This window comes from Nipponia nippon, unplaced genomic scaffold (assembly GCF_047370975.1).
Source record: "Nipponia nippon isolate SJK-2023a ecotype South Korea unplaced genomic scaffold, ASM4737097v1 scaffold_25, whole genome shotgun sequence".
NCBI lineage: Eukaryota > Metazoa > Chordata > Aves > Pelecaniformes > Threskiornithidae > Nipponia > Nipponia nippon.
The window spans coordinates 7,484,944-7,761,043 of record NW_028262342.1 but is presented as its reverse complement, the minus strand read 5'-3'; the positions used below and the strand labels follow the sequence as shown (position 1 = coordinate 7,761,043).

Here is a 276,100-nt window from a genome sequence, read left to right as displayed (position 1 = left end):
CACAGTCACATCGGTCAACGCTGACCTTTTGTATAACATCCACCACTTCAGACAGGCCGTGGCGTGCCGCTCACCCGCTCATCGCCATTTCCAGAGTCTGACGGCACGGCTGTCGTCGCTTCCTGCGCCTAGGATACCGAGAGACACAAAATTACCTGTACGCTTCCAAGAAGTCACCAGCCCCGTGCTCCCTACTACCCAGCTCACCTCAAACGCTCCTCCGGTTCCACAGGCAGCCCCCCACGGAACCTGCAAAACCAGAGAGAAACACTGCAACTCAGTGGCCATACAATACTTGGCTATGAGACACCAACCCAAACCACAGCCACCTCACCTTCCGGGACCGCTCGTCAGCAGGTGGCGTGACCCCTCCAAGTAACACCTGCAAAAGCACAGGCAAAAAGGCACATGCTGAGATACTGCCCAAAACCACAGCCTGCCCACCCAGATCCCCGTCTCACCCTGTTGTACCTCGAATAGCTTGCCTCCCCCGCCTCCGTCAATTTGGGTTGCCGCTTTGAGGCTTAGGCGCCACCTGAAAGACCCAAACAACAGGGGCTGCTTAGAACTGGACCGGCCGCACGCAACGCGTGAAAAATAACTGCTCCTTCAGGCCACCGATCCCCGCTCACCTTGCCCAAGTCAGCTCCAGCACCCATATCCCACATTGCTCCTCGCTTGGAACCTTCATAATAAAAAAAAAAAAAAAAAACCACACCCACATGTCAGAAACACCATAATGTAGTCAAAGAGCCATGAACCACACCTTCCCTCTAATCCCTCAGCTACACCGTCCAAGATGACTGTACAGCCTTCGCCTCAACAGTCTAGGCATAGCAACACATTAACCACAGACTCTTATCTCTACTCCACCTACCCCCTGATTCTACACCCCCCAGGCAGGGCAGCTCCAGGCCGAAACACACACACGCACACAGAGGCTCCATGTAACGCTACAAACAACATGCCTCCAAGACGAGGGAGAGCTCTCGGCAAGAAGAACGACACATGGATGAAGATGCTGTCCTGCAAAAACTCCTGCAGGGCCCTGATGGTGATGTGACAAGGCTCTATGGCAATCCCAGAAAGAGAGCGGAACATCACAGCCCCTGACAAGAAGTTACTCTCAAAACTGAGAGGACGTAGGCGCAACAAGCCCGGCTTCAAGACCTAAGAACGTAAGGACGCAGGCAAGAAAACCCAGTCCGCAAGAATGGATGGCAAGAGAGCAGAGCTGCTGACGCCGCCGAGAATGACGCCGCAAAAAAAGACCGCCCGGAAACCTCCAAGACGCCAGATCGATCGACGCCACACGCTTGTAACGCCAGAAAGGAAGTGCCTGATTGGCCCTGTACCGATGGGTACAAGCACTTGAGACACTAGCGATGATGCCCGAGTCACAAAACCTGAGGCGCATACCACCTTCCTTGGCGCAAAGACGACATTGACAGCTGAGGAATGCCTAAGACACAGCAGACAGACCACGCAAACTACCCGACAACAGACACAGCCTGGAACTGCCCTGCCCGGCACACCCTGGCATCCTGCTGAAGACTAACCTGCTCCCTTTACCTGCCCAGAGGGGACCGTTCCCAGACAGCCCTCTCCCCTGCGCTACATTTACAAACCCCCTCCTGCAATGGCCAACCTCATACCATCCGTCCCCCGACCCCTCTCCAGCATCGGAGCCTCAACTTAGCTTGCACGTGGCTACGAGTCAAAATCCATCCTCAACACACAGAGCCACACTCAGCCCGCTGGATTCAGCCTGCGGTCACAAGGTTCCTCCTCGCATCTGCAAAACAAAACCAACCGATGCCGCCAGTCACAGTCACATCGGTCAACGCTGACCTTTTGTATAACATCCACCACTTCAGACAGGCCGTGGCGTGCCGCTCACCCGCTCATCGCCATTTCCAGAGTCTGACGGCACGGCTGTCGTCGCTTCCTGCGCCTAGGATACCGAGAGACACAAAATTACCTGTACGCTTCCAAGAAGTCACCAGCCCCGTGCTCCCTACTACCCAGCTCACCTCAAACGCTCCTCCGGTTCCACAGGCAGCCCCCCACGGAACCTGCAAAACCAGAGAGAAACACTGCAACTCAGTGGCCATACAATACTTGGCTATGAGACACCAACCCAAACCACAGCCACCTCACCTTCCGGGACCGCTCGTCAGCAGGTGGCGTGACCCCTCCAAGTAACACCTGCAAAAGCACAGGCAAAAAGGCACATGCTGAGATACTGCCCAAAACCACAGCCTGCCCACCCAGATCCCCGTCTCACCCTGTTGTACCTCGAATAGCTTGCCTCCCCCGCCTCCGTCAATTTGGGTTGCCGCTTTGAGGCTTAGGCGCCACCTGAAAGACCCAAACAACAGGGGCTGCTTAGAACTGGACCGGCCGCACGCAACGCGTGAAAAATAACTGCTCCTTCAGGCCACCGATCCCCGCTCACCTTGCCCAAGTCAGCTCCAGCACCCATATCCCACATTGCTCCTCGCTTGGAACCTTCATAATAAAAAAAAAAAAAAACACACCCACATGTCAGAAACACCATAATGTAGTCAAAGAGCCATGAACCACACCTTCCCTCTAATCCCTCAGCTACACCGTCCAAGATGACTGTACAGCCTTCGCCTCAACAGTCTAGGCATAGCAACACATTAACCACAGACTCTTATCTCTACTCCACCTACCCCCTGATTCTACACCCCCAGGCAGGGCAGCTCCAGGCCGAAACACACACACGCACACAGAGGCTCCATGTAACGCTACAAACAACATGCCTCCAAGACGAGGGAGAGCTCTCGGCAAGAAGAACGACACATGGATGAAGATGCTGTCCTGCAAAAACTCCTGCAGGGCCCTGATGGTGATGTGACAAGGCTCTATGGCAATCCCAGAAAGAGAGCGGAACATCACAGCCCCTGACAAGAAGTTACTCTCAAAACTGAGAGGACGTAGGCGCAACAAGCCCGGCTTCAAGACCTAAGAACGTAAGGACGCAGGCAAGAAAACCCAGTCCGCAAGAATGGATGGCAAGAGAGCAGAGCTGCTGACGCCGCCGAGAATGACGCCGCAAAAAAAGACCGCCCGGAAACCTCCAAGACGCCAGATCGATCGACGCCACACGCTTGTAACGCCAGAAAGGAAGTGCCTGATTGGCCCTGTACCGATGGGTACAAGCACTTGAGACACTAGCGATGATGCCCGAGTCACAAAACCTGAGGCGCATACCACCTTCCTTGGCGCAAAGACGACATTGACAGCTGAGGAATGCCTAAGACACAGCAGACAGACCACGCAAACTACCCGACAACAGACACAGCCTGGAACTGCCCTGCCCGGCACACCCTGGCATCCTGCTGAAGACTAACCTGCTCCCTTTACCTGCCCAGAGGGGACCGTTCCCAGACAGCCCTCTCCCCTGCGCTACATTTACAAACCCCCTCCTGCAATGGCCAACCTCATACCATCCGTCCCCCGACCCCTCTCCAGCATCGGAGCCTCAACTTAGCTTGCACGTGGCTACGAGTCAAAATCCATCCTCAACACACAGAGCCACACTCAGCCCGCTGGATTCAGCCTGCGGTCACAAGGTTCCTCCTCGCATCTGCAAAACAAAACCAACCGATGCCGCCAGTCACAGTCACATCGGTCAACGCTGACCTTTTGTATAACATCCACCACTTCAGACAGGCCGTGGCGTGCCGCTCACCCGCTCATCGCCATTTCCAGAGTCTGACGGCACGGCTGTCGTCGCTTCCTGCGCCTAGGATACCGAGAGACACAAAATTACCTGTACGCTTCCAAGAAGTCACCAGCCCCGTGCTCCCTACTACCCAGCTCACCTCAAACGCTCCTCCGGTTCCACAGGCAGCCCCCACGGAACCTGCAAAACCAGAGAGAAACACTGCAACTCAGTGGCCATACAATACTTGGCTATGAGACACCAACCCAAACCACAGCCACCTCACCTTCCGGGACCGCTCGTCAGCAGGTGGCGTGACCCCTCCAAGTAACACCTGCAAAAGCACAGGCAAAAAGGCACATGCTGAGATACTGCCCAAAACCACAGCCTGCCCACCCAGATCCCCGTCTCACCCTGTTGTACCTCGAATAGCTTGCCTCCCCCGCCTCCGTCAATTTGGGTTGCCGCTTTGAGGCTTAGGCGCCACCTGAAAGACCCAAACAACAGGGGCTGCTTAGAACTGGACCGGCCGCACGCAACGCGTGAAAAATAACTGCTCCTTCAGGCCACCGATCCCCGCTCACCTTGCCCAAGTCAGCTCCAGCACCCATATCCCACATTGCTCCTCGCTTGGAACCTTCATAATAAAAAAAAAAAAAAAACACACCCACATGTCAGAAACACCATAATGTAGTCAAAGAGCCATGAACCACACCTTCCCTCTAATCCCTCAGCTACACCGTCCAAGATGACTGTACAGCCTTCGCCTCAACAGTCTAGGCATAGCAACACATTAACCACAGACTCTTATCTCTACTCCACCTACCCCCTGATTCTACACCCCCAGGCAGGGCAGCTCCAGGCCGAAACACACACACGCACACAGAGGCTCCATGTAACGCTACAAACAACATGCCTCCAAGACGAGGGAGAGCTCTCGGCAAGAAGAACGACACATGGATGAAGATGCTGTCCTGCAAAAACTCCTGCAGGGCCCTGATGGTGATGTGACAAGGCTCTATGGCAATCCCAGAAAGAGAGCGGAACATCACAGCCCCTGACAAGAAGTTACTCTCAAAACTGAGAGGACGTAGGCGCAACAAGCCCGGCTTCAAGACCTAAGAACGTAAGGACGCAGGCAAGAAAACCCAGTCCGCAAGAATGGATGGCAAGAGAGCAGAGCTGCTGACGCCGCCGAGAATGACGCCGCAAAAAAAGACCGCCCGGAAACCTCCAAGACGCCAGATCGATCGACGCCACACGCTTGTAACGCCAGAAAGGAAGTGCCTGATTGGCCCTGTACCGATGGGTACAAGCACTTGAGACACTAGCGATGATGCCCGAGTCACAAAACCTGAGGCGCATACCACCTTCCTTGGCGCAAAGACGACATTGACAGCTGAGGAATGCCTAAGACACAGCAGACAGACCACGCAAACTACCCGACAACAGACACAGCCTGGAACTGCCCTGCCCGGCACACCCTGGCATCCTGCTGAAGACTAACCTGCTCCCTTTACCTGCCCAGAGGGGACCGTTCCCAGACAGCCCTCTCCCCTGCGCTACATTTACAAACCCCCTCCTGCAATGGCCAACCTCATACCATCCGTCCCCCGACCCCTCTCCAGCATCGGAGCCTCAACTTAGCTTGCACGTGGCTACGAGTCAAAATCCATCCTCAACACACAGAGCCACACTCAGCCCGCTGGATTCAGCCTGCGGTCACAAGGTTCCTCCTCGCATCTGCAAAACAAAACCAACCGATGCCGCCAGTCACAGTCACATCGGTCAACGCTGACCTTTTGTATAACATCCACCACTTCAGACAGGCCGTGGCGTGCCGCTCACCCGCTCATCGCCATTTCCAGAGTCTGACGGCACGGCTGTCGTCGCTTCCTGCGCCTAGGATACCGAGAGACACAAAATTACCTGTACGCTTCCAAGAAGTCACCAGCCCCGTGCTCCCTACTACCCAGCTCACCTCAAACGCTCCTCCGGTTCCACAGGCAGCCCCCCACGGAACCTGCAAAACCAGAGAGAAACACTGCAACTCAGTGGCCATACAATACTTGGCTATGAGACACCAACCCAAACCACGGCCACCTCACCTTCCGGGACCGCTCGTCAGCAGGTGGCGTGACCCCTCCAAGTAACACCTGCAAAAGCACAGGCAAAAAGGCACATGCTGAGATACTGCCCAAAACCACAGCCTGCCCACCCAGATCCCCGTCTCACCCTGTTGTACCTCGAATAGCTTGCCTCCCCCGCCTCCGTCAATTTGGGTTGCCGCTTTGAGGCTTAGGCGCCACCTGAAAGACCCAAACAACAGGGGCTGCTTAGAACTGGACCGGCCGCACGCAACGCGTGAAAAATAACTGCTCCTTCAGGCCACCGATCCCCGCTCACCTTGCCCAAGTCAGCTCCAGCACCCATATCCCACATTGCTCCTCGCTTGGAACCTTCATAATAAAAAAAAAAAAAAAACCACACCCACATGTCAGAAACACCATAATGTAGTCAAAGAGCCATGAACCACACCTTCCCTCTAATCCCTCAGCTACACCGTCCAAGATGACTGTACAGCCTTCGCCTCAACAGTCTAGGCATAGCAACACATTAACCACAGACTCTTATCTCTACTCCACCTACCCCCTGATTCTACACCCCCAGGCAGGGCAGCTCCAGGCCGAAACACACACACGCACACAGAGGCTCCATGTAACGCTACAAACAACATGCCTCCAAGACGAGGGAGAGCTCTCGGCAAGAAGAACGACACATGGATGAAGATGCTGTCCTGCAAAAACTCCTGCAGGGCCCTGATGGTGATGTGACAAGGCTCTATGGCAATCCCAGAAAGAGAGCGGAACATCACAGCCCCTGACAAGAAGTTACTCTCAAAACTGAGAGGACGTAGGCGCAACAAGCCCGGCTTCAAGACCTAAGAACGTAAGGACGCAGGCAAGAAAACCCAGTCCGCAAGAATGGATGGCAAGAGAGCAGAGCTGCTGACGCCGCCGAGAATGACGCCGCAAAAAAGACCGCCCGGAAACCTCCAAGACGCCAGATCGATCGACGCCACACGCTTGTAACGCCAGAAAGGAAGTGCCTGATTGGCCCTGTACCGATGGGTACAAGCACTTGAGACACTAGCGATGATGCCCGAGTCACAAAACCTGAGGCGCATACCACCTTCCTTGGCGCAAAGACGACATTGACAGCTGAGGAATGCCTAAGACACAGCAGACAGACCACGCAAACTACCCGACAACAGACACAGCCTGGAACTGCCCTGCCCGGCACACCCTGGCATCCTGCTGAAGACTAACCTGCTCCCTTTACCTGCCCAGAGGGGACCGTTCCCAGACAGCCCTCTCCCCTGCGCTACATTTACAAACCCCCTCCTGCAATGGCCAACCTCATACCATCCGTCCCCCGACCCCTCTCCAGCATCGGAGCCTCAACTTAGCTTGCACGTGGCTACGAGTCAAAATCCATCCTCAACACACAGAGCCACACTCAGCCCGCTGGATTCAGCCTGCGGTCACAAGGTTCCTCCTCGCATCTGCAAAACAAAACCAACCGATGCCGCCAGTCACAGTCACATCGGTCAACGCTGACCTTTTGTATAACATCCACCACTTCAGACAGGCCGTGGCGTGCCGCTCACCCGCTCATCGCCATTTCCAGAGTCTGACGGCACGGCTGTCGTCGCTTCCTGCGCCTAGGATACCGAGAGACACAAAATTACCTGTACGCTTCCAAGAAGTCACCAGCCCCGTGCTCCCTACTACCCAGCTCACCTCAAACGCTCCTCCGGTTCCACAGGCAGCCCCCCACGGAACCTGCAAAACCAGAGAGAAACACTGCAACTCAGTGGCCATACAATACTTGGCTATGAGACACCAACCCAAACCACGGCCACCTCACCTTCCGGGACCGCTCGTCAGCAGGTGGCGTGACCCCTCCAAGTAACACCTGCAAAAGCACAGGCAAAAAGGCACATGCTGAGATACTGCCCAAAACCACAGCCTGCCCACCCAGATCCCCGTCTCACCCTGTTGTACCTCGAATAGCTTGCCTCCCCCGCCTCCGTCAATTTGGGTTGCCGCTTTGAGGCTTAGGCGCCACCTGAAAGACCCAAACAACAGGGGCTGCTTAGAACTGGACCGGCCGCACGCAACGCGTGAAAAATAACTGCTCCTTCAGGCCACCGATCCCCGCTCACCTTGCCCAAGTCAGCTCCAGCACCCATATCCCACATTGCTCCTCGCTTGGAACCTTCATAATAAAAAAAAAAAAAAAAAAAACCACACCCACATGTCAGAAACACCATAATGTAGTCAAAGAGCCATGAACCACACCTTCCCTCTAATCCCTCAGCTACACCGTCCAAGATGACTGTACAGCCTTCGCCTCAACAGTCTAGGCATAGCAACACATTAACCACAGACTCTTATCTCTACTCCACCTACCCCCTGATTCTACACCCCCCAGGCAGGGCAGCTCCAGGCCGAAACACACACACGCACACAGAGGCTCCATGTAACGCTACAAACAACATGCCTCCAAGACGAGGGAGAGCTCTCGGCAAGAAGAACGACACATGGATGAAGATGCTGTCCTGCAAAAACTCCTGCAGGGCCCTGATGGTGATGTGACAAGGCTCTATGGCAATCCCAGAAAGAGAGCGGAACATCACAGCCCCTGACAAGAAGTTACTCTCAAAACTGAGAGGACGTAGGCGCAACAAGCCCGGCTTCAAGACCTAAGAACGTAAGGACGCAGGCAAGAAAACCCAGTCCGCAAGAATGGATGGCAAGAGAGCAGAGCTGCTGACGCCGCCGAGAATGACGCCGCAAAAAAAGACCGCCCGGAAACCTCCAAGACGCCAGATCGATCGACGCCACACGCTTGTAACGCCAGAAAGGAAGTGCCTGATTGGCCCTGTACCGATGGGTACAAGCACTTGAGACACTAGCGATGATGCCCGAGTCACAAAACCTGAGGCGCATACCACCTTCCTTGGCGCAAAGACGACATTGACAGCTGAGGAATGCCTAAGACACAGCAGACAGACCACGCAAACTACCCGACAACAGACACAGCCTGGAACTGCCCTGCCCGGCACACCCTGGCATCCTGCTGAAGACTAACCTGCTCCCTTTACCTGCCCAGAGGGGACCGTTCCCAGACAGCCCTCTCCCCTGCGCTACATTTACAAACCCCCTCCTGCAATGGCCAACCTCATACCATCCGTCCCCCGACCCCTCTCCAGCATCGGAGCCTCAACTTAGCTTGCACGTGGCTACGAGTCAAAATCCATCCTCAACACACAGAGCCACACTCAGCCCGCTGGATTCAGCCTGCGGTCACAAGGTTCCTCCTCGCATCTGCAAAACAAAACCAACCGATGCCGCCAGTCACAGTCACATCGGTCAACGCTGACCTTTTGTATAACATCCACCACTTCAGACAGGCCGTGGCGTGCCGCTCACCCGCTCATCGCCATTTCCAGAGTCTGACGGCACGGCTGTCGTCGCTTCCTGCGCCTAGGATACCGAGAGACACAAAATTACCTGTACGCTTCCAAGAAGTCACCAGCCCCGTGCTCCCTACTACCCAGCTCACCTCAAACGCTCCTCCGGTTCCACAGGCAGCCCCCCACGGAACCTGCAAAACCAGAGAGAAACACTGCAACTCAGTGGCCATACAATACTTGGCTATGAGACACCAACCCAAACCACAGCCACCTCACCTTCCGGGACCGCTCGTCAGCAGGTGGCGTGACCCCTCCAAGTAACACCTGCAAAAGCACAGGCAAAAAGGCACATGCTGAGATACTGCCCAAAACCACAGCCTGCCCACCCAGATCCCCGTCTCACCCTGTTGTACCTCGAATAGCTTGCCTCCCCCGCCTCCGTCAATTTGGGTTGCCGCTTTGAGGCTTAGGCGCCACCTGAAAGACCCAAACAACAGGGGCTGCTTAGAACTGGACCGGCCGCACGCAACGCGTGAAAAATAACTGCTCCTTCAGGCCACCGATCCCCGCTCACCTTGCCCAAGTCAGCTCCAGCACCCATATCCCACATTGCTCCTCGCTTGGAACCTTCATAATAAAAAAAAAAAAAAAAAAAAAAAACACACCCACATGTCAGAAACACCATAATGTAGTCAAAGAGCCATGAACCACACCTTCCCTCTAATCCCTCAGCTACACCGTCCAAGATGACTGTACAGCCTTCGCCTCAACAGTCTAGGCATAGCAACACATTAACCACAGACTCTTATCTCTACTCCACCTACCCCCTGATTCTACACCCGCCAGGCAGGGCAGCTCCAGGCCGAAACACACACACGCACACAGAGGCTCCATGTAACGCTACAAACAACATGCCTCCAAGACGAGGGAGAGCTCTCGGCAAGAAGAACGACACATGGATGAAGATGCTGTCCTGCAAAAACTCCTGCAGGGCCCTGATGGTGATGTGACAAGGCTCTATGGCAATCCCAGAAAGAGAGCGGAACATCACAGCCCCTGACAAGAAGTTACTCTCAAAACTGAGAGGACGTAGGCGCAACAAGCCCGGCTTCAAGACCTAAGAACGTAAGGACGCAGGCAAGAAAACCCAGTCCGCAAGAATGGATGGCAAGAGAGCAGAGCTGCTGACGCCGCCGAGAATGACGCCGCAAAAAAAGACCGCCCGGAAACCTCCAAGACGCCAGATCGATCGACGCCACACGCTTGTAACGCCAGAAAGGAAGTGCCTGATTGGCCCTGTACCGATGGGTACAAGCACTTGAGACACTAGCGATGATGCCCGAGTCACAAAACCTGAGGCGCATACCACCTTCCTTGGCGCAAAGACGACATTGACAGCTGAGGAATGCCTAAGACACAGCAGACAGACCACGCAAACTACCCGACAACAGACACAGCCTGGAACTGCCCTGCCCGGCACACCCTGGCATCCTGCTGAAGACTAACCTGCTCCCTTTACCTGCCCAGAGGGGACCGTTCCCAGACAGCCCTCTCCCCTGCGCTACATTTACAAACCCCCTCCTGCAATGGCCAACCTCATACCATCCGTCCCCCGACCCCTCTCCAGCATCGGAGCCTCAACTTAGCTTGCACGTGGCTACGAGTCAAAATCCATCCTCAACACACAGAGCCACACTCAGCCCGCTGGATTCAGCCTGCGGTCACAAGGTTCCTCCTCGCATCTGCAAAACAAAACCAACCGATGCCGCCAGTCACAGTCACATCGGTCAACGCTGACCTTTTGTATAACATCCACCACTTCAGACAGGCCGTGGCGTGCCGCTCACCCGCTCATCGCCATTTCCAGAGTCTGACGGCACGGCTGTCGTCGCTTCCTGCGCCTAGGATACCGAGAGACACAAAATTACCTGTACGCTTCCAAGAAGTCACCAGCCCCGTGCTCCCTACTACCCAGCTCACCTCAAACGCTCCTCCGGTTCCACAGGCAGCCCCCCACGGAACCTGCAAAACCAGAGAGAAACACTGCAACTCAGTGGCCATACAATACTTGGCTATGAGACACCAACCCAAACCACAGCCACCTCACCTTCCGGGACCGCTCGTCAGCAGGTGGCGTGACCCCTCCAAGTAACACCTGCAAAAGCACAGGCAAAAAGGCACATGCTGAGATACTGCCCAAAACCACAGCCTGCCCACCCAGATCCCCGTCTCACCCTGTTGTACCTCGAATAGCTTGCCTCCCCCGCCTCCGTCAATTTGGGTTGCCGCTTTGAGGCTTAGGCGCCACCTGAAAGACCCAAACAACAGGGGCTGCTTAGAACTGGACCGGCCGCACGCAACGCGTGAAAAATAACTGCTCCTTCAGGCCACCGATCCCCGCTCACCTTGCCCAAGTCAGCTCCAGCACCCATATCCCACATTGCTCCTCGCTTGGAACCTTCATAATAAAAAAAAAAAAAAACACACACCCACATGTCAGAAACACCATAATGTAGTCAAAGAGCCATGAACCACACCTTCCCTCTAATCCCTCAGCTACACCGTCCAAGATGACTGTACAGCCTTCGCCTCAACAGTCTAGGCATAGCAACACATTAACCACAGACTCTTATCTCTACTCCACCTACCCCCTGATTCTACACCCCCCAGGCAGGGCAGCTCCAGGCCGAAACACACACACGCACACAGAGGCTCCATGTAACGCTACAAACAACATGCCTCCAAGACGAGGGAGAGCTCTCGGCAAGAAGAACGACACATGGATGAAGATGCTGTCCTGCAAAAACTCCTGCAGGGCCCTGATGGTGATGTGACAAGGCTCTATGGCAATCCCAGAAAGAGAGCGGAACATCACAGCCCCTGACAAGAAGTTACTCTCAAAACTGAGAGGACGTAGGCGCAACAAGCCCGGCTTCAAGACCTAAGAACGTAAGGACGCAGGCAAGAAAACCCAGTCCGCAAGAATGGATGGCAAGAGAGCAGAGCTGCTGACGCCGCCGAGAATGACGCCGCAAAAAAAGACCGCCCGGAAACCTCCAAGACGCCAGATCGATCGACGCCACACGCTTGTAACGCCAGAAAGGAAGTGCCTGATTGGCCCTGTACCGATGGGTACAAGCACTTGAGACACTAGCGATGATGCCCGAGTCACAAAACCTGAGGCGCATACCACCTTCCTTGGCGCAAAGACGACATTGACAGCTGAGGAATGCCTAAGACACAGCAGACAGACCACGCAAACTACCCGACAACAGACACAGCCTGGAACTGCCCTGCCCGGCACACCCTGGCATCCTGCTGAAGACTAACCTGCTCCCTTTACCTGCCCAGAGGGGACCGTTCCCAGACAGCCCTCTCCCCTGCGCTACATTTACAAACCCCCTCCTGCAATGGCCAACCTCATACCATCCGTCCCCCGACCCCTCTCCAGCATCGGAGCCTCAACTTAGCTTGCACGTGGCTACGAGTCAAAATCCATCCTCAACACACAGAGCCACACTCAGCCCGCTGGATTCAGCCTGCGGTCACAAGGTTCCTCCTCGCATCTGCAAAACAAAACCAACCGATGCCGCCAGTCACAGTCACATCGGTCAACGCTGACCTTTTGTATAACATCCACCACTTCAGACAGGCCGTGGCGTGCCGCTCACCCGCTCATCGCCATTTCCAGAGTCTGACGGCACGGCTGTCGTCGCTTCCTGCGCCTAGGATACCGAGAGACACAAAATTACCTGTACGCTTCCAAGAAGTCACCAGCCCCGTGCTCCCTACTACCCAGCTCACCTCAAACGCTCCTCCGGTTCCACAGGCAGCCCCCCACGGAACCTGCAAAACCAGAGAGAAACACTGCAACTCAGTGGCCATACAATACTTGGCTATGAGACACCAACCCAAACCACGGCCACCTCACCTTCCGGGACCGCTCGTCAGCAGGTGGCGTGACCCCTCCAAGTAACACCTGCAAAAGCACAGGCAAAAAGGCACATGCTGAGATACTGCCCAAAACCACAGCCTGCCCACCCAGATCCCCGTCTCACCCTGTTGTACCTCGAATAGCTTGCCTCCCCCGCCTCCGTCAATTTGGGTTGCCGCTTTGAGGCTTAGGCGCCACCTGAAAGACCCAAACAACAGGGGCTGCTTAGAACTGGACCGGCCGCACGCAACGCGTGAAAAATAACTGCTCCTTCAGGCCACCGATCCCCGCTCACCTTGCCCAAGTCAGCTCCAGCACCCATATCCCACATTGCTCCTCGCTTGGAACCTTCATAATAAAAAAAAAAAAAAAAACCACACCCACATGTCAGAAACACCATAATGTAGTCAAAGAGCCATGAACCACACCTTCCCTCTAATCCCTCAGCTACACCGTCCAAGATGACTGTACAGCCTTCGCCTCAACAGTCTAGGCATAGCAACACATTAACCACAGACTCTTATCTCTACTCCACCTACCCCCTGATTCTACACCCCCCAGGCAGGGCAGCTCCAGGCCGAAACACACACACGCACACAGAGGCTCCATGTAACGCTACAAACAACATGCCTCCAAGACGAGGGAGAGCTCTCGGCAAGAAGAACGACACATGGATGAAGATGCTGTCCTGCAAAAACTCCTGCAGGGCCCTGATGGTGATGTGACAAGGCTCTATGGCAATCCCAGAAAGAGAGCGGAACATCACAGCCCCTGACAAGAAGTTACTCTCAAAACTGAGAGGACGTAGGCGCAACAAGCCCGGCTTCAAGACCTAAGAACGTAAGGACGCAGGCAAGAAAACCCAGTCCGCAAGAATGGATGGCAAGAGAGCAGAGCTGCTGACGCCGCCGAGAATGACGCCGCAAAAAAGACCGCCCGGAAACCTCCAAGACGCCAGATCGATCGACGCCACACGCTTGTAACGCCAGAAAGGAAGTGCCTGATTGGCCCTGTACCGATGGGTACAAGCACTTGAGACACTAGCGATGATGCCCGAGTCACAAAACCTGAGGCGCATACCACCTTCCTTGGCGCAAAGACGACATTGACAGCTGAGGAATGCCTAAGACACAGCAGACAGACCACGCAAACTACCCGACAACAGACACAGCCTGGAACTGCCCTGCCCGGCACACCCTGGCATCCTGCTGAAGACTAACCTGCTCCCTTTACCTGCCCAGAGGGGACCGTTCCCAGACAGCCCTCTCCCCTGCGCTACATTTACAAACCCCCTCCTGCAATGGCCAACCTCATACCATCCGTCCCCCGACCCCTCTCCAGCATCGGAGCCTCAACTTAGCTTGCACGTGGCTACGAGTCAAAATCCATCCTCAACACACAGAGCCACACTCAGCCCGCTGGATTCAGCCTGCGGTCACAAGGTTCCTCCTCGCATCTGCAAAACAAAACCAACCGATGCCGCCAGTCACAGTCACATCGGTCAACGCTGACCTTTTGTATAACATCCACCACTTCAGACAGGCCGTGGCGTCCCGCTCACCCGCTCATCGCCATTTCCAGAGTCTGACGGCACGGCTGTCGTCGCTTCCTGCGCCTAGGATACCGAGAGACACAAAATTACCTGTACGCTTCCAAGAAGTCACCAGCCCCGTGCTCCCTACTACCCAGCTCACCTCAAACGCTCCTCCGGTTCCACAGGCAGCCCCCCACGGAACCTGCAAAACCAGAGAGAAACACTGCAACTCAGTGGCCATACAATACTTGGCTATGAGACACCAACCCAAACCACGGCCACCTCACCTTCCGGGACCGCTCGTCAGCAGGTGGCGTGACCCCTCCAAGTAACACCTGCAAAAGCACAGGCAAAAAGGCACATGCTGAGATACTGCCCAAAACCACAGCCTGCCCACCCAGATCCCCGTCTCACCCTGTTGTACCTCGAATAGCTTGCCTCCCCCGCCTCCGTCAATTTGGGTTGCCGCTTTGAGGCTTAGGCGCCACCTGAAAGACCCAAACAACAGGGGCTGCTTAGAACTGGACCGGCCGCACGCAACGCGTGAAAAATAACTGCTCCTTCAGGCCACCGATCCCCGCTCACCTTGCCCAAGTCAGCTCCAGCACCCATATCCCACATTGCTCCTCGCTTGGAACCTTCATAATAAAAAAAAAAAAAAACCACACCCACATGTCAGAAACACCATAATGTAGTCAAAGAGCCATGAACCACACCTTCCCTCTAATCCCTCAGCTACACCGTCCAAGATGACTGTACAGCCTTCGCCTCAACAGTCTAGGCATAGCAACACATTAACCACAGACTCTTATCTCTACTCCACCTACCCCCTGATTCTACACCCCCCAGGCAGGGCAGCTCCAGGCCGAAACACACACACGCACACAGAGGCTCCATGTAACGCTACAAACAACATGCCTCCAAGACGAGGGAGAGCTCTCGGCAAGAAGAACGACACATGGATGAAGATGCTGTCCTGCAAAAACTCCTGCAGGGCCCTGATGGTGATGTGACAAGGCTCTATGGCAATCCCAGAAAGAGAGCGGAACATCACAGCCCCTGACAAGAAGTTACTCTCAAAACTGAGAGGACGTAGGCGCAACAAGCCCGGCTTCAAGACCTAAGAACGTAAGGACGCAGGCAAGAAAACCCAGTCCGCAAGAATGGATGGCAAGAGAGCAGAGCTGCTGACGCCGCCGAGAATGACGCCGCAAAAAAAGACCGCCCGGAAACCTCCAAGACGCCAGATCGATCGACGCCACACGCTTGTAACGCCAGAAAGGAAGTGCCTGATTGGCCCTGTACCGATGGGTACAAGCACTTGAGACACTAGCGATGATGCCCGAGTCACAAAACCTGAGGCGCATACCACCTTCCTTGGCGCAAAGACGACATTGACAGCTGAGGAATGCCTAAGACACAGCAGACAGACCACGCAAACTACCCGACAACAGACACAGCCTGGAACTGCCCTGCCCGGCACACCCTGGCATCCTGCTGAAGACTAACCTGCTCCCTTTACCTGCCCAGAGGGGACCGTTCCCAGACAGCCCTCTCCCCTGCGCTACATTTACAAACCCCCTCCTGCAATGGCCAACCTCATACCATCCGTCCCCCGACCCCTCTCCAGCATCGGAGCCTCAACTTAGCTTGCACGTGGCTACGAGTCAAAATCCATCCTCAACACACAGAGCCACACTCAGCCCGCTGGATTCAGCCTGCGGTCACAAGGTTCCTCCTCGCATCTGCAAAACAAAACCAACCGATGCCGCCAGTCACAGTCACATCGGTCAACGCTGACCTTTTGTATAACATCCACCACTTCAGACAGGCCGTGGCGTCCCGCTCACCCGCTCATCGCCATTTCCAGAGTCTGACGGCACGGCTGTCGTCGCTTCCTGCGCCTAGGATACCGAGAGACACAAAATTACCTGTACGCTTCCAAGAAGTCACCAGCCCCGTGCTCCCTACTACCCAGCTCACCTCAAACGCTCCTCCGGTTCCACAGGCAGCCCCCCACGGAACCTGCAAAACCAGAGAGAAACACTGCAACTCAGTGGCCATACAATACTTGGCTATGAGACACCAACCCAAACCACAGCCACCTCACCTTCCGGGACCGCTCGTCAGCAGGTGGCGTGACCCCTCCAAGTAACACCTGCAAAAGCACAGGCAAAAAGGCACATGCTGAGATACTGCCCAAAACCACAGCCTGCCCACCCAGATCCCCGTCTCACCCTGTTGTACCTCGAATAGCTTGCCTCCCCCGCCTCCGTCAATTTGGGTTGCCGCTTTGAGGCTTAGGCGCCACCTGAAAGACCCAAACAACAGGGGCTGCTTAGAACTGGACCGGCCGCACGCAACGCGTGAAAAATAACTGCTCCTTCAGGCCACCGATCCCCGCTCACCTTGCCCAAGTCAGCTCCAGCACCCATATCCCACATTGCTCCTCGCTTGGAACCTTCATAATAAAAAAAAAAAAAAAAAAAAAACACACCCACATGTCAGAAACACCATAATGTAGTCAAAGAGCCATGAACCACACCTTCCCTCTAATCCCTCAGCTACACCGTCCAAGATGACTGTACAGCCTTCGCCTCAACAGTCTAGGCATAGCAACACATTAACCACAGACTCTTATCTCTACTCCACCTACCCCCTGATTCTACACCCCCCAGGCAGGGCAGCTCCAGGCCGAAACACACACACGCACACAGAGGCTCCATGTAACGCTACAAACAACATGCCTCCAAGACGAGGGAGAGCTCTCGGCAAGAAGAACGACACATGGATGAAGATGCTGTCCTGCAAAAACTCCTGCAGGGCCCTGATGGTGATGTGACAAGGCTCTATGGCAATCCCAGAAAGAGAGCGGAACATCACAGCCCCTGACAAGAAGTTACTCTCAAAACTGAGAGGACGTAGGCGCAACAAGCCCGGCTTCAAGACCTAAGAACGTAAGGACGCAGGCAAGAAAACCCAGTCCGCAAGAATGGATGGCAAGAGAGCAGAGCTGCTGACGCCGCCGAGAATGACGCCGCAAAAAAGACCGCCCGGAAACCTCCAAGACGCCAGATCGATCGACGCCACACGCTTGTAACGCCAGAAAGGAAGTGCCTGATTGGCCCTGTACCGATGGGTACAAGCACTTGAGACACTAGCGATGATGCCCGAGTCACAAAACCTGAGGCGCATACCACCTTCCTTGGCGCAAAGACGACATTGACAGCTGAGGAATGCCTAAGACACAGCAGACAGACCACGCAAACTACCCGACAACAGACACAGCCTGGAACTGCCCTGCCCGGCACACCCTGGCATCCTGCTGAAGACTAACCTGCTCCCTTTACCTGCCCAGAGGGGACCGTTCCCAGACAGCCCTCTCCCCTGCGCTACATTTACAAACCCCCTCCTGCAATGGCCAACCTCATACCATCCGTCCCCCGACCCCTCTCCAGCATCGGAGCCTCAACTTAGCTTGCACGTGGCTACGAGTCAAAATCCATCCTCAACACACAGAGCCACACTCAGCCCGCTGGATTCAGCCTGCGGTCACAAGGTTCCTCCTCGCATCTGCAAAACAAAACCAACCGATGCCGCCAGTCACAGTCACATCGGTCAACGCTGACCTTTTGTATAACATCCACCACTTCAGACAGGCCGTGGCGTCCCGCTCACCCGCTCATCGCCATTTCCAGAGTCTGACGGCACGGCTGTCGTCGCTTCCTGCGCCTAGGATACCGAGAGACACAAAATTACCTGTACGCTTCCAAGAAGTCACCAGCCCCGTGCTCCCTACTACCCAGCTCACCTCAAACGCTCCTCCGGTTCCACAGGCAGCCCCCCACGGAACCTGCAAAACCAGAGAGAAACACTGCAACTCAGTGGCCATACAATACTTGGCTATGAGACACCAACCCAAACCACGGCCACCTCACCTTCCGGGACCGCTCGTCAGCAGGTGGCGTGACCCCTCCAAGTAACACCTGCAAAAGCACAGGCAAAAAGGCACATGCTGAGATACTGCCCAAAACCACAGCCTGCCCACCCAGATCCCCGTCTCACCCTGTTGTACCTCGAATAGCTTGCCTCCCCCGCCTCCGTCAATTTGGGTTGCCGCTTTGAGGCTTAGGCGCCACCTGAAAGACCCAAACAACAGGGGCTGCTTAGAACTGGACCGGCCGCACGCAACGCGTGAAAAATAACTGCTCCTTCAGGCCACCGATCCCCGCTCACCTTGCCCAAGTCAGCTCCAGCACCCATATCCCACATTGCTCCTCGCTTGGAACCTTCATAATAAAAAAAAAAAAAAAAAAACACACCCACATGTCAGAAACACCATAATGTAGTCAAAGAGCCATGAACCACACCTTCCCTCTAATCCCTCAGCTACACCGTCCAAGATGACTGTACAGCCTTCGCCTCAACAGTCTAGGCATAGCAACACATTAACCACAGACTCTTATCTCTACTCCACCTACCCCCTGATTCTACACCCCGCAGGCAGGGCAGCTCCAGGCCGAAACACACACACGCACACAGAGGCTCCATGTAACGCTACAAACAACATGCCTCCAAGACGAGGGAGAGCTCTCGGCAAGAAGAACGACACATGGATGAAGATGCTGTCCTGCAAAAACTCCTGCAGGGCCCTGATGGTGATGTGACAAGGCTCTATGGCAATCCCAGAAAGAGAGCGGAACATCACAGCCCCTGACAAGAAGTTACTCTCAAAACTGAGAGGACGTAGGCGCAACAAGCCCGGCTTCAAGACCTAAGAACGTAAGGACGCAGGCAAGAAAACCCAGTCCGCAAGAATGGATGGCAAGAGAGCAGAGCTGCTGACGCCGCCGAGAATGACGCCGCAAAAAAAGACCGCCCGGAAACCTCCAAGACGCCAGATCGATCGACGCCACACGCTTGTAACGCCAGAAAGGAAGTGCCTGATTGGCCCTGTACCGATGGGTACAAGCACTTGAGACACTAGCGATGATGCCCGAGTCACAAAACCTGAGGCGCATACCACCTTCCTTGGCGCAAAGACGACATTGACAGCTGAGGAATGCCTAAGACACAGCAGACAGACCACGCAAACTACCTGACAACAGACACAGCCTGGAACTGCCCTGCCCGGCACACCCTGGCATCCTGCTGAAGACTAACCTGCTCCCTTTACCTGCCCAGAGGGGACCGTTCCCAGACAGCCCTCTCCCCTGCGCTACATTTACAAACCCCCTCCTGCAATGGCCAACCTCATACCATCCGTCCCCCGACCCCTCTCCAGCATCGGAGCCTCAACTTAGCTTGCACGTGGCTACGAGTCAAAATCCATCCTCAACACACAGAGCCACACTCAGCCCGCTGGATTCAGCCTGCGGTCACAAGGTTCCTCCTCGCATCTGCAAAACAAAACCAACCGATGCCGCCAGTCACAGTCACATCGGTCAACGCTGACCTTTTGTATAACATCCACCACTTCAGACAGGCCGTGGCGTCCCGCTCACCCGCTCATCGCCATTTCCAGAGTCTGACGGCACGGCTGTCGTCGCTTCCTGCGCCTAGGATACCGAGAGACACAAAATTACCTGTACGCTTCCAAGAAGTCACCAGCCCCGTGCTCCCTACTACCCAGCTCACCTCAAACGCTCCTCCGGTTCCACAGGCAGCCCCCCACGGAACCTGCAAAACCAGAGAGAAACACTGCAACTCAGTGGCCATACAATACTTGGCTATGAGACACCAACCCAAACCACAGCCACCTCACCTTCCGGGACCGCTCGTCAGCAGGTGGCGTGACCCCTCCAAGTAACACCTGCAAAAGCACAGGCAAAAAGGCACATGCTGAGATACTGCCCAAAACCACAGCCTGCCCACCCAGATCCCCGTCTCACCCTGTTGTACCTCGAATAGCTTGCCTCCCCCGCCTCCGTCAATTTGGGTTGCCGCTTTGAGGCTTAGGCGCCACCTGAAAGACCCAAACAACAGGGGCTGCTTAGAACTGGACCGGCCGCACGCAACGCGTGAAAAATAACTGCTCCTTCAGGCCACCGATCCCCGCTCACCTTGCCCAAGTCAGCTCCAGCACCCATATCCCACATTGCTCCTCGCTTGGAACCTTCATAATAAAAAAAAAAAAAAAACACACACCCACATGTCAGAAACACCATAATGTAGTCAAAGAGCCATGAACCACACCTTCCCTCTAATCCCTCAGCTACACCGTCCAAGATGACTGTACAGCCTTCGCCTCAACAGTCTAGGCATAGCAACACATTAACCACAGACTCTTATCTCTACTCCACCTACCCCCTGATTCTACACCCCCCAGGCAGGGCAGCTCCAGGCCGAAACACACACACGCACACAGAGGCTCCATGTAACGCTACAAACAACATGCCTCCAAGACGAGGGAGAGCTCTCGGCAAGAAGAACGACACATGGATGAAGATGCTGTCCTGCAAAAACTCCTGCAGGGCCCTGATGGTGATGTGACAAGGCTCTATGGCAATCCCAGAAAGAGAGCGGAACATCACAGCCCCTGACAAGAAGTTACTCTCAAAACTGAGAGGACGTAGGCGCAACAAGCCCGGCTTCAAGACCTAAGAACGTAAGGACGCAGGCAAGAAAACCCAGTCCGCAAGAATGGATGGCAAGAGAGCAGAGCTGCTGACGCCGCCGAGAATGACGCCGCAAAAAAAGACCGCCCGGAAACCTCCAAGACGCCAGATCGATCGACGCCACACGCTTGTAACGCCAGAAAGGAAGTGCCTGATTGGCCCTGTACCGATGGGTACAAGCACTTGAGACACTAGCGATGATGCCCGAGTCACAAAACCTGAGGCGCATACCACCTTCCTTGGCGCAAAGACGACATTGACAGCTGAGGAATGCCTAAGACACAGCAGACAGACCACGCAAACTACCCGACAACAGACACAGCCTGGAACTGCCCTGCCCGGCACACCCTGGCATCCTGCTGAAGACTAACCTGCTCCCTTTACCTGCCCAGAGGGGACCGTTCCCAGACAGCCCTCTCCCCTGCGCTACATTTACAAACCCCCTCCTGCAATGGCCAACCTCATACCATCCGTCCCCCGACCCCTCTCCAGCATCGGAGCCTCAACTTAGCTTGCACGTGGCTACGAGTCAAAATCCATCCTCAACACACAGAGCCACACTCAGCCCGCTGGATTCAGCCTGCGGTCACAAGGTTCCTCCTCGCATCTGCAAAACAAAACCAACCGATGCCGCCAGTCACAGTCACATCGGTCAACGCTGACCTTTTGTATAACATCCACCACTTCAGACAGGCCGTGGCGTCCCGCTCACCCGCTCATCGCCATTTCCAGAGTCTGACGGCACGGCTGTCGTCGCTTCCTGCGCCTAGGATACCGAGAGACACAAAATTACCTGTACGCTTCCAAGAAGTCACCAGCCCCGTGCTCCCTACTACCCAGCTCACCTCAAACGCTCCTCCGGTTCCACAGGCAGCCCCCCACGGAACCTGCAAAACCAGAGAGAAACACTGCAACTCAGTGGCCATACAATACTTGGCTATGAGACACCAACCCAAACCACAGCCACCTCACCTTCCGGGACCGCTCGTCAGCAGGTGGCGTGACCCCTCCAAGTAACACCTGCAAAAGCACAGGCAAAAAGGCACATGCTGAGATACTGCCCAAAACCACAGCCTGCCCACCCAGATCCCCGTCTCACCCTGTTGTACCTCGAATAGCTTGCCTCCCCCGCCTCCGTCAATTTGGGTTGCCGCTTTGAGGCTTAGGCGCCACCTGAAAGACCCAAACAACAGGGGCTGCTTAGAACTGGACCGGCCGCACGCAACGCGTGAAAAATAACTGCTCCTTCAGGCCACCGATCCCCGCTCACCTTGCCCAAGTCAGCTCCAGCACCCATATCCCACATTGCTCCTCGCTTGGAACCTTCATAATAAAAAAAAAAAAAAAAAAAACACACCCACATGTCAGAAACACCATAATGTAGTCAAAGAGCCATGAACCACACCTTCCCTCTAATCCCTCAGCTACACCGTCCAAGATGACTGTACAGCCTTCGCCTCAACAGTCTAGGCATAGCAACACATTAACCACAGACTCTTATCTCTACTCCACCTACCCCCTGATTCTACACTCCCCAGGCAGGGCAGCTCCAGGCCGAAACACACACACGCACACAGAGGCTCCATGTAACGCTACAAACAACATGCCTCCAAGACGAGGGAGAGCTCTCGGCAAGAAGAACGACACATGGATGAAGATGCTGTCCTGCAAAAACTCCTGCAGGGCCCTGATGGTGATGTGACAAGGCTCTATGGCAATCCCAGAAAGAGAGCGGAACATCACAGCCCCTGACAAGAAGTTACTCTCAAAACTGAGAGGACGTAGGCGCAACAAGCCCGGCTTCAAGACCTAAGAACGTAAGGACGCAGGCAAGAAAACCCAGTCCGCAAGAATGGATGGCAAGAGAGCAGAGCTGCTGACGCCGCCGAGAATGACGCCGCAAAAAAAGACCGCCCGGAAACCTCCAAGACGCCAGATCGATCGACGCCACACGCTTGTAACGCCAGAAAGGAAGTGCCTGATTGGCCCTGTACCGATGGGTACAAGCACTTGAGACACTAGCGATGATGCCCGAGTCACAAAACCTGAGGCGCATACCACCTTCCTTGGCGCAAAGACGACATTGACAGCTGAGGAATGCCTAAGACACAGCAGACAGACCACGCAAACTACCTGACAACAGACACAGCCTGGAACTGCCCTGCCCGGCACACCCTGGCATCCTGCTGAAGACTAACCTGCTCCCTTTACCTGCCCAGAGGGGACCGTTCCCAGACAGCCCTCTCCCCTGCCCTGCCTTTCAAACCCCCTACCTGCAATGGCCAACCTTGTCTCCTCACCCCCTTCCCAGTGCTGGCCCCTCAACTTATCTTTCAAAGGGCCAGGGGTCTGCATCCATCCTTGACCACCCACACATCAACTAGCAGATATTTTCCTGCAGTCCCCAGGTTCCTCTTCCTCACCTGCAAAACAAAACACCATGGCACCAGCAGTAAGCATCGTGACTGCGAACGCCCACCTCTTCCGCACCACCTTCACCCTCATAAGTGCTGTGGCATTCCACTCTCCTCCACGCCCATTCCAGAGTTGGAGGCTGCAGCTGTCATTCTTTGTGGCGCCTAAGATGCCAAGAGACACAAGATTACCTTTGCGCTCGTGAAAAGTCACGAGTCACACACCCCTCCTCTCTACTTCCCACCTCGCCTCCAACGCTCATCCGATTCCAAAGACAGCCCGCACGGAACCTGCAAAACCAAAGAGAAAAGCTTCACCAAGTTGGGACAGGATACTTGACTCTCGGGCGCCAACAGGCCCACAACCGCCTCACCTTCTTGGACCTGTCGGCAAATTGCTGCTTCACTCCTTTGATGCTACATGCTTCATCTGCAACAATCAAAGCAAATAACACATGCTGAGATACTACCCAAAACGGGAGCCCACCCACACCAATTCCCATCTTCCACTCCTTTACAGTGGCTGGTTTCTGGCGCTGCCTCCGCCATTTCTGGGTTGCCACGTTGAGGTCTGGGTACCACCTGTAAAACCCAAACAAGAAGGGATGCTTAAAGCTTCACCTGCAATATGACACCTGAAAACTAACTGCTACATCAGCCCGCTAGTCATTGCTCACCATGCCTGAGTCAGCTCCAGTGCCCATATCCCACATGGCTTCACATCTTCAAAATAAAGCTGAAAACCCAAACCGTAACCTAGTCATATACCCACCAGTCACATCTCTCTAACACCACACATCAACTCTCCATCACCCTGCATGGCTCATCCTTCCACATCTGCAAAAACAGTAATATGAAAGAAGTCACCCAGATGCAGATGTAACTCAAACGTTAAGCCCTACCCATACAAGCCTTAGCACCTTTAAGATTCAATCTGCTCAACAAGCAGCACCCTAGTGCCACTCCCAAATGGCTCCGGTCATCCCCTCGGCACCTGCAAAATGCTATGGAAATTACAGTCCTCACCTGCTGCTGATGGCTGCTTGCTCCAAGATGGGCTGTACGGCCTTGGCCAAAGCAGTCTAGGCATATTAACATTAACCATACACTCTTGGTGCTAATCTTCCCCTGACTCTACCATCGCTACGCCTCCAGGCGGAGCAGCTCCAACCCACACAGGGACACACACAGACCGATGCTGCACTCAAATGCTACAAACAACATGACCCGGAGACCTAAGAAAACTCTCGGCCAGAGAAACGATGCCTGGAGATGCTGTCAGTCAAGAAGATCGATGGGGCCACAAGGAAGAATCTATGGCAGCCCTTGAAAAGTCGAATGCCATTGCCAGTGATAAGATACATATACACATATGTCCGTAACTGTGACAATAGATGCATGAGAAGCCAGGCTTAAAGACCAAAGAAAGTTAATATGCAGGGAAGAAAAGTCCCAGAAAAGAGCTTCAGGAAAACTGACTGCTCTCGAGCAGCAATGCTGACACCGCCTTAAATCGCCACCATGATAAATTGCCATCCATAACCTTCTGATACACAAGGCACACAAGAAAGATACGTGCCTCAGACCGAAAGCGTGATAAAGGGAGCGCTTGGTTACTATTACACTGATGAGCCAAGGCTTGCGATACCCTGGGTACTTCGATGTTCCCACTGGACACAGAGAAGACTGGAGACATCAAGACCTGAGCAAGGTATGGCATGAGACACAGAAGACAGACTACAAAGACTACACAGTAACACTGATACAGGCTGGACCTGCCCTGCCCGGCAGACGCTCCCAATTTACAGAACGGACCCCATGCCCTCTCTCTGCCCAAACGTGCCTGACCAATCTCAAACCTCCGCTACACTGATTTTAAAACCCCTGCCTGCCCCTCCGGTGCTTCCCCCGCCCACCCAAAGATAGCATCGGCCCCTCAACTTGCCTTTCAGAGGGCTGGGGCTCAGAAACCATCTTTTAAAAAGACCACATCGGCTACCTAGCATATCGCTGCAATCACCCAGATCCTCTTCATCATCTGAAGATGTGGAGCACCATTGCTCAGCGTCACACCAGTCAACGCTGACCTCTTCCGCAATGATGCCCTCCTCAGAAGCGCCATGGCATTCTGCTCGCTCCTGGTCTAACGCCAGGTGTTGTGGGCAGCATCTCCTGTGGCACCTAGAAAACCAGTAATGCAGAGCAACTGTTGCACCTGGAAGCAGTTGCCCACTCAAACTATTCTACACACCTCAAAAATAACTGCTGCTATAGTTTGCTGTTCATTGCTAACCTTGCCCGACAAGCTCAGGGCGGACATTCTGCTCAGCTTGTAGTTCTGCAAGTTGCTTTATGCCTTCAAAGCAAAGCCTTCACTAGTCCAATAGGCACCAACAGGGACACGTCCCCTCCGTTGTCATGCCCTGACCTACCTTCTCGTGATGCTCCACTCGCCCGATCCCTTTGGTATCTGGCTCCCTACTGTGCATCTGCAGCAACAATAAAATAAAGTCAACCGCATGCTGACAAATACCCTAGCAAACAGCAAACCTTCCCCATTCTCACCTCCTCGGTCCACAAACCTTGTTGATTTGTGCTTTACAGTCCAACCTGCCTGGCTGACACACCAACATCAGTGAATTAAAAAAAAAAAAAAAGACAACCACTAACACCAGTAAGAAGTACACACCTTACCCTCTTCTTTTGCCTACCCCAATAGCCACATCCCCCACTCATCCTTACCCCCAGCCTGCTAACACAGGTCAGCTCCCCTCCCATGCCACGCCTCTGGGGTCAGCATCCATGTTGGATGCCCGGTCATATAGTCAGTCTGTCTCTGATGTCTCGGGAACCGTAACGTTCGATGCCAGGTCCACCTCTGGAGGTCGCAGAGACGCACACAGGTGTTACATACTGCCTTCCAAAAGAGCGAGCCCTCCACACAAAACAGACTAACAAATCCCTTCAGCTGACTTACGTAATCAGGCAACACATAGACCCCAAAGCACAAATCCTAAACGATGGACCTCAACCTCCGTCATGGCCCACGATGCTATTCGCTCACCTTTGCTGTCGTGCCTCGCTCGACAGTCCTGCTTAGCCCAGACCTATTACTTTAACTGCAAAAATAAGCCAAACCATCCACCGACACACAAAAATTTCAGTTACTGCCAGATGACTCAAATATAAGCAAATAACTACAAGTAGAGAATGACCATGGCTGGTGTAATGACAGACGCTTCCTTCATGGATAACTAACTCCTAAATGATTCCATAAACTGCAGCATAGAGATCCCCTCAACAGACAGCATGCTCGCATAAGACTACCGACACAGAGGGGACAGGACACTGGGCTGCTGCAAGCTGCTTGCATACTCAATGCTACTAACAGATAACACTGCGCTATAAAGTCTTAGGCCAAAACTGCATAGTAGTTATAGGAGACCTGACAGCAGACAGATGCTGAACGTGACATGATGGTCACAGAAACTCATGGAGACAGGCACCAAGATTCTCGTGGAGACCCCTCAAGACCCAAATGCTTCATGATAGATGCTTCTTGCCAAAATACAAGCTCGATGAGGAAAAGCAAAAGCTCATGCTGACTGAGCTATTAAGATCTCAGTACAGAAGTATGTATTACTTCACATCACAGGATGGTTCTGCTAGGTCACATCCAAGCACCAGATTCTAATGCATGCCCGGTGGTGTCCATTATATTTCTCACAGCCTCCCAGGTAATACACAGCTCCCCCATTTGGGACCACATGTCCCAGCCCCTCAATGAATATCTAGCAGAACACATAAGGACTCTACTTAAATCACCTTGGCTGTCAAAAGAAGCTTCTGTCCTCTGCCAACGGTCAACACTGATAGCCCAGTGCTGTCCCTTCAATGCAGGTTGGCCCTCAGATGCCCGTACTGGCAAAGGAAGAGAAAATGATTACGCTCTTACAATGTGCTCCATCATCATCTTGTTCTTAAAAAAAAAAAACCAGCTACCATTCCTGATCACTACATAACAAGAGTTTGGGCAGGAGACGGCCGAGCCCATCCCCATAAATGCAAAGCTCCGCTACGACACTGCTTTGCCTTTTGGCAATGGCACCTGCCATCAGGGAGCCCCGAACTCAGTTGTGACTCCCTAGGAAAATCAGATACAATTAGTTCAAAACACCTGGCAAATAAGATATGACCTAAAAACCCAGGTACCCTACCTGATCTCAAAACCAGTCAGATAGCTGGCTTCCTCCCACACAAAACTCACATCTTCCACAAATGCACAAAACAGAACAACATGACACCAAACATAACAAAATCCTGACCCTCTGAAAGGGATTAGCACACCCACGTAATAGGTACTCACGCTATCAACCCACATACCAGACTTCCTCAGGGTCAGACCTGCAAACACAGAGGAATCCTGATGCTACCTCCCCAGATGCCCCACAGCACCGCTCCCCTCTCTGCCACTCCTGTCATGGGAAAACACCGGTGAGGATAACTACAAAATAAAAAAAAAAGAAAGGAAAGAGCCACAGGGACCTGGATGTCAAAAGAAGACCTGACTTCACCTACATGAATAAAACCCAGAAATCCTGCAAAAAAATTCTAACCAAAACCCAGAAAATATGAAAAACCCAGGAAGCTCAAAAAAGCTCAGTACGTTGTACCATGTGGCAACCAAGACTGCCCAACGGATGACGCCACGAGGACAAGAGGTATGCCACAAGAGCAGCTCGAGATCCTCGAGCCCAATGACCTACAAAGCCCCTTAGGGAATTACAGCAGCAGTCTGCCAATGGAGAAACTGCAATGGCGTGACAAGGCAACTCAGAGATCTGAAACAGACACCTTACAACTACAGAAACTGGTGCTAAAAACACTGTAAACAAGAACATTGTTGTCATGACCAACACTAGAGCAAGTCTCCTTGGGCGCTCAAGGAAAAGGGCAAAAAGAGAAGAATAGAAAAAGCTTGTGTACCCTCCCTGGAGATTTCTAAGAGCACAAATAATACACATCCTCTTCTCCAGAAGAGGAGAAGGGAAGACAGCAACACAAGCCTGCACTGGAAATAAGTGGCCAGTCAATGCCTCTAAGTAACAGTTTCTGTGACATCCTGATGGACGGTGAAGGGATGGAGGCAAAAATTAGCTCAGGGAATGAAGTGAGAAAGAGATACAGAGGAGCAGAGACCTGAGAGTTCCAGAGGGTATCTTTTTATGTACCTTAATGTACCCAGTGCTTTCTGAGATAAGACTTGTCTGATGTTTGGCTCCACATGTTACGATGCAGAGGCCCAGACAGTTTACGCTGAGCCTCTCGTGACTCCGTTGTATCTCCCGTTGGCCATGGAGAGACAAAACCAGAACAGACCTCAGCAAAACCCAAATAAAACTGCAAAACCCATTTGAGAAAGGCTGATGAACCCACCTCCCTTTCCCAACCATCCCCCACTCCCAAAACTTGAGAAACCCCCTCTCTTCTCCTGAGCTAGCAGGGAAGGAAGCCTCCTCCTTCCTGACAGCTCCTGCCCTGTATTTGCACCCCTGAACCCCGTGTCAGCCACTCCTTGGGAGCTGCTCTTCCGAGCTGCGCCCTGTGTTCTGCAAGCCCGGCTTATCTTCCATCTTCCCACAGACTCTGGGCTCTGCTATAGACCCACAAAATAACTGAAGTCCTCATGCTTGTGATCTATGAGGGGCCTACTGCAATCCGCAAAGGTTCTACAGGCAACATGGTACTCTGTTGGCAATCAAGAAAGGTGATGAACTGTTCCGTACCCTGAAAGACACTATGACTTACGTCCCTGCCGCTTTCTTGAAAAACGCTAAAATTCCATATACAGATGCATACAAGATGTCCACCTTAACCCCTCCTAGATCATCTCACCGTCAGTCCTATTAAGAGATGGTGTCAACAACTTGCATGGCAAAACTGGTGAGGAAAACAAGGTTCCATCTTCAATAAAATCAGAAATTCCAGAAAAATACAATGCACCTTGAATAAAAAAAAGAAAACCCAGACACAGGCTACTAAACCATCATGGCAGCCCTGAACACCCAATACAAAACTGATGACCAGAAAAAAAAAAAAAGAAAGAAAGAAAGAGAGCTGCATAGGAGTGTACTTTTCACTATATATGCTGCTGAACCTTGACTAGTCCTAAAGCCCTTACCTCAAACAAACACTTTTGCTTCTCTCAATATCAAAAGACACCTGCCCAAATAGCTGAGGCAGGTCAAAATCTGCAGTCAACTAAAGGAACAACAGAACACTAATACCAGAGAAGCCCAGAAGCAGAATGAGCTCCTTGAGCAGAAGCTGCAGCTCATATACCCTGGGCCCCACCCACCACCCTTCCCCCATTCACCTGGGAAAGGGGAGGGGCAAACCACCAGAAGGCATAAAGGCTGCCGGAGGAGCATCCTGGAGTTTTCTCCTATGCCTTAGACTTGCAACATGCAAAGTGCTGAACAGAGAAAGCAACAGTTACTGGAAATTACAAGATCTGCTCTTTTACTACAACTACACCTATTACATCAGCAACATGACCAGGTAGGGAATTATACACAATTTTTCTGGGGTGTGGATAGAACAAGATACGCATCATATGAAGCTACATAGGCAAATACCTCATTAAACACAATAGCAATATTATTATCAAAAAATACATTTGTTAGTTTCCTATAAAAAACCACAAAATTATATGGACTTACACTTCATTTCCAGCAAGACCATGCATGCTACCTAACTTCTACCGAAAGTACATTCCAGATAGAACTGAACGACAAAGCAGAATTAGATCCCATAAGAATCCCTTCTCAAAAATATCTCTAGGTGCAAAGTAAATTATTTACTATAAATCACCAATGATTCAGAGTCCCCTCAACAGTCTCTTCGACAGACTCCTCTAATAGAACTAGACGAGTCCCAAAAGACAAAAAACACAAAACCCCCATAGAAATACAAAAAAAGTCTCAGAGGCTGTATGAAACAGCCCAATTAACACCTAAGTAGCTAGAACAAATATAAATTGTAAAACACAACAAAAACCACCATGGGAGATGTGTCGATAAAACTTGACGAAGGCTATTGCCTTCTGTGTAAAACTCAAGAGGAGATCTGAGCCAATGATAGACATCTTTGGGGTACCAGCTACCAAATAGAAACATAGTATAAGACAAAAAAAACAGACAGACTGCTGTGGAGCACAAAGATGGCTTTGGAAAAGGTTCTGACAGAACAAGAGGCATGGTCACGGGGATTAGAGAGGTTCCGAAGGGGCCAGAGAGACCAAAGAAGTCTCGAGGATGCAATGAGCTCAAAAGGCCGTTGAACAAAGTACAGATGTCCTCGCGGACTGGGGACTGAATGGAGGTGCACCAAACGGGTGAGAGGACAGAAAGACCGACTGGGTGTCCTGGTTTCAGCTGGGATAGAGTAAATTTTCTTCTTAGTAGCTGGTATAGTGCTGTCTTTTGGATTTAGGATGAGAATAATGTTGATAACACACCGATGTTTTGGTTGTTGCTGAATAGTGTTTACACTAGTCAAGGACTTTTCAGCTTCCCATGCTCTGCCAGGTGCTCAAGAAGCTGGGAGGGGGCGCAGCCAGGACAGCTGACCCAGACTGGCCAAAGGGCTATTCCATACCATATGACATCATGCTCAGTATATAAAGGTGGCGGAAGAAGAAGGAAGGGGGGGACGTTCAGAGCGATGGCGTTTGTCTTCCCAAGTAACCGTTACATGTGATGGAGCCCTGCTTTCCTGAGGATGGCTGAACACCTGCCTGCCGATGGGAAGTAGCAAATGAATTCCTTGCTTTGCTTTGCTTGTGCGCACAGCTTTTGCTTTACCTATTAAACTGTCTTTATCTCAACCCACGAGTTTTCTCACTTTTACTTTTCTGATTCTCTTCCCCCATCCCACTGGGGGGGAGTGAGCGAGTGGCTGTGTGGTGCTTAGTTGCCGGCTGGGGTTAAATCACGATGCCGGGGTAACAGAGGCAGACTCAAGAAGGGTTCAGAGGGGAAAAGAGGTGTGCAAAGTGCCCTGCCGAGCTGAAACAGGGCTCTAGGGCATAGGGGATGTCTCATGAGAGCTTGGCAAAGGGAGCGAAGGAGTCCCGAGGGGGCCTGAGAAACCAAAGAAGCCTCACAGATAACAATGAGGAACTCCGAGGGTGATTTCAACACAGTAGAGATGTTGTCAGGGGGCCAGGAGCTGAACGAAGGCATCCTAAATGGTAGAGTAAGATAAGAACACTCCGAAGAGCACAAAAAAAAAAAAAAATTAAATGGAGCTAAAGTGCTACAAGAGTGCTGCGGAGTACAAGAAAGGACTCGGAAAGCATCGTTATGGAGAGTAGAGGGATTATGAGGGGGCAAGGTAAGAAAAAAGTCTTGGAGACACAGTGAGAGCCTTGGAATCTCAGGAGAACATCCAGGCAAACTACAGCTGACTGAGAGAGGAACCGAATGAAGACACCCTCGATGGCAGAGAGATATGAGTGCGCTGCGTAGCAAAGACAGACAGGAGGCTCCGACCGAATGAGAGAGATGGAAAGGGCAAGACGGTGCTATGAGGTGCCGTAGAGAACGAGGAAGGTCTCGGGAGGTGTTGTGACTGTGAGGAGAGGGGTGTTGAGGGGGGCTGATAGACAAGAGGTGGCTTGGGATAACAAGGAGGAGCTCAGGTGATCATCTGAGCAGAGTACAGATGGTCTTGGGTGGCTGGGGACTGAACGTGGGAATCCTAGATAGCGTAGAGGAACGAATGGGTGCTGTACAGCTCAAAGTACTACAAGAATGATGTGGAGCACAAGGAAAGGTCTCTGAAAGCATCGTCAGTGGGAGAAAAAATGTCCCGAGGTAGCCAGAGAAACAGAAAAAGGACTGGGGACACAATGATTAAATCCATAGGGGATCTCAACTGAGTAAACATGCCATCAGACAGCCAAGGAACAAATACAGGCATGGCTAGAGGGGAGAGAGGACAGAATAACTGGGCTGGTCACAGATACAGACTCAGGAAGTCTTCGGAGGTAACGAGAGGGGTGCGAGGCCCGCTACAAAGCTAAAGGTGTGCGAAGGGCAACCTTGAAGGCATAGATACGCATTGTGACACCATGAGAGGGGTCCTGAATGGGCCAGAGAGACCAAGGAAGGCTCAGGGACACAAGGAGGAAGTCTGGAGGGATTTTGAACGGACTAGAGATGTCCTCGGGAGGCTGGGGACCAAATGGAGGCACCCTAGATGGCAGACAGGATGATAAGAGTGCTCTGAGACACAAACAAACCTGAGGACAGGTTTCTGAGGGAATGAGAGAGGATCAAAGTCCGCTACAGAGCTAAAACAGGGCTGCAGTACACAAAAAAGGTCTCGGGAGGCAGGGTGACTGGTAGCAGAGGGGTCGTAAAAGGCTTGGAGGGATAAGAGAGATTGAATGAGAGAGAATGACCAAAATGCCGTGGAGCACAAGGAAGGTCTCAGGAGGCATCCTAGATGGCATAGAGAAGAAAAAGAATGCTCTTTTTTGGTAACAGAGACCTTGGCAGAGGGGGCATACGAAGCTAAAAGTGTCCTGGGGGGAACGTCTAAGACCTCAGGAGGCATCATGACAGTAGCAGAGGGGTGCTCAGAGGGACCAACAAACGGGTTGATTGAAGAAATAAGGCAAAAATTAATAAATAGCAACGGCGAACAAGATCGGAGGGGTAGAAAGAAAATTTTAAAAGCAAGGGCAGTAACGGAAGAGAAGAAATAATTAAAAATCATAGAATCATAGAATCGTCAAGGTTGGAAAAGACCCTTAAGATCATCGAGTCCAACCATCAACCTATCACTGCCAAGTTCATCTATACCATGTCTTCAAGCACCGTATCTATCCACTCTTTAAATACCTCCAGGGATGGAGACTCAACCACTTCCCTGGGCAGCCTATTCCAATGCTTGACCACCCTCTCGGTGAAGAAGTTTTTCCTAATATCTAACCTAAACCTCCCCTGGCGCAGCTTGAGGCTGTTTCCTCTCGTTCTATCTCTCGTTACTAGGGAGAAGAGGCCGACCCCTACCTCGCTACAACCTCCTTTCAGGTAGCTGTAGAGAGCAATAAGGTCTCCCCTCAGCCTCCTCTTCTCCAGGCTAAACAAACCTAGTTCCCTAAGCCATTCCTCATAAGACATGTGCTCTAGTCCCTTCACCAACTTCATTGCCCTCCTCTGGACATGTTCCAGCACCTCGATGTCCTTCTTGTAGTGAGGGGCCCAAAACTGAACACAGTACTCGAGGTGCGGCCTCACCAGTGCCGCGTACAGGGGCACTATCACCTCCCTGGTCCTGCTGGCCACACTGTTCTTGATACAGGCCAGGATGCCGTTGGCCCTCTTGGCCACCTGGGCACACTGCTGGCTCACGTTCAGGAGGCTGTCAACCAACACCCCCAGGTCCTTTTCCGCCAGACAGCTCTCCGCCTGTAGCGTTGCATGGGGTTGTTGTGACCGAAGTGCAGGACCTGGCGCTTAGCCTTGTTGAATCTCTTGCAGTTGGCCCCGGCCCATCGGTCCAGCCTGTCCAGGTCCCTCTGTAGGGCCTTCCTACCTTCCAGCAGATTGACACTTCCACCCAACTTGGTGTCATCTGCAAACTTACTGAGGGTGCACTCGATCCCCGCATCCAGATCATCAATGAAGATATTGAACAGGACTGGCCCCAGTACTGAGCCCTGGGGAACACCATTCATGACTGGCCGCCAACTGGATTTGACTCCAATCAGTAAGTCCAAGGGGAAAGGGTAAACCTAGAACATTGGAAAAGCAACAGGGATTAGGGAAGTAAATGGGAAAATTAACCAATAAGGCAGGGAACTAAAGGGAGGGAGAAGGAAAAATCCAAAAAAGTTTTAAAAGCAAAGGCATTAAGGAAGGACAAGAAATAAATTGAAATAAGGGTAGGGTGATGGAGACAGATGAAGAAAATTATAAAAGTGGAGGCATTAAGGAAAGACAAGGAAAAGTAACAGAATACGAATAGGGAGAAAAATAGAGAGAGACATAGGAAGAAAATTTCAAAAGCAATTAGGTGCAGGGCCGATGAGAAACAAATAAAAAAGTGAAGTGGTTAAAGGAGACATGGAAAGAAAATTTTAAAAGCTACAGGGTACAGGATAGACAGAAAAACAAAAAATAGGAACAGCAAAGTAGATAACCTTTGACAGAAAGAAAATGTAAAATGTGATGGCTTTAAGAAAAGACAAGAATAAATTAAAAAATAAGAATGGGGAAAATAGAGACACACATAAAAGTAAATTTTAAAGGCAACAGGGTACACAAGACAGGAAAGAATTAAAACGTACAGATAGGGAGCTTGATAAAAGCAGACATAGAAAGAAAATTGAAGAAGCAACAGGGTACAGGACAGACAGGAGAGAATTAGAAAATCAGGACAGTGAACTGGGTAAAAGTAGCCATAGAAACAAAATTTTCAATTGACAGAGTATAGTATCGACAGGAAAAAAAAATAAAAAGGACAGGAAACTAAATAAATGGAGACAAAGGAAGAAATTTTTTACAGCAACTGGGTATGGGACAGAGAGGGAGGAATTAAAAAATAGGGACACAGAATTGGATAGAGGGAGACATAGAAAGAAATTTTTTAAAAGCGACTGGCTACAAGAAACAGGAAAGAATTAAAAAATAGGAACAGGGATGAGAATAGAAGGAAATATTGAAAGGAAATCTAAAAAGTGAGAGGGTATACGGAAGACAGGGAGGAATTAAAATTTAGGGAAAGGGAGACAGATAAAAGGAATTCTTGAAAGAGAAATGAAATAGCAATGGGGTACAAGAAATATAGGGAAGAATTTTAAAAATAAAGAAAGGGAGCCAGATAGAGGGAGACCTAGAAGGAATTTTAAAAAGCAACTGAGTACAAGAAACATAGACAAGAATTAAAACATAGGGACAGAGAGATGGATAGAGGACAATGCAGAAAGAAAATTTAAACAGTGGACAGGTACAAGAAACACGGGAATATTAAAAACACAGGGACAGGGAGACAGATAGAAGGAACATAGAAAGAAAATTTTAAAAGCAACAGGGTGCAGGACAGAGGGAGGAAGTAAAAAATAGGGACAGGGCACGGGAGAGAGGGAAACGTGGAAAGAGAAATTAAAATGCACCAGGGTACGGAAAACACAGGAAAGCGTCAAAAAATAGGGAGAGGGAGCCGCAAAGAGGGAAAGAGAAAAAAATTAATAGGTGAAGTGGTACAGGGCAGAGTTCACAGAAGAGTAACAAGTTTTGGAGAGCCAGACAGGTAGGTGGGCCAGCAGAGTGGGAGACAGAAGCAGGGACAGGCAGGGAGGCAGGCAGAGATCTGGGGAAGGGCAGCAGAGATGGACTGGGATGCACACGAGAGAACACACGACTCGACACAGCTCCTGGCACCAGCAGGAGACCTTCGCTGCCCTAACGTTTTTCTGTCTGCCTCGGCAGCAGGTGCCTCAACACTCCTCCACCACAAAGCTTCCCAGCGGCTCTCCCGTGCAGCTGATGGAGGCACCGAGCTCCCAGCACCACGTGCTGGTGGTGCGCTCTGTCAGGGATGGCTCGGAGGGATGCTTCCTCGCTGCAGGCACTGGCCATTCCTTGCTGGAAGTGGCTGCCTGCAGGACCCCCTTGGATTCCCTCCTCAGACAGTTCCCCTTCACCAGCTCCCTCAGGCAGGCATGCCTGGACAGACCCTTCCCCAGCCAAAGGGAGGAATTAAAAAAATAGGGACAGTGAGCCGCATAGTGGGAGACATAGAAATAAAACTTCAAAAGCAATGGGGTACAGGACAGACAGGAAAACACTAAAAAATAATGACAGGGAGACAGATGGGGGATACACAGAAAGAGAAGTTAGGAAGTGGTGGGGTACAGGAAAGAATTTTAAAACAGAGACAGGGTGGAAGATAGAGGGAGAAAGGAGAAATAGAAAGAAAATTCAAAAAGTGATGGGGTACAATTCACGCAGGTGAGAATTAAAAAATAAGGCCAGGGAGCTGGTGAGAGAGATACATACGTATAAAGAAAATTTTAAAACCAACGGGGTAAAGGAAAGAGTGAAAAGAAATACAAAATAGAAAAATGGAGCCAAATAGAGGGAGGCATAGAAAGGAAGTTTGAAAAGCAATGTGGTACAGAGCAGAGGGAGGTGTTAAAAAAATAGGGTCAGGGAGCTGGATAGAGGGGGAAGATATAGAAATGAAAATTTAAAAGTAGTAGGGTACAAGGCAGTACAGAAAAACTAAAAAATAGGGAGAGGGAGCCAATTAGAGAGACACATAGAAAAAATTTAAAATGCAACAGGGTACTAGACAGAGTTGGCAGAAGAATAACAAGTTTTGGGGAGCCATACAGGTAGGTGGATTGGCAGAGAGGGAGACGGAGGAAGGAAGGCAGGCAGACATCTGGAGGAGGGTGGCAGAGATGGGCCAGGATGCAGAGGAGAGGACGCGTGATTCACTGCAGCTCCTGGTGCCGGCAGGAGACCTTCACCACCTTGACGCTTCTCTCTCTGCCTCTGCCCCTTCCTCCTCTGCAGTGCCATCTGCCCGACCCTCGCCCATTCAGCAGCACACAGCAGACACATCGATGCTCCTCATCTGCAAGAGCCCCTTCACACAGCAGGGCCAGCCTCAGCCTCACTGGCCCCAGCTGGAGCCCATCAGGAACAGGGGCCATTGCCAAAGCCCCAAAGCACATCACCCCCTCCCCTGTCCACAGCCACCAGCTCTGCACCCAGGGGCTGCAAACACATCCAGGCGCACAGAGGAGGCAGGAAAAGTTTATTCATTAATGCACATAAGAAATCATGGCAATGAGTTGGCTGCAAGGCTCAGTGCCCAAACACAGCAGGAGAGAGGGAGAAAAGGGAAGAGAAAAGCAGGAGGAAAGACAGAGGGAGATAGAGAAGAGGTGTGGGACAGGAAGCCAGAAAATGGGATGCTGTGAACAAGAGAGGGACCGGGAGCAGGACAACTGTGTAGAGGAGAGCAGAGAGATTGCAAGACAAAACAGGGACAGAGAGATGGAGGAATAAATAAGAGAGACGGGGGGGCAGGAGAGAGAGGCTGAAGGGACCAGCAGGGAGACAAGATAGAGACAAGACAAGGGATGGGGAAAAATTCTGAAGCGATAAGGGAAAAGAAACATAGGCAAGAAATAAAAAAACATAAACAGCAGATTGGGATAGACATAGAAAGAAAATTTTCTAAAAGCAACAGGGTACAAGAAACATAGGGAAGAACTAACACATAGGAACAGGGAGCTAGAGAGATGTAGAAAGAAAGTGTGACAAGTGTCAGGGCAGAGGACAGAGAGGGAAGAATTAAGAACTAGAGACAGGAAGGTGGATAGAGGGACACGTAAACAGACAATTTTCCAAGCAACAGGATACAAGAATCATACACAAGAATAAAAAAAAAAAAAAAAATACGTACATGGAGCTGCATAAAGGGAGAAGCAGGAAGAAAATTTGAAAAGCGACAGGGTACAAGAAACACTGGCAAGAAATTAAAATTAGGTCAGGGAGACAGAGAGAGGGAAAGGTAGCAAGAAAATTTAAAATGTGACTGGGTTTGAGAAACTTATGCAAGAATTTAAGAAATAGGGATGGAGAGGTAGAAAGAAAATTTGAAAAGCGATGGGATACAAAAAACATAGGCAAAAATTGAAAAGTAGGGACAGGGAACCTGATAGAAGGCAACTATGGTGGGTTGACCTCGGCTAGCCGCTGGGTGCCCACCAAGCCGCTCTATCGCTCCCCCTCCTCAACAAGACAGGGGGACAAAAATACAACAAAAAAGACTGTAGTTTGAGAAAAGGACAAAGAGGTCACTCACAATTACTGTCACAGGCAAAACAAACTCAACTTGAGGAAATTAATTCAATTTATTGTCAATCAAAATCAAGAGTAGGATAATAAGGAATAAGAACAAATCTAAAAAACACCCCGCTCCTTTTTCCTGGGCTCATCTTCACTCCCAGCTTCCCTACATCCCACCCCCGTGCAATGCAGGGGGACAGGGAGCAGGGGTCGCGCTCAGTTCATCACACATCATCTCTGCCGCTCCTTCCTCCTCATGCTCCTCTTCTGCTCCAGTGTGGGCTCCTCTCCACGGGGCCGCAGGTGCTGCCAGGAGCCTGCTCCAGTGCAAGCTTTCTGTGGGGTCACAGCTTCCTTCAGGCACATCCACCTGTTGCGGCGTGGGGTCCTCCACGGGCTGCAGGTGCATGTCTGCTCCACCGTGGACCTCCGCAGGCTGCAGGAGGACGACCTGCCTCACCATGGCCTCCACCACAGCCGGCAGGGGAATCTCCGCTCCGGAGCCTGGAGCATCTCCTCCCCCTCCTTCTTCACCGACCTTAGTGTCTGCAGGGCCATTTCATGCTCACATTTTCTCTGTCACAGTGTCTGTGCAGCATTTTTTACCCCTTCTTAAATGTCCATCCCAGAGGCACAGCTGGCATTGCTGAGGGGCTCAGCTTGGACCGGCGGCAGATCCGTCTTGGAGCTGGAGCTGGCTGTGCCTGACACAGGGACAACTCCTGGTGTCTTCTCACAGAAACCGCCCCTGCCCCGCCCCAGCTAACAAAACCTTGCCACATAAACCCAAACCAACAACGATCGGCTACAGGGCACAGAAGGGGGATTGAAAAATAGGGAAAGGGAGCCACAGAGGGAGAGGCATGGTGGAGGGGAAATAGAGTTGGGCTACAGGCCAGGGAGGAGGAAGCGACAGGGAACCAGCCTGAGAGAGATAGAGAAAACCAAAGAATAGCGATGGGCCACAGGGCAGAGAGGGAGGATTTTTAAAAAGGGGACAGTGAGGTGGACAGAGATAAACTGAGACATGCCAAAAAACCTTGATGAGCTGAAGGGGAGACACAGGGGAATTAAAGCATAAGGACATGGAGCCAGACAGAGAGAGAACAATAAAGACAAAAATAGGCTGTGGGACAGAGAGGGAAGAAGTTAAAAGACAGGGACCTGGAATGAGATAGAATGAGATATTTCTTTCTTAAGAAATAAATAGTCTATCTAGAATACAGGGCAGGGATAGAGGAATTTAAAAATAGGGACATGGAAGACAGAGAGGTGGAGGGGTGGGAATCGTGAAGGGCTAAAGGGCAGACGAAGAGTAATTTAAAGAGTTGGGATAGAAAGGCAGACCTAGATGGAGAAGGACAAAATTAGTTACGGGCTGCAGGACAGAGACAGAGGATGGAAAAAAGAGGGACAGGGAGCAGGACAGAAGCACAGAGAGAAAAAGAAAACATAGGGGTAGAACAATAGAGAAAGAGGGGGGCTTGTAGAAGGAGGGAGGGAGAGGTGCAGGGAAGCAGAAAAAATGACAGCAGCGAGAGAAAGAGAAGGGGGGCAGGAGGGACCAGGATGCAGAAGAGGGGTGACACGGCCCCAGGGGTCCAGGACTCGCCGCAGCTCCCGCTCTCAAAGCTGCTGGCAGAATTGGACAGCTCGGATGTGTCTTTTTCTCTCTCTCTGCCCGCCTCATAGCTCCAGTCGCTTGACTGTCGTCCACCTAAGAGATTAGATTGGTGTCTTACAGCTCTTACGATACAAGGCTTCCCAGATACGTAGCCTCACACGTGCAACCTGGCTGTACTGTGCTTCTGGTTACACGTCAGACCCTGCGGTGCATGCTGGCGATCGGATCTGCTGAGGACTACACTAGGAGGGATCCTTCCTCGCATTGAGAGGCAGGCTGTCTCCTGTCTGCAGCTGGAAGCAGCTGCCAGCTGGCTCCTCTTTATTTTATTCTTCAGCTGCTTTACCTTTTTCTGGCCTCTCCAGCTTCAGCTGCGGCAGCTCCCATCCACAGCCAGGAAGCGTCCAGCTGTCCATTTTTGACCATGCCGCTAGGAGAATGAGGCCAAAGGCAACCCACACAAACCTGAGCCAGATGCAATCACCAGCATCCCTGGAGAGGAACTGCCAACCGAGTCCTCAGTGCTGCCTCTGGGAGAGGGAAAGAACAAGCAGCTGTTATCCACAGGGATGACTGTAGCTCTCCTCAGGCAGGAACCCCTCCTTCTGCAGGAGCTGCTGGAGATGCCGCTCTTTCCCTGAACCGATGCTAATGGAACCTGCTTTTAAGGAGAATAAAGCATATTCAAGGGCCAGCTTGCTGCCATGAGGACAGGGTTCGGGGGCAGTCTGTGGCTACAGGACAGGCTTCAGGGGAGGCGCTGGAGCTGGGGGCAGCTGCATGGGGCGAGCAGGGCTGGAGGAGTTTTGTTGAGTCGGGGTGGGCACAGCCATCTCCTGCCCCTCTTCCTGCGTCCTCTCCACCAGCTCTCAGAAAATCCCTGGGACCTGCCCTTGATGCGGCCTGACTCCAACTGACCGTCAGCCTCTTGCACCAGTGGGTTGGAAACATCCTTGCGACTCGTCAGCATTCTCCAGCAGCAGCACCATCCCCTGGGGCTGCAGCCCTTTTACACAGAGGGGCCATCACCATCAGTCTCACTGGCCCCCCTGGGGCTCCTTCAGCCCCAGCCCACAGCTGCAGCCACGGCCCCTGACACCCACCTTGTAACCTGCTCCCTCGGACTCTCTGACAGCCACTCACCAAGTACAAAGGAGTACAAACACAGCCACGAGTGCAAAGGAGACGACAGCAAGTGTTCAGTCGTTAATGCGTATAAGTCCCGGGAGCGAGTCTGCTATGGGGCTCGCTGCCTGTACACTCACCCTTCCTCTGGGACAAGGTGGCATTCGTTACTGGAGCAACAGACACAGAGAACGAAAGTACAGCGATGGGGAACAGGACAGAGGAGCAGAAAGAGGAAAAATAAAATGAGGGAGAAGGACTGAGGAGCAGAGAAAGAAAAGTACAGGGAAAAGGATAGTGAGATGGATAAGTCAATAAAAAAGGGGATGAGGAGCCCTGCAGGGACATGGTGGAAGAAAAACAGGGTCAGGGAGCAGGAGAGAGGGAAAGGGAGAGAAAATGATGAGCAGGGAGCCAAACAGACGGATTGAGAGAGAAATCAAATGAGAGGAAATAAGGGAGGGAGGGTGGTGGTTGAAAACTCATGGGTTGAGATAAAGACAGTTTAATAGGTAAAGCAAAAGCTGCGCGCACAAGCAAAGCAAAGCAAGGAATTCATTTGCTACTTCCCATCGGCAGGCAGGTGTTCAGCCATCCTCAGGAAAGCAGGGCTCCATCACATGTAACGGTTACTTGGGAAGACAAACGCCATCGCTCTGAACGTCCCCCCCTTCCTTCTTCTTCCGCCACCTTTATATACTGAGCATGATGTCATATGGTATGGAATAGCCCTTTGGCCAGTCTGGGTCAGCTGTCCTGGCTGCGCCCCCTCCCAGCTTCTTGAGCACCTGGCAGAGCATGGGAAGCTGAAAAGTCCTTGACTAGTGTAAACACTACTCAGCAACAACCAAAACATCGGTGTGTCATCAACATTATTCTCATCCTAAATCCAAAAGACAGCACTATACCAGCTACTAAGAAGAAAATTTACTCTATCCCAGCCGAAACCAGGACCATTCATATCCTCTGCGGGATATTGATACATCCTCACAGAAGTATTCTTCAGCTTGCTTATGGCAACTAAATGTTAGAAAGCCGATGGGCGAAATACAGTGTGAGGGCTATCATTTTGGTTCTCAAATCTACCTACTCCTGATGTTATCTAAAGTGATAATGGCTTACATTTTTCATATAAAGAAGTGCAAGATCCAGCAAAACAAGAGGGAATTAAATGGGTATTTCACACCCCATACTACCCCTAATCAAATGGGATGGTAGAAAGAACTAATGGCTTGTTGAAAAAGAATCTCAAACCACATGAGGCTCAATGGTATACAAGACTTCCCAAAGTACTCCATCAATTAAAGAATCGATATGGGCCTACTGGAAGCCCTGTAAGCCAAGCATTCTTTGTTAAAACTGAGCTTCGCGCTCTTCCTTCTGGCACTGTATTTGCACCCCTGAACCCCCTGTGTCAGCCGCTCCTTGGGAGCTGCTCTTCCGAGCTGTGCCCTACATTCTGCAAGCACCTCCTATCTTCCATCTTCCCACAGACTCCAAGCTATGCTACAGGCCCACAAAATAAGTGAAGTCCTGATGCTTATAACTGATGCCTGCTGCAAGCTGCAAAGGTTCTTGGGAAAACATGGTACGCTGTCAGCAATCGGGAAAGGTGATGAGCTGTTCCATACCCTGAAAGACACTATGCCTTATGTCCCTGCTGCTTTCTTGAGAAATGCTGAAACCCCATATAGAGATGCATGCAAGATGCCCACCTTAACCCCCACTAGATCACCTCACCATCAGTCCTAACGAGATGGTGTCAACAACTTGCACAGTATGCTGCAAAACTGTTGAAAAAAACAAGGTTCCATCTTTGATAAAGTCAGGAAGTCCAGGAAAATACAAAGTGCTTAGAATAAAAACAAAACCAAAAAACATACTCTTAAACCATCATGCCACCCCTGAACACCCAATACAAAATTACTGACCTGAAAAAAAAAAAAAAAAAAAAAAAAAAAAGAACTGCATACAGTGCACTGCAGAAAGTGTACTTTCTGCCAAACCTTGACTGGTCCTGAAGTCCTTACCTCAGACACCTCCGCTTCTCTATATGTCACACAAGCAGGGACATTCTTCTTTCCAGCTGATGGAGGGCTGCTCCAGGCTCATGACGAAAGACACCAGGGTGTTACATCCACAGAAGAACAAGGAAGCCATGGTGATTTTCTGCCAAGCCTTGTTTCCCAGCAGAGTCGGGATGTGGTGAAAGCAGGCTGAGGTTCTCCACCTTCGTCCAGGTGACTGCAGCGAGGAGGTTCAGGAGCAGCCACAAGATGGAACTGAGAACTGTTCGTGCCCCAGGCTTTGCTGGGTCTGGTTCCACCTCCTGCAGCAGGTCTCACCCCCTTCTTGGGTCGTCTTGGGCAGTGCAAAGCCTAAGTTCGCTGCTGTGCCTACCAGTACCACACCATACTAGCAAACCCAGCCTGCGAGAAGGTCCGTTCCTGGTAAGCAGAGGACACCTCGACATTTTGCTCCAACTTTAGGAGGCTCAGGTGGGGCTCCCACACAGGAGGCAGGTGCATCCTACGTACTTTCCAAAGGAAGTGACTAAGCTGCACTTTAACGAGCCAGCCCAGCAGCTTACACTGTGCTCTACCCCACTGGCCCTCAACCCTGCCCAGAGCCTAATTCTCAAAGGTGTCCCTACTCTGAGCATGTCTGTGCAGCAGGATTAGAGACAAGTTACCCAATAAATAGAAATTACTGAAAAAGCACTATCAGGGTTTTAGGAAAGACTCATTTTTCCTGCTTACAAGCAACCGCTGCAACATATATTAGTGTTGGCCCTTATGTTCTTTAAATAGCCGTGGTAAGGTCTGCTGTTTTATAAAACACAAACTAGGGACAAAGTGCTATGGCAATTTTTTAACCTTGCTTATGTATATATAGGTGTAAATAAGCCTTGGCTATAGCAACAGCACAGTCAGGAAATAAACAAACAGTTGGCTTGGTTCTATAAATATGTCTGTGAGCAAGAGGTGTTACAGCAAAAACTGCTGGTACATAAGCAAACGTGTAACTCATTTGTCATCTTATGAACACAACTCTTGCTCAACTACACATGCAGGTAATCAGGGCACAATTAAGGAATTCTAAATATCTAGGGCATGCCTTGGCTGTAGAAAGATGAGTTAATTCAACTGACTGATTCAAATCGAATAGGAAACCTTGAGTTAAATAACTTGATATAGTAGGTGTAGTTTATTTTTTTTCCACAATTCAATTCTCACTGATTTTAGTTTGGTTTGTTTGTGGGGTGGTGGTTTGTTTTTTTTTTTTTTGCTAACCAGAATATATTGTAATTGAGCACATTCAGGAATCATGTATCTTGGGTTTTGTGGATTCCCCGCCCCACCCCCCGAAAACAAAAATGACAGGTCCTGTTTAGGCTTTTTTTTTTTTTCCCTCCCCTCTGTTTGTACCAAGGCAAGCAGAAGGTGTAAACAAGCAGAAAGGCAGCTTCCATATAGCTGAGAGAACACCCCGACACCGTTCTTTGCACTTACTCAAATCAGCTGCCACACAGCTCTGTGACAGAGGAGTGTATACCTTGTGGGTATGCGCTGCCTGACTGGGATCAACATGAACCACCTGGGTTTATCAAGGCCTGGGAATTTCAGTTATCAAGGCTTTTAGTGTGAAGAACACAGCTTTGGTCAGTCATTCTTCCAAGCAAATGGCACTGATGATACACAATGGAAGTCAGAAAATCTCCACTATGGAGAGCCATGATGCTCCTGCTCCCATAAACACCCTTCCACCACCAACTATATGGCAGGTGAAGAGGGGAAAAAAAAAAAAAAAAATCTCTTTTAAATAGCAAACAAACACAAACCAGTACTACTGGGGAAGGGCCCCAGGTCCGGGAAAGTAGCAGAACACTGGCCTGTTGCATTGAATAAGCGCTTCCCTACACTAAACGGAAAATAAAAGTATTTTTTTCCTGTGTCCAGTACTCATGGTCAGGCTCTAAGCTGGTTTTGTAGCAAAGAATTCACTTGGGACAAATATGAACACATGCCCAGTGTCAGCAGACAGAGTCAGTCAACAAGTCATGTGGCCTTGGCCCCCCTACCCCAACCATCACAGACAGGATCCCATACAACACAAGGGAGAAATTCACACCGTGCTAAAACTAACCGTTTAGCGCAAGAGGTTTAAGTACCATCAGTGCAGTAAATCTGAAAAATAGGTTTTATTTTTAACCAGTGGTATTGTGACATCTTATCTGGCATAACCAATTACAGCAAAATTCATGGATAGAAACAAAATAGCAGATCTCTTCTTTGAAGTGCAGCCTCCTGTTCAGCCTGCAGGCAGCTGAACAGCATTGCACTGAAGGTAGGGAGTGCATGCCACATGGGCTCCCGTCAGAGTATGGACTCTGAATGAAACATTCCCATTCACACATGCGCACAGACACACACACACACACACACCCCATCTATATTTTTAAAAATCTTCAGCAATATTTCCGCATGAAATCACACTGTAGCATCTACACATAAAATGGCTGATAAAAATAATCTTGCTGTAGGTTTACATAGTATATCTACATTTCCATTTGAATGCCTGGACTGCTGGTCCAGCAGAAAAGAGAGGTTTTCTGTCTTGATTTTGTTGGGCTGAGGAGAGTTTTATCCCAGAGCATGAAATAACTCCTCTCTTCATCTCACCCCAGACTTTTAAGTGTTTGACCTGAAGAGATCACTGGAAAGTAGCCTAGGAAGAATCAATGGTTTTGTCACCCGTGTCCCATCCCTTTGTGCTGCCTCGTTCAAACACGAGGTAAACACACTACAAACAGTTCCTCTCTGTCCCATAGGTAACAAGAATACAATACTGCAAAAGCCTTTCTCTTCACATACACAGGTACGTTGCCCACACAGGATGCCTGCAACAAATAAATGTCTAAAAACGTCTCCTCCCCAAGTCCTAAAGTCAGGCTCCTAAGCTCCCCAGGTACAGTTCTAGCACACAAACATGCTGAGAAACCTCCTTCCTGCCAGTCTCTAACTCTGGGCATTTCATTCACGCAGAGTCCTGTAAAATACAAAAAACATACTCCCTTTTCATGTTTCCTCAGGCAGAGATCAACCTGCTAAAAAACAGCCAAGAAGCTCTTATCTGAGAGGGTATAAAAAACTTCTAGTAAATGTTAGTTTTATAGACAGTGAAAGGGAGATTGTGGGTTTATGCATGCTTATTTCTTTGCTTTGGATTCCAATGCTTCTAAAAAAAATATTTTCAGGAAATAACTTAAGTTCTGGCACGAGATGCCATAGCTGTTTCTTTAAAGAACATTTTTTACATTTGATCTCGCAAGAAACCCTCCATCCCAACCTCTCCTCTGAAACCAGAAGGTGAGAACACAAAGAAAAAGGTGCATGTTTCTATACTGTATGTTTTATCCTTTCCTCATCAAAGCCTCCAGAATGGCAGGTGTTTCACAATGAGCTGCAGCACAAGAGGAAGGATGCTGTGATTTCATGGCACTGACTGAGGTACTCAGTAAAATAGTTCACTGATGATTTCACTGCCCCAGTGCCATCCCCAAAGAAGTAACAACAAAAAGTCAAGCAGCTCTAACGTGCACATACAGATACGACATGCAAAAACACCCCACCTTTTAAGGAACAAAATACACAAATGTGTGGCTAGCAAGGGTCTTCTCCAGCCTTTGTCTCCTGGGAGCTAATGCTGGGAAGCCTCAGAATGAGAGGAGGGGAAGAGGGAAAAATACAGGAATACTCAATCCAGGGGTAGAGGCTGTTGCCTCGGAAAGTTATTTCCCTATTACAACAAGTTCATGCCTGGCTATCTGGGAGCCTTCACTCTGAAAAACGGTGGGTCAGAGATTTCCACTCCAGACTTCCTTTCCCCCCTCTCCCCATTCAATTTAAGGCACAAACATATTTACAGTTTCAAACAAAACCTTTTCATGTTCCAAGAATCAGACATTAGAAGGCCTGTACATTCTCCTGTACCAGGAAGATCTGGACGTAAATCAGACATCCCTCAACCCCACCTTCAGTCCTGAAGAAAACAGAGGACTCTCTAAGCCTATAAAACAACTTCCGTTATTTTGAGGTTACTTAATTGTAGAAGAATTGATAAATGGCAATGATTGTAACCAAACTTTAAACGTCAGCTTCCCCACCTTGCCCCAGCAGTGCAAACTGGTTGAGCACTGTTACTCTGTAAGGACTAAAGAGCAGTCAGAACAGGTCTTCAGGGGCTTGCCCCAGGCTGTACACAGAATACAAGAGAGCATGCAGCATGTTTACATAGACTCAACTTTTTTCCCTCCCCCCACCCACCCCAATTCAACACACACAAACCCCCTCCACCAAGGAGAATATTGTTAGGACGACGAGGCACTTGAACAATGATCGGAGAGTCCCTATGAAAAGGCCTTCCCCTCACAGTGAAGTGGGACGAACAGAAGAGAGCAGTTTCTCAGGACTCCATCTCCTCTTGGTCAAGCGGTGGTGGCACAAAGCTGATTACTTCATCATAAGTCAGGCCTGGTGGGAGAAGCGTGACAGAATCTTAACAGGCAGTACTAAAGACATCCCTCATGCGAGAAAGCCTGTAAAAATCTTAAAGGTTCTAACACTATCTTAAATGAAAAACATGGTTCAATTAAGAAGAAAAAGAAAAGAATGGTTATACCATTCTCAGAGACTAACATACACAATAAAAGATACTTCCAGAGCATTGAGGAGACATGAATAAGTTTGAAAACAAAGACATCAGCAAATATGTTGCCTACATGTTTGTATGGTCATAGTAATAGTCAGTTACCAGGAATTATGCTAATTATGTGCACCACAAGTAATAGATTCACTCAGTCTAAGAACTTTAGAACGAATAGGATGTCCATGTTTGTATCAGTTTCTTTTGTGCCTCTAACTACCGTGGCTTAGTTAAACCACAGCTAAGGAATGGACCACAAGGGAAGCAGGTTGTCTCTCTCTCCCATCCCCCAAACTCACTTTTCCATTCTTCAATCTCAAGTTCTCTGCTTTCAAAAGACTGGTCATAGGGGTCTGCCACTGGTTCATCATCCGGGTCATGATACTGAGCAAAGTAGGCATGAGCCAACGCTTCTGCTGCAGTAATTCGTTTGTCTGTATCCAGTACCAACATCTTCTCTAGCAAGTCCACAGCTGCAAAAGCACCAAAACAGAAGAGAACGGATTTTACATAGTGAGCTGTGTGACACTGTATTCTGAAACATAAGCTTGTAAAAGCCCAATGTATATGAAGAGTCTGTAGTTTCTCAGGACCCATCCATCGCCCACAATTTCTTCCTCTTATACCCTCAGCCCACACATACTTTGTAAACTCTGAAAATGGTACATAGCTCTGTTCTGAACTACTTCTGCAGTCAAAATAAAATTTTGGGAAAAGCCTTGGTGTCCCAGGACATGCTAGCTTCAGCTTCAGGAAGAGCACATCATTTAAAAAGCAAGCCTTACCTAGTGGATTGGCACCAATAAACACATTTTCAAAGTTCATTTTCGGCATGTAAGACAAAGACTGAATGTAGTTTCTTGCCTGCGGAAATAAACACTCCGTTGAAGTATAATACAATCCAGCCACTAAGACAGAGTGCATTTCAATCATCCTGAAGCACGGTTATTATGGCCTGTATCCTCACTTTGCCTTCTCTTTACTTATTCTGATACTTACTGAGCCCATCAGCATCATCCCTTCCCAACTAAAGGCCGCTCAAGAGAGTGGAGGAAGAGCTGACAATGTTTGGGGTTCATGCAAGACTGAAAAGCAAAGAGGTGCTGCAAGAGCTGACTGGCTGGGAGTCCCAGTGAGGCTGCGTGCAGTATGGTGTCTGTTGGTAAGCCGCACGACATGGCATACAATGCAAAACCAACTCACATCCAGGCTCTCCCGAGTCTCAGAAGTCTGTGGTTGTGTACGCACTGTCCAAATTTCAAGTCTTCATTTAGTACAAACATCTTGCCGAAGAGCAGGTAGTTAATTGCCCACCCCATGCCACATGCGAGCATACCATTTACTGAAGCAGCAAACACTGCAAGTGAAGACCTGCCCTGCAAACCCCCCTCATCTGCTCAGGTCTCACCTCATGGCTGGGCATCCTGTTAATGAGATATGCAGGGGGTGTTCCCGTCAGACGCATGATCTGCTGAAGCTGGTTAATATCTTAAGTGCCTAGTCAAGGGCTTTGTTAAAAACAGTGCAAAAACCATTTTAAACAGAAAACAGCTGCATACAAAGCATCTTTTCTGCAAACCACAAGGCAAAAGCCAAACAGGCAGGATCCACTAATTTTTTCAAATACTTGTGAAAAGTTCAGCAGTTGCACTAGTGAACACTAAAAACAATGGAGAACTACTGATCAGTTGGTAAGCGTCAGTACATAAAGTATTTCTGTCTGCCATAAGTAGCATTACACTGCAACACGGTTGCATTCACATTTCACAACAGTTTAAGCCACCAGAGTAGACGTTTCCTTTGGCTGAAGCTACTCCTCAAAAAATTTTCCTAGGCTGCTGCAGCTACAAACAGCCTCAGGAAAAGGAACAAAAATTAAAACAGAAACAAAAATTAAAACAGAAACAAAAATTGTATCCTCTGCACTGGTCACCAGCTTTTTTTCTTGCTGCATAGAAAGCACTTAAGCTCCTTGTGGTGCAAAGTGAAATCAGCTCACAACTGACACTTCCTTCTAAACAGCTTTGAATGCACTTTGATATGTGGGCGAGGTGACAGAAGGCAGTAAATGCAAAATTAGCAAAACATTAGCATTGCATAAAACAAAACTTAGCTGATGTCAGTGAACAGACAGAGAAAGTAAGAGCAAGTAAAGTAATGCAGCAGAAAAACAGAATTTGTTACAGTGACACACTAAAGGCCCTCAAACACTTAATAGTTTTGCTATCTCCATACAATGGAAAAAAATTGGTAGAAACAGTACTTTACTGCATTTTTTTTTTTTTAAACAGACTCTCGATTTGGACCTTACTAAGAGCAATTATTCTTTTTATTGTGCAATGTTAAAAAAGACCCACTTCAATCTTACATATGCAAACTAATCTTTTGCTTAACCTAGTCAACCTTTAAGCTTATCTCTCTTGCTAATCCCCTGTACTTCAAATACCAGACTACCCTTAATGTCAGTTCACCGGGCACTCAAAGCAACCTGCGTTATTCAGTTCTAACCTTTTCAAGGGTAGAACATCCCAGGGCTTTTAAAACTGGTGCAATATTCAGCAAGTCGACCAACTGATTCCAACTTGCGCTGCACATCTACCTTCAACAAACACAATTCAAGGCTAACCCCACATTTCACATTTACTGTCACTGTTAGATGAAAAACAACATAAGCTGCAGTACAAAATCATCTTATCATCACTCTCCACTGCGCTGATCCTCTATTACGTATCAGAAACAGCAGAGTGACTTGCTAAAGTATGCTGCTAGTTACCTCTATGCAAGTTCATTGCTCACTATGCATTAACTTGTTAATCTGTACTGCTACAGCATCTCTTGCTCTAACTTTTACGCACTTCACCTTCAGAAACAGGTAAAATTAAATGCCATTTAATACCGTCTTTGCAGAAGTTCACAACTCAAGATTAGAACAATACAGAAATGGCAGTATGGCCGAAAATAGAGGTCACCCTTTAAAAAGGAGACTAGAGAAAGCTTTTTGGTGTTACCTTGATAAAAGGGCCCCATACAGCAATACCCTTTAAATACATGGCACAATTTAGTTATATTCTCAGCAGACTACACATTGTGTGCCCTGGAAACAGCTGCCACATAAAGTACCTAAAAGGCTTTTTAGATTTTATGCTACAAAAACAAAGATGGTGGCAGTAGCATTTCAGAAATTAATCATACTACAGAAGGGACTGTATGTGTTTAGAGGATAACACACTTGTTCCTGTTAAGAAAGATGCTTGGGTAGGCAATCTGGAGAAATAACAATTGAGACAAGCCTCAAGCTCTTAGCTGTGAAAAGTACTTCCCCAGCAGCATCTGATCATACAGTATATCACGAAGTATAAACCCACAGACTGAAAGAAAAGTCACGAAGCAGTAAAATGAGAATATGGAAGGAAGAAATCATACCACTGGCAGAGGTAAGAGGAATTAACATCAGATACACACGGCGTAAGAACTCAAAAGCCATCCAAGAGCAAAGAATGACAAAGTCAGAAAAATAACAGAAAAGAAATCCCAACACATACTATAGATAGACTACAGAGGGCAACACACAAACTTGGGACTTCCAAAAGGGCAGATATTACAATCAAAGTGTAAACTCACAGACTCTGAGGAGATTTTCTTCAAAAGCTCAGGCCCTGGGGTTCCAACGAGTCTCAAAATGAGCTTCAACTGATCAATATCTAATGATGGACCATAAAGGAAAATGCTGGGACAAATCAAAATGAAAAGCGCAACATATCAGCCTATTAATGTTGAAAGTTAATGCCTGCCAAGGCCTCGACTGAAAAGCTATTTTAAGCAAACCGTATTCATTCCTCTCATTTACAATCGAATATCCCGGTATAACACAGCTCTGTCTGCATCAGACAGATTGAACAACTTGTCTACAAATACACCACATGCATTGAATCAGTCACTGCATCCTTAACTATTGTGAAGCAGAAGTCAAAGATTTTGCCCCACTGGCAAAGGATCAGTTTACATGCTCACTTCACCCTTTCAGGCCCCACACCAAAGTAGAAGCAGTTAGCAGGATTAGGTTGCATTAGTGACAGATGAAATAAAGCAGAAGGCTGAAAAGTGTAGGCACTAATAATAAAAAAAAAAAAAAAAAGTCAAGGCCTTTCATGAACACCTTCCAAAGTAATTCAGCCACTTAGGAAAACTTAGTAAGAAAACGACTGGACCCTGCTTGCAACCTACAACATCCCTAACCCTGAACACGGGGTGCACTTTTCTCAAGCCCAGAGCGGCCAGGGTGCTGCAGCCGGCAGAGGGGGCTCGCCCCCGACAGCTCCCCAGGGACCAGCAGGGCAGGAGGCCAAAGCACCTGCATCTCCTTTCTGCCCTACAGACCCGCCGGAGCAGCAGAGAGAACAGAATATGGGCTCAGATTTAAAATCTCTATGTAGAAAGATCTCAGCACATAACATTGCAGATGCAAAGAATGTTTTATCCAGAACAGAGCTTCCACCAGGCCACGTACTAATCTGAGCTGCCCTCTTTAACAAGGCAGGAAAAACTAAATATTTGGCACAGGTGACAAAACAAACTCGAGGGGAAAAAAAAAAAAAAATCCAGTAAATACAGTGTCACACGTCTAAAACTCAAGATAGTAAGGAGACACAAGGTATCTCTAAAACCATTAAAAGAATAAATCTCCTTTCTTCTCTGAATTATCCTCCATGCTGCCCTTCAAAACCTACTAGTGATTTCAGACAGTGTCTGTAATGTTTATATTTGCCCTTAAAATTATATCAAACTAGTTATACATTTTTCTTTCAATAAGAGCCATCTACTTACTAGACAATGTTTCTTCTGGGATTAATGCCTTTCTGATGTTTTAAGATACAGTTACAATTCCTTGTTAGAACATCTTTTAATTCAAATACTATAAGCACTTCAAATATTGCCTCTTTTTTTTAAAAAAAAAAAAAAAGAAGAGCTTTAGAGCTCCTGTAATACTGGCAAGCTGTATAGGAAGGAAATAATCAATACTTTGCTAAAACCTTTACCTTTTGATGTAAACTTTGGTCTCAAGCTTTACATATGAAATGAATTAAAAGCCCTGGAAATAGTATTTTGTCAGAACAGCTGAACTGATTTCTCACTTCTCACATTGCTTGGCCAACTCCTACCTACTTAAACAGCTGAAACCTAAGAGTAAATCCAATGTAACCAGTTGGATCTAGCTTAGCTGCTGAACTGCCAACTCTTAATTGTCAATGCTTAAAATGAAATTGGTATATCTACTGGAGTAAGAGAATCAGCAGAGGGTGCTATAATAGCCACAATTAGCTCACTTAAATTGGCTTTTCTTCAGTGCCATTTAGAACAGCCCTTACACCTTTCACTCATTCTTGTGCAAGAAACAGTTGTGCAAATTTTGGACCACTAGCATGCCTCAGAAGTCACATGCCATACCTCAGTTTAAATATTTAAATTCTTTTAAAGGCATTTAAAATCCTGTGCACCAGGTGTGCCACCAATATTGCTTCCCAGTTTGCTGTCAGCTCTTTTGCCAGAGGACAGCATGCTATTGGAAGATACTTGTGTAATATACTTCAGTGTCTTCTCAGGTAAACAAGAGAAAACACAGTATGCATAGCTGGCACTGCATAGGCATTGCAAAACCCAACCCCTGCTTCTAGTTTTAGGCCTGCCATCTATAGCCTGCTGAATTGCAGCATTCCTTTAATTACAGGGCCTACCACACCCCAGAGAAATGAGCCATAAGCAATTAAAGACAGGAAAAACACTTAGTAAAAACAAAGCAAAAGAAAGAAAAAAACAAAAACAAACACACATGCATGGAGGAGGACAGCGCGGCATGCAAATGCCATCACCAAGGTACCCCCAACAACTCACGAGTCTCAGTCATTCTAAAATTCAGAAAACAACCTGCCATCACTATCAGTAGCAGGCATCACAAGATTGTAAGAGCTTATCCAGGCAAAGCAAAGTTCAGAAGTTGTTTTAGCTGCCACCACAAGCAAGAGTAAGACGTATCAGAAGAATATGTAATTTCAGACTAGTTAGTTATCATGGAAGTCTCATGCAACTGAATAAAAATAATAATAATAAAAACACTCTTCAGAGTTTAAAGGGAATACAGTCAACTTAAAACATACAGAAAAAGAAAATTGGCTAAACTAGTAGAAAACATGCAAGTATTCTTATTCATACTTTATATCATTTTATGCAAGTCAAATTGATCCATACAAATAAGTAGGAAAGTTGACTTTAAGCTTGACATTGACATTACAAGCGCTACAAAAAAATTAAGAATATACATGTTTAACAGAAACTGATCTCGGTGTAAGACAGGTACAATAATAACAAAGAGAAAGCCTCTAGCTGTGCCTCACATTAAAAGCCCAAAGGACTCTGATTTTCATTACCTCCATTTTTTGTCTCTGGCTAGTCTTTCCCACAATCTTGCTCCCCTTCTCCACCTCCTGGCAGAGATTTTACAAATATTAGAAAACCATCTTTCATCCAAATATTTCCACCCATACATTACAATAAGAACAATTCAATTAGTCTACATTCAGTTTTAAGTTAGGAATATTGTAACAATACTGCAGAGCTAAGCCCATATTAATCACAGGTTTTCTTCTAAGAGTATCTACAGTTCTTGCTTTAAGTCAATGACAGCCACATTCAGAATCTTGACAGATTAGGTCCTTCAGAACTTAAAACTAAATTCAGCATTAGTTTGTCAGCGGCATCATCATCATAGACAGCATTGAAGATCATCATCTCGGAATACAACTTTATTACTTACCAGATTAAATTAACTGTACAGCTTGCCTGTAGTGAAACCCCTTATAATTAATATATGCATCTCTGGGCTGTATAAAGAAATATCTGATGGACTGTAAATAACATCACACCATTTCTGCTAAATCCTTGGCAAAAGGGACCAATATTTCAAACAAGAGAGCCATCTGAACAGGAGGATGATCATCCTGAGAAGGCATTGCCTCTTCTGTCACTATCTATTTCATTTTGGAAATGTGAAGCCATATAGTTGAGAAAATTAATGTCTTGAGACCAAAAAGCAAGAGGAATGTAGAATTTTCAGTTGTCAAACAGGAGCACTTTCCAGGTTCCTGCACACACAGAATACATAGTCACATTGCCTCCAACTGCAAAGTGAATTCCCCAGAACTGCAGTGGATTTGGATATACCATATCCTTGGCTACTAGAAGCATGGTAAATATGCCTTGAATTAAGCATGTTAATATTAATTGCAAAGTCAGGAAATCAGCAATTGCATAGTGACACTGCTGAAGGAACACAGGCCTCAGCAAATCTGTGGGTACAAAGAAATTAAGAGCCCAGAAGTACCCAACAGGATCTACATCTGGAAAATTCCTAAAATTTCCTCAAAAAAGCATGCATATATAAAGATTTCAAAGAGCCTTCCAAGACAGGAAGAAGCTGGAACCCATTGTTATCTTACTTCCGCTTGCTGTCTTTAGATGTCAGCAAAACTGGAGTGAAAGCTAACAGCTTGGTGCCAATCTAGATCCTTGGATAAGTGTTACACACACAAACAAGATTCGTAACTACAAACCCTGCTCCCCTTATAGTTCTAACCTCAACATCAAACAGCATATAAGTTATGTAAAGCAGGGAACCACACACACAAACTGTAAGAACTATAGTACTACAAAGTTTTATCTACAATGGGAAAGGATTGGGCTTTATTTTTCTTAAAAAACTAACCAATTCAGAACAGAAAAAGCATTTAATTCAAAAGCGTTACTACCATTTGCAAAAGAAAGGTAAAGAATCACACGCATCTGCTAGGAGATATAAATTACTGAAGTATCTTAATATGACAAACCAAACAATGCAGATCCTAAAAGTAAACTTTATTTTGCACTGTGAATATTGCTGTTGCTGGCTATAATTCACAGCTAAGAATGCAGTTGGAGGAAAAACTTCCCAGGTTTGGAAGATAACTGTTTTGTTCAATTCATAAAGAACACATTGTGAAGCATTTCTTACATACTGCAAATCCTATTAGCAAATATTTTATGTGCAAATATCAAGATTTTTTTAAATCTAAAGTATTACTAGGGTTAAACAGTGGCAACAGCTTAAAGACTTTCGCTCTGTTTGAATCAACGATTTCTTGATTTCTCTTTTTTTTCTTGATAGAAACAAACACAATCTGCCCAAACCAAATTATACATGCTAAATCAGCCAATAGAAATATGGCAACTTTTTCTAGCTTCTAAGCCACTTTCATGTTAGTTCTGCTTCTGTCCCTGACAACAGAAAAATGTGGCAGGGATGACTAAACAGTAAAGAAGAGCAAGTTCAACAAATCTGGAGACAGGTGAGACGGAGACAGGCACAAAAAGAGAAAAAAGGGTAAATTTAAAGCACATTTAAAAGGGACATGAAACTGTCAAAACTGAAATGAAAGCCTTCCCCCCACCAAAGTGTTTTAGAATCTAGATGCTTTCCAGAAGTAACGTAGTACACAGAAGGCCAGCACTTCCAACACTAGTTTTCTTTTAATCAAATGCTAACCTATTTGAATTAACAGATACAAATACTAATACATTAATAAAACTTACTAAAATAAACAAACTGTGGTTGAAAGAATAAACTTTGGTAAAAGGCAGGCAATCTAATTTTCTCTGGCAAATGAAGTCCAATTCTAGGCAATGAAAAATCTTGCCATTAGTTAATTACCCCAATATGTTGTGTGGCTGAACAAACAAAAGTTGTAAGTATAACAATTTGCATCAAGTCTCAATTATAATTTCCTGGGGAAAATCACGACCAACTTTCACAATATGCTCTCTCATAAGTTTGCCAAAGTGTCCTACCCAGCCCACTTTGGTGCAACAAAACAATAATCTTTAAAAGATGTCATTCACATTTTGATGTGATTTTTTCACATCAATACAAGCATACAGTAAAAGGCAGCTCACAATCTGTTTACGCTCAAGCATGGAAGCGGAACCTAAACATTTCAGAGCAATTTGGAATGATATCCTTGGCACTAAAGAATCTGTAAACCCACTGCTTTCACAGCATACCACCAGGATACAGAAGAGAGGCCAGAAGGGATGCTTCACATTTGCTAGAAACCTGAAGCGTGAGAGGACTCTTAGCAGAAAGCCTGCTCCACGCAGTTATTTTCTACAAACTCAAAGAGCAATGAATTTAAACAAACTTAAAGGAAAGTAACTCCCAGAAACAAAAAAACATGCGAGTAATTCTAGTGATGCTAATAGACAATAAAGAGGAACAGATTTGCCTTCTTGCACACTGTGATCGTTTCACGTGCAGCAAAATCAAGAACTCACCTTATCGTACTGTGAGTAAAAGCAGCTATTAATTTAAAAACAAACAAACAAAAAAAACCCACAACCAAACCCAGAACTTCTTTTCTTGTGAAGTATGTGAAAGTGAAGATATCTAACTTCCATTTAAAAAAATATATTACTTTTAAAGGATACGGTCTGTACCAGGGAACAATGTTCTTCCAGTCAACAGTTCAGCCATAATGCATCCCACTGACCAAATATCAACTGAACAAAATAAAATAAAAAACAAAACAACATAATGCAGAAAAATAAAGTCTCAATAGAATCACCCTATCCAACAAGTACAAACAACTTTATCCTTAAATAGTCTTATGGCATTGAAACACTCTAGGATACGTTGCAAGCTAACTGATACTGTTCAGTAACTACATCGTCTGAGACTTGTCCAAAATACAGAATACTAGATCAGGCAAATTTTCCTTCCAGAGCATAACATGCATAATCTACACAATCAAGGAGGAAGAAATCTGTTCAAGACAACTCTGAGGAATGAATTTGCACATGGCCTTACATAAATTCTATTCCACCCAAACAACCACCAACTATTATACTACAGATACAAGACAAGTCCACATACATGCAAGAGGAAAAGAGAAAAGAAGAAAAAGTAATGAAGTATGAAATCAAAGTAGCACATTATTTTCTTTGATCCATATGCTCTCCCGTACAAGACCTATTCTTAGCACTTGCTTTTCTTCTCTGTGCCTGGTCTGGAAGTATTGTAGGGAAATACAGTATGCTGCTGAGAAGATACTGGAAACTGCGAGGAAGAAGTGATGAAAGGAAGGGAGATTTATATATTTTTTAGCATTTCTTCACACCATAACTTTAGACTTTTTCAGGTATTTCCAGCGGCTTCCTAGAAAAACACCTTCTCCTCATCCAGATACATTCCATTCACTTACTTTAAAAACTACCGTGCTAGGAAAAATAAGGGTAAGTGCTGACAGTAGTTTGCTGATTGCAATTTGAAAGGTCCAAGTTTAAAGAAGTCTTGTGAATGCTATCACAATGATTCTTAACTTACATCTGATAGACTGTGGTTCAAATACTAATTCTATGCCTTCCTTCTTTTAATCACCGTTACTGAAGCGTAATTACCATGACTGCCAACTTATGCAATCAAACGGAAAGGAGCACATACAGGAGACCACCTCTCCCCCCCCCCCCCCCCCCCCCCCCCGGCCCCTTCAAAATTCAAGAACTGAAAAGCCTTGTGTTAGTTAAATGCATTACCTGTCTGGTTGTAATGCATCCAGTTCAGCATGATCTCAGGAGCCCTGTACCACCGGGTAGCCACATACCCGGTCATCTCATCATCTGTGTGTCGGGCCAAGCCAAAATCCAGGATCTACAGAACAGAAAAGGCATCCACTAACTACTGCAGTGGAACAATGCAAACCAGTTAGAGAAAATAATTAGGCAGTCATTGGATTGGGTGGAGGAGAGGTGGTGCAACTGCAAAAGCAGATTATGAAGCTAAATTTCACAACCTGTTAAAAGACACTAGCCTAGAACAGCATAGGACTCAATCAGAATTATGTCTGGCTATCTTCTCGCTAAAACAACTAAACCCAAACTAAAGCCGTTAACTCTTCGCTTTCATGATGATTCATTAAAAATACATGAACAGATACAGAAAAAAACATCTTTACAGCCCTTTACAGCTGGGAAGGACATTATTACTTTGAGCCACAAAAGTATTTCCATAAGGAATTATTTTGTCCCTTTAATTCCAAGGGACAACCACAAGGCATTCACTCAAATCACAGTCAAACCAATCAGACCTTGTGATTACATTACCTTTAGCTCACAGTCTTCATTTACAGCTAGGTTACTAGGTTTTAAATCCTACAAAATTAAACAACATCAGCATTAACAGCAGTACATGTTGTTTCATAAGTCTAAAGTAGATAAAAATGTAAATACAGATTGAAAATAGATTCTAACTGGCTGTAAACATCAACTCTCCGTACTTGGGAAAATTATTTTATCCCAGAGTCAGATATCTCCTCTGTGGTCCTCAGAGGTGTCATGTATAAGTAAAAAGACATAAAGGCTTATATGTATACCAGTGCTGTTGATGTATATCTAACAAATAGAGAACCTATTTCACAAAGATACAAGTCAAACATAGGCAGGAACAGGAACTACAGATCTCGACAACCATTTCCCATGTTTAACTGAAATAATTCTCGGAAGATTTCTTCTTGTTTCTATAGGTGCTACACTCTAAGATTCTGTGTTACATTTTTTAAAGACATTGATTCAGTACAGGAAGCAACCTTAGGATAAATACTCACCCTGTGTATTATGTCAGCTGAATGGATGTACTGTAAGGCAAGATGACAAATTTTATATAACAGTCCAAGTAGCTCCTTTTCTTCACCAGACAATACCGCCCTACCCCATCCTACACAATTCAAATGCTATAGCTTGTCTGCAGAAGGAATCGAGTGTGTGTCTATGGGTTTCAAGTAGGTAGGTGTTTCACTTTGTCTCTTCTTAGGAACACCCAGGAGCACTGCCACCACGACTGGAATACCACAAGTAAACAAAACTGGAAATGGAACATTCACAGTCAGGGCAGATTAGAGGGCAGCATACTTCATAATTGTCCAGACTCTGCCCATAAGAACATACAGAAATATCTTCTTAGGGGATACATAGCTTTACCAATGCAGAGCTCCAAAGAGGCATGAAGGGAAGGAATAATAATAAAATATCCTACGATATGTTAGGAAAGTTGCAGAAGCACTACTATGTACTCATATGAATCTCTGAGGATATGACATTCACCAAGAACTTCCACCTCCCATTGATGAGCTATCAACATTCAAGTAGAACAGGTGCGAGTACCTTCAGTCCTCGAAGAATTTGGTATATGAGGAACTGCACGTGGTCATCTGTGAGTTTCTGGCATTTCACAATGTTGTTCAGATCTGCTCCCATAAGGTGTGTCACCAAGTACCTATGGACAAAAGGAAACACATAGGCTATGAAGCAATCCCTTTAACAGGATTAGGATAAAAATTCCCTGCAAAGCTCCAGTAGCAGGGCTGACTGTCCCAAAGCGTGTTGCTGAATGAAATACAGTTCATGGCACTTCAAATAATATAGCAGATTAGTACACCGATTCCTATAGCGCTGGTCAATAAAACACAAGTGAACAAGTTTGAAGAGTCCAGTAGTTTAGGATGTCCTAGTATCTCTTGTGTTGGAATTCAGAATTGTTTGAGAATGATGGCAGACAAATTAAGACGGCAAATATTTCTGTAATAATCTGGGAGATGTAAGGAAGATACAAAAGATTTTTGTTGCAGTCTTCAGAGAAGTTACCTACACATCATTGAATTCTTCTAGTGACTTGGCAGGGGTGAACACATCCAACAAACCAATCACCTAGGAAGAAAACAGTAAAGTGAAAACAGGGTGAAATACATTCATAGTATAATATGATACAGTTAATAAGATCCCTTGTGGAACAGAAACTACTCATTCCAGTAGATGTTTCATTTCCAACTACATGAATCATTCAGATGTAGACAAATTAGTATTCATATATGATCAGAAACAAACATTCAATTCTTGTGCAAAAAAAATATTAAGATTAAAAATATACAGCTGTCTCTTCACACCAGCCATCTACTTAAAGCATCAAATGGGAGCCTTAACAAAAGGCAGGCGTAAACACTGGTTTAGAATACCTTATTTCAAAAGACAACTAAAGTTTGTTCAGGAAATAAACGGATGAGAAAAAACAAAACAACCACCACCAGACAAAACTGTTTGCGTCCTGCTCAATTCTTAGTTATACTGTTGACTACATACTAAAATAAGAATTGGGAGACTACATTTCTTCCACTTGTACTGAGTAATGGCTGGAGAAATTCAAGGATCTGTAACACAAGCAATGAATAATAATGACTACAGTAGAAAATAAGTCAGGAAGACAGTGCAACACAATGAGGAACCAATTTTCACAAACAGCTTCACACTGTCATTTGTGAAAAAGAGCAAAGAGTGTCTGCTCAAAGAGCAGGTACTCCACCTTACGTTTTACAGCTGAGCTGTTCTAACAGTAGAGAGTAAAAGGATATGCATGTGTTACCTTGTGGAAAAGAATAACTATACCTTATTATCCCATAATTATCTTCTAGATCATTTATAGCAGTTTAAAAAAATCCATCTGGTTGATGAAGACCGTTCTAATTTTCACTGGAATGTGCTTTTAAACCTTATTTTCCTTCTCTTAATAGCAAATAATATTTTTTTGTAAATATTTTAAAATTTAAAAAAAAAGTTATCAGTATATGATATAAAAGGACAGGTTCTCTTCATCCACCTCCAAAAAAATCCTCTTTCCTTTTTAAGTCAGCATCTCACCTGTCTCAGATACACAAGCATCACGCACACTTCAGCAACTTCAGTAATGGTTCAAGTGTGCATATGAAACCAAGAGTTAGATTCCTGTGTTCCCCTTCACACCATCCTTTTTTCAGAATCAATTGAGTTATCTCTAAGCAGAGAATTAAAGACAAAATCTTTGAGGAACCTAGACTATGTTTTTGGGAAAGAGAGCAAGTGGGTAGGAAATAAAAGCCTCTGTCTAATCTATATTATAGATTATACATGGCATTGTATTGAGGAAACTGGAGAGAACGCTTTTCTGTCTCTCTTGATATACATCGCAGCAACTCCATTTCTAGACAGACATCTTCTTCAAACTCTAACATTTACATCCATCCTGTATAATAATTCTCATGCTTACAGTTTCTTTCTCCAGTGGACTCTTCCGTATCAGTTTTTATAGAAAAAAAAAAAAAAATCAACATTATCCACACAGTTTAGCATGGAAAGACAAAAACTGACTTTGCTATCTAGCCTTCAGGTTTTTTTTCATTTATCATTTTTATCTTCTACACTGTAAAGCACAGTGTCAAACTATCTGTATCTTTCATTGAGTTTCACAAACACTATACAGTTTTTCTGCAGTGCATCACTGAGTCGCTTCTAAGAAAGCGTGAACACCAGTTCAGAACCCAACCCCTCACCTTTTGCTTTCCCCTCCCAGCATTTTAGGATGTCACAAAGCTTATTAATCTCTTCATATGACAACAAACCCATTTGCTCTCCCATCTGCTCAGTTATGTGCTTTATGCAAGCTAACACGGCCTCCTGCAACTTGAAAAATATAATGCAGACACACTCGAGTGCTCTGCAGGTCCATTTATTTGCTCAAGATCATCATGATCAGACTAGATACAGGATATAGAATACTATCCCATGCTCAAGCCCCTTAAACCACCACACCTACCAGGTTTGCTGGTGTGTTTTGCGCCATGTAAAATCAAATCTTTTACTTCTGAACTGAGATCTGAATAGTCAACATGCTAGCACTAGTATGCCTGCCTGAACTGGCTCTGAACATTTCTGCATCTGCAGGATTTTTAAACCACAACCCTAAACTTCCCACAGACAGACGACGGTACAATGAACTGATAATAAATGTTTCTATACATAAACAACTTAATTTCCTTTTGTCCCTTACTCTCAAATCTACATAGGCTCTTTGTGATAGTAATCAAAAAATATTAATGAATGCCAGAAGTAGAACTGGTGTAGCACCAGTCACAATCTAGTTTTCATTGCTTAATCTTATTAGCTTAGATAAAATGGATTGATATGCTATTTTTTTTTTCCCCTAACAGATCTTCAAAGCTTTCCTGTTTGGAGAATATCTCAGCTATGAGAAAAGATGCAGAAAAAACTCCAAGGGATGGATATTAAGCAGGATCAAATGCTACCTCTCCTGTTGAGACAATGGTATTGTACAGAGGCACTGAGGAAGTATTGTTGACAACAGTACATATATGCATCAAAAGTTCCAATTATGTTAGCCACACTAAAAACGCCACGAAGATTTACGAGATACCAGCTGCTGCCTGCAGTGGTTACGAGCCACAACACACAACCACCACTGCCACAACAGAAGTCCTGAACAGACCTTCCAAGGAGAACCTTCCAACAAAATTAGGCTTGTTTGGCTTTTTGTACTAGATAAAGGTCCTAGATTTGCTTAGCCCACTTCCAAAACCGTATTTCCCTTCTGCTAAGCTGGAGTTTGCTTGGACAAAAGAAATCAAGAGCCTTCCTTTCCTCTTGACATTCTGACAGCTCTACAGAGGGCAGGTTATGAGACTTGCTGTTCCATTGCCATGTAATATTTGCTCCAAACAGCAGGCAATATAAATATGTTGGTGTGTTAATACCACAAACGCACAGAACTGTTCAACCAACTGTTTTCTACGCCAAATGGACGTTATATCGAAAAACGGTTAGACAGTATATACCATAGTTCAACATAACATTTGTCACATCCTATTTTGTTTCCCTGTTGATGATTTAAGTGGATGGCTTGTACAAAAAGTCATCTGATTCACACACACAAACACACTTTTTTCCTCCCTATTTTACCTACAGGAATCTAGCGAACATCTACTCCACACCCTTCTGAGATAGGCAAGCTAAAAGAAACAAATATGAAAAACCCTCCAGAAGACACTGAAAACGAACTTTGAGATTCTCTTTTGTGTTTTTTTTCCTTTTGTTTTTGTTTTTTTAATAGATTCTTCACATAATGAAAATTACAGCTTACTACAGCAAGGGAGCAGGAAAATGCAAGTGACATCACCTGTGTCCTAAATGCTTAAGACAGCACGAACCTGCTCAGCAGTAATTTCCAGATTATTCTAGGAAATATGAAGACTTTTTAATACAAAAATTGGTTATGTGGTTTTCTTTTTTTTTTTTTTTTTTCTTTTTTTTTATCTGCATGCTTTTCTACAACCATAATCCCTTGGACTACTGCAGGCTTCATATTTGTATTAGAAAAATGTATGCAACAAGATCCTTAAATGCAATCATGCTGGATGCTCACTGAACAGTCCGACTTTAGATCAACTTTTCATACCATCTCCTTTCACTTACATTTTCGTGTTTCATGTGCTTAAGTAGCCGTAGCTCTCGGTAGGTCCTTTTGGCATGGATGATAGACTGAAATGGTCGGGACAGCTTCTTTACAGCCACACGCAACCCCGTTTTTGTGTCAAAGGCAGAACTACAATAAAGAGTAATCAAATTATCAAAAAGAATTCTTTATAAACACCTTCAAATCCACACTTAGCAACTCCAGATAGCAACTATCTGGATACCGAGTCACAGTCAACGCCATTCCTCCACTTCTGCAATGAAAATAATTTCTAGGCATCCTGGTCGACAACCTGCACCCCCACCCAAAATCCCCACCTATTCACACAATTCTTAATTTCTACAGAAAATGTTTACAAGATGAGCCTTGTTCACACAGTAAAGGGAAACTTTGTAGAAAAGAAAGAAATGTTTATGATTTTTCTGTCTAAAACCAGTTGTACTCAAACATAAATATGGCAACAAAACTCTGGAGAGAGGAAGAGTACTTGCAAATATTATCTGTATTCCTGAACATATTTTCATACACCACACTTCATCACAAAACGCTATGCTCAAAATACTGTCTCTTACAGTTTAAGTCCAAACAAAAAATCCAAGGCCTGTGCCTAATAAAATCAACTATGATGGCTGTTAATCACAACTGAAGCTGAAGTCAAACCTCTTTGGTAAATCGCATCTAATGCTCAACTCCTGTTATACAAAAATGCATGTGAATAAATGATATTTAGCTGTACATTACTGAAACTTGTCCCTTTAGCAGAAACTTACACATAATGCTTGTACATATAAATAATGTTTCTTCTTAGAACCCATAAAGACTAACTCCATCCTATTTGGTAACTTCATATATATAGTTGATGTTTTGTACTGTAAAATCATCTTTTGACGTAAGTCTTATCACAACCTTTTTATTTATAATATTAAGAAGCAAAAGCCTGATACTTTTGAAACAAGCAAAAATTTAACACATGAAGAACTATGTTAAATTTCTCATACACTGCATAAAATCTTCCAGAACTTAGGGCTTACATGTGAGGAACTAAAGAAATGTAGGTATTTAGCTGTGAACTAAATTTCTCCTCCTTCTTCTCTTTGATGTTCTTACCTAAAACAGCTCTGGTTTCTCAAAAAGGAAGGAGGAAGAGAAACAGAGGATGTGAAATCAAGGTTACACTCGATTCAAGATAACAAACATGGGGAAAGTATAGATGGAGAAAGTCAGTGAAGGACAATATTTGTCTATTTTCCTGCTGCATTTTGATTCAGGGTGAGCTCTTGATTCCATTTAAAAGTGAGTACGCACTAGTTCTTGATAAACATCAAGTGAAACTTCGTGTGTCCAAAGAAGGGCAACAAAGCTGGTAAAGGGTCTGAAGAACAAGTCTTATGAGGAGCGGCTGAGGGAGCTTGGGTTGTTTAGTTTGGAGAAGAGGAGGCTGAGGGGAGACCTTATCGCTCTCTACAACTACCCGAAAGGAGGCTGTAGTGAGGTGGAGGTCAGTCTCTTCTCCCAAGTAACAAGTGACAGGACAAGATGAAGTGGGCTCAAGTTGTGCCAGGGGAGATTTACATTAGGTATTAGGAAAAATTTCTTCACAGAGAGAGTGGTTAGGCATTGCAACAGACTGCCCAGGGAACTGGTACAATCACAGTCCCTAGAAGTATTCAAAAAATGTGTGGATGTGGTGCTTAGGGACATGGTTTAGAGGTAGACCAGGCAGTTAGGTTAGCAGGTTGGACTCGATGATCTCAGAGGTCCTTTCCAACCTTAACGATTCTATGATTCTATGAAAAGGAAAGCTATACATTTGCAAATGTAAAGTGTGAAGCAGCTTAACTAACAGAAAGTTCAAAACCAAATCACAAAAGTAGTCCTAGAACAAAACCCCAACTTACCCCCCAACTCTGCCAAAGAACCTATCTGAAATAACTGTACTTGTCATTTATTTTTGAAGCTACTAACCAGAATTAACTTGCAAAAAGACTCCGTATCACAAAGTTGCTCAGTTTCCAAGGAACTTGCTACATGAGGTTTATGAGAAATAGAAAACAAAATACAAGCTTGTTTCTATGAACAGCAAACATTCTCTTGCAGGACCCAGGGGAAGGAAAAAACCCACTGTGCACGATGAAAGAGTATCTCCTTCTCTATAAAGGGACACCTGCATACACACACGGGAAAGAGCTCTCTGGAAAAGATACAAACATACAGCTAGACAGAAGATCACAGGAACAGCAAACTGTCATAGCTGAACTACTCAAGCTACACCATACTGTCTCAAAGAATGCCCGTTTTCAACCACTTCCGCACATGAGTTATCCTTTACACCTCACTCAGCCTGGGCAGACAAAAGAATCGATCAAGCATTCATTTTTTAATCTTGATTTCAAATGATCTTCAGCAACTCTTCACATACCACTACAATATCAATATTTAAGCTGCAACACTTCAGGAAACAGAATTCAAATTTTTCTAAGCTTCACATACACCATTTTGCAATATACAAACATACCTAATTCAGGCTGTAATTATATGACAATATTTTAACGATACTCAAGGTGTTTTCTAGGACTTAAAGCAAAAATAAGATTAGTCATCATAATTCAACACATGCTATTGTGAATTAGTCATGAATCTTTACCAGCTTTCAAACATTTTGGGTACAAAGGCAGCGTATACCAGTATCTCTTTCATCTTGAAAAGGGGATCCCCTGCACATTAACCACCTTCACAGCTACATAGTCATATTTTTCTCTTGGTTTCCACAAGATTCTCTTTAGAGATTTCAGAGCCACCAGAGATAACATAAGCCATTTCAGAGTCCAAAGGAAATTCAATTTCACCTTCTTTTTAATGGCATTTTTAATGACACCAAGTCATTGCTCTGCCGTAGTAGATGTAAAACCTCCAAGGAGAATTGCAATCGGCAGAACTGAGAAACTGTTTAACCAGCATGACGACACTGTGCACAAGCCCAGGAAAGAAAATTTTGTATTACTGCACATTCACAATCTAGAGTTACTCTTGAAGTCAGAAGAATTCTAGAGTTCAGTCACATTTGAGGCCTAAAGACTATTTCTCTACAGATAAAGGCATGCTGAGTAATTTTCTGACAATACAGGTAACTGCCTAACGGTTTTCACGAGTACGGAACACAGCTACACAACAGCTGTCATGTTGGAGAACATTTTAAAGAACACCAAGCTGGCTTTCATCAGACTTAAAACAGCTGCATTACACTGATCATATTTCAGCTAAAAAAGCCCAATTGGGAAAAAAAATTGCATGATCCACAGTTTTAAATCCCTTTCGAAACAAGATCAGCACAACATCAGAATTTATCACAGCTTCCACATTTTTTAACCTCTTACATAGTATTGTGCTGTGGCACACGAACTGCATCCACCTCAACCTGAGTGAGCTAAAACTACAATTCTGATCTAACCTGAATTGAATCCAGAACATAAGAGCTAGAACAAAACAATTATTTTAGAGAACCTATCCACTAATGCAACTTATATCTATATCTAACATTTGAAGTAGTCTGAGGAACTGAATTACATACAAAATTATTTAACAGTGCAATTTATTTATATTTTAATTGATTCACACACACACAAAATATGCATATAAAGGTACCTGTTAAAAATTCCCCTCGAGCTAAGTGAAATACTCACTTCAAATGATTGTCTCAATGGGCGAAGGTCAAGCCTCAAGGGGGGCCCCTGGAGTTCAGCCCAGGTCCTGTCGTCAGGCCTCTGTACTCTGCAAACTTAATTAAGAGTTCGCAAACTCTGAGACACGTCCCACTCAGAAGATGCTGGCACAGCCTGCTGTGGTCCAGGAGAGCTCACAGGGTCTCCCTTGGTATCGCTCTTTTATAGGGTCGCAAGATGACTGACTTTAGGCATTAGTAAGTTTCCATCCTGTCGTCACAATCTGGGTCAGTAATTACTGCAGTTCTCAAAAATTCCAGTGACACTGGTGCAGATCCACCCATACTGATCCGCCCGAGTTACAACCCAGATAAGGTATGTTCCAAGGCTGTCAGGGGGCGACTGATCATTCCTGGTACGGTCAGTGCTACTCCCACCTTAGCAGGAGATGCACGACCACACCATCTCCTACTCGATCCCCGTTCCTCACACGTGTTCTGCTAATCCTACCTGTACGGCTGCTTCATCCCACGCACAGGTTTACAGTTCTTTTCATATCACTCCTCACATTACCTACCACACCTTACTGGAGAAGCAGGCACCTGTCCCCCCAAGCGCACACGTACTTTGGAGGCGCTTGCACACTTTGATATGGGATTAGTAAGCTTAAAGACATACATTGGTTAAAAAAAAAAAATCCACAGAGGAATTGTGACTATAAAGGTGATATTTAGGATTGTTACTTCATTTCCTCTGGAGCCTAATGTTTTAAAATTTCTTAAATCCATAGTATTTCTCTGTTAATTTAAAAAGAGGGGAATTATCTCAGTATCTTCTTAATACCCAGGAAATTCAGAGTCAGTGTTGGTACAACTGTGAGGTAAAACAGGAAGAAATCACAGGTTTTGGAAGGGCTATATGACCCGACAGTCTACAACAAAAAAAGCTAAAAGATTCTTATGCAAGATTCTGAGGAAGAGTAAGACTTGGCTGTTCAATTCCTTTCCAAATTAAATGAAGCAATACAGATAGTCTGCAAAGCAATTAAACCAAAACCCTTCTCTTACAAAGGTATCAATACAACACACAAAGAACTGCTGCAAAAAATACAACAACAAAGTAAACTCCTAAGAGTATACCGAGTCTGCCTTCACAGCATTTTAGAAACTGCTGGCAAAGATCATCAAAACACCTCTTTGCTTAGCTTAAAGCCGGCTGAGCTAATGCCGTTTGCTGAGACTTCCCTCCAGCACATACAAGAAACGAAGCAATCCTCCAGCTAAATTGTGAGTCACCAATCAATCCCATCTCCATTCAGCAACTTCCCACTGCAAGATGCTGCAATATCTAGGCCCCTCTCCTCCTTACATGAAGTATTGCAAGACTGATACTTCAGGAACCCACATGTGTTTTAATGCAGACTTGGTTACAAAATCCTTTTCATGCAAAAGACTATGTTGTATGAATATACAAAACTGTTGCAAGAATAAATGAAATAGCATTTCACACAACAGATGTCACAGCAATTGTTACATGACTTAGTAATGAACAATCTGAGGATACATCTCGATGTTTCTCAAAGTTTTGGAACAGAATCCCTACTTGCACCTCCACATACTTTCAGTTTTTGAAAACGGATCTTTAAAAATACCCAAGTTAGCTGTTTGAATGTCCTCCTTCGAACACTGCACGCAATACTTCCAAAAACACTGCAATATTTGCTTTAAGTTTAAGTACGTACCTTGGGTGCCTTAAGCTGCCTGCAGAAAACGCCTCTCTCCCTCCATCCTCTGACTACAAAATAAAGTCACGTTCTATTAGGACGTTCCAAGTCATACTCACATTAGACATATAAAGCAGCCTACAGAAGACAGCTCCCTAGTCTAAATGATTCATCTGCTGGCTTCTTTCTTTTTTATTAATTTTTCCCCCAGTTTCTAGAAATTCCTCATTCTTCAATACCTCACTTTGACAACTAAATAAACAACAGAGCATTGTATTACTTTCTAAGATAATAATGCAGTAGACATACACGAAAGTATGTTTAACCATTCAGTTTAAGGGTTGTTAAAACCCCGCAATTTACTATCCCAACACAGAGGTACACCAAACACAAAGTCTCAAACAAAACTAGGTAACTTTTTACTGGGGAGAAAAAAAAAAATCTCTAAAGGGACAGAGCGCAGAACAAGTCATTGCAGGAAAATCCTAAATACTATGCATCACCATTTGCAGCTTAATAAAATTACATATATATGCAAGGGTTTTTCGTTGTTGTTTTTGTTTTTTTAATTCTGACGTACTTTCCATATCAGTAGTCCTTCTGAACTGTATCGTTTCTGAAACATATTTTTAGAAGAACATACAGAAAACCATTAACATGGACTGCAAAAAGACTCACGTGCCACATGTCCGAAATTGCTTCCAATACAAAATTGTTTAATCTCGGCTGAACACGGTTGCACAATCTTTTAAAGTTTTGACACAGCAAAACAGGAAATTCATGATGCAAACTCTTTAGTTATTGGTTGTGAAAACAAACTTTGGAAGTATTACACACACAATGGAGATTATGGGGAGGGGGGGAAACCAGAGGAATGAGCCAGACTGTGTAGGGTCAACCTTAAAAATACAATGGACAAGGCACTGAGCAAATTCATTTCCTATTACACTCAGGGAGATACGTAACTCAGTGGCACTTACAGGGGTATTTATCAGCTACGGCAGCGAGGCCCTTCTTTCACCAGAACTAAACCCTTCTATTTTAAAAAAAAAACCCAACTCCTCTTGCAAGTACATTGGTTAATCTTGCTACTAGAATTGACCAGCCTTTGTCTTTTATAAAATATAGGCAATTGCATACTTGAGCCACAGCAGTTTTAAGAAATGCATGTTATTTAAGCTGAACTTACCAACAGTTTTGTAACAGTAAGTTAAGAACAGCTGAGACCTTTCCTTCTTTAAAACTGCAGCACATGCAAAACAACTCCTTTTCTTTACTAGCAGAGTGCAGCATGCATCCCTCCTTATGACATAACATAAATGATATTCATTATATGAATTTGCACATTATGTTAATGAAAAAACACGCATGCCTGCTCAAATACAGCAGCAGAGCAGCTATGTAATCATTATGCACCCAGATTTGAAAATTCTGATCACACTTTGACAGAGCCAAGGAACACAGAATAAAAACCAGAATGTTTGTGTGGAAGCCATTTTTTAACAAAAGGACACAGTAATCTATGAGCACTTTCATACAGCTCTACTATACGACTGCTAAAATCTGTAAAACCAATTAAAATACAACCTTGTATTTAAGATTAAACAATGTATACAGCCCAGTTAATTTACGTTTAATGATTCAACCTACTTCAGCAGAGAAACTACAAACCAAGGAAGTATTGTATTTTGCACATGTAACCTGTCATATGTTTTGTTCCTATGAGGTAAGCATTAAAAACTAAACTCTTATCTTCAAGCTCTCCATATTTCTGCAGGTCTCATACTAGGATTTAATTCTCCCAGGCAGTGTATCTGTGCTGATCTACTATTGCCAAGAAAATAGCAATACCTGTAAACCCACTGTTACGAGTCAGGGACGCAAAAACAGCCCTCACAGCCTTCCCTCTACCTTCCCTGCCTATCAACAGATTGCAGTTGAAAATACAATTCCCTCAAATATAATCTTTCCCAGAAGGAAACTGGGACAAGAGCTGCCAGGCCCTCAGCTCTGCAAAGCCAGCTACAGGGGACTTGCCAGCCTCCATCCCTCTCCACCCCCCACCTACTAACTGCATGAAGGCACGGTGAAATATGTCCATATGAGATCATTGGGGGGGGGGGGGGGGGGCGGCAGCGGTTGGGACATGATTATCTTCCCCTGCAAAAAATGTTTTAGTGCCACCTGCCATGTAGTACATTCCCCGACGCATTCCAAAGACAAGACTGCGGCTTCCCAGCACTACCGCTCTTAAACCGGGAGAAGAAGTGTTTCTTGCAGGAGACTGGTAAAAAGCTGGGGTAAGAGAAACCCCCGGAGGGCAAGCAAGCTCCGCTCTCCTCGCTTTGCTTCCCGCGGTGACCGCCCTGCACGCATCCAGCCGTGGCTCCCCATACAAGCTGGGGTACGTTTCCAGGCGGAGAGCCCGGGCAGGGGCCGAGGGGGTGGGTAACAACCTGACGCGACACCCCACCCCACCCCCCACCCCCCCCCGCACACACCCACATACACCCCCGTCTCCTCCCAGCACTCACCAGACGGAGCCATAGGCCCCGGAGCCGACTGGGGAGAGGTTCTGGTAGCGCTCGGGCACCTCCCACACCGTCTTGTTCAGCTCCTGCCGGTAGAACTTGGGCCGCTCCTGAGACATCTCGGCTCCGGAGCCCGCCCCGCCCGGCCCGGCGGGAGGGGGAGGCTCTGCCCGCGGCTGCAGCAGCAGCAGCAGCACCACCACCTCCTCTTCCTCCTCCTCCAGCAGCAGCGGCGGCGGCTTCTTCCTTCCTCCTGTCCCCTCCCCGCCTCGCTTCACCCGCGGGCGGGGGCGGCCCTGCAACAGCAACGCCCTCCCCGCCGCCGCCGTCCCCTCACGCCGCCGACCGTTGGCCGCCGCCGTCCCCTCGCGCCGCCGACCGTTGGCCGCCGCCGCCGCCCCGCCCGCTCGGTCCCCTGCGTTCACCGCACCGCAGGGGGCGGGCACGGTGACAGCGGGGCACCGGGGACCCTGTCACCCTGTCACCGCCTTCCCCCCCGCTTCTCTCCCGGCGAGGGGCGGGATAGCCCTGCGAGGTGAGGCGAGGTGAAGCGAAGCGCGGCGGGGGTGGTCCAGCCGGCAGCCAGCGGGGCGGAGGGCTGACGGGCGCTGGTGGTGCGGGGAGACACTCCCGCCGCAGGTAGGACGGCGCAAGCGACGCCACAGCCGCTGCCCCCGCCCCGCCCCAAGCGGCACAGCCCAGACTCGCCCCAGGCAACGGCCACCCCCGCCGCGACGGCGGAGCCCAATCGCTCCTCACGACCGCTCTCGCGAGAGCTAAGGCGCCGATGGCAGAGATGACCCAATATGGAACCAGCGCGGCTGCCTCTCGCGAGAGCTGCGCCGCGGGGAGGGGGCGGAGCCTCTGGGGAGCGCCTTGCCGGGGCGGGGGCGCATTTCACGGCTTGGAGGGCACCGTTATAAACGTTCTGCGGCGAGCTAAAATTCGGGAGGTGCTGCCCCTCTTTAGCCTTTTCGCGAGGCTTACTTGGCTTTCCTGCACAGTCCACCTTAGGGTGTGCTTTTATGTAAAAAAAAGAAAAGGGAAATGGATGAAAAAACTTAACTAAGGCAGCACTTATGCAGTCCCAGGGTAACCTGTCAGTCTGCCACCGTGTATGTCAGGCTAAGTGTAGCTCTAGAGCTTCTGGAGTCTTACAAGCCAATACTAATTGCTCTTGTAAACTTCCTAAGGACACTTTGTTCCCTTCCAGGGGCTTCAAGCCAGCGGTGATGGGGGAAGCTGATCTCTCTGCCCAGAATTCCCAGTGTCCTGATCTTTGTGTGTTTGGAAAATAAACTATTTTTCAATACTGTAATAGGCCTTGTAGTATCAAAGATATGTATGTGCTTGCTTTCAAGTACGTGCCTAAGACTCAATGAAGTCACTAAGTGCTACAGGTTAAGCATGTTTTGGAGTGAAGCCCCAGGGTGTCTTCGCCAGACAGTAAGTACAGAATGTCACAGCAAATAAATAGTGGTAGGGATTTGTGTTTAAGGCCACTTACCTTTTGATCTCAAGCTTGAGGAAGATGACTCTCGTTAGCAGTACTGTGCAAGACCAACACATTCTGAATGGAATATGGAAGCCTGCTTTTAAAACATTTGGCTTCCCATGTCAAAACCCTTCTTTTTCTCTACACAGTGTAAAAGAGTGTGACCCTGTCCTCTGCTGCTGTGAGTCATCACTCAAGTCCAAATAACAGGAGTGAACAGCTGAAAGTTACCACTGCTTACATCTAAAAAGTAACTACTTCTTGGTGTGCTGGGGTTTTTAATGTCTTTAGTTTGCAAACTTTAGCTGCTTCTTAGTTTTTCTTGTTGTATTATTTTGCCTTGAAAAGGTGATTGTGCTCAAAGATGTCACAAACAGCTAAGTCTTCAAAAACTTGTACCGGGTTTGAAAAGCTAATGAACAAAATAGCTCATAAACTTATCTGTGGAAGACCTTGATTTATCTTCTCTGCAAAAAGAGGGAGAAACTGTGCCCTAGGGATGGAGTGTGTTTGAGACATGCCTACTACAAGCTCTTTCTGTGGTTTAGAATGACTGGAGCGTGTGTACATGTTGGTAGATATGTCTCAGAAGACAGTAAATACTGTGCTGGAATCCCTGCTGCTGTATCAGAAGTAGCGTATCTCAGTGGTACAAAGCACTAGACCTGTACAAACTGATCCTGGTGGTTCAGGAAATGAAATATGAGGAGAAAACTTAAATCCCAATGATTTTTTTCTTCAGATTTTGATACTTTAAACTTAGATTGCATTCTCAATAGACTCTCAACTGTTCACTCACAGCCTTTTTATATTTCCTCTTTTCTTTCTTTGTTCTGCCCATAGCAAAAAAATATGTTCCTATGTGTCACGACCCTTCTTAAATGTACTTTCACTTGGTAGCTCTGGATTTGAATTTTTTTTCTACCTCAGCTGTTGGTATGAGAACTTTGTCTTAGATCTGCTCTTGCACTGGACCTTTACTTACTCAGTATTGACTTTGGGAAGTAACATCTTACCTACTCTGAGTGATAGTGATTGAATTCAGATCTCCTTCCTGATATTAAAATTCTAAGGAATGGGAGTCAGACATTTGGGGGATTTAAAAACCCGAATGGTTTTATACAGCAAGTTGAAGCATTTGTACAGCCTCAGATTTAGCTGCTCTCTGTATGATTCAGACTAATCCTTTTTCCTCCAGGTTTGGAAACAAGGAGAATTCCAACGGTTTCCTCAGCTGTGGTAGGTTTATGGAGAGGGATTGTAACATGGGCCTGCTTTTGGGATCACAAAACGGAGGGGATTCAGGCTGATTTTTCCTACAGAATAGGAACAAGGCAAGTTCCAGAAGGACCCAGTGTTCCTACAACTGATTTGGCAGTCGATTTGTCTGATCCTAAGAGCAGCATGTCTTTCATGGATTTCAGTCTCCAGAGCCTTGCTTATCCCTGCTGTAACTACTGGCTTCACAGGAGTTACGTTGGGATGGACTGATCATGTATCCCACTTTTAATTTTGGTTTTAGTAGATTCTTAGTCAATGACCCTGTTTCTTTCAGTCTCACTCCCAGGAAAGAGAACGTTCATTGTGGCCTCGTGCATTTGCTGTTCCTCTGTTTTTGACTGACTGTGATCAGAAGGAAAATATGGCACTAGACAACGATACTGTTGGTACTTACAGGCAACCAGCAGCTTACAGGGTCCAAAGAGAAATGCAGACTGAGGAGCACTTCCAGGCATACTTTGAAAGAAAATTGTCTTCCACCTTGGGTGGAGCACTACAAATCCCTGAAGAGAAGAGACGGCTACAGTGCAGGTGAGTTCTATGCCAGGAATTTATCACGTGTAAAGAAACTAAGGAGACTCTTCAAGCCCAAGTGTAAAAAAGGTACTAACTTTTCCACAGCTGGTAATTAAAATGCTGAACTGCACTGATTGATAACCAAAGCAGAACACCCAGTTACAGCAGCTTGCACCTGGAGTGCGCAAGCTTAGCACTGCACTACCAAAGTTGCTATTTAAAATCTGCAAAAGTGTCTACTCACTGCAGGACTATGATAGTGTGAGGGATAAATGCACTGTAAAGAGAAACTGCCAATAGTTGTAGTTCCCTCCAGTGCTTCCTTCAGTCCAGCTGTCAGACAGAAGCTTTCATTTGCTTTTTTCTGATTTATGCCTTTTGATACTTTTATTTCTTAAATTTCAAGAGCCTTTTTCTGTTCCCTCTTAGCTGGAGACATGGAAAGTTACATAATGGTATGACTGAGATTGACTGAACCGCTTTGGCATTATTTTGGAGCTATGTTCCTGTGTTCTTTGAGGAGAACGGATGAGGCTAGGGTACTGATAAAGCATTAATGCTTCTACAGCCTCATTTTCCCATCTGCCAAAATTCTCTTTTGGGCATTATACTGGGAGTAGAAGCATCTCTTCTGCCAGAGAAGCCCTGCGGGCTGCAGGCTGACCAGAAGGCAGTCTTTGTTGGCAGCATAGGAGAATTGCTGATGTTCTTCCAGCAAGGCAAATATAATAAAAAAAATAGGAAGCCCGTTCATCAGCTTCCCTTTTAGTTTTGTTTGACTATGAATACTCTCAGTTTTCTTTCTGAATCTCTTTTTGAATGCGGAGTGGACTGTCAATGCTTATGGCTGTGTCTACTCTACAAAGTCCTCCTAAGAAAGTAAATGTAGTGACACTACACTTATATTGGGTTTGTAAGTAGAAAATCACTAACATTGCCAGGGATTAAAAGTAAATCTCTGATTCATAATTTATCTGGGCTTTGTTTTAGCATGTACACTGAACGTATACTGAAACTTAAACTGTTGTTTTGAGACCGTGGCAGGACTTGAGACTCAAGTCTATCTATGGGTGAGGTTCCACAAGGTGTGGTGAGCTATTCTAGCAGCTTGCTGCTGCCAGAAGGGACAGGGCCACACAGGGAAAGGACAGTAGGGGTGCCAGACCTCTCTCTTTCTGTATAACTAGCTCTTATATCAGCTCAGCTATGTGTGGGACTGCAGCCTAAAACTATGGGTCATGTCTAACTTATGCTGCTGTAAAGTAATTTCCTGGTAATAAGTAAAGGCAAATGGAGCCATAGTTTGAGTTGCTATTGTGTTTTCTAGTTTTCATACACCGTGAAGACTTGTCATCAAGATTAATTTCTATAATAGTGAGATCCTTTAGATTGTGCAATAGCCTTCTATTCCAGTGCTGTCTTTTTATATATTAAGGAGGAATTAAGAAGGAATTTGGATGAAGTTCTGGAGTCAGAGAAACAAAATTACTTGATGGAAAGGGTTGAATTGCGTATAATTATGACATGTGATCTAGAGTTAACAGTCTGTCCACCCAGAAACACCTGGTGCAATAAAAACAGTCTTGCCCAGAGATCAAAGGGAGAATTTTGCTCTAAAGACATAGCTAATATTATTGGAAACTTTATCATTGCACTTGATGCTTAATAAGAAAATCTCTTTATTCCCTCCCCCAATGTGTCATTTAAGAACCGTGTCTGCCTTGCTTCCTCATACTCTTTTTCCCTGTTTCTTTTCCACTTCCCTATCTCATGCGTTTTCTCTGTTCTCCATTTTGTATCCACTTGTCAGCCCAGTGTGTAGTCACCTTGGACAATAAAATTATGGAAAGGGCTTCAACTCTATAATGTTAACTGGGGTCAGTCCCCACAGCCACTGCTCAAGGCTGCCTTGCACAGATACTACATCACTTATATTGGGTTTGTAAGTAGAAAATCACTGACATTGCCAGGGATTAAAAAGGGGAAGAAGGAGCACAGGGCTGTGGGGATAGTCAGTGTTTACCTACTGGAAACTGAGATTCAAAAACATATACGCAAAATAAGTCATGTAGGTCAAGTCCTGCTTGCATCCCCTTATTAAATAATGTAATACAGAAAACATTTGACTGTTTTTTGTGAAGTGGGATAGGCTTGCCTATTTCCACCCCCCTCCCCCCAGATGTAGCATTTGTATGTTTTTCTTCTAGATCAGAATAGGAGGAATCAAAATACCATCTCCTATTTTTCTGTGGTGTTATTGAGGTCAAGTAATTGATGCATTCAGCGCTCTGGACACCGGTGCTGACAGGCTATCATATGAATGGCACACAGAGTATTTGTGATTCATCTGAATGGAATGCAAAGGTGCCTATGTAGGATTCATGTTATGTGCCAGCTGGATCTGTGGAAGGCTAACGCCTGTGTGGGTTCAAAGTATATGGTGCCTGCAGAGAGCTAACCATAGCAGTGTGGCTTCTGTGCCTGCAGAGCATGAGGCCGTGCAAAAGCGCTGCAGAGAGAGAGATTGTAAAAGCTATTGCATATAGCTTAGCTTATCTGATTCTTTTCAGCTTCTCCTGGGGAAGGTTCAGGAAGATCACACTCAAGATGTTCCCTGTCCTGAACTGGCTGTTTTCATATCGGTTCAGAGAATGGATCTTGAGGGATCTACTTGCAGGCCTAAGTGTTGGGATGTTTCAGATTCCTCAAGGTAGGCAGCGAGAAAAAAACACTCTAGCTTCCTTTCGTATATCATGCTTTTCATAATCTATCTTCTGCGTGTGTTTCTGTTCTTTCTAATGTCATCAGGTTATGTAGGAACTTTAACCTTGGAAGTTCCTTAAATCATTTCCTGTTTATTTGCATATTTGCAGGAGAACTTCTTTTCTATCATCAGATGTTACATGGTGCAATTTCAAGGACGGGACACTACTTTTTTCATAGAGTTTCCCTCAAACTAACTCAAATATTTTCCTATATTGCAAACAAACTAACATGGTCTTTAAAATCCACCTTGCACAATCAGGTTTGTTAGGTACCCACATGCGTAGCCACGCCACTAGTAGGTGGCCTAAACGCAGAGTAGTTCTGGTTCTTTGTCTAATTTCTTCGTAGCAGGGGCCCATGTTGTAAAACAACATTGGCTTTTGTCACTAACTGGCCTGGCTTTATCAGGTCTTAAATTCTCTAAAAAACAGACTGTGGGAGTTGAATGGCCATCTTGCTCACTGATTTGGCATGTTTAGACCCAAACTGGAAAGCGGCAGGTAGCATAAGCAAGACCAGCGCATGTGCTACCTGTGTGTGGTGATTCTGTGAAAAAATACAATGGGATTTTCATAAGGGTTGGCAGGTTTTCATCAGCAAAATTTTACTTTAAAATAGTAACCAAAGATAGAGAGCCTTCCCAATTTGCTGGACTTTAGAAACATATGTTTGCTTTCCAGGACTTTTAGGAGTTTGGCTCACCAGGTTACCTCTGCCAAATATCAATGGCTTCCTTTCTGCGTTCTGCTGCTCGATGACATATGTTATATTTGGGACTTCGCATCATATCTCTATTGGTGAGGTTTATTTTGTATTGTGAAATCTTTCTACAGGACTTAGAGATTATGTTCAATGCTGCTTCAAAAAACTGTTGAGATATCCTAATCTATTTCGTCTAATATGCAAACATTGTTTAGGTGAGAATCCAGACCCCCAGATTCCCCGTTCGTTGTTGTTCCACTTCTGCAGCTGATCTATGGTGAGAATTTCACTGAGTCAGTCACATTTCAGCTGCGAGGTCCTTTGTACCCCCGAGGACATAAGCTATCATAGACACCAGTGCAAAGGAGACAGCTGGAGTGTTATGGAGGCGTCTTCTACATAAAGTAAAGGACCAGTGCAAGTGCTTCACATTTACCCTCAGGATGTTACTATGAATCATGATTTGGCTCCTGGTCTGCTCCGTGGTCTTCTACGTGCAGTTTCTTGCCATGACTGAACTGTTCATGGGTTTACATTCTTAATTTGTTCAGAAGCTAGATTGTTAAAATGCTGTTTACATGTGAGAAGGCCCTTCATATTATCATGAGTGGGTATGTGGAGCTCTAGCCTCTTAGGTAAGTTGGCAGTTCTTTCTCTGACTGACTATGTTTTTCAGCCTTCTGGCAGCTCATTGTAATGCATCCATTTTTTGTGCTTTACATTAAAATCATCTAACCAGCTGAAGACTTCACTCATAAAATGGCAGGAATCTGAAATTTTCAGACAGGACTTTGGAAACTTTAGGTACTTAGAAACAGTAAAAATTGATTATATATGTGGATTATATATATGAATGACAATAGACTGTCTCATACTGCACAGGCTGATGGTAGAGAGAAGAGATGGATGTGTGGTTTTAAGATAAGTCTTTGTTGCAACATCTCATGCAGTTCCATTTTCTGTTCTCTGTTCTGTTGGTTCCAGGCTCATTCAGCATCCTAAATGTGGTGGTGACAAACATTCTGAAGACTCTTAATTTCAACCAAACATTGTCCTCTAATGGTTCACTGGACAACTTCTCAGACCCTACATTTATTAAAGATTACATGGAGGCCTTGACACTTACCACATCAATAACATTTTTGACTGGCATCATTCAGGTAGAAGATGAATCTATTTTATATCCTTAATGATGTATCCTTATGTGCATTCTTTGTACAAATGTAAGAATTAGTACTGCTTGCATATTCTTACCACAAATACTAAGCTCAGCACATTTGATTACGTATGTTGTGCAAAGTGGGACATGAACGTCTGTCTCTTCGTCTCATGCTGTCTGAAAAAGATATGATAGGTTAAGATTTATGTGTCCATGATGAATATGTGTGAAGTAAATTATTATCTTTTATGTTGACTGGTTCTGCAATATGTTGACCCTTAGGTAATCCTGCATAACTGCACACACTTGATGTAAAGTGCTCCTATTTTGGTTTGGCAGTGTCTTACTTAATTGTGCATAATGAAAATAGCGTGTTCAAATAACTGTCCATCATGTGTGGCAGTGAAGAGTCATGCTCTTCAAATATGAAAACAAGAAGCACAGGTTTAGACATTGATAATTATATCACATCTCACTTCTCTTTTGTTCCATACAGTTGCTGCTAGGCTGCTTTTGCCTGGGGTTTGTAACAACATATGTGCCGAAGACTCTCATTGATGCTTACCTCACTGCGGCAGCATTGCATGTCATTGTATCACAGTTTACCTTTATTTTTGACGTCATGCTTGACTTCCATAAAGGCCCCCTGGACATTTTCTATGTGAGTAAATTCATTATTAGCTGAAGAAATGCATGCTTCTTGGAGGGAAAAGAAAAGAACAGCTTCAGAAATTGAGGGTAATTTCAATCTAAGTCAGTTGCTAAGGGATATTTGTGCAAGTTTCAGCTGTGGTTTACTTCGCCTTCCTGTTGTCTTGAACAGTGTATGGAGCTTATTGTGTGACATGCAAGAAGAAAAGTCTGTGTGCATATTTTTAATTATTTATGTAGCTCTATAATATATTTTCGGCATGTCTATAATTGTAGTAGAGTAAAGGGTAGAGGAAAAGGTACTTTTTTCCTCAATAGATCATCATGGGCAAGCTATTGGGCACACAGTATCTTTATCATACCTGACAAAGAAGCAGCAGACTCCAAGCTAAAGACATGTTAAAGCTAATTCATCCTAATTTACTTTAATAATGTCAATCAGACAACTTGAGAGAAAGGTAGTGTAGAAGAGAGAAGAATGACGGTACTAGATCTGAGCTATTTGTGGCAGTGTTTTCTCTGCAGATACCAATAGATGAGATAGATTTTTTTAATACTGTTTTGCTCTTAGCATCTCTCTTCTTCTAACTGAAAATACCACCATAGCAGAAAGGATGAGTTCAAGTGTCAGGGTAACCTATGTCAATCTCCTGGAATATAAAAATAGTTGTAGTATCTGCCTCTGATCCTCTCTATGATGATTCTTTTTCAGAATCTATTTCATTTCTTCCTGACTCTCCCAAAGGCTAATGCCACCAGCATATTGCTATTTTTGCTCAGCATGGCCACACTACGACTCAATACATCTGTCATGATAACTTATAAACATAGGCCTATTGCATTTCCTATGGAACTGCTCTTGGTAAGTGATTTTCAGAATGCCATTGTGATAACTGAACTAACAGAGAGTATAATATACTTTATTTTAAAAAACATTTCACATATTACTTCAAGATGCTGTTATATTTACACACTGAATCTGTGCTGAAGTCCTTTAAATAATCCTACAAGATTAGCTGTCTTTAGATGGATTGTGTACAGTTTCAGAAGCAAATGCTACATAATCTCTAGTATTGTTTCTTGTTTTCTTTCCCAGATTATCACAGTCACCATTATTTCTAATCGCATTCATCTTCACGCTGAATCTAGTAGTGCTGTGGTCAGTATGATTCCTCAGAGGTCAGTATGCTGTTTATGAGGTTGTACTTTTGAGATACAAAAGAGATGTTTCAGCCTGTTCTTGAAATCTGACATGAGCTGACTTTTACTGGGAAGTACAGCTAGAGGAATAACTCTTCGAGAATTTTAATTGCATTAATTGCAATTTAATTCCGAGCGTATGCAGAATTCAAACTACAGTTTTCTTTATTAGATTCAGGTTTTATTAGCACAAAGAGGAAGAAATTTGCATTTTTTGAGAGGTGGAAGTCTTCCAGATTGAGAGCATCTCCTGTGGTGTGCTGGATGCCTCTGATGATGATCCTGGGTTTGGAGTTGCTGTGGACAGAGCTCAGAACAGATCTAAAATTATTCTGTTCTTTGATCCTGTAGGTTTCTGCCTCCTACACCACCAGATTTATCAAACCTGAGCAAGATCATACTGCATGCCTTCTCCCTTGCTATTGTAAGCTGTTTCCTTCTTGTTTTTGTTGGGGAGAGGTATGCGTCACTTCACAACTACAATATTGCCAGCAATCAGGTGAGAACAAAACTACACATACTTCCTAGGCCAAGAAGAAAGCTGAACTCTACTTGCAAAGCCACTAACTACCTGACAGTGGTGGAAATGCAAGGACGGAGTGAATATGCCCGATGATGGTTTTGTAGCAACCTGTTACCCTTCCCTATGGAAAGTGGATGTTATAAGCCAATAATGTGAAGACCAAAACATGGCCTTCTTTGACCAAGAGGCCTTTGTATATTCCCAGTGATTGGGATGAACCTCACACACACATGGTGCTGCAACTGATCCCTGAGGACCGTTGCTGCCATGAATTCATGAGACTATAAAAGCATGATAAATTAATAGCTGAAATTGTAAATGGCCAGAGCAGCTGTAGTACTCTATATGTGGCTACTATCCCAGTGTATGTATTCTCTGCCCAGAGTGATTGCTGAGAGGCTTTTAAGCTAAAACTGTGTTAGTTTCCAGTGTGCTAGAGTTAGTAAGTATTAGGCGTTTTGCACTACTCCATGTTTAGCTTGTTGTGATGGCTTTGGATCTTTACTAGAATGGAACTAAGCCAGTAAGGAAGCTGCCCTGACTTCTCAAAGCCTCTGGGGATAAATATAAAGGGAACGCCTTTTCCACTCAGCTTTTGTCCAGGTGTACTATGCTGCGTACTGAGATTTGCCACATGTTAGCGTGAAAGTCAGTGCTTTGTAGCTTTGGGGTTCTAAGTGGATTTCTTTGAAAGAAGGAACTGAATTTTTGGGTCCATGACATCCTCAGCTGTGAAAACTGTATGCCTTTTAAGAAAGCTCATTTAACCATGGGAGACCTTGCTTTCCAGAAGATTTCCTGAGCTTAGCAACACAGATGACCAACCAGCAAGTATGAACAAAAGGAAAGGACTTCTGATAAGCTACTTCTATGAAGGTAAGTAATTTGTTTGGGGTTTTCTCTGCTTTCTTCTGTTTCTGTTTTACAGGAGCTAATAGCTGTGGGGCTATGCAATATTTGCAGCTCATTTTTCAAAAGCTTTGTTGTCAGCTGTGCTATTTCTGGAACTGTCATTCAAGAGAAGACAGGTGGAAGAACACAGGTGAGCTGGGCTGGATTTGCTAAGCTTCCAAACTCTCATCTGAAATCACTGTCTACTGAGTATAGGCTGACATTTAATCTTAACAGTTTGTGAGATATATACCCATGCAACATGAATTCAGATACCCTCTCTGTGTATGTTATATTATGTACTATACTTATATGATATTTACAGCACATGATGTGCCATGAAGGAAGCCAGGATCCTGTGGGGAGAATAGGATATGTTAATGCAGTTTAAAACTGTATTTTAGTGAATATACCCAAAAAGCCAAATGGAAAATTGTTCACAAACCCTTAATTCTGCCACTTCTTCCTAACTTTTGAGTATTTGACTTTGTGATCTTTTTTTTTTTAGGGGAGAAAGAAGGTGTAATATGTAATGATAATATGTAATAATGGTTTTATCATACCTCTTAACTGAATGTCTGTGCACACTTCACTGCATGATAGAAATAATTTTGTTTAATAAAGAGTTTATTCCAAAGTCTGACTTGCAAGAGAAGTATCTTATTACTCAGGTGAAATTATCAAACCAAAATCCTGCATTGTTCTGTTGTGCCTAAGAACAGTCCATTTAGGAAAAATTTATATCTACAGAAAACGCTTGCAGCTTGAGTATTCTAGAGTTTGTACCATGCATTGCAGCATACCTGTGGCCTTTGTTAATTGTCCCCTGGTTATTTTTCCAAGTCGGTGGTGTTACATGGACTATACCTACTTGTTTAGAGAGGACAAGTAAGGAAATGGTTCTGTCAGGCCTCTCTAATAAAGTATTTCTGTTCAGTTAGCAGCAGCGATTGGAGCATCTACAATGCTGGTGATTGCACTGAAACTAGGACACTTTTTCCAGATGATACCTAATGTAAGCGAACCTGAAATAGTTATGGCAGCAGTCTACTTACTTTCTAAGCATAATATGAAGATTTTTCTGGGACAGTTAGGGATTACATTATGCGCTAAAGTTAATTGTTTTCAGGGATGGACCAAACCAAAATAATTACTTTAAACCCGTAAATTTCAGCAGGCTAACATATTAGATAATAAATATTGCATCTCTCTCCCATCTCTCACTGATCAGTACAAGCTAAAACTCCTTGGCTAAAACTGGATTGAAATTTCACTGCCAGCCTCTGTAATTTAAACATTGTATTTCACTTTTGGTTTCACATCTTCCAAGCTTTTGCACACCTGTATAACAAATTAATGAGTTTTTCTCTTGCATCAGTATAAGTAGTTCCAAGATGGGTGCTTCAAAATCTTTAGTGTAGAGAGGTAAATAAAATCTTCCAAATGGAAATTTGGGTTTAGTGTCTCTGATTGTAGCTTGGTCTTTGAGGTTTATTTTAAAACCATATGGACTCTTAGACTGCCTTCTGTGGATTTTGCATTGCCAGTGCAATAAACATAAACATTTTGTTGTCACAGATTATTCAGAGTACTTGGTTTTCCACTTTTCCCTTAAATTTTTATCTAGACTTTTTTTTTTTTTCCCTGTAAGTTTTCTTAGGGAACCACTGACAGAGCATCACTTCCTGATTTTTTCCTGGCCTCTTTGTAAGATGGGAGAATTAATCCCTTTCCCAAAACTAGCTGACAAAACAGAATTTAACCATCTACTTCCCTTCAGTCTCCTTTTCTTTGCTAAGAAAGGCTGTTTCAACAAATGGTGTCAAATAACTTCCTAAATCTTCCAATAAACTACCCATGCTAATTGAAACCATTCTTTGAAACAGCAACTCTTAATTCTGTAGATAGTGTTGGCCTTTCTCCTAGTGCTGCAGGAGGCATAGGGATTCACTGAAGAACACTGCAATAGAAACTACACATAGCATTTCAAAAGCAAGTCCAGTCGTATTGGCAGAACTCATTGTGAGATCCAACAAGAAGTTATATGCTAGTTTCATGTTGGTTTGCGGATCAGAGGAGAACTGTTATACATGTCTATAAAAATTATGGAAATAAAGCTATTCTAAGATTTTAATTTTAAGCAGTTTGTCTGTCATGGATATCTGTTCCTCAGCATGTTTGTGGTTGCAAACAAAAAATAACAAAATAATAGATGCTATTTTTCTGATTTGCACAGGGTATACTGGCTGCTATTGTGGTATTTAACGTGCTCCCTTTTCTTGAAAAAATTCTGGACATCCCCATCCTGTGGAGACGGGATAAGTATCATTTTGTAAGTGACAAAAAAAGCCATCTAGGTTTTGGAATGTGTCTTAAAGGGAGAAATGGATGTTTCGGGAGGGCAAGGCAAAGCAGTGGCCATTCCCTTAGAAAAAGGATCCTTTGAAATATCCGCTGAAAGAAGTGTATTGAAATCTCTTCAAATCAATTTGGAATTAATTCTATACAGGGAAAACTGGTTATTGTTGTCACTTCCCACATCCTCTGAGAAGAAAATTGTCTAGCTGCCAGCTGGGGCCACATTCTCATGCCAACTCTTGTGCAGGATTTCTCATAAAGAGAAAGACCCCCAATATGATGTGTTTTTTGCTAATAACTGGAGCGCTGTTAAAAAGTCTGGATATTTGAACTGTGAGTTGTGATTCTTGTTTGCAACTACTTCCAGGACTGGGTTGGTCTAGATGTGCCAACAAAGCTTTTCACATATTACCTTTTCTAGCCTTTTTTGTTTGTTTGTTTGCAATTCGCAAATGCTGGGGCTGAGTTGGAGGTCATTTTGCATCTTCTTACTGCTCATGTTCTCTCTGTCTCTTGTTCAAAGGTTATTTGGCTTGTAACTTTTGCTGTGGTGCTTTGTTTTGGTCTTGATGTCGGTTTAGTGATCGCCATGGGATTTACGTTCTTCATCATCACCATTAGGTCACACAGGTACTTGTAACTTTTAAACAAAATACTAGTTTTTCTTAGAGTTGATGTTTTAGAGATAGTTATACACGTGACAATGAAAAAGCTGTTTCATGTTTGTAAACACTTCAGTCAGGTCATTCTGGAGTCTCTCTAATGCTACCCCAAACCAGTAATCTCTTTGAGTTTATGGGCTCTGGATTGGTCCCTTCTGCAGGTGTACCATGCTATTGAAGACTGCTTATTGTGGTGTAGGCATCAGCCAGGAGAAGTGATCTGTATACACACTTCTGTAGGGATAAAATGAGATGTTGTGCCTTTATTTCAAATGCATTCCTCTGTCTTCACTGCCTTTTACCAAGTTGCTTTATCTTCTCTGTAAACTCAGTTTGTGATAGGGGAGGGAGGTTACATCAGGCACACATTACTTAGTTTATTAGCTGCTAATCCAAACAGGAAAATCATTCATAAATCCAAGCCACACCTCATGAGATGTACCATGTTAGGGAGGTGCTTGTCTGAGTAGACTGAACCCTCCAGAATAACATGGAAAGAGGTAGGAAATACCTCAGTTGCTGCAAATATCAAACTGCTTGTGATCTGGTCCAGACTGGCTCTGAAAGAATACCTTCAGGAAGAATTTCAATTGCTGTCTGAAACTTGCTGTATTACGTCTGCTTAGAGTTATCCTCTTGGGTTTGCCTTGGGAATTAATGAGCATTGTGAAAGGGCATTTCTGCAGACACTGTTCGGTTAAGTATCCCTGTTATTCATACTACCTTCAGGGTATATAACCGCTTATCAGTTTCTTGCAGGTGAGAGCATTATGCTGACAACACTCAAAAAAGCTTGGGAAGTTACCTGCAAGCAGATTGCTTTGAATAGAGTGTGTTGACGACAATTTTCCATACATCAGGGCCAGCAACCAGCCAGCCAGCCACATGTTTATTCCATCCATGCCCTGAACTGACCAGAACCTGCCCCAAAACCATGCAGCACCATTAGCAAAGCACAGTACCCAAAACAGGATATTCTCCTTCAAGGCGAAACCCTGCATTAATGCTGCTGCACTACCTCTGGATCAGACCTAGCCTATGTGCAGCCAGCTCTAAGCACAAGTTACAGCTGTCTCCACCTGTCTGTGTAGATGTATCATTGAGGAGAGCTGTGAGGAGACAGAGAGGGAACATACTTCCTAGCGTAATAACAATAATCCAAATGTTCCAGAGCTAGCAATGGGACATTATACATTCTCGAGGACACCAGTGTAGATGAAGGCTGTGTTTGTGTACTGCGCCCCTACTCAAAGAACCCTAATTATGAGTGAATAACTTTTTGCGCTCGCACTCTCTAAGTTAGAGTTGGTGTATCCAGTGAAGAGGAGAGAAATGGAGATCAAGCTTTTGGGAACAGATGTTTTTTCTCTGTTCTCTGTGAAAACCTAATAAACATCTTGTTTCAGAATGAAGATGGTGGTGCTGGGACAGATTCCAAACATGAATATTTATAGAAGTTTATCCATCTACAGAGCCGTAAGAGGAAACAAAAAACAAATGTTCCATCTCTCTCTGTAATCCAGCTTCTTCCCTTAAATATCTGGGGGTGACCATTCAGACTCAGTTCATTTGATTTAAAACTTTGAAAACTGAAGAATGCTGAAGTATCTGTAGTGTCAAGTGATTCAGATACCTAGCTCAGTCTGCTTGGGCCTGTGGAGCTCCTTGTGTCCATCTGTGCTGTCTCCACAGTGGAAGCTGCACCGCTGTCATTTCAGAGCTGTTTGGCGTTTTTCACTGACCTGCTTTTCTCAGTCTGGTTTTGTCCACTCTACGTACATTGTTTTCACAATAATGACTGTGCATGTGCTAGACTGACTCACAGGTTCTCCTGGTGATGGGATAATAGGTAGAGCACGGGCCTTTTTAACACGTTATTTTCAAGACCTGCACCATACAGAATTAGACAATACAGTAGTAGAGAGCTTTGCCTTTGCCGCATGGGTGCATTACCAATGCCATGCTGAAGGATTTGCAAAAAATGGAACAATGTAAGGACGATGTTAGTAAGACAAAAGTGTAGTGTATGTTTTCTGTAATGAGCATTAAAAATAATTTGGTTTATTTTATATTAGAGCAGCCAGCTGTCATCTGTGATAGATCTGCTGGAGGTATGTTTTTAATTGCAAGAGAACCAGATTAATTTATGGTAATTAGGTCCACTAAATGCCACTACCAGTATGCAGTGTAGGGTAGGACCTTGCAGACTACAACACAGTCAGGAGGAGAAAAATAGCTTCTGCTAGATACAACCCTCACAGATACAACTTTGGTTTTACAGGCAAGGGAGATTGAAGGTATCAAAATCTTCCAGTGCTGTTCTTCCATCTCTTTCGCAAACATGAATCACTTCAAAACCTATTTGTTACACAAGGTAAATGCCGCTTTTTCAGTCAGTGGAAATTATCTCCTGTATTAGGGAGATAAAAACTCTAATAAAACTGCCTGTCTTTTTCAGATGGACATGCAAGCAGTGCCTCTAGATGAAAGTGAAATGAGGGCTTTAATTTCACTTAGTCTGTCTGACACTGCAGTGGAAAGAAAAGATCTTAAATGCTCTTGCATCTGTGATCCACCTCTACCACCACCTAGGGTCAGCTTAAAAAGTATATTTATCTAGTCTGCTTGTTTGAGGTGCCTGGTTTCATGTTACTGAGGACAATGTTCTTAACTTGCCAGTGCTGAAAAGGCTGTAAATGTTTATATAAAGTGTGTGTGTATATATATATATATTTGCTGTATGAAAATAAGCAAACATTACCGCTGTATTTCTTTACACATACTTTATGTGATAGAGCAATAGTAGCTCAGCTTACTGGGTGAATTAACTAGCAGTTGAAGTATTCAACATATCCTCTCCTCAGCTGAAAGAATTAATTCTGTCAGGTGCTTCAGTAGGGATTTTCTTCTTTTTCCTCATAGAATTGAGAGAATTTCCTTGCTTATGAGGAATTTGTTTCACTGCCAATACTGCCAAGTACAAGTACAAAATACCTCAAAGGCAGCTATGATTATCATGATTAGAGTATTTCTCATCTTTACTATAATTGGCCACTGTGCATCTTCTAGAGTCACTCATATCCCTCTTTATCTGAATTTTCTGAATTGTCTTAGACAATGAAAGGAACTTCAGGGAATGGACTATCTTCAGAAGGTATTTTTCAACCAGTTATATGTGATTTGTAAAAGCCATTGTATGAGAAATGGGTTGAAAGACAGTGGTTTGGAAAAAACATGGCACCAAGGTGCTCAGGAAGTGGAAGTGATAGATAATTTAACATTGTCTTCTGAAGTACAAAAATGCAGAGTGACTTTTCCTTTCTTGTGTTATAAAAATTAAAAAACACATTTGGAACTATTAAGAAAGAAAAATTAATTAAATGGGTCCATTCTGTGACCAGCTGCCATACAAGCAAGTAGATGAATCAAAGGTCTGCAGAACTCAGCCAATAAGGGTCAGCTTACTGTTGCTCAGAAAGGCAATGGCTGTGGGCAATCTTTTTTTTCTTCTTTTCTTTTCTGAAAGGTAGAAGTAAAAAGTCAGATTCCAGTATCACAGGCCATTTCAAGGTGTGGAAGCATGAGGTGTCACTGTACTATTTGGTGGCTGAAGGCACTCTGCTAACCACATCTGAGGCTTGCCTAAGTCACCTGCTACTTTGCATACTCTTGTGGCTTTGTGCTATATTTAGTGTTATTTCAGATGTGTTTTTTACCATGAGAGAAAAAATATCATATGATTTACAGTGCTGTCTTACTTGCAGCAATAAATTTTCCACTTCCTGGGCCCAAATCTTCCAACCACTGGTGTACTCTCCATTTTCCATCTTAGATACCATATACAGAGAAACTAGTGAAGCAACGTCATGCAGGCAGCAATTCCTCGGCATCTTCAGTTAATCTGGTACATTGGTCAAAGTATGGAGACAAACTCAGCTCTAGGACGCTGTTGGTGGGAGCAGCCGATGCTCAGTGTGCATCCCCAGGCTTTAACATGGGACTTAGGACTGAAAAGAACGAGGATGAAGGGAGAAGAGCTTGCCTTTCACAAGGCGCTGCAATAGATAATTCCTCAGTACAGTTAGATCAGGAAGAACAGCCGAAGTATTTGCCATGTCCAGTTCACACCATTATTTTAGACTTCAGCATGGTGCAATTTGTGGATTTGATAGGCTCAGAGTTACTGCGACAGGTAAGCAACCTAACTGCACATAAATGTGAAGCCTAAAGTTTACCTAATGTCTTATGTTTCTTGTTAGCCTAAAACGCCCTGCTACATAACACTCCGCACAGCTCTCAATTGACCTTTAAGGGTGCAAGATTTAGCTATTGAGTTTCAGAAATTAATAAATTCCCATAAACGCACTTTTTTTAAAAAAACAAAAGCCCCACTATCCATACAAAAGACATGCAAAAACCTGTCATCCATTGTCACCAGTTCTAGAATCATGTAAACTAAAACCACATTTATAAAAATGTCTAATTTGTTTTTTTCCATTTTGGCTATTTATTTTTTCTTCTAGCTGGACACTTTAAAAAAATACTCTTCTTTAGAAGTATCAGATATAAAACTGCCAGCTGTCTTCTCCTAGAGTGATTTTGTTGTTATTGCTGACTGCCTAATTAGCCTTTTCTCTGAAATATGCCTTGAACTTTTAAGTCTCCAAGTGGGGATCCTAGCCAATGGAGATATATATTTAGCAAAAATAAATTTCATGTAGCCGTGCTTCTCAGAAAGATACAGTTCCAGATGGATTCTTAGACAGCTTCCTCAAACTCTGTAGCTCAACTTCAAAAGAATTTTGTTTAATAACAGGTTAGACTAACACCTATTAAGAAAAATTGTGGACTGAGCCAATGTCCCTAAAATCCTTGAAGATTTATTTGCCACCCATTGAATGACCTTCCCATTGGGAAAGGGGGGTAAAGTCAAAGTCTTTCCAGATTCCTTCCAGCCCCGTATTCTCAAATTCTGTGGTTCTCTGAAATAATGAGTTTCATTGCCTTTAAAAAAAAAATTAACTACTCTTGAGATCTTTTAATTACAAAGGGTCAGGCATTGAGAAAATTGTGAGAATCTATCCCCTCTAAAATCTGATTCCTTTAATACTAAATTGATATAACTAAAAATGTTGGACATTAAAATTGAGACAACAAGAATTACAGGTCATGCTTGAAAATACAGGTTCATGTTCTCATTTACATGTGCCATGGCATCTGCGTATGGAGAGATGTTTCAAGTTAGTCTGTTCCTGTGAGAACTTTTAGTTTAAGTGAAGAAATAGCACTGTGTGCTGTGTCATGAACTGTAGGAGGACCAGCATGGGGTCTGGCTGTGACCTGCCCTGCTTCTGGAGTCAGCATTCATTAAGATCTTTGATAACTTGGCTGTTTAGTGCTGAACTAAAAAACAGGATTTGAGATGCCACAATAAGGGTTTTCTTCAGAGATAAAACACTACAAGGGAGGTTTTATTTCCCTGTTTATGTTTTACCTTCCAGTGCACTTGTATAAAACAGAATTGCTCTAATGCCTGTATGGAATTCTTTCCACAGATCATCCATATGTTTCACAATATTGGCATTACAGTCCTTATAGCTGGCTGTCACTGTGAGTATAGTATTTGTTTACTAATACTGACTTATCTCCAAGGATAAGTTTTAAACTTAAGTGAAATGTTTTAGCCATACTGCTTGGTGTGGTTTTGCTGCTTTATTTATTTTCCCCCATTTTATATAGCTTCTGTGATAGCAGACTTTGAGAAGAATGATTTCTTTGACATCTGTGTCACCAAAGAAAGATTCTTTCTAACTCTTCATGATGCTGTGCTAGCTGCTTTGGACAAGCATCGAAAGCCAGATGAGTCAGAACCTACTGCAGAAGAGCTTGCTGAAGAACCACTAGCTGAACAGCAGAAGGTAGAATATTTAGCTTAACATTTATGCCTTCATGTTGTTAAATTATCCTGTCAGTAACTTAAACTTTGTCCTGTGGCTGAGGAAATAGGGCAGAGCAGGTGCTCTTTTGAATTGTCCAGTTTTTCACAAGTACTTGCCTTTTTGCAATGGATCGATAATCCAATTTGTTTCTCTGAGTCCTGTGTTCCTGTTCGGGGAAAGGCATCTTTGTGTGCAGGCTGGCAAGGCATCCAGCTGAGTTTTGCAGCAGGGAATGACTTCATTGCATTTTAAATTGTTTCCATTTCTCTGACAGAGCAAGGACCTTGCCAGGGCAGAGCAAAAGCTCCAAGTTTTTTACTTCCAGAGGTTACTGCACCAGCTCCCTTGGGGCTGATGGGGGGAAGTGAAGGACAGTGCTAGCTTGGTTTCCTGAAGAACTGAAGTTTATGCACGTGCTCTTTCTGTCAGTACTCTGCAATAATTTTTAAGCTCACTGGCTGTCTCAGCCAAGTTTGAATAGGGCAGACGGTTGCAAGTTCCAGAAAAAGCCCTTGTTGAGTAGAAGATTCCAGTGATTGCCCCACCTAAGGAAAGAACCCAGCCTTGGCTAATCATCCTATGCATACTGCCAGGCTGGGGTCCTATAGCTGAATGAGGCCAGAATGAAGGCAAAAACCTATCCAAATCTGCAGGGAAACAGGGTTCTTGAGTTCTGCTGCTCATGGAACAACTTGTTTAACTCTTTTATCTTGGCATTGTACAGAGTAGTCTAATGCAAGGATATTGACCTTCCAGACTCTCTCCCCCATAGAAAAAAACTTCAAAGAATGAAGGTGACTGACAGTATATATTCACCAATCTCCCTTTAATGGATGTTGGGGGGTGGGGATTGGGAGCAGCTACCAGGCAGGAGGCGACAAAGGTTCCCCAGGAGCCTGCTCTAAGATGAGGATGGGCTGGGTGTGCAGATGGGACCCATGGCAGGTCGGTGATGTCAGCTTCAGCAGTCCCTGCTAGCTCATTTCCTCAGCAGCTGGGGATTTGGACTACCCTGTGCTCCCATGCCAGCTGGCCCTCTCACTGCTTGCATGATGTTGCCTTGGCATGGGAACTGTGCTTGACTGGCTCAATAGATTGGCCACCCTTGGTTTACAATAATGTTTGTGTACGTTTCAGGAAAGAAGTTTGCTCTTGAAGAGGAATAAAGATTTTTCCTCTGCAAAGAACTCTGACAAACTTCTGCATGAAGAGCCAGTATCAGGTATCTCATGCTCAGCCCAGAAAATAGCAGAGCCAAGCTCTCTCCAGCAGTATGATACTCCCCCCCTTCAATCGGAATTCCAGGACCCAGGCTGGGGGAAGAGATGGAAGTATACCAGCAATCCCTGAATTACAAGTGTTGGGGAGTTGGGATTTCAGTAGAGAGGAGAAAGGTACAGTTAAGCAACAGCCTTCGATCTTCTTTTTACTTTTTTCTGTTCCAGAGTTCTTAAAATAGACAGCCTGACTAATGCCTCCAGTAATTCTGTTGTTCTAAACAAAAAGCAACATGTATGTTATTGCTTTCAAGCATTTTCAAATAGATATGCTACCCAGCAATGCCAAAAGCAGAGAAATTTCAATGTATAAGCTAATTCCTAGTTTTGTAGCCAATTCTAGCAAATTATTTGTGCTTGTTTTCTGAAATTCTGTAGAAATTTAAATGTCCTAGCTTAGCACTTCTTATATATTTATTGCTTGCTAGTAAGTGAAATTAATCTGCCATATTTCAACAGGTTACATGCAGGCAGTTTCATTATTTTCAAATGTCTTTAGAATGAACGAAGCTTCAAAGAAAACGTTTTATTACTCTTCACTTTGCTGAAGTTGATACTGTCTGCACTAACGTAACATGGTGTCCGTCCATTATTTCTGCGTCAGTCCCTTTCTAATCCACCAGAACTAAATCCCAGTAAAAAAATATATTATTTTTTCATGTTTTTGTAGTCCTTTACTGAAATAGTGAAGAATGGAGGAATGTATTCACTTTGTTCTGAAGAGCCAGGAAAATTGTAGGCTTAGATACAGTTAGCACTTGGGAAAAAAAATCAACTTAGTTATAGTCTCTGTAGATCAGCCATAGAGTTTGATGCAGTAATATCAATACAGAGGTGTGAGCTAGGATTCCACTGAAAGCAGAAGCATTTAACGGTACCAGCAATACACATCACAAGGCTTCATGCCCTCGTCTGGTGGATTATCCCATGACACAAATTGCCCAGTGTGAAGAGCTGCGGGTGAAATTTTAGATGAGTGGCCAGGACTGTGTATATACACCATTCAGTCACTATTTTAGGGCAAAACTTGGATTTAAATGATGGATCCTTTGTGTACAGATCCTATGGTCTGGGCGAAATTTGTTAACATGTGAACAGCTCTAACTTTTGCTGCTGGGCATTGTGTGGTTTCTGGATGTGCAGTAACAGCAAGGTGGCTCCTGCAAATTCTGCTGCTCCTGGCTGCTAAATTTTAGCAATGATACAATGGCTAATAGGAGTATTAATATTAAATTATCTCTAATGTATTCCCATAAGTTCTTCTAATCTTCTTTTCAATTTTTCATTTAAATTCTTATTCCTTCCAAGCAGTTTCTAGGGGGAAGCCACAGTATTTCATGTGTAAACTCCAGTGGTAAAGGATTTTAGTGAACATTACTGTGTAGAGTTGCTTACTGCAGAGGAAACTGAGTCCTGGAACCCTCATACCTTTTGGATTGAAAGACAGGAAAAACTGACAGCTCAAATGATATTGAGTAATTCTCAAACCACATATGCTTCCCTACATTGTTTTGGACAGTGGCTTCACGCCAAGCTCCTCTCAGCTTGTTAAAAACAGAGTAATACAAAACCCATGAAAAGCATAGCCCTAATTCCCAGATTCTGTTGCCTCTCATACGGCAGCCTTGATTTAAGATGAAATGGCATTCCTAGCTGTTGGCACCATCAAAAGTCTCCACTGCAAACTTAAGAGATTTTTTTTTTTTGGCTTGTTCCGCAAAGTTCTGAATCTTTCTTTCTTACTCCCATGAGTGTGCAGAGTTGAGCACCTGGGGACAACTCAGACATCAGTATGCTAGCATTCAAATTATGGGTATTCATGTTGCAAAACAAATATCTTGCTGAGAGGAAGTCCAGACAATCCTGATCTTTTTCCCTTATAGCTGTGCGGTGCCATAACTCTGCTCCCATATACGTACACAAGGCTTCTGTGTTTAGCCAAGCACAGATCCCTGGACACAGGCTGTGAAGTGACAAAGCACGTACTTTATGGCCAAGGACTCCGCCTGTACCTCTAAAAAGCCACAGAAGTCAGAGTTCAAAGGCCTGTCTATAATCATGTGTTTGTAGGCAGCTTGATGTTCTTACCTGACCTAGTTGCAACAACTACAATTGTTTTGTGCACACAGCAACTTTTCAGTTCCTAGCTAGTGTGATGCCATGATGTTTTCCTAGCAGGGCAGGCTGCAGAAACCCAGGCAGCTCTCCCACTGCATTGAATTAGAGGATACAGATCCCCAAATGTGCACATTACCATTGCAGACAGTGCAAAGCGTATGTAACCATCCTCAACCCTGTTGTTGTTTTATTAACATATTACTCTGGTGCAAAAATGGCTGCAGAAGATGTAAAGCAGCTGAGGAACCTTGGGAGTCATGCAGAGCATAGCAGAAGCAATTCTTGGGGCCATGCACTGCAGTGCGTCACACCGCGCAGGAAGCTATGAGGAAGGACCAGGTAAACCAGTTACATATGAGTATAGTTCAGGGGCATTTATTCTGCTTTACAGATTAGTGCCAGGCTGGTTGTGGAAAGATGAGGGTATCTTGGCTTAGGCCTGGCTCAGCAACCCTTTGAGGTGCTACCCCAGACTGCATTTCTCTATCCCAAATTAGAAGAGTCATGGAAAAAACTTGGCAGGAGTGAAGATGCTCAGTAATATCTTGCTTCTGTAGGAGACCTCTGCATGAGGCTCCTCATTCATACTGTGGTGGCAGCTACTGTTCGAGGGAGTATGATACACTTGCTTCACTGTGTGGCTTTCCAAATCTGTCCATGTGCCATCTTTGATGTCCTCACGTGAAGAAACCTGGCCTAGGCCAGCGGAAGTATGAAACAGAGCGGTTGTCATGACAGGTGTGAGCACACACCTTGCTAGAGCCAACTGCACGAGTCATTCATTACAAATATGGGACGACAGGCTACCTATAAATTGAAATTATAACAGCTTCTGTGGTCTGTTTATATTGTGATTTCTTTGAGGTAGGAAGTTGCTGTGCGATAGAAGCAGGAGGGACTCCATTGTGCTTCAGGTCTTTCAACTCAACGTTACCTTGAATGCAGTAGTTGTGCAAAGGCTGAAATTTGCCCCTCGCTGTTGCATTATCATCATTAAACCTTATGCTGCAGTTTCTCACTTAAAGCTCTTTGCAAGAGAACAGACAGCTGTACTATAAACATCTCCAAAATTGCACAGACACATACCTACCTTTCTGTGAAAATATTTATAATCTGATGCCAAAGGGCCCTGCTTTCAGGCACTCTTTAAAATGCCGTGTCCTAGAAATCAAAAGCAGAGCAGACATGGCTCATGCACCAGTTGCGGCTGATGGCCGTGACTCTGTCCGGCGGCTTCCTGGCTGGAACCAGGGCAGTGGGAGCTGCAGCTGAATGGGGTGAGAATCCCTGATAGAAACCTGATAGAATATATAATGTGCTTCTAACAGCTGTGAGAAGTTTTTAGGAGTAAAATAGTGTTAAGCAAAACTGCGGATAGGAATAGAACTTGCCGAAGTTCTAAGGTGAATACAGAACTCCCTTAAAACACATGTATTTGTTCAGTGTTTACAGTGAAATGCCTGAATGGCCCAGTAGCCGAAAAGGGTTTTTTTTGTGGCAATTATAAAAGAAATAATTTAATATTAAGAATCTCTGATTGTAACGGGCATTTTACTCTGCTGAAGGCACACGATTTACAAATCTTTTCTATGCAAAACTTTACCCGTTGAGGAGAAGCAGGTGAGGCGTGTGGAAGGCCGGTGCGTTCCGGCGGTTCGGCCTCAGCGCCGTTATTCTCCCTGGCAGGGCTGAGGGACAGCCAGGGTAGGGTAGATTCCCCAACGGCCCGTCACACGCGCGGCGTTGACGTCACAGCCGCGGGGCTCTCGTCACACGCGCGGCGCTCGACTTCAAACACCAGAGCTGCCCCGCGTCTGCGCGCCGCCCGCCATGGCGCTGCCGGAGGCGGTGTCGGCGCTTGGGGAGCACCGCCCCGCGGGGGGCGGCCGGGGCCGGGGCCGGGGCCGGGGCCGCGGGCGTGGGGGCGTGGCTTCCCCCCACAGCTCGATCTCGAGTGGCGCCCCCAGCGAGGGCGAGATCGAGGCCGCCGGGTGGTGCGCGAAGGTGCCCAGACTGCGCATGCTCCGGCCGGCGCGGCCCGGCGTGGCGCAGGGGGCGTGCGCAGCGCGCAGGCGCGCGGGGCACCCGGGGCTACCGGCACTGGCGGCCATGGAGCGGAAAGGTGAGCGCCGCGCGGCCCCCCTCACGCCCTCGGGGCGGTGCCCCCACCCCCCGGCCCGCCGCCCCTCACGCCTCTCTCTCTCTCTCTCCCCTTCTCTCTCCCGCTCTCTCCCTTAGTGCTGGCGCTGCAGGCCCGAAAGAAGCGGACCAAAGCCAAGAAGGACAAGGCCCAGAGGAAGTAAGTGCGGCCCCCCCGGCTCCCCTCAGGCGGCAGCTCCCGCCGCCGGGCCCCGTCGCTGTCTCCCGCTGGCACCGCCGCCTCTGTTATCCCCTGGCCCTCCTCGCGGGGAAGGGGGCTGCCGAGCCCTGGCGGGAGCCGAGCACACCCGGGGCGGAGGAGCGTGCAAACCCCTCGGGCTAAACGGGCTTTTAACACGAGTTTAATTGAAGACACGTTTCGCGGCATAGGCAGGGAGCCGGCGCGGCTAGTGGCCCGGGGCGGCGGAGTTTGCCGCCCTACTCTTTGCCGGGGCTGGTTTTCCCCAGAACTTCACGGTTCCTCGCCGTTCCCTGTCGTGGTTTCTTTGGCGGGCTGTGGACGGGGGAGCGGAGCTGCCTTGCTGTGTAAGGCGGCTCCCTCTTCCATGCGTCTGCCCTGAAACTCGATGATAGAGCTGCAGTTGTGCTTACCCGCTTCCTGTCGTGCTCTGTCCTTCCAGGCTCCTTCCCTCGGCCCCAGACTGTACCCGTTGTGGGTTGCTAGTGTCCCCTCTCCTCTCTGGAGGCCCCGGAGCAGTTCATTAACTGCTGGCTTTAGGAACCAGCTTCTCTTGACTCTCTCCCCCCTGCCCCCCCCCTTTTTTTTTAATCTTGCCATAGGAATGTTGTGATGTGTTGTTTACTTCTTTCTCTAACTTTGATGCTCTCGTGTGGCTTCTCTCCTACCACAGGAATTTCACAAGTCTTTATATGTGGTGAACTTTTGGATGCAGATATAAAAATTAAAAGATCTCGAGTAAATACTAAACAATGGCTCCCACCAGACTGCATTAAGTACCGCATTCAGTGCTGCTCGTGGATTCCTTTCTAGTGAAAGGTGATGTAAATCCTAGAGCCAGTTTTGTGTGCTCAGTAAAATGCTGCTTATTTGTGTAAAATCTCTGGTACCTCAGGAGGTTTTATACTCGCTGGTGCCTAGGAACCAAATGTATTTAGTGAGTAAGGCTTTGAGGGTGGGAGTTGGAGGGGTTTTTCTTTAGGCCTAGAGTAACGCTTTCTTAGTCACTTCCTCAGAAAAATCACAGGGATTTTAAAAAATTTTTTTGGTTGTCTCCAGCAGTGATTCAGTTGTTTTGAGATGGGGCTTCTGAGGGGTGAAGAGCATTAACTAAACTCTTTGGGAGATGTGCATTATGTTTTTGTGCTATTTTGTACATGTTCCTGGTATTTCTTGAAGATAGCATTAGGACAATTTTTGAAGAGCTCTCCTTTTTCTATAGTATTATCTGTGTCCTAATTTCTGAATGAATAATCCATTGTTTAATTCTATACCTGTTACTCTTTTTTTTTTTTTTTCCTTGTCCAGCTGCAGACAAACAATACTGACTCTGCCCATAGAGTCCACAGTTGCAGTTGCAAAGACTGATTTCTGTGTAAATTCTGAGGTTGCTGAATGGTAACTTTCAGTGCTAGCATGTTTTTTTTTAAATATTCTTTTTAACCATGTAACCAGAACAGGTTAACTGCACTGCTGATTAGCTGTTGATTTTCCCACTAACCTTGATTTGAGTGGAGAACTATACTATTTGTAAAATGCTGCCTTTATCTTCTTAAACTACACGCTTCAACTCTGTTTTCTAGTACCATAGGTTTATTAGATCCTGCCTCAGCAATGAAAGAAACTTGCATGTACTTTATGCTGTACGTTGTACAACAAAAAGAACCCAGTGTCAGCCTCTAACTTTAGATGCAGTTCCGTAGCATTTATGCTATTTACATACAAAGCTGCTCTAGTTAAATCTTCTAAAATAAGCTTAACTGGGTTGTTACAAAACTTTTTCCATAAAATCTAAACTTGAAACCACATGGAATGTCCTTTTAACATCTAATGTTCCATGGTAGTTGGTTAGAGCACACACATGTAATTTTTTCTGTATGAAGGGCAGTAAAAAGCATGAAACAGCTGATTTTAAAAGATTAAGGTTGGTGAGTATTAGGAATTATCTTATTATGGGTAAGTATAAAAATGCAGAGAATGTTCTAAAGGGATTTAAAGCAATTCAAAATATCTTTCACTTTAGAAATGAACTATACCTGCTTTAAATTTCCCTGTCAACCCAATCCGGTTAAAAACAGGAAAAAAAACACTTGGAAAAGTTAAAATAATTAAAATGGACTGTGTATAGTACAAAACTGGAAAGTTACTGCTTCTTTCATCATTCAGTAGTTAAAATTGCTGCTATTTAGGTTCAGACAAGACCAGCCTAAACTGGTTATTTGCAGAAAACCCTTGTAAATACTAATTATGATTCCGTGTATAAGATTTTTTTTTATTAACGGGAAGGTCAACCAAGTTCTTAATTTTCTGCAAATTCCAGATGTTCCTATTTCTTCCCATCTTAAAAGTTTTATTTGATATCAGTGAAGGAGTGAGTGCATTTATCCTAACGTGCTCTTCTGTAGAAAGAGAGCAGGCAAAGTTTCTTGGTAATACGAAGGTGAGGTAGCTGTGTCTTCCCACTCCAGTAAAACTACCCCAAATCTTTTGGTAATCTGGAAGAATCATTAAACAAGCTGTCTCAAATATTTGCTTAAGAAGCTGCTTCTTGCCTAGCCCGCTTGTTGGTTTCATGTCTGCCATCGTAGAGTTGGAAGAATATCGTGGCTGCGTACCTTTGCTCAGCTCCTGTTTCCATAAGAATTGAGGAGAAGGAAGGAGAGGGAGAGTGACAGCTGAATGCCTTGGAGGGACAAAAAGCAAGCCTAGATACAGGTTGATCCTGAGTTCTAATGTTGACTATCACTGGGTTGCTTTGTGCCCTTGAGTGAAACGCTGATTTCAGTTTCTTCTTATCTCAGCCTTTTCCATCAAAAAGGCAAGGAATTAGTTTTAAATTGCTTTCATTAAATTATTTTTAGAAAATGAGAGGCAAGCTTCTACTTGGCCTTTTCCTTAATATCAAGAATATGTCAGGAAATAAGCATGTTAAAGCTTTAGTTGCTAATAAAACAGGGAGTTTGGTATGTAGGCTACTGCAATGTGTGTTGCTGCCAAAAGATAGCATTTCATGAGGTGTGAACATCTCAGGCACTAACAGTCAGTTGATTCCCAAAGACACTCAAAAAAGCCTGTCTTTAAAAAAGGAGCTTGTAGGCTTACAAGCTTTTTTTCTTACTAAAACTTTAGTAACTTAGACTGTGAACTCTTCGGACAGCTGTATCTGGTGAGGTGCATTCAGGTAGTTATTTTTGCCCAGTTGTCAAAAATGCGGAAGATTTTTGCAGTTCTTTGTTTGAAGCAGTTACTAATATCTTTGGAGTTCAGCATTGGTAGACAAATGTGTTAGGCGTAATATTTGCACTGGTCCTTGGGAAGGTGGGGAAGCTGCACAGTACTTTCCTGGGAACAGTTTTTGTCCTAGTTTTCCTCGTATGACTTCTAGGGAACTGAAAACAGCATTTCTGTGTTCAGGTGTTTTGTGAGCTGTGTTGGATGGGGATGTCCATGAACTCAGCAGGAGGAAGGAGCGATGGGCGTCCGAACAGTTCAGCCTTTCATCAGCCACGAGGTGGCTGTTTCTTGCTTTGCAGGTCCAATAGCACAGACCAGGCCACGTGTGTACTTGTAATACCTTGGTGCAGCAAGGTAGTGTGTGTTTAGGAAGCAGTGCAGGCTAACAGGAGATTACAAGCTTGATTTTTGAAGGCTCCACATGCTGTTTGGAGGGGAATGTTGCTTTGAGTTAGCTCTAGCGTGGATAGAACATCCATTCCTGGCTGAAGTGATGCTGGAGCATGCCATCTACATGGTTTCATTTGAAAGAGATTAATTTCCTATGCTATGAGACTGTTGTGCTATGTGAACAAAAGCCCAATATGTGAGGAAGATCTGGTATTTACTTCAAAACTATGCTTCTGTTTGAAAATAAAAGCTTCTATTTGAACTAAAATACAAATATAGGTGTACTTTGCTAATGGCTTTGGTAATTTGTAATGGAATCAGGCACTTGTGACTGTTAGACCATAATTGCCGGTAAAATACTGTGGCTTTTTTTCTGTCTACATTGTATGTTGCAAACCCTTAGAAGTGCAAACTGTTCTCTTTGTCCTAGGAAAAAATGACTCTTTAGGTTACTACTGAGATTAAGACCCAGAATTTAAAAACTAGGTGAAAAAATCACACAGATTCAAAGCAGTTAGAGAAACAGACAAGAAACTGAACAAATAGTTCTGTATTATAGCTCACTTTCTCTGAAATGAAGAAAACAAGTGTATTACTAGAACTTGGCTACAGGTCTGTATGATGTGTAGATGGTGGGTATTTAATTGGCGGGCCCAGATGATAATTCTGCTACATCAAATCCAGTGTCTTGCTTCAGCAGTCTTTTATGTTTCAGGAAAAGTTGGACTACTCATGCACAAAACCAGCAGTTCTGTATAAGCGGTGTTGAACTGATTGTGCCTCAAAGCAGAACATTTTATTACTGTAAGCATGAATAACTACAAAGGTCGTGGCAGCCATACAGTTACAGTATGTGTCTTGTTCTGAAAAATGTACGTGATCTGAAGTACTTTCTTCTAATTCTGCGTGGACTGGTGAATTTACTTAATCCTTTCTTACGGGCTCTACTGAGCGGGATATATTTTTTCACAGGACTTTCAATAGTTCCTCTGGCTCCCTCTGCTCCCGGAGTGAGGGCAGTGGCAGAGCTGAGTTGGTACAGTACTGCTGTCTTGCTGCTTCTTCCTCTTCCCAAATGCATGCAATATTCAGTATTTTCAAGAAGCTGGTTTACAGTTATTTGTAATTTTCTGGCCAGGATCTTGACATGCAGTGAAGCCTCACTTCTTTCTTCCTCCTCAATAGAATTGCTATGAAGAGACATGAGGAAGTTGGTAATTTTTCCATCTATGCAGTCTGGGGAGCAGAAAATTCCTAGTAGAGTCTGATGCTTTCCAGTTTGTTATTGCATGTCTTGCTTGTATCACTTTCCTGCTGTCTTTGAGGAGCCCTGGAGTTCTGAGAGGCCTCTCGGGTTCTTTCTCAGCTTCTTTATTCAAAACTTTGCCTGGGATCAGGATCTTGGATTGTGTTTTCCTCACTCGTCTTTCATAATTAATACCAGCACTACATCTTTAGTAAGTATTTTGAACATACCTTTAAGGTAGAGTCAGAATGCATTGCCCACAGGATTTTTTTCATTTGAATACAGAAGTGATTATCGGACTATGACAGGACACAACTGAAGATCTGCTGGTTTCCATGGAAGTCCCTTGATTTGTAATAGCTGGAATAGCAGATGGTTCTACAAACAGCTTGTTAAATGCTTCTGTGGGTGAGTGGGTATGGGGAGCAAGAAACTTGATTGCCTCTGTTATTTGTGCATTAGTACCGTTCTCATGTGAAATTCATTATTACTTATCTTCAAACTGAACTCCCACAGATCCATTAAACAAAAATATGTCTTTGTGCCTCTGGATGCCATTCTTTCAAAACTAAATGTTAGACCATCTCCAGTCCTCTCTAAGTTCTCAACAGTGGTATTCTGGTAGCTCTGGGACGGCTGCCCTACAGCAGCAAGTATCGTGGATCTGCCATGCTGGCAGAAAATGGCAGTTCTTTATTCAGAAAAATAGGGATGGAAGAGTGAGTGAATTGCAATAATCACAAAATAATGTGGATTGTAGACTTGTAAGTCCCCCACAATCTATGATGTATAATTCCCCCAAGTCCCCTCAAATACTTAAAAATTTCTTGAGCGGAAGGGTAAAGTGCATACAAGCAAGAAAGTACTTTTATAATTTTAGACCTGAATTCATACTGAAAGTTTGAGTCTAAACAGTTAAAATATTTATCAAACACTCAGTTTGCCAGCAGATCTGCACGTAAAGATGTTGGAGGCTGGCACCAGAAGCAGTCATTCTGACTACATGTGCCTTAATATGATCATGAGATGCATTCTGGCAAGCATACTTCCCTTAAAGAGACATTGTCTTGATGCACGGATGTGAAAATGGGAGAGAGATTTTAAGTCCTGGCTTATCTGCATCTCTTACAGTATGAGCTGGATTAGTCATTAGTCTTACATTAGTGAATTGAATTCTGTTTGGGGATGTTTCATGTGTGTAATTTGAGCTCACAAATAAGGGATGACTTTATAAAGATTGTGCTGCAGGCGGCTTAAAAGTCATTTAGGAAAGCAATTGTCTTCAGTTTCCTACGGGTAGGCGTCATCTCTGCTAATATCAAGGGAATGGCAAACTGAGGTAAAGAGGAGTAAGGACTATCTTTTTTTGTTAGCACATATGTAAAGATGATAGGTGTGGCAATAGTGATTTTTATTAAATGTACACTGCCTTCCTTGCTTGAAGGTGGACGGGGTCTGCCTTTGTATCTGTTCAAAGCAGGTAGGTAGGTAGCATGGACAGTATTTCTGCTGTTTTGGGGACAAGGAAAAATACTTATTTCCTGTACAAAATAAGAGTTTTGAAGAAGTTGCTCTTAATGCTCTTAAATAGGAGAACAAAACACCTCTCTTCAAGCATTTTGTCATGTAAGTTATTGGGGTGGAGAAAACAAGTTCTGAGTTTTGACGGTGAAGTTGCATATGGAGACTTGGCTGTTGTGATGGCTTGACTAGTAATTTATAGAGAACAGTAAAGGAGCCCATGCCAGTGCCTCTCCACAGCACAATGAGCACTGCTTTTTAATTGCACTGTCTGTACTACTGGGCATGGCTGTGGTCTCCCTTCTTCTCATCCTCCTGATGCTGTTGGATCTATCTCAGTGCAAATCTGTAAGAACACACGTTGTGCGATCGAGGCTTCTTTATTGTTTTTACCTTATTTTTAGCGTGTGGACCAGATAAGTGATTCTATGGGAAACTGGCAAGAGAATACAAAAGTGTGTTTTCCAAACTCTTTGAACACCTTTTGTAATCAACGAGCAAGTGACTGAAATCTTAGTTCCTGCAAATAACTGTTACTGTCCCTATGCATTGCAGAGGTGAGCAGAGTTGTCGGGTGATATATTCAATGAACATGGGGCAAAATCTTGTCTACAGTGGAAAATTTTGCGTGTTGTTAACACCTCTTCTAACATGAAGAGGTTTGGCATTGCTAAACTCTTAAAAGGATGCTCTAACTTCTTGAGCTTTTAAGGTGAAAATACTTTAGATATACTATCAGATGAATCCAATTCTTCTTTTAAACCTCTTGATGTAAAACTGCAGAGCCAGCTTCAGCATGTCTTTCACTAATAAGCAGTCCTTCCTTGCAGAGAAAAATCTCTAAATTATTACTTGCTATGTCACAATGTTGCTGACTTGTTTCCCCTATCACTTACATAAACCAGCAGGATAAACAGGCACAGGAAACGGCTGGTAATTCTTCCACATCGTGGGAGGATGATGTTAAGTGGCTGCTGCTGTGAAAAACAGTTCACCTTTTTAAAGATTTGACTCCTTCTCCTGCCTTTTTTGTTACTTTTAAGCATAAAGAATAAGTTTTTCTTGTTACTCTGGATGGGGAGGTTTGGAATTACTTCAGAAAAATTAACTTTTACTTTGAACGCCTTTTCTCTCCTGTGTGATTGTGCTGGCATTTCTGTATCAAAAGGATTGGACTGTTGGCAATTACCATGATCCTTGTCTTCATAAGAGCTTTGAATCCAGCGGACTGTTGAATACACAAATAAAACAGGCTTGTTCAGGAAGATGAAACAAAGTATCTGACTGAATTTCTAATTTCATTAGAGGGAAGATTGAGACAGGTAAACATCAAGACAATGAGATGAATCTATTTATGCTCAACCCCTAACATGACTGAATTTGCAGGAAGATCATCTGAGAGCAACCCCCAGCCTTGCTGCAAGGCCCTTTACCTGCAATGCAGTGCTGTACATCTGCAGCTAGGTGGTGGAGGCAAATCCCTCTTCTCCCTCACTCTTGCACAAAGCTTTGCTGTGTTCAAGAAGAACCAGCCCCTCCGCCTGCCGTTGATGTCCCCCTGCTTCCTGAACAGTGTGGCATCTGATTTTTAATGGCTCTTTCGAAAACTATTGGGCTGTCTTCGGGAATATCTTTATCAATGGGAGGCCGTGCTTCATGCAGGTAGGTTACCCTCTTTAATTTTTTTTTTGTCTCGTGAATCTGCAGTTCTTCAGGCATTCCTGAAAGAATAAGGACTTTTGGGAGGGTCTCTAGATGTGGATTCACACGAATCCCATAAAAGATCTAGCATTTTGCCTTAGCATTGCTGTACTGCATTGTTTTCCTTAAGTAAAATATTGCTATATAGTTGCAGAGAGACCCTGCAAATCCAGTTAATTCTCATGATTGATTAGCACATTGAGGGAGCAAAAGTAAAAGGTGTTCTTAAGTAGAACAGAGGTGGCTATAAAAAAAGTACCCTAGAACACTTGATTTCTAATGTATAAACCATTAACCATTTTTTATAGGCTCCCTATATATTTTATCTGCATTTTGCAATATTGCTGACAGCTGTTTCAGCTGTCATCTTTAAATACTGGCTATGGATTTTTCTGCTGTCCTTAGCAGCCTTTTGTGCCTTCTAGAGTACCGTCTGTGTGAGCGAAGCAGACAGATGAGGGTTGTGGTTTTGTGTATCAGTTTGGTATTAATACGTATTCTGCACTGATTAAGTCTCTCTCAATCTGTATCTGCAGTTGACATGGTCATTTTGGGGGAAGAAGGTGGTGGGATGTAGTAACATCTAATGAATTTTCACAGGAAGGCAAAGGAATAAGATGTGTTTTGGAGGTGATTTCATAAAGGAAGTAGCACTGTAGAAATGTATGTGACCTGAATATGGCTCACTATCACATTAGTTGGTGTAATAGATTATAATATAGAAGTGAAATGCTTTTGGATCCCCAGGACAGACTCAGATGCAGACTACAGGGTGTGTTGTGTACAAGGTTGTCAGTGACATGATTCGTCAGCCCTTTCTTAGGAGGTGTACAGAAAGCTTTGAAGAGAATGGGGTTTAGTGCTTCCAGTAACTTCTTCCTTGATGCATGAAATTACTATTATTGAAAAGCATTGGGACTGCAGAATGGCATGATGTTTCTGTCTGCATCAGTGGTTCTTAAGATGAATTTTCTTTGAATCCATTCTAATGCCTTACATCTTGCACACTTATAGAAGTGAAAATCTTGAAACAGCATTGGGGAGAATTACTCTTTACTACTTACGCTATGGGTGTGGCTACTGGTCTTAAATTCTCCTTTCTATCCAATTCTGTGTTTTGGTTTTCTTTACCCTGTCTAGGACTTGTTACATATGATCATCCAGTCTCCCTTTCAACCATTCTGTCCATGGCCCTTTCTTGCCTTTGCTATCTGCTCTTAATTTGGGGATAGTCTATGACTTTATTCGTAGCTCAGTTTTCCCCAAAGGAACGCAGCAGTTCTAAAGTAGCTTTTTGACCTCCAAGACTTGCCCCCCGCCCCATCCCTGGTTTCCTTCTTCCTACCCTCAACTTGTAATTCTGTGGCTCATGGGGGAAGAAGTCTAAATGCTAAATATCTTGGGGCTGGATCAAGCTATGGGGTTGTTAATAAATGTCTTATTAGCCTGGCAGCAGTGGAATGGACTGCCTGGCCATCCTGTTTTATGGTTCGGGACCACTAATCTGTGTTGCTTATCTGTTCCCGAATTAAAAAAATCAGTAGGACTTAATAGCTCTGATAACAGACTGAAAGTAAATGTTGGGTGGTTTGGTCGTGCCCAGGATGAGCTTTGTAGCTCCTCTTTGCTTTAATGAACTTCAGTTCCAGATTGTAAATGGTGGAATATGTGATTTGTTCCTTTTCATGCTCCATAGATATTTAAGATGGCCGTAGTTTTAATGTGTAATAATGTATTTAATGTACGAAGTCTCAGCAGAGTGCATGCGTAGCAGGTAAATGCTGAACATTCATTCTACTGTTTAACTACTCAACATAGAAATATTACATTTGCCTCATGGATTAAGATTAGTTAGTATGGCCATGATATGATGCACAGGACTCCAACTCGGTTAGAAGCTATAAAAACTGCATCGGAAAGCCCACATGCATTAGCATATCCACTGGCATAACCAGTGGCTGTCTCAGCAGTTACTCCTTTGAGCAAAATGAGTTGAATTTGAAATAGGGTGGTGGAAGGCATCAGTTATATCTGCTGCTTCACTGGAGCAATAGTTTCAATACAAGAAACTTCCGCTAAGTCACACTGACAGGGCAGCTCATTGTAAAGAATGTTATCTCGTGCTTGTGTGTCATTGCTGTAAAGAAATTCATTGCCCACCTCTTTCGACAACTCCAGCTTTTTTAATATCTCATACTTCTAAGAAAAAAAAAAGCTTAATGTTGATATCCTGCAGTACTTTGCCATTAAATCTTGCCAATGCAAATGGGCTATAAGCGTTGTTTTTACTGTAAATGCTTGATTTGTACAAAAGGATATTGAAGATTAAGCTTTGTAGACATTTAACCATTCCCTGTAATGCTTTGTGAAGTAAATAACTTACCTGTTTTAGTATTATCATTTCATGAGCTGTTTGGCTGTAAGCAGTGTGCTGCCATGAAGGAGGAGTTGGGGCACAGGGGGCGATAGCAATATGTTTTGGCTCAGGGAACTCGAACACATCTTAAATGCGTGAGAGCAATGAGGTGGCCTTTGCCAATGTGATCTTCACAAGCAGGAACTTAGAGTAGCATGTTTGGTGAAAAGTTAAACACACAAAGTTAATGTGTTTATGAATGTAGGAGTGAAAAAAAAATTACTGTGTCGGTGCCTGATTTCAGTCCCTCTGCAATCGCAAGCTTTCGGATGGCTTTATAGAACATCTGCTCTGCATACTCCCACTCCTCTTAGTTCAGACAACTGTGACAAACTTTAGACCTTCAGTGAAGAGCCAAACTAGAAACACAGCCAACACATGAAGACAGGAGCAATCGAGGGCAATATTAGGGATTTTAGAGTTCTAAAGTGTTAGAAGTAGGATTGTTAAATGTTCATTTGAGTGAAAGGGACAAAGGGCACAAGTTCTAAAACACTTGTTAATTTTTTTTTCAAGAGGAGTACGAATTAATTGATGGTAGTCTTTAAAATAACATTCATCAACATTTAAATATTAAGGTTTTATATGAGGTAACAGCTTAAAATATAAATTTGCGTTAGAAAAGTCCTCACTGAATGAAAGGCTGAGAAGGGGTTCAAAGAGACTGATATTTTGGTGGGATCACTGAGTTTTTAACTCGCTATCTTGTCTGGCCTTTTCTTTGTTCCACTATAAAAGCAAACCTAGGGCATTAAGTTGTATTTCTCACTAGTATATGAAAAATTGTTTCTATCTACCTTGATACTAGCTCAGGAGTAAAAGCATTTAAATGTGAAAATAGTTTTTCTGAAGGCTGAATATTGCATCTCCTCCATTATCAGCAATCCCTCATGTGAAGTGAAAGCTACCGAACTGAAGAGTAACGTGTGTGAGACATGCAGTGTGTTCTCTTTCAGACCTGACACTCAGCATCGAGGCCCTGCTGCTCATTCAGAGAATGATCTTCCAGAGCAAGAGGAAGAAATCCTGGGATCAGATGACGATGAACAAGAGGATCCAAATGATTACTGTAAAGGTGAGAACTTGCCAGTTTAAGGTGCAGAATTTTCAATGTAACGAAGAAATTCCCTCCCTTTCCCATCTACTATAGAGAATGAAAAGAGACTCCCTCTTACTTAAAGTGTTTTTTGAAACTGCATGACATTTTTCAAGCTAACCTGAAATGGAAAAACTGTTCTCCAAGGTTCCCTCTGTTATCAGTCAAGATTTGAATTGGAGAGCTGTTTTTAATGTGTGTGTTCAAAGCTGTTAGCTTTTCCTCTGTGCCAGAGGGCTTTCAAAATTGGTAAAAACAAGTAGGCATTCAATTTCTTTTTGATTTTCATCAGAAAAATGACAACTTCAAATCCTTCAAATCAGTTTCAAATTCTTCACTGTTTTCTTTTGAAGATCATAATCTTAGTATCCATTGTTCAGATAACTTTGTGTCTGCAAATATAGTCTTCCACTGTTTCTCTGAGTAGAAACTAAATACAGAGTGAGTGGAAATACTACAGTATATAATTCAATATCAAAAGGGTCAGGCTGTTTTTTAACATAGCAAATACTTTAAAAAAGACGTAACACTGATCATACAAATTCAACTGATCAATTAGTTGAAGCTTGAATGTGTGCCACCACCTCCAAGTGCTTTGTAAGATTACTTCTGTGATACTATTTATTGTATATATTGAATAAGACAAAGGGATGAGCATATAACAAATGCCATATATGTGTATAAAAAAAGGCAAAGTAGAAATAGCACAGGGAACTTCAGTTGCAATGTTTCTTACACTTCAGTGCTTTACTTCAAAGCATTTATGTTACTTTTAGCATGCTATCCAAATATTTGTGGGATTTTGTTTGTTGTAAAGCCAGTGGGAAGAAGAAAGCCATTGTGTGAATTAGCAATTGGTGCAGCTGTCACTGTTGTAACTGAAATCTTTAAGTGAAGAAAAGAGGCTTCTGCTGCTTGAGCTAATGAAGTAATGGATAGCAATTCTATGTCTTGTTTGTGAACCGGTCAATCAAGAGAGATTAATCTTCCTGGCAAAGCATGCATTTCATGGGTGGTATTTGCTGACCACAACTGAATAGTAAGAGCCTGGAATCTAGGGTGTAATTCCAGGTTCTGGCAAAAATTTATACCTTAACAATTACAGATTCTTCTCTTCATTCGGTTTTCTGCCGGTTCCCTTGTGTCTTTGTCTGGCTTTTCACGTCTTCACTTCCATCATGGAGTCTTCCTGCATAGTCAGCAGCTGAGAGATACTAGGGCTATGGGCAGGAGACTTTTCAGTTTCCAGTGGCGATGTTAAATGGCAATGTGCCTTTCAGTCAGGAAAGCAGTTGCATGGGAAACTCTGTTGGGATCTTGGGTTCAGTACTCTTTCACGTTACAGGGATAGAGCATGCAAAAGCAATGCTGATATTTAGCTGTAAGATTCTATTACTGAGCGTCATAAGCTGTGTTTTCCAAAGGTGGTCAGCCTAGCAGACTTCAGATGCTTTCACTGAGAAAATAATCTTTTGTGATGCTGCAGTGATGACCTACAATGAAAAGGAGGAAAAGTCAGTCATTTTAGTTCAGTTATATTAAAAAGATACTTTTCAGTCAACTAGAGGGCTGTTAACAGCTCTTCCTCTGACATACTGTATATTTGTTCTAGCAAGATCCAATTAAAGAAACATTTTGCATTTGTTTATATGATTAAAAATTTAAACACATCAAATAAGTCTGCCTCAAGTTGTGATGCTTGTTCCACATACCTGCCCTTCAGCACTTGTGTGATCTCTTGGTATATAAACTTCCCACTGTTTTTCTAGGTGGTTATCACCTTGTGAAAATAGGAGATCTCTTTAACGGACGATACCATGTGATTCGGAAGCTTGGATGGGGCCACTTCTCCACTGTGTGGCTAGCTTGGGATATCCAGTAAGTCCTTCTGATCTAGTTAGTGTTTCTGGTGGGAATGTACAGCATTGCACAAACATGATCAGAAGGCATCTTTTTACTTTTAGATAAAAACACAAAACATAGCTGTCCACATCCTGATACAGAAGTTTCTTCTGATATTGTGCATGCAAGTGTGTGGGAGGGAGTTAACAGGACAAACCATATATGTGGAAAGACTGCTCTTGTGTTCAGCAGTCTCTGACCTATTATTTCATTTTGAGAAATGACTAACATGGATGTCCTATAAAAAGAGACCCAAAGACAGTCTTCATGAGTGCTTAAACCTTATTTTTTCCATGATGCCTTAAATATGTAGCACTTTTTTCTGTGCAAAGGAATCAGGATAATCCTGGAGAATAAGTTCTTTGTATGAGTGTTAACAGTCTCCAATTTACTTACCATGTATGCGTAGAGGGAGGAGATTTGTGGCAATGAAGGTGGTGAAGAGTGCAGAGCACTACACAGAAACAGCACTGGATGAAATCAAGTTGCTAAAATCGGTGAGTGCCTGAGAGAGGCGTTCAGTTTTTTTAAATTAATTTTGGAGAGTTCACATTAGTCACGTGCTTGATATTTCTGGATCATCTAGCTGCAAAGAATTTGGATAGGAACCTAACAGTAGTGCTGTAGATCTGGCTTCAAAATATATTCTTGCCTGGTAATTACCTCAAGGAACATAAAATTAATCCTCTTTTTCTCTGCAGGTCCGCAACAGTGATCCAAATGATCCAAGTAAAGAGAGAGTTGTTCAGTTATTAGATGACTTCAAGATTTCAGGAGTTAATGGTTCTCGTATCCTTTTGTGGAATAAAGGCAAAGAATTGCATAAAGATGGGAGTTTGCTGGATAGCCATCATGTTGGGGCTGGTGAGCAATGCCCAGGCATCCCTTTCGCTGCCCAAGGAAACCTGCTGTAGAATCATCTGCCTCAAAACTGCCTGCTAAGCTCAGATCCAGAATGATCAGTCAATCTGACATAATATGCATTAAGTCATGGAGATGGTACTGCTTATTCGTGCTTGAGATATGAGAGATGGGGTCGCTGCATCTGATGTGTGAATCAGGACTGAATGGCTTAGTGTCCAAGATACCTTTGTGGTAAGAGAGCCCATCTCTCTCAACGCCTCAATTTTGCAAGCAGCAAGTAAACCAGTACAAAATGTTAAGATGAGTAATTAAAAATAGCAAACACATGCAGTCTATAACTTGATAATAAGGTGGTTTTCCAGTTACAGAAGCATCTTACCTTGGACTATATAAACATTGTTAGGATGTTTAAAGTGTATTGCTTTGAAAATCCCCTGTAGTTCTGTGAACAGCCTTCTAATAGGCAGCAATTTCTGGCAAGTCCTAATAATGCATCATTAAAATTTTTAAGTTTGTCTTTCGTGGATGTTTCTGCTTTGCAGTACCTTGAATTTTATTTCAGTGAGAATTACTAGGCTGCTTAAGAGAATCGAGCTGTAGGTTATAAATGTTCTAACGCTTTTAGAAAACAGTAGCTCCGTAATGTATTTCCTCTAACTTTTTCCTGGTACATAGCACCGAGTAAACATTGACTTGATCTTGTATTTCTTTCACTCTTGTGAAATGCATGCTTTCTGCCAGTGTAGAAGAAAAGCAGCCTAATAAACTCCTAGAAGTTTGACTTCTAAAGAAAAGGCATAATACTGAATATGTCACTAGAGTGACTGTAGCTGTTGAGGTCTTATAGACATAAAGCAGATAATGTAAATATTGCTGAAGTCCAGGCTTGTCAAAAGTTTGTTTTGCTGGTAAAGAGGCAAGGGAGGGTGGAGAAAGTAACTCAGTTGTTCTAAAGATGACTTATGAAATGGAAATTTTATTATCTTTTCAGGTAATGCTGGTACAGAGAGGTCTGGCATTGAGTTTTGCCTGGGGCAAGAGCCTAGGCTGTTCCAAAATGTACATTGTTGGCTTGAAGCTGTCTCAATACTAGCAGGAAATACTAATACACACTTGCTTGTGTAACTGGCTTCCACTCAAAGCAGGAGATTGCTGCTACTGCTGCATTAGGACCATTGTCCTACCCAACTCGATCCTTCTGTATTTTAGGTTTTAGATAACAACACTGATGTGTAGGATAGGGTGGTGCTGTTAAGGAAGGCAGCTTCTAAGCTGTGTCAGAAGGATGAGGGTTCTTCAATATAAAACGCTTAACTGGTATGGATTTCTTTTGATCCTCAGTCTTGGGAATTCAGGACTCCTTGGGTCAGACTGTCCATATTTTTCCTTGACTGAGTTCCAGATATTTGTATGGTGTTTGAAGTTCTAGGGCATCATCTCCTGAAGTGGATCATCAAGTCAAATTATCAGGGGCTTCCGCTCCCTTGTGTCAAAAAGATCATCAAACAGGTAAGTTCCAGTTCTGACTGCACTGTTCCCCTCGACCCGGTGAGAACTCTCTCACTAATCTTTCTTAGATCCAAGAAAACAAAAGTTAAAAATCTGGTATTTCCTGCATGCAACCAAATCATTCTTGGGTTAATATTTCCTTCCTCTACTGCAAAAGCCTTCTGCTACAGATATTTATTTTCTGACACTTAAACCATGACGGAAGGCCAGCTTTGCTTTTAATCTCTCTTACCCTTGTTATTCCTCATAAGTGCAAGTATTTTTTAAAAACTCTGTCACAGTAAGTACAGTGCTTAATGATGGGAAGAGCAAGAGAAACCTGTTCTTCCTACTGGATGGTTGCCTAAGAAGAAATATCTTTCTACATGTGAGGTGGAAGGGAGGAGGAAAACATGATTTTATTGTAGGGTATTAAGATTAGGCTTTCAACTGTAGTAAGTTAAGTTATGAAGGTAAAGAGACAGTATTGTAAATTCAGAGCTGAAATCTGTATGTGAATCTATATTTTCTGGAACTGCGTAGTAACCACTAATCACATTAGCTCTAATCTGGAGTATTCTCAAAGACAGAAGTCATTCAGGTTTATTGGTCACCCTAGACAACGTATTGGTCATCATAGGCAATTTTGCATTTTCACTTCACTCTCAATTTACTCATTCTCTGCTTTTTCTAATGATTGATTTCCTTCTCTCCTGTCTGCAGGTTCTTCAGGGCCTGGATTACTTGCACACAAAATGTCGAATTATTCATACGGATATTAAACCTGAGAACATTCTTCTGTGTGTTAACGACCAGTATATCCGCAGGCTGGCTGCAGAAGCAACAGAGTGGCAGAGATCTGGGGCTCCCCCACCATCTGGCTCTGCAGGTGCTTTTTTCCTGAGAATTTGGCTCCCTCAGGCCCCCAAATCATAACTGATCTCACTAGGGAACACTTCCTAATTGAGTACAGTGGAACAATAATGCAAATAACCTCTGAAAAGCCAACTGGAAATTGTGAAGTTAGTTATAAGTTGTAAACTCAAAGATGATCAGGAAGGCAGTCATTTGCATAAGAAAAATGGAGGGAGGATTACATGCATGCTGGCACCTGCTTCTAACACAGCTCATCTGGCACTGATGAAGTGGTAGGGCAATCAGTCTTATATAGCACACCCCTGCATAAATGCTAATGCACTCAAAATAGCGCTGGAGTGAAAATGTGGTGAGGTACAGATTTTCTTCAAAAGTTAATTTTCTTTCTTTGTGTGATGCTGGAAATGCATTTCATTAAGGTCTCAACAAAATCATTTCCCTGTTTTCAGTTTGCAGAAGTCCTAAAAACTTGTAACAGAAACAGCTTCCTTGACATGCTAACATGCCTAAAGATCTGAGAGCAAATTTTCTCTTGTTCCTACTTCTTTGTGTTCCTCCTCGCAATATCCATCTGTACCAGTGTGTAGTTTTTCAAGAACTACTGCAGTGTGTCTTACAGCACCAATGTTTAGCTGAGCCCATCATAGTATAGCTTAGCTCAGGGAAGCTCCCTTAACTTTGGTATTTTAATGTTTTGGTTTGCATTTTCTTTTCAGTAGAATGTGTAATGCATGCAGTAAATGAAGCTGCATGACAGGAAGTTTAAGTCTTTGATATCAGTCAAGCAAGTCTACTATCTGGAATGTTAATGATGCATCTACTCATTTAATGTTTTTCTCTTTTTTTTTTTTATTCTTTCTGTACTTTTGTAGAGAAATGAGCCTTCAAAATAACATTTGCTGATATCTTTACAATGTTGTTACCAAACCACATAGGAAAAAGCTTACATTAGGATAAGAATGCAGTTGCAGTTTTTGACTATAAGCATACTAATTTGCTGATCTTCCTTTCCCTTTCAGTGAGCACTGCACCACAGCCAAAACCAGTAAGTGTAATAGCTTTCATGCGTAAGCATCCATCTACTTACAGTATCTGCTGCATTGTTTGATAATGCAGTCAGCATTAAGGGAAAGCAACCTTATCGTATCAGAAGGAAAAGTCTGATTTGTGTTTGTCATAGACATAAGCATCAGGTTCAATGCTGTCTTGGAGATGTAAGTAGTACTAGCTCATATATCACCAGAACGAGTAGTCTTTTTGGTGGTCTCAAGGTCTGTTGTGAAGATGACTGTTGCCTGTAGAGTCTGAGATCCCTCATTTGGCAAATACTGTAGGTTTCTCAGGTCAGGACAGAAATGCACTGATAAGAGCCATAGACAACTGCTCCAAAAACCTTAATATTTGCTTTTTATCTGGGAGAAGAACTGTCTCCAGAGTTTTCATCCCAGGCTGCTTCCTCAGCTCTAAAATAAATTTAAAACTTGATGCATTTTAGCTTTATTGAAATATGAAATGCTAAGTCCAATTCCCCTGCTTCCTTCTGTGTAGGCTGACAAAATGTCAAAGAATAAAAAAAAGAAATTGAAAAAGAAGCAGAAACGGCAGGCTGAGTTGTTAGAGAAGCGAATGCAAGAGATAGAGGAAATGGAGAAGGAAGCAAGCCCTGGCCAGACACAGCCTGAAGAGGAGGAAGAAGCTCAGAGCCCTCTGGAAATGCTCGTAAAAGTTAGTCCATCAGAGGAAAATGTCAGCAAAAAGACAGGTATGGACCTAAAGTATTGCTAAAGTAGCATAGTGTTGCCCTTTCACTCATGCTGGCATGAGTAGAGTGAGCACCTTTAGTACAGGTGGCCATTGTCATTTAACCTGTTTGCGTTGTGTTCTACCCATCTAAAGAGGTTAGGAAATTTCCTGTTACAAGTTGAATTAATGAATGATTGTGTTCAGTTACATTTTGAGAACTACCTACTTCTGAGGGCTCCCTGAACAAGCCTCAGCTATTACTTTATTTAGACATATTGTGCTATCTTCTCCTTTTCCACTCTTCCAGCTGAAGTCATTGTACAAGAGCAATCTATTCTAATGGAAAGCAGCGTGGAAAAATCTGTAACGGAAATAAATTGCAATGGAGTGATACAAATGACAGACTTCCCAGACTCCGGCGGTCAAGGGTCTGTGCGACTTGAGGATGACCTTTGTAATGCCAATGACTGTGGCGATCACCCTCACACACAGAAGGAGAACTTCCATAGTTATAATTACAGTCAGCGTAATGGTGACTCAGAGAACAGGCCTCAAGAAGCAATGTTGGACTCGTTCGTGCCCTTAGTTTCAGAAGATTCCATGTTGTGTCAGCCCACATCCAATGAAGAACGATCATTCAATGAGCAGGAGATTAACCATTTGCAAGAAAGCATCCGGACAGAAATACCTTCAGAGGATGAGAATGAGAATAATAGCCCGTCAGATGACAAAGGTATAAGAAGAACCCTGTGAGAAAGGACTCCTTTCTCCTTGATGTGGGAGAGTGGTGTTGCAACACTTCATCAGAGTATTAATAGAAACCTCTGTTTTGTAGGCTGAAGTGATCAGAACCACCTGTTTGAGACTTTTCCTGCCAGGAGTAATCAACCTGACAGTCCTACTCTGAGACATTTGCTGTTTGTAGCTTCCAATTGTAGTTGTACCTTAGTTTTGACTATTGAATGCATAAGTATTCCCACTTTTTAAAAGTACCTATGCATTTGTTTTTCAGTATAAGAACATTCCCTCCTTTGTATCAGGTGTTGCTTATGTGATTTTCATTAATAGTTAGAAATGTAAGTCTACAAATTGTCACTGGCTGTTAAATTATGGGATAAGTACTGTTCAGTGTGTTCTGATAGTTTTGTTCTTAACATGGAACACAGGTAACTCCTCTCAGTTACTTGAGATGAATAAATGTTTTCCCAGAACTGGAAATGCAGCGTGACTGAAACAAAGCTTATACAGCATAGGAAAAAAAACTTCTCCAATGCTTTTGTTTAAATATAATTTGTTGGGGGAGGGGGAGGGGGGGAACTGTAAGTCTTGTAGGTTTAGGAGAACATAAGACATGCAATAGTGTACAGCAGTTTAAACGCATTCCAGGTGTGTGTGTGTGTTAAAAACTTGAATCAATTGATAAAAGTGTCCTTTTTTGCATCTTTGAGTTAAGGTCAGGTGAAGCATATCTGCTTGGAGAAGGAGGGAGAAGCTAACATTTGTACTTCTTTTTTAAAGAAATTTCTGTAGCATTTCCTTGGCAGAGTACTGCTGGGGAGTTATATAGATGAAAAGTAGCGAGTGAAATTTAAAGATTTTGAAACTTGAACTGCGTTTAGTTGGATGCCCCTGCTAGATAACTAGGTGTATCTTGCTTCTCACAGCTCCCTCCCAAATTGCTTTAGAGCTACAGCTGGATGTAATTTAGTGACTCAATATTTTTGCTCTCTCTTGACAATGCTGTGTCATTGAGATTTTCCCAATATATACTTTAGCTCTTGTAACCGTCTGTGTTGCAGCAGTGAGTGATGGGTATGTCAAAAAGATGCTATAATATGTAGACTCTCCTTCTTCAAAGATTTAGGAAGACATAAGGGTTGAGAGGCTTGTTTTGTTTCTGGCAATGCCCTTATTTAAAAAGCCTGTCTAGATGTAGATGGGCTGGGAAACAGTCACTGTTGCATATGCTTACTTGTCCTTCTGCTTTGTAACACCAGTTGGGTCTTAATGGTGTAGCTCTGGTGTTCATAGTGCAGACTGGTGCTAATTTTTATACCTAGGCTTTGGGGAGGGGAAAGTTCAGATCCGTAAGCAAAACTCTTCCTGGGTAGGGAGAGGGCAATAGGATTTGGATGACAGATGGTGACACTGTCTGTGTAACCTTAATCAGCTGTTGTACATGTTGCCTCTAGGAAAATCAACTGCTGGGAATTTCCTTCTTAATCCTCTTGAGCCCAAGAATGCAGATAAGCTCAAAGTGAAGATAGCTGACCTAGGAAATGCCTGCTGGGTGGTAAGTTTACAGTCTTTTCACATTGACTGTTTAAACCTGCTAATTCATTCGCAGTATGCCAAGATGGAAAAGAATCTGTAAAATAGAATCTATCTTAGACCTGTCTGTGAAAGTGGTGACAGTTTGAAACTATGTTGGGGAAAAGAGGGGGGAGCAGGGACACAAAGAAGGAAATGGTCCTCTAACATAGGATTTCAGCCTGTGTTCTGGGTGCCTCACTGGTCATTAGATTACCTCTGATAGGCCTGTGAACAGTGTCACATGTAATGTGTAGAAGTCTGCATGTGTGAAACTTCTGAAGGGTCTGTAGCTCTCCTGCAGAATGAGAAAGTTGCAAGCAATTGCTTTGATGTGCTAGTTGTGTAGTTTATCATCTTGTCAAACCGTTTCAGTGGATTCACGAGCACATGAAAGAGACTCATAAATAGTTTTATTCTTTGATGGTTGTGCTGTGCTGCTTTTAAATGTTTGACATTTCAAATAGAAGAAACTTCTATTTTGCTTGTCTTAAATGGCAAAATACTTCAGATCTTACGGGAGAGATGAGTCTCAAACTCAGAATTGCACATCAGGCTTGCAGCCATCTGGCAAGGTGGTCTCTTACATTGGTGTTGCTTTAAGGTAGCTGAATCATGGCCTATCTGTCATGATTGGATAGGAGAGGATGCAGCTTCTGAAACAGTCTTCCCGTATTCTATTTCTGTGGCTTGCTTTCCTCTAAATTGCTGGACTGTTTTACTTGAGGAGTGTGTCATGTAGAGCATTTAAACAGTACTTGTAGGAATATAAGGAAATATTTAATGAGGATATAAAATTCAGATGAAATGTAATGGGAATGAGCTTTGATCTGCTCTGGCCTTCCAGGTTGTTGATTCTCCTCTTTTAAACAGTCTCTAACTGTTTACTAAAAATATTTCTTCTATTTAGCACAAGCACTTCACTGAAGACATCCAGACAAGACAGTACCGATCCTTGGAGGTATTGATAGGATCGGGGTATAATACCCCTGCTGACATCTGGAGCACGGCATGTATGGTGAGTGGTGTCATCCGGGGGATTTTAAACTGTTTCTGCAGAGCATTCTGGGAAACTCGTGTGTGCTGTGCACTCTGGACTGCTGAGTCACTAGCCAAGCCTGGCAAAAAACCCTCACAGGTGTTCAGCCAGCTTCCAGACTTGCTGAATACCAAGTTTCCATACCAAAGTTGCTTTTTTTTTTTGCCATGTGTGGCTTTCGTTTTGAAAGTTAGTTTTGTTGTACAGCACCGTCAGATTTCAAATATGATTGTATTTTGTCATCACGCTTTGTGGAAAAATGAGACAACTATGCAATTCTGAAGACAGAATCTTTTTATATAAAGAGCCTTTCTGCTGCATCCAGCACTGTTTCATAGATGTCTTCTTCAGTATAATTTAATATTTTAATCATATGCATCCTCTGCATGTTTGGAATGATTTTATAATCTGAGTAATGCTGAGATGAGGCTGAAGCTGTTCCTGTAATAGCTGGCAAATGTAGACTATGGCAATTAAAAAAAAAAATCAGTCTAGTCTGTTACTGCGTGTGCCTCTTTGGTGTCTCCGTTCTGTGTTTTCTACAAATCAAAGCTTGGTTTTTCTATTTTAAGCTTGGAAAATAGTGAGCAAAATCATTTTCACTGTCTTGGAAAACAAACTGTGATTTTTGATGAATGTGGTAAAAGAGAATGCTATGGGGTCGTGTTGACTCTGCATAACGCGTGGCCAAAATTACACAGTGGTTACTCTGAGTGCCTGGTTCAATAGTTTGACAACAGCAGTCTGTAAAGAAAACTAAGAATATAGAAGGTCAGAGGTACTGTTTTGAGTACAAGTGAATATGTAAAGGGTAAATGTGTCATGGAATTTAGGAGTGGTGAGTTGAAATGAATGCAAATGTTTTTCTCATTTAGAGCATGTTTTTGTATCTACAGACAAATGTTCAGAGATTAACTGTTTGAAAAATGTCTTTAATATCTGAAATTTGGGGAGAGAGGAGAATCTTTGGGAAAAAAAAACAAAAACAAAAACAAAAAAAACACAGTAGAGTTTGGACATGACATCATTTTGCAAAATGCTGTTGAGGTGAAAGAGAGGCTAAGCATGTGAAATGCCTTAACTTTGTACAGTTTCACACAAGTGTACTGCATTATGCTGTGATCCAGAATTCATCATAGATATGCCTATGATGTTTTTTTTAATGCAGTCGTTAAAATGTTGCAAAGTAATTGCACATCTTAGGATGGTAATGGTGTACTAGAGTTTTGCAGGTTATTCTTCCCAGCGCTTTGCTTCTGGCCCACAGAGATATGCAGAATCAACCTGCAGCAAGTCTAACAGTGTGTGAAGTGTATTAAAGTGATTTAATGTGCTCATTTGTGTTTGTTTAGGCTTTTGAGTTAGCAACAGGAGACTATTTGTTCGAGCCTCATTCTGGGGAAGATTACTCACGGGATGAAGGTGTGTTTGTCTAATTCTTTCGTTTTTAAAATGGGACATGAAATACAATGGTTGCTTCTTCAGAATGAGCCTTCTCTTATGAGTTAGCAATGCAAAGACTCCTTGCAAAAAGATTGTTTACCGAAATCGGCACCAACTGTGCTTGAGCCTCTGTGGTAAAACACCATGCAATAAAGTCCATGTTCTTGTTCTGGTGTTTCCCATTCCTCTTACCACTGGATTTCTCTATCCTGCTTCTCAAACTGATCATGCCTCAAATTGCCCTTACCTTTTTTTCTCCTTGCCCCTTGACTTTGTTGTTGCTTAGCGTAATCTGATTTCAGGTGGATCTCAAAATAATTTTAAGGGAGATAATGTCTTTATTCTTATATCCCAGAGAAGGAAACTGGGGCATAGAGATGTGTGGATGGGTCTCATTGTCTTTTCTTTTGAAAAATGCAGATCACATTGCATTGATCATAGAACTTCTGGGGAAAATACCTCGCAAGCTCATTTTGGCAGGAAAATATTCCAAGGAGTTTTTCACCAAAAAAGGTAAAAGGAAACAAAGCAAATGTCACTTATCCCCTCATCCCCTGCTCCAAATACACAAGAGTACCTTGCTGGAAATACTAATTAACAATAGATGCTAGCAAAGATGCCTCTTTAAGTCTTTCCTTTGTTTTATGAAAGGCTTTCTCAGTAAAACTGCAGCTAAATATAAGGCATTCTTGTCTAACTGCTAAAAGTACCCTGCATCCTAGTACTTGACATCTTGGTGTAGATCAAATGCAGCAGGTAGAAAAACAGTACTGTAGATATTTCTTCAGACTTGATTTGGCTTTATTTAGCTGATCTTTGTCAACTAGAGGTGTTGACTCACTTTTGAAGTCTTCTCTAGACAACTTTGTTCCATTTCTAGCATGCCAGTCACCTAAATAGTGCCTTGCATCCTGAGCCATGTTGCTCAGGACACGTTATACCATTATCATAAAGCCCTAAATACCCCAGAAATGTACTGAGTCTCAAGAAGGAGGTTTTGACCTAGTTTAATACTTTTTTTTTTTTTTTTTCATAAAACAAACCCTTTTTTGTTAGTACTATATTGCTTCCTCAAACAGTGCTGCATGTATTCCAAAGTCAATGGCACAGTGTTTATCTGTCATGTCAACCAGTATAACTGGTGATTTAATGAAGTTAAACAATATTTGCTGATACTGGATCAGAAATAGCAGAAGGGAAAAAAGAAGCCTTTAAGGAAGTACATTTCTAGAACAATCTTCAAAAGCAGATAGAAAAGGTGTGTTAGTATAACTTATTTCTTCCTTCAGCATGCCCTACCATTTTATACTCCCAATGCTCAACTATTCAGAACAGTTTCTGCATTCAGTCTGTCTTGTTTAGATGTTCGGCCTATTTTACTCAGCTGCTCTGTTCCCATGTCTTGCATTTAACCTGTCTGTCTTGGTTTTCAGGTGATCTGAAGCACATCACCAAACTGAAGCCCTGGGGCCTTTTTGAAGTCTTGGTGGAAAAATACGAGTGGTCCCAAGATGAGGCAGCTGCATTCACAGACTTCTTATTGCCGATGTTGGAGCTGATCCCAGAGAAACGAGCTACAGCAGCAGAGTGTCTCAGGCACCCCTGGCTTAACTCATAGAGGCTTCAACCCAATGCTACAGCACTACGCTCTGGTTTACAGCATAGTGTACACGTACCCAGCTGCCCCTTCCCAGATCCATTTTTTTTTCCTTGTTCATTTTCAGTGTGAAGTTCTTCCTTCAAGGCTTCCAAGATTTTAGATAAATCTAACCTGTTCTGCTGAGTTTGCTTGTGTGACTCAATGGGGACTCTCCTCAGCCAGTGGCCGTCATCTGTGTTTTGCCTTGATTGGGCTTTGCCAAAGACTAATTGACTAGAATATGAAGTTTTTTTCTGAGTCTCCTTGCTGCTAATCACCGTGTGCTACAGATGCGAGCTCACCTGTGCTCAGATACGCTCCCTTAGCTAAATTGCAACTCTCCTTTCTTCATGAGGGGAATGTGAAGATCTGAATGCCTCCTTATCTCACTGACTCAGGAGTCAATTTCTTGCTGTTCATCCAGTAGCTAGCAATGGGGTGAGAAGTAACAGATGGCACCAAGGTGGTGCTAGTTCCTTGTAGAGCAAAGACCACCAAATCCTCCATCATTTTCTAGGTGTCTCCTGTATTCGTTGCTTTCCAGTCACATAACTTTTCTTTAGTTCTAGCTGCTTAGATCTTTTGAAAAGAGCTATTTAAACCTAGGTTTTAGTATCCTTTCTTTCTTCAAAGTGCCCTGCCCCTTTACTTTTTTTCCTTCCCCGTGCCAGATAGTCAAAATAGTTTCTGAACTTGGTGACATTTTCTACTTTAATGCCTGTGACTAAAAGGTGACAAGCAAAATGAGCAAAAGCTGGAACTGACTCAATGCACAATCTTCAGCATGCAGATGGGTGCACCCTTTGGCTGCAGAGAGGTAGCCTGTTGCAGGCAACTCTTCTGATGTTCTAGTGAGCTGTAAGATTTTTGGTTTTTATCCCTTACTGGCACTTTTTTGCCTTGCTTGAGGTGGTTGCTGTAACTGTGAGAGATTGGCTTTCACTGATGCAGTCTACTCTGGCTCTTAATTTTTGACCATTCACTTTTTCCCAAGAAAAGGGTGGCAGCCATGCTATAGCCCTTGACTTTCAAAATCAACACTTAAAGGCCTGGTGTAAAGATTTCTTTTCCTTTAACTTGCTTCAGGTGCTGGCCTTCAGAAATAACTTCCTGGGATGGGACTGCCTTTTATTTTCTGGGCTGTTAGCACAAGGAGAGCTAGCAGAAGTGGAACAGAACTGACTTTTCCATGTAGATACTGGATTAGAAGCTGTTTCTAGAGTTACCCCAAGTAAAATTTTCTGTGGGGTTTCTATATAAACTTCTCGGAGGGGGTTGGATATAATGAGTAAATGGGTTAATTTTAATTAAAAGTTAAATCACTGTGGCACTTGATAGTTTTATGATGGCTTCTTTTAGACTTGCCCATCCTATTACAGATTCAGTGCATCCTACTCTACTCTAAAGCAAAATTTGGCAATGTTGAGACTTCAGAGGCACTTCCTTACCCTGGACCAAACAGGCCTTTGGATTCATGGTGGCTCTCAGAGGATAGAAGTTGCTGCAGGAGCATGCTGGAGGCCACACAGAGATGCTATCCGAGATGATTACGTTGCCAAAGCTGCCAAGACCACTATTATGTGTCGCTTCTGTATGTGTGTCTGGAAATCCTGGTTCGTAAGGATTGTTCATTCATAAACCTTGGTGTCATTTAATCCACTTGAAAAGAGTTTCTCCAGTCCAGTGTCTGATTGGGCTTATTAATGCAATCATGCTGCATGTTCTTTTAGGGGTAGATCAGGTTCTCTATGCATATAATCTAAAATTAAAGGAAGGTAACCTACCAAAAGAGTTTTAAACTGTTGATTTGACTTTTTTTTTTCCTTTCAGCTGGAGTTTTCCAGTTGTGTGTCACTTCCATATCTGTTACAGGAGGACTGCAGACAGGACTGGGTTCCAAAATACCTACTGTCTACATACTGTGAAGATACGTTGGCAGGGCAAACAACTTCTGTTGTCTTGAAAGCTCACCCGGTCCTGTGTACTTGAGACTGGCTGATTAAAGAACTTTTCCTAGAAGGGGTCTGCATACTTCAACTCTGAGAGCTCCTTCCGTCCTTCCCTGCCCTCTGCCACCCCTGACTGGAGGAGGAGGTTTTTTACTGTGATAGCCAACGCTAGAGCCAGCTTTGTGAGTTGAAGACCAGCAGAAGCAGCTGTCAGGATTCAGTCTTGTACTGTGTGCTCGTTAACTTGGGGTTTGTTAAATTTCCAAATTGCCGTAAAGTGCTCACACTAAAGGATTTATACTTGCTGTGTCAGTCTAAAACCTGAAGGAAAATACATTTTTATTCTTTCTACTTGGGTGCTTTGTCTTTTTTCCTTTGTGAAAGCCATACAATAAACAGTTTATTTAATAACTGAGCCCTATTCCTCATATGTTCCCTCTGCAAGTCTGTTCTTTCTGAGCTACTGGCCCATTGATTGAATTTTCTTTGCTAGTGAGCACTTAGTTTTCATTTCCAGAATGAGACGTAGGGAGATGGTGTAGGTGAAGATTTTGTTGCTGGTATTGTGATCTATTTTAAAAGAGGGAGAAGAGTAGTCAATGGCAGAGCAGTTCTGCTGGAATTTTTCCATTCTAAAAATATGTTTTTCTCACAGTCTCTCATCTCTCTGCTGTCTTCCCTAGTAAAGACTCTTAACAAAACCTTCCCAAACACTTTTTTTTATAGGGAAGCATAAAACTGGAATGTGCTTGTTAGAACTGAATTGAATTGACTGCTGCAGGAACCAAAAAATTACAGCAAGTAGAAACGAAAAATCATAATACAGGCTAATTTGGGGTTCTGACCAGGTAAGAGCTGGACAGGATGATGTGCTGCTTTGTCTTCTGCAAAAATGGACTGTGCTGAAGGCTGCCACAGGTGGGTGTTCGATATGATGAGAAATCATGGCTAAATTGGATTAATCGGCAGGTTACGGTGGTGCAGTGAGTTGATGCTGCCTGGCATCATCTGCTGCAGTTTGCAGGTCCTGTTACAGGCCTGCTGCAGCCTGGCAGATTCTGCCCTCCCCCCGCCCCGGAAAAGTGCCCTTTTTAAAAGGTGGTATTTGGTTATTGTTGCCCAGAGTGGGACGCTGATTCATGGCTTTGCTAGGAATTGGCTGTGTTGTATTTTTCAAGTACAAGGGTAACCTGGGACACAGCAGAGGACTTCTCCTGCTGTAAGAAGACTAGCACAAAATCCAAAACACTAACATTTTTTTATTCAGAAGTAATTTCCTTGAAAGAAGGTGTACAAACCCCAAGAAGCAGCAAATTGCCATCCCTCCCCTTTTCCCGAGGTTTGCTGATGGACTCAAAAAAACCTGTGTCCAGTTTGGGTTCTTCCCAACAAATAAACTCCATGAGAGCTGTGAGCTGATAGTGGCCCCTTAGGTGAAAAGAACAGTTGTAGAAGATCCACAGAAACTGGTAAGTTTAAAGCTCCTGGAAAAGTCATTTTAAAGAAAAGGGCTGTTTCTTGAAGCTGATGGAAGAAGAGTTCTAGGTGTCCCTGGGAAGAGAAAGAAAAGGTCAGCTGTTGCCAAATGGAGTATCACTTCAAATTTTAAGTTGGTGTTTGTTTTTTTGGTTTGTTTTTTTTTTTTTCTGGTCACTGGGCAAGGATTTATGTTCTCCTGGTTTCAGGAGGCAAAGCAAAGACTACTTCCCATTTAACCACAAATAAAACCAATGTGACACTAGCACCAAAATCCATACAGTTGTCAATCCTTTAGTAATCCTCAAAATAGCAGCATTACGTGTACTTGGAAGAAACATTAAAAATCACTGTGGGCATCACTTACGTGGTGATCAGCTCTGTCAGTCGTTGCCCTCTTCTGTAAAACAAAAAGAATTACTGTGTTAATGGAGTATAGGAATAACAACAAAGGTGCAGGTGTGTTTTCACCTACAGTGTGATGACCTTGACAGCTCTCCTGCTTCTCCCACTGGAGGAAGCCACCATCCTCCCAAATAACAGTACTCCCCTGCTGTGTGGAAACACTCTGCAGCAGGATGGGGGCTCTAAGCTCAGCTCCAGCTGTCTTTACCTTTATTTTCCACTTTAAAATCAGATGGGAGGAGGTTGTCCTGCCGGTTCCCCAACACAAAGGCCAGGAAGGAGAGTATGAGAGCATCAAGGATGCCAATGATGCAGAGGATGTATGCCCAGCGCACAGTGCAGGCACCCAGCGTGTACTTGTCTGTCTTGTCCCCGCACATGCGTTTCACCTCGCTCGAGTCCCAGCCATCGGGGTAGATTAGGCAGCCGATCATCAGCCCCGTAGCTGCAGGAAGAAGGAGATGGAGACATTACAGCGGCCACGAGCTACCTGCTGAGCCAATACTGCAGGTAGAGGAGTATGGCAGTGCTGCGTCCAGCCACAACCACAATGCTACAAAGAAAGAAAATACTATGGACCAGCTAACTAGGCCTAAAGGTTCCCTACGCCCTGCAGTTGCCCATCACACGGGCTCTGCTTTGTTCATGCTGCTGCAGCCAGGGAGGAGCAGGATATGGCATGCTGCTCCCCATCAAGGACATGCTGCAGCAGCATCTCCCATCACTGTGTTGCCCAGGCAACATCTCTCCTCTCCTGCCTCCGCATGCATCCCTGGCCATGTTGCTCCAAAGAAATATTTTCTCCCAACAAAACTGGGATGGATTTAGTCTGTGCAAGGTGGAGAACCTTGTTATTGCCCCATGCGGAGCTGGATATCAGCTTATGCTTTGCCAAGGTAGTGCCACCCTCAGCAGCAGCTTTGCAGGCAGGTTAATTATGCTTGTTCAGCTGTGGTGATTCCAGCCCAGCCGTGAGCCACTGGCTCCTCCTGCAGCCGTTCCTGTTGCCCCACCCTGGCGCACACATGACCTCGACTGCCGCTCCAGCCCGGCTGCAGGGCCCTTGGCACGTCGCCCTTGCGGCTTTGCCATGGGAGTTGCGACAAACCCAGCGTGAGCTGCCGAAGGGATGTCTTCTGCCCAGCAGCTCATGTCCCAAAAGCTCAGAAGTGCTTTTTTTTCCCCGCATGCTCAGAGAAATTGTTGTATTTGCTGGACAATAGTGACTGGGTTCGGCAGGAAGAAGAGCTGAGCTCATCTGCAAGGCTTTGGGATGTGATAAACGGAGACTCTTTGCATCCTCCACTGTTATCTTGGTGCAGAGCATGGAAGTAACTGGTCCTTCATATCTTTTCATGCAGGTGTGAGGACCTCTGAGGCTCCTCTCATGCCAGAAACAACCCCATGGTGGGAGCTCTGGATGAGCGGCCATTTGTCCCTGCCCTTTGTGGACATGCACAGCCTCCTGCAGCAGCAAGATGCTCCCTGCCCCATAGCAGTGCCTTTTCTCTGTCACTGGGTGTTTGGTAAACCAGAAGACAGTTTTGGGGTGGTTGCCTCACCCTTTGCCGATGTTTTTTTTTCCCTTGGTTTTGGGACAAGAGAGTGGCAAGGCCAGCGGGCAGCTTCCTAGGTCTGCAGAGAACATTTCTCTTCATTGCGAAGCAGCTGGTTTCTCTTGTATTTAATTACTCTTCCCTGTAGCTAACAGAGAGGAGGGGCATGGAGAAACAGGGGAAGCTGGAAAGAAATTGCTTCTCCTGTGAAAACACACCCTGGTGCGGAGCAAAGGCCAGAAAATAGATCCGTTTATCACCTGCCCCCTTCTTAAAATAACTCCCAGAAATGCAGCAGCACCTGCATTGCCTGGTGGCGGCGCGAAAGCTCCTGAGAGCCTGTCTGGTGCAGAGAAACTGGGCTGTAGGGGATGATTCAGGCTCATCCATGCAGCCGGAGCTGTCTGCGCCAGGTTTCTCTCCCCCATCCAGCACAAAAATGTATGTAAAAGCCCCAAATATGACAGCAAAGCCTTTCCCTGCTCCAACTCCCTGGGAGGCTGAGCTGCCCCAAGCCTCTTCTCTAAATCTTTGCTTGAGCTCATTTCTTTAGCAGGCAACTGGAGCAACCCCGATGCCACGGCTGTCCTCCCCCAGGGTTTCAGCCAGAGTATCTGGAGACGGCGGGGGCTGCGGCTGGTCCCGGCATGAATGATTCAAGAGCAGCAAAGGGCTGGGTTGGGTTTCAGCTGAGGCTTCAAATTCAGGAGCTGGGTTATTGGACATCTCGGGTGTCTTGCTGCGTTGCGGGGAGGAATGGGAAAGGCTGGAGATCCTCAGGGATGAGCGGAGGGATGTGAGGACGAGCGGAAAAGTAGGAAAATGTGGGTGATGATATCAAATCCTATAGTCAGTCCCCTCCTCCTGTTCCACCTCCCCAGTATCTTGTCCCCTGAGCTCAGGGAGTTACCAATTGCTGCAGGGGATATTGTAGGCACCAAATAACTCAGCAAACATTATCGCTGTATCCCTCATTAATTGCCGCAGGATCCCTAACACAGCAGGGAACCCTGTGCCCCAGCCCTGTGGCATTCGGGGCTCTCGGTCTGATACTCTGAAGCCACGACCCCGCTGCACCATGGGGCAGAGCAGAAGCAACGGCATTGTGCAATGGCCAGAGGAAAGCTCCCCCGGGTAAGCGGGGACAGGCCGTGGCTGGACCGTTGGTGCTGCGTGGTTTTGCAGCAGCATCAGCGCACGGTGGGGAGCATCGCCCACACGTGGCAAGTCTGCTGGGTTTCAGCTGCTCTGACAGGTTTTACTTACTGCAGATTCCCCACTGGTAACGAGTAAGGGGGAGCAAATGGGGCACAGGGGTTATGCTGGTGTCCCTTTCCTGGCCACCATCCCCCCAGCAGAGTCGAGGTGGGGGCAGAGAGGGAAAAGCAGCTCTGGACAGACCACTGGCAGCCCCTGGCCCCCCAGTCATCACCCCCAGCCCCGCTCACCTGCCGCCAGCTGCATCCAGGCACAGACTTTATAGACGGTGGCTGCATTGCAGAAGAAGAAGAGGCTGAAGCAGAGGATGGAGCCGATAATGAGGAAGGTGGAGATACCTACGAAGAACATGGCAGTTTTGAAGGCACTGGAAGGGATGGTGCCGAAGTCGAGGGGGCTGCCCTTGCAGATGAGCTCGCCAGTGAGTGCATTGCCAATGCAGTAGGAGAAGAGGCCAAAGTAGCCGGCCTGCGGCGTGTCAATGCTGTCGCCGATCCAGTACGGCTGGATGAAGGTCACCACCATCAGGATGGAGAAGCAGAGGGTGAAGAGGGCCCAGAGCACCCCCATGGCCCGCGCGTTCCTCACGTAGTTGGTGTGGTAGATCCGTGCCGCCTCCTGCGCCGGCAGCAGCTTGGGCATCGCGGGGACACCGGCACCGCTCCCCGGGGCGCCCGGCGCTGCCCCGCCCCGGCGGAGAGCGGCGGTGGCGGCGGGAGGCTCCGGCGGCGGCGGGCGCTGCGGCTGGACCGCCCCGGGGGGCGGTGGCGCGACCCCCCCCTCCAAGGAGCCCGGGGAGGACCCGGGAGAAGCCGCCACGACCCCCCCCGCCTCGAGCCGGGGTGGGCTCGGGAGGAGCCGGGCGGTGCGGCTCGGGATGCGCCCCTAGGGTGTGTCCTGTATCCCTGGGATGCTCCCTCGGGATGCGCCCTGTGCCTCCATTATGCACCCTAGGATGCAGCCTGGGATGTGCCCAGTGCCTGTGGGATGAACCCTATGTCCCCAGCGTGCACCCCGGGATCCACCCTGGGATGCACTTTGTGCCTCACTGTGTATGTGCCCCGGGATGTACCCTGTGCCCATGCTGTGTGCCCCAGGAAGTGCCATGCACCCCCAGGATGTGTGTCAGGATGTGCACATGCCCCAGGATGTGGTGTGGGATGCTCCCCAGGTTGTGTCTTGCCCCGCAACGTGTGCCCCAGGATGTGCCATGGGCTTTGCCGCGATCCCCAGGATCCACCCGGGCTGTGCTGTGTGTCCCAGGATGGTTCCCAAATGCTGTGCCCCTTCGGCTGCTCCCCTCTGCCCTCCCAGCTGGCATCACCAGGGTCTTCCCCCACTGGAGGGGCGGTGCATGGGGTGCTACATCATAGGGGTGGGGGGGCTGTGGGCCCCTGGACCCCCCCCTGTCAGCTCCAGGGCTGGCTGGGGCTGAAGGCAGGGAGGGGACCATCCCCGTATCCCCGCTGCAGAAAGGGACACCCTAAGGCGTCAGCCAGCACCTGGAGCAGGGCCAGGACTCTGTCTGGCCCCCCGTGTCCTGCTGCCAGAGGAGTGTGGACAGCCCCAGAGCCTACCCCAATGGGCTGTAGGCAGTCGTGGCCACCTTGGGACCTTTCTCCAGGACCCACATCTGTCCCGCATCCAGAGGGACTGTAGAGGCTCAGCTCCTGCCATGGGGTCCAGATGCCACGTGGCAGCGTGACAGCTATCCCACAGCCAGCGCCAGCCTCAGTGTCACCCCTGTGGCTGCCGAAGGCCAGGGCTGCCTGGGTGTTAATCATTGCCGAAAGCAGCCAGACCAACACAGGTGCGAAAAGCTGTGCCATTCCTGGGGCTGTTTTCCTTTCATCAGCTGCACCTGCCAAGCACTGAAGCACTGAAAGCATATATCTGGCAGGGCAGGATGCAGTGGTGGCCCATGGGATAGTGACATGGGTGGGCTCTGGAACACCAAGTGAGGCCAGCAGGATGCTAGCAGGGGTGTGGGGTCACTCCTGTCATGCTTTGGGCTTTCTTGAGCAGGTTTCTTGGTGTCTGTGATCATAACGTCTGAGCGATGGAGGATCTGGGGGTGGACACTTTCCCAAGGAGCGGAGTTCCTGCCATGGCGCTGGCTCTCGCATTGCCCATGAACCCATCAGCAAGGAGGGTGTCCCAGAGAACCCCAGCTTCATGGCTCCCTGCAGCCAGGGTGAAGGAGAGGAGGGAGGACTGGAAATCCCCCTTGGGGGAAGCGTAGGAGTGCCGTTACTTCATGTTCACATCAGCCAAAGGAGCTGCCAAAGGGCAGGTTGGCATTACCAGTGTGGGACAGTCACCTGGGAACACGGTGAGATGTCTCCATTGTGGCACTGCCTGGCAGCACGGGCATTGCTGTTTTCCTGCCCTGGGCAGAGCGTTGTGGCACTGCCCCAATGCCACGAGTTGGAGTGTGATAGGAGCAGCCTCATCAGCTGATGGGGACGCCTGCTATAAAGTGCCCACTGGCCCTGTGGAAGAGGCATGAGCGAGCCCACCATGGCGAATGCACTGCCCCTCTGCCTGCTCCTGGCCCTACTGTTCCTGGCCCCAGCCCTGCCAGCACAGCACAAGCGAGGGCTCATCTTCAACTTGGTAAGAGGGACACTAACCCCCTCCCTGCCATGTCCAGGCGATGCCCCGATTGCTGCAATGGGGTGTGTGGCACATTGTGGGGTTGGAGGGGTCTGCGATGCTTTAGTCTCTGGCAGCAGCTATGTGGGGGAGCCCTGGGGTGACGGCTGCATGCACCGAGAACAAAACTTATTGCAGCTGGAAAACTGAGGCAGGTGGGGATGGTGTGGTGGTTTTTCTGGGGTTGTGAGGGATCTTGACACCTGGGAAAGCAGTTGTGTAAAGGGCCAGGGAAGCCTAAAAGTAGATGGGACTGAAGCTCTCAGCTCCCTGTGCCAGCCAGGACCCCCTCCCTGGGGGGGCTTGCAAGGAATGGGGAGGGGGGACGCTTTCCCTGCAGTGTCTCAGCCCTATTCCCACGAGCCCAGCAGAAAACAGCACTTCAGCAGGTGGTATTTTGGGCCAGACTGAAGAAATCCTGCAGGGTGGGAGGCTTGGGTGTGCTGGCAGCAGTGCTGAGCCGCAGCCAAAAGACAGAGCTGGTGTCCGACACCCACCCAAAGCCCCCAGGCCCAAGGCTGGGGGGGATTAAGGGGGGACGGAGAGGGACCTGGTGCTCATGCCCTGCCTCGCCACACAGGACACTGGGGAGCTGTGCCTGCAGAGCGCCCAGTGCAAGAGCGGCTGCTGCTACCGGGGCAGCGGCCTGAGCCTGGCGCGATGTGCACCAAAAGCAGCTGAGTTCCAGGAGTGCTCCCCAAAGGTACGTGCTCCCCTGCTCCCAGGGGTGGCCAGGGACAGGGGCATGTCCCCTGCACTGCACTGTGCCTTCGTTCCCCGTAGAGCATCTATGGAGTCTACTATAAGTGTCCCTGTGAGAGCGGCTTGACCTGTGACGCTGATAAGACCATCGTGGGCTCCATCACCAACAGTGACTTTGGTGTCTGCAAGGACCCCCGGGGCTCTGATGGGTCGTGGTGAAGGAAGAGAACCCCCAGTACACCCCCGTGCTGCTCCTGCCACCCTGCCTTTTCCCCTCCACAGGGATGCCTGGACCTGCCCGCGCTGCCACGGCTGCAGGGGGGACGTTCAAGTAAAGAGCATCTTATGCCGAGCTGCAAGCCAGCGTTTTCACTCAATGCGTCCCTTCAGCCCAGGACAGGGGCTGCAGGGCCAGAAGGTCCTGGAAAATGCTGCAGGGACGTGATGGCTTTACCTATACATGTGTGCACATCATATGCAATTTTATCATAATCTGGGCCAGGCCAGCAGCAAGCCATGGGGGGAGCTCTGCCTGGGGGGAGCGTTAGCAAAGGGGGTCCAGGGGAGGGGAAGATGCAGCAGCCCCAGGATCAGAGGGAGCTACTTGGGTTGTGCTGGACTCGGTTTATTTGCCTCTGCAGCTGCTCTGGTTGGAAACTTCCCCTGGGAAAGGTTTGTGGCTGGAGAAGAGGGACTTGAAGGTGGTGTGGAAGCTGCGGGTGCTTGGGGTACTTGGTGGTCGTGTCCACCTCTGCCATGCCGTGCTGAGGGCTCTGGATGACCCTGCACACTGGGAGCTGCACCTCCTCCTCTGGGTGAGCAGACGTGGCCAGGAGGTGGTAGGCCAGGTGGGAGTCCTCCCCAAAAAGAACCTCATACGGGCAGCAGTTGTATGTGCTGTGGGGGCCCCTCATGCAGCACCTCCACCAGCAGCTTCTCCGGCTGTGAGATGTGCAGGAGCTTTGGGAATTTGGGATGGATCTGGGGCGAGGTGATGCTGGGAGCAGCCCTGGCTGGCAGCGAGGCAGCAAATCCCCTTAACTCTGCCCCTGGTGGAGCTGTGCCCTGGGCAGGGTGGGTTGCGGGGGGGCGATGCCTGACTTGGAGCCAGTGGTTTGGGCATGGGGAGGGGGCACAGACATGCTGCAGGGGGGTGAGGAAGAGGAGGCACCCGCCTGGCAGAGCTGGGGGGACAGCAGGAGGTGAGGGGGTCACCATAGGCAGGGGTTCTTGGCTTCTCCGGTGCCGTCTTCACCCTGCATGTTTCTGTCCCTGGGGGCAGACCAAGCACCAGGCACCTACAACACTGCTCCTCATCACCCCGAGGGGCTGGGTGCCCCATAGCAGCTCTCCACTGGGTGAGGGGCTGGGGGCCGTACCGGGCAGCTGAGGATGTCCCGCAGGAAACTTTCTCTCCAGGACAAGGGTGACCAGCAGCTTCAGGATCTCTGTACCTGCAGAAACACCAGGGATGCGGCTGGGAGGGTGGCACAACGGGGGGGGGGGGGGGGGGGGGGGCGGTCCCCACCGTGGGGGGGGGCACATGGCGGGCAGCGTGGGGACAGGATAGGGGATGCTCCAGGGACCCACTGGCCTCTGCAAGCCTGGCTTGGTGGAACTGCAAGAGGGGAAAATGCTGACCTGGATTTTAGTTTTAAACTCGTGGTGGGTGGTGAAAGCTTTGAGGGTTGTGGTCTCGTTGTCCTCGTGGTCCCAGCAGGAGGCCACCAGGTCGATGACCTCATGAGTGCGGGATGAGGCCTGGAGGAAGGCAGAGATGGGGATGGGGATGGGGAGAGCAGCCCCTCTCCTGCAGCAGACAGGCACCCCTGGGCAGGGCGAGGGGGCATGGGGTAGGGGACAGGGGACATGGGACATAAGGTCTCTCCCTGACCTTGTCATCTGCATGGGGTCCTCAGCCCTACATGCTGTTCCACACCAGTGGGGAGCACCCCGGAGAGGCTGGCATCACCCAGGACACATACTGGGGATACTGGGAGCCCTGCCTGCCCAGGGCCAGCCTCTCCTGGGGCTTTGCATCCTTGGCATGGGCAGGATGTGGCCAATGCCCAGGCTCTGGCCATGTCGGCACCAGCAGAGGGCAGCCGTAGCGTGCCCACAGCCTGGAACCCCCTCAGCCCTGGGGACCCCCCAGCCTAGCAGGGACCCCCCAACCCCAGGGGCAGCTGAGCCCTGGGGGCCCTGAAATGCACCAAGCCTCACAGCCCTGACACACCTTGAGCCCCGCTTTGGGGATCACACCCTCCCTGGAGGGGGGGATATTGGGAGAGGGTAGCCTGGGCCAACTCCTGGTGTATATGATGGGGATTTTGGGGTGTCCCCATTTTTGGGGTGTCCCTATGTTGGCAGGAGGAGGATGGGGGCACCGGAGAGGTGGGAAGGGGGTGGCTGTGCTGGGGGGACGACGACACATGAATGCCCCCCCCCCCGCCCCCCCAATCTCCACCCTAAATTTACTGGTGAAGCAGCAGCTTTATTTTGGCAGCTCTCGGCTGGTAAATATTGGCTTAAACAGAAAACCAGACGCCTGACTCACGGCGTCTTAACAAACACAGGAAGGGGCCCCTGGTGCGTGTGGGGTGCTGCCAGCCCTGGGGACGGGGACGGGGACAGGCCTACACCAGGGTGGGGGCACCCTGAGCTGGGAGGGAGGGGTATGAACAGGGCATCCTTGTGCGGGCAGATTTAGCTGCAGTGAGGTTCCCTCCCCCGGGAGGGGACACGGGGGGAGGCACCCTCCCTCCGCCGGGGACCTCACTTCACCCTGGGCGATGGAGGGTGCAAGCACTGGGGTGCTCCTTCCTCCTACCCTGCTTTGCACAGCATCCCCCTGTTGATTAAAAAGCAACGAGGAGGCGAATGAGGCTGAAGGGGTGTTGCGGGGGGGCACCCCAAGTCCCCCCCCAGTCTCACCCCATCACCAGGGCTGCACCCCACTTTGCACCCCCATCCCTGCCTGCTCACCCACGGGGTGCCCGCAGTGTCCCCCTCCCCTACACTGGAGGGTGGTGGTGGAAGGTTTTCCCGCCCCCACCCCCACCCCCCCGCCTGGGCTGTTTTTACCAGGAGGGTACAGGATGTTCTCGCATAGCCGCGCTCCCTCTCCCCAACCTCCCTCCTCCCCCTCTCTTCCCCCTCCCCTTTCCGCCAGCCCTCGGCCTTCACCTCTTCTCCGCGCTGCTTTAACCCTTTTTTTTGCAAAACACTGCCTTTTCCTCTTCTTCTTAATTTCTTTTTCATTTCTGCAAAGATGCGGTGAAGCTCTTTCTCTGCCCATCCTGGAGTGTCCCTGCACCCCCAATTCACTGCGCTCCCCACCCCGTACCATCACGAGCTGTGGCTGCAGGGGGGCTCCAGTGGGGTGCCCACCCGATGCCCATCCCTTCAGACACCCCCAGCAAAGAAACCCCCCCCTGCAAACGGGGAGCACCCTCCCAGCCCTGCCAAAAACCCCAAGAAAAAGGGCGTCTGGGGAGGGGGAGGTTTGCTCCTGCAGCCTTCACCCATGGGCACGGGGGCTGCCAGCCCTGGGGGGGTAAATGCTTCTTGGGGGGGCCTGAACTGCCCCCGGCCCCCACAGAGGAGACCAGGAAGGCAGTAACCCTGTAGCACCCAGCCTGGGGCAATGATTTCCAGGGGGGCAGAACCCAGGCACAGCCCAATCCCCCCAGCCTCATTTGCTGCAGACTGGTGCTGTGCAGGGACCTGATCCTGCAGCAGGGTCAGGGGGTCTCATGGGGTTTGGGTTGGAGGGTGTTGGGGATGCCTGTGCTTTGTGGGAGGCTTGTGCTGTGGAAACACACCTGAGGGGCTGCCTGGAGGCATCTGGGGGTGCACGGAGGCGTTTGGGGGCGCCCCAGAGGCGTTTCAGGGTGCCCAGAGGCATCTGGGGCTGCCTGCTTGCTTTTGGGGCTGGGTTTTATTTTTCTTCCTGCTCTGGATGACTTCTTCCCCCCGGTTTCAGCTGGGGCATTGCAAGGTAGTAGCCAGTACAGCTGGGGGGTTGCTGGCCCCTCTAAGGGCATACTTCAGCCAGGGTGGCTTTTGGCTGGATGTGGCTGCTGCGTTTGCAAGGCAGGAGCTGCAGGGATGAAGCACATCCCTGCAGGGTGTGGGACACCCCAGCCAGCACTGGGGGCTCAGGGAACCCCAAATCCCTGGGGAGATGTCTCAGTCTGCCCCCACCGCCCCATGCCAACGTGGGACACCTCAACCTGCACCTGTGGCGGCAAAGTCCCTACGGGAGGTCCAAGCTGTGGGGCACAACAGGGTGCAGACCCCCAGCACACCCAACTGCAGCTCCCAGGGATCTGGGGGCCTGATCCTGCGACACCCCAATGGGTTTTCCTAAATTTGGGCCGGGTTTGCACCATCTTGGGGAGATGGTTTAGGGATGGAGATGGTGAGAAGCCATCCTTAAGCCCTCGCTGGAGGAAAAGCAACCTTTCTAGCAACAACCAAAAAAAAAAAATCATGAAAAGCTCTGGTTTGCCTCTTCTTGCCAAAACCAATTGTTGAAGATTTTTTTCCTGGCCTCTCTGGCTTTGCCTTCGCATGTGATGGAGGGAACAATATCAGACGCTCTCCTGTTTTTCCACTCTGATGTTTTTCCCTGGGGCTGGAGGAGAGGAAGGACCTGGCTGGAGGGCAGGGACCGACTCTGGGCAAACCACAGCCCCGGGGGACCTGAAACCTGGTCCCCGTCCCCACCTCCATCCTAGGGGTTGGCTTTGGGGCTGGGAGCATGGCCAGGGGTGGGGTCCCTTGAGGATGCTCCCCCAGCCCAGAGCAGCCAGGAAAGCACCCCAGGGCTGAGGACTGCCCAGCTTGGGGCAGTAGTGGAGGCTGTGAGCAGGATGTGGAGATGCAGAGGTGGCCCTGAAGGACATCCAGGCACCCCATGCACCTCCATGAACCCCTCCATGGATGCTTTCCAGCGGGGCACAAGTGGAAAAAATCCTCTGGCTGAATTATTTGTGCTACTGGAGGAATTAATTAGCGTGATACAGGGAGGTGGGGAGGGCAAGGGGGGGCTGACGCGTCAGCCCAGGGAGAGCTCGGGGCTGGGCACTTTGCGGGGGGGGGGGGGGGGGTGTGTCTCGCCCCAGCTGGGTATTTTTAGCATTAAATTCCCTGAAATGCTGGTGAGCTGGGCTGGGAAAGTGGGCCAGCACCAGGGGTGGGAGGGACATGCAGGGAGGCTGCTGGGGGGATGCTGGGGGGAGTTGGGGGGGGAAGCTGGGGGCCATGCTGGGGGGATGCTGTGGGGGTGATACTGGTGGCCATGCCCTGCCCCAACCATGCAGTGGCGACCAAGCTGGAGGGGGCCGTCTGCTCCGCGGGTCTTGCTAGCAGCAAGGAGGGAGTTTCCTGCCTGCATGCCCGGAGGCAGCCGGCAGCCCCCCCCCCCCGCCGCAGGCAGCCCCCCCCGGTAGGCCTGGGGCTGCCGGCGGGCCCTGCGGAGCGGTTCCTCCGTCCGGCGCACACTCACTGCCCCGGCTGCTGAGTCAGGCTGTTCCCTGCGCTCCCGCGGCCGGTACATCGCGTCCCCACGCCGGGCGCCTGGCACGGTTCCTGCCCGCCCGCCCGGTGCTGCTCCCGGGCGGCCCCTCTGGGCTCCCTGGATGCGGCTCATGGGACTGGCGATGCTGTGTCCAGGAGCAAAGCCCTGGGAGCTGCAGGGTGGTTTGTTGGTTTTTTTTGGGGGGGGGCTTGTGCAACCATAGCACTGGCCTGGGTCACACTTGTGCATGTCCCTGCCGGGTGTCCCCCCACCCCGGGGCTCCCCAGGCACCCCACAAGCATTAGGGCACCCAGGGAGGATCTTTCCCAGGGTGTTTTTGGGGTGCAGAGCCCCATCACATGGCACAGCCTCACAGCTGAGCATTCCTGGGGGTGCGGCACCCTCTGCTCCTCCCCCCGCCACCCCTGCACCCTTGCACACACACACCGCCCCCCCAACACCCCCGTCCCGGCGGGGCTTGTGGGGAGCCCCAGCCACCCCCGGCCACCCTCCCGCCCTAGCGGAGGCTGGTACAGTTCGTTACGTCCAGACCGGAATGTACTTTGTGCTAGAAGTGGCCCCAAGCCAGGACGGCAAAGCCGGACTTTATTTATCCTCCCTGCTCCAGCCCCGCTGTATCTTGCGGGGTTGGATTTCCAGCGGGGCTGGGGGAGCCCTGGACCAGGGAGGAAATAATCTGGGAAAATATTTGTGTCCTTTCAGCCAGTGTAAACTGGTGTCTGGGAGGAAGCACCATGGGGGAGATGGGGACTCAGGGACAGATCCAGCCTCAGCAAAGCCTCTGGCTGGAGGTGCCTGTGCCTGCTTGCATGAGTTTTTTTGCAACAGGGCCCAGCATTTGGATCGCAACCCGGAAATTTATGGTTTGGAAATGCATGGGGAAAGGGCCAGCCCTGGCGACTCTGGGGGACAGAGCAGGATCAGACCGGTGATGGAGCAGGGGCTGCTCCAGGGGTCCCCATGTGCCAGGGATGCCTTGGCCCCTCTGCCTGTAAAAATTCATTGCAGGAGCTGTGAGTCTGAGCAAAGAGAGGGGGTTTGCAGGTGGAGGAGGGATCGCCCCGGGCTGGATGTGGCAGCTTGCCGCTGGCCAGGCTCCACGATGACACCCAGCATCCCTCCCGCAGCCTCTCCGGTAGGAAGATTTGGGGGGGGATTTCATGCAGAAAGCAGCTTGCTGGCTGCTTTGCAGCCCCTGGGTCAAGCAGCCCCATGCCAAGTGGGTGGTCTTGCCCTGCTGCCCTTCCCCGTGTCCCCCCATGTCCCCACTACCAGTCCCTGCCGCCGCACAACTGCACCTATGGCCGGCAGCGAGGACACGGTGTCTTTCCTGTACTCTGCTGCCTGTTGTGCAACACCCGGCTGTGCCTCCCGTAAACACCTAGCTTCCTGTGACCGTGCTGCCAGGTTCCCACCATGCTGCACCCCTGCCCCAGGTGACAACCGGGCCCTCGGAGGGGTACATGTGCTGAGGGGGTGTGTGTGGGGGGTGAGGCCACAGCATCGCCAGGCTGCAAAAAACTGCTTTGCTCCCCAAAATGGGCAGCGGGTGGGTATCTGGGTACCAGGGGGGAAGGATGGATTTGGTCCCCCTGGGAGGGGGAGCATCCTGCATGGGTCATCTGCCCGGGGCCATCCATTTATGCCTGGGGCCATGGATTTGTGCCATCACACGCAGAAGGAAACTGGGAGAAAACTCGTTTCCTCCACTCTCCAACGCACTTGAGAGATTCACTGATGCGGCTTTCAGATGTGAAGTCGAGGCGGAGGGACGCCTCTCCTCCTGATGCTCTCAAGGCAGATTAATGCTGGTTATTTTTAGCAGAAGACAAGGATGAATAAAAATAGACCTTTTTTTTTTTTTTTCTGGAACCGCTGCTCTCAAATCACACAAGGTGCTTGGGGGCCGGCACGAGGAAGGGGGCAAGGCTTTTCCCTGGACCCCCGTCCTTTCAGGGCCAAGGTGATGGCTGCACGACGGGCACAGGGCTGGGGCAGGACATGTGCAGCCAGCTGGATGGCGAGGGGGAACAAGCAGTGCCCCTGGCAGCTGCCCTAAAGCCAGCCGGGATTATTTATGGAGCAGATTTCCTCCAGGTTGTGTTACAGGGATGGGGGGGATGGGGCAGACCCTGGCACTGGAGGAGGGGTTCAGGCATCCCACCACCCAAGAAAGCAGAGTGAGCCAGGGGGTCTGGTGCTGGTATCGCAGTGATTTGGAAGGTGTCTTTTAAAAAAAACATGCTGGTGCTTTCTTCCCATCCTATTTTGCTTTTCTTTTTCTGTGCAAACAAATTTACCATTTTTGTGGTGCAAGAGCAAACCAGGCTAGATGACCCCTCACCGCTCCTGTTGGCCCCATGGGATTTTTCAGGGCTTGGGCATTATCTAAGGGGCCAGCACAAAATTAAGCTGCGGGGTTTCCTGATACTGGAAACCCACAATATTTCTTTGGTAAATGGAAATTTAAAGCTCTCAGAGGCCGGGAAATGTTTAAAACCAAAATGCAAGATTCACCTGGGTTGTTTTAGAGAGGGAAAAATGAAATGTCGTGAAAATAAATCTTTTTTTCTAAAGCGGGCTTTAATTTTAACTCCAGAGTTCCAGCAAGTGCCACTGGTGTCTAAATTACAGCTGGGAAAATCGAAGTCTGCATCAAAGAGCAGACCTGTGAGCAAGCATCTGTAAAGGCAGTGCTGCCTTAAGTCCGGCCCTGGGGAGTTTGTTGGATCAACACGTGGGAATCAGGGCACAGGTTGGGAGCAGCAGGCACCAGCTCCAACACAAGCCTGGTAAAAACAAACAGTTTATAAAAATACTCAGAGATGCCACATTTTAAATCTGCCCAGTGATCCACCCCCCCAGCTTTTTTTGCCCCTCTCATCTCAGGTGCTGCAATTAGCTGAACATGCACGAGCAGCAATCAGATGTTTAATTGCAAATGCACGTTATTTCTAATCTCGGGAGGTATTCTGAGGCAGCTCTTAACAAAAATCTTATCTGTCTCCTTCATACTGAACGGGAACATTTCTGTGTGTCCCAGCAGCCAGCGTGTCCTCCAAACCCGTGTCTCCCTGTCCCCAGCGGCGGGAGATTGTTATTTGCTTTCTAGTGCGATATTTCCCTTAACAAATCCCGAGGAAGTTGCAGGGGGCTGGGGTGCCTCCGGGGCATTGCACGGGGCTGGTTGGTCCTCAGGGGCTGGGGTGCCTTTGGATGCAGAAAGCTGCTCCCCCCCCCGCCCCCGCCAGGGGCACTGCTCAGGGCTGGGGGAACCTTGGAGCACTACACGGGACTGAAGCGTCCTTGCAGCAATGCGTGGGGCCGCGCCGCCCCCCCCCCCCCCGGGCTTGTACTAGGCCGAGCACCCCTCATGGCACTGCACGGGGCCAGGAACCCCCCGGAGCATTGCACGGGGCTGGGGACCCCCCTGGAGCATTACACGGGGCCAGGTCTCCCTCGGGCCATCGCACGGGGCCAAACACCGGCCCCGGGGCATTGCACGGGGCCGGGCCTCCCCTAGTTCCTGGCCGGCGTCGCCGCCGCTTCCCCCGGCAAGTGCGCGGGGCGGGGCGGGTGGAGCCGGGCCGGCCCGCCAGGGGAGGGGAGAACGTTCTGATTTGCATACCGCAGCCACTCGAGCCAATGACAAGGCGCTGCGGGCGCCGTCGCCGAGACGGGCAGGCGGAGCGACCAATGAGACGCGGGAGGAGGGGCGGGGCGGCGGGGCGGGGCGGGGCGCGGCGGCCGGGGAGACTCGGCCGGCGCGGCACGCGGTGTCACTCGGAGCCGGGCGGCGGCGGCAGCGGCAGGTGGGTCTGTGCGTGGGGCTGGGGGCGTCTGCGTGGGCGCTGCACGGGGCTGGGGGAGAGACTCGGGGCTGCCTTGCGTGGGGCTGCCTGGTTCTGCGGGAAGTCTGTGTGGGGCTGGGGGCGGTGTGTGGGGCTGGAGAAATACTGTAGGTCTGTGTGCGGCTGGGGGGGATAGCGTAGGGCAGTATGGGGTTGGAGGGAGGCGTGCGTGGGGCTCTATGGGGGCCATTGGAGTCCTGCGTGGGGCTGGGGAGTCTCGTGGGAAAGGGGATGGTGTCCCCAGCTGTTACTGCGGTGTGGGATGGGGGTCCCCACCCCAGTGCAGGGATGTCTGGGGGGAGTTAATGCAGAGGTGCCCGAGCGTTGCTGGGGGCACTGGGATGCACTAGGATGGGGACGGGGGACGAGGTGGCATTGGCGGCACAGCGTCACACCGGATGGGGTTGGTGTCCCGCCGTTTGTGCCAGCGGGACGGTGCTCGAGGGAGGGGATTTTTCTTTTTCCCACTTTTCCCTCACAAAACGAGGTTCCTGTGCTCAGCTAAAATGTTTCCTCTAATGCCACCTACCAAAAATACGCTATAGGGCATGTGCATAAATGTGTAGTTTCATTGGCAGTAGGTGTAAGCAATTGCACAAGGTAAACGTGAATATTTTTTTAAGCTTCTGCTATTTTTCCCTCCTCTCTGGGTGCAAAACCTCTTTCAAAGCTTCTGTTTTTAGAATGCATATTTGGGTGAGCTTGCTCTTATCAAGAAAGAGTATTTTAGGTGATGAGGTATAAGAGCTCATGGGCGATACATCCATCATTGGTGCATCCCTGGCCGGTGGTTTCCATGCTGCAGCTGTGTTTCTGTCCTCGCTGTGCTGTCATGCTAAGCAAATGGGGCCATGATGCTGCCAGTGGAAAAAAGCCTTGGGGGGAGGGAAGGCCAGGAGCTGATACTTCAGGGTTTTTAAGGTAGAGCGTAAATGATGTCTCCCTATAATGAGCTATTAAACTGTTGAGGTGGATTTGCGACATCACTGGGGCATCAAATCCAGCCTGGAAACTGGTATTACAAGTTCAAATGAAAAAAAAAATTGAAGGCACAAATCGCTCCTTCTTTTAAAACGTGCACAAGTCATGTCCCTCCTGCCCCCTTCCCTGCCCTGCAAAGGGCCAGGGGGGAAGAAAATCATTAAATCCCTCTGACAGAGTCTATATGTGGCTTTTATGGAGTGTTTTCCTGGAGATGCAGTGGGTTTGGGTCAGGTGGTGATGCTGCAACTCGGAGATGCTTAGGTTTTATTTCCAACCTGGTACTCCAGAGATGGGACAAAACTGCAGGGAGGAGGGAAGAAACGCTGCCGAAGCAGAGGGAACGACAGCCACTGCTGGCAAGGGGTTAACCAGGAGTATGGGGCTGGGCAGGAATAACTTTTCAGTGGTGGTGAGAATTTTGTAGCCCAAAGGTGGGATGCTGGGGTCCTTAGTGGGGATGCTGGTCCTCGGCCCTGCAGTGTGATGGGTGATGACAGTAACTTCTGGGACACAGGAGGAGGAAGGCGAGGGTGCGATGGAGCTGGGTGCTAACGGGAGCCAGAGGCAATGGGGTGCTGGTGGAGGAAGGGGTGGCCAGAGATGTCTTGGGGGTCTTGGGGTGATGAAGCAGGCAGGGCTTGTGCTGGAGAAGATATGTGATGGTGTGAGGAAAAAAAGCAGATTTCTGGGGAGTTAGTGGAGAAGTTACTACTTCTGCCAAGACTTGCTGGAAGGGACGACAGCATGTGGCCTCTCCTGTGGGCTTGGAAGATGGAGCGGGACCAGTGCTGGAGTGGGCTCGGGGCAGAAGGCTGGCATGATGTGGGCTGCTCATGATGCCCATCCTGCCTGGAGCAGAGGTGTCTGCCAGGATGACAGCTTGTGCGATTATTTTTTCTTCTTTTTAGAAGAAAATAAAAGCAAATAATCGTAGCTTCCCAAGGTTGTATTTGCTGAGCATACGCTTGAATTATGTTGAGGTTCTTTCCCAGCACTGTTGAAGTGTCTCCCTGCTGGGACAAACCAGAAAATAAGGACAATTCCCAAGTGAAAACCAAACTGCATCCTTCAGGAACATCACCGCTGTGTAGTTAGGCGTGTTTTAATTACCGGCTTGCAGAAGGAGAAAGTTTGCTGTGAGGCTCGAGATGCTCAGCACCAAGACCACCCTCTGTCCGACCATGGCTCCCCAGGCTGGCTCAGGGGGAAAACATTCTGTAAAGTATTTGGAGAATAATTTGTTCTCAGTTATTTATACTTTTATTCTGTTTAATATTTCATTTTATTTTATATTCACTCTCAGTTATATATATTTATATAAGTCGTTACAGCCCCTTGAGGGAGCTGCGGAGCTCGTACTGATCTCATGCATCTCACCGGGAAATAATAAATCACTTAGCAAGGCTTTTTTTATTTTAATGCTGTATGTTTGTGGGCGTAAAGAAATGGCCACAAGTGCTCTAATGTATGAGTTTTTTATCTAATTTGTTTGTCATGGAGCCGATGAGCTTTTCCATAATCAGTAATTGTGGTTGAAATAAGGATTTCTGATTTTGCAAGTGAGTGTACTGGAAAATTAGGAAAATAGTAGTAAAGTAACTGTCAGAAGTGAAGAGATGGGATGGTGAAGGACTGCAATTAAATCATCTTCTGCCTGTGGTGTCCCCTGTTCATAAATAGTAGTATCACTCTTAGAAAATTAGTCTCATTGGAAGTATTCCTATTTCAAGTATTTTTTTTATTTATGTTAAATTTAATCACATAATTCAATAAAACAAGCCCTAGGAGGCACGGCCTTGCAAATAGCATCATCTCTGGGATGTGACTCCCATCCCGGTGAGGAGCCCTAGCGAGATGCAGGCTCCCTCCCCGTCGTCGAGTGATGCACGTGTGTGTGTGCGCGCACACACGTATGCACAGTTGGTACATGCGTGTTTCTGCTCCTCTGGGCTGACGGGGACGAGGGTGAGCCGGCAGCGGTGCAGCATCATCCCCAAAGCCACAGCATCCTTGGCAGCCTCCCACCCCGCTCCGCTGCCCCAGGGCTGAGCTCCCTGCATCTCGCAGCATCCCCCAGCGATGGCAGCGGCGGTCCTGGTCCCCCTCCATCAGCTTGGCCGCTCATGGTGTTTCCTTGTCCTCTCCAAGAAATTCCAGTTTGGCGTGGCAACAGGCTGGTGTTTCACAACATGCTGGGAATTGCTGTTTGCCCGATATCGTGAAGCACACGTGGCTTCAAAAAAGGTCTTGGGTGCTGGGTTATTTCTGGGTGTGTGGCGCTGCCGGCAGCAATGCCGGATGCCGAGTTGGGGATCCCCTCTGGAATTTGGCACCAGGGCTCTCAAGATGCTGCCAAGCTCTTGTGCGTGGGGAATAAGTGATTAAATACAGCATTTCCACTGCTGGGGGGTTGCTGTTGGTTAGGGTCACCTGGCTGAAAGTTTGTTGGAGAAACCCCTAAATCTGTTGCAAGCAATGAGATGCTTTTAGAAATTTAAAAAAAAAAAAAAAAAAAAATCCAAGTTTAATTGTCAGATTTATCCTGGAGAAAAGGCTAAATTCAAACAGAATTGGCAAACAAGGCGTTTCTTGTTTATTCCCATTTTGCATTTAGTTTAGTTCCCCCAAGCTGTCTCTTAAAATTGAATTTGCTCGGCGTTGGTGTAGCTGCTGCCAGGAGGATGCTCCGAGCTGCCCGTGGAGGGGGTGAGCTTTACTGGGGTGTGCTGTATGGGGGGGGGAACTTCACATTTACTAGCCAGAGGTGGAATATTTCTTTCCAGTGTCCCCAAAAGCCTGGCTGGGCCTGTTCTCCCTAGTTGTTTTGACCAGGGGAGAAGACACGATGGAAAGGAGCCTGCTCATTTTTGATGGCAAAAAAAAACAGTTAGAGGGTGCCAGGGAGTGGGTAGTACGATGTCAAGTACTTTCTCACTTTTTAAAGATAGTTTATATAACTGGCTTGGCTATATTATTATATTTTCTTTTCCTCCGGTTACATAATCCTAATTTATGAAAGCATTTGGAAATTGCATTCCCCGCTGTTACGTGAGTGTCTGTATATAATGGCCACTGAGCTTGATAGGATGCTGTGCTTGGCCCCTCTGCCAGCTGTTTCCTGGGAAGCTCAGGCAGGTGTGGAACAGCTAGTTATACACTTATTGTTATTATTTTTATATTTTTGCCATCAGTGAGGCTGTGTTAGCCCTTCCAGGAGCGGGATGGGTGCAGGCTGGTGCCTCTCTCCTTGCTGATGGAGAGCAGAGGCTTTGCTGCTGGCCCCAACATTCTTGTTTTTTCCAGTATTTTTGGGATGTGCCACTTGTGGCAGAGGCTTGTCATGATTTTTGTGGTGGGAGCAGCTGAAATCCTCTCTGGGGCCGGGGGCAGCTTCAGGGGCAGGCAGGATACAAGCCATGGAGCATCACTGTGTAAAATCCTCAACCACATCCCGTCCCTGGCACCTTCTCCCCTTGGAAGAGCAATAACCCATAAATGTTTATGGGCTTTTGCCTTCCGCAGTATATGTTTGTTGTTCAGAATAAAAGAGGGGAAAAAAAAATATTGCTTGGTTATTTCACATTAAAGTGGAGGGCGTTGTGTCTCTGGGTACCCACGCTGGAGGGGAATGGACCAGGGGCTGCTGGTGGGATGCTCACAAGAGGGCTGAATCCAAAGGAGCTTTATCCCTGTGATTTCTTATTTTGAAGCAACCTGAAAAACCACCAAGCAAGCATTTCCTCGCTGGTGCCTTGCTAGATAACCAGGAAAAGAGCCAGATGATTTTTAATGGGTTTATATTGTAAACTGGGGGAAAAAACCCCAAAACCTTTCTGAAAGTCTTTTGCATATTGCTGGTGTGGGTGCACTCGCCTCGCTCCTGGGGGATGCAGACAGGCTGAACCCATCTTGCTTTCTGTTGAAATATTTATTCTGGCAGGGAGCAGCGAGCCGTGAGCCGTCCTGCTTACTTTTCCTCTTGCTGCAGCTGAAACTTGAGGGCAGCCTCTTATTCAACATATTAAAAAAAAAAAGGGGGGGGGGGGGGAATTAGTTATGAGTTGGATCTTAACTATAACCACTTTAGAAGCTTAAAAATATTAGCTAGGCAAAATTATTAAGCAAGTGTGACGGGAACACATACCGTTGTATTTAAGTTAACCACATTCAGCAGTTTCCTTTTCTCCCTTCGTTATTCTCTTAATTGCTTAAAAACCTCCCTTTGCTGCTATAGCACCAATATCCTCTGGTCCTTGGGAGGTGGACTGGGATAAAGGCGACCGCATCCCTCACTGGGATGTCCCGTGCTGGGAGGGGATGTGAGGCTATGGGGTGGATGGCACCGGGTTGTTCAGGAGGGTACCAGGGTCTCCATGGGCAGAAGGAGTTAACCCTGGAGCAGCAACTAGCTGTAGATAAAGGAGACTAGGGAGTTTGCTTTGGTCCCCAGTGAGTCAAGGTTTGCCCTCGGCCTGATGGAGGTTCGTAAGGGTGCTAGGCGATTAAAGCAGCTCTGTTTGCATTTTGTTTTTTTGCTTGAATAAAAGTTGCCATGACTGCCCCACTGGGATGTTAGCTGCTTGCACAATGTGCATGCTAGGAAGTAAATCAATCCATGTGAGTCTTATTCAGCGATAATTTAAATTTTATGGCTTCCCCGTTTATTTTAAAGGAGGTGGGGAAAAGTCAAGTGGCCAGGATTTAAAAAAAAAAAAAAAAAAAAAGTTAATTTTTAAATCAAGCTGTAATGTATGAGTGTGAGAAATGGCACTCGATGTCTGGGTGCATCCTTATGTGTTGGGATGGAGCTGAGGATTATGTGGAGCTGCCCTGTTGGGCTTAGGAAGGTCGTGTTTTATTAGAAATCCCGATTTTAACTTCTTACCAACTCAAACACCATCTCCCTGGATCTCTGCTCCATAGGCTGGCATTGCAGGCATCTGAAAACACCCTCGTCCAGGGAAAATAGTTCCTCCTGTCTTCTCTCTCCTGCTGCACGGGGACAGTTTGCTCAGTAAGTAGGTATTTTATTAGAAAAAATAGTTTTCTCAATCGAGGGGGAAGCGAAACCACAGTGGGACGGTGGAGACACCCCAGCTGCTGTGCTAATTGGGTCATTCTTCGTTATCTGTCAGCGGGTGTGCTGGGGATGGAGGATGGAGGTGCATCCCCATGCAGCTGCCTGGCTCGAAGGGCCAGGATTTGGGGTGATGCCAGCTGGGATTTGGGGTGATGCTGGCCAGGATTCGGGGCCCTGCGTCTCCCCCCTGTGCATTTAGATTCGCTGTTTTTTAGCCTGACCTTTGCATTTTAAAGAAACTCCCTCCCGTGTTGCAATTTGAAGCTTTTAGGGCTGTTGCGGTGCCATGGAAGCGAAAGCGCTTTGTGCTAAGTGGTTCTTAAAAACAAACCCCAGAGCAGTCATCTCTTATTTTTCCAGTCTGTTAATTTTCATCCTGACTTTCAGCAATGGTCAATAAAAAAGTTGGACAGACTATAGGTGTCCCCCCCCTTTTTTTTTTTAAGCTGATGTTAAGATGCTAAATGCTGTTTTATGGAAACAGCGAGTCAAAGCATCTTCCCGTGGCTGCGAGGAGCAAAGGAGCTGCCACAGGAGGTTTTGTCCATGGTCTCATCACCCCTTTCTGCCTATGCTGGAGCATGGTCTGTGGCTTAAAACCATTGTCTCAGTTCTCCCTTCTTCTTAAATCCTGTTTTGGAATAAAGCATATGGGTTTTGTTTTTTTTTTTTTTTTTAATTTTTTTTTTTCCCCCCTCTTCTTACCAGGTATTTGTGTGAAATCCCCACTGTGTTTCTGGGTAGGTGCCTCCCAGGACCCCACCCTGGACCTTCAAACCTTCTCTAGCAATTGCATGCTGGCAAGGTGAGACCCCTCAACCCCACCCCACCCCAGCCTTTCTTTCCCTCCCTTCCTTTCGCCTCCCGTGAGCCTCTGGGAGGGATCTGCGATGTGAAGTTCTCATTTGGAGCTGGCAAATTCCTGGTATGCCGATTTCTAGGAAACGTGGCTCAGGATCGTGTGCTTGGTAGAACCCTAGGATGTGTGATACCTGTCTGTCCTCAGACTGGGGTTGGACATCTGCATCCCATTCTCCGCTCTGAATTTTCTCATGTTTCTCCGGGCTGGAAGATAGCAACATCCATGCGGAGAGGGGATTGTAAAAATAAATGGCTTGTTTTTATGGCGTGGATTTCTGCGCAGCATGTGCTGGTGTCGTATGGTGTGCATCCTCCCGGAGCAGTGTTTTTGTTGAAAAGATCATCGTTTGAAAGGCACGTGCAAAGGGGAAAGGGCTTCAAGATGCTCCTGTTGCAGATCACAACTGCTCGGTTTTCCACGAGCATATGTCTGGCGTTGCTTGCAGACAGCCTGAAAAACACACAGGGCTCAGAGGATAACAAAGGTGGGGAAGACCCCAGGCACTGCACAGCTTAAAAAGAGGAAAAAAAAAAAAAGCCTTTTGTCATACCTGCTTTTAAAAAAAAATAGACAAAAAAAGCTCAGAATGCGTTTTTCTGAAGCAGCAGCTGAATCAATGTCTGATTGTATGGAGGTGCTAAAATTGAGGTAAAAGCCATAGCACTGCCTGGCTGTGTTGGGCTGTGCAGGTGGGTGCTCAGCCTGGGCAGCCTGTGCCTGCTGCAGGCGGCTTAATTGCACGTGGGCATCGATTGTGACTTAATTGCTCATGGGCATCCATCGAGGCTTCGTTTGTTTATGAGCATTAATCACAGTGATGCCGCTCTCTGTTTGGAGGAGGGAAATATTTGCAACTGCTTGCACTGGCGTGCAGGGCAGCATTTGGGGAGACAGTGGATTTGCAAGAAGGAAAGATGCAGCAGTTGTTACTTTTGATCAATTCAAGGAGTTTATATTAGTTGAGCGGGCCTGAGAACAGGCGTGCGCTGGTGCTGTGGGTCGGGATGTGCTGGTCCAAGTGAAGCACGTGTCGTGAATGCGTAGGAGTCTTCTGAACTCGCAAGCCTCCTTCTTTGCTCAGCTAGAAGCTCTTTAACGTATTTCATATTAATTAACACTGAGACAGTTGCACTTGAAGGAGAGATTGTGTCCAGGTGTCAAAACCTCTGGATTTTAAAGCTTGTTTATTGTAGCTCTTAAATTACAGATTAAACAGCTACACTGAATTTTCAGATCATCCGGTAGAGTGGGGACTGATTAAAAGCAACCAAGTGAAAACCCCAAACCCTTTCCTTTAGCTCTGAGGCATAACTTGGCCCTTTCTCAGGGCCTGGGGAGGGTGGAGGTGGCGGCTCTGGGTCCCTACGGCTGCAAGGCAGCCCCGTGCCCAGCCATGAGGGCCCAGGCGGTGGCTGGAGGCATGGACCAGACCCCAGTGTTGGGCTCAGAGCTCGAGCAGAGGCTTTTTGGGGGGGTTTACAGGCTCCTGCAAGGGACTTTGCTTCAGGATGCGAAGAATCAAGCTGTGCAAAACCACCCCAAACTGTGCAAAACCGCCCTGTCGTGTGTGTGCACCTTTGCTGGGGCATTTCTTGAATCACCTTCCCATTGCCTTTCTTCTCTGTGTGTGGAAATCCCTTTCCTCTTGGTGGCCTTTCAGCAATGCCCTATGCCTTGCAAATTGCTGCGCCTTTCGGTGGAGGAGGACCCCCAGCCTGGGGGGGTTTAATCCTTCCTCACCCTCTATCCTCCTCCCACCCATCTGTATTTACACCCCAGGGAACCGAAGCAGCATGGGTGTTCGGAGGAGGGAGGATGATTTAGCCTGGGTTCATTTACAGACTTACAACATTAAGCTTGTGGGTAACAGCAACGGGAGAGCGGGATCTGCTTGGGGTGTCAGAAACACCCAGAGGCTTTTGCACGGGGTAATTAATTAATCCCCTCCCTGTATCCGGAGCACATGCAGTCCCACAATGAGAAGATTCAGGCTCTGACACCTCCAGCAAGCTTGCACAGCTCTTGGCACCAGTCCCCGGCTCGCTGGTATAAAATCTTGGGGAGTAGCAGATATTTTTTTTTTCCCCTACAACTGTTTGTTTCAAATTAATTGGGATTTTGGACCCCAGCCAGCCTCCTTCTGTCCCTCGAAACCGGAGATAAGCGGGAGTGGCGTGGTCTTTTCTCTAACCTAGTTGGAGCTGTCATCACTGGACGGAGAAGTCTCAAGCTCTTTCATAACATGGACCACATCTTAATAGCCAGTCTTGTGGGCTCCATCCCTCCCACTGCTTTTGACGCAGAGCGTCTCCCCTCCCGCTCGCCTTGGCTAGCTTCCCTGGATGACTCCACTAATTGCTTACGTAGAAAAATAATGAGAAGGATGCGTATGATGTATTTTTAGATGTCTCTTGGTGGGATTTAGCAACCGGCGAGCCAGAGCCAGCAGCTCCCCATCTGTCTTCTGCATCCCGGTGGTGGCTGCTTGGTGGAGCTCGGGAGGTTCTGCCCCAGGAGGTGACACTTCCTTTGCAAGCTGCGCCCCTTTTTTCGGGCTCCTCCTGCTCATTGATAGATGGGTTATAGGTGCTGCATCCCTGGTGCTGCACAGGATCTGTGCTGGGAAGCTCTGAGCCAGTGCTGGCAGCGTGCCCGTGCCGCGATGGGCACCAACACCTCCTCACTCATCTCCAAGAGGATGGCCATGGTGGAGGCATGGCAGAGTGGACCATGGTGGCTTGGAGACCATCTCAGTGCCCAAATCATAGAATAGTTTGGGTTAGAAGAGGCCTTTAAAGGTCATCTAGTCCAACCGCCCTGCAATGAGCAGGGACATCTTCAACTAGATCAGGTTGCTCAGAGCCCTTCCAACCTGACCTTGAATGTTTCCAGGGATGGGGCATGTACCATCTCTCTGGGCGACCTGTGCCAGTGTTTCACCACCCTCATTGTAAAAAAATTTCTTCCAAAGTAACTGATGGCATGTTTTCCACTGTATAAATACCCGCAAGATGATGAGTCTCACCACCAAAGTTGCTTTTTTTTTTTTTTAGTGTTTTTTTAGATGTTCCCATCTGAAACCTCAGCAGAGCAGGGGAAAGGGAGCAGATGCAAAATCTCATGAAGTATTACCCCAAAGACTGTGATAATTGAGCATTGCAGCAAGTACTTCCCTTATTTTTCTATTTCCTTCTTCCATGGCAGGGCTCTTTGTGTCTCAGTGGCTTCCTGTGCTGGGGGAGCAGGGCTCCAGCTCTTCCCTTTCCACCCGGGTGTGAGGAGCACAATTCTTCTTGCAGCACAATTTATCTGCCCTTGGAGCTGAAAACATCCTTTCTTTGCTCTTTTTGAATCCCCCAAATGAATGATTTCTCCTGCTGGTTAACATCAGCTTCCACACCAAAGACTGTGGGAAAATTTTGCAATTAGAGTGACTTTAATAGATCTGGTTGATGTCTTAAAAAATCCATCGCTTTCTAATTCTCCGTCACATGTTTCCTTGATTACGTGTTGCACAGCAGTGTGGCTACCAAAATAGCCTTATGATCTGAAGGAAATCATTAGGAAATACGTGTTTTAAACCGTAGGCAATTCTCTTTTCACCAGGCACCATTGGAAAAAGTCTGCATTTGACAAAAAACGTGGCTTTTCTGGCACCTTGGCTGCTTGCACGGTGACATTGGGAGCGTGGTGCTCTAGCAGTTTGCCCAAAAATACCCAGTTTCTTAAGAGTCTTGCTGTGAATTTTCTCTTTATCTGCCCAAATAGTTGGGATTCTTTTGGTGTTGGGTTTGCTTAACTAAAGCTGTGTGTTCAAGTTTTTCCGTGCAAGGTGATGCTTTGCTTGCCTGAGACTTGAAGCCTGCTCTCTCTTTTTGGGGTGTTCTTGGTGAGCAAGAGAAAGTGAGGTTTGCCTGGGGTTGAGGTGCTGCTTTCCGAATAATAGAGTCTCTGACAAATAGGTAATTCCTTGTGGAAAATAATCTTAAACTGTATAAAATAACTCAAAAGGGAAATGATAGCCTGGTGCACATATTTCTAGTACCCATACCCAAGGGGTGCCCACCTCTACACGAGCCAGAAGGAATGGGTGAAGCTTGGTGGCCATCAGCCCTTTGCTTCTCACCTGCAAGCACTTTCATCTCTCCTGGCTTCACCGTTGCCCTTGGTGTCTGCTAATGTAGGTGCTTCAATGCTAGTCCTGCATCAAAACGGGTGCTTGGTAGAGACCACCGCAGAAGATCCCACTGGTTTGAGTGCAGCACCCCAAGATGAGTTTCCACATTTTGCCTGGTGTCAGGAGTCAGTTGGCTGGCATGTGCATTACCTGCTGGTGCTTTTTTGGGTAAAACTCTTGCTGGGGGAGCCTCCCGGGGCAATGCCAGGGGTGTAATGTTGACCTAGGGAGGCTGAAGATGAAGGCTGGGACCTTCATGAGCATCCCTATTGCTGTGGCCAGATGAAGCCATGGGGCTGTCTCCTGTCCCCAGGCGGTGAGGATGGCTGGCGTTGCACATCAGGGTTTCCTGTGCCCTGTGGTTCAGCAGAGCCTGGGTGGCCCCTGGGAAGGGATTTTCCACTCTGCAGCTGGAGATGTGCTCAAAGTTTCCTGCCCTGGCCCGCAGCAGAGCGAGCTGCTTATTTTCTTTAACCCTTTCCTCTTACACCACCTCCTGTGGTCCTGGCAGGCTGAGGGGGTGCATGCCGTGTCTCCGCAGGTCCGGGGCTTATGCAAGGAGACCATGACCACTGATGAGGCCACCAAGAGTGAAGGGGAGGTGCAGGTGGTGGCTCTTGCCGAGCGTGGGGAGGACATCACACCAGCTCGAGACCGAGGGGTCCTGAAGGTGAGGGGGACTTCCAGGAGGGTCTTGCCTTTCTGCATTTTGGGGTGCGTGGTCATGTTGGTGGGCTGCATCCCCAGCCTTTGGGGTCCTGTAGTACTTCCAAGGCTGTAGGACTGATTTTTTTTTTTTTTTTTATTTGAAAGGCAAAGGAGATGAGCATCACTTGGAATAAAGAAGGATGGAGTGGTGTTTGAGACTGATGGATTCAGGCTGCTCAATGAATTTCACTGCTATTGTGTTCCTAATCAGATTATTAGCTGTAAATCCACAAAGCATTTCTGTGTGTGACTCACAGACATTAGAAAGAGCACATTACTGAGGTCATCCAGTCTGCTCCACAACCCCTTTTTCATATTCAGTGCCATTTCTGGACAGTTCTGCTCCCCAGCGCTTGCTTTTCTCCAGTTGAATAGGACCTTTCCTCTAAGAATAGTATCCTCCCCTGTGCCATCCTCAGCTCGAGAACTGCTTGTTCCAGGCTGTAGCATTCAAAAAACAGTGTTGACAAGAAGTGAGTAGTGAAATGACACACCCCTGCGAGTAAAATGCATACAGACAGAAAGTGAGCGTAATTGCATTCACTTCAGGTTTCGAACCACGGAAATCCAGACACCCCTGCAAAGCACAGGCAGGTCTTTGCTCCCAGCCCTGTCTTGCTCTGTCACCGTGGCTCAGGTTTGGGATTTATTTTTAGGGGCTGATGGGAGGACAAATTCTATGACTCCTTCTCCAGCCTCCCTTTGCTTTAGAGCAGCACTGGGGTGTATATGGATGTGTGTATATATATTTTTATGTATATGCATGCATGTGTGTGTGTGTATATAAAAATGCATATGTTTGTGTATCTCTCTCTCTTTCCATATGCATCCTTAGCTGTCCCATAGCGTCCCTTCTCATGGGTGGTTTCTCTCTCTCAGATCATTAAACGACCCGGGAGCAAAGATGAGTCCCCCATGATTGGGGACAAGGTTTACGTCCACTACAAAGGCAAACTGGCCAACGGTAAAAAATTTGACTCCAGCCGCGATCGGAACGAGCCCTTTGTCTTCAGCTTGGGCAAGGGTGAGCCAGTCTGGGGGGTCCATCCATGGGGATGCTTGAAGGCGGGATAATCCCGGGGCGGGGTGGGATGATCCTGGGAGGGTGGGACCCTGTCGCAGGACAGATGGACAGTGTCAGCCCTGCCTTAAGTGACTTCTGAGGGCGAGTTTTTTTGGGGTGCCATCCTCGCAGCACCCAGGCTGTTTTTTTCTGGGCTGCCGGTTGCTCCCTCCTGCCTGACATCTGCCTCTCTCCTAGGTCAGGTAATCAAGGCATGGGACATCGGGGTGGCTACCATGAAGAAGGGAGAGATCTGCTACTTGCTCTGCAAACCTGAGTACGCATACGGCTCTGCTGGAAATGCCCCCAAAATCCCCTCCAACGCGACCCTCTTTTTCGAGGCAAGTAATGCCAGTGAGCCAGCACGTGGATGAGCTCACTTGCTCCCTTTCTGACTTGCCAGCCAGCTCAGAAATAAAAAAAAAACAACCCAACAGAAAAACCAGCTTGGATTCCTGAAACGTGTCCCTTTGCTCCAGGAACCGCTGCCAGGGTTTTCTCAGAAATGTGTGTCTGAGCTGTGAGGCTGGGACTGAAACTCCAGCTGGTGAGAGCCCTAGTCCCGGGAAGGGGAGGGAGTGGGCAGATTCCCGGTTTAAAAATGCACATGGGAAGGAGAAAGCGGCTGGGAAATGCCTCTGGGTGCTAAAAACCCATGAGTGCCATAGGGTGGAAGAAACTCAAGGTTTTTGCATGGTGCGCTTGCTGGGCAGGGCTCATTGGACCAACGCAATGGGGCAGGAGGAATGGGTCTGTCCTAAATTAAGGCCTAGTCCTTCCAAGCTGAGTGGGGACTAAGCTGTGGGTCAGAGCTGGTCCTGTTGCAGAATGAAGGGGAAACTCCTGCCTGCGCTGGTCCCGGGCAGCTTTCACAGCATCTTCCAGCACCGGCCGTGTTGTACCCTTACAGGCTTAATAAACTTATTTTTACTGTTACTTTGTGTTATGCTTCAGGTACTGGATGTGTCCCAATTTCTAATAAATCGGGTGTATTATGCTGTGGCTTGGAGCTGGCTTTTATGGCCAACTTCTGCTTGTCAGCTGAGTGGAGAATTAGCTGGCTTGGCTTTCCAGCCAGAGGATGAACTGCTGCTTTGTGGCTTTTCTGTTGTTTTTCTCCTCTCCTTCCCCCCTCCCGAGCTCTGCCCCCCTTTTCTTTATTATTTTTATTAATTTTTCTTTTAGGTTGAATTGCTTGACTTCAAAGGTGAGGACTTGTTTGAGGATGGAGGGATAATCCGGAGGATCAAGAGGAAGGGAGAAGGTTACTCTAACCCTAATGAAGGTGCTACAGTGGAAAGTGAGTGCTGGTCCCTCTGGGGCTGGGGGGCTGGAGGGGTGAGCCTGCCCCAGAGCAGCCCTGCTTTCTTCTCCCTAGCAAGGAGCTGCTGGCACTGTAGAGGTTGTAGGTGGCCATGCATCACGGTGGGATGCAGTTGCATCCATCCAGAGGCTGGACGGGATGGAGAGGAGCTGGGAGAGCAGTGGTTCACTGTCTGCCCGTGGATGCTGCTACAAGCTCACCTTGGCATGGCCCCGGCGGTGGCTCTGCCAGAGCTGCTGGCTGGGAGGGTTGACTGGAAAACCTCAAGCCATGGGAGCAGCCAGGCAATGATGGAGCGACCACTCGAATATAGCCTGCGCTCTGTTTTCTTAGTCATGTTGGCAAACGCATCCCTGCGAGACATGGTGCTGCTCAGCCAGCAGCTGGGGGAGGATCAAGGGAGCAAACTCCCACAGGGGTTTGGGGCTCTGTGTTCTCCTCCGACCTTTCTGCATCCATTGCAGTGTCCAAGCCACTCTGGGATGTGCCAGCTGCCAAAACCGCGGCTCTGCCTTGTCTCAAAAGTATCAGTAGCAGGGACATCTTCCCTCGATGGCATCCGTTGCTAAGTGTTTTGGGCACTGATGTAGGTGCTCGGCAGTTTCTTTGGCCTTGTTATTCCAACGTTGATCGTCATTTTCGTGGGTTTTATCGCATCTGCTGCAGAATGGAGCCTTGTCTTTTCCTTCCCTGCGGCTAGAGGGCTGCTGCTGGTGGCGGGGGGAAGGAAATTAATACGGAGGGTTTGCTGAGGCCAGGGTGGTCCCAGCTGACATGGGAGGATGAGGAGCTCCAGTCCCATTGGGCTCTCCCTGTTCTGATCATGTTTCTGGAGCAGACGTTTTGTGGGGCTGGACGGGAGAAGCCAGGCTCCTTTTTTTCTTTCCTTCCCTGGAACAACCTGGCCACAGACACAGAGCTCGCTCCGTATGGGAGGCATTTACTTTCTTTTCCCCCTTTCAGAGCTCCCATGCACAAAGATTAACTCCCTTTAGCAAAGGAGAAATTGACTCTGAGCTGTGACAGCTCGTAAAGCTCACCGCCTTGAACGGCTGGTTTTTCTGACAAGAAATGAGTTTTTGACTCAGCCTCTACTGTCTGCCTCTCCCACTGCGAGCATCGTAGCTGGGGACCAGCCACGAGCCGAGCTTCAAGCTGGCTCTGCTACCCCAAAAGTTAAACTAAAAGACTAAATACAATTGAAATCATCACAGATCCAGCGTTCCTCTTTATTTTGATTAGGTCTGAGGGTGTTACAAGCAGCACCATGCCCAGTGCGGAGGATGGGGAGACCCCTGGTCCCTCTGTGGTTGTTCCCTTTGCAGCTCAAGGTTCTCATGAACATGCTGATGCTTTAATGGCTCAGGAGGTGGCTGAGGCAGGGAGGGGGGAGCGCCAGCCAGGAATCATCTCTCTGAAAGGACGTAAGGAGCCAAATAACAAGGCTCCTCGTACTCCTGATGCCCCAAAGCCTGATGCTGTTTTACCTATTTCAAACGAAAGCGTCCATTGGAGCAAACACTGCGAGCATGAGCACACGTGTGGTCAGTCAGAATAATGGAGATTAATGCCCTCCGAGGCGATCTTGCGTAACTGGTGTTGCTTGTGCAGGGCAGAGGTGGGAAACGTGGTGCTGATCCCGCCCGCAGCCCGCTTGTCGCGCCAGCCACTCTGTCCGCCGCCACCTGCTCCTGCGGCATTTAATTCATTTGGACCTGTACATTCCTGTACATCCCTATACATCCAGGGGCCGGAGACCCTTAAATATATCCCCGTGAGAGACGATGAGGAGAAGCAGCACCAGGCAGCCTTGCAGGGAGCATTTTGGGTGCAAATAGGCTTGCTTTTTTTTTTTTTTTTTTTTTTTTTTTTTTTTTTTTTTAACAAATGTAGTGCTATTTATGATGGGCACTGTTGTGGGCATGGAATGGCCGTGGGGACGGCATGGCAGCCGTGGGGATGGCATGGCAGCCTGCCCCGGGGCAAGACTGTGACCCAGGGGAGCAGCAATGGTTTATCTCAGCCATGTATTTGGGAGGTGCATCGCCACTGGAATTAAGCTGGAAGAAACCAAGCTTCCAGGAGTGAGCATCTCCAGGCTGGAGTTTTGAAAGCGTTTTTACAGGTTTTAAGTTTTATAGAGCCTAATTCACAGTTCCGGTCCCTAAAACCCAGGCTGCAATTGAAATCTGGTATTCCAGCTTTTGTTACAACCTTTCCCCCCCACCCCTCCTCCTTCTTCATTTTTAATCTGAGTACAAATTGCTGTCAGCACATCAAGTTCATGTGCCAGCCGCACTCGGTACACTCTGTTCTTAGCTCTTCAAAAACAAAATCGCTGCAGGCACCGAGAGAACAATAAGTCAGGGCTGCAACCGGAGTGATGTTCCTTCAGCAGTTTTTTTTTTTCCTGTAATCCAAGAGTGGCTGCAGCCAGCTGACCTGCTCCTGGAAACCTGAGCAGAGATTCCCCCCCCTTTGCCTAGTGTATTTTATGTGCAATTAAAATAGAGCAAAACTATCCTCAAAGGGAAGAATCACAGCATCTTCCTGTGTGTCCTGTTTTAAAGCAGGATCTTCCCGTCGCTGCCACATCCTGCTGGGGACAGGGGACCTGGGAGAGCTGTAGTGCTGCTTTTGGGGTGAGGGATTATGGATCTGTACTTACTGGGAACATGCAGGGGGATGGCATGGTACTGTGGGGTTGCTGGGTTACCTGTATTTTAGGCTGAATTTTCCACTTTTTTGTGCCTAAGAAAATAGCCACCTTGATTTTGGGTAGTGCAAAAATAGAGGTCAGCCCCAGAGGAACTGGATTTGCCTTTTGTCCTTGTTCTGAGCTGGGTGAGCACACACCAGCCTGAGCCTCGTGGTCACTGCATGCCAGTGGTGGATGCAGGATTTATCCTGGCATGCTGGCAAGCACGTGAGCATCCTCTGCTCTACTGCACTTGAGTTCCAGCATGGCTTTGGTGGCAGGAGGGGGGTGACGAGGCAGAGCTTGGAGTCCTGTCCCCACGGTGGGGAGAGCATCCTTGGGTTGTGTTACAGTGGTGTTTAACGCCCGAGGGATGGACCTGACCTGGGAACGGGGGTCTGCCTGCAGTCTCACTTAGTCCATGTGTCTCATCCTGGGGACTTTCCATAGGTCCCAGGGCAGGAAAGTGTCCATGGGGCAGAGGTGGGCAGGTTTCCTTCAGCCCAGGCTGCAGCTCTCCTGTACGGAGCCCAGACCCTCTTGGCTGTGTCCAGCACGGTGTCTGTTTCGGCTTGTCCTTGTGCTCACCTCCTGCTACCCCTGCCACTGGGAGGAGATGCTAGGTGTCCTGCAATAGCTCGGGTCACATCCTGTTCTCTCCGCTCTGCAGCGAGCAAAGGTAAAGCTCGTGTCCTTCCAGGCTGCAAAGCCTTTAAGCACAGTTGTGACAACATTAATGCCTCCCGTGAATTTTTCCTCTTAAAAAACTTTTTTTGTTTGTTTCAGCTTTTTTTTAACAGTACATAGGAGTTCCTTATGAAATTGCTTTTACTTTATACCTGCCTGCACATGTATGCCTTGTACCTTGCAAGCAGAGTGCAGAGAACATAAAACTGTCCCCAAAGCCTGGAACATCTTCAGGACTGAATAAATAAAGAATAATCTTGCTGTGGAAACCCAGCCAGGAGTACCAGGTGGCGAATGTGCCAGGTACCTGGTGTCTGCTCCGGCTGTGCTTCTGCCAGCATCTGGGGCTGGAACAGTGTGGTTAGTGGTTGAAGACTTAAAAAAAAAAAAAAAAAAAAAAAAAAAAGACGTTTATCTTGTACTTTGAGTTCTTACAGGCAGGAGAACATAGCCTTGTTTTCAAGGTAGAAGGCAAGGCAGTATAGCACTGTATAGAAGATTTGTAATCGCCGTGATAAACTGTGTGGCGGTGTGCCAGGAGCAATATCCAGTTCCAGTAAGACTTGACTTGTGCAGTTGAGTACGAGGGGAACATATTAGTCATGATGTTTATCTGTTGTCTGGTCCTTGGTTAGATGAGATATGCCTGTCCTGCTTTTCAGCAATGTTTCCAAGCCTTCCCCATCCCTCTCTGCTCACCAGAGGCTTCTTGGCTGCCCCCAGCCCCGTGTCTTCCCGCTTCCAGGGCTTCCAGGGCTGGAGGTTTTGCTGGATTTTGGGAGATATGCTTTAAAAGATGCTTCCTTTGGAACCCACCTTGCCTTGGTTTGGGTGGCTCCGGGTGCAATCCTGCCCCATGCCCTCTTGCCCCGCTGCAGTTCACCTGGAGGGATTCTGTGGCGGCACCAGATTTGACTGCAAAGATGTGAAATTCGTCGTGGGTGAAGGGGAGGACCATGACATCCCCATTGGCATCGACAAAGCCCTGGAGAAGATGCAGAGGGGAGAGCACTGCGTCCTCTACCTCGGGCCACGGTAAGGAGCATTCCCGCAGGGATGCTGTCTAGTTTTAGGCTTCCAGCATCTGAGGTCATTTTAGCACTTGCAGAAGATGGCGATTCTGAAAACAGGACTCTCCAAGAGAGCCTCGGGTTAGCAATGCCAGCAGGGATGGCAAGAGCGACCAGGGGCATGTAGGCAGGAATGTCGAGATGCTTTAAAAAAATGACGTAAAAGGCGTTTATCCGGGTCCTGGGGCTGAAAGGAAAATGTCTCCCTGGAAATTGCCAGGGCTGGGTCCTTCCACTGGAGAGAAACCTGTATAAATAGACAGATTTGATGCATCCGGAGAGGATGATTCCCAATACATAATGCATTGTGTATTGTCAGATATCTTTGCTCATGGAGAACAACATCATCCTGGCCCCAAAGCGTTAGAAAGCTGCAGGCGTGGAGCTGGGTGTGAAACCAGAATTAGTAACCTGGGTCTGTCTTTATAGCCAAATGCTGCCGAAATGAAGATTTTTCCACCCCCCTGCTGTGATAGCTCCTTTCTACCCTTTCAGGTATGGCTTTGGCGAGGCAGGGAAGCCGAAATATGGCATCCAGGCGAATGCAGAGCTGGTGTACGAGGTTACACTGAAAAGCTTTGAAAAGGTGAGGGTAGGAACGTGCTGGTCCCTTCCCAGGTTATGGGAACGCTGGTGCCTTTGCAGCGTCCACCCTTTGTCCCTGGCGTGGCTGCAGCCTGGCCCCTGCTGAAGTGGATACGTCACCAAGGATCTCTGTGTTCTTAATTTGTTCTTCTCTGTTCGTTTGTTTTATTTTTCTGGCTGGGGTCCAACATTGGTTCTCTTACTTGTTCCTAGCCTTGTTCCTTTTGTACTATTTTTTTTCCCTTTTATTTTTTTCCCTTTTTTTCCCTTTTATTTTTTTTCCCTTTTATTTTTTTTCCCTTTTATTTTTTTTCCCTTTTATTTTTTTTCCCTTTTATTTTTTTTCCCTTTTATTTATTTTTTTTCCCTTTCCTTTTATTCCCCCCCACCTCCACCTCCCCTGGGCTGCACAGATGAAAGCTGGCGTGTCTGGCCAGCTGGCCCCGAGGAGCTCAGCTGGCATGCCAAGCCGGCTGTGCCCGTGGGGAGGCTGGGGACGGGATACAGGAGATGCCCATGGGATGGGGCAGGTGCTGCTGTGCTGCATCCCTGACTGGGTCCCCTCCCCACCCCATCACCCTGGCCGGAGCGAGACCCACTGCATCCCTTCTCTGCTGAGGGATGTCTCTCCCCACCCTCCTCTTCCCTTTTTGGGGTTTATTTTTGTCAGGGTTTTTCCTCCTGTGGGGTTGTGGTGGACAAACCACCTTGCTTGGGGTGAAGTCATGAACCTGGTGGGGGTTTCTCTGTTGTAAAGGGCTCCAGGTCTGCACCTCCATGTGTGCTCTAGGTGTCTCCTTGTCCCCAGCCTCGCAAATTAAAAAAGCTGCTAGACCTGCCCTCTGTAATACTGCCCTGAGGGGGCCCCACTCCTTAACAAGCAGTCCTAGAAAGCCATGTGGTTCTGCTGGTGCGGTAGGTTGCTGTGCTTCGTGCTCCACTGGGATTGCGCCGAGCGTTTATTTGCAGGCCAAGGAGTCGTGGGAGATGGACACCAAAGAGAAGCTGGAGCAGGCTGCCGTTGTCAAGGAGAAAGGCACAATGTACTTCAAGGTTTGTAAACTTAGGGATGGTGGAGGAGGAGCAAGGGAGCTGGAAATAAATTCGGGGTGACTGTTGGATATACGACTTAGCAGTCGTCAGTGTCAGAGAAGCTATGTCCCCCCCAAACAGTACTGGGGAAGGCAAGTCCTGCCCTTCCTCTGCCTTTTTCTCACTCCCTGACGTACCTTGTCCTTTCCCAGTATTGCCTTGCCCATGTGTGCTCCCTGCGGAGCAGGACGGCGGATCGGACTGTTCCCAGGGGTGGATGTGACCAGGGCTAATGCTGAGGGGCTTTGCGGTTCCCCTTCCCAAGCTGGGGCATCCTGATGCTCCTCTGCTCTGCACAGAGGAGGAACACAAGCTCTGACTTGGCTTTTCATAGGGGCTGCACACCAGCAGCTCCAGCCAAGTCCCGGTGTGGTTGTAGGTATTCGGCATCCTCCTTCCTTTATTTATTTATTTAACACGCTGCATTAAACTCATAACCTGTTTGCAGGATGTTTCGGGAGCAGACCGAGCGTTGTTGTTGGGGATTCCTCTAGCCTCTTCTTCTTTGCTCCATCCCAGGAAGGCAAATACCTGCAGGCAGTGATTCAGTATAGGAAGATCGTGTCCTGGCTGGAAATGGAGTACGGCTTGTCTGAGAAAGAGTCGAAAGCCTCTGACTCCTTCCTCCTGGCTGCCTTCCTCAACCTGGCCATGTGCTACCTGAAGCTGCGAGAGTACGCCAAAGCCGTAGAGTGCTGCGATAAGGTAGAGGTGCACGAGCCCGGGCGTTGGAGCATCCTCTCCTCTTGCATGTTTTCACTGGGAGTTTGGGTTTTTTTAGATTTCTTTTTGTATAAGAAGCGATTTCCAAGCAGCAGTGGGATGGTGGCATCCCTTCTGCGTCTTCGCGTCTCTGTGGATACTGCATGCTCAGAGACTGCAGGAGCAAAACTTCAAAGTCCACCTGGGCATGCACTTAAATAGCTTTTCTTCCAAAGCCAGATCCACATGAATGGATGCTGCATGGACCGACAGCCTTAGGATGCTGTTTGGGTCTGCCCAGGCTGGATCTGGGCGTTGGGTGCTGATCTGGGTACGACAGAGGCAGTCTCTGCCAGAGCTGCAGCGGATCTCCAGATCCGTTGAGGGGTGTGATGGGGCTTTGCCAGTCCCTAAAAGAGTTACAACCTTGTCTTTGTCAGGAAACTATTAGTTCTTTTATAAAAGGCTTAAATTTAAGCATCTTGCTTATGGGAAAGATAGTGAAGCTAGTTGCCTTAATCTAAAAGGTAAATCATCTCTGAGATGCATATGTGGCTTTTACTAAAGGACAATAATGTCATTGCTAAAGCAGGGAGACAAAACCACGTTTAATCCAGCTCCCTTGCCTCTGAGCTCTCCATGCTCCTCTGGGCTCAGGTTTAGTTTTTACACCTGATTTCTTGTCTGTGGGTTTGTCGCCCACTGACTCTGCCACTCTCAGGAGGATTTTAAGCAAGGAGAAATAACTAAACTATATTAATGATGTGCCAGCTGCTGATAGAGGTGAGTCAATCTTTGTTGAGCAAGATACAAGTGCTCTGGAGAATTGAAGCCACCTTGTCCTAATTTTGGCAGATTTAATGAGGCTTTAACCACAAGGGGGTCTTTGGGGGATCCCCAAGTTGCTAACAGGGACCTGTGTGTTTCCAGGCGCTAGGACTGGACCAGGACAACGAGAAGGGCTTGTACCGGAGGGGCGAAGCCAGGTTATTGATGAACGAGTTTGAGCTGGCAAAATGTGACTTTCAAAAAGTGCTGGAAGTGAATCCACAGAACAAAGCAGCGAAATCCCAGATCTCAGTCTGCCAGAAGAAGACGAAGGAGCACAATGAGCGGGACCGGAGGATCTATGCCAACATGTTTGCAAAGTTTGCAGAGAGGGATGCAAAGGTGCGTGTTACCCATTTTTGGCCATCTAGCAGGCTGTGCTGAAGGATGCTCGGAAGGTTTGTGATGAGAAGAGGTAGGTTAAAACCAGTTACATTATAGATTAGGTTGAGGATGGAGGGATAGAGCCTGCTGCAATGGGAAGAAGTGATTTGTTTCTTGGTCTCTCTTATGCAGAGACTGCTGTCAGATGCTCAGTGATCAATAGAAGTATTTGCGATGTGGGCTCACGAGGGCTGATAACAGGGTTGGTATTTGTACTTAATTTTGCTGTTCCCATCTAGTGACTGTTGACCTCTTGGTCATTGGTAAAATGAAAAGTCATCCCGTCTCTGGCAAGGCCAAGGGTACTTTGAGACATGATAGTATCGATTTCCTGAACCTGGTAAGGCAATAGCCTGCTCCTCTGCTCGTACGGGGAGATTGGTGCCTTGTAACAGGCTCTCATCCAAAATTCCTCTGCACAAAACCTGGTGTACTGTAATGAGAGGACACAGCTTTGCAAGCCATCTGCATGGGTCATTTTTAGTATAATCTCTTCTGAACTGGTGCCTGGAGGTTGAGGCTGTGGAATAAGTGACCGGTGCAGACCCTGGGTAGCAGTGTGCTGGGGTAGCTGGCTCAGGGCAGGGAGCAGGGCTGGCTGCTGGCACCATGGTGCATTGGCTTGTGCAGCTGGCTGTGGTGAGGAGAGTCACTGCTGGAGCAGGTGTAAGGCTTTACTGTGCCTTAGCACTCCTCTCCTGCACCTGCTGGCTGGGCTGCACCCATGGCTGGGTGTATAGGCTGCACCTATGGCTCGGTCCCGTATCTCCACTCCGATGCTGCTGCCTCGTCTCCTTGTCCCTCTCCTCTGTGCCCCTGCATCCATCTGTCTGGGCTCACCCTGCTTCCGTCGAGGTGGGTCACATCATTCCCAGGGGATCCCATACCTTCCCCAAAAGCTCGCTGAGCCAATGAGGTTTAACCTCCGCCAGCCGCTGAGCCAAGAAAACAGGAGCCTCTGGTGTGAGCCATGGTGGTTGATAGGCAGGGGGGAGCCAAGGAGAGGAATTTTACCTGTCCTGCCAGGTTTGGTTGCCTGTACCCATCCCCAGCATCGCTATCACCTGCCTGCTGCTTCCTCCTCACTCCTGTTTCTCATCCGTGTGCTTTATTTGCTATTTTGCAGGAAGCAGCTAGCAAAACTGGGGTCGAAAAAGCAGTGGAGAAAGCAGCTTGTGAAAAGGGACTGAAAACTCCTGGTGCTGAAGAAGAAGAGGCCGAAGGACACGTATGATGGAGGAGGAGGGGAAGGGAGAGCCTCTTGCCCTCGGCCCACGCAGAAAAAGGTTGCTGCCAGACCTTGGGACTCGCCAGTGTTTTCTTGTAAAGCTTGTTACAGTTTGTGTGATCGTGGAAGCAAAAAGCGCCTCACAAAGAGCAATGAACCCTGTCCCACTGCCCTGAGTGCGCTCGGGGGCAGAACGGGAGTGGCGGGATGCCGTGGGACCACCGCACATGGAACAAATAGCTTTTTAACAGAGAGAAAGAGAAAAAAAAATAAATAAAAATTGAAACTCTTGGCTCTTGGGAGGTTTCCATAGACAGCTTGTCCCAGCTCTCTTGGCTTCGTGTCAGCCCAGCATCCCAGGTCCTCTGTTATGAGCTGGGATGTGGGAGATGCTCCTTGTACGCTGCAGTGCTACCTCCAGTTGTATCTGGCATGCAACCGCGCTGCACCACACCGGTGCCAGCACGGGGTGCCGCAGTGTCTCCGCCAGCCCCAAGCGTGGAGGGGAGCGCCGCCAGCACAGACACAGTTGGCTGCTGGAATCCGCAGCTGACTCACGAGGAATCCAGCACCCCAGAGCACCTGGCAGCTTGCTCACCCATGGGTGCTCACTGGGTTGGGGGGGAAATTGGTTTTCTCTCCTGGTGGCTTCTTGCCTGTGGCTGAAGGGGTTGCGATGCGGAGCCAGGCATGAGGATGAGGACCCGCATCCCCTCTGCTGCAGCCCTTTGGTGCAGGGATGTAATTTGCCTTTAAAGCACTGTTTTGAGGGGTGGATTTTATCTTCTGAAGAAGTTGGTTTCTGTTTCCTTGGAGAGCAAAAGCCTCCTGTCCAGCTCTGCTGCTCACAGGTGCTCAGTCGACACACAGCCTGCAGCCCATCTCTCGGCTCCCATCTTTAAATGGGAGTTTTATTGCTTATTTGGGGTCCGCATGGGGGAGAAAAAAGAGCAGGTTGATGTACTGTGGTTCAGAAAGCAAGTGACTGGGTCTGAGCTGGTACTGTGGGTTTACGGCTCATCAGTGAGCAGCTTTCCTGTGGTGAGGGGGGACAGCAGTGTGCACGGGATGCATTGTGTTCCTGCACTGGTGCTGCTGCCGCCTCAGCCATCGTCCCCCTCCATCCTAAAGGGACAACATCATTACTGTGTAAGAACAGCTTTCCGGTTGTTATTTTTCCTGTCCTTTGTAATACCCCTTTTGGAGCTTGAAAATAAACAACTGAAAGAAAAAAAAAAAAGTGCTTTTTCTCTGGATCCTGCTCAGCAAAGGGGGTGGCTGTGGGGAGAGCAGGCATGCTCTCCCCTGGGTGGAGATGCCCTGGGTCCAGCAAGGGGTTCGTTAAGGAATTATTAGTGTCCCCAAGGACCGATGCTGACCCTTTTTATCAGCACCATCATTCCCTGGAGAGCCGGGAAAGGGCCAGAAGGCCATGCTTCAGAGATGCGTGGCTGGGGGATGCTACTTGGGTCTCAGCTGTTTTTCCAGCCTGGGAGGGGTTATCCTGATGCTTCTTTTTTTTTTTTTTTTTTTTTTGCCAGCAGGTACCTTTGGGAGTGAGCTTCCTGGGGGGCATCTGGGTGGGTGGAGGAGGCATTTGTGCCCTTTGGCCAAGGGTCTTGCTGGGCAATGCTTTGCCCCACTACTGCAACAAGCCTGGAGGAGCAAGGGGCACACAGAGCTGGTCTGCAAGCACTGAGGATGTCATGTGGCTGCTCTGGCTGCTCATCTAGGTCTCTGGTTTTACACCACCCCAGGATCTCTCATAGCCAGCAAAGTATCCCAGTGGGTGCTGCCTGGGAAGGATGCTGCAAGACCTAGGGGCTCTGCAAAGAATTGGCTTGTTTTCCTTGCAGGCAGGGCAAAAAAAGTTATTTGGTGGCAGTCCAAGACACATTTTCCATAGGAAACAACCCTCTACAGAAAAAAAACCCACCAAACAACTTGCTTTGCAGTTTCTGGGCTTTTCCCCCGTTTTCAAGAAGATTTTTGCCTTATTTGTCTTGGTGCTTTCTTCCCCTTGGAAAAGAAATTAAACTCGGGCAGATGATAAGATGCGGTTTAGAGATTAAAGGGAAACCCAGGAGGATTTTGTACCGAAGGCGTGGAAACCTCAGTGCTGGTGCGTTCCGGCTGTGCGGTGTTCAAATGCCATCTAGTGGCACGGGGTGGGAAATGGGACGGCAGGGAGTTTTGGGGTGTCTATGGTGGGCTGGGCAAGGTCAAGAGTCCAGTGGGGACACTTGGCTTGTCTGGCTTTGCAACTGGAGAGCATCCGCAGGCAGCCTTCGGAGGGGAATATTAATAGCTAAATATTAAGTGCTGTTAACAACAAGGTGAGGTGGGAGTGGTGATGTGCAGGATGTGAAACCTGTCACCCGAAGGGACCTGGGGACCCCCCCAGGGATGTGGGGGGGGGTCAGAGTGAAGCAGTGAGCTGTAGGGAAGCCCTTAGCATCACCCGGAGCTGGGGCTGCTGCCATCCCCTGCATGGGCTCCCCATGCACAGCTCAAGCAACCCAACCCAAATCCTGCTTTTCTATCACTAAGATGACATTTTTTTGGGTGGAAAAAGGTGCACCCAGGGAGGGTAACCCTAAACGAGCTCAGGCAGCATCCCTCTGCCCACACCAGGCTGGAGTGAGTGGTCCCACCATACTGGGGACCCCACCCCGTGTGTGGGGAGCCATGCACCCCCAAAAGGTGCCCAGAGCCCAACTGATCCCCCATGACCCCCTGCGCTCCCACAGGCCCCCTTTTCCTGGGATTACCACCCTGCCAGCTGCTCTCCCGGCAGGCCTGGCTGACAGTCCCTGAAATCCTATTACTGAGTTTCAGAAGAAATAAAAAGTTAATCATCTCCTTCGCCTGCTCTTCCTCCTCCTCCCACTGCAGGGGCTTGTGGAGGTGGCCACGCTGATGCCGTGAGGCTGCTTGGACTGCTGTGGCTGCAGCTGAGCCCATGGATCCGGCCCCGGACTGGTAGGGGCTGCAGCGCCAGGGGGTCAGTGGCCGGTGCCAGGAAGGAGGTCGGGGCACAGCGGAGGGAGCCATCCTGCTCGACGCCGGGCTGGGAGCCATGCCGCTGCAGACGGAGATCCTGCGCGAGGTCTGGGCTGCTGACAGGTGAGTGCTGGTGTGCATGATGCGACCTGGTGGGTGGGGAACGCGCTGGGCATCCCCACGGGGCTCCCACCTCCTCCAGTGCCTTTTTCTCCTATTTTCAGTTTAAATGCAATTTAATGAGCTGTTTTATTTTTTTGTTGTTGTTGTTCTGGGGGTCAGTGTGTATGATGATCATTGGCTTACAGAGAGCAAAAGTGTTCGTTGTGGGGGGTGTCCCCAAATTAACTCCATTGCTGTCACCCTTGGCCATGGCAGAGCCCGCCCCCGGCTCCCTGCTAGGAAGGGTGCTGTTGGCCAAGCTCGACCTGGCTGAGACAGGGAGATCTGCTTTGGAGCCAAATTAAAGGCTGACCTTCCCTCCCCCACCCTGAAAACTGGGGTGGTACTCAGCCAGAGGGTCTCGTTCCCCTCCCGGAGCTGTGGAGAGCTGAAAGCCCTCACCCCTTTGCTTTCTGTGCCCCACAGCCCCAGCGAGGAGCCGGGCAGCCCCCAGCAGTACAAGCCCAAGCAGGTGAGCAAAAATCCTTCCCCTCCTGTTCCTGCTGCCACTGTCCCCTGCTGTAGGCTGTCCCTAAGGGCTGGGGACATTGGAGATGCCTAAATCCCAGCCCCACACTGAGACCAAATTGAGGATGGACGGGCTGCTCTGTTGGGGTGCTGCAGCCACAGGGGGCTTAAGCTTTTGGGGACCCCCCTCTCCAGAGCAGGTGGGTAGAGGAAATCCCACAGCCTGCCCCTGCTCCTTTGTGCATCCTTCCAAACCCCTTCTCCATCACTTTGAAGCACCCCATGAGGTGGTTCTCAGTTCCTAATTAATGCTTTAATTAAGCCTCTCAGTTAAGCCATCAGCCGTGACTCACTTTCCCCAGGCCGTGACCCTGAAGGCCAGACCTCCCTTCACTGTGTTTTGGCATAGTCCTTGGGTGCCACCCGGCCTCGGAGGGGTCTCAGCAGCAATTTCATCAACGACCTGATTTAATCAGCAGCCCCTCCTCAAAGGGCTTCGTTAAGTAATGAAGCAAGTGGCTGTCGCAAGCTGCTTAAGGGATTAAAGGATGGGAAGGAGCTTTTCAGTGTGAAGCTGATGACATGGAAGAAATGAGACGGTTCCCAGCTCTGCCATGGGACTCGCAGCTTCCCCGTGGGACTCACAGCTTCTCCCCACCAAATCTGAGGCACTGGGATCCTGCTGGGATCTGGCTGGATTCCCCCCCCCTCCATTGCAAAACGCCTTCACTCACCACACTGGGGAATCCGGGAGGGATGAAACCCCTGTGAGGGGGAAGGTGCTTTGTTGGGTGGTGGATGCCCCAGTGCAACTGGATTTGCTTAAATCACTTTCTGAGGGCCCCGAGCTGACACCCACTCCCCAAATATCTCCTGCCTGGAGCCAAGTGCTGCCCCACATGCTCCGTACTTGGTAAATCAGGGTTATTTATAGCCCCAGCTAACCAGGATTAGGTGTGCTGTGTCTAATCCCCCCTGCTTTCCCGCTCCTGCTGACCTCCATCCTGGCATGGCCTCATGGCTCCTTGCCTTCAACGGGAGCCTTTTACATGGGCAAAAGGGGGTGGAAGTGTAGAGCCAGGCTGCCTGCCTGTCCTTGTGTCCCCTGTCCCCACTCAGGTCCCCCAGGATGCCCACTGGGAGATGAGCCGGTGCCCAGGGTGGCTCCTGGCTGGGGTCCCTACGGCACGGCATGGCTTGTCCCTCTGTGCCAGCATGGTCTGTGGTATCGGGACAGCACCAGCATCATGTCCCTTGTCCCCAGCGCTGGCATGTGGCCGTCTGTCCCAGCGCTGGTGCTCTCCTGCCTGTCTGCTAACAGCCCTTTCTGTTTTCCTCCCTCTGCCTTCCCCGGGGGCCTGCCCCATGGTAAGTTGCTCCCTTTGGTAATGGCTCGTTTGAAGGTGCAAGCGTGTCCCTCTCTCCCTGGAGCGGGTCCCTGCTCCAACATGTGACCGGGGAAAAGCCTGGCTATATTTCAGAATGGGAGCCGTTGCTGTATGAGCAGGGGTTGCCTTGCAAAGGGAAAAGGGATTTAAGGCTGGCACCGTCTTTGCAGCACTGTCTGCAGGGGCAGAAGCTGAAGAAGAAGCGGCAGGAGCCTGTGCCAGAGCCCGAGGCCAAGGCCCGGCAGCTGCGGGCGAAGAAGCTGGGTGAGGCAGGGGCTGCGGAGGAGCCCCGGGCCCTGGCGCAGGGTAAGAACAGCCCACCCCCAGCTCCCTTGGAAGCAGGGGGACACCCTGGTCCCCCCCATGGCCCCAACCTGCACCAGCAGTGCTCTCCATCAGGGGCATCTCTTGAAATGCGCAGGGGTGAAGAAGCTGAGGAAAAAGAAGGAGAAAGGGGAGGAGGACAGCGACAAGGACCCCTACTCCAAATTCACCAGGGAGACTCGGAAGAAGAAGGAGAGCCCGGCCCCCCGCTCCTGTGCGGCCAAGGACCCCAAGAAGCAGCAAGGTGTGGGGGGGAGGGGGCAGCACCCACCCCTCTGCAGGCATCCGCTCGTGGCACCTCATGTCCCTGTGCACCACATCCCCATGCACCATATCCCACCGGTGCCATCGATGCTCCCAGTGTCTGCAGAGGTTCTGCAGGTCCCTGTGGGGGCTTTTTGGCCAAAACCCAGCTACACACCTGGCAGGAAAGGGGATGTGGCAGGGGACCTGCATGTGTGGCGTTGGCTGGGGAGTTGGGGCGGGGGACAAGCTCCCTGGGAATGTGGCATACGGTGGCCGCCAGCTCCCCGGACATCCTTCCGAGCAAAAAGATGGGGTGGGCAAAAAGATGGGGCGGGCAAAAAGATGGGGCTCGTCTCCGCGCCCCCCCCCCCCCCCCCCCGCACTCCGGGGCTGCAGCCGCGAGATGGCGGTGTGACTTCGCACGCGGTGTCCGGCACTGGACATGTCCAACGCGCCGCTGGCCACCGCGGCTGGGCCGGGCGCCCATGGTCCCAGAATCTTGGCTGTGGCACGATGGTGCCCACGCTGGCCGGCGCTGCCGAGGGAGGTTCCCTGCTCGTAAACCACGAGGCTGCGGGTCCCCGATGCAAGACACCATCGCTTTGCTGACGCCATGGTGTCACCTCTGGGCAGAGCCCACCGAGGACTCAGAGGAGGAGGAAGAGGAAGAGGAGATGGAGAATAAAGACCCACCAAAAAAGCTCAAGAAGAAGCTGCCCAAAGAGCCTCCTTCAGGCGAGAGCAGGGAGAAGAAGCTGAAGCCAAAGAGTGAGTGCCCAGGGGACAGGGACGGCATGTACGCAGTGCCATCGCTACTTGCATCCCTCCTTGCTGGGACAAGGGGACCGCCTGCATCCTGTCCCCATCACTGTCCTCATAGGCTCAGGGGGCTGCGGGGCAATTGCCCCCTCCCTGTGCAATCTCCCCCCAGCTCAACCCTTCCTGCTGCCCCCACCCTGCCACCTCCCTGTTCCTGTCATCACCCATCCCCTTCCCCCTGTCCAGCCGCTCATCAGCTCCTTCGTCCTGCCAGGAGACAAGAGTGACCCTGACGGCAAAGCCAAATCTGCCAAGAGCACCAAGAAGGAGCCGATGTCCATGTTCCAGGTGAATGGGGAGAATAAGGAGAAGAAAAGCAAGAAGAAAGGTACGGGGCAAGTGTGGGGGGGTGGCAGCCAGTCCCGCTGCCCCACAGCATCACCCCGAGCTGACAGCACCTGGTGCTGTGTGACGGTGTCACCCGTGTGTCCCCCCAGCCGCCATCAGCAGTGATGAGGAGGATGATTCCGACTCCAGCACCAAACCCATCAGGTCAGAGAGGAAGAAAAACCCAGCATTCCTCTTCCAGACTGGTGGGGACCCCCCCAAGGAGAAGAAAACCAAAAAGAAAGGTGAGAGCCCGGCACTGGTGATGCAATGGAGGGCGGTGGGTGCTGGAGGGGCTTGTGGGGGTGTGGGTGAGCCTGGCCATGGAGAGGGGGGTTATGATTAATGGTGTTGGTGTGTGTCTATGCCAAGCTCAGTTTTGGGGTTCAGCGGAGTCAGGTTCTTCCCCCCTCCCCATGCCCCTACCATTCCTGCCTGCAGCTCTTCCCAAAGCGGCCGAGAGCGAGGAGGAGACCCTGCAGAAAAACTCCAACAAGAAGGGGAAGGGGAAGAAATCAAAGAAGGTACAAAAAAAACCCTCAGAATCATGGGTGTCTCCTCGGGGCAGGGGCAGCAGCTCTTCCCCCCAGGGTGGGTCAGGGGGCTGGAGCATCCCCCAGGGAGACCCACCACAGCACCATCCCCAAAGCCACCAGCTGCAGAGCCACAGCCTGGGGAGGATTGAGAGCAAGGAGCAATTAGCTGGGAAAGGAGGGGAGCTTTTGGCAGGTTTGGCTTTGGGGTCACCATCCCCTCTTGTGTTGTAGCCAAAGGAGGAGAGGCCTCCGTCGCCCATCATTGAGGTAGACAACCTGGAGGAGTTCGTGTTGCAGCCAGCACCGCAGGGGGTGACCATCAAGTGCCGGGTGACGCGGGACAAGAAGGGGATGGACCGGGGGCTTTACCCCACCTATTACCTCCACTTGGATAATGACAAGAAGGTGAGCTGGGGTGGGGGTGTGGAGACCCCTGGGGCTCTGCACCCACCCCAGGGAGCACCCTCAGGGTTTTGGGGGGATGCCCACCTGCATCCCACTGCAGTGGTGGGTCCTGGATGGGGCTGCTCCCCTCCCCTGCAGTCCCTCTTGGGAAATGCCCCATGTCGATGGTACCTGGGATGATGAGCAAATGGCAGCTAGAGAGCCACACTAATGCCGGGCTGGGCTCAGACCCTCCCGTCCCATGGCTCAGCTGGTATTTTGGGGATCATCTTCACTCCATGTCTTGCGCAAGGTTGCGGCAGTGACCTGTTGGGCCAAGCCTTGTGCAGAGGGCACGGCTGGGCAGCAAGCCGGGGATGGTGGTGGCGATGGCAATGACAATGCCCCATCCCCATGTGGTCCCACCGCCCTCCCAGGTATTCCTCCTCGCCGGGAGGAAGCGTAAGAAGAGCAAAACCTCCAACTACCTCATCTCCATTGACCCCACCGACCTGTCTCGGGGGGGAGAGAACTTCATCGGGAAACTGAGGTAGGAGCAGAGGTGTCACCCCATTTCAGTGGCACCCCATTCCTGCAGCACCCCGTTCCTGCAGCACCCCGCTCCCACTCCATGGGTTTCTGGCTGCCCCGAGTGATGGCTGGGTCAAACAGGAGGCTAAATTCAGTGTCCTCTGCTGCCGGGTCTGACCTGAGGAGTGTTGGGGGGCCAGGAGGGGAAAACAGGCTTGTCTAGTTCCTCCTGGCCGACAGGTCACAGCTAGAAACGGCACCCAGCAAGTCCTGGCCCGCTGCACCACCGGCAGCCACACAGTGATGCTGGGGGGTCCCCATGGCGACAGCACGCCGTAACACCCCAATTTAGGGGTGTCCTGAACCCGAGCAAATGGCTAAAGGGTGGGAACAATGGTGTTAGTGGGGGGCTGCATGTGGGTTTTCCAGCTGGAGAAAAGCTGGGGCTGTGCCTGGAGAGGGGAGGGACAGGGGGGTCAGAGGGGACTCAGTGGCACCAGTCACAGCCATCTCCCATCCTCGGCTGCAGATCCAACCTGATGGGTACGAAGTTCACGGTGTTCGACAACGGCGTGAACCCTGACAGGGCCAACACTGACTGGTCCAACGTGCGGCAGGAGCTCTCGGCTGTGGTCTATGTAAGCAGTGGTGCAGGAACCCCACCCTGGACCTCCCAGGCAGGCAGCAAGGGGGTCCCGACCTGCACCCTTTTGGCGGGGCTACTGCCCTGAGGGGTTGCAGAGATGTGGGATGGGCTGGATCTGTCCCTGAGCCCTTGTTCACCTGCTGGCGAGAGGATGCAGCCCACAGCCGTCGCTGGTTTTAGAGATGGGGTTTGTCTTGCAGGAGACCAATGTTTTAGGGTTCAAAGGCCCCCGGAAGATGACGGTCATCATCCCTGGGATGAACGCCGACAATGAGAGGGTGCCCATCCGGCCCCGAAACGTAAGTCAGGGAGAAACTCCTTGGGGGCTGGATTTGCTGGGGTTCACCTTGAATTTTACCCATTTGGGGGCATTGAAAGACTTTCAAGTGTCCCTGAAATTCAAGGCACCTCCCTGGGAGGTGGGAGATGTGGTGTTTGTATTTTTTTCTCCATGCTGGATCCCATCTCCCAGCTGGATCCTGCTGCAGAGCATCCCCCTGGGCATGCCATGGCAGGTGGTAGGGCTCTGGGGGGGATCACCCCAACTCTGCTCTCCCCCCTCTCACCCTCCCCAGGATAATGACGGCCTCCTGATGCGATGGCAGAATAAAAACATGGACAATGTGATCGAGCTGCACAACAAGGCACCGGTGTGGAACGACGAGACCCAGTCCTATGTCCTCAACTTCCACGGCCGGGTCACCCACGCCTCTGTCAAAAACTTCCAGATCGTGCATGGCAGTGACCGTAAGCTGGGAAGGGGATGGGGGTGGTGGTGGGGGAGCACTGACATCAGCTGGCAACAGTAGCCCCTTTTTTTGCTGAGGTTTATTTTTTTCATGCATGGCTGCTTTGGGGTACTGCCTGCCTTTGCTGGAGCTGGGATGAAGCCCTACAGGGCGTATGGCACCGCACAAGCAGCTGCCTGCTGGCCCTGGGTGCCGGCAGAGGGACCGCGCCTGTCACCTGTTGCCAGGCAGATTCGGGCAAGGACAATTCCTGTGGGGTGCTGAGCCCTGTTCCACCCTACTACAGCCACCCACGCACCTCAGAGCATCACCCCGGCATGCACCCCACATTGCTGGCGGGCTCACCCTGAGGTGCATCATGCCTTGGGGACAGTCCCTCAGGGGTGGCAACAGCTCTGTCCCTGCGCGAGCGGCCGGACGTGGCCATTCGTCACCTGTCCGGCGCAGTCAGAAGCCCTCAGCCTCTGGGGTGTTGGGTTACGGGACAGAAAAAACCTCTCGGGGGCCCCTGGTTATTTTTACAGATTTCCTGTCACTTACCCTCCAGTAGTAGCAGTCCCGTGGGGGGGTGAGTGGGGTCCCCGTCCCTTGGGGGGCTGTGGCTCCCGGGTAGGGGTTGCTGGGAAGACCGAAGGGTGCCGTGGTCCAGTGCCAGACTGTGCAATGGGAAAATGCCGCTTTTTGGTAACATGCGCTGTGGTACAGTGCAGCTGGTGCACGAGCCACAGGCAGAGCTTGGTGGAGGGAGGGGTGGCTTCTTTGGGATGCCACTGCGTGGGTCCCCTAGGAAAAGGGTGGGATGGGTGCGCAGGTGACAGCCCAGCCGCTTGCCCCCACTGCGCCGACCGGAGTCATCCCCTCTCTCCCGCAGCCGATTACATCGTGATGCAGTTTGGGCGTGTGGCAGATGATGCCTTCACCATGGACTACAACTACCCGCTCTGTGCCATGCAGGCCTTCGCCATTGCCCTCTCCAGCTTCGATGGGAAGCTGGCCTGCGAGTAGCGCCTGCGCCAGGGCTGCCAAGGCTGCAAGCCGGTGTCCGATGGGTGCTCCTGCATCCCCATCCTGCTCTGCTCCCTTGGTTTCCACCTTCTGCCCGGTGAATGCTTGTGGTTACAGACACTCGTGGGGTGGCGTGAGATGCATGGTGCCCACAGACTGCTGTGGGACGCTCATCCAGCCGCGGCCACCCTCTTCAGGCAAACTGGGGACAGATTGCTGGTCTGGGGCAGATGGCAGAGTCAGGCCCAGGGTATATTTAGCAGATGAGGCTGACTGTGATCCCGATTTTGTCCCTTTGAGACGTTTCTTGGAAGCAGATCCTGGAAACTCATCCCCTGTTGTTTTTTTTTTTTTTTTTTCTTTAGATTCTGGTTTGTATTTTGTAGCTCAGTCTCTCAGTGAGAGAGGGGTTGGTGGTCTCCTCGGTTCATGTTTCCTCATCCCCCTAGGAGTGTGCACAGAGCCCACGCATGGCTGTGCTCTGCCCAGCCTCCCAGTGAGGGACCCCCCCAACCCAGCTTGATGCCCACCAGGCACCAAACTCCTGTTTTGCCCCATTTTGCCCTGGTGCAAGCAGCCATGCAGTGCCCACGGTGTCTTTGCATGCCCTGGACTCTCCACCCACTGGGTCTAACCCCACTGCCTGGAAGCCTTTGGGGATTTGGGCCCCTGAGGAGCAGCCCAGCACCCAGAGCACTGGTGGCATGCGGGCATGTGCCGAGGGAAGCCGGTGTCAGTGGAGGAGGGCTGGCAGCCACGTGAGGCAGAGCCAGCACGGGGCTGGGCTGGGTCAGTGCTGCCAGAAGGGACCTGGAAGGGAAAACTCTGGGTGCACCAGGAAGCACCAGGGTGACTCATGAGGTGTGGTGTGGTGCTGAGTCATGCTCAGCACCCGGACGGGCCCCGCCGATCCCCCCCCCCCCCCCCCCGTGCCCCTGCTGCTCACTGCCCCAGCGCTCTGCGGCATCCCTCCAGACCCCACTGGGCTGGTAGTCCCAACGGAGCCCCCCGCATACCCTGGGTGTCCCCACTGCCAGGACCGGCCTGCTCATGCTCTCTGCTTACGGGTGGCAGATGGGAAGTGCCACCCTGTGGCACAGACCCATGGGGTGTCATGGGGGGCTGTGGAGAGTCATTTGGATGGGGAGATGCTGGAGAGGGGCAGCTCGGGGGGAACAGGGCAGCCTGTGCCCCCATTTCCAGCACTAACTCACCTTTGTGGGGTGAGGATTTGGCTGCGCGGACAGTCCCAAATCTGATTAATTCAGTGGTGAGAAACACCGGGACATGCCCTGAAACACCATCCTCAACTCCCCAGTAGTTCTTCTCTCACCTGCTCAGCTCATGCACTGACCCCAGGGGGGGCTGATACAATTTGGGGTCCCCTTCCTGGGACACATACAGGTCTTTCCCCCATTCTGGGGGTGATCTGAGCCCTCCAAGTTAATGCTGCGAGAGGTAGCCAGGGCGGAAAGGCTGAGGATCAGGAGACAGATGAGGCAGATGCAGTTGTACAAGAGGGATGCTCGTCCTTGCTGGGCAGTGTCACAACGCCACTGCGGCCCGAACCTGTCCCTGCACAGGGCTGGGGACAGATGACAATGGCAGTGGGACCACGAGCTGCAGCCGGACTGCTGGCGAACATCTGTCCCAGTGGCTTTGTGGACGGAGCCGAGGTTTTCCCACCAGCTGCACGAATCCGGGCTCCATGATTCATCAGCAGACACTTGCGGTGGGGGCAGATGGAGATGGACAGCCCAGGGACAATGGGACGGCGTGGGTCATCGTCCCTTACCCACACAGCAAGATGAGACCTTCTTGTGAGCTAAAGGGAGAACCAGCCACCGCAATTCAGGGCCAGCATCTCCTGGCTAAGTATAGCCAGCAAATGTGGGGAAAGCAAGAGCTTTCTGCCCAAATCCAGCCATGAACCCACCATCTGTTCGAAATTGGGGAAAGCTCAGCTAACGGTTGAGCTAACACTTGTCCTCATTTCCTCCAGTGGAAGCAGAAAAGCCGAAGTGGGGTGAGAGAGGGGGGTTTGAGCTCCCCAAGCTCTCGCTGGAGCATGAGCTGCCATTATCCCAGCTGCTCCCCAGGGAGTTTCTCCCTCCATGCACCCAAAAAGTCTTCGTGTTGCCCATTGTTGCTTGCAAACCCCTCAGGATTCCCAGCCTGCAGCCCAAGCAGAGCAAAAGATATGCCATGGGTGTCCAATGCAATGCCACCCTATCCCAGAACACAGTTACAGCATCAGCTGCCCACCCCAAATCACTTACACAAACCCTCTAACCCAAACCAACTGTGGCACAAGAAACAAATGAAAACAATTTAATAGGGCGATGGATATTCAGGCCCTTTGTTTGCGCTGGCTGTTAACACCAGAGGAGACGAGGAATGGAAGCAGTTGAAATGTGTATCTACTTTGGCTGATGGAAAGTGTGACGGATGTGCCGGCAGACCAATGGCTGAGGATGCTGGGGTGTGCGTGGGTGTGAAAGGAATGCTCACTGCAAGAAAAGATCAAAAAAAAAAAAAAGAGAAGGATCCTTATCAACGGTGTTTGAGCCCAAAGTGTGTATCTTCCTTGGAGAAAGGGTTTTCTCAGTCCCCAGGGATGATGTTTTCCCCGCAGCATGAGACTTTGAAGCCTCTGGAGCTTCATTTTAGGGGGCTGAGGTTAGGCTGGTGGTGCAGGGATGGATTTAAACCCATGAAGTGCTCACGTGGGGGCACAAGCACGGCCAGCGGCCAGAGGCTGGTGGTTCAAGGGAACCTCCTGGGAAATGTGTTTTATTTTTGCAAAGATGGTTATAAGGCAAAGGGGAGGAAAAAAAAATAACGTCTCACCTCGATGCTGAGCGCTGCATCCTAGTTAGGATCAATGTCACTGTGGTGCCAGTGGCTCTCGCAGGCAGTGGTTGCCAGCATCCCTGTCCTGTGCCAATGAGTGGAAAGATGCTGGTCCAGAGCTGAGCAGGAGGATGGAAGCGGGGGGCTCTTCTCCGACTGCTCACTTCTCCCTCTGCCCCAGACCCCCGGGGCTTGGGGAGCTCCATGCACCCAGCCCTGAGTGCAGGCTCAGCCTCTGCATTCTTAGGGGGGGGCTGCGGGGTATTTCCACGGGGCTCCGAAAGGCAAATGCCCCATCAGCTGGGCAGCCTGCATCCCAGCAGGTACAGGAGGGGAGGCCAGCACAGGGAAACTCCTCACCCGGCAATGGAAGGGCTGGAACTGTTTGGTTCCCAGCAAGTGCCCTGCCCAGCAGAGAGCATCGCCTCAGCCTCGGGGGCTCTCGCTCCGTGCTTTGAAGTGGTGATACATTAATTAGTTAAAGAAGTGATCATGATGGGGTGTTTTTCTCTCCCCTTCCCCTCCCCGTGCATTTATTTCGGTGACATTTTTTAGGGGGAAAGGCAGACTCACGGCTGGTAAGCTGGGCTGCGGGTTTGCAGGATTGGCTCTTTCTCGGCACAGCAAGCGACAGGCAGTAATAGAAAAGCCAATATTTTTCAACTGCTTTTAAAAAGGAATCATTTTTTAATTAGTGAATCCATTCTGGAGAAGTGTTGGAGTTTTAGAGCGTTGTAGCTGTTCTTGGTGTCTTGCCTAGGCTTGGATGTTCTGGCCATAAGGAAATATTATTTATGGCATTGCTGCCTGCAGCTCTTTTATATTATAATTTGGGAAAGGAAGTTGCTGTTCCCACCAGTGGACGAAGAATAGCAGAAATGAGGATTATGGACTTCTGAAGGAGGGAAAAAAATTTAAAAAAAGAGGCAGGACTGAAACAAACCACCGAGCCAGGCTTGAATCGCCACACTCCAGAACAAGCTCATCCCGGCATCACCAGCAGTTGGGTTGGATGCAGTAATCGAGCCGAAGCCCGACCCCAGCAGGCCCAGCACAGTGGTGACCCCCTCAATACTCCCCTGTGCGACGTTACATGTGTTCCTAAACATTTGCAGATCAGGCTTTTATTCATGGGCTAATGCACGCTTGTTTGCTCATGCCTTACTCAGCCTAAACTTCTATTGAACTCAATTAAGCCTGTCATCTCCAGGAGCAGTCAATGTCATTTTTGCCCAAGTAAGGGATGAGTAACGAGTGCTCCGAACGGCCCTTGGAGAATAGCAGCCATTTTGTTGCAGTTTTTCGTCCAGATTTCTTACAAGTTAGCACCAGTCCAAGGGTGGAAGAATGTGATACTGCTTTATTAATCACACACGATTGCTGAATACGCTGGATGCTTCAGAGACTGTCGCTTTACAGGCTGCAGCGTTGGCTGTCTTGTCCCGAAATGCTTGCATACAACCAAGCTCAGCATGAAAATTAGAAAAATATGTTTCTAGAAGAGACAGGATGCAAAGAGCATCCCTTCCCTGAGCCGGGAGGATCCCGCTCCCTGATTTACCTCTGAGGTTTTCATGTACTGTGGCATGGGTCCTTGGCACATGCTGGACCCCGTGGCTGGTGGGGCCGGGGTTTCTGCCACGCGTTGCCCGCATCGGGGCCATGGTTCCCAACAGTCGGGCTGGGTCACGGCCAGGGACTCACATGCAATCAGCCGGCTGCGGCTTAGCGCGTTACCACCCATCGGCTCGCTCCGAGGAAATGACTGCAGCCTGGCTCCTGGCTGGGTTCCCTTGGGAAATCACAACCGTGTGGGCTGAGATCCCCATCCTGGGTACCACGGGGTGAGGCGGGGGTGCAGGAGAGACAGGGAAGCTGCATGCTGGTGGGGTGTGGGGGGCTGAGGGTGTGTATGGAAGGGGGGGTGAGGGTTTTGGGGAGGGATGAGGGCGTGAGGATGGGGATGAGGAGGGGAATGAAGGTGGGTGACAGGGCATGAGGGCGCATGGAGGACAATGAAGGGGAAGGGGGATGTGTGTGGAAGGGGATGAGGTGTGCAGAGGGGGATGAAGGTATGTGGAGGGGAATAAAGGTGAGCACAGGGATGAAGGTGAGCATGGGGGGATGAGGGTCAGCACAGGGGGGTGAGGATGTGCAGAAGGGGATGACCCTGGCTGGTCGGTGATGGGACGGGACAGCAGCACCCCCATGACCTGGCCCGGGGCTGCATCCCGGGGCTGAGGGCCGGAGAAGGAGGAGGAAGAGAAAGAGGGTGAGGAAGGCTCCTAGAGGCTGCTCCCAGAGCCCGGGCCGGACCGAGCCGGGGTCCAGGGCTGCCCTTTCCACAAAAAAACCTCCCGGCGGAGCGGAAGCCCCGCGGCCCGGTGCCCGTCGTGGAGCGCTGCCGCCGCCGCCCCGGGGGCGCGGGCAGGGAGGGAGGGAGGGTCGGACGGGTGGAAGGAGGGAGGGAGGGCCGGGAGGAGGGAGGAAGGCAGCGGGAGGAGGGGAGAGGGTCGGCCCGGCCCCGCCGCCTCCTGATTGACTCCCAACTTTCTGCTCCTCCCTTGCATAAACTTTCCCGTCCCTGCGCCTGGCTCCGTGCGCGGACCCGGGAGCCCGCCGCGCTCCCCGCATTCCTGCCGCCCTCCCCACCCCGGCCCCGGTTCCGGTCCGGCCCCGGTCCGGTCCCGGTCCCGGCACCCGCGGCCGGCCCAGCCCCTCCGGAGCACGGAGCAGGTAAGTGCTCAGCCGGGAAGACTCCCAACCCCCTTCCTCCTCCTCCTTCTCCGGCGCCTCCTTCCTCCCGGCCCGCAGCCCTCCGGCTGCACCGAGCCCCGGCGGGTGGTGATGGGGCGGTGGGGAGCTTCCCGACCCCGCCAGCCCGGTATCTCCCCCCCGGGGCTCCCCCGCCTCTCCCCCGCGATGCGGTGTTTGTGTCGGGGGGGGCACAGCCAGGGTGTCCCCAAGGTGTCCCCAACCCCCCCGTCGGGTCCCCAGTCTCCCACCCCGGCCCTTCCGCTGGGTCCCCCCTGCTGCGGCGCATCCCCGGGGTGCGCGGCGGGCGCAGGCTATGGGGTTACAAAGAGGCCTTGTGTACGGTATAGTCCATACGTCGGGAGCGTGTAGGGCGACGGCGCCAGGCGTTATATAAAGCGAGAAACCGTCTCGTCTGCTCCCCGGCCGAAGCCCCCCGGGAAACGGCGCGGGGGGCGGGGGGGGGGGGTCCCGGGTGCGGTGTGAGGGCCACACGTGTGTCACGTTACATGTGTGTCACACACATGTAGGGGATGACCATACGCTGACTGTACGCTAAACACTTTGTGCCTCGTCATAGGGGCGCATTGCTAACGAGGCAGCAATTAGATGTATAATTTTCAGCAGTGTGTCATCTTTATTATTATTATTATTTTATTTTTACACCCTCCTTGGGTTTGGGGTGGTTGGTTTTTTTTCCCCCCTAACCCCCTTGGAAGGAAAATAAGGCCAAGCCCTCACAGTGCTGCTCGCCTCCACCCCCTGAAACTGCTCAGGCCCTATACAATGTGTTTGGCCAGTACCGGCTGAGAAAAAAAAAAACTTATTTTGGGGAGAAAGCAGCTGGAAATGGTACCAGAGGCCTTGCTGGGGTCGCGGACACCCTGCAGCCCCCCATCACTGTTGGGTGGTTGGCACAGGGTGGCAGGGGAAAAGGTGAGGGCAGAAGTTTTGGGGGCTTTTGGTGCTTTGCAGGGAGCCGGGGCGAGCCGGGCCAGGCGACCGTCCCACCAGCGAAGCGATAATCTCCGGTGTCAGGCGCGCTGGGGTATTTTGGGCTCCGGCGTCCTCTCTCCCCTCCTATCGCTTTACCCCGTGTGGGTACGTGCGCGCCGTGAGTCAGGGCTTTGGCACTGCCCGGCTGCCCTGGGGGGCCCTGCCAGCGGGGCTGCCACCCCCTCCCTACCCCCCAGTTTTGGGTGCTCATGATGACGGGTGGAGAATTGGGAGTCTGTCAAGCTGGTGACACCCCCATACACCCACTGGCCCTGGGGGCCTCCGTGGCCCCAAAGCCCTTCCCTGCACCGAGCTTTCGGGGTGGGTCATTTCACTGCAACATGGGAGGAGGAGGGTCCCCAAAGCGGACTGGGGGTGAGGGCTCACCAAGGTCACCCAATGGCGAAGCTGGGGGAGAAATGGGCGGGGGGGGGGGGGCAGGGTTGGGACCCCGTTGGTGGGGCAGGTGACGGTCACCGTGGTGCTGCCTGAGTGGCCTCCCCGGCACTTCCCCACCGAGGAGGATGGCCATGAGTGTCCCATTGGGAGAAGGTGCTGGATTTGGCCCTGTTTGGGTTTGCAGGGCCAGCATTCCCATCAGAAGGGGCTGCAGATGGGTGTGGGGAGAGCAGCTGCCCCCTCCCAGCTGGGTGACATGGGGGAACGTTCCCGTCCCCAGGGGACCTCGGGCACCCAGCTCCCTCCCTGGGGCGGGTGCATGGCTGGCACTGCACTGGCTTTTCTAACAAAAATAACCCTTAGAAAGCAGCGGGCTCCACAGCGGGCTCCAGCTGCCTTGCATAAGTGGCTCAGCTTGGAGCAAGGGGATGCTTCAACTGGGGCATTTTGGGGGGCAAAGGGGTGCAGAGACGAACCCTCCAGCAGCCATCCCACCTCTAACATCCCCCTCCTGCAACGCAAAACCCCCTCCAGCCTCCATGTCCATCAATAAAAGGGACTTGCATCCATTTCCCATGACATACGGTTGCTATTTATCATGATACCAGAAACAACATCTCCTTTTAATCGACATTTAATCCCCATCTTGCCACGACTGACCGGGTTGGGAGGCGAGTGCTGGTGGCCCCAGCACTGTGCCAAAGGAAGGAGCCTTTTCCCGGCAGTGTGTGAGCAGGTTGTGGCTCTGAGGTGGTGGGGGTGGCAGTGGTAATCAGCTATAATTAATGTATTAAAAAGCAAGTAACCGCAGAGCTCCCGTGAAACACTCAGTGAGCATGAGGCCAGTGGCAGGTGAGCTTGGCGGTGGGAGTGGTGTGGGCATGCAGTGGCTGGAAAGGGGGGAAATGGGCAATTTTGGGCTGTTTGCAGGGAAAAAAATGTGTTTTCCTGCCTTAGTACCTCTTCTCCCATCCATGGGAGTGGAGGGGATGGAGGGGAAGGGAGGAGAACACGCTGCAAAGCCCTAACCAAGGGTGCTGCTGGGATTTGTGTGGCCAGAGCCATCCTGGGGCTCTTTGTGGGTTTGGGATCCCTCTGTCTGTCAACGGACAGGATGAATGCTGTCTAAAAAATGTCCCATCTCTAGGAGCTTCTCTCTCTTATTAAATCCTTGATGGCAATTGCAAGGGGCTGGCAGGGCTGCCATAGTGTTTGTTCCACCTTGGGCGCTGCTGCTCGATGGGATATAACCAAACACCTTTGAGTTTTGGAGCTCCCATCCCCAGGGGATTTGCCGGGCAGCCAGGCCATGTTCTGAGCTTCTCAGCCACATGTCCGAGGTGTTATTTGGGGTCAGTGCCCGGGCCGGGAGCGTGCCAGGGGCCGCAGTGGCTGAGCCCTGGCACCTGCATGTTGCGGTTGGAGCAGGCACCTGAAGCGCGTGGGCGTTTGCTATTGCCACCGTCACGTGGCGGCTTATGAAATGTTTTTTTGGAGGGAGGGAAGGTAATGATGAGGTGAGCCGGTGGGGCCGTGCCCCGCACCAGCCTGCAGTGGGCACGCGGCAGGAGCGGCCCCCCCGCTCTGTGATAACATGCAGCCGGATCCTGCTGCGGGTCTGGACATGCTGCTACAACTCCTGGTGCTTTGGTTTTCCCCGCCTGTGAAATGGGAGCGAGGGGCCCCGGCAAAACCTCCTTGTGGTGCTGGACGGCTGCTTGCCTGCCCATGGTGGTCACACGGTGCCAGGCACTGTTTCAGGCTCCCCGCGCAGCTCGTTGCAGGGTTTCATGGTGAGCATGCGTGGCTGAGCCCTTCAGAGGTGACAGGCCATGAACCCCGTGTTCTCATCCCTGGTGGTGGTAGCTGGTGGCCCTGTGGGGATGGCATTTGTGAAGGGCTTTGTGTTGGCACAGCCGACAGGATCCTGTGGGCGAAGGGTCTGGAGAAACACACGTGTCTGATTGCACAAAGTGCGTCCCATCCTGGTGGCGCACATCCTGCCGGCGCACATCCTGCCAGAGCATGTCCCCTCACCTGGACCCGAATGGATGCAATGCTCTGATGTCCCCAGCATCCACTGTTACATGCCATGAGACAGCAGTGGCACGAAACCCAGTGTGCCCACCACACATACCGCTGCCGCCTTCCAGCTGGGCACTGGGTGTGTCATGAGATGAGCCAGGTCTCAGTTAGCTAAAGCCAACCTGAAGCTCATCCTCGGCCATCCTCTTACGAGCCAGAGGCACAGAAGGTGACTTCAGCGTGCTTCAGGGCTGTGCTTCACCCTGTAATAAATAACGCTGGGAAGTGCTTGCTTGCAGGTGGCTCGTGGCTGGCAAGCGAGATGTGAGTGGTGGAGGAGGCTGGTTTATCCCCTACCCCCTTGCTGCTGGGGAAATCCATATGGACCCGAAGCATGGGCTGGGAGAGCTCCCCTGGCTGCAGGGGATGGCCAGGGATGGGACAGTAGAGCTGGAGCTAATTTTAGGAGGTGGGCAGAGCCTCGCGGGAAGTGGCCAGCCAGAGAGACGTGTCACACCATGGTGGCCATGAGCATCAGGAGCGAGTGCTGGGGGTCCGCGGGTCTGAAGATGCTGCTGTGGGTCAAGGAGGTGGCCCTGTATCAGCAGCCCAGCTTTCCACCATGGGGAAGACCTGTGCTACCACTGATGCCCCGGCTGCTGGAGGGGCAACGGGTCCAGGGACACATGCAGGGACAATGCCCTGGACGCCTGGGCTCCCATTTTGCATTACCCAGGACGTGGTTGAGCCCCATGCCGCTCTGTGCCTCAGTTTCCCCATGTCCGTCTCGCCGGCGCTCCCCCCTGGTGGGGTGCGGTGGAGGCAGGAGTGCTGGCTGGGCTCGGGGATCCTCGCCTGGGAGCGCCAAGCCTTATTATTTCCCCACGACTGTCTCCTCCTCGCTTCTCGTAAAATTAGATCCAGCTGTTCACAATAGCCACTAACTTCTCTCCGGAAGATGTTCAAAGTTTACAGACGCGGAGCGGCGCGGCGTGCGTGGAGGATGGGCTGCAGTTCCCATGCCAGCTCCTCACCACCCGCCCTTCCCCCAGAGGCAGGCAGCCCCTGCCTTCCCCCCCCCCCCCCCCCCCCCCCCCGGCTTAGGCAATTGGGGTTTAGGAAGAAGCACACCCGCACACAGGCACGCGAGCCCCCAACCCAAACAAGCGTCGGGTTTTTATTAGCAGAAAGATCTGGGCGCTTTGTAGTCCAGAAGCAAAGGTCTGGTGCAAGGCCCCACTTTTTCCCTGCCCAGCTTCTTGCCCGCATGCTTGGTGGACAAGTCAGGCAGGGTGCTTGCTTCGTGCTCGCTTGGTGCTTGCTTGATGCTTGCCAGTGCCTGTGATCATCTATGGCATGCATTTGGGCTCTGGCTCTCATGTGGGGTGGCCGGTGTGCCCTGCTTACAGCCTCACCCGGGTGGCATCACAGAGCGGGGGGTCGGGGTCCGGCTCTGATGTTTGTGCATCAGCATGCCAGGCACGGGGCTCACGTGCTGTGCCAGGCTCTCTGGCACTCTTGGGCCGTGCTTCTTGCTGGAGCTCCTTCTTTTACTAAGAATACCGCCTTCGTGTATTTTTAGCAACTTTCCTCCCCGAGGATTCCAGAGCAATTTTTCAATCTGCGGGAGTCGCTGTGCCCATTTCCAGCTCTCAGCTTGGGCAGCAACGAGAGGTGCCAGGAGAAGGTGATGCTCTGCCACGGGCACCCAGTGCTCCTGGCATGCACGAGGGTTTGCTCACCAGGCCGGTCTGGGGTGATGGCAAGCAGTAAAATGGTGCTAAACCGAATTATCCCTTCTGGGAATAGATTGCCAATGCAGTTTGTGCAGGCTAGTGTGTACCTGCTCATGCAGCTCCTGCATTAGATGCAGGACGTCAGCTTGGTGGCTGCCCCGAGCTTTGTGAACTCATTGCAGGAGGGCAGGGAAACATACCTCCTTGCAGAGGTGACAGTGGCCAAGAGATGTTACCATGTCACGTTTTGCCCCAGCCTCTGGCAGGCAGGGACATCTCCGCATCTCAGCTGGGATGGTAATGCCTGACAGCCCCCCACCACCTTGTGTCTCAGGTGCCTGGGGGTGGATCAGCTCTTGCATCCCCCCACCCCATGGGGTTTCTCCTCCTGGAAAAAACAGTGGTGGTGCTGGGCCCGGGGTCCGGTGCGGGCAGCGGGTGCAGCTGCTCCCTGGGCAGGGTTGGGTTTCGCAGGGGTGGAGGTGGCCGGGGGCGGGTGTGAAATGCATTGCAGCCTTCCTCCTCCTCCTCCTCGCCTGGCAGCTGGCATCCCCGGGAGATGTTTTCCCTGGCCCTGCTGCAATGGCATAAAATGGGGTCAGCAGCACCTGAAACTCCTCTGTGGAGGCATTTCTCCTCCCAGGAGCGGGTCTGAGGGCTGGCAGGTTACCCGGGACACCTGGCCCACCCAGGCGGTGGGGCACCATCCCACTGCAGGCATGGGGCTGCTTGGCCTTGGGCTCCCCTGGGGTTGCCCTGACCCCAGGCACCTTTGGCTTCCCCTTAGGACAAGCAGTGCTGGGAAGCCCAGGTGACTCGGGACACAGTGGCTGCCTGGAGTTCATCTGCAGGGGATGTTCAGTAGAAGATATCCCAGGATGAGCGTATTTTGGCACAGGAGCAAAGCCAATTCAACAGTCCCCAGTGGGTTCCATGCCCGGCACTGGCCATGCCATAGGCCACCAGTGCTGGGGGTGTCACAGGACAGCCATGGCAGTGGCCTGTCCCCAGCAGGCGACTCCAACCCTGTTGTTTCTATCCAGCTCATTTCATAACGCAGAGAGCAATTAATGCTGCAGAAGCTTTCTATTTATGTGCTGCTGGGTGAAACGCCCTGTCCTGGCTGGGCAGGGCGGCCGTAATTGGGCCAGGGAGGGAAGCTAGGTTGCGGTGTTCGTCTGTCCCCTACCCTCGGGTCTTGGGCCTGGAGGCTTGAGCAAAACCAGCTCAGGTCCTCCAGCAGTCGAAACCCAGCTCTGCCACCCTGCTGGGGCCGGAGGAAGAGGAGGAGATGAAGGGGTTGGTTTGCACGCCCATGGTTCTGCCGTTAAGAGGGAGGATCTTGGCGAGCGGGGCTGTCGGTGGGGCTCAGCGGGTTTGCTCAATCCCCTCCCTCCTCCCTGCCCAAATTTTCTCTGGGCAAATCACTCAAGTTCCCGTCTCGTTCGCCCATGGCCCTTCGGGATGGGGGGGCTGAGCATCCCTCGGCATCATGCCGCTGGGTGAGAACCAGCTGCATCCCTGCCAGGTGAGGGCTTGGGACTTTGCTGGGAGCTGGGGGGATCCTTTGGCTGCGGGGGTCTGGCTGGAGCAGGGTGCACGTGCCTGAGGTAGCCCTGGCAGCACCATGGACCCTGGTGGGATGCTGCCACGTGGCCTCCTGCGGTTTCCCTGCTCCGATTGCTTCCTGAGCCGCCCGCCAAGCCGGAAGGGACAGGAAACGATACAGGGGAGGAAATCAGTCGGGCTGTCTCATGGGGAGCTGGCCTGGTGCACGGGGGACTCTGCCACCGCCCAGGTCCCCAGCCCGTGCCAGGGGTCCCTTTGGGGAGAAGGTAGTCGGTCCTCCTCAGCAGGGAGGTGCAGACCTGGGTGGGAGGGAGCAGGGTGGCCGCCCTTCCCTTCCTGAGCCAGGGAATCCCTCACGAAAACCTGAGAGCTGTTTGGAAGAGGAGCACAATGTAAACAAACCTCCTTCCACCGCCCTCCTTGCTGAGCTGGGTCTCACTTGGCTGCTGCCGCCCGCCTCGATGGGTGCTGGTTGTCCCTGGGACGGCCACGTGCCAACCAGGATGGTGTCCCTTGAAGGATCGGGGCAGAGTCTGGGGCACGACATGGGGCAGGCTGTTCCCGAAGAGTCCCTGAGTGAGCTGCCAGGGATGTGGGGTTCCTGCAAAAAGCACTTGGCTATTGCAAGAAAAGTTCTGTAGGGTTGTGCTCGGCCAAGCCAAGAGCGTCCGGGCTCTGTGCACGGTGCTGGGATTGGCAGCAGACAGGGCTGCATCTGCCCTGGCAGGTTGTGGCCTTGCTGGGGTCCCTGGGAGCCCCAAGGCTTTCGGGTTTGCTTTGAAGGGCTCTCCAGAGCTGGTGGCTATGTTGACGGTGCTGGCAGCGTTTCTCCCGGCCCTGTTCCAGCCATGTTACAGGGTGGGCAGAGGTGGCAGCAGGGACACCGTCCCTGGCCAGCGCTCCCCTGCCCGAAACAAGGAGCACGTTAATGACCCCTGCCCAAAACGAGGAGCACATTAACGAAGGCCTCTGCCTGCCTACAAATTGATGCTGGCTGTCGGACTTCCAACCGCGTTCTCACCGAGCCCCAATGTGCCGGGGGGTGTGGGGAGGAGCTGGGGTGCCTGGGAGCCTCGGCTTTGGTGTTTGCTCATCTGGGGTCTTGCAGAGCCTGCTGCATGATGGAGCAGCCTGTCTCGGCATCCCTGCAGGAGAGCTGTCCCTGGGGACCTCAGCGCAACGGGGCCAGGGCAGCTTCCTGGCCCCTCTCCTGAGCCAGCCCTGGCAGGGGCCTGCACGCTCAGCACCAGGGGGGATGGGGGCTCCTTTCCCCCGTTGCCCTCCGGGAGCGGGTGCCACCAGTCACGGTGATGGGGAGGGGGTGACGGTGGCCTCATGCATCCCCCCACCAGGACTGGTGCGGGCTGCGACGCTTTGCCTGTGCCAGTGCTGGTGCAAGGCTGAGCACCGCGCTGTGCCGTGCCTGCCTGGGCTTGTTGGTGAACTTTTATCCTTTTGCCATGGGGTCTGGGTGCAGGGGGAGAGGGAGGAGGGCTGGATCGCCCCAGGCTACCCGCATGGGAAGGCGGGATGGAGTTGGGATGCAGCCGGACAGCCCACCCCTTGCAGGGTCTGCTGGGCCCCCTCACTGTCCCCAGCACCGCGGGGAATCGTCCCGTGGGGTCCTGGTGCTGCCTCGCCATGGGTCGGGGGAGCCCCCAATAAGGAAGGGACCTTGGGGCCACTCTGCCCCATGCCTTGTCCCGATGGATGGTGTCAGCTAGGGACATGCTGTGCTGCAGACCCCCTCATGCAGCAGATGCTGATGGCTGTGCCCTGCATCCCCAGTGCTTTGGGGGGATGCTGTGGCAATAGCCACTCCACCCCACCCCCAGTTTGCACAGGGCGAGAGAGCAGCAAGCCTGGGGGCTGTGCCCAGGGAGGGGTGACACCGCCACTGGCCATGAGACCAGCTGGGAAGGCAGGGGTGGCTGGGGTTACCAAGGAGCATGGTGAGAGGAATTGGTCCCTGTGCTGTGACGCGGGCCAAGGCAGGACTGGGTGGCGTGGTGGGGTGCTTGGCTGGGTGGGCAGTGGGGCATGGGTGGGCGGCATGGGACAGAGATGGGGAGAGGGTGCCGTCCCCTGCCCTGGGGCTTCGCGGTGGCGATGGGCACCTCTGCCCACATCATGGCCCAACAGCCCTCAGCTCTGAGCAGTGACGTCCCTGTGCTCCAAGCCCCAAGGCCTCTCCCCTGTACCGCCCTGCATGCCCCTAGCCCTGTCGTGACTGGTTGTGCTGGTCCCAGCAGCATCCTGCTCCTGACCTTGGCACCTGCGCCCAGCCCCAGCGGGATGCCTACCGCACTGCTCTGACCACAGCTGCTGCCTCCAAAATATTTCCTTTCCGCCATCCACCAGAAAACACCCATCTCCTGACCACCCCTCCCTCCTTGCAACCCTCCTGTTTGCTTTTGCAGGGTTTAAAGAGGCTTCTTGTTGCTTTTCCAGGCTCTCCAGCCCCAAGCAGCTCTCACCGACTGGGCAGCCGCTTGCAGCCCTGCTGCCTACACAAGCTGCGGGTCTCCCTCGTGCCCCCTGCACATGGTGCCGGGGCCGAGCTCTGTGAGCCTGTGGGAATGCCATCCCCATCTCCTGGCACAGCCTTGGCCTCGCAGGGAGATAAGGGCAGCCCCGGCAGCATCCTCCCCTGCCCGCTGTGGGCACCCGTCCCACACCCGCTGGGGACCTCGCATGGGTGCAGCCTTCCTCCAGCACCCTCTAAAGCCTCGGGCTGGTGCCTGGCACCCCGCAAAGGCAGGGTTCTAGAGGAGCAAGAGAGCTGGGTGCGGGGGCTCCCTCCCGGCATGGGTGCCAGCGAGCATCCATGCTCATGGAGGGCGAGCATTCCCACCGTGGACTGGTGGTTCTGGGGTTCCCCAAGCCCCGCAGAGATGCCTGTGCTGTGGGAGGGGGCTTCTTCCCCTGGTCCCCAGGAGTAGCCAGGAGGCAGGAGCTGGTGACATGTTTTCCGGCAGGTCCAGTCCCCTCCCTGCCTGGAGCAGGTCTGGCCAGCGGTCCCTCCGCAGGCCGTCCAGCCGTGCCGGTTTCCTAATTGCTCCTGTTGTTGGTGTTTTGTAAGGGCTGGGTGGAGCGCGGTGCTCAGCTGTGCCTTGCGTCAATGTGATGCCTTGCACCCTCCCTCCAGGAAATTCAATGTCTTGGCCTGGCCAAAAGCAGGTTTGGTGGAGGAGGAGCTGCTTCCTCGCACCTTGGCCAGGGCCCCGGCATCACCCTCCCTCCTCTCCCAGCTTCCCCGAAAAGGCTGGGCTGGGGTTTCCCTGCCGGGGGGGGCAGTGGGATGGGAGGGGGCTGGGGGTGTTGGGCAGGACTGGGGGGTTCCTGGGGAGGGGGTGAGACGTGTGCCACAGGTAGGGTTTGTGGGCAGCCGGCACCCTGCCTGTGCATGCAGTGCCCGGCATGAGGATGGTGACCCAGGGCACTGGTCATGCTGCTGGTTCCAGGATCCTGCCTGCAGTGCTGCAGCCAGCCCTATAGATTTGCTCTCAGCCCTACAACTTCGCGCTTGGCCCTATAGCTTTGCCTTTGGCCCTACAGCTTCGTGCTTGGTCCCAAAAGCACCTGTCAGTCGGGGAGGGCAGGGGATCTGGTGGGTCCCTGCAAAGCCACCCCCCTGCATCAGCTCTTGGGGCTTTCCCCTCTCGGGGTGAGCTGACGGCAGCCCTGTGGCGTCCTGGGATGCTGTTGGGTCCTGGGCTGTCACAGGGCTATGGGGTCCCAGGCCACTGCAGGGTCTCGAGGATGGGGCCTCCTGGGCTGCCACAGTGCAGCTGGTGGGTCTGGGGCTGCCATGGGGCCCCAGGCCACTGTGGTCTCTGGGGTCACTGCAGGACTGTGGGGTCTGGGGGCTGCGGGGTCTCGGGCTGCTGTGGTGCAGCTGGGGGGTCTCTGGTTCCCCCATGTCTGGAGGGTCCTGGTCTGCTGGGGGGTCTTGGGCTGCCATGGTGCAGCCAGGGCTCAGCACCCATCCGAGGCAGCTGCACACCCCATTGTAGGTGCCACATTGGGATGGAGCCCTGCTGCACTCGCTGGGCTGCAGGAGGCGGAGTGGGGGGTCCTGCCAGGGCTGTCCCTACATGCCACCCTTGCCGTCCCTGCCCAGTGCCTTGTCGTGGTGTCCTCCCGCCCTGCCATCCCCAATATCGTGCTTGGTTTAGACAATGCATCCCTCCCAGGGGCTGCCCTGAAGGGCACCCTGGCGGCGGGCACAACCAGGATGCCATGGGACTTGGGGTGTTGTGGGACTTGGGGTGCTGCAGGACTCGGGGTGCCGCAGGCCTGTCCAGCACCACTGCCGCCATCCCTCCCTTGGCCGGCTGGCTCGATCCTACAATCCAGTTCTCCTTATTTGGCCACAGTGCTCGGCAAGAGGGGGAGCGGCAGGCGGGGGGGACGGCGGGCAGGGGCGGGCGGCGGGGATCGGAGGGGCTGACATCACATCACGGCGAGGGAGAGAGAGATGGGGGGGGGAAGTTTCTTTTTTTATAAAAGGAAAAAAAAAAAAAAGGCCTTGCAGCACGCTTGAGCCAGAGGCTGCTGCAGTTCCTTTAAAAGGAGATGTCTGCGCCGGAGACCTTTGTACACTCCCAGCCCGTCCGGGAAGCGCGGCGGCGCAGGAGACACCTCTCCGCTCCCACCGCAGGCAGCTGCCGCCAAACATGTTATTGCAAAACACTATGCTGGGAGCCGGGCAAAGGGAAGAGGAGGAGGAGGGTTGAAGGCTCCCCAGCATTGCCAGCCAGCCAGGGAGTGCCCAGGGCCCTGGGCGAGCATCCTCAGGGCAGGGGGCCTCTCCCGGTGCCAGGGGTAGGGCTGCCGGAGGGCTCTGGCCACCTGGTTCCCATTAGCGGGGTCTGGCTTGGAGCCGCCCAGCATCTCCCTTCAAATCCCGGCTCTGCCTTTGCCAGGCGAGGTGGACTGGGGATTTTTGGGGCCGGGGGTGATTTTGGGGCCGGTTTGCCTGAGGAGGCAGCTGGATGGCAGTGGGTGCTGGTGCAGGGTCCGGGCTCGCAGACTGCAGGGCTGCTGCCCCATCCCGAGGTGTCACCTGTGGGTACTCTGTGCCTGAGCTCCTCATATGGATGATGCAGCATCCGGTCTGTTTTCTTCCCAAACTTTATTTGGGTGGGCCCTGGGTGGTTACTTGTCGTGGCTGGCATTTGGGAGTACTCCTGGAAATCATGGCTCTGCCCCCAAGGAAAGCCTGTTTGTGTCTCTGATGCTCCACGCCAGGATTCTGCTCCCAGCTCCGGGTGCAAGTGGAGACAGGGCCAGCGCCAGGGGCAGACCTGGGACCATCCTGTCACTGCAGCCCCATACCCCAGCAAGGGTCTCCTGGTCTAACGGGTGTCCCCTGTGTCCCGGCAGGTTGTCGTGTGTCCGTGGGGGCTCGGGGTTGGAGCCCAGAGCAGCCAGCACCATAGCGTCCAACAGCTGGAACACCAGCGGCAGCCCCGGGGAGGGGCGGGAAGATGGCCAGGACGGCATGGACAAGAGTCTGGACAATGATGCCGAGGGTGTGTGGAGTCCGGACATTGAGCAGAGCTTCCAGGAGGCACTGGCGATCTACCCCCCCTGCGGCCGGCGGAAAATCATCCTCTCAGATGAGGGCAAGATGTACGGTGAGTGATGGGGGCTGGATGGAGGCGACGGGCAGAGCGCTGCACTGCCAGCCAGGATGGGGCAGCTGGGGGTGAAGAAAAACCTCCTGCCCCAAACCCACACTGGGGCATTGCCCTCAAGCAGCCCCCAACCCTGAAAGCAGCTTCTCCGGGTGCATCGTGGAGATGGACCAGGGAGATGGCTGTGACCCATGTCCCCTCCCTCTGCATTGGCTCTCCCTCCTGCTCCCTCCCTCTCTCCGCCCTGCTGGACTGACTGGTTTGGTGAAGCCGTCAGGCAGGGAGCAGGTGCAGGCAGGGAGCGGGTGCAGGACTGTGGGGCCAGCACCAGCCCTCCTGCTCCTGTGTGCCTCTGCATCGCTCCCCAAACCTTCCCCAACTGGTGGTGGGGAGCACCCAGTGGCGAAGGCCACCCACCCACCCTGAGCCACTGGCACCTGGCTCAGCTTTTGGTGACTTCGTTGGCAGCAGTGGGGCTGGTTGGGCGCACTGGTGCCATGAGTTTGGGGTGGTCTCAGCCTAGTTTCTGGTGTCTCCCTCTGTCTTGGTGGCTCTCTGCAACAGGGAGGAAGAGGATGGGCGATGCAGGCAGGGGGTGGTACTGGCGATGCAGGCAGGGGGTGGTACTGGTGCTACTTCCTGCCGGGGTAGGGGCTGGTCCCTCATCCCCTCCACCTCCCTTGATGTGACCTCCAGGGTCAGTGACCTCAGAGCCAGGGATGAGTTGCCATGTTACTGTCACCTTGCAGTGACAAAGGGACCAGGGCCAGCACCTCCATCCCCAGCCTCCAAAATACACCCTCCTGGGATACTGCCGTCATCGGCAATGGCTCACCCACTGCTGGCAGAGAGGTGCAAAGGGGATGAGGCTTTGCAGTGAGCACCATGCCACTGTCCCCTTCCCCACACCAGCTCCTTGTGCCACTCTGCTTGCTGGGGTCCCCATGCCAGCTCTCTGTGCCACTCTGCTTGCCGAAGCCCCTAACCTGGGGTGTCAGGGCTGGTGGCCGGGTGGGAGCACAGAGCTTCCCAAACGGGTGCATTTTTTGGATTTCTCCTGGAATAGCTGAAGTGCCGCCGGGAGCGTGGCCTTGTGCACAGCACGCCGAACCCGGACCGGTTTTTCCAGCCTTTCGGAGACATCTGGTAGCTGCTTAAAGAGGCAGCGGCCCCCGCTGTCTGCCTTTCATCTCCCCCCACCCCTCCAGTATCTCCCCACCGGATCTCCGGGACCCCCAGCCGGAGGTGCCGAGCCTGCTGGGACCCCTAGGACCACCGGCGGCACAGGCGATGCTGGCATCTGACATAAAGGTGTGCCAGTGCCATTGCTCTCCACCACCCATCTTTTTTTGGGGGGGGGGTCCCATGGGATGCCCATGCCGACGCCAGCCCATGCCCTGCTGATGCCAGCAGTGCAGGGGCAACAAAGGGGCTGGGCAAGGGGTGCATGCCCTGGGAGCAGGTGGGAGCCGGGGGGCCGGGCCGGGCACGCTGGCCCCTGCTCTCCCTTGCTGCCCGTCGGGTTATTTTTAACCCAGCCTGTCCAACTGGTTCACGTGGTGGTGTCAGGGGAGAGGAATTTGGGGAATGTGGTAATTTGGAGGAGGACATGCCCTCTCAGAGGGAATGGCACGGTCCTGGGTGAATCATGGGGGACAGGGATGGGGCGCACGGGCACTGAGATGGCTGCAGGAAGGGTGCGAGGGTGCAGCCTGGGGTGGGGGCTGGGACATGGGGCAAGGCAGGATGGGTGCAGGAGTTGCTCAGTGCTGGGCACTGGTTGCTGGGCTGGCACTGCCCCACCGGGGTGCATGAAGGCACCCGCATTTATTTCCCATATTTATTTCCCAAGGACTGGGGATAGGGAGGGAGAGGATGGGACTTAGGAGCAGGTGTGCGAAGAGCAATGCTGCGGCACTTGGTGAAGGCGCACCCCCAAGCCAGGGCTTGGCACTGGGGTCCCGTCTGCCCGCACCCCTTGGCAGTACCCTGTTGTGGGCATCATCTCACCTGGGCTTAAAGAACACCCTTGATGACCTGGCCCTCATTAGGTTTTAATAAGGCTAAGGAGCCAGCGCAGGCTGGGGATGGCAGGAGGGATGGGAGCCACGCTCAGTGCTTTGGGGTGGCACTGGGGTGCCACACTGGCCATGCAAGGGGTGTCCCCATTTCCAGGGGTGCAGGGAGCCATGGCGGCCGTGGCCGCCCACTGACCAGCTCCTGCCTGGCATGGGCACCCCAAGGCGCAGCCGTCCCCATGTGGCACCTGGCCCTGTCTGTCCCCATGTGTCCCCCCCGCCAGGAGCGCCCAGTTGCTCCGAGGCTGGGAGGGGGCCGGCTGGGGTGGAAGGAGGGGGGGATATTTTTTTTTTAAAGATTTTTTTTTTTTTTTAAAGCTGAAACCCACTCCAAGGGCATTTCGACAAGTTCCAACCGCGACCATCTGGTCCATTAAAATAAATCTGGCGTGCCTGGCCGCCCCCGTGTGCGGGGGGCGCGGCAGCGGGGGGGCCGGGGCCGGGAGAAGAAAGCTCCCAGCTGCTCTGACGTTTGAACGTAGATTGGCCACAGCTGGCCCCTAAAATGTGGCGCAAAAGCAACTTCTGCTTTGAATTAGACCCAGGACGTTAGGAAATACTGGTGGAAAGGCCAGCACAGCTTGCAAATGGGAAGCGGCATGCCGGGGGGGCACCCCAGGACCCCTGTGGGAAGGGCTGTGGGGAGCAGCTTGATCGGCTCCCCCAGGGGTGCTCCAGCTGGGATGGCTTTTTTGGGGGGTCCATGGTTGCCCGTGTTTGGAGACACTGCTGTGGCAGGAGTCCCTGGTTGCTGTCACCCCCCTCCGAGGCCCCTGTGTCTGGGGGCTGCCAAATACGGTGGGGTGGGGGCCACAAAGTGGGTCCTGCTGGTCTGGCGGGGGGCTGGCCACCCCCGTGTCCCCTCAGGCCACCCCGATGTCCCCTCAGGCCAGACAGCTGTCATGGCAGCGCCATCTCCTGGCGGTGCCTCCCTCATTAAGGACCACCCTCATTAAGGACCAGCCTCGTTAAGGACCAGCATCATCAGGCTGGGCTGGGCAGGACAGGGTAGGAGCTGGAGGCGCATTTTGGGGCTGATGCCCCTGGCCCTCCTGTTTCCCCGGGGCTGACCCCTTGGCTCTGCTGGCAGGTCGTAATGAACTGATAGCCCGGTACATCAAGCTGCGGACAGGGAAGACACGGACAAGGAAGCAGGTGAGGCCATCGCTCTGCTTTTTCTCTTGGGAGGGCTTGGGGGGGCAGGAGGGGGGTGCAAGGTAAGCCGGGGCGGGGGGGAGTGGGTGTCTGGCTACATCACCTGTCCTCTGCGTCCCCTCCTGAGGCCACTGTTGCTGCCAGCAGGACCCTCATCCTCTGGGAGGAGCTTCATCTGTGAGCACAAACACCCTTGGGCTGGTCTGTCCCAGCCTGATCGGGGGATGCCCTGAAATTTGGGGCAGGGGGGAAGGCAGCACCCAGCCACCCCTGCCTGGCAGTGTGCTGGCTGGGGTCACCCGACGAGTGGCAGTAGCCATCCAAGCAGCGTGTGTGTCTGTCGGCATCTTGCTTTGCTGCTCCACCTGGATCTGGAGACCATTTCCACCTTTGCCCCTTGCCAGGCTTTATGCTGCTTGTGCCAGACACCACGGTGAAGGCACCCCCAAAGCCCCTGGGCTGAGAGCAAGCCGTCCCCATCCCAGCTGGGGACAGGCTGTGTGGTCTGCAGCACTGGTCCCAGGGAGGTACCACAGAGTCCTCGTCCTGCCCTGCAAGGTCGGATGCTGGGGCAGGCAGCATGCACTCAGGGATGCTGGCAGGGCAGGGAGCACAGAGTGGTCTTCCTTTGCCTGCACAGTGTATGGGCAGGGTCACATCCAGCCCAGCTGCGAACCCTCGCTGCACCCTCGTGCCAGAGACCAAATCTGTCTGAGGACTGGACTGCTGCAGCCCTCAATGGGACATGTCCATTTGTCACGCATCTGGTGGCTCTTCCCTCCCCTCCATGGTGCTGCCTGTCCTGGCAGAGCCAGTGGCCCAGGATCCTGGGAAGCAGGTGCATCTCCCACCTCAGGGGGACACTTATGTTGGGACTGCCCCATGCCACGAGTCCCCTCAAGGTAGGGACGCTGGTCCCCAGGCACTAGGGGCACATCTCTCCAGGACTGATGCTGGAGGGAGAGGGACCAGAGTCTGGCCACCATCCTTGTGTTCAGACCAGCGCTGAGCTGGTTTTATTTCTGGCTTAAAGCCTTAACTGGACCGCCTGGAACCCCCCTCCATGGCAGGAAGGATGTGGTGCTGGGCAAAAGTGATGCTCTGGGGGTGGACTCAGAAAAGGCACAGGGGAGCACGCATGTGGCATTGTCCCTTCTGTGCAGTCATGTCCTGGACAGCCTGGTGTCCCTTCTCGGACAGCCTGGTGCTGGTGGGAGAACGATCTTGCCAAAATCAGCCCTGGTGCCTGGTGGGTGCAGGGACCCCCACCCTGCCTGGGGCTCAGGGCAGGCACCCCAGCTATGCTGCTCCTTTCCTGCCTGTACATCAGCCCCTTTTCTTTGGATCCTGCTCTTATAGGGGTCTGGATAAAAAAAAAAAAAAAGCAACTGTCTTCTCACCTTTCCCACGTGCAAAATCAGCAGGAGGCCTGGGGGAATGAGCCAGTCCCTCCTGGATCTCCCTTGGGACCGGCAGTCCTGCTGCAGCCCCACCTGGGGTAACCCTGGGGCACCCCAAACCAGCTGGGCTGTATCCTCAGCACTGTGTGCAAGCAGCGGCTCATTGCACTCGCAGGTTTGGGGGAGGGTCTGTCTGTCTGGGAAGCCCCAAGAGCTGGTAAACATGGACACCCCTCCCCCCCCAACTGCAGCAGCTTCACCCCGAGGAGCTTCACCCCAACAAGAGGGCACAAACCAGCATCAATCAGCACAGCGCCAGGGTCCCCCCCAATTTTCCTCCCTCCAGCTTGCAGCAGGAGCAAGACCCTCAGCATCTGCAGGAGCATCACCCCGGCAGCCCCGCGCGCTCCCCCCTTTCTCCACGCTCCCTTCCCCGGGGACAACATCCTACCTTGTGGGGGGAATATATCTTCACGCTCTCTGTATTTTCCTTTCCGAATGGCGTGGCGGGCGCTAGGTGTCCAGCCACATACAGGTTCTAGCTCGGAAGAAGGTGCGGGAGTACCAGGTTGGCATCAAGGTACGTTGGCGCCCTTGCCCAGGTGTCCGCGGCGGTGTCTCTGTGAGCATGGGCAGCCCCTCTTCTTCCTCCTCCTTTCCTCTGGTTGACGGCTCTGCTGTTCCCCCTCTCCTTCTGCTCTCTCTCTGCAGGTCTCTAGCCACTTGCAGGTTCTTGCCCGACGGAAATCTCGTGAGATTCAGTCCAAGCTGAAGGTACGCGTCCCTCCTGTCCCACCTGGCCCCTCTGCCCGCTGACAACTAACACACTCAACTCTGCGGTGTGCTGCTTGCTTTCTTTTATATCTCTTTTTTGGTGGTTTTTTTTTTTCTTCCCTCTCCCTCGGCTCCTGGGACTGGATGGTTTTTAGTGGCATTGTAGTGGGATGCCCAGAGAGAAGTGCAAGGGGTGCTCCAGCTCAAAGGCTGGGTGGGGACACCAGAGCCCTTCCCTCTCCCCCAGGAGGGTGAATTTGGGTGCCAAATCCCCTCCTTTCACCCAGGCAAGGACTCTGCCCTGGGTAAGTGGGGGTTTAAACCCTTCTTTGGTGATGCATGAGGCCTGCCCCCTCTTTTGGGCCATCAGGGGTTCTCCCAGGAGGGGAAAGAACCCCCAGAGCAGCCAGCAAGGCAAAGTGAGGTTCAAGGAAGGGATGCAAAGGGCTTCGCCCCACCCCAGCCGAGACCTGGCCCCTCTCATGACAGGTGCCAGTGGGATGTGGGCAGAAGCAGGGGAGTGCTGGGGGTCCGTACAGGTTGACAGCGTGGCGGCTTGTGCTGCACCAGGGTCCAGGTATGGCCCAGGTGGCACCTCAGGGATGTGGGTGGCAGCAGGTCTGGATGGGGCCATGCTGCCAGGGAGGGGGCACGGCAGTCCCGGGGCAGCCCATCATTCCAGGGGCCAAGGGAGCCGAGTGAGGAAAAACTGGATCATCCTCTCTTCTCTGATTGGCTTTTCTTTCCTTCCTTCCTCCTAACTGGAGCCCAACTAACCCTTCCATAACCGTTCCCACCGAGCTTCGTGGTGATGGCTGGGAGGATGATGACGGGGGCGGGCATGGGCAGGACTGGGGGCATCGCCGAAGGACCAAGCCCTGCTCAGGTTGGACCCACATGGTGCAAGGTGGGGGACAGAGCGGTCCCCACTGCACGACAGCCTGTTGGGGACAGCCAGCTTCAGGCTGGGGTGCGCAGCCAGGGATGCTCCTGGGTTAATCCCTGCACCGTCACACCAGGGAGCATCTCCTTGGGCAGGACCCAGGGGGAAGCTGCTGCCTTGCCAAGGGTGTGGGAGCCCAGAAAGCCTTTCAGCCCCCTGCCGTGACCTCAAGGTCCTAAAAGCATCACCAGCTCCCCGTGTCCCTGTCGCCCTGTCCTGGGTGCTGTGTCCAAGTCTGCAGCACTGAGGCTGCTGGCAGCAGGGGCCACCATCATAGCTGGCACTGGCATTTTGGTCCCCAAAGCTTTAACGAGCTCTGGCTCATGCTGCCCAGGAGCCCACCAAGCCTCCTCCAAAGGCCTTCAGCAGAGCCCCATGAGTGGGGTGCCAGGAGGGCTCCCACATGCCGGTGGGTTTGGTTTGCTGGGAGAAGCCAGGAGAGGGCACCCGGAACTATTTTGGGAGGCTCCTTTGGGCTTGTACATCTTAAACCCAGCTCCCAACCCCAAGAGGAGGAACCAGGGAGAGAAGGGGCAGCAGGGTCAGCAACAGCAGAAGCCTTTGCACAAAAAAATAAAATAAAATAAAATAAAATAGGATTTCCTTGCTGCCCAGCACAGGGCAAGGGGGAGTCAGAGGCAGGAGTGACCCTGGGAGGTCCAGGGATGGAGGCTGGTGTCCGTGGATGCATTCTCCATCCCTGGCCACGCTGCCTGCAGAAATCCAGCAGGGAACAGCTGGGGCAGAGGTCCCCCTAACCAATACACTGTGGATGCAAAACGTGGCTTCCCAGCCATACTTGGAGGCAAAGCCCAGTGCAGGCAGCCCTCTGCCCTCACCCAGCGCTTGTCTTGTTGGATGGAAACTCCCTTCTGTGAGCAATATATATATTTTTAAGCTGCAGCCATGTGTGTGTTAGTGCTGCCCAGCATGTGGCTGCATGCTTACACTCCTGCCTTGCCCCAGGTGAAAATAAACGAAGCGATTGATCCTTGAGGAAGGTTCAGAGGGAAAACAGAGGGTGTGCGGTGGGACCAGCATGCACATGTCCTGGCAGTGCAGCTGGAGAAGCAGCCCAGCCCCGGGCAAGAACTTGGAGCCCCCCACTCCTGCCCAGCAGTGCTGCAACCTCCAGAGCAAAAGCGAAAAGGAAAAATAATTGGTCTCCTATATAAATGCACACATGGCATAGGGGGATTGTGCCCAGCATCTTCCTTGTGGTGCCTATAGGGGAGCTGGTGCCAGCATCCCAGGGAGCCAGGTGCAGGTGCCCTTTGCTGGGCAGGGCAGGAGCCAGGCAGCTCTTCCTCTCTGTGCCCTGGTTGCAAGTGTTGGGGGCTGCTGAAGAGGTTGTAAAGGATATTAAAGATTGTAAAGGTTATTAAAAAGCCAACAAAGGCACAGGCCTGGCTCGCTACAGCGACCCCCTAAAATACTGGGGGGCTTTGGCATCCCATTCCTGGTGGGATTAAGCCCAGGCATCGGTGCCCACCATGTGCATCCCCTGGTGACCAGCTGGGTTGAGGGTTCACTCCCCAAATGAGGCTGTGGTGATGAGCCAGGGTGGGGGATACACAACTCGGGGGGGGGGGGAAGGGGGGGTGTGCCCGCAGGCTGCTATGATGCTCTAACCTTTTTTTTTTTTCCTCCTTTCTTTTGCTAACAGGCCATGAACTTGGTAAGTTGAGCTTGAGTGTGTGATGCCTTTTGTTCCCATTGCCTTTTGCCTCCTCCTGCAGAGGGGCTACACCCTTTGCATTCCCAGGGGAGCGGGGATGCTTTTCAGACCCCACAGCTCCTGCCCAGGGGACATTTGCAAGCTTAAAGCATTAATTAACATGGGTGCCTTTGGGGAGCAGGGGGTGCGTCCACCTGCCCTGGTCCCTTGGCCAGGCTGCACGACCAGCTCCGTGCTTTTTAAAACCTGCCAGGTGCACTCAGATTGGGGGGGTCTCAGTCTGCCTGTGTAACCTCCATCTCCCTCTTGTCCCCCTGTCCTCCCCCAGGACCAGGTCTCGAAGGACAAGGCTCTGCAGAGCATGGCTTCCATGTCCTCTGCACAGATCGTGTCAGCCAGCGTCCTGCAGAACAAGCTCAGCCCCCCCCCTCCTCTTCCTCAGGCCGTCTTCTCTGCTGCCCCCAGGGTGAGGACAGCCCTGTGCCCCCCGTATGGGGACACTCGGGGGGGGGACGGGGACGGACATGGATCCCCATGCACGAGCTGCACAGGGGATGGCGGGGGGGGAATGTTCGATGGCCCCTTGGTCATGGTGGCAATGCAAAGGGGGCTTTGGGGGCTCCCTGCGGTTGCAGCAGGTGGGGAGGGGAATTTCGGAGCAGGGGGAGTCAGAAGCCGCTAACTCTTCCTTGTGCTGTTCCCCCAGTTTTGGAGTGGGCCTATCCCAGGACAGCCTGGACCCTCTCAGGAGTAAGTACGAGACCCCTCCACTGTGCTGGGCAGGACCCCCCTTGGCAAGGGGCTGGGGCAACGTGGGCTTCATTAACCTAACGATGCTCTTTGTTTTCCAGCATTAAACCATTTGCACAACCAGCTTACCCCATCCAGCCACCCATGCCTCCATCACTAGCCAGTAAGTGCTGTCCTTGCTCCCTTGCAGGGGACCCTGCACCTCTGCTACATCCTATTTGTCACCTGTCCTGTGCCACCCTCCTACCCGCAGTGCCACCCACCTGCGGTCCCCTCTCCAGCCCTGCTGGGGGGAAAAACCTGGGTTTATACCCAGCCAGAAGGCCCGTGGTAAGCAGGACCCCAATGCTCACGGCTGTGTCCCTCCTGTCCCTTTCCACCCAGGAGTGGGACTGGCACATCCCATGTTTTGGCCACCCTGTGGGAATACCCCCGTGCTGGGAGGTATGGGAGGGTGGGGGATGTGGCAAGGACAGCAGCGCCATGGTGGTGCGGGGGGGGGAAGGGCGCGCCCCAGTTCACAGCTGCCCCTCTACACCCTGTGCCCTCCCCAGGTTATGAGCCTTTGGCTCCGCTCCCGCCAGCCGCCTCGGCCGTGCCTGTCTGGCAGGACCGCACCATCGCCTCCACCAAGCTCCGGCTCCTCGAGTACTCCGCCTTCATGGAAGTGCCGCGGGACACCGAAACGGTAACAGTACCCTCCATGTCCCCACCACCCAGGTCGGATAGCACCCATCCCTGTGCTTAGTGTCATCTTGCTTTCATCTGACCTCTCATTTTTATTTTCCCACTCCGGTCCTTACAGTACAGCAAACACCTCTTCGTGCACATTGGCCAGACAAACCCCTCGTACAGTGATCCACTGCTGGAGGCCGTGGACATCCGCCAAATCTATGACAAATTCCCCGAGAAGAAAGGTGGCCTGAAGGAGCTCTATGAGCGTGGACCCCAGAACTCCTTCTTCCTTGTCAAATTTTGGGTATGATGCTGGGAGGGGGAGGATGGAGAGGGTTGTCCTTGAGCCACGGGCTCATTACAGGTTGGGCACCCTGCTGGTGGAGCGGGAGCATCCTGAGCAGCTCCATAAGCCAGTGTCCCCTGTCCCCATCAAGAGCTGGGTGTGATGGCATCTAATGGGACCTTCTTCCTGTTCTCATCTCTCCAGGCGGATCTGAACAGCACGATCCAGGATGGTCCGGGGACTTTCTATGGTGTCAGCAGCCAGTACAGCAGCGCAGAGAACATGACCATCACGGTCTCCACCAAGGTGTGCTCCTTTGGGAAGCAGGTCGTGGAGAAGGTGGAGGTGAGTCCTGTGCCCTGTTGCATTGGGAAGGGGTGGGAATCAGGTCCACCACAGGTCCCAGGATGGAGAAAGCCCCAGAGCTGGGTGTAGGACATGTGGGTGCATGCCTGTCCATGGGTGGAACGGAGAAGACATCTCCACCATGTCCCAGTTGGCCACCACCTGCCCGTGCCCATGTCCCCTGCGGCGTTTTGGCTCCCATGGGGCAGCTGCTCACTCTGCTGTACCCCTCAGACAGAGTACGCGCGGCTGGAGAACGGCCGGTTCGTCTACCGCATCCACCGGTCTCCCATGTGTGAGTACATGATCAACTTCATCCACAAACTCAAGCACCTCCCAGAGAAGTACATGATGAACAGCGTCCTGGAGAATTTCACCATCCTGCAGGTACCTCCCCTTCTTTTCCAGGGAGCATTTCCCACCAGGAGCGTGGAGCCTGCACTTGCATTGACCCTACCATTCCTGCTATATGCTGCCTGGCCCTGGGGCACCTGGCCTTGGCATTGCAAATACGCTGTCTGTGCTTGCACCCATGCAACCCCCAAAAAATGGGTAGCAAATTTTTGGTGGTGCAAATAAAGTGGCTGTATCTGAGCCCATGCAACCCCTCCAAGTAACAGGTAACAAATTTTTGGTGGTGCAATTGAAGTGCCTGTGCCTGAGCCTGTGCAACCCCCTGAATCACAGGGAGAAAATCTTGATGGTGCAAAGTGGCTGTGCCTGAGCCCGAGCAACCCCCCCAAAAATTGGGTAGCAAATTTTTCATGGTGCAGTTAAAAGGTCTGCAGTTTAAATGTCTGTGCCAGAGCCCATGCAATCCCTCAGATCGCAGCATCTCCCCATGGGCACAGCCCCCTCCTAACACACTCTCCGCTCTGTCACAGGTTGTTACAAACAGGGATACCCAGGAAACCTTGCTGTGCATAGCCTTTGTTTTCGAGGTCTCCACCAGTGAGCACGGCGCCCAGCACCACGTGTACAAGTTGGTCAAGGACTAGGGGCCCTCGGGGATGGGTGGGGGCATGAGGGGTGCATAGGGGAGGGAGGGCGCCGTGCAGAAAAGCCAACTGTGCCTGTTGCCTCGTGAGAAGTCATCTGAAGAGAGGAGGAGGAGGAGGAAGAAAAACAATAGCCAAAAAAGACTGACTTGCGATCGCAGATGTTTTCTACTTAGGAACAGTTTTTTTTTTTTTTTAAATAAATAAAAAAAAAAAAGAAGAACGGGAAAGGAAGCATAGGGAGAAAGGAAACCCGCATCCGGCACTGGATGGGAAGAGACCAGCCCTCGGTGTCACTGATGAAGGCCGGGAGCCCACCGTGCCACCGTCAGCAGCAGGATGTCGGAGCAGAGGACAACCCCTCCTTTCGCCCCCACCCCTCACTCAGATATGGCCCTGGTCCTGAGCAGAGAGGAGCAAGCACGGACAGGCTGGAGGACGGCGTCACGCCAGGTCTGGTCTGAAACCGATTGGCATGGCAGCGGCTGCGGCATTGGTGCTGCCCAGCAGAGCCCGGGTGGCAGCAGGGACGTGGGGATGGACATGCTGAGGCAGGAGCAGGTAGGAGCAGGGCAGGGCAGTGGAGCAGGATGCTGCCACATCCCTGGGGACTGGCACCCAGCATGCTCCTTCCCTGTGCCCGGCTGGGGCACTGGGAGCCAGCAGCATTGAAGGCGGGAGGGCATTGATGATGGAAACCAATTTTTTTATGGCTCTTTTTTTTCCTTTTTTTAAATTAAAGTGCTTTTTAATATTTTTTAAAAAGACACCATGTTTGTAATCAGGATTATGCCCCTCTGCGGTGTCTGGGACCTGCTCCCCTGCCACCCCCACCATGGCAGTGACCAGAGGAGGTGACGCAGCTGAGTTTGCCTGGTTGGAGCTGCGCAGTGAAACTGCTGGGCATGGGGAGCTAGCTTGTGTAGGGAGGGCTTGGGGGCATCTCCATCTCTGTGGGGTTGCTGCAGACCGGAGGCTGGTTTTTATGTGGCAGCGGGATCCCCTGAGCGTCTGCCTGTGCTTTCAGGGATTGCACTTGGGGGTGGGCCAGGCTAAACATACCCCCTCTGTGGTTGCTTGCCGAGGAGTCATGAGGAGAGAGCAGTGAGGGCAGGTTTGCCTGGTTTACTTTGGATATGTACATTTTCCATCTCTTTTTTTTTTTTTCCTTCCCCCCCTTTTTTGCCTTTTTTCTGTGTTGACTATTCTGGCTTCAGCTGCTCCCTGCAGCTGCTCCAGCCAGCTCACCTGCATCCCGCAGGAAGCAGCCAGGGAAGCAGCTCATGCAGGGAGAAGCACATAGTACAATGCAGGGCCAGGCTGCAAGCAGGCAGAGTTCAGGACAGAAGGGACAGAGAGGGAACAGAGGACAGGAGTGATGCCGGGGCAGGGGACTGGGTCTGCTTGGAGGTATTTTTGTGGCTGCAGCTCAAAATAAGCCAAGGCAGCATGCCCGGTCAGCTGCAAGGGCAGAGCCTGGGGAGAGCAGGAGGGACGCAGAGGGACAGAGGTCGAGTTTGTTGGCAGTGGCATGGAACAGGGTGGCAGGGGGACAGGGAGCCTGAGACAGGCAGGTCTGGCCAGGTGTCTCATGCCGGCGGGGGAGCGAAGGCAGTGAGAGGTGCAGAGCCAGGTGCTACAGGAGGGCAGGAGAGGTTTGAGGGGAGCTGGAGCCCGGGATGGGAGGGGACAGAGGGGTTTTAGGCTCGATGCTGCTGGGCACGGAGGAGCAGCCCCAGAGCTCAGGAAACGGCCTTGGCTGCCATCGCGATGCCACGTGTCCCGTGAAGCGCAGGGACTTTGACCTCTCACTGCCAGGAGAAGCCACCCATCCCCGTGGGATGGGGCAGAGCCACCTGGCCCCGTGCCCAGGCAAGGATATGGCGGTGGGGATGGATGGAGGCGGCTGCAGTGAGCAGGGGTGGCCGGAGCAGGGGGGAAAGAGAGGGAAAAATCCAGGGAAAGGCATGGGCATCCCATCCCAGGGCCACGCCAGGGCTGCCCAGCCAAGTTCTCATATGTAGCGTGTTTGTTGTTTTGTGGTTCTTTTTCTTTCTTTTGTTTCACTCACTGATCTAAAACTCTGGGAATGAAAACTCAAAACTTCCCTGCCATAAAACACAGGCGTGCCCTGCTCCTGGCTCCACTGGTGGATGAAGCTCTTCATTAACTGGACCGGTTTGTGCCTTCATCGCTCCCTCCATCCCTCCATCCCACCTGCACCAAGCCCCGGGGCACCCACCCGCACCCCATGCACATGGTGCCCCCGACAGTTGCAGCCGGGGTTTAGCCACGATCCCAGAGACACTTTCTCAACCCCCCCCCCCCAGCCCCTCCATTCTCCTCCAGTGTATTTATGAATTTCACATGAAGTACTGTTTTATTTTTTTAAAGACTTTGTAAAGCTTACCAGGGTTACGATCACCATTTTTAGAGCTGTGTCAGTCCACAATGTTAAAAATCCATTTTTTATGTATTATATTTTTTGTGTATTTTTTTTAATCCAGCTGTGATGGGTTGTATCATATATTTGTTGTGTTTACTGTATCTGTCCAACTTCAAAGAGAGGAGACTGTGGAGCTCTGAGAAAACTACGGTCTGCTGAAAAAAACATTAAAATTATTTGTTCATGGGTTGGCTCAAGTGGTTCTGAAGTTCCTGTTCTTTTTATCTCTTGAGGTTTGCTGTGACAGTGGGGCTATAAGCCCTTGGCTGGGTAACGCTTCTCCTGGGACCCCAGCTCCAGGCTTTCGGATGCCACGTCCAGCAGTATTGTGCTGTGGTTTGCATCACTGGTGGTAGGTTTGCCTGGGAAAAGCGACTGCTGAGTTAGCCTACCCCATGGCAAACACTTCCCTGCAGCATTGCTGGGTTCAGGCGGACATATTTTAGGGGGTCACATCCTTGCCCATGCTAGCATCAGGTGATGGAGGGATGAGTCTGTCCTACCAGTAAGAAATACCCATCAAAGCTTTGCTCACAGTGCCTTGGCTATTCAATGCAACCCACCCCATCCCAGAACAAGGGGACCCAGATGACATCTTTTAACACCAACCGCATTTCCAGCACTTTTCCCCTTTCTGCAAGCTGAACCATTGCATTTGCGTGCCCATTACCATCGCCCCGAAGGCAGAACCTGGTGCCCTGGCTGAACCCTGATGCCAATAAGGCTAATGGCTTTGCACATCCCAAACACCTCTCGACTCAGTTGCTTTAGCACTGATACACAAATCCTCTTGCTGCTGCTAAACACGCTCCAGCTCAGCAAACAGCTGTCTTGCTGCTGTCCTGCTGCTGTCCCTCTGGACCCAGGACAGTGTCCCCAAAGGAAGTGGGGGGACCTGCAGCCCTGCTCCTCCTGCTGCCACCCCCTCCCCTGCTCTGCACCGTGGGCTGGGGGTCCTGCATGGCATTAAGGCATCCAAGAGACTTATTTCTAACCAGGCTTACTGTGGGGCTAATCCAGCCTGGCTCATAGGCTGGGAAAGACAACAAAACACACAGGCAGGATCCAAAAAGAGTCCCTGACAGCACAGTCAGGCTCGCTGCCATCCCGTGAGTACCAGCCCTTGCTGAAGACACTGCTGCTCTGGGAACAGGCTGTGGGACATGTATGCAATGCTGGGCTGTGAAGAAGGAGAGCTGGCCCCAATATTGGGCAGCTGCTGCCTTTCCCAGCCTGGGCTCTCGGACAGGACCTGCTCCCTCCAGGACAGGTGAAGCAGTGGGAGCAGAGAGGGGGCAATGCCCACGGGGGCTCAGGGGTGCTCCTAAGGGGACTTGGGACTCGGGAGGCAATGGGAGAGGATGTCCGGGGAGGAGTGGGATGTCAGGGAGGATCCCACAGGCCTCCAAGGAGATGGAGGGAGGGGGTCTGTATAGAAAGAAGCTGCTGGGGCTACTTTGGAAAGGTGCAGAGCAGGGCAGAACCCTGCACACACCCCTGCCACCGCGCACCGCCTCCTGGGCCGGCCCAGCCCGCTCCGGCCCCGTGCCTCTCCCTTCCCCTTCCACTCCGCTGCGCTGCCTGCTGGGACGCGTAGTCCCGCGGCTCCGCGCCGCGCCCGGCCCGCTCCAGGTCCGGTCCCGCTCCGCTCCGCGCCCCGGCCCCTCTCCCCCGCTCCGCGCCCCGCCGCGCTCCCCGCTCTACTCCGCCTGTTGCTCCTGTCCCGGCTCCGCCGGTTGCTCCGCGCTCCCGTCCCGGCTCCGCCTGTTGCTCCGCGCTCTCCGCCCGGCTCCGCCTGTTGCTCCCGTTCCGGCTCCGCCGGTTGCTCCGCGCTCCCGTCCCGGCTCCGCTGCGCTCCCCGCCGCCCGCCCGGTACCGCGGGTATCTGGGGAGGGGGGGGGAAGCGCTGCCAGCGGCGGGGCTGAGGGGAGCGACCCGGGGGGGGCGGAATTCCGCCCCGGTAGGAGACGCCGGCATTAGCACGGCGCAGGGCCGAGATGAGCCGCTCGGTAATCCCGCCGGGGCAGGCAGAGCCCGGCTGCCTGTGCCCGGCTCCCTGTCCCCGGCATCCAGCCGTCGCCTCCCGGAGCCCGGGGTTTGCTCTTTTGCCCTTCTAAAATGGACAGCCTTCCCTGGAGAGAGGCGGGGGAGAAGCGGGGCTGGCAGAGCCGCCTGGCAAACAGCGCTCGGGCTGCTCCAGGAGCTGCTGGGTCCTGCGGGGTTTGGGGTTCTTCAAAAGCATCCGTGGGCTTCCCAAGAGGGGAGGTGGGTGGTGGGGTGTCCCACGCCTGTGCCTTGTAGCCAGTGTTAAAGTCCATCCAGGAACACAGCTCGCTAACAGACAAAGGGTTTGAGCCCTGTACCCCATCCCTGGCCCACTGGTGTCCCCATCCGTGGGATGGAGCAGTCACCTGTGTGGTTTGGGCACATGGGTCCCTGTCTGGGGACAAGTTGGGGTTTGGGATGGGCCTCGCAGGCAGGAGAGGAGGGGACAGCATGGGCTATGCTGGAGCACCCCAAGCACTCCTCCCTCCCAACCTTTGCCTCTGCTGTGGCAGCCTGGCTCCCTGGCTCTGCCTTCCGCCCTGCGCCAGCTCCCCAGGGCTGTCAGCCCAACCCACTGCCCGCAGGACCCCCTTCAACCCGGCGTTGCCCTCCAGCCCCCCGGCGAGTGATGGAGGGAGATCCCACCCTGCGGCTCCGCGTCTTCGACCTCAATTGCTGGTGAGTCCAAAGTTTGCTGGGGCCACACCATGCTGCACAGGTGGGGACGGGGACACCTGCACCAGGAGAGGCATCCCACCTTGGCGTCACTTTCACATCCCCTTCTTTTTGGGGTCACACCACTCTCCCAGCCCCAAAGGGTCATAAGGTGCTCGGCTGAGCCGTGCCCCTCGTCCCCTCCCTGCCTGCTCCCTCAAAAAAGGCCCCCTATTCGCACCCCAACCAGCTGCCTCAGTTTTGCAAGCAGGAAAAGCTGTCCCCAGACAGCCTCCTTGCACCTCCCGCTTGTCCCCATGTCCCCGCCTGGCCCTTTCCCCCTTCCATCTCCCCCAGTCTGCATCCTGCCCATACCAATACCGGGTCCTGGCATGCCCTGACAGCCCCCATCACCCCGTTCCCCCCCCAGGCTGTGACCACCACTGCTTTCCGTCAGGGCCATCCGCTACCTGAGCAAACGGTATCAGGAACGCGTCCGGCTCATTGGGGACATGCTGCGCCAGGAGGGCTTCGACCTGGTGCTTCTCCAGGAGGTGAGGGCAGCCCATGAGCTGAATGTGCCCATTCTCAGACTGTGAGCTGTGAGATGGGTGCGCCTGTTCTCAGCCTCTGAGATGAGCGTGCCCATTCTCAGCCCGTCCTGCTGTTCTCCAGGTGTGGAGCGAGCGGGACTACCACGACCTGAAGGCAAAGCTGGGAGGCTGCTACCCATTCTCCCATTACTTCCGCAGGTGAGAGGGGCCAGGCCAGCCCCCTCCATGCCTCCATCCATGGGACGGTGGCAGGGCTGTGCCGCATCCTCGGTATTTGCCACATGGAGAGACCAGTGCGGGTGCTGTAGGTCACCTGTGTCACTGTGGGAGACCCCATGCCTGGAGAGTGGGATGCTCATGGAAGGAAGCTGGGACCCAGGCATCCGGGGAGCCGCCTGGGCTCCGGGTGGGGGGGGACCACACTTCCTCACTGTGCTTTTCTCCTCTCGCAGTGGGGTGATTGGCAGCGGCCTTTGCGTCTTCTCCAGATTCCCCATCCTGGACACCCTCCTCTACCAGTACTCACTGAACGGGTACCCCTACATGGTGAGTGGGGTGGGGGGCACATGGCGCCACAGTGCCCGGTCCCACGGAGCCTCACCGGCCCCAACCTGCTCCCCTTCCCCTCCGGCAGCTCCAGCATGGGGACTGGTTCTGTGGCAAGTCCGTTGGCCTTGTCATCATTAAGATCTCCGGGATTGTCTTCAACATCTACGTCACCCATGTGAGCACCTGAGGGGTGGACCCAGCATGGGGGGGACGATGGGGAAGGAGGGGGATGAGTGGCCGTACCCCTCCTTTGCTGTCCCATTGCTTTAACCACTGCCCTGCACCATCTATCCTGGGACCATGCACCAATTAATGAAATATTGCTTGGGGGGCAGGGCACAGTGACCCACAACCTGACTGTGCAGTGGGTGAGCATCCCAGGCTGTCCCCAGAGGGGTAGGATGCAGACAGAGGGGTCAGCCAGACCCCAAAGGGACCGTCTAGAAGGGCTGGGTGGGTTTGCAGGGAGCCCTGGCTTGGGGCAGGTGCTGGCATGGGGGTCACGACCACTTTGCCCCCCTGCTCTTGCCAGCTGCATGCCGAGTACTGCCGGGAGAAGGACGCCTATCTGTCCCACCGCCTGGTGCAGGCCTGGGAGCTAGCGCAGTTCATCCGGTGAGCAGCTGCAGGGTGGCCCATGGGGTCCCCCTGCTGTGCGTCCCCAGGGGATGTGCGGTCTCCCCTGCCCCTGGGGCTTGCACTGCAGAGAGCTCCCAGTTGTACCAGTCCCAGCCAGGAGTATGGCTGGAGAGCACTGTGGGGGTCCCAGTAATCCCAGTCCAGCACGGGGCAGGGCGGGGAAGGGGGTTAGCCATCCCTGTCCCCACAGACACACCTCAAAGGCAGCCGATGTGGTGCTGCTGGGAGGGGACCTGAACATGCACCCCGAAGACGTGGGCATCCGGCTGCTGCGCAGCTGGACGGGGCTGCAGGATGCCTTCACCGAGGCCATGCACTTTGAGGTGAGCGGCAGGGGGTGAGCGGGGTCCCAGGGCACACCAAGAGCCCCCCACCCACCCAGGCTCTTGCTCTCAGGGCTGTGAAGGTGGCTGCACCCTCATCCCCAACAACTGCTTCACTGTCAAGACAGAGCTGCTGCCCTTCCCGCTGGGCATCCGCATTGACTACATCCTCTACAAGGTAACGGGGGGCCCTCAGCCACGGGCTGCGGGTGGAAGGGAGGGGAGGCACCAGTGTGACCCCCCCCATCCCCATCCCCTTGCCCAGGCTGTCTCCAGCTTCGTGGTGAAGTGCGAAGTGCTGAAGACCACCACGGGGACAGCCCCGGGCATGGACATCCCCTTCTCGGACCACGAAGCAGTGATGGCAACGCTGCACATCCGAAGGCAGGGACAGGCTGTGGGTGCCAACCTTGGCACAGCTGGTAAGGCGGGGGGACACTGCCGGGGTCCTCCATGTGCTGGGGGGGCTGGTGGATGGACTGATGGAGTTGGACGAAGATGGAATGTTTGGGGATGTTTCCCCTTGCTTAGGGCATTCCTTGGGGTGCTGCTTGTGGAAGGGTGCATGGACAGGGAAGAGTGGTGGGGATGGGAAGAAAAAGGGGTGCAGGACAGGTGCCACCCCACTGAGCTGCCTCTGTCCCCTGCAGAGCCAATGCTGGCGGATGTGGTGACGGAGGCACGGACAGAGGTGAGTGTGGGGCTGCGGGCAGCGCAGCAGCAGCGCTACTCCACGGGCAGGATGGCTGTGCTAGCCCTGCTGCTGCTGCTGCTGCAGGCAGTGGCCGCACTGGGCGTGCTGGCGGGGCTGGCAGCCGGGCAGCCCTTCCCCACACTCTCCTTCTCCCTGCTGGCATTCCTCGCCATCGGCGTCCTCCTCCTTGCCACTGGCCTCCACCTTTTCCACACCATCGAGGTGAAGATGCTGCAGGGCACTGAGGAGCAGATGCGGATGGCACTGCGGGCGCTGCAGGAGCATCCCAGCGATGGCTGACCCAGGGCCGTGGGTGTCCCACAATGTCCCCCTGCCCCATCCTGGCCCCTTTCAGTCCCTTTTTTCTAGTTGATTTCCGGTTTTAGGTGAGCAGTGCTGTGGCCACCTTGGTAGCGCAGGTTCGACAGCTGCCTCACTGGGTGAAATTAAGATTTTTGGAGCAGATTTGTCACGTTCGTCTCCATGCGAACCACGATGGAGGCGGGTTTTAATTGGTGTTTTTTTTAATACATCCTTTCTATCCAGAGGGACCCACTGGAATGGCCAGGAGGCTTGAGAGGCTCAGCCTCCCCTTGGCTGGGGCAGCCTCAGGGGCTCCTGGTGAAAGCTGGCGACGGCTCTGGCAATCAACTTTGACTCGGATAGAAAATAAAGGTGGTGTTTTAGCCCTTGGCATCGAGTTGGGGAGGCTTTATTCAAAGTGGGGGGGGGTTGCAGCAGGATGGTAGGGTTCGGTACAAATGAAAGGCAGATAGGAGGGTGTTGGGAGGTGCTGAAGGAAGCAGCAGGAGGAGGGCTGAGCGCCAGGGGGGTATCACTAATGGAGGAGCCTGTACCCAGGACCCCCATGCCCGATATGGCTGGGGCTGCCATAAGCACCATTTGGCCGTGGAGGCCACCCTGCAACAACTGGGGTCTCTGGAAAAGTCAGAGACGTCTGCGCAAAGGCCAGTTCAGCATTGCCAAGCAGGAGAAACCCCAAAGGGGCAATGAGGTCACGGCCACTGGCATCCCTTGTCCTCAGTGTCACACAGTGCCAGCCCTGGGCACAATCCTCTTGGGGAGCTGCTGGACAAAAAGCCCCTTCCCCAGCCGTGGGGCCTCGCAGGGAGGTTCCTGACCCTGGTTTCCTGCAGCGGCTGGGGACAGCGTGGAAGTGGCACCCAAAAGCAGTGATGCAGAGCGGTGGGATCAGCCCGGTCTGTCTGTTGCTGACCCCACTCATACAGCCAGGTGTTCCTGGCTGGGATAGATCTCCCAGGCTGGGATGGATGTCCTGGGTTATGATGGATGTCCCCAGCAGGGAAGGACGTCCTCGGATGGCTTCCAGGGGCTACTCCTGATGCTGCCCCTCCACATTTGGCATCTCCACTGTGACTTGCCTGTGGTGGCCACAGTCACATCCTCGTTACCAGGAGTGAAGCCCTTCGGTGCCAGGGGCATGGGGCTGGCTGGGGAGCAATGAGCCACCTCTCCCGCCAGGAGCCTGTCCTGAGGCAGCCAGCAGCGCAGCTCCAGCATGAGGGGCTCTGCCGGACAAAACGCTTTCAATGCCCTGGCCAAGCCTCTGGGCAGCGTCCCCTCAAAGCAGTGACAGCTGTGGGGCCTCCTGTGCCGGGCGAGACCCCACTTCTCTGTGGGGTTTCTTCCTCCTGCAGCAAACCCTGGGCAGAGCCACCACAGCCCCTGTGTTTCGTAGCCCCCTGCAAATCTTGTTTTCAAGCAAGCACAAGGCAAAGGCAATCCAGCCAAGCATGGGGACGCCCTCTCTGCACCCCAAAGATGGAGTGCTCCTTGGTGTCTCCCCACACTGGCATCCACCGGGGGCCCAGCCCCTCCATGGCAGGCTTTGGCAAGCGGGGACCTGGATTCACCACAGCAGCTGCCTGCGGGCAGCTCAGACATTACCACCTTCAGAAGCAGCTCAGGGTGATGCTCAGCCAGGGGGGACACACCACTTGTCCCCCCCAGGGAGGAACCAGTGGGTCCTGGGGCCACATGGATCAGGCCCGCAGCTCGCTGAGCCGCTTCTCCTCCTGGATGTGGATGAGGACATTGCGCTTGTTCACTACCTCCAGCAGCTGCACCAGGATCTCCTGCTCGGCCACGCGATCCTCCGGTGTCTTCAGGGATTCTGTAAAAGCAGGGGGCTGGAGCAGGTCTGAGTGGGCCACAGGCCAGGCCCTGCTCCCCCCACCATGCACAGGGACCCCCACTGACGTGTGCCAGCACTCACCCTCCCTGTTCATGTAGCACCGGAGCTTCTGGTCGAGCTGCCACTGCTGCTCCTCCAGCTTCAGCTCCTGCACCCTGCGGGGAGGGAAGGAGGGTGCTGGGTGCTGGGCTTGGGGGGGCTGGGGTGAGCTGAGGCCCCACACCGCTTGGGGAGCATCCCCCTAAGCCTTACGCAATCATGAGGTCTGACTCCTCGGACATCAGGCTGTTCTTCTTCTGGACCAGGTAGAGCAGCTGGTTCATCCACTGCGTCTTCTGGTCGGCTGGGGTGCCTGCAAGGCGGTGGAGGGGGCATGAGCAGGGCACAGACCTGCTAGACATGGGGATCACAGTGCCCTGTCCACCCTGGTCTTACCGTCCTCATCTCGGAGTAACTTCTCCAGTTTGATGCCCTGCTGCTCCAGCTCCCGGAATGTCACCTCGATCTCCTCCAGTCGCCTCTGGATGGCCTGCAAGGGAAGGGCAGCACTCGTCCGTGGACCAGCAACATGGCCACCAGCAGCGGGATGGAGGGGATGGGGGACAGTGCCAGGCTGGGGACCTGGCTCTCCCCTGTGGGTCTACCTGGGCTTTGCAGAACCGCTTCATCTGGGCTTCCCTGGCCCGGCGGGTCAGTGTGCGCTTCCAGGTGGGGTATTTCTCTTCTTCTCCAAGGTCCAGGCACTGCAAAGGGATGGTGGCACAGGCAGGAGGGTCAGTCACTGTGCCGCGCACTTCCTGCCTCAGCAGCCACAGCAGAGTTGGGCCCAGTGCCTCCAGGAGAGGAGACACCAGCAAGAGCCCCAGCCACCACCCAGGCTAGTGGGGCCACCACTGCTCAGAGAAAACACTCACCAACTCTGCCATGATGCCAAAGTCTGCGCCTTCCTCTTTCTCCTCCTCTTCCTCACTGTAACTCTCCTCCAAAGCTGCCCCAAGAAAAGAGCCATTTTGGGCCAGTGCCTCAAGAGCAAGACATGGGGCATGGCAGGGTATCAGAGGGACCCACAGCCCTGCTTGGCTGGAGACTCCAACTTGCAGCCACCTACCTTCCTCCATGGCCATTTGCTCCTCCTCCCAGGCACCTTGTCCCTGCCACAGGGCAGGGAGGGCCTTGGGTGCTGCTTGGAGCCGCAGACGAGCTGGCTTTGGTGGCGGCTCAGGCTCTGCTTCGCTGGTGAAGTTCAGCGTGGACAGATTGAGCTTCTCCAGGGGCGTGAGGACGATCCTCCTCCTGCCCCTGCTCTCCTCACCCTCCTCTGCCATCCCTTGGGGCTCCGGTCCAGGACCCTCCTCCTCCCTTGCATCCCCCCTGGGCTGTGCCGGCAGCTCCTGCTCCTCCATGTCACCAGCATCTGCAGCATCCTCCGCTGCCCCAGGCTCTCCCCCCGGCCATGGGGCTGCTGGTGGGGGCTGCAGGGGACTGGATACCCCCTCCCTGGGGGACACACACAGGCTCCCAGCATCTGAGGACAGGTGGGTGGCAGCGGCATCCTAGGGCAGAGCCAGTGGCAGAGGGGTGATGCAGCATGGGGCCATGCCCGAGCAACCCCCTCCATCTTCTGCCTTTCCCTCATCATCTATGGGGATTTACAGTGACTTACCCCATCGGGCAGTGCTGGGGGCTTGTCCTGGGGCAGGTCCATGCTGGGTGGATTGGGGTAGTGAAGTGAGCAGTAAAAATGACCTGGAGGGGCCCAAACCCATGTGACAACCTGCAAGGTGGAGAATCCTTTCCTTGAGCATCCCCTCTCCCCAATACCCGCCTCACCGTCCTCCTCGTCAAAGGTGTAGTCACCCAGGCGCAGGGTGGCCCCACACTGCCAGCACTGGAAGCAGCTGCGGTGGAAGAAGTGTCCCTCGGCGCTGGCTCGCTCCAGGATGTAGACACGGTGGCCACAGAAGTAGCAGGCGTCACTGCTCTCCCCGCGGGCTGGTGGCTGCAGGGGGAGAGGACAGGCTGGGGTGGCACTGGGGTGCTGACACCCACCCTGACCCAGGGCTTTGCTGGCAGCACAGAGGGTTTGGGGGGGGGGGGCTTTGCCCCTCTTGCAGAGGTGCGTCTGGGTGTTCAGGATGGGGTTGCTGGCACCGGCGAGGGAGCGGCAGGTCTTGGCTCCAGAAAACCAGTTGGGTCAGAAAACAGGCGGGGAGGAGCCGGGAGCCTGTGGGCGTTTGCTTGCGCAGCCCCAATCCCAGCCCTTAGCTTGGCCCCACCAGCTGCCGGTGCCCCCCAAGCACCCACTCGCCAGGAGCTCAACCCCCCCCCACCTGGGGAGTGACATGAGGACTGACCTGCCCTGGGTCCATCGTGGCAGTTTGCGGCGGCTCATGGGCACCATCCAGAGTGTCTCCATCCAGCCCCGCATCCAGCTACGAGCAACCCAAGGGAAGGATCAGTCCCCTGCTCTCTCTCTGGGATGGCTGCACCCCGGCAGAGCATCCCTTGAGGCACCTGGGGCAGACCTACCTCAGTGTCCCTGCGGCTCCTCTTGGCCTCAGCATCCTTCTGGGCACTGTCCTGCAAATGCAAAGGGAGTGGCTAGGATAGGGGGGGGAGCATCGTTCTGGGGTGTCACGAGGGTCTGGGTGGGGGGCCCTCACCTGGGCACGCTTGTGTGTCACATTACGGCTCTTCTGCAGCTTGCTGAGGAAGAGGATAGCCCCTCGCGTGCCCCGGGGAGAGAGTGGATTCTTGCTGACCTCCTCCACCTCTGCACAGAGGGGACATGGCCACACTGGTGGGACTCACCCTACAAGGGGGGGCACCCAACCAGCCCCGGTGGGGCTCGGGGGTGGGATGACCCTCCCCCCCCCCATAATCTCACACCTGGAGAGGTCCTGAAAGCTTCATAAAACTGGCTGAGGTAGGTGATGAGCCCCAGGCGGCTGGGGTCTGCCATGGTGGCCATCTCAGCACTGGAGAGGACGGGCTGGATGCCCAGCTCCTGCTCTGCCATGTCCAGAATCATCTGGTGGGTCCGGATGGGATCCTGAGGGTCCACAGAGTCAAAGTCCCTGTGGGGAGACATGGGTACCATCAGGGTGGGCTCTGCAGGGTGGGGGTCCCAGAGGGGGTCCCAGGCACTCACACCAGGTCGGGGCGGAAGTGGTGGACGAGGGCACAGAGGGCCAAGCCGCTGCTCCAGGAGGTGGTGAAGTTGGTCACCTCCACACCGCGGTACCCGGCTGTGCTGGCCTGGCACCAGCTCAGCAGCTCTTCGTAGGTGTCTCCGGAGATCGCTGGGGAGGCAGCACACATGTCCCCATCCCAAAGAGGCAGGGGACGACCCCCCCCAGCCCGCTCCCCCCCTCCCAGCATCAGTGCTTTAGAAGGGAAGGGGTCCCAATGGGAGTGACATGAGACACCCCCCCCCCCGTCATGCAACCAGCCCCCAAGGCTCAATAAATGGGCTGATAAAGCATCCGTCAATATTTCATGTCTCAGCATCAGTGCGGGCAAGAATCATAGAATCGTCAAGGTTGGAAAAAGACCCTTAAGATCATCGAGTCCAACCGTCAAGAAGGGGTACAGCCTCCCCTTGCAGAAGGCAGCTGGGGGGCTGTGTCTCCAGCTGTGGGCAGAGGGAACGGAAACCAGTGGTGCCACTGGGATGGAAATGCAGCCACTGCTGGGAGGAGCGGGGAGGAAAATCAGGGCAGGAGCTGCTCTGCCACGGGCTGCTGGGAGAAACGGGAGGTCCTGGCGCTGGTGGGGTCAGGGCAGGACTGGCTGTTCCTACCAGTGCTGAGCCGGTTGTCGCTCTTCCTCTTGTGGTCCACCTCCACCATGCCCACGAGGTAGAGGTCCCGGACCTACCGATGGGGACACACCAGTGGCAGGTCACCACCTGCACAGAGCCAGCGCAGGGAGCTGACCCTGGCAAGGGGGACATCCCCACACCTCCCTGGAACCACCCGCATCTGCAATAGCAAATTCATTAAATGTCCCAGGGACCAACAGCTTCAGCCTCGCACCCTTTGGGCACAGGGGACCACGAAAATCAATGTCACCCTGACCGCCGGGGAGGCTGGGCTGGATGGCTGCCCCGTGGCAGGACCTGGGCCAGGTACCTGGCTGGCTTTGATGGCCTGCAGGTTGATGTTGGGGTAGCGCGTGGTTGGGTCAATGCTGTACTGGCTGATGTTCTTGTTGGTGTTGTCCGGGGAGGTCTGTGAGAGGTGCTGGTAGATGCTCTCCCTGGGTGCAAGGGACAGGGCTGGGCTCAGTGCCACCATCCTTGCCCGGTCCAGGACTAGCCCAGTGGGATGGGGACACTCACCTCTCGGCCAGCACCTCCAGTGGGGGGGTCCTGGCTGCCCACCGCCGCACCATCCATGCTGCGTCAAAGGCAGCGAGGAAGCCCCTGGCCACACCGGTGCCCAGTGGCCAGAAGGGCTGCAAAGGGAAATGCAGAGAGATGGGGCTGGAGACGTGTGGCCGGTCAGGGCAGCTGGGAGGAGGCAGGGAGCTGCCAGGCTTGGCTGGGGATGAAAGCGGGGAGTGGCGGCGGGACGCGCAGGGAGTGGATGGGCGGCCGTCTCCACCCCGGCCCCACAGCTGAGCTGACGCTGCTACCACTGTAGATGCATCTGGGGAGGAGCTGCGCTCCTCCTCCACCCTGAACACCCCCAGATCTCTGGTGGGGCTGGGGAAGAGGATAACCCCACCTGCTACTGGGACTTGGGGAACCTGCCCCCAGGGATGGTGTGCACCAGGCAGTCAGGACGAGAAGTGCTCAGGGAGGGGGAATATATTGCGACCAACGCATCTCGCAGGGAGAGGGGAAACTGAGGCACACAGTGGTGCTGCAATGGGGACCCTCACCTCCACCAAGCAGTCGCCCACCAGCCCGAGGAGCAGACGGGCCCCGTTGTGCTCCCGCACCAGCGCTGCGTTCTCCGAGCGCGTCATGCAGGTGAAGTCAAACATGTCGACGTCCGGCAGGTCCCGGTGATTGAGGGCAAACTCCAGCTCAGGCAGGCGGTAGTTAGTGGAGAAGTTGGCAGCTTCTTTGGCATAGCTGAGGAGGGCATCCTGGTTCACATTCTCCGGGGACAGGAGGCTCTCAATGTCTGCTTTGTCCTGTGGGGAGGGGGTGAAGCTGGCCGGGATGTGGGAGGTAGTGCAGCCAGCTCTGTGGTGAAGCCATGCCACTGGGCTTGGGGCTGTGAGCCTCCCAAAAGATTTTCCCCCAGCACAGGACACTGGCACAGGCAACAGTTGCTGAAGCCCCCACCATCCCAGGGGTGCACAGTCAAACGAGCACCCATGATTTGCATCCCACCCTCCAGGGCTTTCAGCCACCCATCACTATGGGATCCTGGGGCCAGATCCTGCCCTCCTTACCTGGAGGATAACCCCCTTCTTGAGCAGGCTCTGCTTCTTGGCTGTCATGACGAAATAGTGAGTGTCGTCCTTGTAGTAGACGATGTTTTCCAGGTCAATGCCTGGTGATGGGGAAGGGACTGAGCTGAGCCACAGGGCAGAGCTAGGGCCATGGGGAGCCCCCGCACTGGGCTCAGCTGCCAAATGTCCCCTGCAATGCGGCACCATGTGGGGACATGCATCCCACCACGCAGGGGACACCCCAGGGCTGAGCCTCCAGTTGCACCAGGGGGGACAGGGACCCCCTGGGCACTCTCCACACTGGGGCCAGGACCACCGACCCGTTTTGTTGTAGAGGTTTTGGAAGAACTTCTGGTTGTAGATTCGGGCCACACCACTGATCTCAGCCACCTCCACCTCAGCCCGGCTGTGGCGGTTGATGAAGTTGGTGGTGATGCCGATAGCCAGCTTCCCCCGTGTCTCCTTCCGCTTGAACCCTGCAGGCAGACAGAGGCATGAGCCCCTACCCAGCCACCCCATACCAGGCCCAGAGGTGCAGGGACCTGCTGCTGTCACCTTCAGGGACAAATTTGCCGCCACCAGCTGAGATGAGGACGTCGAACTCATAGTGGCTGAGGGGAGAGGAGCCAGGCTGCAGCACAGCCCGCCAGCCACCTGTGGGGAGAGGGACAGTCACGACCATGCTGGGTCTCAGCTGGGACCTGCTCTGGGAGGGGAGAGGGTTGCATCTCATCTCCCCCCAAAAAGGCATGCCCCAGGCTAGCAGAGGGACAGGGTGGCTCAGAGCAGCCACCTGCAGCCCTGTCCTTGTCCCCAGGGAAGCCACCCACCCCACAGCAATACCTTACCCTGGCCGCTTGCCTGGCCTGCGGGGGGGATGAGGCCCTTGAACTGCACGTTGATGTGCACCTCCACCCCCAGGAGCAGAGCCACCTTCAGCAGGACCAGCTGGAGCTGCCGGATACCTGGGAGGGGAGAGGGGGCACTCAGGGCTGCACCCCCCCAGGCCCTGGGCTCCCCACAGTGAGGGGACCCCAACGGTGCAGAGCTTGGTCCCCCCCCCAAACTCACTGATGTGGTCCAGTGTGCCAGTGCAGAAGCGCCCATAAAACTTCTTGGCGCCCAGCGCCCGCAGGTCGTGGATGGTGAAAGGCCAGAGGTGCAGGACATTGTTGCGGGAGAAGGAGTCCCGCTTCTCCAGCAGCACCACGTGGGCACCCAGGAACGCAAGCTCGATGGCCACCCGCAGCCCGCAGGGGCCGGCCCCCACCACCAGGCACTGCAAAGGGGATGGGTGGTGTGAAGGGGATGGGCACACCCCCCCAAGAGCCAGGGTTTGGGTAAATCCCCAGGGAGTTCAGCACCACCAAGGCAGCATCTGTCCCCTTCCCCGGGTCAGGAACTGGCCCTTCCCCACTATTCCCCTTTTTCCCGGGCTGCAAGCATTGCTTCTCCCTGCAAAGTGGGGGGCCCTGTGGGAGGCCCCTCGCGTACGTGCCTGCCTGAACCTTGGCTTCGTACGGGGCAATGGCAGCAATTAAAGCTCTTGGTGAGATAAGGTGCGCCCGTCTCCTGCCTGCTGTAGCCTGGGAACGGGGAGATTTCACTAGCAACAGGCTCAAAATCAGGACTCGGGTTTGATCTCCTGCCGGCCCCTGCACAGGGCTGGGGGGATGATGTGGCACCAGCACTGGGGACAAAAGCCATCAGCTCTGGGACAGGGGAACAGAAATAGGGTCCCCCAGCCCCAGGAGGACATCCTACCCCGGCATGTTCCTGTCCCCCAGAAAGGGCTTGGCAGGTCACTCTGCCCCTTTGCAGCCCTCCATGGGGTGTCCCCAGTGAGGAGCAGCTGGGAGGAGGAAGGACACCACTGGCGGGGTGGCACAGAGATAGCATCACACCATGGGGAGGGGAGCAGTGCTAATTAACACCCTATCCAATTAAACCCCATCAACGTCCCACCCGGCACATCCTGCATCCTCCTGGGGTGGGGGCCAGGGTGCCCCAAGGGATGCTCTCACCCCAGGGACAAGGATTCAGGGCTAGGAAGGACTCAAACCCCATGCCCCGTGTCCCCAGTACCTTGGTGCTGGCACAGGCTGTGCCCTGGTCATAGTCCTTGTGCCCGGCTTTCTTATCCAGCTTGCTCCACAGGGCCTTGGCACTCCAGTAGTTGAGGGCAGCCTTGAGGCCATGGTAGAGCTGCAGCCCACTGCCCTGCAGCCCCAGCTGCTGGCACAGCTCCCCAAAGCAGCCCAGCACCTCCTGGCACTCCCCGGCATGCAGGAATCTCTCAAAGACGGCATGGGCCGGGTTGCCCGGCTCGTCGGCTGGCACACTCATCCCACTTCACCTGGCAGCCTGGCAAGGGATGGGAGAGATAAGCATCGGGGGGACCTTCCTGGATCCCCATCTTCAAACCCATCTGATACCAGACCTGGTGTCTTGGCGCAAGGCTTCCCAGCCGGGGGTGTTGTTCAGTGATGGTGCCACCAAAATAGGGGCCCTTTCCAGCAGTGGCTGGTGGAGCCTCCCCCGGATGCTGCACTCAGTGAGCCACGGTGTCACCCTGCCACGGTGACGTCAGGGGAGGAGATGGGGAGGGCTGCAGTGGCAGCAAGCAGCTTCCTCCACACGGCGTGTACCTGCAGCAGCTGAGAGCAGAGTGAGGTGTTTTGGAGCAAAGACAGCTGCTTCCTTCCTCTTCACCCTTGGCCTCGCCTGGGGAGGGATAGGGAGGAGGGTCCCAGCTGCAGGCACAAACCACAGCTGCCCCAAAAAATAGCAAGACCCAGCCCTGGGGCAGGACCCATCCCACCAGCCTGGCTTTTGCAACCAGAGTGGGACAACTTTCCCCCCCACCTCCGCCTCTGCCACCCGCAGAGCAGGGTGGAAGCAGATTAGCACAGAGGAAACACCGGTAGGGAAACCAAAAAAAGCTAAACCACTGTACGAATGGCCCCATCGCACCAGGGAACCCATGGGAGGAGGGGTGCAGCGCATTCCCCCGTGGACACCCCAAGCCCCCCCCACCCGTGGCATCTCACAGGGGACCAGCACTCCTTGCATCTGCCTCCCGCTCCTGGCACTGTCCCCCCACACCGTCCCAATGCCACTCTCTGTCTTTGCCTTTTTCAGACGTTGTCGCCAAGCCCTGGGGCTGGGAAAGCCTCTCCCAGCCTGGCAAAGCAGCCAGTGGAGATGCAGCGCTGCCAAGGAGGAACTGGTGGAAAGGCACGGGAAACCGGAGCGCTCCTACCTTTGAACTATTGCTCTTTGCCCTCTCGCCGCGCACGCGGCAGTACCCCAAAGGCAGCAGCCGGCCCCACAGCAGGACACTGGAGGGAGGAGGATGCTGCATCAGAGCTAAGGTGCCCTCAGTGGGGCGGGGGAAAGGAGGCGTTTAAGCCTGGGCTTAAATTTTGGCTGGAAAGCCCAAATTCTAGCTGGGTTTCAAGTTTGGTCTCACTCCAGCAGCTTCTGACACCTGCATGGCACTTTGCAAGGCCAGCTGGAGCCACAGAGGATTCAAAACACTTCTGCAGGTCATTTTCCCTCCTGATCATCACAGCCAGGAAATCCCAGCATTTTAACCTCTTCCTTCCTGGGCAGACACAAGGATAAAGCATCCAGCCAGGCCAGAGCAGGAGCAGGCACCCACCAGTCCCCAAAGTGGCAGCATGGGGACAGAACACACGACCGATGCATTTGTGGCACGGCTATGAGACCCAGGGACAGATTTCTGCCCTTCCCCCAAGCAGTGCCAGCCCTCTGGCCCTGCCAGTGGGACAGAATGAGAAGCCTGGGGAAACTGAGGCAGTGCTGCAAACCTCACTGGAGAGGTCACGCATGCTGTCTCGCCAGCTGCCTGCCCTCCTCCCGTGGGAGGCTACCCGGGCAGCCATGCTGGCTGGCCTGGCTCCAGTGCCCTGCGCTGCCTGAGCATGATGGGTTTTCCCCTGGGAGCTCACTTACAGCACTGGCGCCTGCCAAGGCCACCATGCAGCAGCCCCAGGGTGATGGGGCAGAGGCAGCTGCCTGGGCTGGGAGCATCCACTCCAGCATCACCAGCCCCTGGCTCTGAAAAAAAAACATCTCAAGGCCTCAATTCCCACCCGACACGATGCCGGAGGGAGCACACCACCCAGGAAAGGTTTCCAGCCCCAGCACTTTGGCAGGGAGGTTTGGAGGAGGCAGAACAACAAGCCTTGTGTTACACCAAGTTTCCTACGGAAATGATGCTCGTGCTGGCACAGTGCGTCCCCTTTGGCATGCTTGAATCCCCCTGACAATTGCAAGCAAGGACAGAAACCCCCATGGATACTCAGTTCCTGCAGGTTTGATGAAAACAAACAGCTTTCAGTCCACAAAAGCCAGTGCCAGTGAAGAGGGGCATGGTGCTGGGCCAGGCTGCCTCTGGCTCTGCTCTCCCTGTGAACGCCTTTTGCGTTTCTTCCTTTAAAACTGCTCCTGAGAGCTGAAGGGAGGAGGTGGAGGGGTTGCAGCCAGCCCTGACTCAGCTCATGATGGCTCTGGTTGGGGTGGCTGCAGACATGCAGCCTATGAGGACATCACCCGGGATTGGCACATGTGGAGCATCCCTGGAGCAGGGTCACCCCATCCCACTTTGCAGGTCAGGGTTCCCCCCCTGCCCTTGCACGGAGAGAAGCAGCCACTTGGGAGATGGAGGGGGGAGCCACCCTGCGGGTGCTGGGCTGCTGGCGAGATCACGTATCTCCCAGGCACTTGGAAATGGGGTGGGAAAGGACGCAGCTCCATACGGAGCTAATGAAAGCCGGGAGGATTTCCAGCAGCAGCAGATCCCCTTCCAGCTGAGCCTCTCGCCTTGTCGCTGCACTGGCTCCCAGCATGGACTGCTCCACGTTTGGGATCTAGGCTGGCGACCCCTGGGCCGGGCTGCTGGGCCAGGCTGCTGAGCCTGGGCTGGACCCCAGGAAAGTCCTTCCAGCAACTTCAGGGATGGCCCCAAGGCCAGCAGGCAGGATGGATGATTTCTTGTGGCCGTCCAACGGCTTGGCCAAAGATCCTGCTTTCAACCACTGACTGAGCTGGGCCAGTGTCAGGAAGGGGTGAAGGCAGCGGGTGCTGCTCTTCCCAGTGTTATTGTGCTCAGGAGAAACATCCAGTCCTCTGCCCTAGCAAGCGCCATCCTCCCTGGGCATGGGACCAGGCAGGGAGATCGCCTTGGCTGACCCCATGGAAACCTACCCTAATTTGGCTGGGTTTTAATCCTTGGAGGGAGGGGAAAAACCCATCGGCTCTTCTGGTTTGAGCTAGGGATGTGGGTGCATGGGCATCTCCCGGCCGAGCTCACCTTAACAACCCCCACAGTGTGGAGCTGCGGGGAGAAGGGCTAAGGAGCCAGGACAAACCTGCCACCAACACTAGCAAGGGCAGAGGCTGGCAGCTGCAGGGACAGGGTGTCATGGTGCAGGGGGTTCCCTTTCAAGGGTGCATAACCCTCCCCAGAAAGCACATGCCGAAATACCCGCCCTGAGGTGCAGGTCCCAGCCTCAGCTCCTGCAGCCACCGGCAGCAGAAGTGGACACTTCTCTGGGGCATTTTGGCACTGCCTTTTGCAGGAGATCCACAAGCCACAGCCCAACCACGTGCCGGGGGATCCCCAGGCAGAGACAACACTTCGGGGGGGAGCAAACCTGCCCCCCCTATTCTGGCTTCTCAGCTTTGCCCCCCTGCCCAGCACCAGCCCCACGGAGGGAGCTGAATTTTGGTGCGAGAGGAAGTCTGTGCATGGCCAGGCTTCACATCCTGCATCTGTTTTCTCCTCCTGCTTCTCCTTTGCTCCCAGCCACAGTTGTCCCCGTGGGGTTGGCAAGAGATGTGTCTTGGGGTACAGTGGTGAACCTCAGGTTCGATTACCCAAATGTACCAGGGCCTTCACCCACCTCAGGCACAGGGGCTGGGGAACATGTCCTCTGGCCTCAGCCCTGAGATGGGGTACAGCCCTGAACCCCCAGTTCACGCTCACTCCCAGGGGCCCATGGAGCATCGGCCAGAGGGATTGGGATGGGGGAAAAGCGCTTAGCAAAGTGCTTCCCACCCCATCCCACTCAGCACTGGGAGCACTAGTACTGGGAATGGAGTCGAGGAGGAGGAGCGGGGGCTGCTCTCTTTTCCCCTTGTCCCAGGGGGAGCAGAGCCCAGGGGCTGGAGGGGAAAAGCAGCAAGGACGGGGTGGGGGGACTCCGCTGCCCCCCGGGAGAGGCTCTGGGGAGGGGGCAACCAGAGACAAAGCACTCCCCCGCCACCAAGCATCCCCACTCGGCATCCCGGGGACACGCAGGACACGGACACAGCGGGGCTGAGCGCCCCGCCCAGCACCCCAAAATCACCCCTCGGTTTTGGCACCCCCTCCGATCCCCGGCTTGCGCAGCAGGGCGGGGCCCGGAGCGATGCCCTCCGCGGGCCGAGGGGACTGGCCGGCAGGATGCTGTCCCCTCCGTGCCCGCATCCGAGCGGGGGGACACGGGGGTGGGGGACAGCAGGACCCTGACACCCCACCCCCCCCAGGGATGCTCTGCCCATCCCCACCCCCCACTCACCTCCAGAGCCTCTCGGAAGGGGAAACTGAGGCACAGCCCCGGGGGTGGGGAGGGGCTCAGGGCTGCTTGCAGCCGGGCGAGGACGAGCAGGAAACGGGCTCCAGCTCCGCAAGCAGCTGCCGGCTGGCCCTCCCTCTACTCCCTTCTCCTCCCCTCCCCCACGGCCGGGGGGACCCAGGCGTCCCGGCTGCTGGAAGGCGGTGCTGGGAGCAGCCCAGCTCCTGCTGGGGCGGGGCGGGGGGGCTCCGGCTTTGTGCTGCTGCTGCAAATGTTGCTGCAATTGGGTTTTTGCAGTGCTGGAGGCTGAGCGTGTCGTCCCGTGTGTCGTCGTCCCCCCCCCCCCCCCGAGTGGCAGCCCTGCCCTCCCCACGCCGCGCCGGGAGGTTTGGAGCAGGGGATGCATAGAGCAACCTCGGCTGGATTTTTTTGAATTTTGGGGTGAGAAACCGGCCTTTTTGCAAAGCAAATGAAACGATTCGGGTGATGAAACAAAACCGCTTCACTTTCCGCCCCGGCTCTGGCTGCTGCGCCGTACTTCCCCTCGCTAGCAGAAATAGAGGCCAGGAGGGAGCTGTGGGCATGGGGGGGACCCACTCAATGCCAGCCCTGGACCCCGACCACCTGACACCCTGATCACCCCGGACCCAGACCACCACAGCCCTCGTGGAAACTTTTGGGATGATGTTTCCACCTGGGTCCTCAGGTGGGAATGGCTCCAGTGGGGTGAAGGTACCTTGGGGCAGAGGATGGAGCCGCTGGGGTCACCGAAGATCACTCCTGGCTGGGTGCTTTTTGGGGTTTTCTGGTGGTGGTGTCCTCGGGGTGCTGCTGGCCGCTTGCCATATGCCAGGGTGGACGTCACGGTGAAGGGGCTCACGGGCCAGTGACGCGCGGGGACAACCTGCTACGAGGCTAGGGACTGTGACTCAAGGACACAGGGCAACAGCTGGCATACAGGGCGGGGGTTACGTCGGCTGCCTGTGAGTCACCCGTGGCACTGCCAGAGGCCGCGGTGAGCAGGGCCAGACAGCCCAGCACCTCCATTCCTCCTTCCCCCAGCCCCCTCAGGCCTCTTCCTAGGGGTCCCAGTGCAGACCCGACCCCCCCAGCAGCTCGGCCTGGGTCTTTCGAGCCCACCAGCCTCCTGCAAAGCTGCTGGGTGCAGGCACCGCGGAGCCCACCCACGTTTCGGGGCCGCAAGAGGCCAGGGCGGACACGGAAACGGGGCGTCTGCGTCAAACCAGGCGATTTCCCCAGGCGCCGGAGCAGTCGGAAACAGCTCCCTCTGTCTGTGAGCTCTTTGTGGTGCCATGGAAAAGTCTGAACACTGACCCGGGGCTGTCCTTCCAGCCCCAGCTTTGTCCCCCAGGCAGCAGCAAATGAGCATTAGATCTTAATTACAGCTGCCCAGGCAGCAAGGACCGAGGACATGCCGTGATGAAGGGCGCCTGGCCAGCACAGTGGGACACGGCTCTAACACAAACCAGCCAGCCATGGGCAGCCTGGTCTCTGTCCCCAGCACAGGGGGACATGCAGTGGCATCCCTGCACCCCTTGGTGTGCAAAGAGAACAGGCAAACTCATAGCATTGATGAGAGCTGCTGCAGTTCCCTGAGCCCTTCATACCTGTAAAGTGGCTCCAACCAAACCTCAGATCCTAGCACAGGATGTTCCCCTCTGCTCCAGCATTAAAATTCCCCCATTTTTCCTCCAATTTTATTATTCTAGGGTTTTGGTGTTTTACGGTGCAGGGAAGGAGCAGCGATGGAAAATGGGTGCCTCCTGGCCACACACCCCCTCCGCACTCCAGCTAGGCCTTGGGCGATGCTGCAGGCTGCAGCCACTGCAGCTCCAGGATTCGGATGAGGAGGAGGAAGGCGATGCTCAGGAGAAGCAGCCAGAAGAAAACCCAGTAGTGCTGCGGGAGGAAGAGCCACGGCCGCCACAGCTCCACTGGGGACCCCTTGGACCTGGGGAGAAGGCGACCGGGAACACGCGTCATCCAGGGGAGAGAGCAAATCCCACCTCCGCCCCAGCTGAGGATGAAGAGTTTGTTTAACTCAACCCCAAACCTCACTGGCCCTTTTGCAAACCCAAATTGCAACAAGCCCTGGGAGAGTATGGGTGACCCACAATGCATGGGGGAAACTGAGGCAGAGCAGGGTCAAGCTGGGGCAGCCGAGCAACATCCCAGCCTCCCATCACCAAATCCCCAGCCCGTTTCCCATGTGCTGGCCACCATGGGACCACAGAGAGTCCAGCAGCTGTGAGGGGGATGCTGGGCACACACAGGGAGCTGCTCACGTCAGCCCAAGCTGCTCTGGCTCCTCATCCCCTGCACTTGAGCGTCTGCCATCTGCCTCAGCCACCGGCTTCCTGGTCACGGCGCTGCCCAGGCCCTGTGGCTCCAGCTCGCTTCTGGGGAGGGAGAGGAAGGGGTGCTGTGCCGTGCCCCGTGGACGAAAAGTAGCCGGTGCCGTGGCCTCCCTGCCATCCGGTGCAGTTACCTCTGGGTGCTGGGCCGGCACTGGGCCCCCTCCCTCTCTGGCTCGCCAGCCGGGGCTGCTCGGCTGTCAAGGCTGGCACCTGGCTGGGCACCGAAGGTGGGAGCATCAGCGGGCACCCACACCCCCGGTAGCACCAAGCCTGGGGACACATGTCCGACAGTGGGCACAGCTCCTGTCTGTACCCCCTGTGCATGTCCTTACCAAGAGCTGCTTGGGGATGACGGCGATGCTGACTCTGCGGCGGGCAGACCCCTGCAATAAAGGGGCTGGGGGTGAGCACTGCGCCAGCTGCCTCCCTGTGCTCCCCATCCCTTCCTTCCCCACCACCTCCCCAGCACAGGCAAGGGACGCTGAGGAGGAGAAGGGACGCTACCGGCCTCCTACTGGCCCTGGCACTAAAGGGGGAAGCCGGAGAGCTGGTGAGATGTGGGAAGGTCAAAGCCAAGAGGTTTGTGCCTGTTCTTACTCTTCAAGCCGTGCCGGCAGGGCTGCCTAACCCCCTCCCCAAGCGCTCCCCTACCTCTTGAGCTGTAGGGGAATCAGTGCTGAATTCGGGCTGGTGCTAGAGAGCAGCCAAGCCTGCGGCTCTCACGCTATGACCCTGCAATGCAGAGGTACCTGCCTGAGATCTCCTGGACAAGCAACCCCCATCCCCGGGGCACCCTGTCTCCCTGCAGCCCTCCGAGGCTGCCCCTACATTTTGCCTTGTCCCCGGCATTTCTAGCAGATCTTGACCACAGCAAGCAGCTGGCAGGAGTGGCATTGCCCAGGGACTAGCGGGTGTGTGGGGACCACCGAGCAAGGGAGAGCAGCAGGGCATGGGGAGGTGGTGGCTCTGGGGCTGCTGAACTGGCACCAGTTACCTGCTGGAAAGTTCGCATCAGGGGGTGAGGCCTCAGCCGCGGCTCTGCATCGTCTGGGAGCAAAGAGAAGCAGCCTTACATCACTCCCCAAAATTATGATGGGGTTGATGCACAGACGGTTGCAAACCTCCCTCCCATGGAAAGCTGTCCTGGCCACGTGCTCTTGCTTAGCACAAGTCACAGGGGTGCCCTGGCCAGGGGGACCTTGCTTGCATGCATGGTGATGGCATGCATGGGGTTTGGTGTCCAGGGACAGAGCATCCTTTGTATGCCCCGTGCCCCCCTGCCCTGCATTCCCAGCTGGCCACCAGCACCTGCTCCCACGCTGCGTCTGCTGTTACACCAGCCCCTCGCATTTGTCATCAGGTCCCAGCTGTCACCTGCCCCTGGTCCCCAGCTCACACAACCCACCAGCTCTGTGGTGCAGGGTCACACTGACCCCCGGGGGGATTTGGGACCAAACCCCACAGGGTCACCCCATGCAAACCCCCCATGGGCCCCGGCAGCAGAGCCCACCTCACCCTGGGTCTCCGCCAGCTGCCGGTTGCGGGAGTTTTGCTGGATCAGGCGCTTCATCTCCTCCAGCTCTGCATGCTCCCGCATGTGGTGCCGCTTCAGGTTCTCTACATGCTGGACCATCACCTCCGCTGCTCGACTCATCCGGGCCTCCTGCAGATGGGCAGGAGGGGGGATCAGATCCTCCATCTCCTGGTCCCTAAGGACCCAGGTCCCTGCCAGTCCCTCAATGTGCATCCCACAGTGCCTCCACCTGAGGGGTGCAAATGCATCCCCTTCCTGTTCCCACGGGCAGGCAGATCCCTTGCACCCTGGTATGTGCAAACATGAGGTCAAAGCCAGAACCACGAGGGAGGGACAAACCCCAGCAAGCCCAGGGACGGGTTCCCCAGCCCAGGCACAGCACCTTCCATCCCTCCTGGCCCCAGTGGGAGCCCCAAGCAATGCACAGACCTGATGTACAGCCCCCAGCTTCTCCGCAGCACTGGTTGCCCGCTCGACGGCAGCCGCCAGCACAGCCAGGCTGTGCTGCAGCTGCTCCAGTGTCTCCCTGCAGCCTGCGTCAGTGCACGATGAGCCCAGCCTCTGTGGAGGGAGAGGGGGAGGATGGAGCTGCCAGAGCCAGGACTTTGAGTTGTCCAAACCCCTCTGGGGCTGAAAGCAGATGCCAGCCCAGTGCCCTGGTGCCCACCTACCTCCAGGGCAGCCCGGCACTGCCCCAGCTCCTCCTGGATGTTTTCCTCTGCTGCGTCCCGTGCCCGTTTCTCCACCTGCACCCGTTGCTGCAGGGTGAACACGTCGCAGCGAAAAGCCAGGGCAAGGTGGGCAAAGGCTGCCTGCAGGGTGGGAGGGCAAGAGGTGGGACACAGGGCAAAGGGAAGGCCACCAGGGCCATGCGTTGCTGTCCCCAAGGCACAGACAGACCCTCCCTAGCATGCCACCAAGCAGTGCAGTGCTAACGATAATTAGCCCTTGCCTTGCCCCAGCACCCGTTAGGCACGGGTGGGGACAGCACCCAGGAGGTGCCAGCCTGATGGAGACGTGCCCCAGGCAGCTGATAACGCATGGAAATCCCAAGCCCTCCTGGCAAGAGCACGTGCTGGGCAGACACCAGCCCTCGCTGCAGGTTCCGGCTGACAGCGGAGCCTGACTCAGCCCTGGCACTTGCAGGAAAATTATTTTTATTAGCTCAGCTTCCACCACCTCCCTGGCTAAGGGTGCTCTCAGCAAGCTGCAGAGCACTTTGTGGGCTTGCCGGGCACGCAGAGGACGGGTTCATCTTGCCATAGAAATGCAGCTGCCTCTGAATGCCAACAGCATCACTGGGAAAGGGATTTGTAAGGCAGCTGCCAGGGGACTGCGGTACCTGGAGGGCGGCCAGGAGCAGGACGCAGCCCCAGGACTGTGAGCCAGCAAGGTGTTGGTCCTTCTGTCCCCCTTCCCCAGCCCACCCATGGCCCCCGGCAGCCCTCACCTCCACATCCTGCTCTGTCAAAGCCACCCTGCAGAAAGAAAAGTGCTGTCAAGGATGGTGGCACCATGGGGACTGCACGCTGAAAATGCCCTTGGTCCACTCCCAGGGGTGCCAGGGATGCCAGCCACCATCAGAAGTGGTGACGCAAGTGCCCCTCGCCTAGAGAGCAGCTCTTGTGCACTGGCAAATGAGGGAAGTCCAGTCCCTGGATGACACGGTGCCCTAGGACCCCCCCATCCTGTAGACCCTGGAGGGACGCAGGTGCTCACTGGTCTTACCTGTGCAAGCCTAGTCTTTCCAGCACTGAGAGCTCGCTGGGGAAACTCAGCAGTGGCTCCTCTGGGGTTTCTGCATCTGCAGGGAGGCAGTAACACCATGGGAGAGACCACATGTGAAGGCTTTTCCTTGGCCTTTCCTCCTCCCTGTGCACTCCTGCCCCAGCAGGGAGCAGGTGCCTGTGGTGTGGGATCGTCCCAATCCTTCTCCCAGCATCAGCGGGGCTTCAGGCCCCCCCAGGCCAGTCCCCGCTTCCCCATGTCCCCACCAAGGGAGACGAACGCCATCAGGCCACACTATTGCCAGGCTCATCCCCAGCTACTTCAGGCTTTCACCTAATGGGACCCAGTTGGAATGTGGGATGGGGACTCACTCACCTTCCTCAGTCCCGTTACTGTCCTTGGTGCACACAGCCAGCTCCTGCCTGTCCATCCTTGGCACCTGGAGGGGCACAAGGGCACTATCGGAGCAAACCCTTCCCTGCTGCTGGACGTCATCCCGAAAAGAGCAGCACCGAGAGGCTGGGGGTCTGTCTGAGCCCAAGGGGCCGAAGAGGGAAGGGCCCCCCAACTTGTCACCCTCCCCTCCCTCTCACCTCGCCGACATGCTCCACACTCTGCTTGCTCCTGGTCAAAACCCTGTCTGGGTGCCCCTGGGGACTGCTCATCCTCCCTGGGGACAGAAAGGGTGGTGGGAGCTGGGCGGCAGCATCCCCTCCCCAGCCTGACACCACTTCAGGGGAGACCCTCAAAAACACCGCTGGCATTTTTGCAGCCTGGAGGCTCCCAGGGGGCACGGGATGACAGGTGCCCCCCAAAATACCCCTGCGGGGTTAAGGGAGCTGCAGCCAGGCTGGGCCAGGACAGGGGAAGGAGCGCGAGGGGTCTGGTGCAGCAAGTAGGCTACAGCTGGAGAGGCAGATCCAGGGGATGGGGTTGGGGTTCCAGGGCTGGAAGGGGTGTGAGGTTGCAGGCAGGTGCTGCCAGGCGAGGGGACACCCTCCTGCTGGACCCATGCAATGCTGCTCAGGGAGGAAAGGTGCAAAAACCACCCCTTTCCCCCCATCCCCACCCCGGGCTGCCCTTACCTTCATCTGGAGACGTGGGGAGCCCGGCCAGCTCTGCCTGCTGCTCCCTGCAGACAGAAGCCTGGGTAAACCCCAAAGAAACTCCGGCAGCAGAGGCAGCATCCCACCCCCTCTGCCCTCACCCAACCACCACGGCATCCCTCAACAGGATGCTGCTCCAGACCTGGGTCCTTTCCGAGCATCCTCTGCAGCCCGCTCCGTCCCCGTCCCTGTGCCCGTCCCCATCCCCACTCTCCCTGGCACGGGCACAGCAGCCCCCTCCACTCCTGCAGCCGCCGCAGAGCTGCCACCAAGGAGCCCGCCGAAGCCGTTTCCAGCCAGCAATGAGTCACCGTCCCACGGCTGTGCTTCTCCTCAGCACATTTTTTTTTTTTTTTTTTTTTTTTTTTTGCCCTGGCTGCCAAGCAGACCTCGGTGCAAGCCAGCCTCTTCACAGGCACCACAATAAACCCAGCTGCCGGCAGAGCCCGGGCACCATCTCACATCACTGCCACGGGGATGGCAGGCCTTGGTACATGCTCTTGCCCCCCCCAAAAGTGCACTGGGATGGCCTCGCCACCCCAAAACCCTGTCCTGGGTGCAAGGAAGTCTGGCAGCTCTGTAGCATCCCTGCTCACTGAGGCTGGGGATGCTGGAGCATGCCAGGGATGGCAGGTCACCTGCGCATGGAGATACAGGGGCTGCCATGCAAACAGCCCTCTGTGGCCTCGTGCTGGAGCCTAGCACCCCACTGGGAAAGGGTTTGAACCTCCAAACTTTGCTCCTGGCTCTGGAAAGGGCTACAGCAGGGCTTTTCCCTCTCCTACCTGCAAGCCTGGGGGTCATTTCCCAGGAGTGGGTGGCTACAGGAGAAGGGGCCGCTGTGCTGAAATGATGCTCGGTGCCTTGGAGCGGGGTGATGCTCCAGCCAGCATCATCCCCCTTGCCTGGCACTGCCATCCCTGTCCCATCCTCGCCCTGAGAGCTGTGGGGCAAGCCCTTCATGCACATACCTCCAAGGCGACGGGCTGGGTCGGCAGCTTGTCCTCTGCCGCTGCCGCCGTCGGAGCCCCTGGGTGAGTCCCTGCACCTCCTCTTCCCCCTCTCCCAACGAGGTCCCTGTGAGCGGCTTCATTTGCAAAGTGCGGAGGCTCCAGGACCAGCACACCTATCATGAGAGACACATATTAGCTGTGCGCAGATGGGAGAACGCCTCTAAATGTTATATTTTTAAAGCATTTTCTCACCCAGCAGGAGCTCCAAGCTCCTCTGCTTAGCGTGGAGGCATCTGTGGGAAAAGAGGTGGGGAGGCCTGCTGCAATTCAGGAGGATGCTGCTGGGATTCGGGCGGGCACAGAGCGAGGTGAATGAGGAATTTATTACAAGCCCCGTTTGTGTGCAGCGCTGAGGGTGGACTTTCCCGCTTGCTACCCCCATTACATTCTCACAGGGCAATCCTCACTTGGGGCTCACAACATGAGTTTGTCTCCGTGGGGGAAGATAAGTTTGCACCCACCTACCGGTGTAAGCACCTGGTGCAGAGCGGGAGCAACCTGCTGTACCCCAGGCAGGGGACAGTCCAATCCCTGAGCATCCCCCTGCCAGGCTGGCTCCCAGATAGGCAAATATAAGAGATTCCCGAGTCCAAGGAAGCTTGGATATCTCATTTAAGCTGTTCTGCAATGTTTAAAAATCAAAGAAAGCCAGCAGAAAATCCAGACAGTTCCTCTCCCAGCCCAGGGTAAAGTCACTGTGCAGAAGGGACTCTCCTGCATCTGCAGGATGCATCTCCTCAGGAGCTGTGCCCACAGACATGCAGATATGGGGCAAAAGGAGATTTTTTTTTTTGGCTAGGACACGAAATGCAGCAGAGATTTAAGGGGACAGAGACCAGGGACTGGTTGAAGCCCTGCATGCCTGTACAAAGCCTTGGCCAAGGTCAGTCACCCCAGCACCGAGTGGGGCCATCACCCATCTTGCCCCCGTGCCAAGTGGGGCCATCACCCGTCTCCCAAAGCCTGCTCAGCCCTGATGGAGGTGTAAAAGCAAGCAGCACTTGGCATCTGTCAAAACAAGCCCATTTCATGCCTATACACTGGAAATTGTCCCCAACACCTCTGCCAAGGGGCCTGGGAGTTCCCAGCCACCAGGGATCAGCCAAACTCATCACATTAGCAAGCATCAGAGTTTCCCCAAGGGCTGGTCCCTGCTGCAAAGCACTCACTCTAACATCCATGGCAGACCCTGCAGCCTGCTGATTTACTACAGCTTAGCCAGCCTTACAGATGCTTGCTCCTTATCTTTGTTTTACAGATGGAAATACAGAGGCACACAGCTTGTTTGCCCAGCATGGCATAAAACCCCCCCCGGGAAGCCAGACCAAGCACTTTCCCTCAGCTCAGAGACTTTACCAAATACTCCCTGGGTTGTTACCTGCCTGAACTTGTCTCAAGTAGCCGAAGGCAGATGCTGGGGCCACCCAGCTTGGACCCAGCACTCGGCGTTGTTGGGTCCCCAGCAGACCCGGGAGGGGGGGTCAGGGGACGCGGTGCGACCAGCAGACGGTGGGTCGGGGGGTGCCAGGGCCCCACACGGTGCAAGCTGCTGGCGGCAGAGTCTCCCCGGAGGGGAGGGCGACCGCATCTGCGGCAGAAGACGCTGCCAGGGAAGAGCTCGATACAAGAAGGCCTTTAAAGGACATGCACAAGAGTGGCTGGGAGCTCCCTGCGCAGGGCCGGGGCGGGCTGAGCAGTTTGCAGGTGGCCAGGCGACCTCCGTTTTCGGTGCGGGGCTGGATCCTGCACCCACTCTTTGGAGGTGACAGCTGTTACCCAGAGCTGGAAGAGACCGCGGCTGCTCCTTCTGTGCCCGGTGTCTGCAGAGCAGAGCAGACGTGAGTCTCAGCATCTCCCTGGCAGGAGGCTCAGGACAGGGCGTTTGCACTCAGGACCTCCATGGAGATGGGGGAATCCTTCATGGGGGGCTCAGCACGAGGCTAAGCCAGGATGGCTGACGAGGAGCCCCTGTAGCATCATATTTGATGATGCAGGGAAGCTGCTTTGCCCAGGACCCCCATCCCTCCTGCCCCTCATAGCAGCCCCACTTTCCTCCCAGCCATCACCCCCACTGCCCTTCCCCTGCCCCACTCCTTTGCTCAAATCCATCACATCCTCTAAAGCTGCTTTCTTCCCCTAATGAGCTTACATGGAGTCAGACCTGATGCTCAGTGCTGCAGGGGACCAGGCTGCAGGCAGGCAGCTGCTGTTAGCCTCCCCATGCCTGGGGACCCTGATGTACTACAAGGAACAAGGCAGGTCCTTGGGGTCTGCAAATCTCATAAGCCCTCAGAGGTCAGCCAGCAAACAGTATCTCCCAGCCCCGGGGCAGGGCTGGCCCAGCCTCGTGCCCATCTGCCAAGCGTGCAGGATGCAGCCCTAGGTCCAGGGAACAGCCAGGGAGGACTGAAAGAGCCCATCTGCAGCTTTGAAGCAGGAACTGTGCTGTGCCACAGTGGGATGAGGCTTTGGAAATGGCTATCAATAATGGTCCCCACCAGGTCAGGATTTCGAACGTCCTTGAAGCTTCAGAGATGGGTTTTCCCCTCTTGGGGCAAACACCTCCTGCTCAGACCTGATCCAAAAGCAGAGCTGCTGAGAAATCATGAGTCATCTTATGGGAAGAATAGCCCCAAATTCTTGTGCTGTCTTCCCTGTAACACACATACCTAACAACACAAGCTGTGGTCTGCATGATTAGCACCGATTAATGACAATTAATGCATCCTAAGTTCATACCACCACCACCAGGAAGACACCGGACATACTGCAAGGCAACTGGCACTGTCACCCTCTGCCTTATATTCTTATATATCCCCTGCCATTGTTTAAAATATCTTTCCTGGGATTTCCTCTCTTCCCCATTCCTCTGTTTGCTGTCCATCTCCAAGAGTTTCCAGGTGCAAGGGCTGAACACTTGTGCTTCTTTTCAGAGAAGGATTTGCCAAGACACGCTTCCTGGAGCGAGCACGTCGCCTGGCCCAAGCTGCAAGAGGATACTCAGGGCCTGCAATGGCAGAGCTGGATCCATCCCGCAGGTGGGTATGTCCATGCATGTCTGTCCAGAGGCAGCTGAGCCCTGGGTGCTGTGCAGCAGTGATAACCCTGAGCAGCAGAGCTTCCCCCCTGCCCCTTAACCCCAGTGCTTTCCCAGTCACTCAGCGAGTTTGCTGTCTGGCTGGTATCTCAAAACACAGATGAATTCTCCAGGCACAAAGTCAGGTTTGCATTAGCACTGCCAGTCCCACCACTGGGCTAACTCGCCTCTGGCCACCCCTTTGTTTCAGAAAGGGGGGATTCGAGCACAGAGGAAGACCCTTCCTTTGGGCTGAGACTCAGCAGATGGAGCCCAGCACCCAATTGCTGCGATGCTGTTCCCCTCCTTGAGGACCTCCCCCTGCCTGCATTACATGAGGGTCTGCTTGGGTACATGGTCTAAACTATATATTTTATTGTTGAGTGCTCTTTCTAGCCAAGCACAAGGTCTCTCCTTGACAGAGCCTGCAGCCAAGACTCCTGTAGCAGGGCATAGACATAAAAGCACCTTCGCAGCCTGATGCTGAGCAGACAGAGGGTACAAAACCAGCTTCCCCCGAGGATGGGCAGTGCAGTCGCAGAGGCTGGAGAGCTCAGGGAATGGAGGACAGACACCATTGTGTACACCAGTGCCTTGCCTTCAACACAGTCTGGTCCTGCTGGCCCCGTCCCCACAGAGACCCTGCTTCCTCCCCGCGAGCAGCAGCCTGGCACTGGGCTGGCAGCAGATGAGGCTCTGTAGCCTCTGCTCTAGTGTCCTGGCAGGTCCACAGCTGCAGCTAGTTGCTCCATGGAGGACACAGACCTAAGGACACCATTGCATTGGTTCCCCACACCAGAATAGAGATTTTCTGCTCAAAAACTCCTCTGTTCCCCTCACACACACATGTGCCAAGGGGTTCAATAAGAGGCAATGCCTCTCTTTGCAAACCATCCCATTCAAAGAGCCTCTAAAAGCATTTCCTAAAAGCACCCAGGAATTTTTACGTATTTTTATTTTTAACCTGGGAGCATCATGATTACAATCTAGCTATTGTATGGCCTCAAACAAGCAAAAGCAGCCTAGCTCCCCATGCACAAACCTGTTCAGAGGGGATCAACAAGACCCTGCTGGGAGATCTCTAGCCCAGACAGGCAAGTGGCAGCAAGCTGCTGCGGGCTCTGGCTTTGCCCCTCGTGTCTCCTTCCAGCAAGGTCCCACCGGTGAGGCAGCAGCCTACTGCGACAGCATCTTCCCAGGGCTTCTCCTGAAGCTGAGCTGAACTTGCAGCTCCGATTGCAGAGATTGTGGTCATCTGGATTATCCACTTCTTGGAGGAAAGCTGCTCAGACTGACACTGGCTGCTACTGCTGATGTGGCAAACATGATTTAATAGGTCTGTGCAGGGGGCCCAACCATAAAGCAACACCCCAGCCCTCCAGCAAATTCATCTTCGTGTGGCCCTGATCTCCCCAGCTGACAGGGACCTGGCAGGCACCAGACTGCCCAAGGGAGAACATGATTCTCTTATTATGATGAAAAGGTTGTTGGCAAAAAAACAGATGAGAAAGAGGGTTTTTGCTTCTTTTGGTTCAGTTTTAAATTCCAGGTTGAAAAAAGAAACTGCTGAGCCTTCCCCTGAGCAGTTCAGCCTCACATCTGGGTGTCACAGCCACCAGATTTCAATGCAAAACTGCATCAGCATATTGGGGATTACGTGCATATGATAAACAGGTCGTCACTGAAACACAGTTACCTCCAAGGAGATGCAGGGTGACTTTATCAGCTCCCAGCATTGCTGCAGGAGGGGACACAGCAACTACCTGGCCATGCCTGCAGCTCCTGCTTGGAAAGGGGCAGCCCCTCAGGGAATGGATACAGACCATTTTCAGGAAAGAAGCAGAGTTTCAGCCCTTTACAACAAGGTATTGCATGGACTAAGGTGATCTGGCTCCTATGTGGCTCTGACACCTGGCGTTTTAACATCCATGGATGCAGTGTTCGCACGCCTCTGCCCACCCGAAGGAAGTTCTCTGCTGTCTGATCATGGCACCAAGACGCCACTTGGGGAGTGGAGAGATCATCTTGTCATGAAACTGGTTCAAAAATCACCGGAGGAGGATGGGGAGGCAGCAGAGTAGACAGATAACCCATTCAATTGCATAATATTAATTTCCTTTAAAAACAAAACAAACCTATTAGGCCAAAAAGGGAATTACCCTCCATAGCGTGAAGGAGGTAAATTTCTACAAACAGAATAGGAAGCAGATAAGGAACTACTGTCAAATATCTCAAGTAAATTGGCTGAAAATTATACACTGCCTTCTACATACAGCCTAGGAAACATCTAAGACAAAGCTTCAGACCTTTCCCTTCACCAACACTGCTAATAAATCACTGCTAATCAAACCCAGCCCTGGCTCTCCCTCCACTCCTGGATAAGATTCTGATGAACTATAAAACCTGACTCATGTTTTATGCCATGTCCACCTCTTCGCACTGTTCAGGCTGGATTTTTAAGTTCTTGAGAGGGTCAAGAGGAGTCAAAAGTAAAGTTTTCTGTGCAGGTGCTACCAACCACGACACAAACAAGCAGTCTTCCCCCAGCATGTCTGGTGTCTCCAGGTTTCGCTTCCAGTTCTCCTAACATGACTGTTATCTCGCACGTACACCCCAGAGGAATCCATTGTACATGATAAGCTGCAGCCAAAAGCAAAAACAGGGCTAAGAGGTCTCTTTCCACAAGCCAGTGTAATGCTTCCCAGCAGAACAGGAACTCCCCCTTGCAGTTTGCAAAGCTGATGCCTGCTTGACTACTGTTTCTTGCAAAAACCACGTAGGCTGGCCCAAAATGCAGGTCCCAGTATCTCCAGATGAGTTGGAAGTGCAAGCTGCATAAAGCACGTAGCAGCCAGGAACAGCCTGTCACAATGAGACTGTTGCCTAAAGAAACCAGTAAGCAGTTACAAAATCAAATATCCTTCAAGGAGGAGACGCACACCACGGCCAGGAGATTTCAAACCCTGTATTGCTGCCCAGTCCACAGAGATGCCGGGGCTTCCCCACAGTGCTCTAGACGTACACAGCACACATGTTCTTCCAGTTCCTGTTCAGCAACGACACCAGGAAGCTGACAACCAGGTAAGTTTTGGAGATGAGTTTGTCCTCAGTCATCTTCACGTGACCAACAGCCACAGCCAGACAGAGCACTGGGGACAATGACACCGAGGTCGCTTGGTAGAAGCTTTGCAAGGAAACTGTGAAGACTGCAGCCTGCTACCTAAATAAAGCCAGAAGAGCAGGCTCAGACCTTGATGATCAGGGCACAGTTTCTATTTATGTCATATTTTGGGCAGCCCTACAATAGCTTCAATATACTCAGCCACTAATTCACTGGTATGCAAATACATCAACAATTCAGCTCCCTGGAGGTTTCTTTCCTCCAGCTAATGTAGACTTTGAAGCCTCATCAGTCCACTGTCACCTAAAATAGCTTAAGAGATTCTTACTATAAAGAAATCTGTGCTCTCAGCATTAAGAGCATCACTTAATGCTTCAGAGTTTCATTCCTCTGGCTGGATCTAAACATTAATGAGCAAACTTGAAGCAGTAACATGTCACACCTACATGTTTTAATCCCTCTTCTCCCTTTGTAGATGTAAATGTTTATGATTTTTAAATAGTTCCTGAAGTATGCAATGCTTCAAAATGGCCATTAAAAGTCTAGTGCTACCTCCCCCAGAGTCCATACACCCTCTCCCATCGTTATCTTTCCAGTCCCCTGGCCAGAAGGTGCCCAGATGAGGTTCCAATGGGTGTTTTCAAGGATACAGTATAGAAACCTGGAAATAGTCACACTATAGAAGGACTTTTTATTAGTGTATCACTAAGTACCTTGCAATGGGAAGCGCCATTATCACCATGTGGAAAACCAGACACGTGACACAGAGCAGGGCCACTTGCAGGAAAAAAAACCCAACCAAACAAACAAAAAAAAAAACACAGAAAAAAAAGGCAGATTTAAAGTGGAAAATTCAAGTTTACCAGTTCATCCAAACTACACTCTTCTGCATCCCGAGATTTGTAAATCCCAGCAGATCATTGCTGCATAACCCGAAAAATCAGCTTAGCTGTCAGAGAGAAAGGCCAACGTGCACAAAATACACCACTTGTGCCTTGGCTCCTTTGAGCCAAGATAAAATCACGATGGTCAATTAAGCCTAGTCCAGAATTATCATCTTCAAACAGTCTCAAATCAGTTTATGTCTTGATTCAGTGATGTGTTAAGGGCATTAAGAACTAAGGACCTGTGAACTCCGCCATGCAGTATTGCTTGCTCTGGGCCATCACAGTGCTAGAAAAACACTTGAAATATGGAGATTTTGGAGAAGATGACTCTTCGCCTTGGGTACCAGGCTGCTACTGCGAGCAAGGAGAGGGAGCTTTGCCAGCTTTGTGCAGACCTGGAGCCATAAAGGAGCAACCTGTTTCATCAAGGGCTGATGCCGGTAAGGCATCGTACTTCTCAGCTGTGAGAAACAAAACAAAGGTACACACAGGAAATATTGCAGCCATGTCACTCCATTTTTCAAAAAGAAGTGGATCTAGGTTGATTAAAACAAGTAGGGACACCTGCAAACCAGACTGATGAGACACGTGGATGCTCAATCAAGCTCGTCAGATTTACAAAGTTATCAGAGATGCTGGCACAAGGTAGGAGACATCATGTCATCCAGCATACTCATCAAGCCAAAGGGGACCTGAAAGCAGAGAAGGGCTTCTGCTTCTTCTACACCTTCTCGCTGCCCAGTTGGGTAACATGAGGACCTGCTCAATGGAAAACCATTTTTTAATAAGGGAACATACAGGGAAAATGGGCAATGTTTCCTCTCCAAGGGGAAATGGCAGCTGGCCTTAGGCCCAGGATCGCTGCAGCCCACCTTCAGGCACTCTTCAAGTACTTGTGTGCCAACATTACTCCATCAATGATGTAAAAATAACGGATTTTTTTGTTCTCCTGATTAAAAAAAGCCACCTTTTGGACACAGACCATCTACAAAAGAGCCACCTTTATGCAATTACACCCCTCCAGGCAATGCACAGCCCGGCCACCCCTCATGCCCACGGGCCCAGTGCCAACATGGGGCAATCCAGGGCTTTGTGGTGGCCACACCGCTGAAGTTTGGGAGAGGAGAGCCGCTGCCCTGAGATGTCCTGCAGCCCCGCCCCTCCACAGCTCCTCCTCTGACGCCATCTTGGGAGAGGCAGGGAGGGAGGCGCCATGTTGAGCATGGCAGGGTGGGAAGGCAGGAGTTGCCATCTTGAGTGTGCCAAGGCACGCATGGCGGCATGCTCTGAGGCAGCCCAGAAACAGACCAGACAGAGATGACTGGAAACGTATTCATTGTTTAACCAAGAAAACCCTCTTCAGGCCTCAGGGCGTGCGTGGGGATGGCGTCATCCAGCAATAGCCCACCTCAAACCAGGCTGGCTGAGTGCAAGGAATCACTGCAAGGCCTCAGGCAGAGGCATGGGCACTCTGAGTGCCACAGCCCACACTCCGTGGGTCTCTGTCACACTGGTGGTGAACCCCAGTGAGGGACTGGGCTGCAGCTACCACTGCCTAACGAGCATCCTCTGCCCAAGGAAGCCATCGCCTTGCGGTTCCCTTTGGTGTTCACCTGGGAGGAGGAGAGAGAAAGAGGAGAGAAATCAAGAAACCGGAAACTTGCTGCCAACCACACACCGGCATGGCTTCTGCAGGCACTCAGTGGTTTCCCACCACCTGGGCCAGACCAGGAGCGTGGAGGCTGCCATCCCCCACAAGAAACACCCCAGCCTGGAGGGCACAGCATCCATCTCACCTGGCTCCTTCCAGCACAGCCTGCAGCGATTTCTTCAGAGCCGCGTTGCTCCGATCCAGAGCAGCAGCCAGATGGCTCTGGTGGGCCGGGGTGACCTGGGACGGACAGGAGCAAGGTGCTCAGAGAGCTGCACTGCCAGGAGCCCACCTGAGACCCCTGGACCAGGTCCTGGCTCAGCTGCAGCCCTGGCTGACAGCTCACCAGCTGGTCTGCAGGACCCAAGCCTGGTCTTACTCACCTGGCTTTGGTACATGGTGAGCATGGCTGTCACCAGCTTGGCGTAATTCAGTGACATGGCGAAGGCTGGGGCCTGCCGGCACAGACTCAGGACCAGGAGATCGAAGAGCTCGGGGGGCAGCACCTCCTGGAAGAGAGCCATGAGTGGTGAGGAGAGCTGGTCCTTGCTCCAGCACTGCTGGAGCTGGCAAAAAAACCTGGGGGGACAAGGCAGGGTCCCCTCACCTGCCGCCCCAGCACGGCCTGCACCACCGGCAGGAGCTTCTCTGACAAAGGCACCTCCAGGACCTGGCTGCAAAGGATGGTGAAGAGGAGATGCAATGCTCACACAACCTTGCTGGTGCTCCTGAGCGGCCGGAGCCAGCTGGACCCATCAAGGCAGGCATGAGGGCCAAAGCAGAGCTGTTGCCTCTGTAATGTCTTACCTTAGCACCAGTCTCACACAGTCTGGCTCCAGGCAGTCCTCCACAAGCTCACACACCAGCTTGGTCTGCTCAGCACCTGCAAGGGCAAAGCAGAAGGCGGAAGAGCCTCCAGAGGCTGCCAGATCCACAGGGATGTGCCTGACCTTTCCTGGCACCCCTTAGCACAGGAGTACATCCCAGTCAGGACACCCAGAAACCACATAGTGCCCCCTTCTACTGTTCAGGATAATCCAGCTTCCTTTGCCCCTCTGCAGCAAGAGTTTAATTAGCACCAGTCCCTAGGAAAAGGGGATGCTACTGTGGCAGAGATTCATGCAGGACCATCTTCTCATGCCACCCTTGGGCAGTTTTGGCCCCAGCATTAGGAGCTGTCAGGAATCCTCAAGTCCATGGAGGGATGGTAGCTGTTCTTTGGGAGAGCTGAGGCTGGAAACCAGCTCAGCCTCCCTCTCCATCTCAGGCACCTGTAAATCCACCTCCCATCCTAAGTGTTCACCTGCCCAGATAAAAGCAGCACCATCCCTCTGTGGTTCCTAACACACATTTTGGGTGATAAATGTCTCCCAGCAGACAGCACTCTGCAGTTGGGGCTTCCCTTCCTGCTGGATGCAGCCCACAGCCCCTCTCCAGCTCCTTCAGCTGGTCCCAGAACAAACCATGCCTCCTGCAAGCCCATCGCACCTTCCCCTGGCTCCCGCAGGACTGCAGCCACCAGGACTTGACAGAAGGGCTGGGAATACTTGGAGCAAAATGAAGCAAGGGCAGCCATGAGATGGCGGGAGGGCGGCTGGGTGAGAGACAGGACCTACGGACAGAAAAGGCAGGAGATGGGGATGGCGGTGACGGAAACAGGGTGCAGGAAACCTCTGTCCCTGCACTTACTCGCCTGAGAAAGAGCTGCTCTGCCAGGATGGCCGCACTGGTGTAGCTGAGGTTGGGGGTGAGAGCCAGCAGCCAGCTGCAGAAATGCACCAGGATGTGCTCTGGGCACGTGGAGAGCTGGAGGAAGGAGCACAGTCCCTCGAGCTGGGGATGGCAGAGGGGACAGGGACGTTAGGGACAGCAGCAGGCCCTCTGCAGCACCAGTGGTTGCAGCAAGGATGCTGAGGCTCACCTGGCTGGGAGAGCAGTTGTTCAGAACATGCAGCTCAGGTGGGATGCTCAGCTCTGAGTGCTGGAGGGAAACACAGTCCTTGAGTAATACACCAAATAAACCAACCCACAAAATACAGCTCCAGGGCTTTTCTCTTCCCTACCACCCACTGCTTCGGCCAGCACTGACCCCTCAGGCTGCCCATCATACAGCAGTTCCCTGCAAAGTGGAGGCAGGTGTTAGTACCTGAGCCCAGAGGAGGTGGCAGTGAGGCTTTTTATCCCCCTCCAGTTGTCCCAGTGAAACCCACCTCTTTTCCCATCCCTTCCAGAGGCCCTGGCATGAGCCCGTTCAGACCATCAGCTCCAGTAGAGAGACCGAAACAGCCACTTACGTTGGACTCCTTCTGCAGCAGCATTTTCAGCCTCGGTCCATGCACCTGCAGAAAATGAGGTGAAGGAACAGAAATCAGTCTGTAAAGGCTCACTGGCTGGAAGGGGAAAGCAATCCCTGCCTCGTACCTGGAGAAAGGACTGGACCTCCGCTGCCAGCTCTGCCTGGGAAATCTTCCTGGGCTCCCCGGCAGCATCCTGCTGGGAGCTTTCCAGAGCAGCTCCGGCTGGGCTCTGAGCAGATCTGTCCCCTGAAGTCTCCCCAGGCACCTCCTCTTCCACCCCTGCCACATCCCCACTCTCCTGGGTTGCCAGGGAGTCAAATGAAGCCTCCTCCAGTAGCAACCTCTTTCCCTCTCTCTCTTCCTCCAACTCCAGGCTCTCCTCTGACACTTTCTTGCGCTTCCCACCTTGAAACACAGAGTGAACCACGTCCCCAGCGGCACCGGGCTGCTTGCTGAAGCACCAGTTCAGTTTTCTTCGCCCCTCTGGTTTGTTCTGGGCAATTTTCTGGCACAGACACCTAAGCTGCTGCTGGCATGTGGAAGACAAGGGAATGGGAGGTGGGGAACGCTCCTCTCCCTTCAGTCCCTGCCAGAGCAGATCCCCCAGTGTCTGCACCCAGGGATCCACGTGGGAATCCTGCTCCATTGCCTGGAGCAGCTGGCTGAGGCAGCTCCCTGGCACCACAGCTTGCACCACGAGGAGCAGGGAGAAAAGGTTTCTCTGGCACACAACGGGGAGCAGCAGCAGACGCGGTTTGCTGGAAAAGCGGAGAAAAGGGAGAGGCGACTCAGAGCAAAGCCCCAAGTCCTTACTGCCAACCTGCTCTGCAGAACAGGGTCTAACAGGATTAGGAAGAGAGATGAGGCAGCAAACGCCTTCACCAGCTTTTGCAGACACAAGCTGGAAGACTGGCGGGACCCTGCTATGATCCTGACTTCACGTACGGACTGCTGCACCGGGGGGAAGAAGATGCACGGTGCTGAAGTGGGAACCCGACACGCCAAACCTCCCACGAAACACCAAGTATTGGAAACATGTCTGACTCACACAGCCAGGGCCCCCTCCGGCCCCTCCAGCGTGGGCTCCTTGGCACACAGGGCTGTGGTGAAGGCCTGCCAGGGAAACACCTGCCCCAGTCCCTCGTGGGCCTGGACCCGCTGCAGCATTAGGACAGCGGCCAGCGTCCCAGAAGAGCCAGAGGCGAGCGCGTGGAGCAGGAGGCGGCACGGCTTGTCAAAGCTCTGCAGCCAGGGCAGGCATGGGGGCTCCATTGCTGCTGGGGGGGCTTCACAGCCACCTACAGGAAAATCGGGGAGAATCTGATATGGGTCACACTGAGAAGGGTGCAGGGAGGATCGGCACATCCAGGACCCGGCCAGCCCTGCTCTGGAGCAAACCCTGGGGTCCTCCCTCGTCGGCTGCAGTTTCGGGGGCTGCCCTTTCTTGTGTGCAGCAGGGTCCGTGCTTATCCTCATCACCCGAGGATGCAGAAGCATTACCGAGGACCACAGCCGGGCCTGAGGACCGGGAGCTCCTCTGAGCCCTCTAAAACAACTTCGCTCGCAGCTGCCCCATCACCATCTCAACGTTCCCCCCGCTGCCCTCCCAGGGGGCCAAGAGGGAAAACCCCCTGAGTGCTGCTGGCGGTGGTCCCCTCGCCCCACTGCGGGCCCCCCCTCCGGGAACAGACCAGCCCTAACCCGGGGCCCGCGCGGTTATTACCGTACCCCGGTTATCAGCTCCCGTCCCCCGGCAAGCCACGGCGAGCGCAGCCACCCGCCCCCCGGCAGACACTCACCGCGGGGAGAAGACGCGCTTCCGGGCCCGCCCCTCTGGAAAAGCGCGCCACGTATGCAAATCAACCCCGCATGCAAAATTTATGCATTATGCAAACGAATCCTTAAAGCCCAACCCTAACATCCCCTCCCACTCCCGCCCCCGGAAGGAAAGCCCGCACGCAGCGTTGCGTTGCACAGCCCAATTTTATTTCATAATTTCCAGATTTGGCTAAAAGCAATTTAAAACCGTGCCCCACAGCTGCCGGGCTGCCCCCGCCCCGGCCCCGTGTGCATTAAAAACCCCCACTGCCCCCCAGCACCCAGCCCAGCCTCCCGCGAGGGCTCCCATGGGTGCAGATCACTGCACCACCAAGGAGGTGACAGCAAGAGAAGGGGGGGGCTGTGCCCCACTGTCCTGAGACCCCTGCAGCTCTGTCACACACACCCCGCCCCTGGCTTCCTGGGTGGAGCGGGGATGTGAGACCTGCTGGGGGTTCAGCCATCGACATGGTGGTGGCTGATAAATACCAGCCAGACTATTTCCCCATCCCACCCCACCCCTGCAACACCCTTCATGCCTGGAGCCACCCCAAACCAATGCCGGGAGCAGCTAAACACATCAAAAGCAGATGCTTCCCCCTCCCAGAAGACGTTTCCTTGCCGCCAACAGCACCCAGGCCCAGTGGGGCACCCAATGGCTCAGTCAGAGTTGCTGAAGTCAGTGAAGAGCATCTCGTAGCCATAACTTGAGTATCGAAAGTCTGTCTCCATCAGGGCCAGCGTGAGAGCCCATTCAAGCATGCAGAGCTCCTCATCCTCCTCGTCAGAGCTCTCCGAGGGAGAAGGGCTGAACTCCTGCAGCACAGGAGAGAGGATGAGCCCCAGCCTTGAGCTGCATTGCATGGCCATGCAGTGCCCCAGCCCCCCAGGATGTGCTGCCCCACTTACAACAGGCATCCTTGGCCGCTGCTGCCTGTACTGTGGCAGCCAGCCGGCAGGCAGCTCGTGCAGGTAGATGCAGTCTGACTTGAATGGGCAGCGGCCACGATTCCGGACAAAGAACTTGCACCTGATTTTCCTGTGGGATTCAAAGCACAGTTGCAAGCGCAGCTCCCGGAGCAGCACAGAACCCACAGTCCTGCAGCCCACAGTGCCATGCACTCACCCTGTCCGTGCCTTGAATGTTTCGATGAGCTTCTCCTTTTCACCCACGTCCGAGACCCAGTATTTGTGGGGGATGTAGTAACTGGAGGTGACCCGGCACTCTGGGCAGGCCCTGGGTGAAGGTAACGGGTCTAGGTGGGTCTCCCGAAAAGGGAGCAGGGAGCACAGGCTTAACAGCCATGCTGGGTGGTCCCACCACCACGGCCTCATCTAGCATCCCAGTCCCCATCACAGCTCCCAAGAGCCTGTTCCTGAAGGAAAGTCACTCCAATCCCAAAGCCACATTGCCAGACCTAAGGAGCAACTTTCAGAATGCAGAACGGGTGACTGTGACTGCCCTGCCATGTCCCCATCCCCACTCACTTAATGACCACACTCTGGAAGTCCCGGCTGCAACGCCACTTGCGGATGCAGCCCACACAGTATGCGTGGCTGCAGTTCGGGAGGATCCCAAAGAGCCGCTCCTCTGGCAGTGGCTTCTCGTACACCCGGTCCATGCAGATGCCACACACCACAGCCTCGCTCCGGGCTGTCAGCACCGCGGTAGAGACCAGGGCTGCCGCAGTGCCCGACTCTGTGGCGACCTGCAAGCAGAGCAGCACAGCATTGCAACCCCCCAGCTCCATCACTGCTCCAGTCTACGGGACTGATGCAGGGTGACGGGGACTGCCCAGCTGCAGGAGACCCCCCAAGCCCACCTCTGCAGGGTCAGTCCATGTCACTGTCTCCTCCGCTGCCTTTCTGAGGTCAGCAGAATTTGGATCCAGCCCCAGCCCTTGCAGTTGGGAACCTGCAGGCAGGAGAGCTCTTAGAGGGGAAAAGCACATCCTGCCCCATCGTCAAAGAGGCTCGGAGGCCACAGGCTTAGCACCTAAAAAAGCTGCTAGTAGAGTTTTCCACAGCCCCAGCTGTGCCCTGCCCAGAGATGAGGGAGGAGGATTTGGGTCAAAGGCAGACACATCCACAGGATGCTCCACCGTGACCACCCCGGTACCCTCAGTGCCTCTGGTCCCCAGGCACCCTAGCACCTACCTGAGGCACGCCGAGCTCGTGCAGGGACAAATTCTCCGCCAACAGCCCCATGGGGGATGTTGTCAGGTGCTGGGATGTTCTCCTTGTCTTTCTCTTCCTCCTCAACCTCCACACTCGGGAACTTGAAGGCCACATGCATCACGCTGGGGACAGGGTGGGCCGAGTTGCGCCAGGCTCCCCCCCAGCCCCGGGACACTGCCACAGGCACACTCCTGGGCTCCGAGCCCCAGCGGCTGCGGGGCACAGGGCTGCAGCGGGTCCCCACTGGCACCGGCTCCTCTTGGATGTGCTGGTAGCTGGAGGAGCCCAGGGACAGACAGATAGAGGGTCCCATCAGCCCAGCATGACACCTCCTGGCTCCCAGTCCATCCTCATAGCATCAGGCCCCCTCCTCACTCCCCTTACCTGCACTGCTCTCCGTAGCTGCAAAACCCACTCTGGAAGTACCTGCAGATCTGGGCTGACTTTCTGTCATGCGAGAAGCGGCAGTTCTGGCCCCGTTGACAGGATCCGCGGGCAAAATTCCTGCCAGCCAAAGAAGCCACATGGCTGGGGTCAGATCCCACCCCAGCCACCCCAAAATTCCCTCTAGGTACCAGCTTTGCCTGGATGGGGCCATATTTTTGGAGCCCCCAGGCTGGTGTCTGGGCTGAGGAGCCCCTCACCAAGGGCAAAGCCCAGCAGGCAGCCAGGGCTCTCCCTGCCCCATCCAGCCTTATCTCCTGGCTAATTGCGAAGCAAATGAAGCCCAGGGCTGGGCTGGCCGAGGGGGCTCAAGCAGCCACTGCACAAGGCTGGGGGCTCTCCCCGGGGCTGGGGGAAGCACGGAGGGCTGGGGAAACCCCCTGTTCCCCGTGCGGGCGTGGAAAGGCGCAGGAGTCCTCGGCTGCCCGGCCGGGGTCCTCCAGCTCCGGAGGGGGGGCAGCTGGATGGACAGGCTCTGTCCCCTCCAGCCCCTCACCCTCCAGGGGCAACAGGACGGGGGGGGGCGGTTCAAGGGCATCACAAACCACCCTCCGCCCCCACAGCGAGGGGCTCGCAGCCCATCTCCCCCAAAAGTTGCTCCCAGCCGCCCCCCCCGCAAGCCCTACCTGCACAGGGGTCTCAGACACGCCCCCCGGGCCCTTAACGCCCCAGATGCCACCAGCGCGGCCGACTCCATCTCCTCCCCGGCAGCCAAGAGGACTGGGCGACCTCCCAGGGCTATTTATGGCTTTGGATGGGCCGGTGGGCGCAGCCGGTCCCCACCCAGGTAACCGTCACCTGCCCGGCAGGCACAGCGGCTTAACCCTCGCCCTGCCGCTCCCCCCACCCCAGCGGGGACCTCCGGGACTCCCTGTGCCCCCACCTGCCTGGGCAAGGCTGGGGGCAACGGTACGGCTTCTCCCGGGGGCCCTCGAACAGAGGGGGGAGCGGGAAGAGTGGGGGGTCTGGAGCTGCTCCCTGCAAACTCTCGGGTGTTCAGACCCGGCCAAGAGCAGAGCCCGGTGCCAGCACATGGCCGGATATCCATGGGGTGGCTATGGCCAGGCTCAGCTCATTGCCCAGCTTCACCCCACAGCAAGGGCCACGGCCAAGATTTGGGGCAACGAGTGCTTGGCTCTGAGGCTGGGACCCCGCTCACGACCACCTCTCATTGCTTTTATGTTTGATGGGAAATGCAGACAGGAAAACCACAGCAGCTACAAGACCTGGGAATCATGGACACCCAGCAATCATGCCAAATCCCTGGAAATCACAGAAAATCCAGAAAATCCCATCACCTCTGCTGGAAACCCTTCCAACAGCAGCAACCCAGGGGCTGAGAGAAATCCCACAAAGAAAGGATGGACACTAAGAGGTTCTTAAATATTTAGTTCAGATTTATTTAAAGTCAAGTCAGTTTGTGGACACTATTTATATTATTAAAAACACTTGGAGGTTTGTACTTCTAGCAAAAATATACATTTCAGTTTGAGGGTTGTTACACTGTTGAGGAGGGAAGAGCAAAAAGTTCCCCAGGTGATGAGTACACAAGTCCTGCATGCTGGCCATGGTGGGGAATGCCACTGGGGGCTTTGGGAAGGGCAAATCCCCCAGGCTCCTTCCAGCACACACTGGCGCCTTCCCCAAGAGGGCTTCAAAGTGCTTTAGAAATGGTAATTTATAATACACCTGCGAGGTAGGGAGGGGAAAGGGCTGGGCAGGCAGAGGGCAGGGAAACTGAGGCAGGGAAAGGAGCCGGAGGGTGGCAGCAGGGGCAGGTTCGAGACCAGCCAGCCCTCTGACATGGAGAGGAAGCCCAGCATTCTTCCCCTTTGTGTTTTAAAGGAATTATTGCACCAGGGAAATCTGCTACCCTGAAGAAGAGGAAAATAAAACTGACTAATTTGCTCCCACAACCCCTCCTTGGGAATATTAATATTTTAAGAAGGCTGCCTGGGACACACGGGACCATGAGCTGCAGATGGGTAAGTGCTGCTTCTTAGGTCAGACACCATCATTCTGAGAGGGGACCGAGCCCTTCCCGTGTCCGTCCTCTCTCCCAGAGCCCAGGTGAGGCAGCCCCCCCATGCAGGGGTCCCATCCCGGGCACAGGCAGCACTGTGGCATTTCACTGCGGCTGCAAGTTGTGAGGTGAAGTCCTAGAATGGCTCTGGGTTTAGGCAGACCTTGAAGCCTGGAGCTGTCCCTGCACTCGGGATGGCAGCAGAGGAGGGCACGGCAGCTTCCCTGACCCGGCTGTGCTTGCCAGGAAGCTCCTGCTCCCTCCCCTTTTATAAATACTTGGCATTTATACTGTGTTTTACAGCTGCAAAGCTCTTTGCAACCAATGCACTAATTAATCCTTGTGCTCCCCTTCCAAGCAGAGAGCAGGTGACAATCCAGCTCCCTTTCACAGAGGGGAAACTGAAGCAGGGCAGTTAACAGACAGGTCAATGCCCTTTCAGCATCATGAGCACTGTGGGCTGGCCGTGGCTTTGCTTTCCACTTGCTGGCATTGCTGAAAGCTTTGTTTGCTCCGGTGCTCACAGGAGCCATGCTGCCAGGGAGCCTCTGCTGCTCACACTGCCCTGCAAAACCCCCAGAGCCCCCCCGGGGCTTGGGAAGGGAGCTGCAGGACAAGCTGCAAGCCCTGCCACCTAAACCCGACCAGTCCTAGGCCTGCCCCTGGCCCTGCACAGACCTTTTTGGTAATTCATATCTGCGCAGAAAAGCCTGGGGAAGCAAACAGATTCTGGCCTCTGCTCTGAAGGTGAATTTTTATGAGTCAAACCCTTTCCCTTCCACCTCCCATCCCTTCGTCTCTCATACTGAGGTGCCGAGGGGCAGGCTTCCTCTGAAACAGGGGTACCAGGAGCAAGGGCTCCCACACAGCACTCAGGGGAAGGCAGAGATCACACAATCCCTCTGGGAGACAGGAATACGCCGCACAGCGAGGGGGGGCTGCAGCTGAGGGTCTCTGCTAGGACAGCCCTACCCATCTGCAAATACTCTGGCTTTTCTTTGGGAAAGACAGAAACATCCTTTCGTTACACTGTCCTAGACTTTACGGCTCAGGACTACGTCTTCGGAGTGCAATATAAAAAAGAAAAGAAAGACACGCTGTAAATGCTGTTGCTGGCCCCACTGGATACCCGCACCACGCTTGGGTCTCCTAATGACCAGAGCATCCCCCACTGTTCCCAAGCTGCCACAGGAACCCACCGTCTGGGCCATGTAAACCGGCCGGCTGCTCCAGAGGCCCCAGAGAGCAGCTGAAGAGCTGGGCCGTAGTAACGGAAACAGTAGCTTATGATTTGCCTTTGTAAATTTGTTAGTGTGTGTTAACGGAAGCCCTGGCCTAGCAGGTGGTGGCTGCAAAATTTTATGGCATCTAGCCCTATGTACCGTATGTCAGGGTCATGTAGAAAAGAGTTTCCAGTAGAAGAAATGGAAGACATGGGAAAAGGTTTTCTTTGTTTCTGTACAAAGAGTCTTGATAGGAATCCATGGCTTCGTTCTCATAAATAACAGGTCCTTAGTACATGTCCTTGTAGATCTCCTGCAGAAGCGGGTGCAGAGACGTCTCTGTCTCCGTCTTCTTGATCTTCTGCACCAGCTGGGCATGCTCCGTCACCAGCTGCCGCAGGTCGGCCATCTTCTGCAGCAGCTTGGGGAAGAGGTACTGGGCATCTGGGTGGTTGGACTGCAGGTGAAACTCCAGCGCTCGCAGGATGTTGTCTTGGATCTCCTCCACCTGCTTCACATTCATCAGGCCAGGACGGTCTGTGGAGAGGAACCACGGTAGCTGTAGTGTTATGGTGTAGCCCCCCAAAGCACATGCTTCTCTTGGGGAAAGGGAGACGGGGACTGAAACCCACCCACCGTGACTCCAACGTCATCAACTAGACAAGGGGAGAAATGTGCCCTTGGACAACATATCCCACAGCAGCCTACAAGGAGATGCCACTTCTACGCTCCTTGTTCTTGGTCCAAGCTTGCTAGGCGTCACCGCCACAAAGAAGCTTTGGTTTTGGAACTGTTCAGTTCTTCTCTTGTCCTCCTAAGATACCCCTGGCTGATCTCAGGGCCAGCTTCAGCTCAGCCCCCCCAGCCCAGCCCCAACCACCTCTAAGTACAGGAGGACTCTTCCCGAGAGTCGCACGGCCAAAAGCACCTGCTCACCTCCGCACAGGATAATGGCAGCCACAAACAGAGACAGGTCACTGTCATCCAGCTCCAGCGCATTGAATTTCACAGCAAACTCGAATTTGGGCTCCATGATCTCATTGAAAGGCTTGCGCAGGCTGCGCAGGAACTCGCGGGTCACGAAGCCGTTCCCATTAGCCACCAACAGCCCATCCTTGTTCATTATAGAAGCCAGCATAGCAAAGATGGCCTCATGCACCCCGTACTTCAGCAGAGTCACTTGGTCGTTCAAGTAGAGGCCTATGAAGCTGGGGATGCTCTTGGCGAACTCCGTGAGCTCCCTCACAGTCTCCACTGTGGTGCACTGGCAGCGGTAGAAGACGTGCACCCCGATCTCCTTGTAGGGAGGAATGCCGTTCACTAGCTGTTTCCAGACCAGCCCCTTTTCCGCCTGCCACAAGGTGTCCATGTCGTGGATCACAAAAGGCTGCTTGACAAAGAAGCAAGCAGTTAGGAACCTGCCGCGGGGACTCAAGATACCAGCTCTGCCAAGGACACTCACATTTGTCTGCCTGTCAGTGCCTGGGCAATCTGCACCCACCCACAACAGCACAAGTCTGAAGAGCAATGGGAATTTTCCCAGCGAGGGGCAGGATGTGTAGAATCCACCTGACTGCAGGTGGGAACTGGTGCATGTGGAACAGCTACAGCAGGAGGGAGATGTGCAGCATCTCCCAGAGAACAGCCTCCCGTGTTGTTTCATGGCCAACCCCACCTGCCCCGCGGAGGAAACTTACTGGGGTGCTGCTGGCCTTCCCGGTCAAGATACCTCTCGCCTTCTTTTTGGTCATGTTGAAGTTTTTCAGGTAGGCGTTGTAGATGTGCTTGGAGAAAGCTTTCAGGTCAGCCACCTGCGGGTTCTGGCAGCTGATCTCACTTGCCGTCAGTCCTGCCACCAGCTTCCTCTTCTCTGCCTCCGGCATGCGGCCAAAGCGGATTGCTGTCGGGGGGGGGGCAAAACTGGCGGGTCAGGACACTGGGGATGATCCCAGGAGATGCGTCCAGGGAGGCAGCAGTCTGCTTTGCCACCGCAGACAGAGGTCTGCTGGTGAACACCTGCAGCTACGCAACACGATGCTCCTCCAGGGCTGCAGCTCCTCTGGCATCAACACCTTCATGAACCAGCCATTACTGCTGCCCTTGCCAACACAACCTCACACTAAGCTCCCATCCCCACTCCTTTGTGCTCTTGCAAAAACTCTGCTCCCCACATAAACACCTTTGCTTGGCCAGGAACAAGACGGTTACACCTGAAGTTTAAAAATCCCAGCACAGAAGAGCAATCTGTGTGTCCAGTTCCCTCTGGGTCAACCCGTAAGGGACAACCATGTGCCAACAGCCAGCCTGCGTGGTGGGAATGAACAGCCCCTTCTCACTCAGAAGGGGATGAAGAGTCAAAGGCTCAAAGCATTGGTTTTGAAAGATGATCCCCTAGCAAGAAGAAAGCCACAGGATAAAGCAAGCTACATACAGCCTCCCCATGCAAACCCTTCACAGAAGGGCAGGTGGCCCTGTGGCACCCAGCCAGCCAGGCCTGTGGATAGTGGTGACGCTTACCGTTATGTGACATGCCCAGCGAGAGGCATTTCTGGAAGCGGCAGTACTGGCACTTGTTCCGGTTCTTCTTCTGAATCTTGCAGCTCCGCTCACACTTCTCGTACTCCAGCTTCATGCGGATTGTCCGGCGGAAGAAACCCTGCAGGCAGGTGGCACAGAGGGGGGCGCGGAGCAGGGGGACAAGGGAACAGCAGTATTAGCACCTGTGGTTTGGGACCAGGCTAGTTTATTATCCCCAGGAGCCTCATGGGGGTTCAGCCGGGTGGGGAGGAGGAGCCCTGGGTCTCTGACACAAACACAGTCTCTATCTCAAGAAGAAGTCGTGTGGTGGGAGAAGGGGGCTGCAGAGGAGGAACCGTGGAGGGCAGCCCACAGTCCGGTGGCGGATACTGCGTGTGTGATACTGCAGGCAGCCAGCAGGGAGGGATGGAGGAACAAGCTGCGGGCCCGCCCCAGCCTGCAGGAATGTCTGGCAGGACCTGGGCCGCTAATGCAGCCCCGCTGGCATCTGCTGTGGGGGAGAGAATTTGAGAGGCAGATCCAAGCTGTGGTCAGTGATCCCAGGCAGATGAACGCACAGCTCACTGCTGATCTGCAGCACAGAAAGCATCTTTAACAGCAAAGTCAGGGTCCCCATGGAGACAGACTGATTTACCTTACAAAATAAAACACGATGGGGCAAGATTTGGGCCATATGTATCTCAGCTGCCTCCCCCAGGACAGTATTTGCGTGCCTGCCTCTATACTCCACACTCTCTAGACAGGTTGCAAATTATTTTTTTACAATCACTCAATCCTGCATCCCTGCTTTGCTGCAAACCTGCTTGTTTAAGAGATTGCGTGCTCCCTGGGGTTTAATCTCTGCTTGGCATTGCTGAACCCAGCCCTCCCCAGGGTGTACGTACCTTGCAGCCCTCGCAGGCATGCACGCCGTAGTGAAATCCCGAGGCTTTGTCTCCGCAGACCCTGCACTCCACGTTCAGTGCTCCCAAGGCCGCCTCCTCGCAGCCCATCTGCAGTTGGTCTGACAGGGAGGGAGAGGAGCTCTGCGAAAGGTCTGCAAACATGCAAAGGGATATGTCCTTTCACGTAGTAGCTGCAAGCCCAGCATAGCGTCGAACTCCTCCAGCCATGGGGCTGACAAGGGATTTCCAGCACTGTCCCAGCCTGCCACTGGCATTGCATCTGGGCAGTTAACCTCTGATATCAGGCACTGGCTGCAGGCAGATGCCATGCACAGAACCAAGAGTGCCCCCAGTGTGCCCAGCAGCTGAGAGGCTCCACATCAATGCTGATTTCTTCCCTCTGGCATTCATGTCTAGGCAATGGAACCCAACCAGCAAATTTTACAATCCCCAGTTGGCAGGCAGCTGGCACAGGGCTGCCCAGCTGGAACGCCTGGGGCTCTGGAGGAGCCTCTTCAGCAGCAACAAACCTTCTCCTCCAGTTCCTACAATCAGTTTGCCCTGAAGACTTCATGAAGCAGCCAGGAAGCATTCTCAGGCACCCTGAGAGTCCTCCCATCTGGGGCACAATGTTACCTTTTAATTTCCATCTCCCAACCCGCTGCCAACAGCTGTGCAGTGACTGCAGCGGAAGAAATAAGCCTCTCCATAACTGAGCTCTTGATGCATTATTTCACAAAGGGAAGAGATTAAAACAAGCCAAACTCCATTCACGGGCAGGTCCTCTGCCCTTTGTAGCTGAGCACACTGCCCAGAGGATGTGGATGCCTGGATGCTCCAGGGACAGACGAGCTCCCACGGCTCCACCCACCTGTGTAGCTGCTCGAAGGCAGCGAGCTGTCTGGTCCTCCGCTTGGGTCTGAGGGTCCACTTGCCACCATCACTGCCTCTTCCTCTTCCTCCTCCTCTTCCCTGACCTCAGGTACTTCCTCCTGTAGTTGTTCCATAATTGATCACCCCTCAGTGCCAAGACTGCAATCCCTGTCATAGCTCTGGCATCATCCGCGTCTACCCAAGATGGACCCTACCAGGCTGTTCCTGCTAGCCTGCGGGACAGAGGGAGAAATGTGCCATGTCAGCTCTGAACACAGAGCATCTCAGCAGCACGGCGGTGTGTAACCACACTAGTCCTGCTCTTCTTTCTCTCCTTATCCAGGGAGACAAGTAGAACCCAGGGCCGGTCACTTTGCACTCTGGTATAAATGCTCTGTAAGACTCAAGGAAGCAAAAGCTCACTGAAATCATATTTAAAGCCCAGCAGACAGAGCCCAGATCACAAACCAGCCCAGATGCCACCCAGGGACCTGGCCTCCCCTGCTTCCAAGTCCCATAACAGAAACACTGCCTCAGACAATGTTCCCCAGAGCCGCTAGCACCCTGGGATGTCACAGTGGTAGCCAAGGCCAGGGTTTGACAGAGCCAACACCACCAGAAAGAAAATTAAGGTAGGTCTGGCTTCACCCTCCATCCCCACCCAGCCAAGGCAGAGCTCACATCAAGGGCAGTGGCTGATCAGGACACAGTGGCTCCATGCCCTGGGTGGGAGATGCTGGGGGAGCAGGGCTCCGTGTGGCAGCAGGCAGTGGCCGAAAGCCCCTGGCCTGTGCGAGCCATCTGCAAGGCTTCCTGCCAGCCCCTGCACTCATGCTCCTTCCCATTACAGCACTGCCGGTTACAGAATTGGTGTTTATTGTCACTCGTCGCGTTGTAACTGGCCCTGGCTCCTCTGCCAAGAGCTGCTGCGTTGAACGTGTTGCTGTTGCTCCACGCAGCTGCTGGGCCGTGCTCAGCCACGGGGTCCAGCGGCATGATCGCGATGGCCGCACAATCCAGCTAGTGTCTTAATTCTGGGTTTCCTGTGGGAGGAACAGCCCCGTCCTCCCTGCCACACACTTCCGCTCCTTGTTTGCCTTAATCCGTCCCAAACAGCCCACAAAAAGCTCAAGCCATGCAAGCGATGCATCCTCAGTACTGTGACCATCGCAGAGCCATTCCCACCTCCCTCCTAACCATGCTTAATCTCACCCGAGCGTCCAGCTCACGCTGCAACATCCTGGCGCTCATTTACCTTGACTCCTAAACTTACTCTTGCTTGAGTAATTAGTATCTCAAGCCCAGTCTATGTAGAGTTGCATCCACTTCCTTAAAGGAGCTATTTTTAAATGGAGAAATATCTATCAGAAAAGCCACTGAAATCCAGCTTCCACCAGGAAAACCTCAAAGCAAATGCAGGCACAAGTTAAACTGATGCAGCACCCTCAAGCCTGCATTAGAGTGAAGTGAGCAAGCTGCTTGCAGGGGACTCGTACAAGGGCAACCCCCAAGCAATAGGATGGTCTAGCCCACGCCACAGCACAGGGCTTGCTGGAGGAGGGCAGCAGTGACCCAGGACTCCCTGGGCTCATTTTCCCTCCTGCAGCAGACCCTCATGCCCAGCACCTTGAACTTGAGCTGCAGCTAGCTCCCTTGGATTTGCTGGAAAGCCATCAGCGCCAAGCAAGGTCAGAGCTTCCTGCAAGATCAAGCAAGCAGCCAAGGGACAGGACAAAGCCTGAAAGCGGGAGGTTGAATGCAAACACGTCACAAAGCCAGGACACCAGTCACCCCCTGGAGCCAGTGCTGCACTGAAGCCTGGGTCTCCCGCAGGCAAGGGGGCTTTGCTTTTCCTCTCCACGCTGCAAATTCAGACTGCAGGACAGATGGCTTTGTTTCAAGCAGAGGTACGTTAGAGGCAATGAGCAAGCACGACCGCCCTGCTCTCCTTTGCAGCAGGAGCAGGCAGACGGGTGCTTAGACAAGGGTAGAGCGCTCCCTTCCCATGCCTCTCTGCAAGAGCACTAAGGGACCATTGAAGGGCTGTGTTATCCTTGGCCTCCTCTCACACATCCCGCACGGTGCGACATGGCACACAGGCAGGAAAACCTATTCATTGGAGATGGAGGGTAACGAGCTTGATCGTTTTGAAGGCTATATATAACTGAATGTACAAGCATCAGGAAAACACTTCTGCCTGGAACAGCAGTTACTGGGGGAAGTTTGTGGCAGGAGAAACCAATCTACAATGGAAAATATATCCAGCAGAAGCTTAATGAGCTTCTTATTAGCTCTTTGTCTCTGTCATCCAGCACAGGCCACTTGCTTTAAACTCAGTGCAGACGGAGCCCTCTGCTTGGCCCCAGATGCCTCACGGCACATTGCCATTGGAATAACATGGACACATTGCTTCAGCTGCATCCCTGGCATGCTGTCCTCCATCTGCTGGGTCTACTCAGGGATGTGTACTGCTGGGATGGCAGCGAGTCTGTGACACGCAGCTTGCTCCCCAAAACCCACCAAAGCAACCCCAAAACTGTGCTTGGAGTTGGTCTGGCTAGAGATGGGCATGCAGCCCTGAGAAGGGGGAAAGCAGAGGGCGAGATGTGCAGACAGCAATGTCAGGCTCCAGCTAAGGCTCCCCATGTGCACGCAGGCATTATGGGAAGGATAAGGACTCAGATCCCACCCTTCAAGAGTGGCTGGAGAGCCAGAGAGAGAAAAACTTTTACCAGAAGGCTCTGAATGCACTGTTTTAACATCTCCTTGCAGGCCAAAAGTACAGGGGCCTGGGCAGAGGGAAGCTGCAAGAGCTGTTTGCACACCTGCCTTTCCCTTAGCCATTCCCCTATTTTCTAAACAACAGAGATAGAGGGAGAGGAGGGGGAAAAAGGGATTGATTTCACACAGGAGGGTGCACCCCCTACCTTCAGCAGATGAAAGGCCAAGGCAGCTGCCACCCAGATGAAAGGCAGGGCACAGGCCGTGCCTGTGCACCCCAGCATGGAGCAAGCTGGCTCAGCAGGGCCCCTGGAGAGATACGGACCTCCAGCCCTCCCCTCTGGGCTGGGGGCAGTGTTGTGGCAGCACGCAGAGACCGTGGAGATTTGCCAAGGTTTCACACATGCTCCTCCATTCCCCTGTGAGCTCCGTGGTTCAGAGTGGGGTATCCTGGGAAGCTGGAGCTCCTGAGAAGTTTGTCTGAACTCTGTCCCTCTGAGCATGAGGAGGGACCTGCCCTGCCAGCACGGCCAAGGGCAGGGTTGTAGCGGCCCTGCATCTTTGTGGAATGGCACCAGGGATGGCTGCATGGATGGCAGAGGATGGCCAAAGGGCCCATCTCAACCCCAGGACCTCTCCATCCGTTTGGCGCCTCCACATCCAGCTGCCAAGCAGGCAGAGCCAGAGGAAGGATAACATGGTCTGCTCCCCTTGGCTAAAAAGCCACCTGCCGGAGCACAGCACACAAGCTTCAAGCTGCAGGAAGAAGGGCAGAGATTCCTGCCTGGTATAGCCACCCCCTTTTTCTGTTTGGCAGCTGTCACAGGGCAGCAATGGAAAGAGAGTACGGAAACAAGGACGGGGACTGTGAATTCCTTCCTAAGCTTCTCCAAAAAACCCGGCAAAGCTGTTTCCCCTCCTCTTCCCACAGGATGGGAACAAGCGAGACAGCAAGCATCTCGTGACTTACTCTGCCCTTGCCTCAATCCCTGTTCCAAAGAGCTTCGATAACCCTGGCTGAGACAGCAGCCTCCCTCCTGGGAGCCTGCAGCTGGCAGAGGGTGGGATTGTTTGCTGGCTCTGGGCTTGGGCAGATGCCTGCTGGCTGCCCCGCTCCCATGATGCAAACAGCACGGGCAACAGGTTTATCTTTACTAGAAGCAGGAGCTGGCGTCTATGCCAAGCTAAACCGTATGGCAGGAATGAGTGGAAGAGACATGGCATAATGAGAGGGGGAAAAAAAACAAGAACAAAAGTTAAAAGTAGACAAATCTTCAGCGTGGACCCCCTGCAAGAAGGCAGTACTTCTCTGGAGCCGACCAAGATCCAAGCCTCCTGTACATCAACCTGCAGCCTATACCCTTTTGGCCTGAGCACTCTTCACCACTGATTAGCATGTAAACCTTGGAGCCAAGTTCAGAGAAGCAGAAGCTGACAAACTGTTGAGGAAGCGCCTGTTTCCCCACAGTCCGTGTGCAGGAAGGGTGGTGGGACGATGTGACAGAGAAGCCCAGTTTCTCACCAGTGTTCAAGTCCCGCACACAGAGTGAAGTGTCACAAGAAGGGGATGTGTGATTCAACGCAGACACCCAGGCACTGGCCGCCAGACAGCCACAAAATAAGATCGAGGAAGTGCTCGTAATTAGAAGGACCTCATCTTTAAACCAGGTGTAGTTTCACTGGTGGTGAGCTCAAACAAGAGGTAATTCCAGCGTGCTCACAGGGGTGAAGCGAGGATGCCCGCCCCCATTTCCCTCCAGAAGAACATACATTTGCTTCTAATACATTTATGCAGATGGGATTGACCAAGTCCCCATTGCAGTCTGGAGCATCACCACACAAGATCCCTCCCTGGAAGACGGGGGTTTCCAGGCAAAGCAAAATGCCAAAAAAGGGTCCAAACCTCCCAAAGGCCAAATCAGAGTTGATCTGCTCAACGTGGTTGTTCAAGTTACTGTAAAAGAGGTCACCAGGAATTGAGAAAGGAAACCAATTTACTGTGGGAGTGCTTCTGGCTTGCGTTTTTATTCCTCTGGACAAAAATATTAGCCAAATTCACAGTTAACAGAAGTGAATCCTTTTGGAATAGGCGAGATGAGAACTCAGCCCACTGTACAGCAGTGCTTTGTGATGTGCAACACATATTGAATCCACAAACAAACACTGAACTGAATCCATAAAAAAAAGTGATTGCCGCTTGTTGGCCATCATTTGCAGATGTCCCTTGGGTTGTTTCACTGATTCTGACATCTGCTGATCAAGTACCAGTTTCTGTTCCTCCTCCTACACGTCAGCTACTACTAATAAAAGCCGAGTAAGAGCTAAGCAGATGCTGCAATACAGGAAAGGTAACTAAGTGCACAAAACAGGAGACACAAACATTGAAAACATGTTTGTTTTTGTTCCTGAAAAATCAACACACCCACTCATTAGCTAATGAGATCTCAGCAGCACTTTCTACCCAAGTGCTTCCTCCCTTACTCAAAATCTTGGCTGCAAGGCAGGCTACATGCAGAAATAAACTACTAGAGCTAGCAAGGAAGAGCCCTTCCACATAGGCCTGGCCAGCACTGACACTCAGGGCCAGATTTTCCCCTTGAAACAGCTGCTCAGATGTTGTACCATGCCCCAGTCCAGTCCTGTGATCTTCTCTCCAATGCTGCTCTGTGCAGGCTACCTGTGTTTCACCAAGTATGAGCCCAGCTGGCTAAGCAGCAGGGTGCTGCTAGAGCTGCTATTGCTGTGTGGCTGCTAATTACTCAGGAACATGTGACAGAGGGTGCAGGAGATTCCCTTGCTTGCCTTGAGCAGCCAGGCTTGCCAAAATGAATCACCCATCTACCGCATGTTTTAACTCACTCACTTCCTGGGCACTGAGGGGGGAAAAAAAAAGCAAAAGAAGTTAAAAAGGTTACAAGACTCGCCAGATTCTTCTCTTTTTGTACCACAATTGGTGCTGTCCCCGAAACCAGGTAACGGTATTTTGCTCCAAAAGGAACTTCCTGCTTTCTCGCCTGGGCTGGGTTTCTTCAGAGAGCAAGAGATAGTGCAAAAATCAGACTTTGGGCAATGAACTCACAACCATGTGCAAAGGGGGCGTTCTGCCAGGCTGCTGTTCTCTTTCAATTCATCCTCCAGGAGCTGCAGACGTCCCTGGCTCCAACAGCTCCAAGCATGCATCAGATGTACTCCGAAATCTTGAGATGGCAGATACTGGGAGAGAGTTAATGCTTCTACAGGAATCATCCCTACACACTTTTCCAGCAGAGAGATTCCCTGCCCTCTTCAGCCTCTGATGAGCCATGCTCTGAAGCTACCTCTTGCAGAACGGGTAACAGCAGGGCAGGCAGCAAAGAGCTGAGCAGTTGTTAGCTCTTATCTGAAGTCCTGCTTCATGACCTTCAGCAAATCCTGTCAACCCCCATACTTCCATTTCCTTCATCATAAAAAAAAAACAAAAAACAAAACCTCCAACCAAAACCCCAAAAACCAAACCCAGGACTTTTACAGTGCTTCCTTCCTGATCCTTTCCTTGCTACATTAGCTCATGGAGACGGCATGTTTTGGAAGCACAGAGGAATACATCAGTGCCAAATGTCATTGTTTATTCCTGTATTACGGATTTTGACACCTGTTTGCAGTCACGCTCGCAAGTCTGGCCTCCCCAACCCCAGGTCAGCACACCACACTGCTTGTGACCATCTTTTCCCTCTGTACATTCCTATATGAAGAGTTTCCAGGATTACTTTCAGCAAACAAACCGGCATGTCTCATCCTGGCAATTGCTGCCTGATGTTTGTGTTTTGCTGTCAACTCAGGACAGCCCAGAGCACCCAGGGGCAGGAGAGGCACATGGGTCTGACCTGCTGCAACAAGGACCACAGCCAGGAAACAAGCAGCTACCAGAAAGGTGACACCACTGGGACTTCTCAGAGCTGGAAATGGCACAGAAGTGTTGCCATTTGAGAAGATCATTAAGTCTGGTAAGGAGAGAGGATCATCCCCACTGTGCCCCAGGGCACAGCAGAGGTGGCCGCAAAGCTGTGGCAATGGTTTGGGAACACGGCTGCAAGCCTAGCGTACATGCTGCTGGGCGAGAGGCACAGAACAGCTTGCATGGGGCTGCTCAGATGGTTAAATGTCTGCAGGGGACTGAACCCACAGTAGGCACCCGCTGCCCAGCCTGGCATCTCCTGTTTATGCTCCTCCAGCAGCCTCTGCCACTGCTCCACAAGTGCTAGCTTTCCCATTCCTGCTTCTTCTCTGCAAGTGCCAGAGAAGCTGTCTGGGACATATTCCCCTTTCCTTTACCATCCCAAAGGCGAGGAGGTTGGCGGCTCAGAGAACCCACTGACCCACTGTAAGCTGATGCTTTCCAAAACTCGTGAAATCCTCCTGCACATTACTCCAGGGCACTCAGTTTACTTACAGACCCCTTGTCCTCCCGAACGTGAGCAGGACACGTGGAAGGATCTGGTTTCAGGAACGTCAGTAATTATAGAACAGGGCTGATGAAGGAGGAACCACATGGGAACAGCAACAACACTTCCCAAGGCAAACGGTCGGCACAGGGTGTTACAGGCTCAGAGCAGCATTTAAATGGAAAACCAGGAAAGCAGCAAGCAGAACAAGCTGTCACTGCAAACAGGAGCACTGGTGGCAGTGAGTAAGGCCGTCATTTGGCAGCGCTGTGTGCACCAGGACACATCTTAGTTCTCCCAAAAGCCTCAATGTCCCTGGGACACCAGCAAGCTTAACCCCTGCTTTGCACAGGGCAATCAGCTCCCCAGAAAAGCAATGAGGGGTAGAAAAGTAGCAGCAGGCCAATGCATCGCTCTGGATCATGCACACTTGCGTGCAGCCTGCCATCTGGAGCCAAACACTCAGTAGGCCATTAAGTTTTACTGCTAGGCTGCCAGTGCTCCCAGATCCAGGAAAATGCCCACAAAAACAGTAGCGAGCCTTCCCTTCTTTGCAGCAACTGAGATTTTAGATCCCATGGGCTAACCAGGAAAAAAAAAAATCCACCGGCCTGTAAGTTTTGTTATGCTTACACTTGTACTCCCAGAAAAGTGCTACCGGTTTTGTAGACCTTAGCAAAATATCCTGGGCACCAGCCGTGCCGCTCTGATCCCAGGACACAGCTGACAGTGAGTGATTATGTCCAGGCACAAGTTCAGATGATTCAGCAGGGCCTGGGAACGTACGCACCAAAATGGTTAGAACAAATCACCATGTTCGCTGCATCTCCATTTCAACCAGAGAGCAGGAAAAAAGAGGGAGTCTGAGTTTGACTGCATACATGTCTGTACAGAAAACTCCAGACAACATTACAATAACTTTGTTACACAAAGTAGTTCAACACCCTCTTAGGGAACTAGAGGGGAATGATGTTTCCTTACTATTTTTGGCCATATTCACACAGCAAGAGCCAACTGTAGGAACAGAGGTTTCCCTGCGTTTTCAGCAGCGATATGAGCAGCGATCACGTCAGCATGATCCTGCCAAGACTCCTCTGCCAATTAGAGGACTGCAGTGTGCTCTGACCATTTGGATTTCCACCTCAACCCCTAGAAAACAAAACGCTCGAGCAAACCATTAGCACCTTTCATAACATCCTCATGTCTTTGGCACTGTCTTGGGGGTACGGAGAGAGCAGCAGAGGTACACAGCGAGCCAGTGACTACCACTTCCCGACACAGCCAGCTGCTGGGAGCTCAGCGGGCTCCACCAGCCCCAGCCCCAAGCTCACGCTCACCAACAACCCTTTTCCAGAGACCCCCGTGTCTCTAAGTCCCACAACATAACACCTACCCCACGGACATGAGAACCCACAGATTTTTTGCAGAGACGTGGGTCTCTGACCATCAGCCCTCGTGGGGTTGACAGCTTTCAAGGTCCAACAGCTCTAGCAGAATCTATATAATCAACTTAAAGGTGAAAAGTAGATTTGGGCATTGTCAGAAATATTCCAGATTTGCCTTAAGATGAAATCAAGAGTTGCATTAAAAAAAATGTTTGTAAAATGTCAGGCAGGATAGGGATTTGAGCTTAGGTTCCCATCACCGAGGTGACTGCACAAAACACTGCTTATTTTGAAGCCACCTCACCCATCCTCTCTTTGGCCTGACAAAGCCTTTCCTAATGAGACATTCATTAGGCAGTAGTATGGTTCACTGTAAAGTTTGTCTTAACAGACCATCAAAGAAATGCTTCCATATCAGCTCAGGTAGGAAAGCTCATCTGCCCTTTTAAACCACCAGAGCTGTTCCCTGTCTCCATTCCACATCTCTCTTACGAGGCTGAATGTGCATGTTCTGTTTTTTGCTATTCCAAGTTCCAGTTTCGAGACCAGGGCAAACCAGAAAATGCAACATGAGGGCAATGATTCTGGTTAGCACAGACATTATCTGTCTGTTGCTATCCACAAGCCTTAGAGAGATGCTCTGGCTTGACCCAGCACCATGAGAAATGTTTGTGTTTCTGGCTTATGCTTTCATCCTGCTATCTCCTCCCTGGTCAGGATTCCCTTGCAAACCACAGCCTCTGCAAAACCCACACTTTCAAGCAGAACCTGTCCACAGGGATCCCCAGGGAAGCACCCTGACACACACTTGTACGTCGGAGCCCTTTGCAAAGCCAGTTTGAAAGACCTGACCCGAATGATCTCAGATGTTCACAGGCTCTTGGCTAAGTCATATGGGCATCAATTGTTCCACTACAAACGCTGCTTTGGGAAAGTAATTTCCTAGGCATTCTGCCAATGCAAGTGCATTTCAGAGTATAAAATAAAAAAAAAGAAATTAGTTCTGCAGAAAAATCTTATTTGTACTCACTATGGAAATCACTTCTGCTTGTCTAGACTTTTGCAGAGTCTCCAAAATTACTGCACCAGCGACAAGCAGTGTATATCTGAACAGTGACACTTCTAGAAAGGCAGAAATTGCTCTGCAGTGCCTGATGAGAAAGTAGCTACACAGCCGGACAAATCTGTGGGTATCAGCAAGGGCAGTTGTTCCTGCTATAAAGCAAGGGAGCCAATACAAATCACAAAATAAACCAATATCTCTAAAAGTTCATAGTCAGGGCAAGCCAGGCTGGGTTCTGGCAGCAAACAACCTCTCAGGCATAAGCACTGTAACATCATTGCATGCAATTAAAAAATCATTTGCATGAAGGAGCCCAAGAGTCTCTTGTCGTGCTAATTCCTCGGTCTCTATGAACATTTGCAGATTTCCAGTTCATAATTCAATAGCCACAGATGAAATATTCCCCGAAAGGCAACAAGATGTACTGTACAAAAATACATATTTGTCAACAGGCAACAGGCTAGAGAGATGGAGATCATTAACATCAGTAAGCAATTTTGTACAACAATGCTCATCTGATCAGCAAAGCCTCATGCGGCTCATTACAAAATCCTCTCCGCATGCTGCGAAGATCCTTGGAAGCCCATGTCATGAATGCCAGAACAGGGACAGCACAGCAGTTGCACAAACTTGACACAGAAAACCACGTCTCTGTCCAGCTAAACACCTTAGATGTGTGTTGAGGCAAAAATAAATCCACTCCCTATGCACAGACAACCACATGAACCACAGAAGCTACATGCAGCATCTGGGTGCAGGGTGACCGCAGGGAAGACTTTCAGGCATCACTTCAGAGGTCTGCAGGCCGGACAATGTCCCCCCCCAGGCTGTGTTGACCACCTCCTCAAAACCCCTGTCCCAGCTCGGCTGTAACCTGCTCAGCTTTGTCCGAGTAAGGCAGTTACATAGCAATAGACGGTATCGGCACTGCTGCCAGATCACGTGTCTGGATCGTTAGGTGATTGTTTACCCAAGTACGGTCCCTGATCTCATGTGTGCTCCCCAATCTAGAAGAGCCAATTTCAGTTGTAAAAAAAAAAAATTGAAAAAAAAAATCAGTGAAATAATAAAATATTATGTTCCTATACTTTGAAGGTAACAGTCAGCTTAGAAGAACAGGATTAGACCATGATACTCAGAGCTTACTCCTAAGCATAATCCATAAAGATTGTATTCAGAAACTGAACAAAAATAAGGCATAGAATTTAAATTTAAAAAGAAATTTAAGGAAGTTTAAGCTTGTAGACAAAAGTGAAACTTGCTGAAAGCAAGCCACACTTCCTAGGCTCTTCCCTATCCCAAGTTTTTAAAAACATACATATGATAAGTGCTTTGGTAGATTGCCCGCGTGCGAAAGAGAAGGGTTACCTCTCCAGAGCAGCTGTCCCTGTCTGCCTGTCGCTGAAAGCCACCGTTCAGTTACCATGTCAGCACGAAGAGCTGAAAACCGAAGTAATCTGCAAGAGAACACAACACGAATTTCCACGGCTGTGCTGAAGGCCAGATATTTATGCCACTGGGAGAACTGGGCTGGATCCAGCGACAGCTCTGAAATTTAAACAAACACTCCCTCTACCGCATGCTGAAACCATAGGCTGAGGTGACTCCTCTCATGCTGTGGGAAGGCAGGGGAGCAGCCGCCGCATGGTGTCTGCAGCCATCTCCCCTGGGGTCCTGCAAACCAGGAGGTAGAGCAAACCATTGGGTGTCCCAACAGAGACGGCCCCAAACCCTGACACCAGGCTTTGAGCATCAGGATGTCACCTTTGCTTTGTCACCCGCAGCCCCAGGCCAATGACCCTGAGCTTTTATGACAAGGCATGAAGTTGATGCTAGAAAAAGGTCTATGGTGGCCATAAGGTGGCTTGTTTACTCAGCTTGCTTAATCCACCTTTAAGAGGCTGCCAGAAAGTTACTGCAACTTTCATGAACTTCCCTCTCGGGTGGCTGAAACTTAAGGATTCGACAGAGTTCATTCACTCTTCTTGGTTTTCCCGATAACTTTGCAAATAGCCTTGTACAAATTTCAGGCTCAGGAGAGCAGTAAGAGACCAACGCTGGGAAAAAAAAAAAAAGGCTTCTGAGGCTTTGAACTAGAGGACTTAGAGAAAATATGTTCTATTTTTAGACATAGTTATGCAGACTAACTGGACTAACATATTCAACAAAGATGTTGTGAACATGATGCTACTTGAACCCATGTACCCTCCCCGATATTACCCTAGCTTAGCTGCTCCTCCCACCCTAATCGAAAAGCCCCGTTTCATATTGCTACCTCCAACATGGATGACTTGCAAGGCAGCTGAGCACTGGCAATGAACCTGGCATCGCCAGCCCCCCGCCAAGAGGGGCAGCTTGGCAGGCAAGCCGACAAGTTCAGGGCAGAGTGTGAATCCCACCCAGTGCCACATGCTGTCCTGCATCTCCCGGGTCTGACATGGCACCAGGAGCTACAGCTGCTCAGAAGAGGAAGAAAAAGCAAATCCCCTGCCCCAAAAAGCCGAGGCTCCTGGAACACTAGCACGAGTGGGGAGGGTATTTCCTATGCTGCCAAGCAGCCCAGGTACATCCAGGGGAGGGCATGAGTGTGATATTGAAAAAAATAACCCCAGTCCCTTGCATTGGAGCATCATTTGCATCAGGATTGCTCTTTCTTGTCGTCAGCGATATAAAAATCACAGCCACCCTCGAAGAAAGCGATTGCCCTCAGTTTACAGGCAGGGGGGCTGAGACCTGAGCTGAGACAAGCCTGCCTGAAGGTCAGCTGGTGAGGGAAGGAGCACAGATCCAGCGCCCAGCCCTCTGCTTTAGTGGGGGCCATAAAACTGCACACAGTAACTTCACTTTCACAGCAGGACACTAAAGCTACAGCAGGTTTCTCATCCCCTCCCTCCCGAAATGGAAGGTAGTTTTTCTAAACACTCCAGACAAAGATTTTCTTTAACCTTCCTGATGAGGAACAATAATAAAGTCATTACAACCCCACTGGCACATCAGGAGGGGTCTTTCTTCATCTCCAGCAATAAAGTCTGTCCCTGATTCAGTAACAAAGTATTAATGTTGACACTGTCAACAAGGGCATGAATCACACCCCGGGAGCGCACAAATCACACCCTGAGCTCTCTCTCATTGCAGATCAGAGTGCTTTACTGTTGCTGCTGCCAGAGATCTAAGAATTAAAACTAAATTACTGGCTCACGTCGTCCTGCTCATAGCTAAATGCCAGGGCATGCTGCGTCATCATCACACACAAGGCAATACTTGCACCAGCTCAGCAGGGCACAGAGGGAACCTGCCAGCACACCCCTCCTGAAAGCTTCCTCTTGCATCCCTGGCTGACACATGATAAGTCACATAGAAAACTCCCACCTCGGCACAGCCTGGAGCACGTTTGTACCAGGAGGGGAAAGGGATTCTCCGCTGAAGGCAGCAAGGCAGTTTGCACGAAGAGAGACAGCAGGAGGAGGGCCAAGCGGAGCAGAAACGAGAAACGGGACATGGGCTGCCTCAACCAGCAGGTCACTGGTTCAAGAGATCAACATTGCTACTGGCCTTGGGAATCCAATTTATGGAGTGGCCACAGCTGCATCCTCTTTCCATGCTCAGATCCCTCTGCATCGCCACAATGGACATTGCCAGGACCCTACAGCACGTCCAAAGCCGGCTTGCCTTTCTGCCCACCCACGGCCCATTCACAGGGGGCTCAACAGACTGATTCCTTCCTGCAAGCACAATTGTCCCTCACGTGCAAGAAGCCTCCAAGCACAGCTGTTGAAGGGTAAGGTGGCCAAGGATAAGTTACACCAGGACGCTGTTTGAAGCCACACAGATACAATGCAGTCGATGACAGACAGAGGCTTTGGGAAAAGCATAGATGGCATCGTCACAGAGGGTGTGTATTCTCTCCTGCTTCACTGACAAGCTGCATCTTCAGCTGCTTTTCCTCTCTGTGCCTTGATTTTCCATCCAGGGACACTAAAACACACCTACTTCGTAAATAGGTTTTGAACCTTAATTCACTGGTTTCTGTAAATAGGTTGGAGGCTCTCTGATCATAAACAAATAGGACTGTTAAACATCATTTGAGGTGAAGTCAGTGCACACAAACTTTTGGAAGTATAATGAAGCCAGGATGCCTTTTGACCACACAAAAAAGGGGAGGTCAAAACTCATCTGGGGAGGAACAGTTCAATGTAACAACAGGATCCTTGTTGATTATAATAGCAGAGCTTGGAGCTAGCCAACAAGGAAGGAGAAAATGTAACAGGTTGGTAGAACGAAACAAAGGAGGGAAGCAGGAGGTGAAAGAAAATTAGGTCTCTTGCTTCAAGGTCCTGCCACCTACTTCTGCATACTCCCCTACCTTTCACCTAGGACTTTTTACAAGTGCTTTTAAAGCTAATTAAGAGTTACACTCAACCCAGCCAGCATGCAGGTACCACCTTCCTGCATTCGGCTACGAGCGTTCGCAGCGCAGGACAAGCAACCTCATGCAGAACTCTCAAGTGCTTTAGAGCCACTATTTAATAAAGGCAGCAGTACTCCTACTTTATAGGTGGAAAAAGCACGGCACAAAAAGTAAACATCTTTTATCGGGGATCTCAGGGAAAGCAGGAGCAGAATGTGGAGATACGACAGATGAGAAAAGAACTTTCAGATCCTTTCTCCTCGAGCAACCCCTCACCCCATGCACAACAGATGGACCATCCTGACCCTCTTTCTTCTCCTCCTTCCAGCCCCAGCAGTGCCCCTCACTGGTACCCTAAAGCCAGAGGCCAATTCCCCCTGTGCCACCCCGCTCCTGGAAGAGAAGAAAGGCAGACTGTCCCTCTGCCCCAGCCTCCCCGGTTTGGGCCATGTCCCATCCTCCATCTTCCCTGATTTCCCAAGCAGGAATGAGAGCTTGCACCCTCAAGTCACAGATGTGTCCCTACCCTCCCCGCCTCCTCCAAATCACTGCCCCCCCAAAGTCCCTCCCTGCCTCTTCGATGCTCAGACCCGTGCCGCCAGAGCTCCGGGCCCTCAGAGAGCCCCCATGCACCCCCATCTCCTCAAACCCACACCCACAGAGAGCCCCTGTCCCCAGCCTCACCCCCCTGCTCCTCGTTACCCCCATCCCGCAGCACAGCCTGCCCCCCCCCACCCTGCCTCCTACCTTGTCCCCCACCTTCAGTGTCCCGTGTCCCCCACAGACCCCACCCCTGCTGTCCCACACCCCCTGTCCCTCACATACCCCTATCCCCGCTGCCCCACACGCCTGCGCCCCTACCACCCACATGCCCCATACCCCCGCCCCTGTCCCCCACAGACCCCCTGCGCCACACCGTGCCCCTGTCCCCGCGTGTCCCGTCCCCCCGTGTCCCCACCGACGCCGCGGAGCCCCCCGCCTCCCCACGGGCCTCGCACCGCTCACCTCCCACGGCGGCCCCGCTCCCGGCCCGCCGCTGCCCCCCCCCGCCGCCGGCGCCCCAGCTACCACCCACCCCCGCACGTCACTGCGCCCGCCCTGACGCCACCGCATACCCAACGCCCCTCAGCCAATCGCCGCCGCCGGGAAGTCGTTACCGCATCACCACGGCAACGGCCCAAGCCCGCCCCGCCCCGCCGCGCGGCGCTGCGCCCCCTGGCGGGCGCGGCCGACACTCTCACCCCACCCCCGGCGGGCGCGGGGCCTCATGGGAAATGTAGGCGGTGCTCGCGAGACATGCTGGGTAGGGATCGTGGGGATGGAGGCGCAAAATGGCGGCGGGCGACGGTTTCTGGCTGCCGCAGGCTCCCCCGGACGGGTCCCCAGCGGCCGGGGGAGCCCGCGTGGTCCCTGTTCCCCCTCGGCGTCACGGCCACCCTGTCCCCGCACCTGCAGGCTGCCCCGCCGCGGCTGACAGGCACCCGCTGCTAGGCCCAAGCCTTCCCCCGGGGCCCCCGCCGCTGTGGAGGGAGAGGGGGCCGCGTCTGTGCTGCGCGGGCTGGGGGGAGCTTGTGTCCTGCCTGCAGACGTGAGGGCAGAGGGGACGGCAGCCTCCCTGGGAAACCCCCGCTGAACCCTCCCGGGTCAGGCGGGTCGTGGCTGTAACTGGGGACGTGTCTCGGAGAGGAAAGCCCCGGAGGCGGCGCTGAGCGTGTCGCGGGCAGAGCGGCTAGTCCGGAGGGACCAGAAACGGAGCCGGGCACATGCCGCCGAGCCCTCACCGGGCAGCCCTGTGCAGGAGGCCCGGCAGTAACCAGCATGCTCCAGCCCACACCGTGGTGGAATGGGGAGGGAATAGGAATTTGTCTCGGGCAATGAAACTGGGACTCGAGGTCCAAAGAGCTGCGGACACCAGCTCTGCCAGGCCAGGTGTTCCGTTGGATGCTACGGGACCACTACGACACAGTGCTCGAGGTGCCTGCGGGAGCTCTGGGGCTCTCCCCTATCTGAGCCCCTGGCTGCTTTCTGCCTGCTCAGGGCTACATCAGCTGCCTGCTGGAGGTGTTGCAAGCCTTCTGCTGTTAATGCTGTTACTTGAGGTCTAGGATGGAGCTGATTTTATACCTTCATACCCTAGGTAAACCACAGCAGTGGCTAATCTGATAAGTGATGTTATGTTTAAAAAGCACAGGCCCTGTTCCCATTATGGTTACTTGAGGAGCAGTACGGAGCTCAGATGATGCCTCTCTAATGCAGATGTAACCACAATTAGGATTTAGCCTGTCCTTCCTGAAAATGTGGAACCCCAGGCCAGTGTACCAGGACAGAAGAGTTTGGGCTGAGCTGCGGGCTTGGAGCTGCAAAAGATTAGTGTAGAAAGCATCAAGGTTTGTATCTGACTCTGCAAATGCTCACACACATGACGTTACCCTACAGAGAACTCCAGGTTTCCCACAGGGGACCCCCACAGATGTGCAGACCCCACACACACCCACACTGGTGCAGGGGTGGGATGGTGGGAGCAGCAGAGAGCTGCTCTTTCCCAGCACCTCCGTGAGCTATGCTTGTGCTCCTGCTGCAGGAGTTTATTCTTAGTTGGAGGCACTGGGGCGCACGCCAACGGTGCACATCAACTGCTGACTTAGGCAAGCTCCAGCCCTCGGTTGGCTGCTCTGGGAAGATGAGACAGATCCAGGCACATCCAGGCCTGGCGGCAGATCAAAGGCAGGTGCTGACACTGGTTCCAGCTGTTCCTTCCACGCCTGTCCTCGCCTGCGGCAATTAATGTATAGCTTTTTGCCGTATGGGAACCTGGCTCTCGAGAGGAAAAGCAATGCTCTGGTGAGCTGCTTTAAGGAGGAATGATGCAGTCCCAGAGTTGGTGAAAAGCAATGACACTGTCAGTGGCAGGGATGCAGCCCTATGTCCCCTGGGGGCTGTGCAGAGGATGAGAGTCCTTGTGACAAGGCTGTGGCATGGAGCCACGGAGACGGGTGGAGGTTGCCCTTTTCCTCCCTGCCTAGGTGTGGCATGGCACATACCTGTCCTGATGCCTGATCAGGGGCGAGATTGGGCTAATGAAGCTGACGCGGGAGGATGCAGTCTCCCATCAGTGCAGTTCCACCCAGCCCATTTCCTTCCCAGTAGAGACTGGCGTTTGGCAACCTCCCTGTTCTTGCTCTGCCTGTGGATCACACGGACCAATGAGCAGCTTTGCCAGGGTCACCCTGGGAGGCTGCAGTCATTCATACCACGGCTCTCATGCGCCTCGATGAAAGAGAGCCCCAGCCTCCAGTGCAGTATGTTGGGAAGGTCTCACTCCATCAGAAAACCTGTGCAGAGTGGAGGGATCCCATGTCCAAGTAGACTGGCCAGGATGGCACAGGGCCAGGCAGGGACCCCAAATCTGCACAGGGACCGCATGAGGCTGTAGGGGCCATGCCACTACATCCCAGTGCAGTGGGAAGAAGGAAGAGAGGTGATGAATTTGACCTGCAGCCCCTGCAGGGCCAGGGCCACCACAGCCATCACTGCAAGGGCTGCAGACACCCGTGCCCTCTCTGTGCGTCAGCGAGGCTGCGTGGGACCAGAGCACAGGGCCACCCAGTCACCCTCATGGGCACACAGAGCCACTTTGTCCCGGGGCAGCCGCGCTGCTCCACTGGCACCCATGGAAACGGCCTCTCTTGCAGTCAGGCACAATGAAAAA

At 51.3% G+C, this 276,100-nt stretch overlaps 14 protein-coding genes across 61 annotated transcripts; 7 read left to right on the top strand and 7 right to left on the bottom strand.

Annotated features, from left to right (window-relative positions):
* Positions 1 to 45,485: 45,485 nt before the first annotated feature.
* On the bottom strand, positions 45,486 to 73,050 carry MAPK14 (mitogen-activated protein kinase 14). Of its 4 annotated transcripts, XM_087762174.1 has the most exons (13): positions 72,294 to 73,050; positions 64,377 to 64,506; positions 60,730 to 60,788; positions 60,246 to 60,357; positions 59,690 to 59,719; positions 59,190 to 59,237; positions 58,623 to 58,737; positions 57,519 to 57,590; positions 51,630 to 51,709; positions 49,417 to 49,485; positions 48,794 to 48,872; positions 48,308 to 48,481; positions 45,486 to 47,836 (listed from the first exon to the last, which is right to left on the bottom strand). In XM_087762174.1, exons 1-13 carry the CDS (start codon positions 72,407 to 72,409, stop codon positions 47,769 to 47,771), a joined length of 1,152 nt encoding a protein of 383 aa, XP_087618300.1. In that variant the 5' UTR covers positions 72,410 to 73,050; the 3' UTR covers positions 45,486 to 47,768. The 4 variants fall into 4 exon arrangements, with proteins under 4 accessions (XP_087618300.1, XP_087618297.1, XP_087618296.1 ...); XM_087762171.1 differs by lacking the exon at positions 51,630 to 51,709 and having other exon boundaries at positions 49,417 to 49,496; positions 72,294 to 73,047; XM_087762170.1 differs by lacking the exon at positions 49,417 to 49,485 and having other exon boundaries at positions 72,294 to 73,044.
* SLC26A8 (solute carrier family 26 member 8) lies at positions 72,790 to 94,302 on the top strand. 3 transcript variants are annotated; one of them, XM_087762160.1, is made up of 21 exons: positions 72,790 to 72,929; positions 73,935 to 74,035; positions 75,463 to 75,597; positions 78,153 to 78,292; positions 79,029 to 79,145; positions 80,035 to 80,210; positions 80,706 to 80,870; positions 81,573 to 81,722; positions 81,957 to 82,039; positions 82,412 to 82,559; positions 83,512 to 83,625; positions 84,412 to 84,489; positions 85,711 to 85,806; positions 86,356 to 86,462; positions 87,901 to 87,970; positions 88,776 to 88,868; positions 88,953 to 89,087; positions 90,327 to 90,686; positions 92,050 to 92,104; positions 92,234 to 92,412; positions 93,571 to 94,302. In XM_087762160.1, the coding sequence occupies exons 3-21, from the start codon at positions 75,494 to 75,496 to the stop codon at positions 93,781 to 93,783; spliced, it is 2,583 nt and encodes an 860-aa protein (XP_087618286.1). In that variant the 5' UTR covers positions 72,790 to 72,929; positions 73,935 to 74,035; positions 75,463 to 75,493; the 3' UTR covers positions 93,784 to 94,302. The 3 variants fall into 3 exon arrangements, with proteins under 3 accessions (XP_087618286.1, XP_087618288.1, XP_087618287.1); XM_087762162.1 differs by lacking the exon at positions 90,327 to 90,686 and adding an exon at positions 74,984 to 75,024; XM_087762161.1 differs by lacking the exon at positions 73,935 to 74,035 and having other exon boundaries at positions 72,817 to 72,929.
* A 3,341-nt stretch (positions 94,303 to 97,643) lies between these two features.
* On the top strand, positions 97,644 to 125,374 carry SRPK1 (SRSF protein kinase 1). 11 transcript variants are annotated; one of them, XM_087762167.1, is made up of 18 exons: positions 97,920 to 97,950; positions 98,067 to 98,127; positions 98,840 to 98,985; positions 105,944 to 106,219; positions 109,616 to 109,749; positions 111,540 to 111,648; positions 112,082 to 112,169; positions 112,374 to 112,461; positions 113,939 to 114,045; positions 114,748 to 114,913; positions 115,920 to 115,945; positions 116,449 to 116,662; positions 116,951 to 117,376; positions 118,836 to 118,936; positions 119,864 to 119,971; positions 121,345 to 121,414; positions 121,856 to 121,948; positions 122,869 to 125,374. In XM_087762167.1, the coding sequence occupies exons 4-18, from the start codon at positions 106,149 to 106,151 to the stop codon at positions 123,051 to 123,053; spliced, it is 1,986 nt and encodes a 661-aa protein (XP_087618293.1). In that variant the 5' UTR covers positions 97,920 to 97,950; positions 98,067 to 98,127; positions 98,840 to 98,985; positions 105,944 to 106,148; the 3' UTR covers positions 123,054 to 125,374. The 11 variants fall into 11 exon arrangements, 6 of the variants coding, with proteins under 6 accessions (XP_087618291.1, XP_087618289.1, XP_087618295.1 ...); XR_015705716.1 differs by lacking the exons at positions 98,840 to 98,985; positions 105,944 to 106,219 and having other exon boundaries at positions 97,644 to 97,950; positions 122,869 to 123,932; positions 124,454 to 125,374; XR_015705720.1 differs by lacking the exons at positions 98,840 to 98,985; positions 105,944 to 106,219 and having other exon boundaries at positions 97,644 to 97,950; positions 122,869 to 124,665; positions 124,947 to 125,374.
* An 888-nt stretch (positions 125,375 to 126,262) lies between these two features.
* On the bottom strand, positions 126,263 to 130,413 carry LHFPL5 (LHFPL tetraspan subfamily member 5). Its single transcript, XM_009465667.2, has 4 exons — positions 129,909 to 130,413; positions 127,113 to 127,349; positions 126,867 to 126,899; positions 126,263 to 126,574 (listed from the first exon to the last, which is right to left on the bottom strand). Exons 1-3 carry the CDS (start codon positions 130,318 to 130,320, stop codon positions 126,883 to 126,885), a joined length of 666 nt encoding a protein of 221 aa, XP_009463942.1. The 5' UTR covers positions 130,321 to 130,413; the 3' UTR covers positions 126,263 to 126,574; positions 126,867 to 126,882.
* Positions 130,414 to 132,183: 1,770 nt separating this feature from the next.
* CLPS (colipase) lies at positions 132,184 to 133,302 on the top strand. The gene is made up of 3 exons (XM_009465713.2): positions 132,184 to 132,294; positions 132,914 to 133,036; positions 133,117 to 133,302. Exons 1-3 carry the CDS (start codon positions 132,184 to 132,186, stop codon positions 133,252 to 133,254), a joined length of 372 nt encoding a protein of 123 aa, XP_009463988.2. The 3' UTR covers positions 133,255 to 133,302.
* Positions 133,303 to 142,324: 9,022 nt separating this feature from the next.
* On the top strand, positions 142,325 to 166,217 carry FKBP5 (FKBP prolyl isomerase 5). Of its 10 annotated transcripts, none has more exons than XM_087761785.1 (13): positions 142,325 to 142,392; positions 148,339 to 148,429; positions 149,204 to 149,300; positions 154,076 to 154,204; positions 155,122 to 155,266; positions 155,504 to 155,646; positions 156,491 to 156,605; positions 160,893 to 161,049; positions 161,580 to 161,670; positions 162,639 to 162,722; positions 163,281 to 163,466; positions 164,394 to 164,633; positions 165,802 to 166,217. In XM_087761785.1, the coding sequence occupies exons 4-13, from the start codon at positions 154,100 to 154,102 to the stop codon at positions 165,907 to 165,909; spliced, it is 1,374 nt and encodes a 457-aa protein (XP_087617911.1). In that variant the 5' UTR covers positions 142,325 to 142,392; positions 148,339 to 148,429; positions 149,204 to 149,300; positions 154,076 to 154,099; the 3' UTR covers positions 165,910 to 166,217. The 10 variants fall into 10 exon arrangements, with proteins under 10 accessions (XP_087617911.1, XP_087617913.1, XP_087617920.1 ...); XM_087761787.1 differs by having other exon boundaries at positions 154,046 to 154,204; XM_087761794.1 differs by lacking the exon at positions 154,076 to 154,204.
* Positions 166,218 to 168,982: 2,765 nt separating this feature from the next.
* On the top strand, positions 168,983 to 176,770 carry TULP1 (TUB like protein 1). The gene is made up of 14 exons (XM_087762151.1): positions 168,983 to 169,029; positions 169,495 to 169,540; positions 171,113 to 171,230; positions 171,346 to 171,492; positions 172,128 to 172,262; positions 172,528 to 172,641; positions 172,751 to 172,885; positions 173,082 to 173,164; positions 173,408 to 173,581; positions 173,998 to 174,110; positions 174,621 to 174,729; positions 174,938 to 175,036; positions 175,313 to 175,484; positions 176,358 to 176,770. The coding sequence occupies exons 1-14, from the start codon at positions 168,983 to 168,985 to the stop codon at positions 176,489 to 176,491; spliced, it is 1,626 nt and encodes a 541-aa protein (XP_087618277.1). The 3' UTR covers positions 176,492 to 176,770.
* Positions 176,771 to 181,919: 5,149 nt separating this feature from the next.
* On the top strand, positions 181,920 to 208,190 carry TEAD3 (TEA domain transcription factor 3). 4 transcript variants are annotated; one of them, XM_087762240.1, is made up of 14 exons: positions 181,920 to 182,080; positions 194,212 to 194,465; positions 197,634 to 197,698; positions 199,616 to 199,678; positions 199,810 to 199,872; positions 202,482 to 202,493; positions 202,822 to 202,959; positions 203,200 to 203,243; positions 203,345 to 203,406; positions 203,798 to 203,931; positions 204,049 to 204,222; positions 204,409 to 204,549; positions 204,784 to 204,936; positions 205,434 to 208,190. In XM_087762240.1, exons 2-14 carry the CDS (start codon positions 194,330 to 194,332, stop codon positions 205,545 to 205,547), a joined length of 1,299 nt encoding a protein of 432 aa, XP_087618366.1. In that variant the 5' UTR covers positions 181,920 to 182,080; positions 194,212 to 194,329; the 3' UTR covers positions 205,548 to 208,190. The 4 variants fall into 4 exon arrangements, with proteins under 4 accessions (XP_087618366.1, XP_087618367.1, XP_087618368.1 ...); XM_087762239.1 differs by lacking the exon at positions 181,920 to 182,080 and adding an exon at positions 193,536 to 193,650; XM_087762241.1 differs by lacking the exon at positions 199,616 to 199,678.
* Positions 208,191 to 209,547: 1,357 nt separating this feature from the next.
* On the top strand, positions 209,548 to 214,146 carry SMPD2 (sphingomyelin phosphodiesterase 2). Of its 7 annotated transcripts, none has more exons than XM_087762185.1 (12): positions 209,654 to 209,865; positions 210,552 to 210,717; positions 211,151 to 211,247; positions 211,369 to 211,445; positions 211,700 to 211,793; positions 211,882 to 211,971; positions 212,329 to 212,411; positions 212,626 to 212,758; positions 212,832 to 212,936; positions 213,024 to 213,180; positions 213,409 to 213,449; positions 213,999 to 214,146. In XM_087762185.1, exons 2-12 carry the CDS (start codon positions 210,668 to 210,670, stop codon positions 214,107 to 214,109), a joined length of 1,038 nt encoding a protein of 345 aa, XP_087618311.1. In that variant the 5' UTR covers positions 209,654 to 209,865; positions 210,552 to 210,667; the 3' UTR covers positions 214,110 to 214,146. The 7 variants fall into 7 exon arrangements, with proteins under 7 accessions (XP_087618307.1, XP_087618311.1, XP_087618313.1 ...); XM_087762187.1 differs by having other exon boundaries at positions 209,655 to 209,865; positions 213,681 to 214,146; XM_087762186.1 differs by having other exon boundaries at positions 209,655 to 209,865; positions 213,675 to 214,146.
* Positions 214,147 to 214,148: 2 nt separating this feature from the next.
* MICAL1 (microtubule associated monooxygenase, calponin and LIM domain containing 1) lies at positions 214,149 to 228,783 on the bottom strand. 5 transcript variants are annotated; one of them, XM_087762176.1, is made up of 26 exons: positions 228,358 to 228,783; positions 223,478 to 223,761; positions 223,123 to 223,401; positions 222,109 to 222,316; positions 221,886 to 222,002; positions 221,593 to 221,691; positions 221,358 to 221,513; positions 221,038 to 221,138; positions 220,516 to 220,773; positions 219,971 to 220,086; positions 219,762 to 219,888; positions 219,431 to 219,503; positions 218,780 to 218,930; positions 218,518 to 218,705; positions 218,292 to 218,401; positions 218,158 to 218,208; positions 217,983 to 218,060; positions 217,459 to 217,627; positions 217,292 to 217,374; positions 216,737 to 217,181; positions 216,543 to 216,616; positions 216,273 to 216,371; positions 216,064 to 216,157; positions 215,881 to 215,980; positions 215,710 to 215,783; positions 214,149 to 215,607 (listed from the first exon to the last, which is right to left on the bottom strand). In XM_087762176.1, exons 3-26 carry the CDS (start codon positions 223,381 to 223,383, stop codon positions 215,477 to 215,479), a joined length of 3,363 nt encoding a protein of 1,120 aa, XP_087618302.1. In that variant the 5' UTR covers positions 223,384 to 223,401; positions 223,478 to 223,761; positions 228,358 to 228,783; the 3' UTR covers positions 214,149 to 215,476. The 5 variants fall into 5 exon arrangements, with proteins under 5 accessions (XP_087618302.1, XP_087618304.1, XP_087618301.1 ...); XM_087762178.1 differs by having other exon boundaries at positions 223,478 to 223,694; XM_087762175.1 differs by lacking the exon at positions 228,358 to 228,783 and adding an exon at positions 227,625 to 227,866.
* Positions 228,784 to 229,347: 564 nt separating this feature from the next.
* Positions 229,348 to 239,519, bottom strand: LOC104013180 (uncharacterized). 3 transcript variants are annotated; one of them, XM_087762152.1, is made up of 15 exons: positions 239,499 to 239,519; positions 235,339 to 235,493; positions 234,347 to 234,393; positions 233,855 to 233,931; positions 233,637 to 233,700; positions 233,262 to 233,337; positions 232,984 to 233,011; positions 232,205 to 232,345; positions 231,963 to 232,094; positions 231,515 to 231,662; positions 230,994 to 231,046; positions 230,332 to 230,382; positions 230,131 to 230,213; positions 229,928 to 230,041; positions 229,348 to 229,593 (listed from the first exon to the last, which is right to left on the bottom strand). In XM_087762152.1, exons 2-15 carry the CDS (start codon positions 235,458 to 235,460, stop codon positions 229,434 to 229,436), a joined length of 1,296 nt encoding a protein of 431 aa, XP_087618278.1. In that variant the 5' UTR covers positions 235,461 to 235,493; positions 239,499 to 239,519; the 3' UTR covers positions 229,348 to 229,433. The 3 variants fall into 3 exon arrangements, with proteins under 3 accessions (XP_087618278.1, XP_087618280.1, XP_087618279.1); XM_087762154.1 differs by lacking the exon at positions 239,499 to 239,519 and adding an exon at positions 235,573 to 235,620; XM_087762153.1 differs by lacking the exons at positions 235,339 to 235,493; positions 239,499 to 239,519 and adding an exon at positions 234,510 to 234,634.
* A 4,263-nt stretch (positions 239,520 to 243,782) lies between these two features.
* On the bottom strand, positions 243,783 to 248,235 carry FANCE (FA complementation group E). 5 transcript variants are annotated; one of them, XM_087762070.1, is made up of 12 exons: positions 248,141 to 248,235; positions 247,461 to 247,710; positions 246,537 to 247,170; positions 246,326 to 246,454; positions 246,037 to 246,096; positions 245,805 to 245,948; positions 245,604 to 245,727; positions 244,923 to 244,998; positions 244,723 to 244,789; positions 244,499 to 244,624; positions 244,261 to 244,355; positions 243,783 to 244,077 (listed from the first exon to the last, which is right to left on the bottom strand). In XM_087762070.1, exons 2-12 carry the CDS (start codon positions 247,682 to 247,684, stop codon positions 244,074 to 244,076), a joined length of 1,683 nt encoding a protein of 560 aa, XP_087618196.1. In that variant the 5' UTR covers positions 247,685 to 247,710; positions 248,141 to 248,235; the 3' UTR covers positions 243,783 to 244,073. The 5 variants fall into 5 exon arrangements, with proteins under 5 accessions (XP_087618196.1, XP_087618198.1, XP_087618197.1 ...); XM_087762072.1 differs by having other exon boundaries at positions 246,410 to 246,454; XM_087762071.1 differs by having other exon boundaries at positions 248,212 to 248,229.
* Positions 248,236 to 248,779: 544 nt separating this feature from the next.
* Positions 248,780 to 251,550, bottom strand: LOC104013228 (putative E3 ubiquitin-protein ligase makorin-1). 2 transcript variants are annotated; one of them, XM_009465709.2, is made up of 8 exons: positions 251,479 to 251,550; positions 250,793 to 250,912; positions 250,388 to 250,683; positions 250,054 to 250,145; positions 249,719 to 249,939; positions 249,357 to 249,467; positions 249,140 to 249,269; positions 248,780 to 249,046 (listed from the first exon to the last, which is right to left on the bottom strand). In XM_009465709.2, the coding sequence occupies exons 1-8, from the start codon at positions 251,547 to 251,549 to the stop codon at positions 248,891 to 248,893; spliced, it is 1,197 nt and encodes a 398-aa protein (XP_009463984.1). In that variant the 5' UTR covers position 251,550; the 3' UTR covers positions 248,780 to 248,890. The 2 variants fall into 2 exon arrangements, with proteins under 2 accessions (XP_009463984.1, XP_087618389.1); XM_087762263.1 differs by lacking the exon at positions 249,357 to 249,467.
* A 684-nt stretch (positions 251,551 to 252,234) lies between these two features.
* Positions 252,235 to 273,444, bottom strand: PPARD (peroxisome proliferator activated receptor delta). 4 transcript variants are annotated; one of them, XM_087761916.1, is made up of 8 exons: positions 273,397 to 273,444; positions 269,352 to 269,440; positions 258,392 to 258,626; positions 257,521 to 257,672; positions 256,616 to 256,754; positions 255,796 to 255,998; positions 255,035 to 255,488; positions 252,235 to 254,635 (listed from the first exon to the last, which is right to left on the bottom strand). In XM_087761916.1, exons 3-8 carry the CDS (start codon positions 258,525 to 258,527, stop codon positions 254,388 to 254,390), a joined length of 1,332 nt encoding a protein of 443 aa, XP_087618042.1. In that variant the 5' UTR covers positions 258,528 to 258,626; positions 269,352 to 269,440; positions 273,397 to 273,444; the 3' UTR covers positions 252,235 to 254,387. The 4 variants fall into 4 exon arrangements, with proteins under 4 accessions (XP_087618042.1, XP_087618043.1, XP_087618044.1 ...); XM_087761917.1 differs by having other exon boundaries at positions 255,035 to 255,485; XM_087761918.1 differs by having other exon boundaries at positions 258,392 to 258,512; positions 273,397 to 273,414.
* Between the last annotated feature and the right edge of the window lie 2,656 nt (positions 273,445 to 276,100).

Bases quoted from the DNA above. Each gene is read 5' to 3' on its own strand.
- MAPK14 (XM_087762174.1), bottom strand. From the start codon at position 72,409: ATGTCTCAGGAGCGGCCCAAGTTCTACCGGCAGGAGCTGAACAAGACG. The intron at 57,591-58,622 runs GTAATGCATTTA...TATTTTGTTCAG, and splicing joins GATGCATTACAACCAGACAG to TTGATATTTGGTCAGTGGGA. The intron at 48,873-49,416 runs GTGAGACCTGAG...TTATTTCCGCAG, and splicing joins ACAGGATGCCCAGCCATGAG to GCAAGAAACTACATTCAGTC.
- SLC26A8 (XM_087762160.1), top strand. From the start codon at position 75,494: ATGCAGACTGAGGAGCACTTCCAGGCATACTTTGAAAGAAAATTGTCT. The intron at 75,598-78,152 runs GTGAGTTCTATG...GATTCTTTTCAG, and splicing joins AAGAGACGGCTACAGTGCAG to CTTCTCCTGGGGAAGGTTCA. The intron at 81,723-81,956 runs GTAAGTGATTTT...TTTCTTTCCCAG, and splicing joins TTCCTATGGAACTGCTCTTG to ATTATCACAGTCACCATTAT.
- SRPK1 (XM_087762163.1), top strand. From the start codon at position 97,659: ATGGCGCTGCCGGAGGCGGTGTCGGCGCTTGGGGAGCACCGCCCCGCG. The intron at 109,750-111,539 runs GTGAGAACTTGC...CTGTTTTTCTAG, and splicing joins TCCAAATGATTACTGTAAAG to GTGGTTATCACCTTGTGAAA. The intron at 112,462-113,938 runs GTATCCTTTTGT...ACTGAGTTCCAG, and splicing joins TTCAGGAGTTAATGGTTCTC to ATATTTGTATGGTGTTTGAA.
- LHFPL5 (XM_009465667.2), bottom strand. From the start codon at position 130,320: ATGCCCAAGCTGCTGCCGGCGCAGGAGGCGGCACGGATCTACCACACC. The intron at 127,350-129,908 runs GTGAGCGGGGCT...TTCTTCCTGCAG, and splicing joins CTGGATGCAGCTGGCGGCAG to CTACGGGGCTGATGATCGGC.
- CLPS (XM_009465713.2), top strand. From the start codon at position 132,184: ATGAGCGAGCCCACCATGGCGAATGCACTGCCCCTCTGCCTGCTCCTG. The intron at 132,295-132,913 runs GTAAGAGGGACA...CTCGCCACACAG, and splicing joins GAGGGCTCATCTTCAACTTG to GACACTGGGGAGCTGTGCCT. The intron at 133,037-133,116 runs GTACGTGCTCCC...CGTTCCCCGTAG, and splicing joins TCCAGGAGTGCTCCCCAAAG to AGCATCTATGGAGTCTACTA.
- FKBP5 (XM_087761785.1), top strand. From the start codon at position 154,100: ATGACCACTGATGAGGCCACCAAGAGTGAAGGGGAGGTGCAGGTGGTG. The intron at 161,050-161,579 runs GTAAGGAGCATT...CTACCCTTTCAG, and splicing joins GTCCTCTACCTCGGGCCACG to GTATGGCTTTGGCGAGGCAG. The intron at 161,671-162,638 runs GTGAGGGTAGGA...GTTTATTTGCAG, and splicing joins CACTGAAAAGCTTTGAAAAG to GCCAAGGAGTCGTGGGAGAT.
- TULP1 (XM_087762151.1), top strand. From the start codon at position 168,983: ATGCCGCTGCAGACGGAGATCCTGCGCGAGGTCTGGGCTGCTGACAG. The intron at 169,541-171,112 runs GTGAGCAAAAAT...CTGCAGGGGCAG, and splicing joins AGCAGTACAAGCCCAAGCAG to AAGCTGAAGAAGAAGCGGCA. The intron at 174,111-174,620 runs GTAGGAGCAGAG...CCTCGGCTGCAG, and splicing joins AACTTCATCGGGAAACTGAG to ATCCAACCTGATGGGTACGA.
- TEAD3 (XM_087762240.1), top strand. From the start codon at position 194,330: ATGGACAAGAGTCTGGACAATGATGCCGAGGGTGTGTGGAGTCCGGAC. The intron at 197,699-199,615 runs GTGAGGCCATCG...GGCGGGCGCTAG, and splicing joins AGACACGGACAAGGAAGCAG to GTGTCCAGCCACATACAGGT. The intron at 203,407-203,797 runs GTAAGTGCTGTC...TGCCCTCCCCAG, and splicing joins CATGCCTCCATCACTAGCCA to GTTATGAGCCTTTGGCTCCG.
- SMPD2 (XM_087762181.1), top strand. From the start codon at position 210,668: ATGGAGGGAGATCCCACCCTGCGGCTCCGCGTCTTCGACCTCAATTGC. The intron at 210,718-211,150 runs GTGAGTCCAAAG...GCTTTCCGTCAG, and splicing joins GTCTTCGACCTCAATTGCTG to GGCCATCCGCTACCTGAGCA. The intron at 212,759-212,831 runs GTGAGCGGCAGG...TCTTGCTCTCAG, and splicing joins CCGAGGCCATGCACTTTGAG to GGCTGTGAAGGTGGCTGCAC.
- MICAL1 (XM_087762176.1), bottom strand. From the start codon at position 223,383: ATGAGTGTGCCAGCCGACGAGCCGGGCAACCCGGCCCATGCCGTCTTT. The intron at 222,003-222,108 runs GTGAGTTTGGGG...CTCCCCTCCCAG, and splicing joins TGGCACACTGGACCACATCA to GTATCCGGCAGCTCCAGCTG. The intron at 218,402-218,517 runs GTGTGAGATTAT...CCCTCTGTGCAG, and splicing joins AGCTTTCAGGACCTCTCCAG to AGGTGGAGGAGGTCAGCAAG.
- LOC104013180 (XM_087762152.1), bottom strand. From the start codon at position 235,460: ATGAAGCCGCTCACAGGGACCTCGTTGGGAGAGGGGGAAGAGGAGGTG. The intron at 233,932-234,346 runs GTAAGGGCAGCC...TTCTGTCCCCAG, and splicing joins CCCCACGTCTCCAGATGAAG to GGAGGATGAGCAGTCCCCAG. The intron at 232,095-232,204 runs GTAGGTGGGCAC...CTCCCTCCACAG, and splicing joins AGTGCCGGGCTGCCCTGGAG to AGGCTGGGCTCATCGTGCAC.
- FANCE (XM_087762070.1), bottom strand. From the start codon at position 247,684: ATGGAGCCCCCATGCCTGCCCTGGCTGCAGAGCTTTGACAAGCCGTGC. The intron at 244,999-245,603 runs GTGCGATGGGCT...TTGCCCTTGCAG, and splicing joins CCTGCGGGAGCCAGGGGAAG to GTGCTGAGCAGACCAAGCTG. The intron at 244,625-244,722 runs GTGAGGGGACCC...GCTCTCTTCCAG, and splicing joins AGGCCGTGCTGGGGCGGCAG to GAGGTGCTGCCCCCCGAGCT.
- LOC104013228 (XM_009465709.2), bottom strand. From the start codon at position 251,549: ATGGAGTCGGCCGCGCTGGTGGCATCTGGGGCGTTAAGGGCCCGGGGG. The intron at 250,146-250,387 runs GTAGGTGCTAGG...TCCTGCCTGCAG, and splicing joins ACGAGCTCGGCGTGCCTCAG to GTTCCCAACTGCAAGGGCTG. The intron at 249,047-249,139 runs GTAAGTGGGGCA...CCTGTGCTGCAG, and splicing joins AGCGGCCAAGGATGCCTGTT to GAGTTCAGCCCTTCTCCCTC.
- PPARD (XM_087761916.1), bottom strand. From the start codon at position 258,527: ATGGAACAACTACAGGAGGAAGTACCTGAGGTCAGGGAAGAGGAGGAG. The intron at 255,489-255,795 runs GTAAGTTTCCTC...TTCTTTGTCAAG, and splicing joins GGAAGGCCAGCAGCACCCCA to CAGCCTTTTGTGATCCACGA. The intron at 254,636-255,034 runs GTGAGCAGGTGC...TCCTCTCCACAG, and splicing joins TGCCATTATCCTGTGCGGAG to ACCGTCCTGGCCTGATGAAT.